This window comes from Artibeus jamaicensis, unplaced genomic scaffold, assembly GCF_021234435.1.
Source record: "Artibeus jamaicensis isolate MK-2021 breed Jamaican fruit bat unplaced genomic scaffold, CSHL_Jam_final contig_391, whole genome shotgun sequence".
Taxonomy (NCBI): Eukaryota; Metazoa; Chordata; class Mammalia; order Chiroptera; family Phyllostomidae; genus Artibeus; species Artibeus jamaicensis.
In genome coordinates this window covers 12,277,350-12,565,707 of record NW_026521814.1, presented here as the reverse complement: position 1 = coordinate 12,565,707, position 288,358 = coordinate 12,277,350, and the positions used below count along the sequence as shown (strand labels likewise).

The 288,358-nt window shown below is 38.8% G+C and overlaps 2 protein-coding genes, 1 long non-coding RNA gene and 1 pseudogene across 7 annotated transcripts in view; 2 read left to right on the top strand and 2 right to left on the bottom strand.

Annotated features, from left to right (window-relative positions):
* Positions 1-9,941, bottom strand: part of LOC128627427 (uncharacterized) — an 18,836-nt gene extending 8,895 nt beyond the window's left edge. The window contains exons 1-3 of one of the 2 annotated variants that reach the window (XR_008391613.1): positions 9,823-9,941; positions 8,733-8,857; positions 921-1,560 (exon numbers count right to left, since the gene is read on the bottom strand). This is a non-coding gene — a long non-coding RNA (uncharacterized LOC128627427). Of the gene's footprint in view, positions 1-920; positions 1,561-8,732 lie in introns of those variants that run through there. The other variant, XR_008391614.1, reaches the window with a different exon arrangement.
* A 267-nt stretch (positions 9,942-10,208) lies between these two features.
* Positions 10,209-92,120, top strand: ATF2 (activating transcription factor 2). 3 transcript variants are annotated; one of them, XM_037155857.2, is made up of 14 exons: positions 10,209-10,359; positions 24,141-24,241; positions 32,948-33,022; positions 37,629-37,698; positions 46,242-46,338; positions 49,345-49,463; positions 49,604-49,732; positions 52,113-52,180; positions 53,339-53,453; positions 55,316-55,402; positions 72,674-72,823; positions 75,757-75,963; positions 84,398-84,503; positions 89,401-92,120. In XM_037155857.2, the coding sequence occupies exons 3-14, from the start codon at positions 32,991-32,993 to the stop codon at positions 89,625-89,627; spliced, it is 1,407 nt and encodes a 468-aa protein (XP_037011752.1). In that variant the 5' UTR covers positions 10,209-10,359; positions 24,141-24,241; positions 32,948-32,990; the 3' UTR covers positions 89,628-92,120. The 3 variants fall into 3 exon arrangements, with proteins under 3 accessions (XP_037011752.1, XP_037011751.1, XP_037011750.1); XM_037155856.2 differs by having other exon boundaries at positions 52,065-52,180; XM_037155855.2 differs by having other exon boundaries at positions 52,002-52,180; positions 89,401-92,114.
* A 35,768-nt stretch (positions 92,121-127,888) lies between these two features.
* CHN1 (chimerin 1) lies at positions 127,889-286,351 on the top strand. 2 transcript variants are annotated; one of them, XM_053665144.1, is made up of 14 exons: positions 127,889-128,025; positions 128,156-128,349; positions 170,089-170,127; positions 176,966-177,021; positions 179,416-179,447; positions 182,599-182,712; positions 215,570-215,858; positions 244,751-244,828; positions 263,649-263,733; positions 272,513-272,686; positions 273,656-273,733; positions 277,772-277,909; positions 284,225-284,330; positions 285,543-286,351. In XM_053665144.1, the coding sequence occupies exons 2-14, from the start codon at positions 128,331-128,333 to the stop codon at positions 285,712-285,714; spliced, it is 1,380 nt and encodes a 459-aa protein (XP_053521119.1). In that variant the 5' UTR covers positions 127,889-128,025; positions 128,156-128,330; the 3' UTR covers positions 285,715-286,351. The 2 variants fall into 2 exon arrangements, with proteins under 2 accessions (XP_053521119.1, XP_037011759.1); XM_037155864.2 differs by lacking the exons at positions 127,889-128,025; positions 128,156-128,349; positions 170,089-170,127; ... (2 more) ...; positions 182,599-182,712; positions 215,570-215,858 and adding an exon at positions 217,872-217,950.
* On the bottom strand, positions 141,380-142,066 carry LOC119057212 (protein C1orf43 homolog; annotated as a pseudogene).
* Positions 286,352-288,358: the final 2,007 nt, after the last annotated feature.

Below are 288,358 nucleotides of genomic sequence, written 5' to 3'. Positions count from 1 at the left end.
ATGACACATAAGCATAAATAAAAGAATTAAAAACATTTACATAGATGGGGAATTTAGTACTATATAATGTGCATCCTTATTTTTCCCTCAAAAATTTGGGCAAAAAAGTGAATTACACATGGCAAAATACAGTACCAGGGTTTCTCAGTAGTATGGGAAGACCACCTGAGACCACAAAAAGCTAGAGCTACTACTGCTTTGTTGTTGGTTAATTATCTAGTCTAGGGATGTCAAGCTCATTTTCAGAAACAAGGTGGAGGGCTGGATTCCGCCTGCAGGCCTTGTGTTTGCTACCTGTGATCTAGTCTGTAACATCCTGGAGCCTTCACTGTTGTTTGAGCAGTACTACCCAGTATTTGAACTCAGCCATGTAACATAAAAACACTATTATTACCCAGCAATTCTATACCTTCGTATATACCCAAAAGATTTAAAAACGAGTGTTCAAACAAAAAAGAATTTTTATAGCACTATTCACAATAGGTAAAAGGCAGAAACAATCAGTTAATCAACTGATCAATGGGTAAACAAGGTATATCCATATAGTGGAATATTGTGCAGTCATAAAAATGCATGAGGTACTGATACATGCTACATCAATGAACCTTGAAAACATGGTAAGTGAAAAAAGCCAGACACAAGACTGCATACTTCGGAGGCGTCTGCCCACATGGCCTCCAGCCCTCCCTGTTTGTGACAGATGAGAATAAGTCTACCAAGACATGATCTGCTTGGGGAGGAAAGGTGGCTGGTCTCAGAAGGGCCAGGAGCCTTTTCCTCAGTGGGCTTTTATTGTGTTCAATATGCATAGGAATACAGATAAAGCTCACCAATCATTGTCAGCAATAAGGATAAAATAATAGATAACATACAGAGAACTGTGAGGGCTTTACAATAGCATAGCGAGAACTATGAGGGCTTATTTGGGTCAGTGCCAGTTAGTTAAAAGGGCTTTAAAACTCAGTTACAAACTCAGCTCCTGTGTGGACCCTTATCAGAAAGCAGGACATTCTTAGCAAAGCAGGTTTCACAGGATTTTATGCATTCTTTCTTAGGCCTGATTGCCCCAGGGAACCCACCCTTTCCAGCACAGGGCTGTACCCACCTCCAGCATTGTTTTAGGCTTAAGTCACTCAGAAGAAGTGAGGCAGACGAGATTAGATTAGGAGACTTCTCAAAGACAGAATGAGGACTCAAGCTATGTCAAAGCCGAGGGGTGAGGGTCCACCACCCCCTTTTTCTATAGCCCCCCAACTCCTTCCCTGAGAGCTCCTTTGTGACCATGCCTGTCTTAGGTCCTCCCTCCCGTGAGGAATCTTACCTGTTATTGACTAACCAGTCATCCACCTAGGGCTTAGCAGGATGAAGTAACAGGGGACAGTGGCTCCTCCCAGGAAGATAAGCTTTGTCTCCTTAGTGGCTTATGGTCCCCAGGTCTCTTTACTCAGCCTTTGCCCTGGGGGATTACAGCTTCTGAAACCAGGCAGGGTGGTCCCCAACACATTATATGATTCCATTTATATGAAATATCCAGAATAGGCAAATCCATAGATACAGCAGCTGGGAAGATGGGAAGAATAAGAAGTGACTGCTTAATGGGTATGTGGGTTCCTCTTGGAGTAATAAAAATATTCTGGAAATACATAGTGGTGATGGTTGCACAATATCGTGAATGTACTAAATGCCACTGAATTGGTATAGTTTAAAATGGTTAAAATGGCAAATACATTTTAGTACAATTAAAGTACTACTGTTAACACAAAGTACATAGTATTATTCATACCCCATTTTTTAAATCCTAGGGAAATACATAGATTACTCAGTCCTCTGTCCCAAGTTTGTTTAAGTCAATTTGTCTTTAAAAACAAATTGTTCTTAGTGTTGGTTTGGGAGTTGGTTGAAGAATCCTGAAACATTGATTTTGGAACAGGCAAGAGAGGCCTCTAGCTGAAGAGATTGAAAATGGAAAGAAATATCTGGGCTGTGGCTGTGTGACTTCCATGTTAATGAGAAAAAAAAACAAGGTCTTTAGAAAGTCAGTATAAGTGAAGTATAACCACAGCCTATTTGACCTGGAAGGCAAAAGGACATTGAAAGGATCAGCATCCTGGAGTATATCCCCCCACTGTACTTTACTCTCCAGTAACAAGTTTCTGATATTGAAAGTACCTCACTGGGACACCTGTGCTCTGACAGCAGAGGTGTTTACTGTGCACCATTTTACAGGAAGTACCACCTCCTTTGGTTCATGCGCCTTACAAACAAATATTAATGGTATATGCTTTTCACCAGCTTTCCTTATTTCTGAACAAAGTCCAATCATGTTCACATCAAACATCAAATGAATTCATGTTGATAAGAGTTTGGTCTATTTAAAAAGTTCAGTAGGTAAGAGCACCTGACGGTGGCAGTGTGTCAATTCAACTGTATGTATTCAGAATATTGTTCCCAAGGGCATTTATTTTCCAGGCACATTTTTTCTTTGGTATTAAATCATTACCTTTCCTTGGTACAGAAATGTGGTATTATTAATGCCTTTAGCACTGACTAAAAAATATAGGCTTGAGTATGAAATGTGTTTGAACTAAAGAGAAATTTGCTATCTAGCCTCACACACTAGATATGTATGAAAATAACTAAAACTCAGAATGGTTAAGTTCCAGAAGAGCGACAGTAAGGTATAAGTTGTTCAAAGTATATAGAAAGAATTTCCAGTGATGGAATCACATGAAGAAATGTCTACAAATTAAGCTAAGCATTAAGGAAGTGGTGGAATGAAGACAACCAAGAAAAGAGGGTATGTTGGCTAGTGGAGAACATCAGGAAAGGTATGTGAGACACAAAGAGCTGCCTGGGTGTGGGAGGGAAATAGTGTGAGATGAGGCTGCAAAGACTGGGGCCAAACTATGTAAACTGGCAGACACTGGAATGTGGGTTTTATTCAGGTGACTAGTCAGCCTTTGCAGGTTTAGAGATGTGTTTTAGGAAAGCTAATGTAAGACCAGTGTGTGGGATAAACTAGGGCCGGTAACAATCAGTGGTTACTGTACTAGCTTTGCTGAGACAATGAGGGCCTAGTCTAGGATAGTGGCAGTAAGTTGTTTTTTTGTTTTTGAGTCTACAAAAGTATCAGTAGGATTTGATATCTGGATCTTGGGAACTAGTTAGGGAAGGAGAGGGTGTGTACATCAAATAAGTCATTTACAACATGACAACCCTGCAAAATTGGGATTACTCATCAAGATACAGAGAAAAATAGGCTCAGGGGTTAAACAATTCCCCACCCAAATCACAGCCATTAACTGGCAAAGTCACGATTCAAATTTAGATCTTCCTTGATTCCAAAGTCGATGCTTTGATTTTCAGTATGACTATGTTAGGGATGACAAGAAAAAAGCTGATTTTGGGAAAGTGATTATTTTGTTATACAATTTTAAATACAAAATAGAAATATAATTTTACGAAGAGACTTGTGGGCTTGAACAGAGTTAAGCTGTGGTTTATGGTATGGAGTAGATGTTAATAAAAGAAGTGCAGAGTAGCAGTTAAGGACCCAGCTCCAGGTAGGTAACATGAATTTGTAGTGAACCTACAATCTGTGATCAAGTTGATGATTGGCTAATGTTGGACAGAAATGAATGCCAATGAAGTTTATGGAGGAACTGTAGACATGGAAAAGTAACATGAGAACCAAATAAACTATACTTATGCTGCTTCTGACATAAGTTAGTTTTAAATTCCATTAATTGATTTTAGACAATATGGTATGATTTGGATGATACGTGTTTGGGACAGGAAGTTTGTATTGTTACGGTACTAGCCTCTGCAAAGCCTCTTAAAATGTGATTTCTAAACATGAAATAATGAGTTGAATTTTCTACATGCTGAGCATATGTTAATTTAGTAATTTCATGGTATAACTACACTAACATTATGAACTTAAGTTCCAAACAGAGTCCATTAATAATGTGCCTGATTCTTGATTTGGGGCGACACTGTTTGTTTTTAAAGCTCTAATGCCATCCTCCTCTGCCTCAACAAACAGGGCGGTTGGATTCTGTCTCAGTCAGTAGCAACATTATGCCTTAGCTTGCTTTGATGTAGAGATAGAGAGTGGTAGACAAAACTTTCAGGATTTATAAGAAACTCTTTTTATAGCTTTTTAAAAAATATGTATCACATGAGTTTACGTCTCTCTTCTCTCTGCCCATCCCTATCCTACCCTCTCCCCCACCCTACTGCTTCCAACACACACAAGTTCACTCATGCATGCATTTATAGGCTTTCTGGTGATGTTTACAGCATGACACACCAAGGCATTGCTACGCAAAGTGAGGTCTACGGGTCAGCAGCATTGGCATACCTGGGAGCTTGTCAGAACTACAGGTTCTAGAGCTTTACCCCAGAACTTCTGAACCAGAATATGAATTTTTTACAAGGATCTAAGGTAATTAAATTTTTTAATGTAGATACATTAAATTTTGAGAACCACTATATGAAAATACTGCAATTTTTAACATACTGTGCCTTAAGACTCCTTATCTTTCAAAACTGTCCACTCACTGGAAGATCCCTCTCTTCCTTCCTATTGGAATGTACTGCTATTCTGTGATTCTTGAAGTGTGGCCTGAGGACTTCTGAGGCTTTCAGGGCCTTCAGGAGTGCCTCCTGGTTTCCATATACATAGCTGTGTGAGGCTAGACTTTCATCAGATTCTTCAATACAATATACTGCAACAGATCAAATGCTGAAGCAGACACAAGAATGCAACTACAGGCATGCCTCTTTTTAAAAAAAAATATTTTATTTATTTTTAGAGAGATGGGAAGGGAGAAAGGGAGAGAAACATTAATGTGTGGTTGCCTTTAACATGCCCCCAGCTGGGGAATCTGGCCTGCAACCCAGGCATGTACCCTGACCAGGAATAAAACCGGCAACCCTCTAGTTCACAGGCCTGCGCTCAGTCCACTGAGCTATGAGCCAGGGCCAGGCATGGCTCTCTTTATTGAACTTCACTTTATTGCACTTTACAGGTGTTGCATTTTTTACAAAGTGAAAGCAAGATGCTCCACCAGCAAAAAGATTACAACTCACTTTATTGCAAAACTTGCTTTATTAATGTTTGGAACTGAACCCACAATATCTCCCAGGTATGTCTGTATCTTCTTTTCCCCTAGGTCACGTCCTTTCAGTTATCAATCTGCTTATAATCTAAAAATGGGCCCAGGATCCTGGTCAGAATCTGACTTTCTTCTGACCGATGCTAGTAATCTATCCCCTCTTAGAAATTTGCTACCTTAGAGCTCCTTTCTCAAGGGAGCTCAAACATTAAAAAGTGGAATTGACCTAAGATCAACAGGGGCTCATAATCTTAGGGCTTGATTGTTCTACCTGTTAGTGTGAGTTAACATCCTACAGCCAATCTTGGCAGACTCTTAAGGGGACCCATAGCTGTTGGCTGCCATTCAACATCTTTTAGTCAGCACTTCCCAGCCATGGGGACTCTGGGATGTTCCCCTTTAGGAGACTCCCAGGGTTTGATTCCTCAAGTAGACAGGTTGGCCGAGTCTTTCAGCCTCTGGACAGCTCAGTATTATTCCCTTAATATAATACTTGTAAAGAACAGCTCAAAGCATTTATCTACCTCTCTAGAAATATCTAAAATGTCTAGCTCTCAAGTCCTCTAAAGTTGTACAAAAGTAAGCTTAATACTGCATGTTACCACACCCCTGCTATATTTTCTCCATAGCACTTACTACCACTAAATTTTTATTGTTTACATATGTATTATGTCTCTCCTCCCCCATAAGAGTCTCCTTAATGGACTGTCTTGTTTATTACTGTGCCTGGCACGTTTATACTCAATAAATCTTGGCTTTATGAGTAACAAAGTAGAGACAGAGCATTTGATTGACAGTTAATCTAAAGTCTGTGTCCGAGGTAAGAAGGTAACTGGAAAGAGCAAGGCATTGGTCTAAGGGCACAGGAGAGTCCGTATGACAAGACCCTCTTTGGTTCCTGGCATAGGAATTGATGACTTTGGAATTATGTGGGCCCCAGTTTGACAAACAGACTAGCCATGAAGAGTAGATATTGGAATGCCAGACAAAATTTTTTACCCTAGGAGTGGTTCTATTTATTTTATTGGTAACTTAATAGTGTATGGAAAGCAGAATATGATGACAAGTCTTCCTTCTAGTGAGTGGGATGAAACAGACTGGGGAAGTTGAAATATGAAAGATGAAAATAGAGCCCATGGATTCCATTCTCCGTCTGTGGGCTGGTCTCACTGAGGCTGGCATAAACTATAATTGGTGTGATTTAAAGATAAATCCAACCCTCTATTTTTTCCCCACAAAGCCACACACAGTAAATAATACATTACTTTGAGAATCCAAAGGTGGGGGGTTGGAGGGGTACAGGTGCACTTGAAATGCTCTGAATGGAAATTTCCGTAGTGAGAATGGGCACTGAAAAATAACTATGACATAAGTCATTTCAGCAAACCACGAGTAGAAGCTACAAAAATATATATATATCAACTATAATGTCTAGGGCCATCTTGTTCTCATCTCATCTCTCTGATATCAGGTGGGTGAATAATTATGCCTTGCTTCTTTCAACACACACACACACACACACACACACACACACCCTGTTCTCACTAGCAAAATCCCAGCTAATGCACTGTACTGGATTGCATCTTGAGGACACCTATGTAAATGCAGAGGCTCTTTCTGAGTCCAAGGCAGATTTAAGGAATGTCCTGGAGTATGTTATGTTTTGTTGTGTTTAGCTTCAGACAAACAGAAACTATATTTTATAAATTAAATCTCTCTCTGGTAGAATTTTTATGAGCAATAGCAGAAAATGGGTTAACAATCACCTAATACTTCTAACCAAGGCAAAAAATACTGGATTCTGTGGCATTTGGAAGATTTTGAGAGTAGGTTGCCATTATTTCATGTGGTATTTAGTAATGGGCACGCAATAAAAATAAGTTTTCTTCAAATAGCCTCTTCTGGAATCTAAAGGATGCCAGTTTTATTTGGAAATCATGCTGACTCCTTAAAGGAGATTTATCAGATTTTCACTAGTTTTCCTAGGATTAATTTGGGTAGATACATGTATGGAATGATAAGACAGGCAAAGAAAGTATCCAGAGGATATCTCCTGCATTTGTATAGAGAAGATTGTAGGGAACATGAAGGCTGTTGGGGGATACTGAGGAATGATGTCAGAAAAAAAATTGAAAAGTATTTTATGAGGATATGGACAAATATAAGACTTACAAATTCATAAAATCAGAACTGAAACCACACTTATTTTGTCCACAGTGAATGTTTTCTCCATTTGTAGAAAAGCTATAGTCAATGAACTGCTGTAGAACTAGAAACATGTAAATAAAGTGAGACCCTTTGCTGTCAGGCTGCTCATGTGCACAGAACAGATTTGCAAAATTTCCACCTGTTTTCTCCGCATCTTTATTTTATCTCCCTTTATACCATCTTTTTAGAAAATTAGCTAAAACTGCATTCTCACAGCAGACCAGAGTACTATTTGTATTACTAAATGACTCTTTTCCTGTCTAAGGATGCCTGACAGACTTTATTTAAAGTAACATGTCCCTGTACTACATTATGTAGATAATTATTTGACAATAGACTGGAGAAGCAGGGATGAGGAGCAGAAATTTAAAACTAAACCTAATGCCAAGAGAAAATGAATGAAAACGGGAGAAAAGAATTTTAAATTTTTTTAAAAGATTTATTTACTTTTAGAGTGGAAGGGAGAGAGAAAGAGAGGGAAACATCAATGTGTTGCCTCTCACACACCCCCTCCTGGGGACCTGGCTGGCAACCCAGGCATGTGCCCTGACTGGGAATCAAACCAGCAACCCCTTGCTTTCCAGGTGGGCACTGAAACCACTGAGCCACACCAGCCAGGGTGCATTTTACGTTTTTGATATAAGTGAATGAAAAATAATTGTTTAAAAAACTGACTCTAATTGATGCAGATTTCTTTTGAAAGACCGTTAACATTTATGTTTTTTTCTCCCATTAGACATATTGGGGGACAGAGAGAAGCAGCACCACCTTAGTAAATGTATTCTAGACCTAACAATTTGTGATTTGTCAATTGCATATTTTGTCCATCATCCTGTCCATCATCAGTAATCTGAGCTGCTGAGGGTTTGCTGATATAATTAGTGTTACACTGTCATAATCCTACCTCAATGTTACTAATATTATATAGGGATGGTACTTTCACTTTAACTTGAAAAGTAAACAGTTAATAACCTGGCTTCTTTCTGGTCTCTTAAATAATGAAATTATTCCTTTTAAAAGAGGAGTGAGTTTGGCTCACATACATGTACACAGCCCAGAAACCTGTTAAAAGATCCAGTGCCATTACAATTATACTGCTATGCTAGATACCATTACTGATTTGCAGGCTCATTAACTCAAATACTACCCCTCACAGTCTTCCAACAATTTCAGTTCCACTTTGATTTAGAGATGTTTTTGAGCGCATTTTGTGTTAATCCATAAACTTTATTCATAATTTTGTCATGGACTAGAAATCAGCACTTAATAAATGAAAAAACCAAGATACTGAAAAAACTTGCCTTTTTAAAAGTAGTATAATGCAAATTTTCCACAGGGGCCCTGCCATACTTTTTAATTTATGGTAGTGTGTATTTATCGAACAATCAATATCCATACACTTACCACTTAAATGTGTGAGTTGTATAGAGAATCATACAGCAACATTAAAAAAAATAGTTTCAGCACTGTACTCATTTCCGAGTTTCTAGGAGTTTATCTGCGTCAAAGGCAAGTAAGTGAATACAGAGCTGGGGAAAAGTAGGTAAATTATCAGCTATCATTACCTAAAAGATACATCATAAGGATACAAAATAATAACGACAATAATAAAAAGACAAATAATACAAATAGTACAATAGTTGACAATACATAATACAAGAATATGTTTCAGTATTCACTAATGTAAACCTATTTGCCCACCCCATATGATCTCCTTAGTCTTTAACGTTAATTTAATCAAATGCTCTTCCCTCCTTCCCCCTTATTTTGAACAGTTACTTTCAAAGCTTGAGAGACATTTCTTTGGCATTGCAGAGACCTTAATAGTGATAGTAGCAGTGGGATAGTACTGTGGAAAGTGCCATCTCTATGCCACATTCTAACTTGGTGCCCTTTAGCCCTCTCTAAAACAGAAGCTGTTGATGTTTTAAAAGTTTGAAATTATTTCTACTAAAGTGGATACATATTATCCATAACTACTAAGTAAAGGAATATCGATAAAATAGGATACCCCATAATATGAAAGGCTTTCTCTTACAAACAAGTTCTTGCACTCTTTCTTTTAAATTATGGTCTTATAGAAGGCATTGTATTGCCTTTTGATAAGTTACTTAAAACATAATTGTATGCTAATACCATACATTGTACTAGATGCTTAGGAGCCAGAAGGATCTGTTCCACTTAGTGAAATCCGAACAAATGCAACTCAGAGCAAAGGCTTTTTCTTTTCTTTTCCAGAACTGATTTTTCTGGCTGTCTCCCTTTAAGCATATCGGGGGCTTCGGGGTTATTTCCGGCAAACCCCGCCTCTTCCAACCCTCAGTTTAACAGAAGCTCCTGGGTAGCCGGAGGATGGGTTTAGGAGCGCGCCTCCTCACATTTTACCTTTCTTCCTAAACAAGGCCAGGAAGTGACAGAAACGGAAATACCAGGCTCCTCCGGCTGGACCCGTCCCTCTCCCTCAATTTACTTACAGCTTTTGCTCCCCGCTTACCGTCAAGCCCTTCCTGCGACCTCCACAATTACCTGCACCAGTGCCTCACACCCAGTCCGCCTCCAGTTGGCTGCCAATCACAGGCTTCTGCAGGTCCTGTGCTACCAAGACACCTCCTTTTTGGCTTCCCTGGTCCCGCCCTCTCCAGAACTGCTTCCCGCCCTTCGGACTCATTGTCCAATCAGCAACTACTGAGTGTTCCTTGGTTCCTGCCCCCTACATCCCCGCCTTCCTGATGTCTTGCGCCCTTCTCTTAAACCTGAAAGAATCACCTGACCCGGAGGCTCTCCCTCTGAAAGAAGGCAAGAAGGGGCGTGTGTGCGGAGGGGAGGGGTCCTGGAAGAAAAAAGGGGGATGCCGGGAGTGGGGCGGGGAGAAGGTTTGTCAATCCGATCTCGCGAGAGACGACGGAAGCCTGTGGGAGCCCGTGGCCTTTAAAGTGCCGTTCAGCCCTTTCCTCCAAGGGTAGTTTGTAAACACGGCTGAGCTCAGGCCTCCCTGGCGACTGAACGAAGCATGAATTAGTGTCTTAGAAAGGTGAGTAGTGGTGGGGAGAGGGCCGCAGGACTGGAGACTGTAGGGATACGGAGAAAGAAGGCTCTAACATGGCGACGTCGTTCACCATAGTCCCCACCCCCCCGCTTCCCATCACCTCGGGCGCTCCTGCCTCGGTGCCTAACCCTCGGGGCCGCTGTGACTGTGCTGCCACCTCAGCATCCGCGCAGCGTCGGCCTTAGGAGCCGGACCGCAGAGCCAGACCGTTAGGTAACAGGCGTTCGTTGTTCCGGCCCCTCCCCGCTCGCGCGCTTTCCTAACGAAGAAGAAAAAGGAATAACGGCTCCTCTTAGACCCCTCCCCCCAATTTATCTTCTTCTCTGGTCAGTTCAGAGGTTCATGGGCAACACGTCGGATATGCTCAGGGATCAGAGTGATCACCTCTTCAGTCCTTGGATTGACCAGGAAGAGGGTTGGCTCTGGCCTCCCCACCCCAGGACTCGGTGGGGACTGAGGTTGGGGACTATGTCTTTGATGGTGGTAGGGATGAGGATAGGGAGGCGCGGCTGAAAATAGGGTCAGGGTCTCTTGTTGCGGTGGAACATGCTGGAACAAATGGTATGCAGAACCAGGGAGTTGGTAGTCTTGGCCTTTTATGTTCTATCTGCCCCCTCACACTCCCGCCACCCCCACTTTTTTACGGTGGGGCGGGGCTGAGATGTGGGTGCGTATTGATTCTTGCATTTCCCCCCACGTTTTACCTCCCTGGGTGGACTGCAGAGTTCCCGTTGGAAAATAACCTGTGCTTTTATTGATGCCTTAGGGACCAAAGCGCTATGTGTGTGTGTGTGTGTGTGTGTTCTGAGTTCCCTTGTTGAACCGCCCCTGGAAGGAGGGAGTGAGTGGGGGAGCTGGGGACTATTTGCGTGCTCTCAGGTAGTGTAAAATTGTCTTCGCTTAATGGGAAGTCTTAAAACTGAAAGCCAAGAGTAGCACTACAGTGCATGTGATGGAGTAAAAGAGATTACACCTGATGGAATTTGGCCTATTGACTAATCCGTAAATTCTAATGTGAAAGATACAATTTCTTAGGGATTTTAAATCATGGAAACGGTAACAATGTATAAATCTAATGCATATATTTGAATTCAGAACAAAAACTTCCTCTGAGAATATTTTGTCCTATTTGAAGAAATTAATCATCACTGGCATTGTCAGTAATAGCCTTTTAGGCATAATCTTTAACTTTATAGCCTTGGTCTTTTATACCCAAGCTATGAAGGTGAGAAGCTTGTTAAAAAGTCATCCCTGCGGGGCTAAGTGTCCTGAAAGACACATAGAGTTGCAATTTTACCTTAATTAAATTTGCTACACTGAATTGAGGAATACATTGTAAATGCTTTTTTCAAAATTGTAGGAACATCGATGTAAAGTATGTTAAAAAGAAAATAGATTCCCTTCCTCGGATCAAGAAACAGATTTAAGGAAGTTCATGCATCTTTAAGGCCACCAATAATTGAGTTACAGTTAAGAGTCCTAGTCTTTGCAAAGTAATTATAAGAATCTTACAAATTTTCGGTGCTGTATATGCTGCTTTCATAAAGCATGTTTAATCTTCCTTTGAGCTGTTAACTGCCATTACGTTTTTAATTATTTAAAATATAATACTGTGGTCATTTAGAGTTTAAGTGTTTTTATTTTCATTGTCAGTAAGGAAGGAGCTTTCAGGGACTTTGTGTATTTTTAAGGTACATAATGTCTTCTATAGATGGGATTGTATTTCTTGGAAGTTCTCTTACATACCTTATTAGATTGCTTATTTCATATTTTGGACACTATATTATAATCTGTTAAACATGTATTCCAGAAATTCCTTCATTTACTTTTTTACTTGGAGAATTTCTTTTCTGTTTTTAAAATAAAATAATAGTAGAAATTATTATTATGTCTTTAATATTGTATAGGGATGATTTTTATTGGAAACTACAAATGTCAAAAAATTATATGCTATGCATCAAACTCCTACTACCAGTAACTAGCATTAACTCTCAAGAGATCATCTACATTTTCCTTCCTAAATTTCTGTTTTTTGAAAAAGTTGGGTTTCAGTGATTTATATGTTTTCTTGGTATATTAAATTATTAGATCAAGTTTGTGTATCTTACTATTTGTATTATATTGGGCAATTATAGAATCTCTTTTAAAACCTAGCGAATAACAATAATTGGATATTAAACTGATCCTTATAAAAATCAATACATAGAGTGTTGGGTTGGCCAAAAATCCATATGGTTTTTTACATAAAAGACACATTTTTCATTTTCACCAATAACTTCATTGATTTGGATATTTTGAGTATGTCTGCTATCTCCTACTATTGGCTTCTAATGCTTAGAAGCCAGGGGTGCTGCTAAACATCTTCCAGTGCATAAGACGGCCCCACAGCAAAGAATTATTTGGCCAAAATGTCAATAGTATCAAGAAACTTTGCAAACTACTTTTGACATGTTCGTTCAGTCACAGCACCTTCTCCATACACTGCACAAATCTTTTCTTGAGTTTCAGTTTCGTTTTTACCTTTCTTGAAATAATAAAGCATAATCCTAAAATGCTGTATATTTTCTTCCATCTTCAATGTTAAAATGGCTGCATAAAAATACATCAATTTTAATACATTTTTTAAAATGCATGCTGCTATGACAGTTGTCACAATATGACCTAACAAAAATTGTTTCAAATGAAGTTAAAGACAACTAAGCATTATTAGAGCTATTGTATGGAAAAAACTAAACAAAATTTTTAGCCAACCCAATAATTAGCAGAAGCTATTTGACAAAATACCAAGTGCATTTTGATTATTTTGGAAGTATATATGGTTACTTTCCTGAAATTTATAAATAAGCTCTCTAACTTAAGTTCTTTAGTTTGCCTAACTTGACATAAACCTTTGCTTTTTCAACTTTACAGCTAATCTGAAATTTGGGCTAGTGTTTTTTCTTTATTTATTAAGCATTTGTTAGAATGGTGTTACTAGAAATCAACTTCATTTTTGCCCTATTAACACATTTTTTTAAAGATTTTATTTATTTATCTTTAGAGGGGAAGGAGAGAGAAAGAGAAGCAAATGTATGGTTGCCCTTCCTGCATTCCCTGCTGGGAACTGGCCTTCAGGGAACCTACCTGCAACCCAGGCATGTGCCCTGACTGGAAATCGAACTGCAATCCTTTGGTTTGCAGGCCTGTGCTCAATCAATCCACTGAGCTACACCAGCCAGGAACAAATATTTTTATTTATTATTTTTGTCACCTCCTAATTTGTGCATATACATTACAGTTTTACAGAATTGTAAGAGTTTTATTTTACTTTTATAGCATTAGCATTTTTCCAATGTTATCTGACCTTTGTAATATTTAATGTTTACATGACATTTACTAAATGACTGTTAAAATGTACTCAATTTTAAATTCCCAAACAGGAAAATAATTGTGGCAAAACAGATTTTGCCTGTTTTAACAGTGAACTGAGCATTTCTGTGCATATATCTTTTTACTTATTTTGAATTGCTTCCATAGGATACTGATCTCAAATGAGATTACTAGGTCAGAGGATATGAATGTTTCTACAGATGCCAGTTTTTCCCTCCCCAAACATTTGAGCAAATTTACACCATCAGAATAGGAATGCACCAACTTTGTCATGATTTCACCAACTTTGGAGTTGTATAATTAATAAACATGGAGTACTTAATGAGGAATTATTAATGGGAATAAGTTGTATTGCTGAGTGGTTTGATGTAGTTAACCATATTAATCTGTAGCTATTTGTCTACCCGTGATCTATGCTGAGACATAGTCTATATATTTAGTATTTTCTATCATTACACTGTTTCTCATAAAGATTACCCCAAAATTATTTATTTATTGTTAGACAGAGGGGAAGGAGAAAGAGAGGGAGAAAAGCATCAATATGTGGTTGCCTCTCATACACCCCCTCCTGGGGACCTGGCCTGAAAACTCAAGCATGTGCCCTGATTGGAAATGGAACAGGTAACCCTTTGGTTCACAGGTTACTGAGCCACGCCAGCCAGGGCAGATTACTAAAATTTGTAAGATCTAATAACAATAATTCTTAAATTTTATGCAGTTTTACATAATTCACATATTGTATGTCTTATGCTAGTTTCTAATTTTTTTTAAGATTTTTATTTATATATTTTTGGAGAGAGGGGAAGGGAAAGAGAAAGAAAGGGAGAGAAACAGCAATATGAGAAAGAAACATTGACCTGTTGCCTCCCAAATGCACCCTGACTGGGAACCAAACTTACAGTCCAGGTGTGTGCCCTGACCTGGAATCGAACCAGCAACCCTTCACTTTTCAGATCGGTGCCCAACCCACTGAACCATGCTGGTCGGGGCATTTTGCTGCAATATAAGACCTACTTTCTGAACTATGGATTGATGACCTATTAAAATTCATAGTGACATTCCATATAGGTAACCCTTGAAATAAAGAAAATGCATGTTCTAGCCAAATTGAGTTATTGTTTTTTCAGTACCATTTTTCTGGAACATAGTATGTCATCATTGTTTTGGGGTAGTTATTAGAAACCAGATTATCGTAGGTCTGCCACTTACTGTCTATCACCTTGAGCAAATAGTATAACTACTCTGTGCTTCAGTTTCCTTATTTTTAAGAATAACTATTTAACTTCTAATTGTAATAATTCAAGTAATGAAAATACGTGCAATGCTTAAAGCAATGTCAGGAACTTTAATAAGTACTCAATATGTGGTATGGTAATTATTTTTACCATTTCCAAAGTTCATTTGGAAATAATAATCTATCACAGCCCCTCCAGGCACATGTGTTATGTGGCTTGAAGGCGATACATCAACCATCTGCTTTGTAGCTTTGGCAATATTGTTGGGTTTCCCTAGAAATTTACAGTTTGTGGTAGAATTTACCACCTTACAATTTTTGTAAATCCATGTCAAAGAATATCTCATATTTTTTGTTCCATATATACCCTTTCTCCCCAAATCAGACTTTCTATACATAAAAAGCTCATATAGTATAGCATATCTATATTTTGAGATGATAGAATTGTATTATGATTTTTACATTTCAGAGAGACCTTTCATTCCTTACATAGTAGTTGAGATGATTAAATTAAAAAAAAACACATTTCTAATGTTCATTTGAATTCTTTAAAAAAATTTTTTTTAAAGACTTTTATTTATTTTCACAGAGAGGGAAGGGAGGAAGAAAGAGAGGGAAAGAAACGTCAGTTGGCTGCCTGTTGTACGCCTCCAACCAGGAGCCTGGCCTACAACCCAGGCATGTGCTCTGACTGGGAATCAAACCAGCAAACTTTTCATTCACTGGCTGGTGCACAATCCACTGAGCCATACCAGCCGAGGCTGAATTTTTTTTTGTAATTTAAATATTTTATTGTTTATGCCATTACAGTTGTCCCAATTTTTTCCTCTTTGCCGCCTTCTACCCAGCCCATGCCCCACTCTCACAGTCAGTACCCACACTCTTGTCCATGGGTCATTCGTACATGTTTTTGACTAGTCCGTTCACCTTCTTTCAACCAGTCCCCACCTCCCACCTTCCTTCTTACAGCTGTCAGTTTGTTCCATGTTTCTCTGCCACTGGTTCTGTTTTTCTCATTAGTTTATTTTGTTCCTTAGTTTCCACTTAAAAGTGAGATCATATGCTGTTTGTCTTTCATCAACTGGCTTATTTCACTTAGAATAATAGTCTTCAGTTCCATCCATGCTATTGCAAAAGGTAAGAATTCCTTCTTTTAAGGAGCTCCTATCCTTCGCAACAGCATGGATGGAACGTAGAAAGCATTATGCTAAGTGAAATAAGCCAGGTGGTGAAAGACAAATACCATATGATCTCACCTTTAATAGGGACCTAATCAACAAAATGAACAAGCAAGCAGAATATAACCAAAGGCACTGAAATTGAGAACAGGCTGACAGTGAACGGGGTGGGGGGGATTATAGGGGAAAAGGGTGAGGAGTTTGCAGGAATAATTATAAAGGACACATGAACAATAACAAGGGGGGGTGAAAATGGGAAGAGAGGTGGGGAGGGCTGTGATGGGGGAAAGGCAGAAAACTGTACTTAAACAACAATAAAAAAGGTAAAAAGATAAAATTAGAGAAAAATTCCTTCTTTTTACTGCTGCATAGTATTCCATTCTGTGTTCTTTTGAATTCTTTACTAATTATTCATCCAGTATAACTACATCATCTGTTCTCAACCAGTGTGAAGAAGAGTCACTGGTGCCTCTTTTATGAAAGACTGGAAGAGTCTTTTATCATTTGTAAGGAAGAATTTTAATTATTGTTAAAATATGGATGTTTGAGGGTAATTCCTATAGTAATACCTGTATCACTTAACTTGAATTTTAACATACCTTTGAGAGGAAGAGAGAGAAGTGAGCTTACTCGTGTTGTCATGTGAATTGTCATAATTCATACCCTATCTTATTTGTGCCTCCTTCATAGTGAGAAATTATGTACTCTTAATAGTGATGACGACTATGAATTATTGTGATACTTAGGGGGCTGTGAATTTGTTTTCTTTTTACTTTTACAAAAGACCATTTTTTAGTAACAAAAAAAAAGCTGTGGTAGATAAGTACATTTTATACAACTACCTTGAGCAAAAATAATGAATGCAGTACACATTACTTCATGTAGCATACAATTACTGAATCTAAAATGATGTTACTAGTAAACACTTGCATTCACACTGTTCATATTCATAACCGGTAGTCTGTAAATTCTTTGTATTTGTAGATTTCTAATGTTCTGTTGTAATTTTAAACTACAAAACAAGAACTTGCTTGCCTTACTTTACCTAGTGATTAGAGGTCCGTGAATAATCAAAACTCATTTTAAAAATGACGTTGAACATAAAAATTGGACTACTGATTTTTATTAAAGAATATTTTGAGATAGTGGGCTGACATCACTATTTAAACTAATGTACTTCCATGAATGCGATATTGAGAAAACTATTTACGTGTTCCATCAACTTTGGGGAATTTCATCAAAACTTCAGTGTTGTCGAGTGAGTTGTTATACATGTGAAGGACATTTGTCATGTTTGCTGTGAGTGAAGAAAAATTAAAAACTGCTACTTTCCTCATTAAAGCTGGCCTTACATTTTTCTCACATCTGAGGAGTTTGATTTCATACATTGATGAACTAAATGTTATATACCAGATAACATTTGGATTAGAGAGTAATGTAAAAGTCTTCTAAGAGTTAAACTATACATGTAGTTCTCCGTGTCTGGCTTTAAAAATAAAAAAGGTAGTGCCTTGGCCAGGCAGCTCAGTTGGTTGGAGCATTGTCCTGGGCACCAAAAGGTTGTGGGTTTGATCCCCAGCTGGGACGTATGCAGGAGGCGGCCAGTGGATGTGTCTTTCTGTCTCTCTCTCACCCGCCACCCTTCTTTTTCTAAAATCAATAAACATATCCTTGGGCGAGGATTTAAAAATAAGGAAAGACTGTAGTAAGATTAGGTTTAAGCATTAGGAAAACGTACATTTAAAATTAAAATACAGTAAAACTGTTAATAAACTTAATGGATACTGTGTGACTACCATACACTGCACTATGTGTTTTACACATTTTCATTTATTCTTTTTGACAACCCTGAAATGTGTATTGTTTCTTATTGGAGAGAATTGTAGTGAAATTATACTCTTTCAAGTTTGCCATTCCTTGGCTGGTGTGGCTCAGTGGATTGAGTGCTGGCCTGCAAATCAAAAAGTTGCTGGTTCAATTCCCAGTCGGGGCACATGCCTGGGTAGCAAGCCAGGTCCCCAGTGAAGGGGGGGGCGGGAGGTACACATGAAAGGCAACCACACATTGATATTTCTCTCCTCTTTAAAAAATAAAATTTTCCTAATATAGAAATACAAAGATACTTTAACCTTGAAAAGAGAATGAAGTCCTACTACCAACTCGTAGCTAGAGGGTTTTCAAACTCTTACGTTTAAGGTTGTTGTGCCTATTTTGCTTTCCCCATGGTGAATTCTAGGATCAGTTTTTGCATTTTGTGATGCTAGACCAAGATACAAGGAAATTATAATACAGAGAAAACTCCGCTTCTCTAAGATGCTGATACCCTTGAAACCTTGGGACACAGGCTTATTCTCCTAGGCACCTTAACATCTTTGGCTCTGTTATCTAATTCTGCGTCACAAATTACCACATACTTTATTTTGCATCTTAACACAGATTTGTCTCAGTTTTTATAGGCCAGAAGTCCAGCTGGCCTCACATGGGTCTTCTGCTTAGAGTCTTAACAAAGCCAATATCAGTATTTTGGGAGGGCTGCATTTCTTTTTTTGGGGTCTCTGGGGAAGAATTCACTTCCAGGTTCAGGTTGTTGGTCTGAGATTCCTCTTTCCTTGCTGACTGTCATCCAGTGCTGGTCCTTGCTCCTGGAAGGTAAAATGCTTTCAGTGCTGCCCTGCTCCCAGTAATAGCTGGCTGGGTCTCTCCCGTGCTTCTAAGCTCTGTGGCTACTGCTGCTTGACTGGCTCCAGAGGGAGCACATTCTCTGCTCCTGTAATTAGAATGGGCCCCCCTGGATAACCCAGGTAATAATCTTCCTATTGTAGGATCTGTACATCTTCAAAGTCCATTTTGGCATGTAACATAACCTATTCACAGGTTCCAGGGATTAAGGTGTGGACATCTTTGGGGTGGGGGGCATTCTACCTACTGCATTCATGTGCATCTGAAAAGAAGGTTGATTTTAAAAGTTGGAAAAAAATAGGGGGACTTCTGCCAAGATGGAGGTGTAGGTGGAAACACCTTGCATCATCCTCGCACAATCAAATCTAAAAACAATAAAGTTTTAACAACAATAAACTCGACCAAACCACACAGAAAATCGACAATACGGAGTCCGAAAACAACGAAATGCTCAGCTAAACCTGTAAGAGGGGCGAAGCCACCAGCGGAGCGGGTTGGCCAAAAAGATCCCCGACCGGGGTGGTGCGCAGGCAGCCGAAGGTGCGGATCCCCTGTGCAGGCTAGCTACTGGCGGACACTGGGAAGAGGCCTGGCCAGCTGTCTGCGATCGGTCATGTGTTTGCGTGCAGATAAACCAGTGAAGAGGTGAGCATTGAGACCGGGCAGCGGTCTCGCACTTTTCCGCTCAGATAAACAGGCAGGGGTGAGCGGTGGGAGGGACTGGTGGAGTGGAGATGACCGCCATTGCTCCCTCACTGACCCCGCCCCCACATACAGCATCACAAACCAGCGACCTGGGTGGCCCCACCCTGGTAAACAACTAAGGGTCTGCTCCTCATACCTAACAGGCATGAACAGATCAAAACATGGCTCAAGAACAACTCAGAGCCCCAGAGCTGATAAATCTAAGTGATGGAGAAATAGCCAAACTTTCAGATGAACAGTTCAAAACACTGGTGATCAGAATCCTCACAGAACTGGTTGATTTTAGTCACAAATTAGAGGAATATATGAAGGCTAAACTAATTGAAATGAATGGAAATGCATAGGAAACCAATAGTAATGGAAAGGAAACTGGGACTCAAATCAAAGGAGTGGACCAGAAAGAGGAAAAAAATGACCAAACAGAAAAGGATGAAGAAATAAGAATTCAAAAAAATGAGGAGAGGCTTAGGAACCTTCAGGACATCTTTAAACATTCCAACATCTGAATTATAGGGCTACCAGAAGGGGAAGAGGAACAGCCACGATTGGAAACCTTATTTGAACAAATAATAAAAGATAACTTCCCCAATCTGGCAAAGGAAATAGACTTCCAGGAAATCCAGGAAGCTCAGAGAGTCCCAAAGAAGCTAGACCCAAGAAGGAACACACCAAGGCACATCATAATTACATTAGCCAAGATTAAAATGAAGGAGAGAATCCTAGAAGCAGCAAGAGATGAGGGGACTGTCACCTACAAAGGAATTCCCATCAGACTGTCAGCAGATTTCTCAAAAGAGACCTTACAGGCAAGAAGGGGCTGGAAAGAGGTATTCCAAGTCATGAAATCCGAAGACCTACAACCAAGATTACTCTATCCAGCAAAGTTTTCATTTAGAAAGGAAGGACAGATAAAGTGCTTTCCAGATAAGGTCAAGTTAAAGGAGTTCATCATCACCAAGCCCTTATTATATGAAATGTCAAAGGGACTTAACCTAAGAAAAAGAAGATAAAAAAGATGAACAGTGAAAGGACAGCAAACTCACAGTTATCAACAACCACACCTAAAAAAAAAGCAAATTAAGAGAACAGCTAGATCAGGAGTGAACCATAGAAATGAAGATCTCAAGGAGGTTAAGCAACAGGGGAGTAGGAGGAGGAGAAGGGGGGAGAAGATACAGAAAATAAGTAGCATAGACAGTAGGTAGAAAATAGATAGGGGGGCAAGAATAGTATGGGAAATATAGAATCTAAAGAACTTGAGACACGTGTTCATGAACTAAGGGGGGATGGTGGGGAAGGGGTGTGTAGGTTGGAGGGGAATGGGGGGGGAATAGAACAAATGTAATGGCATAATCAATAAAAAAAGACATAAAAAATAAAAAAGTTGGAAAAAATTAAAATTCTGGCTTTTCCAGATATTAATGACACTGTTTTGTAAGTACTCAGTTTCCATAGTGATCTGATAATATCATTGATTTTAAAAAACAAACCTGAGTTTTCACACTGATAGCACTCTTGTAATCATTGTGAAGTTCCCAACCAACCCGCCAGACTTCCTATAAGTGTGTTAAGCATCAATCCCACAAAGTGACACAGTATAAGAAGGGCAGGATACTCTGTTTGCACAGGCAAAACAGCCTTGTGATAGGAAGCAGAGTGGCTATGGTGAGCAAACATTGATTTTCTGCAAAAAGGCTAAAACTACAAAGAAGATTGTGTTGAGGTTTCAGTGTGTTGAGCCTAACTGCAGATCTGTAAGAAAGCTGGCTATTAAGAGATGCTTGCATTTTGAACTGGGAGGAGATGAGTAAGGGCCAAGTGGTCTAGGCTTCATATTTTGGGTTTTTATGTGACAATAAAATGTTGGTATGTTCACTTAAAAAAATTAATTTCATCTTCAACAGTTGGAAACTTGTTCCTTTTTCTTATGGAAGCTATTTAATTTCCACTTCTCTGAACAATTTTATTTGTATGCAGTGTATCTTAACATTTTAAAGTATTTATTGATCAGCTTATCTCTACAACAAATGTAAATTAAACTTTTCAAAATTTCTTACCTATTGCCTCTTTGTTCTCATGGAGCTCTCTGCCAGGACCATGCATTTTTGGACAATATTTCAGGAATGAAAGGCAATTATTAAATGAAAGTGGGGTTTTTTTGTTCCTATCATTACACTAAAATATATTTGAATTGAGAACATTCCTAAACATAGGGCAAAACACCATTCTTAAAAGCCGTACTTTACTTTAACAAAAATATAAGACAGGAAAATACACAAGTCTGAGGTTCAATGGTGCCTTGATTAATGGGGGCTTTAAGACAGTTTTATTTTAAATTATCCCTTGTTTTGTTCCGTGGAGGTTTTTACAGCCTGGGGCAATACATTCTAGTAAGATTTGATCTGGGTGAGAGAGGTGGGTTTCTTTTGAAGTGTGGAAGAATGAGGACTTAAGGAAAGTAGGCAGATCATTTTTTGGAAAGCAAACATAGGCAAGTTGAAGCTGTGGAAATTGATTTTCTTAAAACTTAGCTTGTTCAGATGTCCAGTAGGAAGTCTTAGGTACCTTCAGTCGTACATACCTCTGTTTGAACACTGCTGCCTTGAGTGACTATTTCCTTCGGGTGGCTCCTGTTCTCCCATAAGGCCAGAAGCCATCTTCTCTTTTCCAGCTAGGATTGCCTTTGAGTATGTTAGACTCTTCTGAGTCCCTGTCCCAGAAAATTAATTCCTTTCTCACACTACCTTTAGGGCCCTGTTTTCCTGGCACGGTACCTACTTTGTTTTTTTCCAGAATTCTTACCATTAGTAGTTATCCTGCCCCTGATTCACAGGTTAATTTTATCCAAATAGAAGAAATACATACACAGTAGCTAGGATAGAGTAGTAGTAATTTATCTCTGCCTAAAAGATGGGAACTTTCATATTATCCCACAGAGCCACTTGTTTGAATTGCTACTTCATTTATAGTCCCAATCTTACATTTATACAGCTGAATGTATCCTGTTTGGGGTCCCTTTCCCTTTAAGAAACAGTCTGTGTATAAAACAGAATTTTGCTGCCAGCTTTGAAATGAGTGTCTTTCTAGCTTCTGGCATTTGCATCAAAGTTTTAAACATATTAAAGCTACTTCAGCCAACATTATTTAAGGTAAAGTGCAACCCTTCTTTCCAATAGTCTGTACAATAGGGAAGTCTCTGAAGTTCATAGATGGCCTAGTGGAGAAGAAAGTGTACTTTTGCTTCATCTTCCTTCTAGGTTAGTTGCCTTTCCCTAATGCATTTGGTAACCGAGCTTTCTGCCAAGTTCTTACCCAATCTCACCTTGGCACTCCCATTACTTACATAATGGTCCTGTGTAATTCCATGTTTTCTGGACTGCGTATATGAGCTTATCCTCCCAAAGTACAGCTATTGTTTCTTTACTCTGGCATTGTTATTCTGGGCTTCAGGTTTTCCTATTCTGTCATCACAGATTGGCCTTGCATATTGAGAGAAATCCTTCTGAACGTTGGTCTTGCTCTTTGGACACTTGACAGAACTTGCTGCTTTTGAAAGCTCCCTGCAGTAGACTGCTAATGCAGCTCTGCAAGGTATCCAACCATCTTACATTTTAGAATGAAATGAGTATGATGACAGAAACAACTAGTCATCCACCAGTATTCATTCTTTTTCCTTGTTATACTTGCTCCATTTTTTAGCTGAGCATATGGTGAAATAAAGAATATATTTTCCAGCTTTACTGCTAGTTATAGCCATGTGACTTGCGTTCTAGCCTATGGAATGTAAATAGACGTTTTCGTGAGATTTCTGAAAAGCTTCTCTAAAGAGGCTGTTGCATATCTCCCCATTCTCCTTCCTGTTTTCTGATCAGCAGGTGTATTACTAGACCTTGAACAGTTAAACCATGAAGGGGACCCCTCATGTCAAGGATGGAAAGACAACAGAAAGAGCCTGGGCTCTTAAGGTTGATGATTCTGGACAGCCTGTGTTTATATGAGAGAGAGAAACTTCTGAATCATTTAAGCCTTTGTTCTTTTGAGTTTTCTGTCACTCACAGCTGAATCTAAGTCTAACTGATTCCAGTATAAAAAAGTCAGGCTGTTTCCAAATAACAGGCATATAAACTGGGTCCCACGGAGGTTGTGGTGCAGCACTGACACAAGAAACACTGTTAATTTTCTCTCACAGTTTTGGTGCTTGAATTCGGCACTGCCATTTCACCCGTCACTTGTGACTACCTCTCCCTTCTATTATTGTAAAAAGCCCCATTTTTCTCTTTTTACCAGGATTCTACTGCAGTACTTCCACCCTTGAAACTTACACCTCTAGTGACTGAGTGGCAGTGTGCCTGGGGTTATGGGGGTCCACGGGATGAACATCTTCCTGGAGCACTGAAGACTTTGGAGGGAACCTAATTTTTGAATAAAAAAATAGAATGAAAAGCAAAATTCACATGCATTTTATGTTTTTCAGAGATGCATTTTAAAATATAAAATACACATTTTTAAAATGTAGTGAATGGAGTTGGACTACATAAGGCATCTTCTTTAGATGTCAGAGAGAGATGAGTTCACTCTTTTCTGCCTCTCTTTTGCCCTAGGGATACTTGGAAGGAAACCTGAGGGGCACCGTGAACTTGATGGGAGCTGAGGGAATTGAGGTGGCGGAGTGAATAAAGCTCATGGCCCACCAGCCAGAAAGGTAAGAGACTTTAAACTTTGTATGCAAAAGTGGTCTTTTTACTTTGTGATTGTCTCTCAAATATTGTTGAATTCAACAGATGTTTCCAGATAATAGTCCTCAGAATGCTAGTGTTCTATCATATTGACAGTGTCTAGTTAAAAAAAATTCTGAGGGTCGGAATTTGAAAATTTGAAAATGTCCTTTTGAAGCTACTGTATAAAGTAACATATAAGCATACTGAAGACTTCCGTTGAAGTTCTTAATTTTGTTTAACCCAGAGGCTCCCAAACTTCTTTGACAAGGGAGCCTTCTATATTAGCAAAGCATCCTAATATGAGGAGTCCCAATTGTAGGGTTTTATAAGGATAATAACAGGAGTTAATCTGTGACATATTTTCTGTATTTCAAAAATACGTTGGACAAAAAGTATTACCCACTTTAAAGCTGTACAAGCTAACTAAAAGGTCAAATTTACTTGCTTTTGTCTTGAAGTATATCAACTGAGTTTAGTGCCATGATTATTTCATGCTGATCAGAAACATTAATAGAGAGTTATATAATCAGACATTTACCTTTATTATCTTTGTGGCAACTACGGTGTGCTGATGTTGAAAGATACAAAGTATAATGATTTCTGGTCTCAAGCCATTTATATAATTTGGGGGTGCAGCTTCTAAAAATGGAAAGAAAATACTGATTTAATAAATGTGGCCTGGCATACAGAGTCTTTCAAAGCAGTGTGGTGTGGTGATGGACTTTGTCAGATATATCAAGATACACAAGCAAATTGGCCTGTGCTTTTGTTCCTGAATCTGGAGGTTCAGATCAAAAGAAAAACTGCAAAAAGTACATCTACTCTTAATTTTGACAAAAAAAATTGGAAGATAAGTGTGCAATGTATTTGAAAAAGTAGAAACTTTTCAACAGGTATAGGTGGCAATATTTGATAATTTTTTCTTACACATTGATACCTACGTTAAATAATTTCGAACTACTTGTCCAACTTCAATGTTCAAGTCTACTGATTTGATTAGAACTATTTTCCATGAAATGTAAATTCCATGAGGACAAGGACTGTGTTTTTGTCATTGACCTATGAAGTCTAGCCCAGTTCCTACCCTCCTGCAGCTATTTAATAAATATTTATTGATGGAATGACTGAGTAAATGAGAGACCTGAATTTCAGGGTGGGGGGATAGTGGATGTAGGGATATCAGAGGGGAGTGGTGTTCACTAAAACTGAGATGGATGAGTGAGAAGTGAGACCGAGAGAGGGAGCTGATTAAAAGCCCGCGTAACTACAACCAAAAGATGAACAGGTAGCATAAGACTGGGAGGGGGACAGGAATCAGTTCATGCAAGGGTCTGGAGACAATGTTAAAGTCTTATCCTAAGAGCAATTTTTCATAAACATGTTCTTCCCTCTCATTTTGATTGGCCCTGCTTGAATTCAGACCATCGTTCTCTTCCCTGAGGTAATAGCTTGTATTGCTTTTCTCATGCATAGTGTTGCCCTCTTTAGCCAATCCTCCACACTTCTATTAGTGATCTTACCAACATGGCCCTTGCATTATCTAGTTCACCTGCTTAAAATCTTTTCATTTTTTAAAAGATTTTATTTATTTTTAGAGAGAGGGGAAGGGAGGGAGAAAGAGAGGAAGAGAAACATCAATGTGTGGTTGCCTCTCATGTGCCTCCCACTGGGGACCTGGCCCACAGCCCAGCATGTGCCCTGACTGGGAATTGAACCAGAAACCCTTTGGTTTGCAAGCCAGCACTCAGTCCACTGAATCACACCAGCCAGGGCTCTTTTCAATTTTTTTACAGCAAGGTTAGGCAAACTTTTTCTTTAAAGGGCCAGGTAGTAAATATTTTAGGCTTTATTGAGGTCTCAGTTGCTTATTCTTTCCTCCTGCCACCCCCCACCCAAACCAATTAAAAATGTGAAAAACTTTCTTAGCTTAACATTTTGGCATTGGGCCCTAGTTTACAACCTCAGAGTACAGGTAGGATGGGAGGCAAGGATGGAATTGAAATTCCTTGCCAGGGCTTTAAAGGCCCTTCAAGATGTGCTTCCCTCTCTGGCCTCACCTCCCTTCCCTTCAACTTTATGTTCTACACTTCAGCCATCAGAGTTCTCAGATTCTTCAGTGTACTCTGCTTTATTGTGCTTTGCACATGGTATTTCCTGTCCCCCAAACATCATCTGTAACTAGCTGATGCCTCTTTCATTGAAAAGACTAAGCTCAGGCATTGCTTCCTTCAGTAGCCTTCCCAGACCCTCTTCCTAGGTTTGGCCAGCTACTTGCCTTAGTTAGGGGATAAAAAATCAGATACATTCAGGCTTAAAAAAGGAGCCTCATACTCGGGATTTAGGAGACTCTCATCACCCAATCATAAGCATAGGTAGGCATCACAGAAACTACATTCCTTCATCTTGGCTGCATGGTTTCTTGTGTCTGTTTTTTTGTGCCTACTTCATTCTGGCTCTCATTAATTTCTTATCACTATGAACATGACAGAAAATATCCACCAGTCCTGAGTATCATTTTGAATTGCTGGTACCTCCGTTTGGCTGATTTTGAACTCACATTTTATATTGTTTTTTAAAAGGAAACTATCCTTTTGGAAAAATTGTCTAATATCACCCCTGAGTCTTTATTCAGATATGGAAATTGTTCTATTGCAGTATGACTCTTAGCCTTTCTGTACAGATCATAGTTTTTCTACTCTTTATTATCTCATAACATGAATGTTATAAACCAGGCACAAGTAGAAAATTGTTCAAGAATCCATATATTTTATAGTGTTTTTCTCATGTAAATACTGCTAAAAACTACATACTAATTATATAGTAATTATATAGTAAATTATTGTAGTGCATATTATTAATATATAGTGTAAACTACAAGTTTTTTTATTTCAGTTTTTAAAATTTTAAATTCCTTTTTGAAATTTTTTAAGTTCAAAATTTTTTAGAAGTTGCCAGCATGATGTCCCATCATCCCCAAATACTTTGTTTTCTACAATAAGACATTCTTTTACAAAACCACAATACAACCATGAAAATCAAGAAATTACTATATACTACCATCTAATGTGCACATCAGTTTAAGTTTTGCCAGTTGTTCCAATAATTTCTTTTATATTTATAGCAAAAAGGTTCAGGCTAGAATCTCATACTGCAGTTAGTTGCTATGTCTCATTGGTCTTTTTCAGTTTGAAACAGTTCCTCAGTCTTCCCTTGACTTTGATGACTTGGACCCTTTTGGAGATTATAGACCAGTTGTTTTGAAGAGTTTACCTCAATTTGTGGTTGTGTATTTCTTTGTGATTAAATTAAGTTAATGTATTTTTGGCATGACTATCATGTAAGTGATAATATATCCTTATTGCAGCCTTTCCAGGCACATGATACTGATTTCTATTTCTAGTGTTAATTTGGATCACTTGACTAAGGTGATGTTTGCCAGGTTTTTATACTATATATATTTGTTATACTGTGTATATTTATACTATATGTATAGTATAGTACACTATACTATACTATATACTATTGTTGCCTTTAGTGATTAAAATATATTTATAGGGTGATACTTTGAGAAGATACAAATATTCTGTCTTGTCAGACTTTCAGTTTATTTTGTATGGATTCTACTTGTCTATTCTGTATTCAGTTATGTCAGTATGGGTTAATGGAATCCTATTTTATTCATGATATGATCAATTACTGTCATTATTTATTTTGATTCTCAAATTGGACTAGATTTGGCCACTGTCTGGCCATACTAAGTTCTTTACTTTCTGGCTCAAGATATTCAAAGTCCATCATGTACTATTCCTGTCCCAGCCCTGAAATCAGCTGAATTTTCAAGGAGTCCAAGTTCCTTTTGGTGGGAAATGGTATCTAAACATTAACATCTGAGTGCTAAGTGGGCTTATTGCTAAAGGGGTATCAGTGTTCCCATGCCCTTGGGCACAGCTAGGGAAATACAGGAATATATTAAATATATGCACATATATGTACCCTTTATTGTTTGTATATTTATATCTATATTGAAAGTCACGAGTTCACACCGATACCTTCAAATCTTATCTAATATAAGGGTTCGTTATATTTAATTACCTTCACTCATAGTGTGGATTTACCTTTGCCTACCACATCCTTGATACGTTTACATGTTCAGTCAATCCTGTGTATGTATATAATGAATTGCCTATTGTCACCAGGCCCTCTTCTCCTTAGTGAGTAGATGTCCTTCTGCTTCGGCCCTAACTTCCTTTGCTGGGTGGTGCCAGCCCTGCTCCTTCTCTCGTGTGGTTGCCTTCTCACCCTCCTTGGGCACCAGGATACCTACCCTCTCGCAGACTTGCTTCACACAACTCAGATTGCCCTCTGGCCCAAGCCGTGTTTCCCCCCATGGACACCTTGCTCACCTTGCCTAGGCTCTGACACTCGGCACTGGGCTGTCCCTCAATGGCCTGAGTTGCCTCTTAAAAAGATACCTGTTAATTTCCTGGAGGCTTGACTTATATATTAATTTTAAGTTATAAGAAATGACTTGCCAATTAATTTCTCCCATTTCCTTCTATTCATCTTTTCTTAAAGTTGTTCTTCTTTACTATTTTCTCATTGGCACTTTATATTATGTGTGATTTTATTTGATAAGAGGTCAGCGGTATCTGATAAAAGGTTTTGGGGACCCTACAGGTCCACAAAGAGTCTGTGCTTTTTTTTTTAAGGTAGTTCATAGAATGTTGGTATAATTGGTAGCCATAGACTAGCAAGGTATAATATTTGATATACTTTAGTAGAGCAAGGCATACCAGTTAGTAGGCACAGTTCATACAGGAGTCGAAAGGTTCTTTTTTTTTTTTTTTTACTTTTGAATATAAATCGTGTTACCCTTTGGGACCCACTTTTGTAGGTGGAGTAGTTAGGATCAGATCAGGAACATAATAAGGCACATGACCAGAAATTCACATCATAAGAAAAAGCCTATGATCTATATTCAAGAAAGAATTTTAGACTAACATTTGTTTTTTTAAGAATCAGTAAAAGAAGCATTTCACAGATAACTACAAAGGACTAATTTATATATATGCAAAAGTTCAACCTTATTATGTCCAGCTATGCAACCTTAAAATTAGCTTTTTTCACTAATCTAACAAAAATTGTAAAAAATAATATTTACTGTTCAGGTGAATTTTGAGAAATGCAGCCTTTTTATATACTACTTGTAAAGTAGAAATTAATATTGTACAGTTTAGAAATGTAAATCAAAAGACTTAAAAATATGACTTCAAAGCCCAAACCACTAATTTGAAATAATATATGCACCCCTATGTTCATCTAAGCATTACAAAGTTATGGAAGCAAATCAAATGCCCATCAGTAGACACGTGGATAAAAAAGCTGTGCAACAGATATACAATGGAATATTACTCAGCAATGAAAAGGGATGAGGGTTTTTTTGTTGTTGTTGTTGTTGTTTTACTCTTTGTAACAGCATGGATGGACCTGGAGGGTATTATGTGAAATAAGTCAGTCAAAAAGACAAATACCATGTGATTTCACTTATATGTGGAATCTAAAGAACAATAAAAGTGAACAAACAAAACAGAAACAGACTTACAGATAGCACAGACAGATGGTTGCCAGAGGGGAGAGGGTTGGGGGACTGGGTGAAAAAGGTGAAGGGATTGAGAAGTACAAATTGGTAATTACAAAATAGTCATGGGGATGTAAAGTACAGCATAGGAAATATAGTCAGTAATACTGTACTAACTATGTATGGTGCCAAGCGGGGGCTGGAAATACAGGGGGGACTCTTTGTAAAGTGTATGATTGTCTAACCACTATGCTATATACCTGAAACTAATACAAATTACATTGAATGTAAATTGTAATTGAAAAAAATAAAATACATTAAAGAAATAAGAACATGCCTTCACTCTGACAGCAATTTCACATCTATAAATTCATCCTGTGGAAATTATTACAGATATTGCACAAAAATTTGTCCTTGGGGATATTTATTGATGATAAAAATCTACTAATAAAAAATTAGTTCCTAATAGATCATATCTTTATGATGGAATACCATATAGCTATGAAAAACAATATCAATATTTAGTGATACCACTATTTAATGATGTGGCAGAATTTAGATAATTGCATTTTAAAGAAAGTTATGGTAATTTTTTTTGCAATTTTTAAAGTTATGTATATCCATACATTGATAGGATTGGAATATGTACTCTGGAGTGTTTAAACAGTAGTTAGTTCTGAGTGGTGCTATTTTGGGTGACTTCTATTTTTACTATATTTTTCTGGGAGCAAATTTAAAGTTATTTATAACATTGTAGTTCAATAGGTGTTATTAGTTCATATTGTCAAGAAATACCAGTTACCTCCTGAACCCTATTTATAACTTCAGGTTTTAGGGTTTTTTAGTAATTATATAAGATCGATCATTTATGTGAGATAACTGTTAGTGGAACTTGCTCTGGCTGTGTTTTAACAAACAAAATTCAAAGTATACCTTTAACCAAGTTTGAGGTTCCAAAATAAAATACCTTATAACAATGAAATACAGAAAATATGAGGAATATTTACATGTTTATCTATTGAACCCTGGAAAGAGGGGGTCTGAGCTGGATGCTTGATTAGTTAATGTAAGCACTCTTATTATCCTGGACACTTTTAAGGACAGGTATTTGTCTTAATTCTCTACTGTATGCCTAGCATCTGGCATGGTGCTAAGGACTAGTAGACAGACACTCAAATTCATTATTTGTTAAATGAAAGAAGAAAAGGGTAAATTACTAGAGTATGAGGACAAGGAAGATAGAGTATAAGAAGAGTTGAGAGAGATTACAGAAACCAAAGAAACAGATTTCTTTTAAATACTGCCTAGAATTCTCTTGTGTATTCTTTTTAACAGTGATTTTCCCACCATTATAAGTAGTGGGTGCTTGCCAGACATAGTGGTATGGTATATTAACAGTTCTCCACCTGCAGTCATTGACTTCCTCAACTATTTTATAGAACAGAAGCCTCCCTTCCAGGTTTCCTATGAGCAAATTTCCAACCTTGCTGTAAAAGGGAGATAAGCCCGGATTTAGAGGCTTGAAATGTCCCAAAGTTGCTTCTACTTTGAGGGATAAGCTTATATTTATAGCTACCTCAGCGAGGTATTAGAAAAATAGCAATAAGGAATGGAAATTTTAATTGGTTGGCCAGGAAATAGGCTGATAAGTAGACCCTTTTTTTTTTTTTTTAGAGAAAAGGGACAGCTGTGGTAGGAGAGGAGTCAAAAAGATGAGAGAAGGGTACCAATAGTTAAATCTGCCAGAAAGCACTTCTAAAACTATCAGATTGGTTCCTGTACTACCTCTATATTCTTATAAAATTTTAACTCTCATTCTTTCCAAAGGAATTGAAATTATAATAGATTTCTGTATTCCTCTTTCTTTTGCTAGACTGAAAGTTTCTCAAGTGCAAGCGCTGCTTGTTTTTCACAAACAGCATGGTAAAAGTGTATGTAAATGAAGAAATGGAACATTTCCAGACACAAGCTTTGCCCGGGGCCAGGGAGAAAACTTTCTTCTGCCTTTCTGCTATTCCACATCACTCAGGACTCCAGGCCTCCGAACTGCAGCTAGTATTTATTTGCACACTTCCAATAAGAACTGTCCACCATTTCTGAGCCAAGACATTCCTGATTCCACAGTTATAAGCAAAATTATCAGAAACAAAATCTTTTCTATCTGTACGACTGGCTTATTTGAATAAACATATATACTCTTTTCTTCACTAGATGGGGTTTCTGTGAATAGATGAACCAATATTAGCAAAGCTTTAAAAGTGGGCCACTAACCTAGATAGTTCCAGTATGTTACTTGTCCTTAAGCTAGTATAAAGTAAGTTATAAAGTTATGGAAGAGAGAGCCGCTTATATAGATCAATATGTTATAGGAAAAATAGATTTTGATGAATAAGGCTAAGGACTTGACCACAATGGACTACAGTTTTAGAAAATTAAAAGCCTTCTGAATAGATATTTTAAAATACCAGCTCTCATCTTTCTCATCAGCCTTCAGAAATCAGGCTTTTCACCCTTTTAATGGCTCTTCAACCATAGTCATAAAGCCAAAATAAATGTTTTTTTTCTCTCTTACCCTCTTTGTGGTGGAGTCCTATGTATTCATATATACATTTTATATAATTTATATAAAATATGTTTTATTTTTATATAGTTGTATATATTTCTATTTTTGTATTTATACAAATGGCATTTACATGGGTGTTCATGTTTAAGAAGCAGTACTCTATTAATAAAGATTCTTCATAGTGACTGGATTTTTGGATGACAGTAACATTATAGAGTTATTACAGTAGCATTATTGGAGTATTGTTTTTTTCCACAGTGTTTCAAGAAATGTTTCAAAATTAGCCCTGACCGGCATGGCTCAGTGGGTTGGGTGTCCTCTCGCAAAGTGAAGGGTTGCCAGTTCAATTCCCAGGGCCTGTGTCTGGACTGCAGGCCAGGTCCCTGGTTGGGACGTGTGAGAAGCAACTGATCAGTGTTTCTCTCAAATATAGGCGTTTTGCTCCCTCTCTTTCTCCCTTTCTTCCCCTCTCTCAAAAAATAAATAAATAAAATCAGTTAAAAAAAGGTTTCAAAACTAGTAACAGTGGGGAACCACTTTCTCTTTCAGTATCCTTGCCATGAAAAAAAGGACGTGATAAGTTGTTCAACTTATGAAATTCAAGTTACATGTGAATTCTGCCAGGTATGTGTGCAATATTTGAATATTTTTACTATTTTCAATATTTTAGAGTAAAAAAAATCATAGGTTGTTTCTAGATAAGTATTTTAATGTTTTTTTCCATGAATGTGAAAAAATATTCAAAATGTTCCTTTTAGTCATTTCCTTTGAACATATTGATGGCTCCAAAAATGAGTACCAAAAAAAAGTGCACTGACATTTCCTGAATTTGTTCGGCCACATACCTTTTGTTTGTAATAGCTGTTGCCATCCTTACTGGAAATGCTCACAAGTTCTGGCCAAGATGGAGGCGTCGGTAGAAACCCTTTGCTTTCTCGCACAACCAAAAGGAAGTTAACAACCAACCTGAAATCAGTAAACAACCAGAAGTGCACGAAAATCAAACTGCATGGAACTCGGAGTACTTAAGGCGCCACCCCCTTATAGCTTACCAGGAGTGCCAAGACAAAGAAATAGGGTCCAAATGAGAGAACAGAGCAAAACCTCTGAAAGAGAGCTAAGTGAGGAGGAGACAGCCAATGTACCTGATGGAGAATTTAAAGCCCTGGTAATCGAAATGCTCACAGAACTGATTGAGCTTGGTTGAAAAATGAAAAAACAAATGAAAGATATCCAAAGTGAAATAAATGAAAATATCCAAGGAACCAACTTTGACAGGAATGAAACCAGGACTCAAGGCAACGATTTGGAACAAAAGGAAGAAATAAACATCCAACCAGAACAGAATGAAGAAGGAAGAATTCAAAAAAATAAAGAGAGACTTTTGAAGCTCTGACACAACTTGAAACGTTCTAATATCCAAATTATAGGGATACCAGAAGGAGAACAACAACATCAAGAAATTAGAAACTTATTTGAACAAATAATGAAGGAAAACTTCCCCAATCTGGTGAAGGGAATAGACTTTCTGGAAGTCCAGGAGGCTCACAGAGTCCCAAAGAATTTGGACCCAAGAAGGAACACACAAAGGCATATCATCATTAAGTTACCTAAGATTAAAGATAAAGAGAAAATCTTGAGGACTTCCGCCAAGATGGAGGCATAGGTGGATGTGCCGTGCCTTCTCACACAACCAAGTTTAGAGACAACTAAATATTAGCAACAGAAAACACAGCCAGAACACGGAAAATTGAACTTTTCGAAAATCCATTAACAACAAATTCTTCAGCCTGACCGGTAAGGGGCGAAACCAGCGACTGGTGAAGCGGGGTTGTGCAGGAAAACTCGGTCAGACGGACTCAGGCGCGTGGAATCCAGGCGCAGGGCTGGACCTAGTGAGTGACCGAGCGAGCGACCAGGCGAGCGACCGCGGGGGAGACAGCGGTGCGAGTTGACTGTGGTCGCGCATTTGTGCGCGGGTGGACAGGCGAGGGAGTGGGCAGTTGGACTGGGCCCTGCGGGTCCCCGCGGCCAGCGGCAATGGAGGGCGCCGCCATTTCCCCGCTCTGACCACGCCCCCACATACAGCGTCACAACCCAGCGACCTGGGAGTCCAAGGCGCCGCTTCTCACACTTAAAGGGCGGGAACAGACCAAAAATGGCGCAAGAAGATCTCAAAGCCCCAGAGCCTATAGATCTAAGCCATGAAGAAATAGCAAAACTCTCAGACGCACAGTTTAAAACATTGGTGATCAGGATCCTCACAGAACTGGTTGATTATAGCCACAAATTAGACAAATATATGAAGGCGAAACTAATTGAAATGAATGGAATTGCACAGGACACCAATAGCAATGAAAAGGAAACTGGGACTCAAATCAATGGAGTGGACCAGAAGAAAGCAAATAATGGCCAAACAGAAAAGAGTCAAGAAGCAAGAATTCAAAGAAATGAGGAGGGTCTTAGGAACCTCCAGGACATCTTTAAACGCTCCAACATCCGAATTATAGGGGTACCAGAAGGGGGAAAGGCACAGCCACCAGTGGAAAACTTATTTGAACAAATAATAAAGGAGAATTTCCCCACTCTGGCAAAGGAAATAGACTTCCAGGAAATCCAGGAAGCTCAGAGAGTACCAAAGAAGTTGGACCCAAGAAGGAACACACTAAGGCACGTCATCATTACATTAGCCAAAATTAAAATGAAGGAGAGAATCCTAGAAGCAGCAAGAGCTAAGGGGACAATCACCTACAAAGGAGTCCCCATCAGACTGTCAGCGGATTTCTCAAAAGAGACCTTACAGGCAAGAAGGGGCTGGAAAGAGGTATTCCAAGTCATGAAATCCAAGGACCTACAACCAAGATTGCTCTATCCAGCAAAATTTTCATTTAGAATGGAAGGACAGATAAAGTGCTTCTCAGATAAGATCAAATTCAAGGAGTTCATCATCACCAAGCCCTTATTATATGAAATGTTAAAGGGACTTATCGAAGAAAAAGAAGTTAAAGAAACATGAACAGTGAAAGGACAGCAAACACAGTTATTAACAACCACACCTAAAACGAAAGCAAACTAAAAGAACAGCTAGATCAGGAGTGAAAACATAGAAATGAAGATCTCAAGGAGGGTTAGCAACAGGGGAGTGGGAGGAGGAGATGGGGGAGAAGGTACAGAAAATAAGTAGCATAGACAGTAGATAGAAAATAGATTGGGGGGCAAGAATAGCATTTGAAATATAGAACCTAAAGGACTTGAGACACATGGTCATAAACTAAAGGGGGGTAATGGTAGGGATGGGGGGGTAGGGTGGAGGGGAATGAAAGGGGGAATAGAACAACTGTAACAGCATAATCAATAAAAAAATTTAAAAAAAATAACTCCCACAAAAAAAAAAGAGAAAATCTTAAAAGCAGTAGGAGGAAAGGAAAGAGTTGCCTACAAAGGAGTTCCCATATATGAGACTATCAGCTGATTTCTCAAAAGAAACCTTACAGGCAAGAAGGGGCTGGAAAAAAGTATTCCAGGTCATAAAAAGCAAGGACCTACATCCAAGATTACTGTATCCAGTAAAGTGTTCATTTAGAATGGAAGAGCAGATACAGTGCTTCCCAAATAAGTTAAGTTAAAGGAGTTCATCATCACCAAGCTCTTATTATATGAAATGTCGAAGGGATTTATCAAAGACAATGAAAACAAAAACTAAGCAAACAACTAAAACAGGAACAGAATCCAAAATGGACATCACATGGAGGGTTTTCAGTGGGAAAGTGGGGGAAGGGAGGAATAGAGGGAAGAGGAAACAGAACTGGTAGGCATGAAGTAGACAGGGAGAGGTAAAAAATGGTATGTGAAACAGGACTCAACTTACATGTACAACCCATGGACACTAATTAAGAAGGGGAGAAATGCTGGAGGGTTGTAGGGGTGCAGGGCAGAGGGGAGATAAAGGGAAAAAATGGGAAAACTGTAATAGCATAATAAAATATACTTTTTTAAAAACGGAAATGCTTTAGGAAACATTGCTCTGGAGAGTTAACAAGCTAGTGTTGACAAGGACAATTTTTAGTTGAGTCAAGTACAGTTGATAGACATAATTTCTAGAAAAAAAGCAAAAACAAAGTAAAGACCTCCGAGTTGATAAAAGGAATAATTGAGAACTTTACATCAAAAACTAGGAAAAGAGTTATGACTCAAAAATGTCTTTTTGTAGTTGTATTGTTCAAATCAGTATCCGAAAAGGTCACCATATTGCATTAAACCTCCTTTAACCTAAAACACTTCCCCCTATTTTCTTCTCCCCCCACTTTGTTCCTTATGCTATTTACTTGTTGAAGAGACCTGGTTTCTTGTCCTATAGAATTTAGCTAAGCACGGCCTGGTGGTGTTGTTCAATGTGTTTTTCTGTTGCCTATATTCCCTGTAGTTGGATCTACAGAGGCTTGATTACATTCAGGTTTGACATTTTTTCTCCCCGATTATACCTCATGTGCTTCATGTGCTTTCTATTGCATCATATCAGTAAACATGTAATGTCTTTTTGTGCCACTTTTAGTGATACTAATTTGAGACTGACCAGCAAGTTTAGGCGCCATCGGCGCAGTCGAACCATTACAAAGTTCCCATCACTTTTTCTCCTAATGGTTTTATCAGATGTGATCAAATCATTTATTTTATCTATATCCATTATTTTATTGAAGGTCAAAGTGGTGATTTTCTAACAATAGGATTTCATTCTTTCTGTACTTTACTATTTAACAGGAAAGATTTAGCCTGATAGACCAGGAATCCTACCCTTTTTTTCTGTAGTATAAAATTTGCATGTTAGACATGTTTGTCTACTCATATAGTAAGATAGAAGTCGGGATTAAAATGTCAGTAAAAGTGTATTATTTCACAGCCAGGTAGGAAAAGCAATAAACTTAGGGAAAATCAAAAAATACTACATTTTGCTCTGACCAGTGTGGCTCAGCTGGTTGGATGTCATCCGGAAAACGAAAGGTGGTGGATTCAGTTCCTGGTTACATGCCTGGGTTGTGGGTTTTCCCCAGTCAGGGCACACGTGTAAGAGGCAGCTGATCAGTGTTTCTCTCACTCTTTTTCTCCCTCTCTTTCCCTCTCTCTAAAAGTAAGTAGACAAAATATTTTTTAAAAATATATTACATTTTAAATTATTTTTCTTTAAAAATCTGTACTGTAAAACATTTAGCCATCTCTTCGTGTTTTATTATAGGCAATACAAGGACCTGTGGAATATGAGTGATGACAAACCCTTTCTATGCACTGCCCCTGGATGCGGCCAGGTAATAAATAGATTACTTTAAACTGTGTTTTAATCTATATTTGTTAAAGCACTAATAAAAGTCATTAAAAGGATTCCCTTACAATATTTTGTACAATTTTGGAGCTAAATGAAAACAACCCAGAAAAACTGGGTGAAGAAATAGTTCTCCTTCCTCAGTAGCATTATCTACATTTAAAAAAAATCAGTTTAATATGGAAAAGAAGTTGTCTTCTAATGGAAGGATGGAAAACCTGTACAAAATCTAGGGTTTAAAAGTATTTTCATTTGACCATTATTGGTTGAAAATCACTGTGAACTGCCGAATTGGAAATTAGATGTACATTAGCTTATATGACAAACTTTTTTTTGCTAAACTCTTATGAAATTAGCTAATACTCACCGGAGACATTACTAATGCATTAATGTTCTTAAGTCTAACATCTTTAATACAGAGCATGTGTGGATGCATTTTCAGAAAATAATACTTCAGTGTTGTTTCAGAAAATAATACTTAAGTGTTTTGTAACAGGCTATTAAATCATTAATTTATTGCTATTATAATTATTCTCACCTTAAAATAACTACAGACACTAAGGAATTAAAGAAGAAATGTAATGTGTAGTGAAATTACAGAGTACTTAAATATGCAAATTATACATAAAAATAAGCATTAAAGTGTTTCATTCTGGTAAATCACATTTACTCCTGAATTTGGTACAGAGGTGAATGGAAAGAAAGGTGGTATTACTCAAGTCATCAGTTTGCTGGAGTGGATTGAACGGACACACCCTGATTCTATGATCCCCTGGATTACTTTGAACACAGTGCGGTTCTAGAGCCAGCCTTTGGACAATGAGAAGTTTTGATATGCTGTTTAGGAATTATTCTTAGAAGCCAGTGTCCAACAAACCCCTAATTCCTTCTTCTATTCTCTTAAACTAGTAAGAATTATTTGTTATTTTGTGATTGACTTTTATTAATACACATCATTTTTAATAAAAAGTATTACATTTAAATTTGCTTAAATTCAACAGAACAAAAAGAAACATATTACAGACTATAAGAATATGTGTGTGTGTTTCTTAAAAGACTTCTCTAGTTTAAAAAAAGGAAAATATTTAAGAAGTTAGAATTGTTTTGTATACTCCCTATTGTGAAAGGATTTAACATTCATACTTCCTTTTACCTCTTCTTTTCCATCTCTTGATGTCTGATAATTCTATTTTTTACATTGTCAAGGTTTGTAACACATTCTGCCCAGTAACCTGTAATTCCCATATTTACTTAATTTTACTTCCATACTTAAATAGTATAGATAGAGAAGAAGGGGAAGAACTAAGCTTTGAGGAACCCTGTGTGTAGAAGTCAGAAAGAGGAGGAGGGATAGCACAGGATGCTGAGAAGCAGCAGACAGGGAAGAAAATTATGTCCTGGAAGTAAGTCGAAGAAGTGTGTCCAAGTGGAGAAACAGTGTAGTCACGTGGTGGATAGGAAGAGGTGAAAATTTAGTATTTACTGTTGGATTTAGAAATATGATTATTAGATGAATAGTTTCAGTGAAGTGGCAGTGACAACAATGTGATGTAGTAGGTTGAAGAGAAAATGAGGAGAACTAGAAATGAAGCAGACATTATAAGATAGCTTTTTCTTAATTTTTTTTTAATTCTCACCTGAGGATATGGTTTTTGATTTTAAACATGGAGGGAGGGAAGGAGGCAGTGAGAGAAAGAAACATCAGTGAGAGTAAGAAACATCGATCTGCTACCTCCAACATGTGCCCTGACCAGGCATCAAACCTGCACCCCTTTGGCATATGGGTCAATGCTCCAGCCAACTGAGCCACTCAGTCAGGGCAAGACAGCTGTTACTTAGAGTTTAGCTTGAAGGGAGCAAAAAATATAACTGGAGTAGGATTGGAGATACAGCTTGTTTGTTTTGCATTTTACAATAGGAATATCACAACATATTTGACACTATGGAGAGAGGGACTGTTGTAGGTTTGTTGTCCTTGTCGGTAAAAAGATGGGAACTGGTGTTCTAGTGGAGGGACTGGCCTTAAATAAGTCCATACCCAATTATTCCATAGTAACTGAGAGTAAAAAGGAAGAGGAGTAGAGGTTTAGAATGTTCAAAGAGAGAAAAGGAAGCATACAGACATATTTCCTTCAGTATAGTTGCCGTAAAAAAAAAAAGAACACCTACATTTGTTTATTGCAGAGAAATTACCTTTAGAGGCTATGACAAATTGTTTTAAATAACCTTGGGAGTGGCAGATTTTTAGCCCATTTTATACTTGGGATGCTGGTTTAGAAAGACTCAATCTAACAATAGCTTGAACAGTTTGGGTGTTTTTTTTTATGTAACAGCCTAGAAGTAGGAGTTCCAAGGCAGGTTGACTACTATCCTCAACATGTGAGTTCCATTTTTAGGTCCAAGATGAATGTTCCAGCTCCTGCCATCAAGTTCACGTTTCAGCCATAAGGGAGGGAGAAGGGGAAGCAGAGCACCACACACACACTTGCCATTTTATCAGCATTAACTGGAAGTAATGCATACAATTTCCATTTATTCCTTTTGATGAGAACTCAATCACATAGCCATCTTATTGCTAAGGAAGCTAGAAAATGTAGTCTTGGCTCTGGACAGCTCTAAAATTAGGAGGTTCTTTTATTGAAGGGAAAATTTTGAGTAATAAGAGATTGAGAAACAACTAGCAGTCCTTGTCATCATTTTCAGAAATGATTTTGAATTTGAGGACATAGCAATAAGTCATTTGGAGCCTGAATTTGGTTAAGCTGGGTACAGTGATTCCTCACTTAATGTCAGTAGGTTCTGCAACTTTGTGAAATAATATGAAATTTTATCATAGGCAAGAGTGAAAGACTATCAAGCGCTTGGTGTAATGTGTTTGAAGTTTAAAATGAAGTTACCAAAGTCTGGAATTTAGTTATCAGTAATGTATCGGTGTTGGTTTCTTCATTTTGAGAAATGTAGCTCAGCAAGTAAGATGAGAACAGTGGGAATTGAAAGGGGGTTCGGCGTGTGTGGGAACTCTGTACTATCTTTGCAACCTTCCTGCAAATTTAAAAGTTTCCCAAAATAAAAAGTTTATTCAATTAAAAAATTTTTCCGCAAAAAAATGGGTTTGGTTATAACACTGCCAACTTTACTAGAATGTCGTGACAGTCAAAAGGGATAATGTATGAGCGACATATAATAGGTGCTCACTGAATGCTCCCCAAAACCAAAAAAAAGGTTTATTCAGTAACAGTAACAACAAAAACTCTACCCCAGAAACACACACACAAAACCACAGAGAACCACAGAATACAGCTTTCAGATATTAAGTGTATATCATGTCTATTACTTATCTGTGCCCCAACTTGTTTCAAAAAGTATTTGAGAATTTAAAGGTTCATATAATAGTTATAATGATAAAAACAGTGATAACATTTTTTGACTTGTCACTTTGCTAAGAAGAGTATGTGGGTTATGTCATTTAATACTTGCAGTTCCCTGTGAGATGGGTGCTACTGGCCTTATTTTACAGGTGACCGACTGAATGTAAACATGTAAAAATTTCTCTTGAGTCACAGGACCAGCAAGTATTGGAAATAAATTGGTACCCAAGCCCACTCTTGTGTTTTATCTGTACATAGAATGTTCAGACTTCAAGGTATATTTGAATATAGGTCTTCGTATTTGTTATCTTTCAATTAACATAAAATTTTTATTTCCTCTAACAAAAGTTTCACAGAAAATGTTGACAGGCTTAAACAGGGCAAAACAAAATCCAGAGAGGACTCTTCATGAGTCCTTCTTCTCTTTTATTTTTAAAACAAACTTGGTACTGTACTGCATTTACATAGTTTTGTGTTCTGCTTGTATATAGATTATATGTATCATAAGCATTTTTTGTGTTAATTTAATAGATGCTCCTATTTGTGTTCATTAAAAGTTGATGTGTCCTGTTGCCAGAGCATGTCCCATAATTTATTTCCCCATTTCTCTATTATGGGCTTTGGTAATTTTATAATTTATAAAATTTTTATAATTAATTTTATTATATAATGATGTGATATACAAATTATGAGTATATAGAATATAACATTATTATTTATATGTAATTCTGTAGTGTTATAAGCAACAGCGTGATGAATATCCTGCATAACCTTATATATGCATCTCTAATTTCTCAAAAATACAATTTTAAAAATAGAATTACTTGGTCAAAATGTATACACAATTTTGAGGTTCTTCATACATTTTTCCATTTTGTTTTAAAAGTGAAACCAATTTTTTTTATTCTAATAGTTTATTTAAGCACTGGTTTCATCATGAACACTCCAGTTTTGGGTATTATTACTTTGCGGGGGGTGGCTATATTTGTTCCCTAGGGGATTAAAATAATCTTGATGTTGTAATAATATCTTAACTGTTACTGATCGAAACAGTAGTCTGGCTAATGTCAGCATCATCTATTTGTTAAATCTTGCTGAGAGCAGAAATGGAATAGTCTCTTTAGGTTCAAGTAGTATTTCCTAGGAAATCTAAATTTCTGCCCTGGCTGATGTAGCTCAGCGAATTGAGTGCAGGCCTATGAACCAAAGGATCACGGTTCAATTCCCAGTCAGGGCACATGCCTGGGTCGCAGGCCACTTCCCAGCAGGGGATGCACAACAGGCAACCACACATTGATATTTCTCTCCCTCTCACCTTCCCTTTCCCTCTAAAAATAAATAAATAAAAATCTTAAAAACTTCTAATAAGACTTGATTTTAGAAGTGATGGTAGTGCAAATTATTTTTGGTCACAAGTAAATAATAACTTGGTTCCAAATTTGAATTTTAGCTTTTAACACACTTAATGGACTTAAATTTAAAATTTCAAATAGATTTTTCTCTTTTTAATTGATTTTAGAGAGAAATATCAATTTGTTGTCCCACTTATTTATACATTTATTGGTTGATTCTTGTACATGCCCTGACTGGGGATCAAACCCAGAAGCTCTGCATATCGGGATGGTGCTCCAGCCAACTGAGCTACCTGACCAGAGCCTCAAATAGATTTTTAAATTTAAATATATTTTGTTGATAATATCATTTTGGAGAGAGAGACCTGTAGAAATCAATGAAAGCATTTTTAACTGTTTACTCTTGCTGTTAAATCTTCTTCTAGAATGCTTTAGTCACTGCTAGGTATTTCACAGAAAGAATTCTGTTAATTTCATTTGTTTTAAAGTGGTGTTCCATTGAATTTGTCCAACAAGACAGAATGAAATAATTTAGTGAAAGGTTCATGGAACATTGGAAGTCCTCTAGTTTATTGATGATAATTTTGCTTTTGGTGACATTTTCATTGAAAATAATTTTTGCCCTGGCTGGCGTGGCTCATGTGGCTCAGTGGATTGAGTACCAGCCTTCGAGCCCAAGGGTCCCAGATTCGGTTCCAGTTGGGACACACACCTGGGTTGTGGGCCTGGCCCCCTCTTGGGGGCATGCGAGAGGCAACCGATTGATATATCTCTCACACATTGCTCTTTTTCTCCCTCTCTTTCTCCCTTCCTTCCTCTCTCTCTCTCTAAAAGTAAATAAATAAAATCTTAAAAAAACTTTTTAGTAGAATGTTTGTACATTATAAACTGTTTTCTGAAGGAATTGAAGATTCATTTTATTTAGCTTAAAGTTTCAGTGGAGGGTATGTGTGTGTGTGTGGTGTGTGGTGTGTGTGTGTGTGTTGGCGTGTGTTAATTAGTAACTTCCTGACGACAGATAGATCCCTTCAACTGGTACTGTCCTGATGGCTGCATAACTCAGTTGAACCTATTTACCTGTTAAATATGAATTAAAATCTATATCAGGTGTATGAATTAAATGCAGAATGACTAATTTCTTAGGAAGTTAATGCTAATGTGTTCAAACCTTGGAATTAGAGTTCTCAGATATCAGAACTTACATCAATCTATTATAGAAGCATCTGATTCATATCTCTCCAACCTATGGGTTACCCTTCCTCTTTTTAACCTTTTAAGAGAAATGATTATCTTGTTCCACCTTTCTTTTTTTTAAATTTATTTAATTATTGTTCAAGTACAGTTTTCTGTTTTTTACTTCCATCCCAGCCCCCACCCCCTTGTTCCACCTTTCTTGGCTGCCTTTCCCATTGTTTATTCAGCTTTACACTTGAAGTCTTAACACAATACTGTGCACATTTCACATTGGATTTGTGCTCTTGATATTTTCTTACTAGCAGTATCACTATAATTTTCTTCAAAACTTATTTTTAATAAACTTTTTAATTTGGCTGGGACAGCAATTCAAATTAATTTTAATTATTAATATGACCCTAAATGTTTTTTAGGGTCTTTTTAGCTGCTCCATTTCACCTAGGATCAATCTTGCTCCCATTTTCACAGGTTTTGTACAAAACATAGTGTTATTTATTCTTCATGTAGTTGCTCTTTGATTTGAATATTTGTGGTCAAGCCAATTCAAGCAGAAGATACTGGTAGAATAAAATTGCTGGGAGATAATTTTCCAAGTCCTCATCTATTAATTATGCTGACTTTGCCATTGTAAAATCTAGGACCTCTGCCAAAATACATTCACTCACAAATGTTTAATGATTCTCCTCTGTAGAGAAGAATCTGTAGAAGCCAAATTGTTAGGTTATTTATAACAAAGTAAATTTTGCTCTGAGATTCATTTAATGTAGAATGTAAGACATGTACATTTAAAACTGTAATGCAAAGGTTAAAAGCAGTGAAATAATGCCAGTAATAAACTCCATAGATACGTGCATTCTCCAAGACCTTTGTTGTCAAAGAATGACTACTTATTTCTTTAAATTTGGGAAGGATTTTTATAATAATAAGCATAGGAAAATAGCACTTGAGTGGGGAAGAACTGCATTATGGTCTTGGTGTCTTTAGTTGGTGCTTAGTAAATGTTTGAAGAGTGAATAAGTCAATGAATGACTAAGTCAATGATGGAGATAGTGTTGCATCTAAAAATACCTTCAATAGGACCACAGCAGATTCTGACAGAGGGTGTCTCATAATAATAGACAGTTTTCCATTAGTGTGTACAGTAACCTACAGATTCAGTGGCAACCACATGTACTGTGATAACAAAATATGGCCAAATTAAATGAAAACTTAATTCACATTACTGAACAGTCTAGTTTTGGTGGGTTTTTTATTTCTTCTTTAGATTGGGCTTAAAGGTTCAACTGTTCTATTGTAAAGGAACTCATTCTTACTCAGTTTTTATTGACTACTTATTATATGTTAATTTTGGAGGACCTCAAACAATAGGAGCTCAGCCTACTTAAAAGGACAGATGTACAAAATTGTTAGTACAGTATTGATAGGCACTGTAACCAAGGCATTGTGCAGAGTATAATGGGTATAAATGAGAGGGACTGACTTCTACAGAGTGAAGATCTGGTTCGCTTGTAAACATAATGTAGGTACTTAGTATCATACTTTTAGAATTAGAAAATTTTAGAATAAAAAGCATAATGGAAAAAAAGTTTCATTTTTTTATACTGCTCTAATGTTGCCTTACAGCTACTATTGTTGGTTGCATGAAAGGAAATAATAAATTGGGTAGGATGAAGTAGGGACTGGACCACAAGGAAGGAATCCGTTTTGATGGTTTGGGGGAACTACGGTCAAGTATGTATGATTTTAATTAACATCCCCATTTATAAGGATGTAGTCTAGAGAGTGAATTTAGATCTCTTAATTTGGCATTTTACAATTATTGGTCTGAAATAACAGAGTAAATGCTCACAATTTGCAGTTACAAATGTTGCTTAGTAAAGAGTATCTTCATAAACATTGGTGTCCAGATGTTCAGGAGATAATTTAAATTATGTATTTATTATATTATAATCATAAATGTCACCTTTGGCATGCAGAACCTATCCAAGTTAAATGTAGCTCTAAAGATAATTTTGTTCCATTTTTAATGTAAGAACTGTGGTGGAAAAAATAGTATTTTAAGTTAAAGTTTTATTTTTAAATTATTGTATTGACTGCTGTTTCTTTACTGATTATGACAGAAGTATTCTTTTTACGTGTGGTAACATACAGAACCTGATTTACTTCTTAATTCATCCAGTGGTAATATTAAAAAATCTCATTTTTAAAGTGGTAAGTAACTTGAAGTCTATATAAATACAGTACTTCTTTCAAAAGTCTTTACACTATGGAGTATATATTTCTACTATGACATGGCAAAAATTACAGTGGTCTATTTTTAGTGTCCAGTGAAATTTATATAAAGTTTTTTTGCCTCAGGTTTTGTTTTATGTGCTCTGAAACGACCTATGTGTCCTAGTAAGATATCAACATTGGTTATTCTTGGGTAATAGGTTTCTCTACAATTATTTGAAATCTAGTATGTTTATCTGTACTAACAATAGATTCTCTTATAGTTAACAAACTGCTATTTCATTGTTAATGGTGGTTTTACATGTTGTGGAAATTAATTTCCTTATTTTACTTATTTGATCAAATTGAAAATCTTAACTATATTTTAAAACTTTTTGCCACAGCGTTTTACCAACGAGGATCATTTGGCTGTCCATAAACATAAACATGAGATGACACTGAAATTTGGTCCAGCACGTAATGACAGTGTCATTGTGGCTGGTTAGTATATGCTTTTATTAATAGCTTATATACATATTTCACCTGGAATGTGCACAATTTTGTGTATTCTATGTAAATAATATAGTCTGGTGATATTCCAATGACTTCATTTACAGTAAATGTTGGCAACATGTATTTTACCCATTACATCTCCATGTTTCCTTCTTACCATTCATTTCACTTTTTTGTATGGTTTTGCAAAGTAGATTTCAATGTCAATTTTGTGGAAATTAATTAAAAACCTGGGAGCATATATACCATCTCCAGAGTTTACATTTAATAGATAATTGAACTAATGTGATGTTTGGTCATTGTTTCTTTTAGCTGTTCACACCTGGTCTATGGTGCTGTGTGAAGATAGAAAATGATCACGCTCCTCCTGTCGGAGAAAGAGCACTTATCCAATTTGTTCACTAGGATTTTGTTTCCATTTCTTTTGTACTAAACATCTGTGTAGTAAAGTACTCTCCTAAATTCAGTGTTTTTGTATGTTGATTCCGTGAACATACAAGATCACCTAAGTAGATACTATCTTTCACAATATGTGAGGAGAGAAACCCAACTTACAAATTTGTTTCTTGTCTTCCATGCTGTTAGTTGCCCCTTTTTATTTAAATATATATAAGCACATATCTATTTGTATGACACACACAATGTTTAATTTCCATGAATTTTACATATTTTATAATTGTAAGAAAAGTTTATATGAAATATATTTTAATAAATTTCAGACTTTGTGTCATAACCACAGATTCACATAAATATTCAAAATAACATTAAATTCTTTTCTCTTGTAAAGCTTAGGTTGTTGTACTCTTTGTAAGTCTGTATTTATACCTGAATATTGAGAATGATTAATACTTAAAAAAATTACCCAAATGTAGAGATCAAATTTTCATATGCAATCTTGAGAGATAATGAAGCAAATATCAGATAGTTCTTCCAGTACTTTTAGCATCAAATTTTTTGTAATGAAAAAATTGGATATAACAAAAAGTTGATGATTTATCAAAATTATTTATTTATGAAAAATTTAGAGGCATGTTCAACTTATCTTCAGTTCCATTAAGTAAAAGGAGCAGAACAGAGTGAGGTGTGCATTTCTTTAGAGTGTCGTGCCTCAGATGTGAGCCAGAACTGCAAACAGTCAAATAAGCAGTATAACAACAACCTGTAACAGTCACTCTCCCAGGCATGGAAGTCTTTGCTTCTCTGAAACTGCCTGCCTTAGGGCACTTTCTCTCTTTGTAACTTTTTAATTCAAAAGTGTTTGAGATTGCTTTCTAGAATTACTTTCCTGTTTGCATTTAACACAGTAGAAAAATAGAACACATTCAAACACAGCACTTAACCATATTTTTTACTAATATATGTCGAGGTGAGTAGTTTAGCATTACTATATAAATAGAATGCATGATGTGTGTAGTATATAATTGATGAGCATCAGTCATAAGCCATCTGCATGTTTAAACTATGGTGCCTGTGTTAACTTTCTCAAGCCTGACCATTCCAGTAATCACTGATAAAAGTGATTTATGCATATGTGTTTTATTTTTAAGACTTTTCTCTCCCTTTAATACAAATTAGGAGCCTTTTATTGAGCCTAGATAGTTAAACCCTTTAATTGTGAACAGAAGACTCATTTATGTTCACTTTACTGAGTCAGTCACAATAGACCTAAGCTGATAAATGTACAATGGGCCCTTGTGGGATACAATATTGGAAATCTTTTGCGGGTAGGTGATATATAAGTTGCAGACTAATAGGAAAAAGGATAACACAATAGAGTCAATTTAATAATTCTGTTGATACTCATACTATCTGAAATAGGCCCACTTTATGTGTAATGTGTGACAAGTAGTCATTTTAGTGCTAAACTACATAGGTAGTAAACATGTTAGTCTTCTGATATAATATGGTATTAGTAGATGTGTAGGGACAAAAATAAAACAGTAAGTAATGCCCACTTTGGGGATAATAATTAACAAATATATTTTAATAAAGATTTTATGAGTATTTTACCTTAAATGAAGAATCATCCTTACACATTTATTTGGTTTAAGCTAGATTTGTTATATAACCTATAAAATTGATGCCCTAAAATGTAAAATGTGAATAAAATTTGAATGTGTTACCAACTCTGATCAATATGAATAGCCTTGGAAATAATAACTTTTAGCAGGCAAAATTTGTAAATTTACTATTTTTATACCCATGGACCTTAACAGTCATTTGGCCTGTAACCAACACATGTACATACATTCTGTACATGTGTTAATGCACATAGCATGAGTAATGTTCAAATATAGTGAAAATATTTCACATTTTGAGAATGTAATGTTGACTCACTCCTCTGCTGCTCAGCAATTAAGCTAGAACAGTCTATAGATAAGGAACTCTTACATAGCTAGCTCCTCATACAATCTTGAAAAATGCATTAAAATAAGAAGTTAGCTTCAGTAGGTAGTAATCATAGGGATTTTGTTTTAGTTTGTTTTTTTTTTTTAGGGCCCTAATTTTAACCTTTTTTTATCTTGTGTATTTGATTCATCTGCTAAACATTGTTTTATTCAAGCATGTTTCCATAATAGATTATCAACAGTAGTGGAAGGGCCACATTTGAGTGAATATACATGCTCTTGTCTTAATTGCCCAAACTGCATGTATTTTAAACATAATTTTTAATGTAAGTTATTGAAAACATATTGTGTGGAATAATGAATAACATTAGTTGTTCTCTGAGTAGAAGATGTTTATGTCACTCTACTCAAGGTGGGGACTAAGGAACAAGAAGGACTTCTTTCATGGTTCATAAACTGGACGAAATATCTTGAACTGCAACAGGTACTTAACCAAATTTTGTTTGCTTTAAAGGAAGAGGACTTTCCAAAGAGAGAATTAACAGCTGACTGAGCCAGTCCTGCTAATTTGTGAATTTACTACATACATTTTAGGGTTCATTATGATATTTAAATCTATGTGATTGCTGCTTGACATTTATTTCAGATCAGACCCCAACACCAACAAGATTCTTGAAAAACTGTGAAGAAGTGGGTTTGTTTAATGAATTGGCAAGTCCATTTGAGAATGAATTCAAGAAAGCCTCAGAAGACGACATTAAAAAAGTATGTTGTTAACCATGGTGTTAAAGAGTACTTCCGACAGAAAAACAATTATAGTTTACATTCCTTCTTTCTTATTTTCGACAAATTAATTGGCTGTTCTTTAACTTCTAACTTGTTTTTAATGTTTATGTTTATCTTAGATGCCTCTAGATTTATCCCCTCTTGCAACACCCATCATAAGAAGCAAAATCGAGGAGCCATCTGTTGTGGAAACAACTCACCAAGACAGCCCTTTACCTCACCCAGAGTCTACCACCAGTGATGAAAAGGTTAGACATTGGTATCTATGGTGAAAACACAAACTAGGTGGAAAAATTAGCACCCTAAGTGAAGATTAATATTCGATCTACATAAATGTTAAGGTAATAAATTGTACATAACTCAGTGGCAGGTTGTAACAGTTTTATATGTGAAAGCCTTTGACTATTCATAGAAATTTCAGGGAAAGAAGATTCTATCTCTATAGATAATTAGCTTTTTATTACACAATATTTATAAAGGGGAAGAGTCATTTTAGATAAAGCTTATTTTTAAAAGGATATGTAAATTAAAATATATAACTTAATTTTTCTGTGCTTTGATATTTTTAATTTTAACAACTTTAATACAGTGACAGCTTAATTAAGAATGTTTACAGTGAGAAATTGAACAAAGATTATTTAGGTGCTTAAAGGGTTAATGGCGTTACTCATCCTTAGCAATGGATCTTGGGTAGCAGCAGCTAAGATGATGATACTGTCTTAGTACAAGGGTCTTGAAAGGCCTGGTAACTTTGAACCACCTTGCTCTCAAAATACCTGTATCTCAATCAGAGCCCTTGATTCTTTCCACAGTTTTTCCTATCTCAGTATATTTTCTCTTAATCCATCTAATTGCTCAAGCCAGGAACCCTTAATTTCTTCTTTTCCTTCACCCTGAAACCAACAGTAAATCTTTCCAGACCTACTTCCTGAATACATCAATTTACCCTCTCCCATCTTCAGTGTCACCACTTTGGTGCAAGCCATCATAATAAATTGTCACTTTCCTGCTTGAAATCCTTCAGTGGTTTGTCATTGCATTTAAGGTAACTCACACTCCTTCCATAAGTCCTCACTGGTCTGGGTTTGTCTCCCCATCTGACCTCACCTCGTGCCACTCTCTGGTGTATTTATCAAATATTGCAAGTTCTTTCCTGGCTCAAAGACATCATTACTCATGGTGTTGATTCCTTCTCCGTAGAATGTTCTCCTTCTTACCCATTCAGTATCAGTTTAAATACAATTTTTTTCAAAGTTTGTCTTCACTATACTATCGAAAGTAACCAACTCCAACCTTCCGTCAGTTAATTTTTCATTATCTGTTATGTTGTACTTCTACTGTATAGCACATTTCAATCTGTAATTTTGTTTTACTTGTTTATTGTCTGTCCCTTATCACTAGTTCTTAAGAGCATGTTATACATTCTGAGACTTGTGGAGTAGATGAAGCTCCAGTAGTAATAGTTTATCTTTCTGTGTAGCTTAATAAGATTTTGGTAATAAGTGGCAGCATAAAAGCCAATTCAAAGTACACGATAGACCCAGTTTTTCTACCAACTAGTTAAGGAATTCTGGATAAGGCCCTTAATCTGTTTCCTAATGTGTAAAACCAGGGAAAAGACTATCTATAAGGTCTCAACCAAGTCAGAAATTCTATGTTTTTCTTTAATTTGGAAAGTTCTCATGCCAAATAGTTAATTATAAAATTAACTATTTTATAATTCTATAATTATGTATTTTATATTTAAGATATCACTATATTTTGGCCTCTTGATATTGAGAAATTACTGATAGTGGAGGGGTACCTACCTAAAACAGCATTTGCATTGCTTTAATTTTTTTTTGTACTCGCCAGAAGACGTGCTTACTCATTTTAAAATGAGAGAAAGGGAGGGAAAAAGAGAGGGAGAGAAACATCAGTGGTAGAGAGAAACATTGATTGGTTGCCCCTTGTATGTGCCTGACCTGGGACTGAACCTTCAACCTTTTACCAAAGGTTTACAGGACAGTGCTCCAACCAACTGAGCCACAATGGTTAGGGCACTTTAAAATTTCTTTTTCAATATTTCTATTACTGAATTTATATCAGCAGTAACACGACCTCCCTACACCCCTTTCCTCTTTTTTATCATATAATGATGCAGCAGAACTAAGCAATCCCTTCTGGATTTTAAGTTCTATGATTCCATGAATAGATTGTATTTTTAATTTTTACTAAAATTCTCATGGTATCATAGCCAAGTTGCTGAGCCTAATAACTTATTTCTGGATTGATAGGAAAACAAGTTGTACTGAAAGAACCACTCAGATGTTTTTAAATTAAAATATGAACATAGCATTTGAAACTTTAGAGCTGCCTCTAAAATTTTCTTTTAATTAACTTTACATATTAATTTACTTTGGGGATATTAAGTACTATCCCATGGATGCTTTCGAAGTGTGTTATATTCTGTCTATTAGGGTACATGAATTGACTTGCATTTTTCAATTCTACTCTTTCTCTATCATTATTAAATAGGAAGTACCATTGGCACAAACTGCACAGCCAACATCAGCTATTGTTCGTCCACCATCATTACAGGTTCCCAATGTGCTGCTTACAAGTTCTGACTCAAGTGTAATTATTCAGCAGGCAGTACCTTCACCAACTTCAAGTACTGTAATCACCCAGGCACCATCCTCCAACAGGCCAATCGTGTAAGTGATTTGGACCAGTCATTGACCTATATGAATTGTTAAGTTTTTGTTGTCATATTATCATTAAAATTGTGACCTCAGGGGTATGTATATGAGAGAAGGAGAGAGAGGTGGGAGGAATCATATTCTGCATGCTTTGGTTTTGGGGAAAAGTACTTGGGTAGTCTTTTTTAAATATACAAGATGCATGTATATATACAAGGTCTGTCTAGAAACTATCCAGCCACGTAATATGTATGAAAAATAGAGACACTGAAGAAGGTACAAAAAACATTGTACCAAGGACAATGATGCCTCAGTCGCCTTCAAAGTAGGCACCTTGGGACTTCACACATTTCTCCCAGTCACCATCAACTTCCCTGTCATATTTTATTGGACCTCATTGACAGTCTGAAATCTCTTCCCTTTCAAAGGGGATTTTAGTTTTGGCAAAGCCAGAACTTGCAGGGCACCAGGTCTGGGCTGTAGGGGTGCTGAGTCACTTGGGTGATTTGATATTTCACCCAAAATTTCTCCATGAGACATGATGCATGAGTGGGTGCACTGTCATGGTGAAGCTGCCAGTTACCAGTTGTCCACAGCTGCAGCTTGTGTATCATCCAAGTAGCTTAATGCAAAATTTGGTGCAGATTCAGTGCTCGACTCACTCATTTTGAATGCATTGTCCACACAGTACGCATGCTCACTCAGCAGTGTCTACTGCCCCCACTGACTAGTACAGTGAAGTCGTCTAGTCCACTCTCTTTAGCTGCCAGGTTACATTGATGTCATGTAAACCATTCTAGTTATATTAACAATGGCTAGACTTTTTCCAGACAGACCTGATATGTATAAAATTAGAAAATAAATATTTAAAACTTAGATGATATTTCTTTTAGACTGGTAGCTCTTCAGAGCTTTCTAATAAGAATTTTTCTCATTAATATATTGGAGAGTGTCCTAAATAAATCCATAACTATTTCTGTTTTTTTTTGTTTTGTTTTCACACTGCCACATATATTATGCATTTAAGATGCAATTAAAAATGATTAAATTTTGTGATTTGCTTTTCATTGGTTAGAAAATTTCTTTTTAATTGCTACAGTAATAGAAGTAATAAAGATGATTGGTACAAATTTCATTTCTTTTCTTTAATTTCCCTTCCTTTGTTTTTCTTAGTCCTGTACCAGGTCCATTTCCTCTTCTGTTACATCTTCCCAACGGACAGACTATGCCTGTTGCTATTCCTGCATCAATTACAAGTTCTAATGTGCATGTTCCAGCTGCAGTCCCAGTGAGTTCGAGATTTAGACTATTTAAATATTTTGTTACAGCAAAACTTAGAATGAAGAATTTTATTCCTAGTGAACCCATTTCAATTTGACTGGATTTGTAGAATTCAAATAGTAACACAGATTTTAATTCTTGAAGAGGATATTTATAATGGAACACTTGTCAGATAACTCCATGGTATTTCAAATAGTGTAGAAATTGTTTATAAAAACACTTAGAATTTTATGGTCAAATTGGGTTTATAGAATTATTTTGCTATTCAAGCCTGTGAACATCTTAATCAATCTAAGTTATTTTCTGGGCATGTTAATTATGTAAATTTTAAAAGATATAGGCAATAGTTAAATATCTAATTATAATATTTAATAATTTAGTGAATATTTAAAACACATTATTTAGAATAATGTAAGTTAGAAATAATGCTTTTTTCCTGTTCTCACATTTCATAAAACAGTTTTATTCAAATTCTTAAAATGTATCTTCAACATTAAAGTCATCATTAGAACCACCTTTTAAGACATTTGGCATACTTTTCCGAAATACATTATTTTCATTTTTACTTAAGTAATTTCAATATAATACTTCTTGAATCTATTACTCTCTTTCTGGAAGTCTTACCCCAAACCCTAATACTCATTCATAAAGTAAAAAGATAGTTTCTTTTTTTACCTTGTAGATAGATATTTCCCTGTAGTATATTATTATCATGTATTGTGTAGCTTTTTTAAAAAAATGAAAAGATTTTATTTATTTATTTTTAGGGAGAGGGAAGGAGGGGGAAGAGAGGGAGATAAACATGAATTTTCAAGAGAAACATCGATTGGTTGTCTTTGGCATGCTCCCAGCCAGAGTTAGGCCTGTAACCTTGGCATGTGCCCCAACCAGGAATTTATTGGCGTGTGGGGAAGGCACCCAACCGAGCCACAGTGGCCAGGGCTGTTGTATCACTTTTGAAAATCATTTTTAGAAGCCTACTTATAGTAACATCCAGTACTTTTGGTCAGATTATATCAAGAATAGTATTAAAACTAATGTTAAATACTTATTTTTATTAAGTCTTCCAAGTGACCTTCTAAGTATCCAGAATTAGCATAAATTGAAATAATTTCCAAATTATGTTACCTTTCAACAGAACTTTGCTGTTTAATTATTTGAGAAACTTTATAAGGACTAAACATAAGATGACTTCTTCCTCTTTTCTGAGGATATTCTTGAGAAAGAAACATTTTTGCCCTGTATTTGAGATTTGTGGGTATCCTGTGAAATGTAACTATGATGAAAGAAATTGAAATGAAAAAGACATACTTTAGCTACACAATAGTTTATCACTTGGTATTGATATTAGGTTTTAAAAAAGCAAAAAACAAAATGGAAAAATCTGTTCCAGGTTGTTAGAGAAATTATTAGAGGTAATCAGGGCTTTTTTTGTCATTATGCAGTATGGTAATATAGAAAACTTTTTATATATTTTAGAAACCTTACATATTTTAGAAAAGCATAATTCATTGATGAAATTATTTTTTATGCCTAGTTGTCACAAAACTTAACATTTTCTTTCACACCCAAAATGGAAGTGTGACAGATATGGGAGAAGTTGTGCGTCAGTTACTTTGAATACTGTGAGTTTCTGTAAGAAGAAACCATTTTTAAAAATTGTGAAAATTAAAAACTAGGGAAGCAAGTGTCTTAGAAATTGACAACTTTTGAAGGATAAATCAGGGTATAAGATTGATTAGGGTTTAAGGCAGAAACAGTTTCTGATTTGAAGTCTCAAATTACTTATAGCAGCAATGGTAAAAATAAAGTACAAACCTCATTTTGAATGTATCCTCTAGCGGTTACTGTTTAATATCTTTTGCATAGCTCGTTCGACCCGTCACCATGGTGCCTAGTGTTCCAGGGATTCCAGGTCCTTCGTCTCCTCAACCAGTACAGTCAGAAGCAAAAATGGTAAGTAAGATTTTACTTGTTCTGTTTGTTTCTTGAGCCGTTTTTGAAGTAGGTTTTTGGTATTTGTTTTTCATTCAAGCCCACTCAAATGCACAATTTAGATCACATCTAACAAAATTAAGGTCTATATTATGCTATTAGAAGAACTAGAAAATTTGGAAAGGGAAAGCTTCTACTAGCATGGTGATTAGTTAGTGGTGGTTTAAAATAAATGGATGCATGGGTAATACATTTCTAATTCTTGTCTGGTTTTTGTCTGTGGCTTTTTAAACAAAGTGTCCTCCTGGTGGAGGCTGGGAATATTGCAGCTGAAACTAGCTACAATCATCTGAAGGCGGTGCTGATAAGTAATTTTAAACAGTGGTACACATTTGCAGAACAATATTAACAAGTATTTTGAAATAACATACGAATTAGTAATTTAAAGGAAAACCATATTTTGGAGATGTGTTTCAGACCCTGAGAAACTGGTTTTGTTTAAGGAATGAACTATATATAGATTAGGAGTCAGGATACATGTTGTAATTTTAATCATACTCTGCTATTCGTTACCCTTAACCAATCCATTTTAACTTTTCTGAGACTCATTTTTCTCATCTGTAAAATAAGATATTAAAATTAGATTTCTGGGGTTTGTCTTAGCTCCAAATCTTATAAATCTGATCATTTTCTTGCTAGAAGATGTGCAGCTACTGCTTTTTAAAAAATTCTCTCTACCCTTTATATTCATAGTGTTAAATTCCATCTAGTGTCTTTATTTAAAATGGCGGTAAACCCTACTTTATATCATATATAAATGAATCCAGTAAGAGGCCTCGTGATAATCCCTGAAGGACAATAAAGCCAGAATTTCAAATCTCGGCTTTGGGTGGAGAACGTTGTTTCCTTTTCTCACTTGAGTTGTGAACCTTTGAAGCAAAGGGTGGTACGACCTTAGAAGGCCTTTAATGCATATTAATTCATGATGCTCTTTCATATGTTGTCCCCAAGAATATTTTGGTGGTCATTCTGCAGTTATGTGTGCTCAGCAGCATCACTGAGCTAACTCAGTGTGTGGTCCATTTTATTAGCTGCCAAATCCCCTGACCCTCAGCCTCAGGACCATGGTAAACTAACTCCCTTGGAGAAGCTCTGTGTGGTTTGTGGGGTGAGAGGGAGGACAGCATTGTCTTTCTGCCGAGCTTGTACATAGGGACTGTGGATTTCCATCACAGCTTTGGGAAGAGACCTTACAGGGCCCATATGCCAAAAAAAGGAAATAGAATATCCCACTCACCTTTGGGGGTTGAATGCCAGCTAGGGTCCTTTGCATTATGCTGTGGTCCCCATGGAATTCCAGAATGGGAGTGGAGGTTCTTTCCTCTCCCTCCACAACCAACTTTCTTGGCAGCCAGCTGCTCGGATGGTTTCCCAAAATGCTGCACAATACAGTGCCTCTTCTGTACATCATCATCATCTTGTTTAAATCATCATAATTCTCCCTCTACAATATCACATACTTCGGGGCAATTTCTTCTTAACAGCAATTAATGAATGTATCATTAGGAAATCAATAGATAAATAGTTATTAGGTACCTATTATTTGCTCTACTTCAATGCTAGGCACTACAGTAATGATATAAATTTGTACACATAAAATCATTATATGTTGCAAGTCTTTAAATTTTTTGTTGCTGTCCTCCATTAGTGCAAATAATCAATCTGAAATTGGCATGTGATGATGACTTCTCTTAACAATAAAACTTGCATATCATCCGAATGAATAATAGGTGGCTCAGGGATATAAAAATTAGCTGGTTATTGATTGTAGTGAGAGAACTTGAAAACCTGAGAGGGAAATTTTTCACATAACAGCATTTTTAGGTCAAAGTTTCAGAAATACTGAGATAAATGTATAGCCAAAGAGCTTCACTGGGAATGTTTTTTATACTTTTTACTTTAAACATATCATACTAATGGAAAATTCAGTTAGTAAGAACTGGGAGTAGAAATGTGAATGAGATGATATTATTGTACACTGTATCTAAAAATATGTTACTTACTCAGTGGGCTTTTTTTCTTACAAATTAATTCAAAAGGAACAAATCTGATTTAAAGAAATACTCTTGGCTTACAAGATTAGGCCATATTTGTAGAAACTATTAAATTGAGCACTTTTCCTAAATAACTTTCTCTGTTACCAGGGAATTAAATTAATAATAATAAAAGTGTTTTGTATGCTTGTATATTAAAAAATACCAAAGTTATAATGTTCACAAGTTTATATATGGAAAACAATCATTGGTTGAAGGCCCCCAAAATAGCAGAGGGAGTCACAGATTGCTCCACTTAAATTTAATAATCCAAATAAATTTCTTATTAGAAGTTTGCTAATGTGAAATAGCTATATTTAGATGTTTGCCTCTTTTAATTGGTATAATAAATAAATTTAGTTGTTCATTTTTTAATTAAATAAAAAGACTCAGAAAGTAGGTTATTAAATTTTAACTTTACAGAACGGAAAACTTTAAACACATACAAAGTAAACAGGTTAATAGAATGAACCCACACATACTTATCACCCAGCTTGAATTATTATTAATAAAATTACCATTCCTATTTTATCTGTACCTCAGATTGCTCCCTACTATGTTCAGTTATTTTTTTTTTTATAAAAGATTTTATTTATTTATCTTTAGAGGGGAAGGGAAGGAGAGAGGGAAAGAAATATCAATGTATGGTTGCCTTTCCCACATCCCCTGCTGGGAACTGGCCTGCAACCCAGGCATGTACCCTGACTGGGAACCAAACCCCGATCATCTGGTTTGCAGGCCCGTGCTCAATCCACTGAGCTACACTAGCCAGGGCTGATTCAGTTATTTTTAATAGACATTTTTAATGTAAAATTTATATACATTGAAAAGAACCAATTTTAAATGTACAGTTTTGATAAGTGCATTCATGAACTTCACATCCTTATTATGGTATAGAACATTAATATCTACCCAGAAAGTTTATTTCCCTTCCCAGTCAGTTCAGCTCCACTAACTATTCTATATGTTACCAGCAATTTGTTCTAGAACTTCATATAATTAGAATCAGTATATACTCTGTGTCTAGTTCAGCATGTGTCTCTTCGGTTTATCCATGTTGTTGAATGTATCCTAGTTTGCTGTTTCATATTGCTAAGTAAGTATCTCATTGTATGTATAGAATATACCACAATTTCTGTATCCATTCTCCTGTTGATGGACATCTGAATGACTTTTAGTGCTTAGCTACTCTGAATAAACTGCTATGCACGTTTTTATACAACTCTCTGTAGACATACATTTTCATTTAGTCTATCTACCAAATAGTAGAGTTGCTCAGTCAGAGGGTAGGTATACATTTAACTTTATGAGAAACTGCCAGAAATTTTTCCAAACATTTACATTCCAACAAGCAGTATATGAGAATCCCAGTTTTTCCCACATTTATGCCAACATTTGTTTTTTATCATTTTCCTTGTAGACATTCTAGGAGTATATAGCAGTATCTCGTAGTTTTTATTTGCATTTCCAATTTGACTAGACTTTTTTGTGGTATCTTTTGCCTGTTTTTAAATTGGGTTACTTATATTTTGTTATGTTACATGAATTCATTGTATGAATTCTTAGTTTCTATTAATATAAACTAGATTCATATTTTTGTTATATATAACCTTCAAATATCTTCTCTCTGTAGCTTGCCTTTATTTTTCTTAGCAGTATATTTGTACTATTATTGATTGCTATTGCTATCTTTAATATTCTCTCTGGTCTACTCAATTTGCTTATCTTTTATTTGCTTTCTAAAGTGAAGCTTATTGATTTAAATCTTTTTACATTTTTAATATAGCCATTTAAAGCTCTGTTTTTCTCTGCACAAATTTTTATATGGTATATTTTCATTATCATTCATTTTCTAATTTCTTTCATGATTTCTTCCTTGAACCACGGGTTATTTCAGTGGGAGTAGAAGAAGCATACCTCAACATAATAAAGACCATATACGAGAAATCTACAGTCAAAATCCTACTCAGTGGGCAAAAACTAAAAGTTTTCTCCCTAAGATCAGGAACAAGACTAGGGTGTCCACTTTCACCACTTCTATTCAACACAATATTGGAAGTTCTAGCCACCGTGATCGCACAAGAAAAAAATAAAAGGCATCCAAATTAGAAAGGAGGAAGTAAAATTGTCATTGTTTGCAGGTGATGTGGTAGTATACGTAGAAAACCCTATGGCATTTTCTTATAGGCCCCACCAAAAAACTACTCACTCTAATAAATGAATTTAGCAAAACAACAGGATACAAAGTCAGTATTCAGCAATTGAAGGTATTTTTGTACACCAGCAATGAGATACCAGAAACTAAGAAAAAGATGACATTTACTGTAACAACAAGAAAAATAAAGTTCCTAGGAATAAACTTAACCAAGGGTGTGAAAGACCTGTATTCAAAAAACTACAGAACACTGAAGAAAGAAATTAAGGAAGACAGAAATGTATTCGTGGATTGGAGGAATTAACATTATTAAAATGTCCATACAGTAGTATGGACAAAAGCAATCTATAGATTCAGTGCAATCCCCATCAAACTTATATGGAACTATAAGTGACCCTGAGTAGCCATAGCAATTTTGAGAAAGAACAAAGTAGAAGGGATCACAATACCTAATTTCAAATTGTATTACAAGGCCACTGTAATCAAAACAGTCTGGTACTGGCAAAAGAACCGACACATGGATCAATGGAACAGAACAGAGAGCCCAGAAATAACCCCCTGTCTCTATAGTCAATTAATATTAGACAAAGTAGACAGAACCATAAAATGGAGTGAAAATAGCCTCTTCAATAAATGGCGCTGGGAGATCTGGACAGTGCTTGCAAAAAAATGAAACTAGACCACCAGTTTACACTATACACCAGAATAAACTGAAGCTAGATAAAAGACTTAAAGTTATGACACCATAAAAGTCCTAGAGGAAAACAGAGCCAGTAAAATGTCAGGTGTCTCATACAACAAGATCTTCACTGACATATCTCTTAGGGCCAGGGATATAAAGGAAAGAATAAACAAATGGGACTATATCAAATTAAAAAACTTCTGCATGCCTGAAGAAAATGTCAGCAAAATGAAAAGGGAACCAACTGTATGAGAAAACCTATTTGTCAATAATACCTTGGACAAGGGTTTGATCTCCAGAATGTATAAAGAACTCATATGACTCTCCACCAGGAAGTCAGTCCAATTAAAAAATGGGCAAAGGACCTGAGCAGACACTTTTCCAAGGAAGATGTACAGAGGACACATAGACATATGAAAGAATGCTCAACATCACTAGCCATCAGAGAGATGCAAATTAAAACTACAACAAGATACCACTTCATACTGGTCAGAATGGCCATCATTAACAAAACAAACAAGTGCTGGTAGAATGTGGGGAAAAGGTAACCGTAGTTCACTGTTGGTGGGAGTGCAGACTGGTTCAGCCACTGTGGAAAACTGTATGGAATTTCCTCAATAAAACGAAAGATGGAACTGCCTTTTGATCCAGTGAATCCACTGCTGGGATTATATCCTAAGAATCCTGAAACACCAATTCAAAAGAACCTGGGCATCCCTATGTTCACAGCAGCGATAGTTACAATAGCCAAGTCCTGGAAACAGTCTAAGTGCCCATCAGTAAATGAGTGGATAAAAAAGCCCCGGTCCATTTACACAATGGAATACTACTCAGCAGAAAGAAAGAAGTAGCTCCTACCTTTTGCAACAGCATGGATGGAACTGGAGAGTATTATACTAAGTGAAGTAAGCCAGACAGCAAAAGACAAATACCTTATGATCTCATCTATAAGTATAACTTAATGAACAGAAAAAACGAGCAAAATAGAACCAGAAACATGGAAATAAGGAACAGACTGACAGTGACCAAAGGGGAGGGGGGGAAAGGATAACAGGGAAAAGAAGGGGAAGGTCTAGTCAAGAAACATGTGTAAGGGACCCATGGTGATGGACAACAGGGTGGGTATTGACTGAGGGAGCAGGGGATGGGAGGGGTAGGGGAGAGCAATGGGGAACAATTAGGACAACTGTAATTGAACAACAATGAAAAAAATAATGAAATGCAAAAATACAAATAAAAATATATGGATTTATACAGTATTTACTCTTGCGTCTGTCTTACTGTGTTCAGCATAATGCTTTTGATGCTTACATTGTTCTGCATTTTATTTCTTTCATTACTGGGTATTATTTCATTGTATAAATATGTTATAGTTTATCCATTCATGCATTGTCACACATTTGGATTGTTTCTGCTGTCTAGACATTATGAGTTAATCTGCTGTGAACATTCTTATGTAGGTATTTGTGGAGAGATACGTCTTAATTTTTGTGGGTAAATATCCACTGTGGAGTTTTACTGTTAGTTTTTATGTGCATGACTAGAACAGTACAGGAAGGGGAAAAGAGAGAAACATCTATTAGTTGCCTCTCCTCCACCTGCTACCTGGCATGTGACCTGACCGGGGATGGAACCCTCAACCTAGGTATGTGCCCTGTCTGGAAATTGAACCTGCAACCCTTTGGTGTATGGGTCAAGGTTCCAACCAACTCAGCCACCAGGCCAGATCTCTTGGTCTTTTACAGTTTTGCATTGGCTAGTAAATTTTAACAATTAGAATATGTTCACATGAAAATAGAGATCTTTGTCTTCTCTTGAAAAGTTAAACAATCTGCTTTTGTGGAGGGGGTGTTTTTGTTTTTCAGTTTTGAAGAATTTAATAGTCCTGCATAGGATGTATTTATTTATTTTTAAAATATATTTTATTGATTATGCTATCACAGTTGCCCCATATTTTTTCTCCCTTCTATTCCCCTCCACCCTACATTCTCATTCCCAGCAGCATCTGCCCCCTTAGTTCATGTCTGTGGGTCATACATGTAAGTTCATTGGCTTCTTCATTTCCTGTACTATTCTTAACCTCCCCCTGTCTATTTTGTACCTATCATTTATGCTTCTTATTCCCTGTACCTTTTTCCCCATTCTCACCCCCTCTCTTCCCACTGATAACCCTTCATGTGATCTCCGTTTCTGTGACCCTATTCCTGTTCTAGAGTAGTTTGCTTTGTTTTTGTTTTGTTTTGTTTTTTTAGGTTCAGTTGTTGATGGTTGTAAGTTGTCTTTTTACTGTTCATACTTTTGATCATCCTTTTCTCAGATAAGTATCTTTAACACTTCATATAAATATAATAATAACTTGGTGATGATGAATTCCTTTAACTTTACCTTATCTGGGAAGCATTTTATCTGCCCTTCCATTCTAAATGATAGCTTTGCTGGATAGTGTAATCTTGGATGTGGGTCCTTGCATTTCATGACTTTGAATACTTCTTTCCAGCCCCTCTTGTCTGCAAGGTTTCTTTTGAAAAATCAGCTGATAGCATTATGAGCACTCCTTTGTAGGTAACTTGTTATGTTGTAAGGGGCGGAGCCTTAGGTATTCCCCAGTTTGGGGCACCGGCATTGTATGCGGAGGAGGGGTTCTAGAGGGAACAGTGCTGCTTACTTGGCTCTTGTATGGCTTTCAGTCACTTCCCCCACTACCCACAAGGAAACTGGGCCCTTCTGGTGCTGATTCCTGGATGGGTGGGTTTGTTTACATTCTAGGATTCTGTGGGTCTCTCCAGCAAACTCTCCTGTGAGGCTGGGAGTCTCTCCCACTGCCGCCTCAACCCTCACGGGTGTTTTCAGCCAGAAGCTTTGAGGCTTTATTTCCCTGGGCTGGAACCCTGGATTGAGGGCTCTGTCTTGCTCCCCAGTTGTTTCTCCCAGTTTATCTGCACATGAATGTGGGACTGCCCAGTATGCTAGGCGCCAGCTTGCCCACCCAGGTCTGCCAGCCGCTGCCTTGCTGAGAGTCTTCTCTGCCCAGCTCCCCGTCTCCTCCCCTCCTGCCAGTCTGGAATGATGTTTCTTCTTTAATTCCTTGGTTGTCGGACTTCCATACAGTTCAATTTTTCTGGCAGTTCTGGTTATTTTGTTTTAAAATATTTTGTTGTCCTTTTGGTTGTGTAAGGAGGCAAACAGTATCTACCTACACCTTCATCTTGGCTGGAAGTCTCAGAATGTATTTATTAATCAAACTAGATTTCAACATAAACCATTTTTCTAATAAGATATTTCAAATTTTTTCTCATTATTTTGTTTCACTTTTTTCTTGTAAATCCATTTATATAAAATTGTAGAGCAGGTAAAACTAATCTGTGGTGGAAAAAATCAGAATCGTGGTTGTGTTTAGTGGTATTTACTGGGAAGGAGCATGGGAGAATATCCTGGGGTGTAGCAGTGTTTATAGAGGTTTTGGTTACACAGGTCTACATTTGCGGAAACACTGAATGGTACACTTAGGATTTGTGTGTGATTTTTATATTTCAGCCCCAAAAGATAAAATATTTAGGTGTATATGTACCGATATTTGCTATTTATTGTACTTAAAAATGCACCAAAAAATAAGTTGGCTTTATGAATGATGGATAGAGGGATGGGTTTGTCAACAGATGTGTAATGGAAGTAATATAGTAAAGTGTTAGTGTTAGACTGCATTGGTGGGTATACAGATATTTATTCCATAATTCTTCCATCTTGGATATATATTTGAAGGTTTCATGATACAATAAAATGTTAAGAAAGATTTCATAGTGTTTTTCAAAAGATTTGTGAAAAAAAGATGTTAACCTGAGGATGTACTTATGACTAGACTTCCTGAGATACTTGCTTACGTGCCTCTCTAGTTGACTTTGGATGAACTGACCTCCACTTCCCATCCTTGTGTACACCGGGTGGTTCTGGGCAATATCAGTGATCTGCTTTTGGACCCCAGGTCTCTGCATTTCCATAGCACCCCTTGTTTGTATAGGATAAGTGGAACTGGAAGCAGAAGTGAGAAGCAAGACTTTATTTGGAACTTTATTCCAAAGTTCAGAAAACATATTAAAAACAATAGTAATTATTTAGAAGAAAATATTTGTTACCTGCCCTTGAAGTTTAGGTACTGATTTGGCTTATAACTTTCTCTGGATAATTATTACAATTATCTTATCTGGCTTTTATCTCAGTCTGCATAACTGTGTAATAGGTAGTATTGTTTTGTAAATAAAATAAAACTTAGATTAAATTTTTTTTAATATTATATAATTTCTAAATATTTGGGGGCTTTCTCAGTATCTTTTTCTTACTGATTTATATTTTAATTACACTATGGTGTGGTAACAGACCACATGTATTTTATTTTCTAATGTATTGTAGGCATTTGGCTTATTTGTGAAAACCATAGTTGTTACCATGCAATTCAGGTAACATGAACTGGTAACAAAATATCAATTGCCTGGGATGCTAAAGGAATTGTGCTTAATTGGGTTTTTTGTTGTTGTTGTTGTCATATCTAGATTATTTTATTTCCTACTTCATTATTGGCTTGATATTTTTTATCAACTGTTAGTTTGTTTTCCCTGTCTTAGTAACATAGAATGAACATTATTTAGTATCTGTTTAAGACTTTTCAGTGCTTACATGTCATCATCATCAACATCAACTATACTTATAGAAGTACAAAATGAATCTATCAGCCTTAGGGAATAACCAGAAATAGCTTGTTTTTTGTACTTTAATTCATGTTTATATATTTTGCCCCAGTCTCATTTAACAGTTATTTCTATCCGTTGTCATTTATTTAGCAAACATTTCATGGGTACCAAGAAATTGAACAGATGTGATCTTAGATTTTGAGGAATTTTCCCTCCAGATATTGCCTGTGACCATTAAGAGAGTCAAAAAAGTGTTACCTTTAAGAGGGACACTATTGATATTTTTTCCCCCAAACAGGTACTGACAGGGTTATATCACATCATTAGGGTGATTTTTGCTTTTGATTTTTTGATGTGTTTTATGGTGACTTTTTTTTTACAGAAGAACAATTTTTTCAGGGACTTCTTTCTTAAAATATTAGATGTTTTTTAAATTATATTGATTATACTGTTAGAGCTGTCCAGTTTTCCTCTTTTATCACCCTCCCCCCAGGTACTCCCCATACTTTTGTTCATGTCCATGGGTCATGTGTGTGAGTTGTTTGGCTACTCCATTTCCTATACTATACTTGACATCTCTGTGGCTTTTCTGTGACTACCAATTTGTACTTAATCTCCTCACCTCTTCTTGCAATTTAGGGAACCCTTCTTGCAGGGTTTAGGGAATCCCTGCCCTCCCACCTACCAACCATCAAAGTGCTCTCCATATCCATGATTCATCTCTGTTCTTGTTTGCTTAATTTTTTTGATTCATTCGTTGGTAGGTACGTGTTATTGCCATCTTACTGTTCATAGTTTTGAACTTTTTCTTAAGCGAGCCTCTTTAACATTTCAAAGAATAATGGTATGATGATGATGATGAACTCCTTTAGTTTTTTCTTGTCTGGAAGCTCTTTATCTGCCCTTGAATTTTGAATGATAGCTTTGCTGGGTAAAGCAATCTTGGGTTTAGGTCCCTGCGTTTCATGACTTTGAATATTTCTTGCCAATCCCTTCTAGCCTGCAAAGTTTCCTTTGAGAAATCAGCTGACAGTCTTATGGGGACTCCCTTGTAGGTAATTAACTGTTTTTTTCTTGCTGCTTTTAAGATTCTCTCTTTATATTTAACCTTTGGCATTTTAATTATGATGTGTGTTGGTGTGACACATCATAATTAAAATAATACTAGATTTATTAAAGTTTTAAATTTAGTTCTGTGAATTGTTAAGGCCAATTTACACATCTAATTATATATATAGTCCTTTTAAAGGGCTTAAAGTATAATTAATATTAAACATCTTAAACTCTATTTTAAACTTAATATATTCCTGTTTCTTCTGTCTCCCAAGTACTTAATAACCTTTAAATTCAATTAACAGATATAAGGAGGCATGGTTTTTTAAAATACTCCTTTATAAGTTAGATAGAGGCTTAATAAGGTTTAGTTCCTCAACTCAAATCACAGGAATAAATCAGTCTCTTGAATATTTTAATTTAAAATCAAAGGATTATCTGTTATTCTAGGTACTTTTAGAACATAAAATACCAAACAGATACAGATTATTTCTAAATTTGAATTAAAATGTCAGTGTCATAGATTACTTTCTTAAGCTTCAAGGGGCTAAAGTTAGAGACTTACCAAATGAAGAAATAGTTGTATGATCCCAACTGAAGAACACCGAAACTGGGCTCATATCCCAGTGCCCAGAGCTTTCTTAATAACCACGGAAGTGATCCTGGGACTTTATTCTTTTCTCTGTCAGAGATAGAACTTCAAACCCATGCTTTCCACCTGCATGGTTCCCAGCTCACATCTCTGTGTTCACATTACATACATGATCATTAATTTTTCTGACTGTTCACCAGTCTACAGCCCCTCAATGAAACTTATAATTTCTTCTTTCACTACTTCAGTTGGATTTTGCTTTGGTATTTTCAACTCTGAAAATACTTAAAACATTCTCCGTGTTTGGTTGTACATATCTCTTTTGGATTTATTTGGCCTGTGTGGTCACAATCTATTAATGACATGCTACATATCTTAGCAGTGCTGATTCTACTAAAATGACCTGTGGTGAAAAATAATGTAAGAGGAATGGCAGCATTAGAACACATAAAATGAGTAGCACACTATATAGCTGAAGAAAAACTTGTTTGTATCCTGAGAGCACTAAGAATGCTTTTGCAGTGCCCAGATATGCAGATGCCTGGTGATTACGGGAAGATACTACATTTACATTGTGTTTGTGTCCCCTATAAATATTGAAATAAGATCCTCATTTTGTGCTAAAGAAATTTCTTCGAAGCAAGGTTTTTTGTTTGTTTGTTTTTTAATTTTAAGACCTTTAGAATGAAGCTTTGGAAAAGTAAAATATGTGGTGTAAGAGTAAGGTAGGTGGGGGTCCACAGACACAAGGTTATCTACTGCTTTCTAATACTACAGAAGAATCAGTAGAATCTATTTTACTTCAGAATTGCACTGTATGTCACCAAATTTAGGTTTAGGGGTTTTGTTTGTTATTAAGCACATAAACCATAAATATTTGCTGTCTTTGTTACTCTTCTAATAGAACAATTTTCTTATGTAACATTTGTAATCAAAAAGTAAATCTTCTGAATGTTAATCATTTAGCAGTTTTAAAGTTTAAGAAGTATGTAGAAAGTATTTAAGTGGTATTCTCCAGAATCATTCCTTTAAGAGTTGTGTGACAAACAGAAATATCTTTGCACTCAGTGGGTAGCCAGTAGGTTTTCTGCGGGGGGTTTCTACTGAGAGCTGACGGAGGGCATCTTGGCAAATGTTCAGAAACTCACATTAACTTAGTTGGGCCCTGCATGGAACCTCGTGTTCAGCAGAATCCTTCTGACCTGCCTCTGCATGCTAAGCTAATCAGCAAACACCTAATGAGCCCACTCCAAGAAACTCCCAGCCTACTTCATTTTCATATGTTCTCTGGGGGTGGGGAGACAAGACTTTATGAGGACTGATGATGCTGCAAAGACCACAATAATGATAATTAACTTGCTGAATTTAGAAGATTATGCTGTTAATTAGTTGCGAAATAAAGATAAGTAATAGAGCAGCAGATGGTAGGATAACACCCAGGAGAAGGAGGGTGATTACTCTGATGAGCTTTTGTGGCACATATGAAATATGGATCTGACTTTTTCATAAATTGTTTTTAGAGAACATTGTTTATTATGTCTGTTATTGTATATGGTGGAGAATATAGACTTTTAATATTACTTAATTTCATTGAGCACTCAATCTTTTTTTACTTATTGAGAGAAATTTTAATCTTAGCAATGGACTGATAGCCGTATTGATTCCTAATATACTTAAAATACTTAATATTAGACAAAAGCACTAGTTTGACAAAACTTGTTTAAAATATGTTCAATGAACTAAGAGTCAACGGACAGAATTTATTAATTTTTGAACAAATTATTTGTTTAAAATGTCTCTATCAAATACAATATATATGGATGGATTATAGACATTTTTATTGTAAAATTTATATGAAGCATATTTGGTGACAGCTTTTTCACTGAACCCATTCTAATTTTTTAGTTTACATATATATGTATTGCTGTTTAAAAAATCAGCATTTCAGAGCAGTGTTAATTAACCCTTGAAGATCTTTTTCTGAAATTTTGTACCCAGTGGCACACTTTCCAAGTCGGACTTGTTGTAATCAACGTAACAGCATGGAGCAGACATTAGAGCTTCTTCACTGGCTGAGTACTGTATACCCTCGGGCAGTCAGCAGAGGGTAATGAATGAATACTGATGCTGCTTTTAAGTGCTCTGTAAGGTAGTAACTTGTCCCACTAAAGATTATTCAAGAGAGTGATGTTTATGTACTTCAGACTCCCCTGTGTGTAGTTACTGTATTTCATTAATTCTAAGAGTTAAGCTCTCACTATAAAACTTTAAATGCTTTCCAATTCTATGATGCTTTCTACCTAAGGACTTAAAAATGTTTTACCGACATAAAATTTATTAAGTTTCACATCTCAATCACTACTTACGTGTATGTACATTTTATATCCATAAATGAAAGCCCTAACCTAATGCTGCAGACTGGGTACTGTTCATTGTATTTTGACATCTGATACCCTATTTTTAAAAAATACCATCATGCAGAGACCGCCTCTCCAGGTTGTCCTCCTTTGTTCTGCTTATATGACCCGTACTTTCAAACTCTTAATCATTTTACTTTTAATTTTTCTTCGACCATTTAATGTAAGTATTTCTACCCGATTATAACCAACTATTTGCTTTGTCCACTTACCTAATTTTAGTTTTAATTTACCCACTTCCGTGTTATCCCATCAGTTGTAAGTGTCCAAAGCTCCTGTATTTTAGCCACTAATGTGGTGGTTCCTCCTTGTTTAAAAAGGAAGAAAAACAAGGGAAGAACCAAGAATTTTATCTGGGTTTCGAAAGATGACTTGTATGATGTGGTTTTGAGAATTTGATTAACATAATAAAATATGTCTGAGGCTAAATTAGTGACTAAGATGACCCTTAAGTACATTTTTCCTAAATATAGTTTGAAAATACAAAAGTGTAGGAACTCGCCTGATTCTTTGGCATCTCCACCCCACACCCATTCAGAGAAAACAGAGGCTATTTTTGAAGAAATAAGGAACCTGACATTTTAGAGATCCTTTTATGAGTCAGGTAATTTTGCATATTATATTTAATCTTTACCTAAATCCTAGAAATTAACATTATTCATTCTCAGTTTTACAGATAAAGAAACCGAAACCCAAAGATTACCATATTTTACTGTGTATGATGCGTACTTTTTTGCCTAAGTTTTTGAGAGGGAAACAAGGATGTGCATTATGCATGAGTACAGTGATTACATTCCATGGGCGTAATAATGGGCCTAATGATCTTGTGTATAATGCACACAAAAACGTGGGTATGCACGTTATACACAGGAGCACCTTATACATGGCAAAATACAGTAAATGGTTTGTTCAGAGTCACACAGATAGTTTGAGGCAGAGTTAAATTCTGAACATCTAGTGTCTTCTCAGCTGTATACAATATGTATATATTATATATGCTAACCAGTAAAGATACTAGTACTTTACATATTGTAGAACTCTTTGCAATTCATAAAATATTCTGCCATCCCTGGCTGTTGTGGCTCAGTGGATTGAGTGCCAGCCTGCAAACCAAAGGGTTGTTGGTTCAAGTCACAGTCCGGGCACATGCCTAGGTTGCAGGTCAGGCCAAGTGTCCACTAGTGGGCACTCAAGAGGCAGCCACACATTGATGTTGCTCTCCTTCTCTTTCTCAGCCTCAAATTTTATTTCTTGATCACTCCTTTTGTGGTTTGGACAAATCCAGGATTTGAAGTAACTTAACTAGTGGCTGGCTGTGTGATCTTGGACAAATGATCACTGGTTTCCGAATCTGTAAAACAGGGATATTGTCCTATTAGAAACTCACTGTACATTATGCTAAAGGAAAGAAGCTGGATTCAGAAGGCTAAGCACTGTTATAATTTCATTTAGATGGTGTTCTGGAAAAGGCAAAAACTCTTGGAGTCAGAAAACAGATTAGTGGTTTCCAGGGGCTGGTTGTATGAGGAGAGAGACAGGACAGGAGCATGAGGGAAATTTGAAGGTAATAGAACTGTACTATATATCCTGATTGTAAGAGGTGGTGCTACAACTGCATGTGCTTGTTAACACTCAAAAGAACTGTACACTAAGATGAGTTCACTTTACTGTATTGAACTTACAACTCAGTAAAACTTTTTTTAAACTACTGGCTTTGTTTTTAAAGTCATACTCAGAATCTACAATGATTAGCAGTAAAGAGAAAATGTCCACTAACAATTGTCCATGTTTAACTATTGCCTAGTGGAAATTTTGTAGATCTTTTCATATATGCTTCAGTTTCTAAGGAATCTGGATTAGATACAGAAAGTATCTAATGATATGCATAGATGAAAATTAAGAAACTTCAAATTTTCGAGTAGTCATTAAACTTTCTAAATTGTTCTGAGTTGGCATGAATGAAAGCAATTGTGCTAGAATCACTGGGGACCTTTTTCAAAAGCTCTCCTCTCTTACCCATTCATTTCTGCTATATCCAGAGAAGGAAGAGAGGAGAGGCTACCAAGAATCTGTTTTTAACATGTAACGCCCAGGCAGTTACTTCTAGAAAGTTTGGGAAGCACTAGATAGACTGCAACAGTTCTCGCACCAATGTTCGTAGCTTCTCTTTCCTGAAATTTGCGCCTGAGTGTGGATCTTAGGAAAAGGTCATGGACATATTTCTGCATCAAATTTTGTGAGAGAACTTTATTTTGGGCCCAAGGACTACATCTCAGTTAATAAGAATGTTATCAGCAACAGTTCCAGGTCTTTCAGATCCTTGGGAGTCTCTTTCATCTCTGAGATACTACAGTATGATTACCTTGTGCTAATTATTCCAAAATACAGATCATAACAATAAAACTACCCCCAAAATCATATGTGTCATTTTCACCAAAGAAACCAGTTTCTGTTTGTTAGCAAATACATTTGCTGTTTACCTGCGTAATAAATCAGTAATGTACTACTTGCTAAAAGGGATGCAAAAAAAATATAAGGCAATCTCTGCACTTAAAATGCTTACTGTCTAATTGGGGAGATAATATACATATAATACATTTTTGCTGATAGAATAATAAGGCTTATTCAAATTGTATACTTTAAAGACGTAGCCATAAATGTCTAGGGCCTCATTCTAACACTAGGCTTTTCCCGCTCTTGACAGTGGGTCAGGTACAGTCCAGTTAATAGGCGAAATGGAGCACAGTGGAACAGATAAACTTGGAAGTAGATCTGCTTACTGGAGACAGGGAAGACCTAAGAGATGCACATCCAGCCATAGGTTCTCAGAGGAAGTTTAACCTGCCACTGTAGTGGCCTTAAAAAGTTAAGTACCAGGTCCTAGTCTAAGGAAGCACTGACATCAGACCTGCAGGCAGAAATCAGATGGCCCGTATCTGGAGAAGAAGAGATTGGTCTAAGAATCTAAGAGCCAGAGAATATTGAAATATAGGGTACAGGAATGGAGTAGTGGGGAAGGGGAAAATAAGTGTACATAATAAACTTGTATTGCTTTGTGTTAGTTGAACAAAGCTAGTTATTTTCACTCAGTAGTGTTTTTATTTTTTACTCTTTCTCAAAATTGATTCGGAATAGCAAACTTTAGAATCTCTAGTACTATTAGACAAAAGACTCAGGGAAGCTTTCCAAAGGTCCTTTTGTTTATCTTACTGATATTTATAGTGATCTTAGGAATGTAACAAATTGTGATAAATCAAAATTAACTTAAAGCTGAATGAGTTTATGCACTCCTTGACAAATATCTTTTTTGGTTAATCAAAAAGTATGTTAATAAGCCCTGGCTGATGTAGCTCAGTGGATTGAGCGTGGGCCTGGGAACCAAACAACCATGGTTCGATTCCCAGTCAGGGCACATGCCTGGGTTGCAGGCCACTTCCCAGCAGGGGATGCACAAGAGGCAACCATACATTGATATTTCTCTCCCTCTCTTCTTCCCTTCCCCTCTAAAGATAAATAAATAAAAATTTTTAAAATCTGAATCTTTAAAAAAGGTATGTTAAGAGTTGGATCTGGGTAGAAAGCAGAGAAAATTTTTCTAATTTAATGTTTGCATTTCAGAGATTAAAAGCTGCTTTGACCCAGCAACATCCTCCTGTGACCAATGGTGATACAGTAAAAGGTCATGGTAGCGGACTGGTTAGGACTCAATCGGAGGAATCTCGACCACAGTCATTACAACAGCCAGCCACATCCACTACAGAAACTCCGGTATGTTTGTCACTTTTATCATTCAGCACTGTTACAGTCCTTAAAAAAAAAAACAAATACAGTGTAACTTAAATGACTATGTACTTTCAAAAAATTTTTCTGGTTATGTTATTCAGAAAGTATATCAGAAGCCTTAGGAAGCATTAGTTCAGTGTAAAAGTATTGACATTAAGTAAATAGTCCAGTCCATCGTTCCGTCAAGCAATTATTACTGCGTAGGACACCCATTATGCGTCCGTCTAACAAGGCACAATGTCCACCAATACTTTAGAAAGGAAGTAGTTTTTCTGTTCATTGTATTCAACACGTAATGTATATATGTAGCACAGGTTCTTTCATTAAAATTTGTGAAAAATCCCCAGAAGACAAGCTGTGCCATGTGGCAGCTGTTCATGCTAGAGGCCCTTTTCACTTCTCTAGTTTGTGACTGCCTGTTAGATGATCGATATTTCTATAGTAAAGGGCTGCTGTACTTCTGGTAAATGTTCCAGAACTGTAGACCTTTTATCTTCTCTACCCTAAGAATGTTAGCATTGGCATTAAAAAGCAAAACTTTGCATTTAAATAAACAGGTAAACAGCAAGTTTCCGAATGCCTTCTAAGCATAGGTATTTAGATAATTCTATTTTATCTTTATGAAACTTATGACAAAGTGGAATATAGTTGTGGTTGTCATCCACTAAACAACTTTTACTAATTGTCCAAGAGAGAGGGAAAGTAAGTAAGTATGTTTTATTGCCCTAATGCAGGGGTTAGCAAGATGGCTCACAGGCCAAATGAAGCCCAGGGTTGTTTTTTTGTATGGTCTGCAAGCTAAGTAAGCATGGTTTTATTTCTTTAAACGTTTATTTAAAAGGAAAGAAGCAAATATAATTTACTTTCTTATATTAGCTATAGTTTCCCTAATTTTTATCTATATCTTTATATTAGGTGAAAGCTCTGCTGTGTCTCTAGTTTCCAGAATAGTTCACCTATGTTTTTAATGAAGAGTGAATGAGTCAGTGAAAGAAAGGAAAGGAGGAGTCCTTACGCTTCTCATTAGCCTCAAGTCCTTGTTAGGTGTAAAAATACACAATGTAACTGTTATAGTTTCCACTTATCATACTTAGATTTGGCCTTTGCTGTGAAACTGAATTGTCAATTTAAAAAAATAACTGTTCTCTCCTATTTAGCCAAATGAGTAAAAGAGAAAAACCTGCTATAAGTTATAAGGATAAAGTAAAGAAAATATTTTAAGCTTGCCATTCTTGAAGCTAGCCATAAAAATATTTTTCTAAAAGAATAACTTGGAATTATTATGTAAAATAAACAATCTAATACTTGGTGTTCATTACAGTTAAAATATACTATAAATGGAATAACCCTAGCGATTTTTAATGCTAGGTATTTGGAAAATGAATTAAATCGTAACATTGTATTTTTTTTGGAGTTCATAGAGTGAAAACTAGTCTGGTGATTTTCCTACAGAAGTTATCTTGAGCTTGTATATAAGATTTTTGCCTGTTACCTACATTAGGACATAGAAGTTTTATCTGTTCACACCCTTTTAAAATTATAGGTAATTAATGAATTAAATCATTAATTATAGGTAAAAGATCATTTCAGGCTTCTTTGGATCACGTGCCTGTGGCCACAAAGTGCTGTTTCCTTTGCACTCTGCCCAAGGCTTCATTTCCTGTCTTTTATATTCAAGTGTTCGGTGGTGCAGTTTTGGCAGTTGCGAGAGGCGTGGAGGTATTTCCTGCTGTGTAGTCGGTCCTAGACACTAGACGGTATCACTAGTCAGTGGAGCTTTCCGTCTCCGGCTGATCTGGGATAGCCAGGCCAATCTGTTGAGAGGTGGGGAGATGAAATATAATGAAAATCTGCACTCCTGTGGGATCCTACCCACCAGGAAAGTGAGCATCAGTTAACGTGACCCTTAGAAAAAGATTGACCCTATATTTCAAAAACTGAAGAAAAGCTGAGTTAGAATCTCGTGCTACATAATGACATTTCCGTCAGTGGCAGACTGCGTAAGTGGTGGTGGTTCTGTAAGATTACAGTATATGTTTACAAGCAAATCTGTGAGGAAGAAAAACAAAAAACACCAAACCACATGGACATGTTTCTGAGAAGAATGACACCTCCTTCCAGAAGAGCCTCAGGCAGGTCCTTTACAAAGGGTTCCAGAAGCTGGGTTATAGCAGATGACAGACCCTAAAGACCCTCCAGTGGGACCAGATATGGAGGTGGATGGCAGTGGTGTTGATGGCCCTGACCCCGTTTGGTCCCATGCTGATATGTGTTTGTGTCTTAGTTTAAAAAAAAAATGTCAAAAATAAAAATTTGAATATCAAGAGTAAAAGTTATAGAATAAGGATATAAAGAAAGAAAATATTTTGGGCCCTGGCTGGTGTCCCTCAGTTGATTGAGTGTGGGCCGTGAACCAAAGGGTCGCCAGTTCGATTTCCACTCAGGGCACATGCCTGGGTTGTGTGCCAGGTCCCCAGTGTGGGCGTGTGAGAGGCAACCACACACTGATGTTTCTCTCCCTCTCTTTCTCCTTCTCTTCCCCTCTCTCTAAAAATGAATAAATAAAATCTTTTTTTAAAAGAAAGAATATTTTTGTACAGATATATAATGTGTTTTAAGCTAGGTATTATTGCAAAAGAATCTAAAAGTTTTAAAAAATTCAAAGTGTATAAAATAAAAGTTACAGCAATACAGGTTAATTCAATATTGTTGAAGAAAACTGTTTTATAAATTTAGTGTATAGTGTTTATAAAGTGTACAGTGGTGTATGATAATGTCCTAGGCCTTCACATTCACTTACCAGTTACTCACTGACTCCCGCACAGCAACTTCTAGTCCTGCAAGTTCCATTTATGGTAAATGCACTGTACAGACACACCACTCACTAAAACACCTGCTTCCATTTCTGTTTATTGTAGGCTTCTCCAGCTCACACAACTCCACAGACCCAAAATACAAGTGGTCGTCGAAGAAGGGCAGCTAACGAAGATCCTGATGAAAAAAGAAGGAAGTTTCTGGAGCGAAATAGAGCAGCAGCTTCAAGATGCCGACAAAAAAGGAAAGTCTGGGTTCAGTCTTTAGAGAAGAAAGCAGAAGACTTGAGTTCGTTAAACGGACAACTGCAGGTATGGTACATAAATGTAAACTTTGTTTGACCTATTTGTTTTAACAATCATGAACACAGCTCTTCCTTTCCTAGTTAGCCATCGAAATATTTTAGGACACCATGGTGGGTGTGTAGAGAACCTGTATAAAACCTAATTTTATAAACCTATTTTGATACTGAGATGAAGTAATAGAAAACTTTCAACACTGATACAGTGAAGATTTTAAATGTGTTTAGTTGTGTAGTACAAAAGTACATAAACTTCATAAAGTTGTGATATAAAGTTCAGAGTCTTAAAATTAAAAACGTCACTGGTATTTTACTTCTCATGTTCATTTTCTGGTTTGTATCACAACAATAAAGCTGCTTTAAGTAATGGTGTTCTTAAGTTCTTTTCTTTGAATTATAAATTTTGTTTTGTTTTGTTTTATTTAAAGTGAATATAGTGCTCAAGAAAGGTGCCAGATTGACAGCTTTGGAAACTGAAGGACTCTTATTATCCACAGAACAGGTACAATATGGCCAGTGGCAATAGAAATTTTATACTGCCCTGCCAGTGTGCCTCAGCTACAGATCTTAGGAACCTCCTGGGGATAGAGGTTTAAGGCTCCTTCCCACTCAGTCTTTGGTAAGATTTCCAGTAGGGGAGCGTCATGGCTGTTTTCTTCCTTCCTTCTCCCCCCCCCCTTAAATGTTGTGAATGATCTCCAGTAAAATTTTCCACTAAACTATCAATCAGTGAGCATCAACTAGAAAATTATGGTAATGAATTGTAGTTATTGATCAGTCTTCAGCGTTAATTCATTTCCAGTTAAAAACATGTCTTTCTATATAATTGATGATAACTGCTGTCTTCTTAAACCTGTCTATCTTTAAAGATGTCACTAACATAAACGTCTATTAAAATGTGTAAGAAAAGTTTTTAGCATCAGGGATAGCATTTAACCGGTAATATAAATTTTATAACTTAAAAATTTGTCAAATGTGAGGCAGACAGACATTTTTTAATACTGTGTTGTGATTTGAATGTTGACATGTTAGTTATAGAACAAATTGTCTTACAAAACATTTTAACCATTTAGACAAAATTTAAATATGATTTACATCACAGAGACTTCAAATGTATACTTATATTTCTTAGACAATATTATTTTTAGAAAATATATTAATTTTTTAGGGAAAATATGACTATTTTTCCTCTTAAATTCAATGAAACAGATTACAGGTACCAATTTATTTATACACTATAAAATGTATATTCTGCCCTGGCTGGCGTAGCTCAGTGGATTGAGCACAGGCCTGCAAACCAAAGGACCAAGGTTCGAATCGATTCCCAGTCAGGGCACATGCCTGGGTTGCAGGCCAGTTCCCAGCAGGGGACACACCTTTACCAGGTCTCTCTTTTATAATATTAACTTTTAAAACTATTTTAAGCATTAAATTTTCAAAGAATATTCATTTTATATTAACCAAGTGATTTAAGTATGTATATTTTTTCTTTTCTGGTTTTTTTTAAGGTTTTTTGTTTTTTTAAATCTTTAGAGGGGAAGAGAAGGAGAGAGGGAGAGAAACATCAATGTATGGTTGCCTTTCGTGCATCCCCTGCTGGGAACTGGCCTGCAGGGAACCAGCCTGCAACCCCGTTATGTGACCTGACTGGGAATCGAACCGCGATTGTCTGGTTCGCAGGCCCGCGCTCAATCCACTGAGCTATACCAGCCCGGGTCTCTTTTCTGTTTTTTTTTTTTTTTAAATTTTATTTAGTTATTTTTCAAGTACAGTTTTTTGTCTATTTCTCCCATCCCAGCCCAACCTGCCCTGCGCTCCCCACCTCCCTCCCATTTCCACCCCCCTTAGTTCTCGTCCCTGTGTCCTTCCTATTTGTTCCTCCAAATCCCTCCCCTTTTTTCCCCTTAAATTCCCTTCCCTCTCCCCTCTGGTCACTGTCCCCTTGTTCTCTATTTCAGCGTCTTTGTTATTATTCTGCTTGCTTGTTTGTTTTGTTGTTTAGGTTCCTGTTAAAGGTGAGATTATATGGTATTTGTCTTTCAACACCTGGCCTATTTCACTCAGCACAATGCTTTCCAGTTCCATCCACGCTGTTGCAAAGGATAGGAGCGCCTTCTTTCTCTCTGCTGCATAGAATTCCATTGTGTATATGTGCCACAGTTTTTTGATCCATTCATTTACCGATGGGCACCTAGGTTGCTTCCAACTCTTGGCTATTGTAAATTGTGCTGCTGTGAACATTGTGGTGCATAGGTTCTTTGAAATTGATGTTTTAGGATTCTTAGGATATAATTCTAGCAGTGGAATTGCTGGGTCAAAAGGCAGGTCGATTTTTATTTTTCTGAGAAAATTCCATACTGTTTTTCATAATGGTTGTACCAGTTGGCAGTCCCACCAACAGTGAACTAAGGACCACTTTTCCCTACAACCTCTCCAACATTTGTTGTTTATTGCTTTGTTTATGATAGCCATCCTCACCAGTGTAAAGTGGTATCTCATTGTGGTTTTAATTTACATCTCTGATAGCTAACGACAAAATTATTCTTCCAAGTGACTAAGGCTATATAGTTGTAGGACATTAAACATTGTTAGCCTCAGTGGTCTTACCTGTAGAATAGAGATGGTAATTGCTAATCTCCTCTGGATTGTTGCATAAATCACTTGAGTAGTTTTAGATACATAAATTTTTAATTGTAGTAAGATAAATTAATGTTTTCCTATGTAATTTGGCTTACTTGCCTTTTTAAGAAGTGAAAAGGCTTGAAAATTATAAATGGTATATAAATATAAGGTCTCACTTACAGGGTATTGTTGGACTTTAGGTTGGGCCAGTTTTCTGCTTCGACTCAAGTTTTTGCAGTATTAACAACTTTTAGTGAGATAGTGCTTTTTCCATAGTTATACTGCAGAGCTGGTCAACATTATTAATAGCAGTAGTACTTTGTTATTTGAAAAAAACTTGGAAAATTCAGGATTCAAAATAAATGTAATCTTTTTTATTAATTTCATACAAACTATGGTTAAAATATCATTATAAAATGTGTTACATTTTTATATTTCCTAAGTCGGGTAGACATTTCTTAGAGAAAGACATTTCTTAGAAGATTTATCATCTAAGTACAGTTGGCTACACATCATTTGCAAAGCATTAAACTTTTAAATAGAAGTCAAATTAAAGAAATCACTAAGTTAAAGTTATATTGAACTGTAGAGTTTAATACCTTAAATTACAAACAAAACCAGTAAAATCAGTATTTTTTAATTATTAGAAACTGGTGATGATGGCATAAAAGATAAGAAAGTATTCTCAGTTTTAGAGGTGCATACCAAAATATGAACACAGGTAAAATTATATGTTGTCAGGGGTTGTCTTTAAAATACTTATTCAAAAAGAGAAAAAGAATAAGGTCCATTTATGTGTATTAACCTGAGAAATTGTCTGTAATTTATTGTTGTGGGCAAAAAGAAGGTTGCTGGAAATAGTCTAAATGTCCATCAGTGGATGAATGGATAAATAAATTGTTGTATATACATACATTGCTATATTATTTAGGCATAACAAGGATTGAAAGCACATGCTACAATGTGGACGAACCTCAAAACATGCTTCAGTGAAAAAAGCTAGACACAAAGTCACATATTTTGTGACTGCACTTACATGAAATACCTAGAACAAATAAATTCATGGACACAAAATGCAAATGGGTTGTCACCAGCCACTGGGGAGAGGAGAAAAGGGAGACACTGATGAATGGGTAACAGGTGTTATTTTAGAGTGATAGAAATATTTCATAGGTAGATTTGTAAATTACTTTGTAAATATACTAAACACCACTGCATTACTATTAGAAAGGGGAACTAAGAAAACAGTCCCATTCACAATTACTTCAAATAGAATGAAACACATAGGAATAAATTGAACCAAAGAGGTAAAAGACCTGCATTTGGAAAATTTTAAGACACTGAAGAAAGAAATTGAATATACAAATAAGTGGAAGCATATACCATGTTCATACATATGAATAATTAACATCATTAAAATGTCCGTAGTACCCAAAGCAAGCTATCCATTCTGCATAATTTCTTTTAAGATACCAATGGCGTATTTCACAGAACTGGAACAAATGTTCCAAAAATTTATATGGAACTATAAAAGACCTTGAATAGCAACAGCAATGTCGAGGAAAAAAGAATGAAGTTGGAGGAATCACGCTACCTGGTAACAAAATTTGATGCAGATTCGTTGCTTTGTTTGCTCAGTCATTTCGAATATGACATCCACACAGTACACATGCTCACTCAGTGGCATCTACTGCCCCAACTGACAAGTACAATGAAGTCATCATTGTTCACGCATGTGCATTCCAGTCTACTCTCCTTGGCTGCCAGCTTACATTGATATTGCATAAACCATTCTTGTTATATTATATTGGTTAGACTTTTTCAGATACAATAAAAAGTTTAATGAATGCTGAGGTGTGACTCTTCATATTTTTACCAAATATATATTAGGTTTTTAAAAAATATTAATTATTCAACTTTATTGCCCCAGTCACAAAATTTAATTATATTTTAGCTTTCTAAAATCACCATTAAAAAGGCAATTTTATCAAATTGTATTAGAGATATTGAGGGTAATCTTGACCAAGAATTAGATGTTGTTAGTCATAAATTACATTTTTATGGTAATATATGATTTTTGTTGTCTTTTATTTGAAATGATTCTAACCTTTTTATGGCTTTGTCTTTGAGTTATACACATTTGGGGGATTAGTTTTCAGTTTCCAGCATCAGCATGTTTCCTTTATGGACAAAAAGCTGACTCTTTACCAAGCGTAACTCCTTAACCATTACTTTGTGGATAAAATTTGGGGATTTGGTTGTGGATTTGGGCTTTAAAACTTAAGTATTACAAAATGTATGCGAAATAGAAGTTCAAGAAGTTTATAGAATCATTCTTTGGTAGCTGGATATGTGAAAAGTTTTATTCATAGGTTAATGATATGGAAATGGTTTTGTTTATTGGTCCATCGACTATAGGAACAGGACCAAATCTTTAGCATTTATTGCCTGAAATAGAAAGGAAGATGCTGTATAATGCCTGTTTTAATTTCTGGGGCGGGGGTAAAGATAGTATTCTATTACATTACTGTCTTCCTTACCCCCTCCCTGGAATTTTTAAGTATATATGCGGGGGGACGAGCAGCTACTAGTGATGCCACCTGTACCTCGTGCATTTTATTGATTTGGAGACCTAGTCCTCCTTTTTACTTGCCTTCACTAAAAATCTTTCTGAACTTTTACTCTCCTGTCTATCAAAGTCATAGAATAACAAGAGAAGATTCAGAAAAGTATGTGTGTGACTGTGCTAAGCAAATACTAGTTATTATTCATCCTGTCATCAAGCATCTGTTGTGCGCAGGACATGTTATTAGTATTAGACACAGGGAACATAATAGTGAAAAAGACATTGCCCTTGCACTTGCAAAATTTGTGGTCTACCAGAGGAGACAAACATGAAAGAAATAATTATAGTATGAGAAGAGGGAAGGGTCATACCTGTCTTGTTTTGAAAAATATTTTCAAAATTGAACAGTTATCTCTATTTCTATTGTAGACAAAAAAACTATTTTGTTCTCAAGTGTAAGGTTTCGTATCCATGACAACCTTTGGAACTATTCAGTAGGAATCTTAATACTTGATCATTGATTTTTATGAAGACTAAACATGAGAAAATTATATGTTTAGCAATGAGAAATTCCCCAAAGAAGAAATCATCTAACATTTTTTTCATTTTGGGGGTAGTGGCTAAACTAGTAAACTAGTCAGAGGTCATTTGTGGATTACCTGGTCATCATCTGTGGCCAGATATCAGTAAGAAGTTTTGGTTGATTGATCGGTTGGCTGCCCTAACATGATTTCATCAATCTGATCTGCTGTAGATAAACATGTATTTGCTTATTAGTATGAAACATAGAATGAAGCAATGGTGAGACAATGCCAAAATAATGTACACTTTATTTTTTACCAGAATAATTTTTTCAGCATCTGCTTTACCTTACTAAGTATGTTTTACTTTGATTAGAAAAAATCAAAATTGCTCACATTTGAGTGGGACTTTGACATTTTCGTGTCCTTTATTTTACTTCACCTATTTTGGGTTATTTTTTTACCCCTGGACATAGAATTTCCATGGTCCTCTGTAATGTAACTGTGTACTTAACCTGTGCCAGGCTATGCTGTGATGCTCTGCGGATGCAAAGAACAAAGATAATCTTTCCCTGGAGAAAGTCCCAGTCTGACCTAGGTGACTAACTGGTAAACCAAAAACCACAGGCCATCGTGATAAGTGCTGTGTTAATCCACACACTCAGAGCTGTGGGAGCGAGGAAGGGGACATCTGACTTCTTTTCCTACACAGGCTCACTGTGTGTTGAGTTGACTGTACAGATGAGTGGAATAATTAGCAAGGCAAAAAGGAAAGACACTTTACTGTAGGTAAAGACAACAGTATGTGTTCAGGTAACCATATAAAATTTCTATTTTTTATAGATAAAAATGATTAAGTATTTCATAGGTTCAAACTAATGTGGAAAGGTGGCCACATGCACCAGATTATAAAAGATTATATGTGCTTGATATACCTATCCAGCCCTATTTTATATTACACAAGTTAATGAGAGAAACTTATAGACCTGAGTCTCAAAATCAAGTTGACAAAGCAGACAGAGGGAGAAACTTTCTTGGAAGTTATATTTGGATTATTCATAACATGGTTGCTCATCAGTAGAGAAAGTCCCAGTCCGACATAGGTGACAAACTGGTAAACCAAAAACCAGTTGCTAATAAAGTGCTATGATTAGCTAATATAGCTAATATATATAGCTAACATATAGCTAATAAAGTGCTATAACTAGCGATATTGACACTAATGCTGCAATATTTTATAAAAATGAGATTTCTAAAATAAGTTTAGTTTTAAAACAAAACTAAGTTTTCCCTTTAGTACTTTGATTGCTATGAACCCATTCTTATCTCAAATACGTTATTCTAAACAACCTTTTTATTAATGGTTCATAGTTATTATAAGCATCAATTTTTGATGTGTGCTTTAAAATAGTGTTGCAGTTCATTATTTTGGGGGTATGAGGAACTATTTGACCCAATAGACTTGCCCTTAGGTGGCTTAACTTTTATTCTTTTGATTTTTGTATTTGTCATTTATCACATCAGGAGGCATAATGAGTCAAATCTGCTAAATTGATTTACATTAAGAGACTAAGGGGTGGAAAACAGTGCCTGGGCTTTTATATGCACTCATTTGTTGTATTTATTTAACTTATGGTTCATGGATGAAACTGCATATGTAAGGTTAATGTAAGTCCAAGTAAGTAGAGGTGTTTGTAAATTAAAATTTTTATGTTACCAATTTATTAAATTCATATTATTTCTAACTCTTGAGTATTGGTAGTAATCACTGATGTATGTCTTTAATTGGGGGTGACTGAACGAAATTAACCAGATTCTCAATTTGGAACTTTTACAGCAGGGGTGTCTGTCAAACTCATTTTCACCAGGGCCCACATCAGCCTCACGGTTGCCTTCAAAGGGCCAAATGTAATTTTAGGACTGTACAAATGTAACTACTTCGTAACAGTTAAGTGAGAGCTCAGCACTGTCCCTGGGTAGAAACAAGCTGGAGGGCCAGATTCAGCCTGCAAGCCTTGCGTTTGCCATCTGTGTTTTGCAGAGAATCTTCCAGATTAATACATACAAAACAAAAGCTGGTGTGTTCATTCCATAATAAGGAATAGGAAAAATTGCCATTGATTTATCAGACTTGAATTTAGATATGAACGAATTGCCTGAGTAAAAAAGGCCACTAAGCCATTTAGATATTACAACTGCTTCCATTGGTTCCATGTCCAACACAGCGCCTTGCAATGCATTTTAGTTATCCATGATTCATTGATATGTGGTTTCCCATATGGAGCTTTTTCAAGTTTACAGAAAACTAGAAACTTAAGTGTTCAGGATAAATTTTTCATTTTCAAGTGAATAGAGTGACTAAAAATTTATCCTGGCTCATTCAATGTTTCTAATTTTTTATGTCCTCAAAAACATCTAATATAGATATAATAAAAAACCCTTATATTCAGTATGTGTAGTATATATAAGTAGTCCCAAGGCAAATGGTAATGTAAAAACTTTGAAATATGCTATCCAGTTGTGGTGTTAAATTTTTATAAGTGTGGCAGTTTTTATTCAAACGCTAAGATATAAAAACTGGTGTGTACTGATTAAACATTTAAGCAGCGTATTTTGTTTATTCCTTGATACTCTGTTGAAGATACCCAGGGTCACTGTCCAATCTTCACTTCTTTTAAACAGTAAGAAATGTTTACTCTGATGTTGGTAAGGTACATAACTCGTTTCTTCTCCAGAGTGAAGTCACCCTGCTGAGAAATGAAGTGGCACAGCTGAAACAGCTTCTCCTGGCTCATAAAGATTGCCCCGTCACCGCCATGCAGAAGAAATCCGGCTATCATAGTGAGTAATGGGCCGCTACCTGGAGCCTCAGGCTACATCAGTGAAATGCTGCCCCAGTGAACCAAGCTACCATTAAAAAGACTGAAATCCTCATATTGAATATTAAATATCAGTTCCATGAGCTTATGGAATCAGGGTATTCTTAAAATGTAGAGTTTTTTAGTTTTCCTATTTCTAATTTCTTTCCTAGGGATTGCTATAGATCAACAAAATGGGTTAGTTAATAATTTAAAATGTACCATAAGTACTGATGATTATTTTATCTTCCTTGGAACGCTTTGTCTTAGATTGACAGGGTGAAACATTTCCAGCCTTTGTGCAGTAATGATCATTTTAAATCAACTGTTTTCACTTAATATATAGTTTTTGTTTCTAGTAGCAGATCCTATTGTTCTTAGATATCAGCATTGTGCGATTTTTTTTTGTTGTGAACCTTTATATTGAATCTTACTAGTTATAAAAATGCTAAAGTAGAACAGTATTTAAATTATCTGCTTATCAGTTTCCTCTTAAATGGTTTCTCTAAAAATGAGATTCTTTTTTCAGCAATTCAGAGGTTAATTGTGGTTTTTCCTTCCTAATGTCCTTCTTTTTGATAGTATGCACAATGTTGAAACCAGCTGTTACTCTTGAGTAAATGGCCAATTTTGTCCATTGTACACAAATTTGTAACAGATAACAGAGCTGGGAATTAGGCAACATGCATAATATATAACCCACAGCTTTCGTTTTTATGATTTAGTGGTATTTCAGGGCATTTGTAAATGTGAAGATTGTTTCAACCATATGTATCCACTTCATTTTAATTTGCCAGTGTCAGTAATTCAAAGAGAAAGAAACATTTTGTATTGGATGCAAGCAGTTCCTCAGGTGCTCACGATAAAACTTAATGGCCACCATCTTTACTTGTAGTCATTGTAAGCAGTTTCATCACAATGGGCAATATTTTTTAATTTAAAAGTTTCAGTAGATTTAGTAACTCTCTATTGCCATATATATTTAGAACATTGATTTTTGTCACTTTTGAGCAAATAAATCTCAGTCTTTTGATATCTAATCATTTTGACAGGGTGAAACACATTGTGGAGTAAATGGGACCCATCTAGAAATGCGTTTGGAATCTGTGTTAACAATGATTGCTGCAGGGATGAGGCCATTATGGCTCCCATCTGACTTAACAACATAATTTCCTACAGAAGCTACTGAGTTCAGCATTATGCATACATGATTTTCTTCACAAGAGAGTTCTCTTGAATTTTGATAGTTCAAAATGTAATGTATAATTGATTCTATAAAATTAGAAAATTAACTCATATTGCATGCAATTCAAAATCATCTGCAGTTTTTTAATCTTAGGTAATTTGTTGGATAATCCCAACAGTATTCTCTCTATTCTCTAGGCAGTATTATGTTCAACAAATGTATGCCAATTTTTAACTTTAAGAAATAATTTATAAAGGACTTTTAAGTGTATAGATGCATGATTTATGTCCTATACCTTTAAACAAACTAACTAAAAACCTAGATTAATAAGTTTTAGTGAATGTACAGGGTCTGGCAGAAGTAACACCTGCTTGAGTGTGGTTGGTTGGGTAATAATATGGGTGTAATAATTTATAGTTTTAATTAGAATATTTCACCTAAAATGTTACACAGTGTGCTTGAGTGGGATAGTGATATGTTACAGAATTACATACTTACGATTTTGTAATAAAGGAACATTATTTGTGCTGGGCCCTGTGTATTCCAGTAGGTTGTGAGAATGCAAGACATTTTTCACTTTGGAAACTCCCTACCTTGTTTCCTGTCTGGTGGTCTAGATAATCAGATTACCTGGAATATGGTTCTGGCACAAAACTAGTTCTCTTCTGCTCCTGGGAGATCATAGGATTTTGTAGAAATTTTAAAGTAATTTCTATTTTTGAATGTATAGTCTTTGGAAAAAAATCTAATTTCTTTGTCGTTTGATACTTAAATTAACTTAGAGATTGACTGAGTGAATATTTCAATCTTTTAGAAAATATGGCGAAATTTACAAATACCTAATACTATTCATCACGTTGCACACAGCAATTGCTAATGGTGAGCTTCAGTGCTAGTTGATTCTTTCAAAACATTTAATAGAGAAAACTAAGGTTCAATAGAAGCTTAGGAATATCACAAAATTTTGTGGGTAAAGGTGACAGTCGAAGTCACACTGTCACAGGGTCATCACTGAGAGTCGTGTATCCTAGGAGACTCAGCGTGGGAATACTGACAGTCAGTATCAACCGTGGGTAAAGATACGATACATTCTGAGTGGTTCGCTTTCATGAAGAAGAAAGCTCAAGGCTGATTTTATTGCCACTAATTCATATTTTCTAGAGGGCTGAACATAATTAAAATTGTATTATAGTTGTTTCCATAGTCAGAAATGGGAGCGATTATTTTGAGACATAATTGAGAGCTTATCCAGGTGGGGGGAAAGTAAGTTTATAGGTGTGGGTTCACAGAACACCAAGCTTATTGTGTTATTTATTACTTATTAATTATTATATTCTCCATATGAACAACTATAAACCTACTTTTGCCCCACCCTGTATCTTCAGTACTGAAAATATATGTGAACAGATATAGAGAAGAACTTCAGAGAGTGAATAATCAAACAGCTGGTTTCTTTAGCTTCTGTAGGCTGAAAATGGTTCTAGGAGTGCTATAAGGTCTCGTCTGTCTTTCTGGTGACTGTGATTGTACTGGTTTTCTCTTCTCACCTCTGGAAGTAGTGGTATATACTGATGTATCACATTACAGTTATTTTATGTATGAAATCTGGAATTACAGAACTTACAATTGAGTACCTGTTCTTGGTACATACAGCCTGAAGATTTGCTTGACCTAATTCTGAAAGACAAGATAATCACTGTCCTTCAGAATTTACTGTTTAATTTTGAGTCATTGCCTTCACTGTACGTTTACATTTCCTTGTTACACTCATCAGATCAGCCTCTTCATTTTTAAAAGGTGGTGCATCCCTAGAATTTAACCTTGACAGAAAGGTCAGCTTTTGTCCTATTGAAGAATAGTGATAAAATAAAAAAGAGTGCTTTTTACTAGTCTGTAGTGTTTTTCTCTGGACACATAACTATTATGTTGGCTATGCACTAAATTGTGTTTTGTAACGTTTGTTAAAAGAACTACTGGTTGCGATTTTTAAAAATTATATCCTAAGGTCAAATTTTTATGTAAGGGCGGGTATTGTTTTGCATTCGTAGCAGATTATGGAGAAGATAGGATTCTATCTCACATACATTTTTTTTTAATTTTATTTATTTATCTTTAGAGGGAAAGGGAAGGAGAGAGGGAGAGAAACATCAATGTATGGTTGCCTTTCGTGCATCCCCTGCTGGGAACTGGCCTGCAGGGAACCGGTCTGCAACCCAGGAATGTGCCCTGACTGGGAATTGAACCGCGATTGTCTGGTTCACAGGCCCGTGCTCAATCCACTGAGCTACACCAGCCAGGGCTTTATCTCACATACATTTTTAAAACTGCTTTTCAAAAATGCATGAATTGGGGAAAGTGTCAAAATTCTATAAGAACTACTATATCTATAAAACCCTCCAAATAAGGAATTTTATTTGAACAAAAGTGCTTTGCAAGGTTCCTCACCCTCCATTTTCTATATTATGAATCGTGGGTTAAGTCCTGCTTCATAGGGTTCGTAGTCTTTTAATAATGGACACTCAGGAGAAGGACTTGGCCGTTAGTAAGAAGGCTAGTGTACATTTCCCAGATTTGATGGAAAGCCTGCAAAATAAAAATTATTTCAATGCCAAGTGAATAGAACAAGGTGCAAAAGAATATATCCAGTATGATACTGTTTTTAGAGTTTTCAAAAATAAACAAGTTAAACAGTGTTGTTAGGGATACATACCTATTTGCTAAAACTTCACAGAAAAAAACAAGGAAGTGGTTAAAGAAATAGCGTGGCAATTTTGGAAACTTTGGGATTACTGGCAGTGTTCTCAGAGGTTGGGGGCTGGGTTCACAGGTGTCTGTATTATCATTGTGCCTCATAACTTACATGCTCTGTAATTGCATTATGTGTGTCAGAATTTTCAGTAAATGAATTTATTGGATTCTATTCTCAAAATAAGATATGGGAGATTTGTCATTCATGCCTACAAATTAGTAGATTTATTTTCATAAATATTTAGAGTGCCCTTTCCTGGATTTTTTTTCAATTGTAGTATCTAGAGTTTTTAATAGATTTTTATTTGAATCTCAATTAATGCATGCAACTATAACAGCTGGTGGCATTTGGAATCTAAATACCACTTACTGTCATGTGTGTGCATCATTAGAATCAGGTGTTATAGTCATCTATTGCTGCAGTAGATGGAAAGTCAACCAGAATATATATAGTTCTAGAAACTGCAGAGGGAATAATTTGAAGATATAATTTGTATGGAAGAATTCATTTTGTTCATGCATGTGGAAATACATTTTTTATCTGTTAATAAGAATGGGATGTAGCCAAACAGATGGGTTTTGTTAGATGTGTTGTTGGATTAAGTGTTTGCTTATGCTGTAGGAGTCTGTCTCCCAAATCCCTACCACAGCCTGTTTAACACTCGCTGTTTAGCAGCTTTATTGCTGAGGCACCGGGCAGGCACCCAGATGTTTTCACATGCATGGTCGTGCCTCCGTTCATCCTGTTGAGTCGCCCACTTCATGACTTGCAGCCGCCTCTCAGTTACTCAGTTCCCATCATACTGACTTATCTAAATACCGATTTTGTAAAATACTTTGTAACTTTTTACTCTGTTTATTGACTCAGCCTACTCATACCTTAAGTATGAGTCATCTTTAAGAAACTGTTTTAAGAAACTGAGTCATCTTTCTTTTTTCTACTCAGCTGCGGATAAGGATGATAGTTCAGAAGACTTGTCTGTGCCAAGTAGTCCACATACTGAAGCTATACAGCATAGTTCCGTCAGCACATCCAACGGAGTCAGCTCCACCTCCAAGGCAGAAGCTGTGGCCACGTCAGTCCTCACCCAGATGGCGGACCAGAGCGCAGAGCCTGCCCTTTCACAGATTGTTATGGCTCCTTCCTCCCAGGCACAGCCCTCAGGAAGTTGATCAGAAACCTGCAGTGCAGCAGCTTTAGATACTTCCTAGTGACTTCAAAGGGAAATCAAGGAAAGACCAGTTTCCATTTACACGAAATCTGTGGTTGTAAATTTTTTTTTACTTGAAATTAAATCTGGCTCTAAAGTTGGTGTAGCAGCAGTTGATGATCAGCCTGAACAAAAGTTTTTAGTCTCTGGAAAAAGACTGATATTGATTTTTTTATAAATATTGTTAGATTTGTTAATTTTTCTGTGCTCAGTGTATAAATTGTATTATAATTCGTCGTGGCTTATTTCATTTTTAATTTGGTGGTGTTTTAAAAAATGGGGGTGTTACTGAATTTCTCTTCCCACTTCCATTTCTTTTGACCACCTCTTAACCCTCAACTGTGATGGTAATATTGTTATATCATTTATACCAAAGTTCTGCTTAAATCCCTGTTGGCTTTGTAATGTTAACAAAGTCATAAAGCACTAGCCAGAGAAAGAAATTTGCTTTTAACCTTTTTGCCTTTTATTTTGCACATTATGCAAAAGGAAGAACATTAGAGAACACTTGTTAAGTGAAAACATTGTGGAAGACATACAGTGCTTTTATGCACACTGTTACTCTTAGATCAAGACCATTAATAGTGCATTTTTTCTCTTTAAAGATTTTAAGTAGACATAAAGTTTGGAATCCTTATCATTTCAAAAATGACTATTTTTCAAGTCTTAAATTCAGTATTTTAAACCTTATGTTTTGAGGCTAATAAAATATGAAATTATGTAATGTACAATACAGGGTTATCAGATATCTGATAATTTTTTGGAACTAGATTTTTGGGGTTTCTTTTGCAGATTTCAGGTTACAAACTGAGAAGTTTATGCATAATCAAGTATGGTATGGTTGCCAGAAAAGCCTAAAAATTACTACTTAGAAAATTTAAGACTGTTTACCCCCATTGTCTTGTACTTGCAAGCTAACTTGTACTTATCCTTGTGAAAGCACTGTCATCTTTTAGTAGCAAATTTTGATAATGTTTCTTGTGGGAAAAAATCAGTATCTTTAGAACAATGTAATTATAATGTGGGAAGCAAGAGTGAGTGAGAGAGAGCGTGTGTGTGTGTGTGTGCGCGCGTGTGTGTGCGTGTTTCAATAGTTTATGCCAGCGATCTTTGCTTGAATGTTTAACGATGCCTTCAGTGTGATGCTGGCCATAGGTGATTGCAATTTAAAATGTCATTACTGTGCAGGCTTGGATAACTAACATTCCATGATGTAGTTTGTTTCTGATGAGATGATTGTAGGTACACTTTCTCATTATCCAGTCATCTGTGGGATACTGAGTTTTCTAATGTGCCATTATCTATTTTTATTCTGCAGTTACGTTCAAAACACAGTACAATATTTTAAAATAGACTAAATTGTTAAAAATTTAAAAGTAGTAGATGTGTGTAAGAAAACTTTGTAAAATAGTGATGAGTCTTACCCAGTAGCAACTTCTGGCATTCAAGCAGGATTCCATTATGTAAATATCTGTAATGCATTTATAATAAGTTGTGTAGTTTGTTCTGCATCCATACTACACTATTTGCGAAAGTCTCAGTGCCATCTCTTAATGAGACTGACATTTAAAAACCTATATGGAATATCCTTGATAATTCAAGGAGATATCCCACCTGCCTAAGTTCCAGACTGGGAAACATTCAAACTATACAAATGACATTTCAGGACTTTTAAGTTATGAAGATAATAAGAACTTTATTGTTTGGCTTATTAAAACTGAACATTTTTGGTTGATACTTCTACTTTTAAATTTTTTTATTTTTAACTGATTTTATAATGTTTAATCAATTTCTAATCATGATTTTGCCATAGTTATGCTAAGGAGTTGATCTCAAAGGCACAAAATATGAATTCTACAAGAAGGCTATTTTTTATTGTAGTTTGAATGGGTTAGGAAAAGCCTCCTCAATTTTTCTCTCATAAGTCCAGTTCAGTGCATTTTCCTTTCATTTATATTATTTATGCAAGTTAAAGTTCTTTGATAACAGGAATTCTTGCAACTGTAAAATAAAGCTACATAGATGTAAGAAGTCATGTAAATGGTTAATGAGCTTACCAACGTTAGCAAAACCCTCATTGTAAATCAGTCTGTACTCAGCAAATAAAAATCATTATTAGTTGTATAAACACAAATTTCATTTTGACTTTCAGGATGTCACACTACTTCCGTACCTAGCATTTTGAGTCCTTACATTTGCAATGTTACACAAACTGTACTATTTTCTTTTATGTGCAGTTTGCATGAGTAAACCATCAGAGAATAAATTCTATCTTTAAATTATGTTCATAATTTGCTTGTTCTTACCTCTCTCATAAAATAGCATCACCTGATACTCTGTTTCTGTGATGAAGTATATTCCTTTCCTAGGACCTTTCAACTGCAGGGTACCTGGGCGTTATTCCTCTTTCTTGGCGTTCACTTTAAGCCACATTCATGTGTAATGATCTTGGGTGTTCCCAACACAAAATGTTTCTTCAACTTCAGCCACACACAGACCTGCCAGCCGTTGGTATCTTTTGGTGTCTGCCTAACAAGACATCTTAAATATAACGTGTCCAACACTAAAGTCTCAATCTTTCCCAGCCCTACCCTCGAATGTAATCCTCCCACAGTCTTTCATAAGTCAGCTGATGGCAACCCCATGCTTCCAGTTGGTTATGTGAGAACAAGCTTGTCATTCTCAATTGCTCTCCCAAAGCCCATACTCACCCATCAGGAAACACCCTGTTTGCTTTACCTTCAAAATAAACCAAAATTCAACCACATCTCAGCATTTACACTGCTGACACCCTGATGTGTGCCATCATTTCTGACCCACATTATTGCTATGTCCACCTCATACAGCCCCACGACTACATTAGAGAGAAGCTTTATGAACATACGGTGGGTTCAGCTCCCAAGTCCTGGAGTGGCTCCTCATTGCACTCAGAGCTGGATTCCTTATGGTGGCCTATAAGGCCTAAATGATACTCCCCCATCCCCATCCCCATCCCCTTAACATCTCCAACTGTATCTCCTACCCATTGTTGTATTCACTAAGTAAGTACTACCAGGTGTCAGTCATTGTTCCAGGCACCTGGTAGGACACAATTACCAATGGCACCAATTGCCAGGACACAATATTCCTATGTGAAGCTTTGGTCTGCATGGCCGGGGGTGGGAGGTGTGTTGGGAAACACAGTTAACACAGTATGTACATTGTGTATTAGAAGTGGTAAGTGCTAAGTGAAGAAGAAGACGGTGATTTTGCTGGAGGGTATGTAGAGTGGTGTTTCAGTCTTTGGGTTGAATCAGTCTGAAGAGATACAGAGAATCACATGGCTTTTTTATTTTAAAGTATACTAAGATGCTTAATCTAGATTATGTGCCACTAGGTAACAGATTTCATCATAAATGATGTATTTCTCTAAAAAAGTTAGATATATTAAAAGCACAAAGTCATGTGTCCTTTATCATAAAGGACAGGAAATAGAATCTCGTCTCTGGCTTGTCCTTAGTGTTAAATGTAGTTCCGATAATTCTGCATCTGTGAGACTGCAGAATTTGATGCTTGACACTAAGTATTTGTGAGAGTGTTATGACAATAATCATTTATTCCTAGGCCTTCATCTTAAGTAAATATGCACATGCATATTTATGTACCTCAAGAACACTGAGCTATAAAAGCAATTAGTTCTAAAATAGAGATATTTGGAAGAAAAAATTAATCTGACGCTTTGTGATTATCTTGACAACAGGATAATAGTTTTGAAGCAGAATTAGATCGTTTTGTTTTTGTCTGATGTAGTTATGAGAAATAGTTTTTAAAATTTTTTAATAAATACAAATAACTTTTCTGTAATTCTCTCACATGGTTTAAAAAACAAGTGCAGGTCCTTCCAGACTATCCTGGGTCAAGATCAAGACTTGGGTGTTCGATGCTGAAGCAAGTACTAAGATCCTAGAGAGCTAGCGTCCTGTTTAAGAGAACCCTCACAATATAAGATAAAGACCTTCCTGAAAAACTAAGTGGTGAGTTGCCAATTACATATTTTGCATAGAGAAAGTGTGATCAGTGGTAATGTCTTTAAAGTGAAAGGGCTTATTAGTTCTGAAGTAACAAAGGCCATGTGACATTGGAACCTACAATAAAGGGGGAAATCCGTGTAGTTTATTCTATTTCAGCAGTCCACAGCACCAGCTCAAACGTTAAACTATAAGACATTATCAGATCTGTCACATGTCACAACAGTCAAACTAGAAGAGTTCTGTTACTCAGTAGTGAGTTCCTCAAAGGCACCTGCAAAGTTTTCCAGTGGCTTTCAGATGCCATTAGTAGTACACCCGTATCCTGACCACAACGCCTTCCCTTGCATCTTTATTTTGCATTAGATTTTACATTTAAGATATTTCTTCAACTAGAATTTTTTGAACAGAACAGTTACCGTGGGAAACTTCCCGATTCTAAATCTTATTTTTGAATATATCAATTATGTCAAATAAGGATTGCTTTACTTTATATAACTAATTTTACAGTAGGTTTGGCTTTCTGTGAAAGACAAGAGTGTTCACCCAAAAGAGCACCTTTTAAAAGTATCTTTGCTTTAATAATTTTAAGGGATGTAAATTAAGGAAATAGTTGTTTTTCATAGCCTGACCAAAAAACTAGGCAAATGTTGTTTAATGTTTATTTAGCAGGATTTAAGATGATAGAGGTGTTTGAGTTTCTTACAACTGAGAACAAAGGCATTATGTGGGGTCTATGAGGAACAGAGAATATTTGTCGATACCATTCTTCAAAAATAAACCCTTTTGCTTTATACATTAATACTGTTGGTGGCATTGTAAATTGGTGCAGCCATTATGGAAAACAGTCCGTGGAGTTTCCTCAAATAATTAAAAAATGGAAGTACCATATAACCTAGCAATTCCACTTCTGGGAATTTATCCAAGGAAAACAAAATATGAATTCTGAAAGGCTATGTTGCCCTATGTTCATTGCAGCAATATTTACAATAGCCAAGATACTGTAGCAACCTAGGTATTCATATTTAGGTGAATGGGTAAAGAAGTGTATATATACATAATGGAATATTACCGAACAATAAAAAGAATGAAATCTTACTATTTGCAACAGCAAAGATGGAGGGTAGAGGGTGTTATGTTAACTGAAATAAGAGAAATACTGTATGATTTCTATCTGGAACCTAAAAGCAAACAAAGCAAAGGAACAAACAAAGACTCAGACACAGAACAGACTAGTGATGGCTGGGAGAGGGGAAGGGAGGCAGATGAAAGGTGAATGGGAACAAGGGGTAAAAACTCCCAGTTATAAAATAACTCAAGGATATAATATAGAACAGGGAATATAATAACTTTTTATGTTGACAGATAGTTTAGAGACTTGTGGTGACCACAGTGTAACTGGTGTGTAAATGTTGAATCCCTATGTTGTACACATGAAACTAATATATGTCAATTATACTTCAATAATTTTTCATGTAATTTTTAAATATTTAAATTTATTTTTAGAGAGGGGGAAGGAAGGGAGAAAGAAAAAGAAACATCAGTGTGTGGTTGTCTCTTGCACACCCCCTTCTGGGGACCTGGCCCACAACCCAGTCATGTGCCCTGACTGAGAACCAAACCAGCGACCCTTTGGTTGGCAGGCCAGCACCCAATCCACTGAGCCACACCAGCCAGGGCAAGTATCTTCATTTCTAACTATTCCTTTCTTGCGATTGCTATGTCCTTTTTATTCTGTTGAGCACCCTTATAATCATTACTTTTTTTAAAATTGTATTAGCCCCAGAGCAAAGAATTGTTTGGCCAAAATGTCAGTAGTACAAAGAAACTTCCCAAACCACCTTTGACACGTTTAGTCAGTCATAGCACCTCCATACATTTGCACAGATGTGTTGTTTTTCCCATTTCAGGTGTGTTTTTACCTTTCTTGAAATAATAAAGCATAATACACCAAAATATTATATATTTTCTCCATCTTTAATATTAAAATGGCTGCACAGAAATTCACCAATTTTAATAAGTGTTTTAGAAAACGCATGCTGATATGACAGGTGTCACAATAGAATCTAATAAAAGTGTTTTGAATGGAAAAGCAGGGACCTACAGCCAAGATGGCTCTACCTAGCAAAGCTATCATTTAGAATCGAAGGGCAGATAAAGAGCTTCTTGAACAAGAAAAAAAACTAAACTAGTTCATCATCACCAAACCAGTATTCTATGAAATGTTATAGGGACTTATTTAAGAAAAAGATCAAAACTATAAAGAAGACGAAAATCAACAATAAAACGACAAGAAATACATATCTATTGACAATTGAATCTAAAAAAACAAAGCAAACAAGAACAGAGAGTCATGAATACAGAGAGTGTTTTGATGGTTGCCAGATGGGAGGGGGGTGTGGGAGAATAGGTGAAGGGATTAAGAAGTACAAATAGGTAGTTACAGAATAGCCGTGGGGCTGCAAAGTACCATATACCGAATGGAGAAGCCAAAGGACTTACACACATGACCCATGGACATGAACAGAGGTGTGGGGATTGCCTGAGGGAGTGCAGAGTGCTTGCTGGGTGAAGGGGGGGTGGTAAAGGGGGAAAGTTGGGACAACTGTAACAGCATGATCAATAAAATGTAATTTAAAAATATTTTGAATTCCTGGCTGGTGTAGCTCAGTGGATTGAGCACGGGCCTGCGAACCACACGATCGCAGTTCGATTCTCAGTCAGGGCACATGCCTGGGTTGCAGGCCAGTTCCTAGCAGGGGACACATGAGAGGCAACCATACATTGATATTTCTCTCCTCTCTCCTTCCCTTCCTCTCTAAAGATAAATAAATTTTAAAAAATTATTTGAATGGAGTTAAAGACAACAAAGCACTACTAGAGCCATTATACAGAAAAAACATAATGGACTTTTTGGCCAACCCATTACGTCCACTTCTCCCTCCACCACACACACATGCTGCTTATAAAACATTACCCAGGAAAGAGAAAAGATTCACAATAAATAACTTATAAAACAGGAAAATCTCATATACCAGAAAGAGTTGTGAAAAAAAATGGCAAAATGTATAATTAAGTACAAATGATTATTCATACTATATTGTGATTTTAAGTGGAACTATTTAAGGAAGCCTGAAAACTATAGGCGTGAAGTGCAAAAATTAATAAACTAGAACAAAAGCACAGGACAGTTTCAAGAAATCTTGAAAGGTATGGTGAGGTATAAGGGAAGAATGAAATTATACTAAGGTTCTTATTTTGTTCTGAGAACTGATAGTTGTCCCCAGTATCCATCACACTTTCTTAAATAATAGAATTTTTAGTGGCACTTAACCAACCAGCTCCAGACTCATGTATCAGTCAGGCAGAGTTCATCCTGGAAAACCAGAACTCTACTTGGAATTTAAGCGAGAGAATTTGACATAGGAGCTGAGTTGAATAGATGTAGGAAAACCGAAAGGCCCGAGCAGGAACACTGAGGTAAGGCAGAGGTACCACTTTAGGAGGCGGCCGCAACTCTCAGGGCAGTGGGAACAGAGAAGAGACTGAGGGTTTTCAACCTAAAGGCCTGGAGGAGAGCTCTCAGGTCTCCGAGGAGAGGGTGCTGTGGTTGGTTCTGGGAGTGCCCAGAGAAGCTGGGGACCGGGACTGACACAACTGGGGTGCAGGACCATTCTTGGGGATGGTATGAAGGGTACAGCCAGAGAAGCTGGAGGGACACCTTTTTCCTTTCCAGTGTCCCTCCACACACTGCCTCTTCTTGGTGGAACTTACCCCAAAGGCAGCTGACGGGAGAAATGTAGTTTGCAGAGCCTCAGTCCTGGCATCAGAAACCAGAGTTCGAAGGGTGGGAATGCATCTGAGAGCCAGAAGCTCAATAACCAGGTGGGCGTAACTGCTTTCCTAGCATCTCTCATCCCTGGGCGGGCAGGGAGTGAAGTCCCAGCTCATGGGATGGATGGAAACCGAACCTGCAATTCCCGGGTCATCGCTCCACTCTCCTCGCCTGGGCTGCAGCATCCGCGTGGAGGTGAGCCACGTGGAGGTGAGCCCTGGGCTCATGCGGATGAGGTTAACATCTTACAGATGGGAGAGCAGTAAGGCTGAAAAGGCCTGGGTTCACGTGCTGAGTCACATGATGAAGAAACAGACTTAAATAGGCTTGTTGAGACTTTAAGGCTTTTAGGGAGGAGAAAGAAAAAATAATATAGTGGAAATCATGAAATTAAAGGAAACAATAATAGAAGACAAACATTTGGATGACAAAGCAATCAACGATTACCTATATTCTCTGTACAAGTGATACATATAAAACAAAAAGGTTGAAAATAAAAAGATATGCTGGGAAATGCAAACTAACAAAATTAGAGGTCAGGCAATATGGATATTGGCATTCTAAGTCTACAATGTTGAAATGAAAATATATTGAGATGGGAAAAGCTATCAAATATATAAATAAAGCTCATTCTGAATAACACACTGCTGAAATATGTTTTAAGAGAGCAAACTATGCATAAGCTGGGTAACAAAAATGTCTCATTCTTGAAAAGAAATTGGATGTAGTTTATTATACATCCCAATCTCAATTCAGTCTGATATTCCAACTACTCTTACATTGGACAGACTAGCCAGACTGAGAAAAGTAGTTGTAATTGTAGGGCCATTATCCCTTTAAGGGTATGAAGTCTGTGAAGAGAATGAGTTTTCCCATGAAGGAGTGAATACTCCTGTCATTCGGAAACAGCTGAGCCCAGACAGTGACAAGGGTTTGAGCTGGAGGAGCAGTGTCCCAGGAACTGGGAGGCTGGGACCCTGGGCCAGGAGAGGCCTGAGGTGCGCTGCTCCGAGCTCAGGTGCGCCACAGGGAGGACGGGCCTGTGGATAAGTAAGGTTGATGTTGCTGCTATTGTGTAGCTTCAGGCTTTTTTCGACCCAGTAAGTTACTTTCTCCATGATCCCTGAACTATCAGAAAAGTCTAACTCTTTTTTTTTTTTTACTTATTTTAAAAGATGTTATTTATTTATTTTTAGAGAGAGGGGGAGGGAGGGAGAAAAAAAGGGAGAGAAACACCAATGTGCCAGAGAACCAACGTTTGGTTGCCTCTCACTCCCCCAATGGGAACCTTGCCCACAACCCACACACCTGCCCTACCAGGAATCGAACAAGTAACCTTTCCGTTTCCTGGACGATGCCCAACCCAGAGCCACACAGGTGGGGGCACTAATTAACTCTGTTTAAATGTTCACACATGGTCTCAGCCTTCGCTGTGGGTGCGGGGCCAAGCGTGTGCCCGGAGACTGCAGCACCAGCGGGCTGAGGTAGCCCAGTGACCACCGGAGAGTCGTCGTGGCCTCGGCTCCCACACCGCCTCATGTCCCCTTTGGACTCCCTAACCAGGTACAGCTGCCACGGGCAGTTAGCTGGGCCGACCTACTCTGAGTCTGCAGTCCCTTGTGGTCACCATGGCCAAAGAGGCTGGGGGCCCGGGAGCTGACCGCCGGCCCTCCGCCTGCTGCCGGAGGGAGGGGCCCGGGCAAAGTGCCCACAGCCCGGGGCAGGGGCTCCTCCTGGAGCCAGATTGTTTTCTCTGCTCATCTGGGGGAGATGGGGAACGTGTCATTGCTGATTTAGAGGAGCTCTTTAAACTGTGTGAAAGTGGCTATGGGTGCACAGGAGGGAAAAGTCCTGGCGCACTAAGACCGTGGGTTCATCGAGCGGAGTCCTGGGGTAAATCCTTGGCTCCCCAAATCTGGTTTGGTTTTTGCCAACGGCTCCCCAGCTGCGCCCTCCTCCAGCATCTGCTGTGGGGCCGAGGGAGTGAGGGAAGGGGTGAGCGCAAATGCGGAGGGCGGTGAGTGATTTCAGGACTTTGCTGAGCCGGTTTTCCCCAAGGGTGACAAGAGAAGCTGATTTCATTCGATGGAATTCCAGAAGAAGGGACGAGGGACAGCAGGCTGAGCTGGCATGGGTGCTCCGATCGGAGAGACAGTGCGAGGGGGTGGCAAGGGCGGTGGATGAGGTAAAACGACAGATACGGGGGTTCGCTTGGGAGGAAAGCAGGTTTGGGGAGACGGTGAATACAGCTGAAGTGTGGTCGGAATCTACGCTGACTCGGCGGTAAAGCCTCGCAAAAGGTCAGATGTGTCCGAGTTCGCAGGCCGGCGGTCGGGGCTGGAGCTTCCCGTCTGGGTCTGGTCCTCAGCTGAGCCAAGCAGCTCCAGACCCGGGCGCGCGGGACGCAGACGCAGACCTGCACCTGCGAGAGTAGGGGAGGCTTTTGAATCCACGCAGATCCCTGAACATGGGTTCAGACCAGCTGTCACCAAGATTCCTGGAGAGGCGCAGAGGCCCCAAGTAATGGAGAGTCTAAGGATATTCCTTGTGGTGGCACCCCCACTTCCCAAATTAGCTTAACTCCTGGATCACAGGGACCCAGCAGGAAAAAGGTGGTGCATTTAAACTGTTCAGTTAGCGTAGGAGAATTTAATGAAGGGACCGACTACACATGAAGGTGTGCACAGGGCATGGACGTTCTCCAAGTTCTGTTACTGGGGCTAGTTCTAGCGGGGTGAGGAAAGTGAGTCGCAGGTGAAATTTGGAGAGGGGGAGAGGGAACTTCGTGGAGAGGGCTGCCTGACAGGCCCCGGCGTCCAGCTGAGAGCTGCAGCCAGCCCACGGAGGGACCCCGCAGGCCGGGGCCTGGATGAGCAGATACCCCCACCCCTCTCTCCTTCCTCCCTCCAATCTCCAGTCCTCTGGCCAAATGCAAGCAGAAGCCAGAGGACAAAGGAATCTGTTCACCCAGGCTTTCCAAGTCAACCTCCTGGACAGAAAAAAAGACAGAAATGGTGGCCCCCCGAGGGGAGCAGGGAGAGCAAAGGGAAAATGTCCTACAGGAAGATTCCTGTACGTTTTCAGGCAGAAACATCAGTGGATCTGAAAGAAAGAATGCACTTGTATTTAATATCCACTTTGTCAGGCATTCTGTAATAACAACTTCACAACATTAAGAAGAAAAGACCTGTTCTCAACCCTGGGAGGCAGATACTGAGATATATTACAGGGGCAGTTACAAGGCTCGCCCAAGGTCGTAGAGCTGGTAAGTAGCAGAATTAGGGTTCCAATCCAGGTTGAACACTGAAGGAAAGAAAGGCTTTGAGTTGATACATAAAAGACCATTGTTACCATTTCTAATGAAAAAATATTTATTTAACTTAAATAATTGTTCTGTTAGCGGGCAGTACTTTTATAAATGATTCACAATGTTAATTTTTAACAAGCTGTTTCTAGTGATACATCTCCAGAAGACTCAGTATGTCTAGAATAGGAGCAGTAGGCACTATTAAATAAGGAATTAAAAAGTGTAGTATTTTTAGTTTGAAAGGGAATTTGATTTTTTTAATATGAAATTTTTTATTTTTAAAGAAAGCTACCAGAATTGTAAATAGTGATTTCTTCATCAGACAGAAGTGTATACGCTCCCCTGTAGTAGGGCCTCCTCCAATCTTCTGCTCTGCAGGGCCTTTGAAAGGGAGAAAGACCTACTCATTTCCACTTCATTTTAAGAAAAGCAGAACAGTGTGTATAACCCTTGAGAAAAGCACATTTCTTGTTTTCACCATAGCTGGCCTAGGAATCTGAGTCCGTCGGAAAATAAATATTAAGACTGAAGTGCACCTGGCAACATGTTTACTTTTCAGTTCATTTTCGTCTGACATAGGAGCCAGAAGAAAATTTTACACTCGAATTAATTGAACAAAGTGCCACCTAGTGGTAGTACTTTAAAAATGAAAAGAACCTAAGTTTCTTGTAGAAACTTTGGAATGGATTCACTGTGTTTATGATAGCAGGTCATTATTAGTTTGACGTTAGTTTAATATTAAAATATACAAGAGCTTACATTGTTGGGGTAAACAGGACAACCTCCTGTTGCACCAAATGTCATAGAATACTCCTTTCTTTGTGGAGTGAGTCCTCTCTCAGGAGGTGTAGCAACTGTGTGTCTGCAAAGGCAAGAACTATGTGCTACATATCACACTGGGCACTTTAAATGTAGTATCTCATTTAATCCTCACAACAAATGTGTAATCATTTTCTGTTTATTTCTTCTGTAAATTTCTTCTCAAAACCCTGAGGCCCTGAGCAGATAATTTTCTCAGTTAAAAAGTAACAGAGCTAGGATTCTGAAATGGGGTCATGCTTTCATAGTAATTTACACAATTTGCGTTTCTTTACCCTGCCTCTCTCACCCGAACCATCCAGCAGGAATAGTTTCTCAGTGCGTGACCCACAGAGGAGCAACAGAGACAGCCTAGAACAAAGCAGTTATAGCTCAATCTTACTTTTGAAACAGGCATTTTAAGGCCTAGGGTAGAAAAAAAGTAGTAATGAGAGGCCCGGATTTCTGCTGCAAGAACTAAACACATGAATGAGACTAGCACTCCGCCGCGACTCCTGTCAAGGGGAGTGAAGCTTGGAGAACTAATCACAGGGTGTACCAAGGACCACGGAGAAGAAAAATTGCAGACTGTGGCGTACATACAGGTTATGCTTCCTGGATTGGGGAAGAGCTCAGAGAGCTTTGGCAGGTTGGGGGAGAATACTCAACACCCGAGGGCCTGTTCCTTGACCCCCACTTTGGGGTCAGCATTATGATATGAGAGTGATAATGACCAGCAGATAGATTTGGAGGAATTCAAAGCAAATGGGGTCGTTTCTTGCTTTCTGGTACATGGCAAAGAGAGTTGCAAGCCTCCTGGAGATGCCCAGTGTCTGGAATGGTGCTGGAACAGTGAGACCCCAGCAGGCGGATTAGCAGTGGAAAAGAGAGCTGTTTACACAAATGTGCCCCGGGGCAGCTTCGCAGGGACACAGACTGTTGAGAATGGGAGGAGGAAATGTTGCTAACAGGTTCTGGGCACCAAAGGCGGGTCATGGGAGTGTTGAGAAACTTGGGAGCCTGCGGGAGTTTTAGAGTCAAGACTATGGTGTTTCAGAAAATTTGAGGGCAAGACTTACAACATCAGCTGTGGAAGCCCATGTGCAGTGATCCAGAGCCAGGTGGCTCCAACCCAGAAGAGGGACAGGACCTCAGGGCACACCAGCAAAACAGGACAGCTTGGGGGACTGGGCCATCCTTCCTCACTGGTGTTATGTAATTTGAGGTGGCCTGCAAGCCAAAATGTCACTTGGGAAGAAAAGGATGGAGATGGGCAAATGCCCTGAAAGATGGAGTGCTCGTGCCAAAAAAACCTTGTAAATTTAGCATAGACTGGTGCTGAGGAGAGAGGAAGTCAGGGGAGCGTGAGATAAGAGTCTGGCACGGAACCCTCAGGTTATGGAAAAGTCACCATGTCAAATGTCCTCTGGAACTGTTGGCTTTTCCTGCTTTGTTCTTCAGTGTCCAGACTTCCAAGCTTTCAAGTGTAGTTTGTAACCAAGAAACTTGACAGCTACCACAAAATCAGCTGAACGCTGGCTCTCAGCCAGCTCCTGTACAGCCAGGACCAGCAGCCCTCAGCAGGGCCAGACCGTAGCGCGGGGCTGCAGAGCCTGCTGTGGCAGAGACATTGGTGTCCCTGAGGTCTGGGGACAGGAGCTCAGGTCTCACAGAAGGGGAGAGTGGACCGCAAGCAAGAAAGTGGCCGGAAGAGACCAAGAACAGAGACTAGCCTTGGCTAGCTAGTGACAAGGTCGCACTGTAGGACAATGGGAAGCTGCCACTGGTTCTGCTACCGCTGGACACTTAGACTGCACTGTTGTCCCTCTGCCTGTGCTTTATTGCTCAAGTTTTAAAGTTGCAGCTGATTGGTGGCATCTGATTGGCTGAGGTCATGTCCCGGCTTCCCACGCTAACTCCCAGGGAATGGAGAGAGCACTTACCTGTCTGCTTGATGGTCCGCAGTGGGAGGTCTTTCCCCACCAAGACTCACCCAGTGTAGAAAGAACATTTGGGTGCTGGGTAAGCAGAGGAACTAACAAGCACTCACTGTGGCTAAGCCAGTGCAATCAAAGGCAGAAACAGCACTGTGGAGGAGGTGGAATCCGCAAGCCCAAGGCCTGCTTTCCAGCCTGAAATGGTCTGGGAAGTGAAGGGAAATTTCATCGGTTTAGATAGGAACGATTTTGAATGTGCTTCCATTCCCACTGGACAAGCGTGGAATGAAAAATACCTTGTAGGGAGTGCAGGTACCCCCTGCTGTTGGAAAGTGCTTGTTACACCACTTCACTTTAATGAAAGACCACCATTAGTACCTGTTTTCACTAAGGGGGGGGTTGCCACCTTTCCGAAAAAGGCAAACGGCAAACGCAGCGTGCAGCACTGGTTTCGCAGGAAGCCCTTTGGGGGCGGCACGCACCTGGAGCAGCGGGAGCGGCACTGTCTTCACTGCGTGTTAGTATTATTTTATTGAACGGGTTTTATGTGTTGCTTGATATGATTTAGTAGGTTATTTTTGGAATGGTCTGGGAATACTAAAAAATGTTTCATATAAATTAATGGTAATTGCTTATTCGCTTTATACCATTTTACCTCTCAAAAGGTTTCATGGGAACGGCTGTACTTTTGGATAGCAGGAGAAACTGTGCTTGAATAAAACCAGTCATATTTGATATAAGACATCCACGGATGCAGAAGCTGCTCTGAGGACTGGGGGCCTGGGGGGTGGCTGGGAGCAATGCAGGCGCTGTGCTCATGAGCAGGCGGAGGGCAGACTCGGGCTCCACCTGCTGGTACAGTTTTCCCACCACTTTTCTCTCTCTGATCCTTCATTGTGCTGGGATTAGCAAAAGTGGGCCCAAATGCCAAGTCTAGTGTGGGTTCTCCAAATGAGAGTAGGGGAGGGGTAGTTCATCAGGAAGGCAGTTCTTAGTGCTCAGGATGGGAGACTGGAAGCTGGGTGAGTGTTGTTTTCATTTCAAGACATACGAGGCACTTTAGGGCCGAGGCACAGAATTTTTGTGGTTCTGAGGCTGTGTGTGGAGTTGCCACCCTGGCTCTCGCGGGCCTGCACCTCACTGACCACCAGGACAGGAGACAGATGTCTGTTAGAGCCTGTGGTCCTGCAGGGCCCTTCTCGGTCCACGGGTTCTTCCTCCCCCTTTCTTAAGCTCCTCTGAGGATTCCGTCCTCAGAAGAGAGGTGCTTCAACAAGGCTGTTCTCCTTGCTTGGTTTCTCTAGCCCAAGACTTGTGTGCACAGCCCAGATCAGCTGAGTTTTATCACTGCTTCTAGATTTCTCCTGCTTCCCTGCTCCAGCCTGAAGGACTGGTCCTTCCTCCCACTTGTTGCCAGGTATCATGTTAGGGCTCCCTGTGACTTCATGTCTTGCAGACATACCCAGATGGCAAACACAGGTGGCAAACAACAAGGCCCGCAGGCCAAATCTGGCCCCCCTCCTTGTTTTATCTGGCCGGCCCTTGTTTGTATCCAGCGGCAGCGCCAAGCTCTCACTTATTGTTAAGGAGTAGTTACATTTACACAGTCCTAAAATTACATTTGACCCTTTGAAGGCAACAGCAAGGCTAATGTGCCCTCCAGTGAAAATGAGTTTGACACCCTGATAGAGAACAGTTGAGGTTGGTGCTTGGGGACTAGGTTGCTGCTAAACGACGTCCACAGATCCCTTTGCCGTCACTGCAGACAGGCCTCCCCGCCTGTCAGTCCTGTGGAATGACCCTGTGGCAGTTGGAGATCACCGGTTGGAGAACCCTGCTACTGGGTCGACTTCCTGGGTCTGACCACCCTTCGTCATGGGGGCCAGCAAGCCAGCCCCACCCAGCTTTCTTAGTAATACAATTTGGCTGTGATTTTTTTTAAATTGAGGTTTAATTAAATTCAGTAAAATGCACAAATATTAGGTGCGGAGCTTGAGGAGTTTTTATGGGTTTATGCACCACGTAAATGCCACCCAGATCCAGACATACATGTGAGTAGAGTTGAGATGGGGGTGCAGGGCATCAGAATCATCTGGAGGGCTTGTTGAAAGATGGCTGGGCCCCACCCGGGAGTTTCTGACTCAGTAGGGCCAAGGATTTGCATTTCTAACAGGTTTCCAGAGGATGCTGGGACTTCTGTTCAGAGCCCCAGTTAGAGACCCACCCTCCTTGCCTGCCCCCCAACACACACACACAGTTACATGCTCTGGGGCTTATACAAGAAGAAAAGTCCATTGGCAGAACAATTGTAATTTATATGAAATAGCCAGATGACCTGGCTGATGGCCTTCTGTTGTCCAACCCACAGGCTATTGATCAGTCTCCGTTTCCATCAAAGTTTCGACAGACTTCTGACCATAGATTGGATCAGTACATCGCCTCTTCGAGACTACTTACAGTTAATCAATCAGTACTGACTACTCAGAGCTCAAAAGAATCAGTATATTTGAAACACTAGAACACTTCTATTTCTATAGTTATAGATCCTCAAAAGGAGATTAACCATTGTTTAAAAATCTAAAATTCAGGTCAAAACATTTAAAACCAATTTGGCTTTGTTCAATGATTTGTGAATCGGGCAGCATCCCATTTAGCAAACAGAAAGGAGATCCCGAGAGCTACAGAAAAGAAAATTATTTTTAAGGCAGAGAACGGCAGGAAAAGGAAGTTTATTAGCAATGAATGGATTGGTTCTGGCATGGGTAACCTACCTATCTACAGGGATGACAGGGGTCTTACTGTAAGTCGGCTCCCCAGAGCTGACCGGTTACATTCCTGGGACAGGCAGAAGCTGCAGGTAGGTGTCACGGCCTGGGTTGCTGACATGGGACTTAGCACAGGTGACTTTGCTTGGGCCTGTTTTTCTTTTAACACCAGTTAACACCTATTGTTGGGGCATTTTAAACATTTTTTCACTGTGGCATAAGAAATATATACTTGGTCTCGGTCCCCAGTTTCTGACACACAGCTCCTAAAACCCTTGGAATTTCTGGAGAGTGTAAGTGTCTTTTGTATGCTTGGGAGATGACTGGCACCTGCGGGCCCCTAGACAGTTTTTCCGAATGACGAGCCGGTGGACCAAGGCATAGTTAGAGGATTGGCATTCTCAGTTGTCCCAATCCCGTCCCAGACCTTGAGGGAAGGGAGAGGGGCTGAAGATCTCCTGAGTTCTAGGAGCCATTCCACCAAGTGTGGGATCTGAGGAGGGTGTCGTGGGAACCCTGACTGACAGCTGTTTGGTTTGGTCGTCACTGGGCAGTCTCATGGGAGTCTGTGCTAAACCCAGGCACAGGGTCAGAATTGGATTGCAGTTGGAAATTGAACCCAGTTGGAAACTTGGGGAATCAACTGGTGTGGGAAAAAAATAGACACATTTGGTGCAGAAGTGTTGTGAGTAGAAACAGCTAAAGCACATTTAACAATTGGAAAACCACCTAGAATATGCATTTTTGGTTTTTATACTTATTTTCATTTTAAGTATATATTTTTGATTATGCTATTACAGTTCTATTTTTTTTTTGCCCCTTCCACACTGCACCAGCCCCTCCTTCCAGCATTTCCTGCCTCTCAGTTCATGTCTGTGGGTTTTATGTATAAGTTTTTTGGCTTCTCCATTTCCCATGTAATTCACAACCTCCCCCTGTCTATTTTGTACCTACCATTTATACTTCTTATTGCCTGTACTTTTCCCCCATTCTTCTTCCTCTGCTTCCCCACTGATAACCCTCCATGTGGTCTCCATTTCTATGAGTCTGTTCCTGTTCTGTTGTTTGCTTAGTTTGTTTTTGTTTTAGGTTTAGTTGTTGATAGTTGTGAGTGTGTTGCCATTTGCCTGCTCACAGTTTTGATCTCCTTTTTTCTTACATAAATCCCTTTAACATTTCACATAGTAAGGGCTTAGTGATGATGAATTCCTTTCACTTGACCTTACCTAGGAAGCACTTTATCTGTTCTTCCATTCTAAGTGATAATCTTGGATGGAGGTCCTTGCCTTTCATGAACTTGAATACTTCTTTCCAGGCCCTTCTTATCTGTCAGGTTTCTTTTGAGAAACCAGTTGACAGTCTTATGGGAACTCCTTTGTAGGAAACTGTCTCCTTTTGTCTTGCTGCTTTTAAGACTCTCTTCTTATCTTTAATCTTGGTTAATTTTATTATGATGTGTCTTGGTGTGTGCTTCCTTGAGTCCAACTTCTTTGGGACTCTGAGCTTCCTGGACTTGCATGTCTATCCCCTTTGTGAGATCGAGGAAGTTTTCCTTCCTTAATTTTTCAAATAAGGTTTCAATTTCTTGCTCTTCCTCTGTTCCTTCTGGCATCCCTATGATTTGGATGTTGGAACATTTAAAGTTGCCCCAGAGGTTTCTAAGTCTCCATTTTTTTTGAATTCTTGTTTCTTTATTCTGTTCTGGATGAATGTTTATTTCTTCCTTCTGTTCCAGATTGTTGATTTGAGTCAGGTTTCCTTCCCTTCACTGTTGGTTCCCTGTATATTTTTCTTTATTTCACTTTGTATAGCCTTCACTTCTTCCTTTATTTTGCGTCTGTACGAAATCATTTCTGTGAGAATCCTGATTACCTATCAGGTGTAGTGTTTTGAACTCTGCATCTGATAGGTTGGCTACTTCCTTGTTGCTTAGTTCTTTTTCTGGAGTTTTGATCTGTTCTTTCATTGGGGCCATGTTTCTTTGTCTCAGTGCACCTTTTACATTATAAGGGGCAGAGCCTTAGGTATTCACCCGGGTGGGGCAACCATGTCACTGTGTTGTGATGCTGTCTGTGGGGGAGGGGTCCAAGAGGGAACAATGCTGCTTGCTTGGCCAGGCCAGCTCTCAGTCACTTCCTCCACTACCTACAAGCAAATTGGGCTCTTCTGGTGCTGATTCCTGGTTGGGTGGGTTTGTGTATGTTCTAGGACCCTGTGGGTCTCTCCAGTGAACTCTCCTGTGAAGCTGGGAGTTTCTCCGACTGCTGCAACTCCCACCGGGTTTTACAGCCAGAGGTTTGGAGGCTTTATTTCCCTGTGCTGGAACCCTGGGCTGCACGGTCTGTCTTGCTCCCCAGTTGTTCCTTCCAGCTTATGTGCACGTGAATGTGGGGCCGCCTGGTGTGCCAGCTGCCACCTTGCCTGCCCCAGCCCTCCGGCCGTCGCCTTGCCGTGCATCCTCTCTGCCCCGGCTGCCCGTCTGAATGAATGTTTCTTTCACTCCTTGGTCATTGGACCCCCATACAGTTCGATTTTCAGGCAGTTTTGGTTATTTTTAAAGTGGTTGTTGCCCTTCTGTTGGTTGTGCAAGGAGGCAAAGTGTATCTATCTACTCTTCCTTGTTGGCCAGAAGTCTTTTATATTTCTTTTCTGAACCTAGAATTTTTTTATGACTTTCCATGTATTCAAAATTATTTTCATAATTTTCCATATATTCAAAATTATTTTCATAATTTTCCATATATTCAAAATTATTTTATAATGATTATATATTGCTCTTATAATTACAAAAAGGAAACCCCCCCAAAAACAAACATTTTCGTAGGCAAAACAATAGAGGTTCAATGGGTTTAAATGATTCACTGACTGACCTCCCTTGCTGCCTCCGTTTGGACAAACAGTGGTATTTAATTAAGAATTTCTGGCCTTGACTGGTGAAATTTAATTGGTTGCATGTTGTCCCACAAAGTCACCAGTTCAATTCCCAGCCAGGGCACATCCCTGGGTTGTAGGTTCAAGGGGGGGGGGGTCCCCAGGTGGGGCATGTACAAGAGGCAGGGTGTTTCTCTCTCATATCAATGTCTCTCTCTCCCTCTCTTTCTCATCCTGTCCCCTCTTTCTAAAATAAAGAAATAAAATCTCTCTTAAAAAGGAATTTCTGTATTATATTTACTTTTCTTCCTACAAACACAAATATATCAAAATGTCCATTGGTTGTATTTCACTGCAATTTGAATCTACAATGTACAAGAAAGAGATTTTTTTGTGTGTGAAGAAAAAAAGGGGTTGTTTATTTAAAGGTTATATAGATTTAGAATAAAAGCTTACTTCTGCTAAGTCCTGCTCCCTCTAAAAACACCCAAAACGCACAGTCCTGCCTCCCTTTGCCAAATCAGGCCAGTTTCAGAATATTAGATTTTTAAATAATAGTCTTTTAATATACTGTAGTCATAGATACATGAAGAATATATATACTTTATGTAAAATTCTTTTTTTAAAGCAGCATGGAGGTGGAGCAGTGTTTGGAATCAAAAGGAAGGGTTTTGTTTTGTTTTTCTAAGAAAAATTAAACCATTTTCACTGTGCAGTGAGCAGTAGTTCTGGTCCCTCTGATTCGTTGTAATTCCTTTGTGTTTATTCAGTATGGGCTCTGCTAACCAGCGGTTATTCCATAAGTAAACATTCTAGCAACTCTGAGAGGGAAGTGACTCATTGGAACACAGCAGTCAGATGAATTCACATCTAACAGCATCATGACATCACAGGAGGGCAGGGTGAGTGCCCCGTCTGGGTCCTTCCAAGGCCGAGGTGTGCGCATGAGCAGTAGAGAAAGTAGACTCAACACTGACGATGTGGGCACAGTCCTGCAGACAGGACCAGCTCGGGGCAGCCTGCCCTGGGAGGCAGCCGTGGCTCATTCCACTCCCGCCGGGCCTTCAGGGCAAAAGGCAACCAATGTGGGCAACGGCTCCTACTTGTCGAAAGTTGCGATTCATCGCTCTAGCGTTTGACTCACCTCCTTTAAACCTTAAAAAACAAAATCTCCAAAAAATAGTCATGTATTTTTAGAATGTGACATGAATCAAAGTAGCCGTATATGATCCGTCCCTCCCACATTTAGGATTCTTTGTAAATGCGTCCCTAAACTCATGTTTGTCTACCTCCCCTCAGGGGCAGGGACCCGCAGCTTCGCAGGCAGCCTCTCCGTCAGCAGACAGCGCATGCAGGTACCAGGCAAGCCCTCACACGGAGCACAGTCCAATCATGGAACGTCCTATGGAAGCCTTGACATTCTCCCAGCTCAAAATGAACTCATGGTCAGCTCAGGGTCTGTGTATTACATGAAATTCTGTTAAAACATGTTCATTATATGAGCCAGAGTATTGGACTCTATACATGCCTGGTTAAAAAGTAAAATACTCTTTCTCAGGGAACATAGGCCTTTCATTTAAGATTGTACAACTAATGACTGAGGTTTTAGCATATCATTCTTCATAGCACATCAGAGCCTGTTTCAATCTTGACTCTACCATTCAAAAATTTGTCAGCATCAAAACAAAGCAAAACAAAAATTAACAAGAACTCCTATGTATCAGGCATTAAATGCTTTTTATAAATTAGCTAACTTAATCCTTGTGACAGCTGTATGTGGTAGGTCCTATTATGGCCCAGCTTTCAGGACTGAAGAGGCTGAGATACAGAAAAATCTCTACCTTGTCCAAGGCCACAGAGTGGATAAATGGCAGAGCTGTGGTCCACACCCAGGCAGGCTGGCTGCTGAAGAGGTGTGCTTAACACTATGCGTGTCAAACACAAACCTTACTTTCTGGTTTTCTGTCATCTACAGATTTATAAAAATGTCTTTGATTTTAAGAGGGTAGTAGCTTGTTCATTTACTCAGCGCTGGCTGATTCCTTATGCATGGTGCTGGACACAGATATACAGGGCAGACAAGAAGAAAGGTAATTTCAGTCATAAGTGAGAGAAGCCTGGCTCAAACTAAACAAAGTCCAAGGGGGATTTATTGGCTCATACATCCAAGGTACAAGAGGAATCCATCTTGGTTTGGAGGCAATAGGATCTAGAGTCAGAGATGCTGTGGTTAAGGGCTGGGTAGGATTTGTGAGCAGCAGAAGATGAGGGAAAGCCTGCCAGGCAGAGGTCAACAAGAGGCACCCTATGGCAGGTGGAGGTGTTTGGTTACAAGTGACGGAGGCCTATTCTGGCTACCCCAGTGACAGAGAAAATGTACTACAAGGCGAAGGGTGGCCTGTAGAATCATAAAGTCAGCTGAAGAGCCAGGCTCACCAATGTGAGGGATCCAAGGAGCATGAGATAAAGTGACAGGCATCTTCCCTGGGATGAATCAGCACCAACTTTCTTTTTTCCCTAACATGTCTCTTTACTCAAGATTTTGAGCAGAGCCACCAGAGGGCGCCTTTTGAACACATCAGAACTTGTCACTTCCTTTCCAATTCCTCTGGCTATCTGTCTGGTCTAAATAAAACCAACAATCCCCAGTACCTTGCAGCAGCCCCATTCCCTTACCAGCTGCAGCTCCTCCCAGATCTGCCCCGTGCCCCCTTCCCTCCAGCCTCCAGCCTGGTCGTTGTTTGAATGCACCAGGTGTGATCCAGCCTCCAGAACTTGCTGTTCCCTCTGCCAGAGAACATGCTCTTCTCCAGATGTTCTCAGGCCTTGGTCCTTTACCCTCTTCAAGTTTTCCCTGAAAAGTCCACCATCTCAGCAAGAGCTTCTTTAACCAGTGTACTTAAACGAGTGCCCCCCAATCCCCCACACTGCCCCCTCTTCTCTGTTTTGTCTCTTTAGCACTTACCACCTTTTGGTATACAGTGCATCTTACTTATTTTGTTAATTGTCTGTCTCTTCCGACCTAGAGTTCAAACTCCAAGAGGGCAGAAATTTTTCTACAGCCCTTACTTAGTACATAGCCAGGCACATAGCAAGCACTCAATAAATATTTGTTGAATGAATAAATTTTCAAAAAGGATCACATTAGTGTTGTGCACAGTTTGGTCAGTTGTTACTTTCAGACACTATTGATGAGAATGTAAATTGATGTGATGTTTCTAAAGGATGATGTGGCAATAGGGATCAAAAAAGGAAAAGATGTATTAGTTTGAACCCTTTTGGTTGCAAAGCACAAGAAGCCACCTTGCTAGCTTGAGCACTCATGGCGGAGTGATTTATCACAAGGATGCGTTGTCAGCCATATTACAAAGGAAGAAAGTGAGAAGTGTTGTGTGGGACACTTAGAGATCTCTGCCACGCTCTCTGTCTTCAGTCGGGCTTCCCAGGAAACAGATGCAGACAGAACTGCATGTGGAAGGTTAAGTGAAAAGTGCTCTTTGAATCGATACCTGGAAGGGAATGAGGAAAGGAGGACTGGGCAGAGGGCCAAGTGGAACTGGGATGTGGCTGTAATGAATGCCATGGGCAATGCCATGGAGGCGTCCCATATGGAGGCAAGGAATTCAGGCCTTATACCCACATGTCAACCAGTCATTGGATGTAGGCTGTTTGTGGAAAGAGTGTGTGACCTTGGTCCAAACAGCCAGCTCCTTTAGTCTGAGGACAAATCCTGGGAAATTACTCAGCTATGCTCCATCAACAACAGTTAGTCTAGCATTCGGGGGGCAGGGCTACCTCTGCCCTGAAGGGGAGGGTCTAGGCAGCACACCAAATGCCATTCTACCTACATAGCTTATGGATTATGTCCTTCCAAGCCTTAGAATAATTGGAACCAGACACTTGGTTGCTGCCAGGACTCTTTCTCTTGTCCCCCCCCCCCCAATGCATCTCTTTCCCTCTGGGTGGCTTTCTGTTTTCTATTCCCCATGGTCAAAGAGTATTTCCAGCAGCAGTTTAATGTTCTTAAACATTATCGCTTCATCTTCAGAGAAAGGGTAACCCTGAATAGCCCAGCTTGGGTCGGTGTTCATCCAGGCACCTACCCATTGGCTATGATAGAAGGCAAAGTCACATGATACTAACACGTTCTAACCATTTGGATTTGAGGAGGCAGAGAAAGGGATGAGTTCCATGCTGGCATGTGCCCCATCTACAGAGTCAAAGAAAAAAATCTCAGATATTAATAATGGTTATTTTTCTGGTAGTGAGTTTAACAAGTGAGTTTTCTCTTTCCTCTTTTTTTTTTTTGCATACATGTTTTTTGTCATTGTTATTTGTAGAAAAACAATATTTTTCTCATTGAAAATCGTTTTTAAAAGGAGAAAGTAGGCACCTGTCTCTGGCTCTCTGCATATAAAGGCTCTACCAGTTATAAGGTATAAAAAGACTGTTCATATAAAGTAAGATTTTCTGGAAACTGGTGTAAAAAAAAATCTGGCTTGACTTTGCAAGCCTGATTTCATTTGTTTGAACTGCAAACAACTGAAACATGGAAAAGCGTTATAATTAACCTCCCTACATCCTGGTGCCCCTGAGTCCTCTGTCATACCACTGTGCTGTAAGTGCAAACTTTAAACAAAGCCTTCCATTTGCTTTTGCCATAATATAGTTAAAACGGAGCAGGGCAAGTACGAAGCATTAACCAGAATGTTATCACTAGCCTGGCACGCTCCCCCTGGGGAGGTGCAGAACATAGGCAGCCTATTTGAAGTCAGTGTATTAGCTTTTATTTTACATTAACATAGTCAAGTGATACTTGCTGAGTGTCTGTGTACTTACTAGGACCACAGAACCCTCCTCTTACTGAGCTAAGGATGCAGTAGGTGGAAAGGTAGAATGCATGTGTGTATTGTTCTCCAACATATATATTCACAAATATATTTTGATATATTTGTATGCTCAAATAATTATGATAAAATGCAAAATATATTTAGACCCACATTTGAACTTGAAGCACAGAGTTTTCTGGGAGTTAAAAGAAGAATGAGTTACTTCTGGGTGGGTTGACTTCATATACAATTGCATTTTAAATTATTGTTTTTGGGCCTCAGTTGAACAAAATCATCATACATATCTAAATATATTTTTAATTGAATTTATTGGGGGGACATTGGTTCATAAGATTATATAGGTTTGAAGTGTACATTTCTATGACATATGATCTGTACGTTGCACTGTGTGTCCACCACCCACAGTTAAACCACCTTCTGTCACCACACACTTGGCCCCTTTACCTTCTGCTGTCCCCCCGCCCCCTTCCCTCTGGTACCACCAGACTGTCATCTGGGTCTTTGAGTCTCAGTTTTATATTCTACAGATGAGTGAAATCATATGGTTCTTAGCTTTTTCTGGTTGCCTTATTTCACTCAGCATGGCATTCTCAAGGTCCATCCATGTCGTCACACAACAGCCGAGCAGTATTTCAGCTCATCTCTCTGGGCCACATCTTCTTTATCCAGTCCTCTCCTGAGGGCATTTTGGTTTTCTCCATGTCTTGGCCACCTAAATATATATTTAATATATACTTGTATATATTTTATTGTGTTTTAGTTATAGCAAGCATCTGTATTAGCACATCCCTTTACTGAGACAGGCTGTGTAGGCTTGAAAACTGAAAGGAGGCCCTAAAGAACAGGCATTACATATTTTCAATTAAATGAAACTCTAACTCCCAAGTGTTGGGGGGGGAGGGGGAGGACAGGGTTTTAAGGCCCTGAGGGTCTGGAGAGAGGGGATGTAGAATGCAGATGCTGTCAAGCCTGACCCCTGCAGAGACGCCTGGGTGTGACCCTGATCACAGTGAGACTACCCAACACCAGTTTTCCCCTAAAGGAGTTTGTATTGTTTTCTTTCCCCCCTCAAAAAAGCTGAGAAATGAATTAGCTGTTTCTTTCCATTAAGTGGTGGGATAAAAATGTGTGTTGAACGGTAGAGAACCCGCCTTTCCCATCACGGCTGGGAGGGGTGCCCTCTGGACTAAGGGGAGGGTTGGCGGAGACAATGCAGCCGAGGCACCGAGGGGTGAGCAGGGGTGGAGGACGCAGAGGCCCGGCCAGGCTGAGTGAAGGCCGGATGTGAGAGCCTTTTCTCATTCTGGGTGTTTTCTCCTTTTTGTTAGGACTAGCACTTGATGCCGCCCTGTCTCCGAAGGTTATCTGTCTCTAATTTGCATTGTTCCTCAGCAGAAACACAGGAAACACAGGAAGACATACCCTACGCCCGCCAGCTTCCCTTCACAGCTTCAGAGGTATGAGGCACTTACGACATTTGTAAAACCTAGGAATCAGGCCAACCCAAGCTCAGAGAATAAGGAGAATTAATGAAGTCACTCATGGATACAACAAGCACTCAACAGGAAGTTGTTTATTTGTTCCTCAGACTGGAAGTTAGAAGTCTTACTTGTCAGTCAAGTAAATTGCAACCTGGCACTCATCTGCTGAGGAACCTTTTCTCTTTTGACCCCTTGAATTCCTGGGTGGGCCATGTCTGGCCAGTCTGGTGGCACCAGCGGGCCAATGACAGGCAGGTTCTAAGGGCCGCTTTCCCTTCTTCCTCTTCTTCCTTTTACTGCTTAGCCAGCTGCCTCCCACAAGTCACCATTCTCCAAAGAGACCCGAGGGCAAACGCTGCATGTGAGTCCTCCTCCAGAATTTTAAAAATTTAACCCCACTCCAATTATAAACTCTTTCTTTCACTGGATCTGCCCAAAACACATAGAAAAGATTTTTAGCAAAGCACTTTGCAAAATAATTGAGTTCATAATAGATATTTTTGGTATACATGTCATTTGTTTTATTAGTTGGATTTTATCTCTTTGTATACCTGAGCTCCAGGGACATTGTCATCATAATAAAGGTTTTGCCAAGTGAGTAAATATTTGATTCCTAAAGTGGATTCAAATTGGAGCATCAAGTCTAAACTCAATTTTTTTAAAGGTTTTATTTATTTATTTATTTATTTATTTATGTATTTATTTATTCTAGAGAGATGGGGAAGAGAGGGAGAAATAGAGGGAGTGAAACATCAGTGTGTGGTTGCCTCTAGCACACCCCACACTGGGGATGTGGCCTGCAACCCAGGCATGTGCTCTGACTGGGAATCAAACCGGTGATGCCTTGGTTCACAGGCCTGCACTCAATCCACTGAGCTATGCCAGCCAGGGCCAGAATAAATTTTTATAGCAAAATATTTGTTTATCATATTAGGCTAACTTTTATAATAAAGCATCCTTAATGAACAAACTTCATCAATGTATGCGGATATATCAATAATAAAACATGTCTGTAGCTAGAGATCTTTGAACAAAGGTGATGTACTTGAACTAACCAAGCACTGGTGTTGGGAATCTGAGCTCCTAGATTCCGAGGTCTGCCTCACACATTTGCTGGGAGGTTCAAACGAGAAAAATGGATGCAAAGGGTCACACACCATTCCTGGCACTCATTTTAAGTTAGGGACAACATTTATTGTGATTTTGTCTTAGCCATCTTTTTTTTACCATCTCAAATTCTAATGAGAAGGCCACATTCAGCCCCTCCACCCCCTGACTTCTTAGGTGCAGAACCAAGGAAATGGGCAGGAAGAGATGAGACCTGAGAGGCAGGAGGACCGGGAGGAGCGGCTCACTGGCCGGACGGGCCAGGGTCTGGATCCCCTGTGTAGTGAAGAATTTAGGTGCTCGTTGAAAGTTAAGGAAAGCAAACAGAAGCCAGAGCCCAATTATATAACAGAAATAAGGACGGGGAGACCACAGAAAAGGCCATATAGGCTGAAGAGGGAAGGGAATTGCGGGAGTTTTGAAAGTGCTCTGCTCCAGAACAGCTGCAGGGGCAGCAGAAAAAGAGGAAATTTTAGGAAGAGTTCCTGTGTGGAAAAAAGTGGTCACGCTGTGATATTCTTCATGAATTTCGAGTCAAGACTATACTTATTTTGTCATAACTTCTGCCAGATGGACTCTTCCTCACAGTGCAACTCTATGCAGAGACTAGGCCATTTGGGTTCCTGGGATAGATTCTTCTTATAAGCGCTATTGGTGTTAGCCAATTATTAACATAATTTAGCCTTATCCACCCCTAAGTATTGTTCATGTAAGTATGCTCCTATAAAACCTACTGGTTCAATCACACACAACCAGACCAGGAGGCTCAGTTGAGATTTGACAGGAAATCCTAAAACATATAGAAAATAATTTTCCTGATATTGAATCAATTGTATACTTTGAAATGCATTTAAATTATTTTGAAATGGAAAAATATGACAAAATAACGGCCGATTTAATGAAAACAAAATCAGCCGTTAGTTGGTGTCGCATTGCAGATGAACACACTTTGCAAAGCCATTGATTCCAATGTTCACTCCTTACAGGTTGCTGCAGTGACTCTAAGTCATCTGGGAGGCGGTGACTCTGAGGTTCAGTTAGGCCTTGCTCTCACATTTGAGAAGACTTTATTTAGTAAGGAGAGGACTTGTTGGCACAAAACTTGGGACCCTAACTTCAGGGAGAATTTGGCTTTTACCTAATACTGAGGATGATAATCCTCATGGAGAAGGGATGAAAAACTGTTTGTTGAATGTGTACTCCATGTGTTATTTAATTCTCAGAATGGCTCTAAAAGGCAGGCATGTGTGAGTGGCCTGCCCAGCCCCCTCTCTCTCCTCTGAGTTGTCTACTGGTTTTTCTTTGGGAAATTCACTTCAGCCGTGAGGTTTGGGAGAATTAATCCGCTCAGGTTCAGGGGAACCTGTGCATGGCCCGCACTCACCCCCTTTCCCTAGCCACAGCCATGATTCATGGATGGGCATGAATCCCACTTCAGGCCAACGAGAGGGTCGTATTCGAGGACTTGTGCCAGCCTTTGTCTTCCCTGGGATGGAGAGGCGGGGCTGTGTGATGTCTAGAACCTCTGAAGCCACTTTGCAACCATGAGGGGAGGGTCTGGGGATGCCATGTGTGGGGGGACCCTGTGGCTGGGGAAATGGAGAAACTCAGGGACGGGTTTTTGTTGTTGTTGTTGTTTTTTCACCGCTGGCTCAACCTTCTCTGAAACTCATCCTGATTCTGGTTTTTTTCCCCCCCATTACAGGGACCGTAAATTCCCTTTGTTTAAGCCAATTTAAGTAAAGTTTTCTGCCATCCTTGCATTTCTTGCAACCAAAAGGTTGCAAACTAAGTAATACAGTGTGTACCTCTATTTTACAGAGGAGAAAACTGAAGTCCGAAGAAATTTAGACTTGCCCCCAATCACACAGGCTGTGAGAGATAAAGCCAAGATTTGACACCAGATCATCTGTGTCTTTAAAGATGCAGTAGTGTCAGAGAAGTTCTAGGGAGGTAGTAGTTGGTAATCCCCACCCTCACCCCGAATTCCATCAAGTCCAGTGTTTGATAAGCTATGTGTTCTATAGACTGTGCTTCCCCTCAATGGGAAGAAGAAACAGAATGTTTGAAAAACTCTTTCACCATGCTTGGTTTCTAAGTTGAGAAGGGTCCACTTACTGCCAACCACTTTATCTCTTTATATTCTTTATATAGTAGTTTTTCTCTGCTCCTCAATAAAGTTCAGCCTCATTTGCCCAGGGTATCAGAGGTTCGAGTGACATCCGGAACTACTTGAAAGCCAGGCTCCCTTTACACTTCAGCCAAGAATTCTTAGTACTTGGTGACAATTGCAATTAATAAGTGGGCAGGCTTGAACCAAGAGACACTGTAATTCAGTTTCTCTCCTGCAACCTATTCTGCACACAGACATCGGATTGCTCCTTCCGAAGGCCAGCCCTGACCACGCCACTGCGCGCACCCTTGCCCTGCTTTCCCGCTGTCTACACCGGCAGTCTCCAAGGTACAGTGCACATGTCCTGAGGGGTAGGCAAGACTCTCGTTGTCTTGTGGAAAGAAAAGTAAAGCTTCTATCTATAGTTACTAGTTATTTTTCTAACTGAGGAGAAAATTAAGCCTTACTAGTAATTGATATACACGTTGACACAGATTCCCCTTTCTCAGTTTATATGTTGAAAAGCTCCACCTTATGTGTATTTTGAGGAAGTTATCCTGGGGGCAGAAAGGACTTCCACTGTGAGGTGGGGTTGCCAGTGGCATTGATTCTTTTTCTCATTTGTCTTATTGTAACTTACTGCTATTTATATGGTCAAATTAATTGGATTTACAGTTTATATAATATTACATGCTTTTTAACTAAACTAATTCTTATCAAACAGACAACTGTTTTCAAAGATCCTTTCAAGCACACCATGCGTTGGTTTTCCTATAGATGATACAACCACAGATAAATGTAGCAGAAATGGTGGAAGTGGGGTGACTGCCACACTGGGTGCAAGCCCTTCCCAGCTTGAAGTAAGATGTCGATGATACACTGAGCTCTGGCTAAAACTTGACCCCCAAATTAGCCATTTTCTTTCTTTTTTTAATATTTTTTTATTTTATTGATTATGCCATTACATTTGTTCTATTCCCCCCTTTCATTTCCCTCCACCCTGCACCCCCCACCCTCACCATCCCCCCTTTAGTTCATGACCACGTGTCTCGAGTTCTTTAGATTCTGTATTTTCCTTACTATTCTTACCCCCCTCATCTATTTTCTATCTACTGTGTATGCTGCTTATTTTCTGTACCTTCTCCCCCCTTCTCCTTCTCCCACTCCCCCGTTGCTAAACCTCCTTGAGATCTTCATTTCTATGGTTCACTCCTGATCTAGCTGTCCTCTTAATTTGCTTTTGTTTTAGGTGTGGTTGTTAATAACTGTGAGTTTGCTGTCCTTTCACTGTTCATCTTTTTTATCTTCTTTTTCTTAGGTAAGTCCCTTTAACATTTCATATAATAAGGGCTTGGTGATGATGAACTCCTTGAATTTGGTCTTATCTGAGAAGCACTTTATCTGTCCTTCTATTCTAAATGAAAGCTTTGCTGGATAAAGCAATCTTGGTTGTAGGTCTTTGGTTTTCATGACTTGGAATACCTCTTTCCAGCCCCTTCTTGCCTGTAAGGTCTCTTTTGAGAAATCCGCTGACAGTCTGATGGGAACTCCTTTGTAGGTGACTGTCCCCTTAGCTCTTGCTGCTTCTAGGATTCTCTCCTTCATTTTAATTTTGGCTAATATAATGATGATGTGCCTTGGTGTGTTCCTTCTTGGGTCCAACTTCTTTGGTACTCTCTGAGCTTCCTGGATTTCCTGGAAGTCTATTTCCTTTGCCAGAATGGGGAAGTTCTCTTTTATTATTTGTTCAAATAAGGTTTCCACTCGTGACTGTTCCTCTTCCCCTCTGGTACACCTATAATTCGGATGTTGAGCGTTTAAAGATGTCCTGGAGGTTCCTAAGCTTCTCCTCAGTTTTTTGAATTCTTGTTTTTCCATATTTTTCTGTTTGGTCATTTTTTCCTTCCTTCTGGTCTACTCCCTTGATTTGAGTCCCAGTTTCCTTTCCATTGCTATTGGTTTCCTGTGCATTTTCCTTAATTTCAATTAGTTTAGCCTTCATATGTTCCTCTAATTTGTGACTATAATCAACCAGTTCTGTGAACATCCTGATCATGAGTGTTTTGAACTGTGCATCTGAAAGTTTTGCTATTTCTTCATCGCTTAGATTTATTGGCTCTGGGGCTCTGAGTTGTTCTTGAGCCATGTTTTGATCTGTTTGTGTCTGTTAGGTATGAGGAGCAGAGCCTTAGTTGTTCATCAGGGTGGGGCCACCCAGGTCGCTGGTTTGTGATGCTGTATGTGGGGGCGGGGTCAGAGGGAGCAATGGTGGTCCTCTCCACTCCCCTGGTCTGCCTCACCGCTCACCCCTACCTGTTTATCTGAGTGCAAATGTGCAAGCCTGCCGCCCTGCGCGGGGGGCCTGCTTGGTCTGTCTCAATGCACTCTCTTCACTGGTTTATCTGCACACAAATGCGGGAGCGCAAATGTGGGAGCGCAAATGCGCGACGGCAGACAGCCAGCTGCGCTGGGCCTTCCCTGGTACCGCTCGTAGCTACCCCGCACCTGGGATCCACGCCCTTGGCTGCCTTCACGCAGCCCAGGTTGGGGGATCTTTTTTGCCCAACCCGCTCCACTGCTGGCTTCGCCCCTCTCACCAGTTTAGCTGAGCAGTTCATTATTTTCAGACTCCGTATTGTTCAATTTTCTGTGGTTTGGTTGCGTTTATTGTTGTTAAAACTTTATTATTTTTAGATTTGGTTGTGAGAGGAAGCAAAGTGTTTCCACCTGTGCCTCCATCTTGGCGGAAGTGCCAAATTAGCCATTTTCATGAAGAATTTAAAATATGACTTTAAATCAATAGTGATAAACTTCCCCTTACAGGTTATTGTGCCTTCAGTTAGTTTACAATAATAGCACATGTACAGACACGCCTGTACACACACACATATATTCGTGGTACTTAAAAATTTGTTACTGGAAAATAGGTCAGTAAAACAAATTGAGACCAGAGTTTTACATAAAATCCCAATTCTTAGTTGTCTCGAGTACTTGTGGGAAGATGCCAGGTTTCAGATAACATAATAAGCATCAGTGTAACAGGTGGGCTGTCTGCATAGGTCCTCAGCCTATGTGTCCAGCCGCTCCTCCCACGAGTCCTCGCTACAGCCAGACTGTCCTACCTGAAATTCTTCTCACGATTTCTCACCTCTCCCCTCAGGATTTTTATCATGCTCTTCCCTCTTGCTTAACCCCCACCTCTCCCTTTTATTTAAAAAAAAATTATTGATTTGAGAGAGAGAGAGAGGAAGGGAGTAGGAGAGAGACAGAGAGAGGAAGAAAGAGTGGGGGTGGAGAGAGGGAGAGAGAAACCCTGATTAGTCATTCCACTCCTTTATGCATTCACTGGGTCATTTTTCATGTGCCCTGACCTGGGATTGAACCTGCTCTGACTGACTGAGCTACCTGGCTAGGCCGCTCTCTCTTTCTCTGTTGGCCTAATTCCTATCCATACCTCAAAGCACAGCTTCACCCTTTATGGGGCCTTTATCCATTTCATCAGCTAGAAATAATCTTTCTCTCCTCTGTGAATGCCCACAATATTTAATCCGTACCCCTCTTATGGCCTTCATCATTGTCCCATTTATAAGTCTTACCCCCGGAGGTTGCAAACTTTTAAAGATATGGATACATGTTTGATTCATCTTTGAGTCCTTTGCCAGAATCTAGCACAATGCCTGGTATAACATAGCAACTCAGTTAATATTTGTTAATTGGATGAAGGATGAATGGATGAATTCCAATTGGTGTGTCGTCCTCAATATTTGGTATAAGATCTGTTTAACAACAGCATACAAAGGAACTTTATGAAAAAGCCATCACAGGGGTAGACAAGGTTTGAGCCTAGATCATGACTTTAAGCCTGAAAATATACTTCTCTCTTTTTTAGCTCTGTTATTTAATTAGATATTATGTAATTCTCACCCAGAGCCCAGCTACTTTCCTGATTTATAACTCACAATGTAATGAGCTTGAATAAGTCATCTCATTGTGGACACCCACATCAACCAGAAAAATCATGGCCATGTTCGGGAGATTTGATTTGTATCCAGATCTCCTTATACCCCCTCGAAAACACAATCTGGCAGAAATCCAAGTGCTCAAGTCAAATAGATGTGTAGCTACGCTGTGCATTAGTTATGCCTGATGACCTCAGAAAAATGCACACAAGTGGAAATGCTGGCTTAAAGTGCCATAATATGATTATAGTCCAGAAAAAAAACTTACTTGAGAGGAGTCGCAATCTCTGTACTTTTATCTAATGTGCATTTGAAAATGTGTTTTAAGCCTATAGAAACTTCCAAAAGATGTACTGTATTATTTACCAGAGAATACAGTATTTTTTAAACATGTAGCCAAAGCAAATTAAAGACAGACTTCTTTTACTCTTTCCTTTTTCTTGGCCACTCCAAACCAGAGGTCATTTTAACATGTCAAAGTACATTCTATCACAGAATTTTAAAAGTAGGGCCTGTGGCTTGTAGAAGATTCTAACCTCGGGTTTGCAGTAACATCTGTGGTTCTATCACCTGTTGAACTGAAATCTCCTCAAGCTGAGCAATGAACAAGAAATCTATTGTCCTGGGTCAGGGATAGAAAACTTTTTCATTCTGCATTTGAATTCAAAATTTCCCTTTCTCTGCACACACACACACACACACACACACACACACACACGCCTTCTGCAAACACCATTTTTCATTTGGGAAGTGACATAAGGCCTGAGCAAGCACAGGAGTGTTGAATGCTCAGGAGGATGCAATTCCAAATGTGAGCTGGGCCATCCATAGCCACCTTCCCCTTTAGCATTGGCTTTGGGGTTCTTTTCTGCACTTTTCTGCACATAGGAAAACTGAGAAGGTTTTCAATTCTTAAGGATTCTTAGGTATTTTTCAAATCTTCATTTCTAAGATTCAAGATTACTCCCATGGATATAATTTAAGCACCCTCTGGTGGTCAACAGAACACAATTAAATTAAGTCTTCCTCAACAATGCCTTGAGTTACTTACGCTTAAAGGCCAATTTTATAGCAAATGACACAAGCAATCTTTTTGTTTTCTTGAATAGTTTTATGACCTAAATCCTTATGTTCAAGGACGATACTGGATGTGGCTCTGCCCTGTGAAGTGCTGTTTATATAAGTCATGGACTGCCATGCAAATATCAGGCGAAGCACTCGTTAAGAAAGCCTGCGATAAGGGGGGAGGCTGGTAAAACTCATCTGAGTTAAGTGTCTGAGGAAAACGTTATGAAAAACAGACCAAACCTACGCTAAACAAATTTACCTTATGGACATAAATACTTCAACTGGTAATATAAATAGAGGTTAGAAAGAATGTCACAGATTGTGAATATTTTAAATAAATTTAAACCTCAAATCAGTATAACTGAAGAATAGAGGATGTTCCTATCACATTAGCAGAAATATGCTTTGTAATGTTTTTCTTCAACAGCAAACTTCTGCACTATTTTGGGAACTGTGCTAATATTATGGGGCATTGCTAGTGTTTAAAGCCGTGTTGACATGATAAAGTCCTATAATTTTAACTGGTTATTGTGAGGCAGAATCACCTCATTAATTTCTACTTCATTCAAAACTGATGGACAAATCAATATTTATCAATGGGAACGAATCTAAATGAGTAATGCAAAGAAAATACAAAACACTTGTGAAAAGTCATTAGTTTGAAATGTAGGAAAATATTTTAAAGGTTTGTGTAAGTCCTGTTTAGTCAACAAAACTTAAAAATGAGAAACTATTTCAGTAAACTTGAAATGTATTGTTTAGCGCATAATTTAAATTTTGATCCTGTTAAGCCTGAAAAAGGGTTGCTCTCTATACAATAAGTATAATGTTAGTATGAGATATTGTAGATGAAATTGCAGTATCAACGTTTTAATAAAACATGACTTCCTTATTACACTAGGAATTTATAAAACTGTAAGTTATGACTCAGACTTGCTAGATATAATAGCATTTTAAATATGTTGAAGAGTCAAATAAAAATGCCTTGTTTTACCCATAATCAAGTTAATTTAAATATCTTAACTATCACAGAATTACAGCTGAACCTAAAAGGGACATTAGAGATAACCTAGTCCTATTTCTTCACTTTACAAATGAGGATGATAAGAACCAGGAGTAAAACTTAAAATTTAACAACTAGTTAGTAACAGAGCAAACAAATTGCGTGTCAAGCACAAAATTAAACCTTTGAATGAAAACATAAATGTTTTGAAATATCAATTCATTCTTTGCCCTTTTCGATAAACAATCTAAGGCACCACCCATACTAATCACCCTCCAGTGGTTACCGCCCTTCCTTACATTGGATCTGCTGCCAAAAGGCTACGGCTTTACTTCCAGTTAAGTGAGAAAAGAAACACTCTATTCCTCACCAGATAATGCCTTGTGATAAAGACAAACACTATTTTGAAGACATCGCACTTTGATGGAGCACAGAAAACTTTTTGTTAGAGCCTCAAACTGTTAGGAAACTAATAGAAAGGAACCACTTGTGGAGAACTAGATGCTTGAAAAGGAAAACATGGCAACATTCAGCTGCACTGTTTCAGTGTCCCCCAAACTTCTTCTGGGTGTCTGTGTGTCCAAGTTTCTGGTGTGCAAGTGCCAAGATTTATATAGAAAAGAGGAGGTTCCCCTCCTGAGCCTAAACCAAGGCCAACATTAGGTTTGACCTGTGTTTGACCACAACTAGTGAGAGCAAAGCTGCTCTAGTAACCACACATTGGTGCCCTGGGGGTGTGTCAGAGCGCAGGACTGTTAGCGTCCCTCCGACTCCCCTGGGGCTAACTCCCACGGGAAGGAAATTACAGCAAGCTAAACGGTAGCACCAAAACCTCGGTGCTTTGGTATGTCTCTATAAGCGAGCTTAGCACAGGCGAGAAAAGCACGTTTCTTCTCTTAGCCTTATTGGACTTGTGGTTCTGATTGGAGGAGGCTGTGAATAGACTTTGGGACAAAATTCAACTTCCCAAACTGTGAGACCCAACCATACAAAAATGGCTGAGGACGAAATACCTGCCCCCCACCCCCACTCTTGCCACTCTGCTTCTAATACTAAACAAAATTTTCTTTTTAAGTTCAAAACATGTTTTACCCTCTAAATTGGTGGAGAATGGAGAATGGGGGAGGTGGTCAGGGAGAACAACAGGTGCCTAAGATTTTCCTATTTTGCCACTAAATAGGTGTACACATGTGGGAAAACCTTTGATTGCTGGGTCCTTGGTTTCCTTATATGTAAACTGGAGTCCTTTAGCCCCTTCTTGAAATTCCATGTTTTGTGAAAGGGGAACTTTAAAACTTTTAACTATAAAGGCAGAAACTTTCTGAGATTACAAAGGGTATTGAGGGCTAACCTAAGGTCCTTGGATTAGTTCATAATCCCCCTGAAACTGTGTGATATTTTTTTGGTGAGTGTACAGAGGTACATAAGCAATTTTCCAGGAAAAGGGGCAGCATTTTCATTGGAGACTCAAAGGGAAATTAGGTCCCTTCGACCTTCTTTGGCCGAAGACCACCAGTTGAGACAGTACATGGCTCTTTAGCTTCTGATTTATCTGGATGTAGAGCAGATCAGCACAATCTTTCCATGGTTATAAATCTGTCTCACAAAGCCTTCTGGAGTGTCTCATTTATCTTCATGAGCTGTGTGTTTGTAATTTTTCATGAGCAGAAAGGCTGTTCAAAATCAGGAGTCCTTTTCATTAAAGATTTAAAATTCTGAGGATTCCAACATTTATTTTGATAGTAGTGGCTAAAGGAGAGCCATTAACTATATCAGAAATTTCAAGCATGTAGCATGTTACACACGTGCCCATTCATGTTGAATTATTTTACTATTTCTTTTTTCTCAACTGGTGTGAAACAAAAGGCATGGCTCCTCCTTCCAACCCATTTTTTTTTCTACTAATGTTTGAGTCATCTGTGAAATAATGATGAGGGTTAATAACTGTGGTTCGGTTTGAAGTAGTAATTTTTAGAATGATTTTGATCCTCAAGATAAATTACATACAAGCTATTGATATAATATTCTTAAAAGAATTAGTTGAAAATTAAAGATAAGAAGAAAATGACATTTTAGGGAATCTGAAGAATTGAAAGAGGAAAGGTGCACACAGGAAGAAACAAGAACCAAAGACAGGAACTGCACCATTAGATGTGGAAATAGTATCAAATCCTTAAGCAGAGACATAAGAAAAAAGGAGGAATTTTTAAAATGGAGAACAATGTAGCAGCTAGAGAGTACTGGATTTTTTTCATACAGTAAATGAGAACGACAAAAAAAATCATAACTGAGCTTTTCAAGAACATCTTTTGGTTGATAATCTCAAGGCGGTACGTGGCTTTTCCTTAATTAAGGCAGAAACAGAGGCCAGCAGAGAACATCACAGAAAGGATGTTGCCAGTGATTCTTAGATAAATGCCAAAGCTCAGGGGAACAACCTTTTGTGGTAGAGAAGTGCCAATCACTGAGAAATGTAGATTTTTTTCCCTGATACAATATCAAAGCGGTCTAAAGTAAAAGGAAGAAATCAGGTTTAAACATTGACCTTGTAACAATTTATTTTAGGTAATCCCAGGTGCTTTGTAACCGATTTGTTTCTTTACGTATGGCAGGCAAATCTGATCGGAACTACTCCTAGTGGCTCCTTAAGTCCAAATGGAAAGGAAAGCGACATTCAGTATCTCCCTTGGTTGACTCTAGGATCCCTTCCCAAGTCCTGTAGCTTCAGGGCAAAGGCCCCAGACACTGTGTTAACCTTAAGGGCGCTACGGGAGAAACGTGTCCTCAAACGATCCCGATCCCCTGATGACCCCGGCTGGGTCCCTGTATTCCAGGAGCATGTTCTCGTGACTCTTCCCCTTTTGAGTATCAGCTGTTTTTTCCCCTCTCTGCGCCTCCTTGAATCCCATTCAAGAAAAAAAACAAACACTAGTATTTCAGCTAATGTGTGCACCGCCCCCGCCCCAGCCAGGATACTGATGGTTGCCTCCCCCGAGACAGGAGCGGCTGCTCCAAGCTCCTGCAGGAGGCGCGGCCCCCCGCCCCCCCCCGCCCGTTGCCATGGGAACGCACTCAGCTCCGCTGCCCGAGCGGTGGCGAGAGGAGGCGCGGCGGCAGACCCAGGGGGAGCCGCTATCGCAAGATGGCGGCTGCGAGGCCGCGGGATGCGGAGTGAGCGCCCCGCCGGGGCTCTCCGTGCTGCTCCTCTCCGCGCCGCCGCGGCCGCCACCGCGCCGTGGCCGAGCCTCCCGTCTGGCAGGTACCGCCGCCCGCACGCGTCCCGCGTGGTGCACAGATGGCAGCGACAAGTGCCGGCTCGCCGAGGGCTAGCGGGTCTCCGCTTCTGCTGGTGCGTTTGACGATAACGCGTCAATAACTTTTTCTTGCAGCTGCCCCTGCGTCCGGGCCTGCCGCTTCCCCGAGTGCCGGCGACCCCACCACGCCCCTCGGACTCCCGACTCCCTCCGAGGCGCCGGCCGCGGGCCGCTGCGGTGATCGCCGGGCTGCCTGGGAGGAGCGCGTGGACCAGCGGGCGGCCGCCAGCAGTCGGCGAGCGCCCTTACAATGGCCCTGACCCTGTTCGGTAAGTGCAGCCCTCTGCCCCTGCCGCCGCGGTGGGCCGCGCCCTGGAGCTCGGGGCGGGGGCCTGGGGCGCCCCGGGTGCCCCGGGCGGGAACGCCGTGCGCGTGTTTGGCGCGGGCCGGGACTGGGGGGTTGGTGCCCGGAGCGCTGGGCTGGCTCCTCGCCTCTCCCATTGTTTCCTCTCCCGGCAGGGCCGATGGGCGTGTGCTCGCGGGCCAGTTCTGGGATGGGAGACTCTGAGGTCCCGGGTGTTTTGTGAACGGAGGATGGGATGCCAACTTGGGAGCTAAGTTGGCTGGTTGTTGCCAGACCTATGTTTCTCAAGTCGACAAATAAAGATCCTGGAAAGTTTATTTATTTTGACTGAGATGTCTGTGCATCCCAGCCTCTCTGGTATTGCTAAGTGCCTGTGTTGATTCCTGTTGGATATTCCACTGGAAGCTAGAATTTAGTGGTAAATTTAATATTTGTTAAAATTGAAAATGTTTTTTCCTAACATAACAGCAGACAGAAGAAAGTTGGTTACTGGAAGTAAGTAATCTCCGGAGAATATCTTTGAGTATTTCAGGAAAGAAATGTTATTTCTGTGATGTAATTACTGCAACACTATTGTTTCAGTGGTTGACTTTAAGGTTTTTTTCTTCTAGAGTCAGCAATGACAATGGGTTGGGAAAAAGGACAGAAAAGATACATTCCTTCCTTTTACAGAAACAGATTATGGTGCATATGTACATTGCTCTTAGAAAACTCAGTACCTATAGAATGTGAAAATTTACATGTTCAAAGTATTCAGTTTTTCAAAGAAACAAAGTGTAATGATATGTAACTGATAGCTACAAGGACAGTCTTATTAAGTTACAACATCAAGCTTCCAGTTACAGTTTTAATAATGTCATTTGATCAAGCATCTCATACCACAAATGCCTTTTGATGTAAATACTTAAGAGTGAATTATACTGCTGGAATCAAAGTGTTACTTTTATTTAACCATCTTATTTTATAAATTAAATTTAGACCCGGAGAAGTTGATCAAGGTCATAGGTCCTTTTTGTGGCATAACTGAGCCTAGAACGTAGTTTGCTGGTGTTTGGCTGGGGACAGTGTTTACTTTATCTAAATACCCACGGAGAAATGGCGTTTCTTATTTGGTGTTGATTCTCCACAGGTGCTTGAAAACATGTTTCTACTTTCTCTGAAAGAAATGATAAAAAACCTCACTGTTGTTTCTTAGTACATTGTATCTAATCTGCATTATTTGAAAGTATTTTCCTTAAGTGTGGACTTTTTCTTTTTGTACAAAGTTAAAAATGATGGAAGGCTTCATTCGTAGTTATTTACTTTTGAAGAAACATTTATCTTACACTGTTGCAGCTAATACATAGCAGTAAGATTTTCAGGGATAAATTTTTCTTTAAAACTATTTGACTAAATTTATTGTCCTTCCCAAAGAGCTAGTCTGCATATTCAATGTCTGTTTTCAAAGGTTATGTTTACAAATTAACCACTTTTAGAATACCGAATTTCTTGATGAATAAAATAGATAAATCAAGAAGTATGTGGCTCTTAAGAGGATTCCTAAATTGTTAAATCTTTACCTCCTGATGTGGAGATGAGGAAAGGAAGAACATGGGATTTGATCTTTAGAAGAAGGTATAAGAAACCATTCCCACTCCTCAGAGTGAATAAAGTATCTTTAAAATTTTAAAGTTATCTTGTAAAAAAATACAAATTAGCTTAAAAAATTCAATTCGGTTACAGTGTTTAAGAACATTATCAGTAAGCAAAGTACACCTGTGTGCAGAGGCTGTTTTCTCAGTCGGAGCAGCAGCTGCTCTCCAAAGGGTGGCTGCTCTCCCCTCGTCAGTTATCTGAGATGTGGATGAGAATGTTTGCCGAGAGACCTGCAGTGTCTGCCTTTCTGGAGGAAGGTTTGAGAACCGTTGTATTAAAAATGAATACTGGATTTTCTTAAATTTGTCCAATTCAAAATAGCTTTTGGATATGTTGAGAGCAGTCCTCAAGGGTTAGAAGAAATGGGTTTTATTTTAGATATTACTACTATTAAACTCATTGGCGTTAGTCAGAAATACCTCCTGCCCTTTCCTATTTACTTTTAACAACCAGTTTACAACAAGGAGCCATGAGGTGATAAAGTTCTGTGAGATGGTGGTGAAGAGAAGGAAGCATACAAGAAACCAGATAAATGCGACTTCTAAGTCATGAAAAGTCCCATCTCAGTAGGTTTCTACTGGAGCCTCCCCAAAGTAATCATTGTGCATCTTGCTTTACATGGGTTGGTGAAGCCAGTCTGCTTGGATTGCTGTAGTGAAATACCATAGACGGAGTGGCTCACAGTCCATTTCTCACAGCTTAATTTCTCATAGCTTGGGAGGCTGGGAAGACCAAGACCAAGGGACCCGCTAACTCACTTCCTGGTGAGAGCCCTCATCCTGGCTCGCAGACATCTATCCATCTTCTTTCTCTGCACAGTGGTGGAGAGAAAGGGAAAGCAAGCTGTGGTCTCTTTTTATAAGGGCACTAATCCCATCGTGAGAACCCCACCCTCAGACCTCATCTAATCCTAACTACCTCCTGAACTGCCTGTGTCCAAATACTATATGACATTGGGGGTTAGGGCCTCAGCCTGTGAATTTGTGGGGTGAACAATTCCACAGTAGCTAGCAGTAGAATCTAGTGTTTTTGCTTTGTGTTTTACATCATCATCCAAATTTTTTGTAATTGTAAAGCATGTTCTTTTTATAGGAAGTTAGTAAAAGCTTCATTTTAAAAGATAAGAACCTCTGAAATTACCTACTACAATTTTACATTTATATACATTGAATTTTTTTCATTTAAGTGGGTTATAGGACCTCTGTAAAATAATTGGCAAGTTAAGCTGAAGAGAGAAGATTGTTTTATCATTTGGGTACAGTATTAATCACCTCCTTGATGCTTAAAAGGATATTTTAATGCAAATTTCTGCTTTATTCCTTGACAGAAGGGCCAAAGCCTAGTCTTTCCTGATTTTCCAGTCTCATTTGGGAGTTGAAAATGTGCATTTTTGAAGGTTCAGGAATTTTCAAGAATTTTTATTCACTTTTTAGATGAACCTACCCCTCAATCATCATCATCAATAGATGATTTTTAAATCCTCATATCAAAAGAAAAATCCACATGTAGTTCATACTCTGCTCACTCACCTTGCTTATTCACTCAACAGACATCCATAGCAGTTTACCAGACACGGTCCCTGTATTAGAGTTCACATTCCAGAACTATAGCACTTGCACCTAACTGCCGAGGTCCATGTAGGGTTTGTTAGAACTTCCCTGACAGAGAAGTGTGTATTCTCTAATAATGGCTGGGCTCTAGGGAAAGCCTCAGATGATCTAATTTAGGACTTTTTAGCTGGTGTACCTGACAGAACATCCTCACTGGTTATGCCAGGAGAGCTCCAGTCGCCAGAGTTGGGTGAGGGAGCATCTTTCAGGTCATCCATTGGCAGGAATTTTTGTCATTAATAGCTATGCAGGGCAGTGGGTTACAGCCCAGACCGAAAGCCAAGATGGGGTACAGTCCAGCTAGACCGGCCGAACCCTGAGTGACTCTTCTCTGTGTGGTAGGGGTAGCCGTGGTGTTGCCCCCACTCCCTCCTTTCTTTTTCCTCTCATTACCCTCTCTAGTCACCGCCATGGATCACTTCTCAGACTTGGAATTCCCTGCGATTCTTTCCTTCCTTCCTCAGACTCTTCTACTGCTATGGAAACCTTCCACTATGCCACTTCAGTCGGCATTCGTCACCACCCTGATCACTGACTGTGGGCATCTCTGCAAAGCCCCTTTGGAGCAGTTCAGTGGCAGTGGTGTATTCTCTGTGATGCAGTAGGAAATTTTCTGATTGCCCGTGACTGTCCAGTGTTCAGACTGATTTTTAAAAAGACAAGTCAACTGTGTTTTCAGATGATTTACTTGACCGAAAGCTAATTTTATAGGAAATTCCCACTTGCGTACACTCTACGGATATTTCTGTTTTTCAGGTGTTGCTCATCAAAGCCCGTAAGAGGGAGTTACCTGAGTGGCAGGGTGGTCTAATGCTGCGGGCCCAGCTACAGTCTTAGAATGTTACGTGTTCTCAGCTGTTGTTAAAATCACCATTCTTATTTAAGTACTTGTCCATGCTGCTTCTTTTTTTTTTACCGGTGTCATAAACTTACTATTTCACCTTTAAAAGTTTTCTTCTAATGTTTGGAGATTTGTGTAAAAGAGATAAAAGAAATACAGTTGCTATAACTCACAGAGTCACCAGGAACATTGGCAATGTAGTCTGTTGAGTTACCTCTGTGCATACAAATAACTATTCTATAAAGCAGCCTCATCTTTGAAGATAGAAGACAGCGATGTGTGTAACTATAAAAATTTGACATATTTGTCAAGAAAAATTTCTTTTACATCAGTATTTCTCAACCTTATTTTTTTTTTAAATCACTGTCCATAAGATGCCTTTGAGACATTTTTCTTAATTGTTCTCTCCATGAAACTTTAATATAATCAGAGATACACTATATTATCTGTTTGCAGACTGTATGTATATCTGCTTTGTGTATAAAAAGAGTTAGTTTATTGATTCCCAAAGGTTCATTTTGCCCCCTTGAGGGCATTATTTACCACCCTTCGAGAATGAGTGTTTTAGACTAATCTAAAGCAATGATAAGTGAATTAGGCAGGAAAGTGTTGTTTGGCCGTGCTTTGTATGCCATACAGTTCTGAAGAAATGGCATTTGTGTAGTAAGTTACACATTTCTCATCAGATTGGTTTCATCTCAGAATTAACAGTTATCATCTTGAGATCCACCATAACAAAGGGTTCCTTGTTGAGATGGGATATGTGTAGCTTTTCTCAAAGTCCCTCTAGTAATCATGATATCCTTTGATATGGGCAATTGATGTTTTTTCAGTCTTATATAAAGCATCAGGAGCAGTACCTTTAACAACCTTTATTATTTATCTGCAATATATAAAACTAAATGAAGTTACTGAACTTTCTGTGCAATGCCAGACAAGTCCCAGAGCCTCGCATTAGAACCAGATTACCAGTTATAAGCCATTCTATGTAGAAAGGGATTCCCATGAACTTAGATTTTTATTTATTAATGTAATTCTACTATCCTTAAAAAACAGAATGGAAAAAACTAGGAAAGCAGGATGGTGAGATCATATTTTACATTGAAAAGCCATATTGAAAAAAACTCATGCCTGAGAAAATAAAGTTACAAATATGCATTTTTTTATTTGGCTTTTTATTTCTAAAAACAGAATGAGTACTTTGTGAATATACTGAAAACCACTACATTGTATACTTTAAAAGGGTAGCTTTTATGGTATGTGAATTGTATCTTAATATAAGTTATTAATAAAAAGTTACCTGGGGGAGGGGACAGATTAACTAGAAGGAAAACTTACTTTTATTTAAAATGTAAAAAAACAGTACTGTTTTTAGAAGACTGGTTTCATATCCATGAGCCTTTAGGACTTTTCATTTTTAATTATTAAGGGTTTTTTCCTTTTCTTCCCTGAGGAACAAAAAAAAAAGTAAAAATTGATAGGTTAAAAATGCCTCAATGTGCTTGAATTGTGCTCCATTTAGAAAATAAGCACTTCTTGGAAAGAGTTAATTCACACAGTTGAGTTCACACAGTTGAGTAATTCGTGGGCGAAGGGAGGATGAGGCAGGCAGGCCTGTCGCCTCTGGCGTGGCAGGGGCCCCCGCGCTGCGTCTCGCCCACTGCGTCTCGCCCACTGCGTCTCGCCCACTGCGTCTCGCCCACTGCGTCTCGCCCACTGCGTCTCGCCGCTGCACTGCAAGTCGCTCCTTTCTCTTTCCACTCTGACTTTTTACCTTTGAGTTTCATTGGACGGTGTGTTTCGTGGTGTAAAGCAAGCAGGAAAAAGCTGTAGTCCAAGAAATGTATGTCTGCTTTGATAGATTTTTATGATCACAAACTTGACATTGGGATGGGCAGCTCGTGGAGGACACCTCCGCAGCACATAGTGTAGAGGAAGGGCTTGCAGTTCGGAGTGAGAGAAGCTACTTTAATCCTCTCTCTGCCAAGCGTCAGCTTTTCCTTCCCGTCTCGTTTTCCTCATGTGAGAGCAGGGGCTATTAAATCTCTTTTCTCGTTCACATAGAAATAAGTGAGACAATGTATGTAAGGTCCTTAATACAGTGGTTGAAGGTACGTAGTAGCTCATATTGTCACTAATTGTTATTTTAATATTAGCAAGGATCCAAGATACCAGCAGAGTTTTTTCATTTCTTTATTACACAAGTCTGTTGACTCACTTGAAAAAGTAACTCTGCGGTATTCTGTTTGCGTGCATGGCTACATACATGCCGCATGTCATCATGGACTTCATCTGAGAACGCTCTGGTGGAGACATGGCTCAGGAATAATACAGGAAGACCAGATACACTTCCGATAGTGCTGGACACTTCACCCTTTCTGTTGCGCTCTGACAGTGTGAAAAGCACACTGGGTAAGAGGCAATGCTTACTTTTCCTTTGGTGGGTAGTCTAGATAGAATCAGATCTAGCCCCTGCCCTCATGGGACTTAAAATGTATCAAGAACTATATACTAAATGCCTGACACATAGTGGGTGCTCAGTCCACATTTACTGATAAATGAATGAACATCCGACAATGGCCTATCACTCTGTATGCTTAGCCTGTGAATAACCTTGACTCAGTGTAAACATTTGCTTTCACTTGACTTTTTCCCTCCTTTATTACTTTGGTTCTTGTTTATTATGTTAGAATCCATAAATGGAAACTTAAACCAGCCTCTTAGAAGTTGGTTGGTCTAACAGTTCCCTTCCCTACTTAGAATCCTCCAGTGAGTCCATTAAGATGAAGTCCAAATTCCCTAGCTTGCAGATAAGGCCATCAGGATGGGACACCTGCTTACCTGACTGGCCTCATCTCTTACTCTCTTCTCCTGAGGCCGTGCTTCAGCCCTACTGAACTAACTCTAAGTTTCCAGAAGGGATTGTACTTGACGTGCCTTTGGCACCATCATTTCCCAAGCCTTTCTTTGCCCTCCATCACCACTACACATCTTGGCAAAACTCAGCTCGAATAGTCATCTCTTCTAAGTAGCCCTTCTGAGTTAGTTAGACCTTTTTGGTATCCATAATGCCCTCTACACATCTCTGCCCTACCACTTATCAGGTGGGGATGTAGTGGCTGGTTTATATTCTCTTGTCTTCCCCATTAGGTGAAGTTCCCTAGTGGAAAAGCTGTGGATGTCTTCTTTGTATATTTAACCACTGCCAGTGTCTGATGCACACCACCTACTCAAACATTTGGGTGAATGTTGGGTATTACAGCAGTCTATGATATTTCTTAAATTTGGGAGTTAATTTTAAGGCCCAAATCCATATGATACACACCTTTTATTTTTCACTATTTTTATTCATTTGCTTATTTTAACAAATTCAGTCAGTGTACCATTATATTATCCCTTAGCTCCATACTCTGGTATGGATTCCCCAGTTGGATGCTCAGAAAGGCTTGAATAAAATGGAAATCTCTCTGGGAGCAGATTCTTTGAGGTTTAACTATAGTATTACTAACCACCAGCAGATGTTTCTGAATTATTTGGCATAATTAGATAACAAATTCCACTTCATTAAACTATTGTTCCTTTTCATTTCAGTGTTACAAGGGAATCGCTCATAAATTAGCTCGGTTTGTTCATGTTTTACCCTCACAGTAGGGAGCATAATCAAATTGAATAGGAATTCAATATGGAAATGGCTAACTTAACCTTTTAGAGGTCTGAAGATGAAAACAATATAATCTTTTTCTCACAATAATAAATCTGTGTGCTACATAAACATTCCTGTTGGTTTTCATGTTTATTAGGAGAGCAAATATAAACAGTTTAATCATTCATATTTTTAAATGAATAAAAGATAATTTGTGTTACTTATTAATACCTCATTGTTCGAGAAAGAATTCAGGGTGGTTAACAAAACGGTACAATGCAAGAGGACTGAAAGCGATAAGCATGGGAATTCGTTTTTCTCTGTCTCCTGTCATTAGCCCCTTCCTCTCCTTCAGATCATTTCCCTCAGGTTACAGCTATGCTTTCCCGTCCTGCGGAAGAAAGCCTTTCCTCCGCTTCGGAACCCTCTCAAGCACCACCCTGAGTTTGTAGTGGCCCCCCTCTTACCAGAGGTTTTTTGAGAGAGCTTCCAGTGTGCCCCACCTCCTCTCCCTGCACACCTGCTCTCCAACTCCGTCTACACCACCGCTTCCCAGGCACCGTGCTTCGTCATGATTACTTACGAGGCCTTCGGGAATGTCATTCAGTTCTAGCGGGAAGAAAAGTGGGCAGCTGTAAAAGAAAAAAATGTTCTCACCCTTGTTAAAACAACTAGGAAGACTTTAAGACATACTGCAAATGTCAGGTTTTTTGTTAAGAACTGTCCTCCCTTTCTTGCTTGGGAATATATGGGTTTTCAACAGTGAGCACGGCATGGATGAATCCATCTTTCCGGCTTTGACCTTCTGTGCCCTCCAAATCTCTATTAGGATTTCCTGCAGTCACTGAAGGCTCCACATGCTCCCAGCCCCTGATCCTTAGCTTTACCATCCTCTCTTCCCTTGCCTCTGATATCTGGTTAGCTGCAAAGTAACTCTTGCAGCTTGGTCTTTGCAAGAGCCTCCATGTTTGTTTCTTTCTCTGTATCTCCAACTCTTGCTCTGCCCTTGCTTTTAGCATTACAGTCATTGCCACCACCCCACCCCCTGCCCTGCTCCTGCCAGGCATCCAAAAGGAGGCTTCTCATCTTCTGATTCTTTACCATCTGATCTGTGAGCCTCCTGTGACATCCGTCACTGTGCTCCTTCCACAGTAGTGGTTACGTGTCTTTATCACCTCTTTTCTAGGCTGATGTTTGTACGGGAAGATTTATTCCTTCTCCTTGCTGTGCTCGTTACTGTACTCCTTACTGTACTTGGCACGGTGTGTCACACATAGTAGGTACTCAAAAATATTTAAGTCAGTAAAATAGTTCTCAAACCACAGCACTTCCTGTAGTTTAACAATTCCCAGGGCAGAAATAGAAAGCATTCTTTATATTTCTCCATAACTTAATAATGCTTTAACCAAGATAACAGTAGTTAACATGTCTTAAAATTTCTCATTTATTGTTTTTGTTGCCTCCTATTCTATTTGTTGCCTAATGATTCTATTTTCATTCTTTAAAGGAAGAAATGCAGATATTCCTGCAATATTGATGCATGTTATGGGCAGATGTAGCATTTGCTTTGGGCTTGGTTGCTTTTATCAGCTGAATTAAAAAAATTTTTTTCTGGTGAAATTCTGGTTGGATTTCCACTGCTTCATATTCTGTAAAAAGCCTCTCCATTCTTCATTCAAGTTTCAAAGCAGAGGAGAGGGACACTGACTAGTATGTGCAAGCACAGGGCTTGTTAGTCGGGGTTGGTTTGCTGGTCCCTTCAGCGTTGCTGTGGGTCCAGGGTCCAGTGTTCACCAGGAAACAAACTTCTCCATCAGGCCACTAGGAGGCGATGGGAAAGGGAAGCCCTTCCTTGCTCAAGCTCCCTCTCAGGCCTTGGTGGGTTAGGCACTGTCTTATTAAGTGTTTCTAAAGTTGCCGAATAGAAGAAGTCATTAAGCAATGGACCAAAAAGCTCCTGCTAAAGATTACTTTCCAGAATGTGCTGAAACCCCAAAGCAGAGATGAATTCAGCAGCTTATAGGACACTTCATGTATTGCTAATAATACTTTATTTAATTCAGAAAAAATTGGTTGACTTTTGACTTTTTAACCCCTGCAAGTTGTTTTTGGTAATACCACCTATTTAAGTCTTTGGATGGCATTTGTTAATATTCTCAGATTTGGATGTTATCTCATTATATGTGTGTGAAAAATATGTAGTTAAAGATGAGAACCATAAAAACACAAAACACAATTCATGTTTTTCCCCCCTTCATCATGTTTAAAAGTTAACTAGAGACTTCAGGTTATATTCCTTGAATGAGAAATGATTCTCAACTTGTCAATGTAGTCTTTTGGTTGAAGTTAAAAGGATATTATTTCAAAAAAACAAGAAAAAGGAGCACAGTGGATTAATAGTACAGTACTGAAAAGGAAGGACGAAACAAACTCGGCTGTACAGCAAGGAGACCTGCAGAATACTCAGCAGCCTGCATCCTGAGTTTTCAAGACTGCTCAGCAGTGCTCCTGGGAGACTGAGCCCCTGTCTGCACCGCCCTCTCCCCGCCTCTGCTGGGCTTAGGCCTCTCCAGACAGAGGCGCTCTTGTGCTTTCTCTTGTGGTCTGTCTCTCGCGCTCACTCTCTCTCACACACACTCTCTCTCTCTCTCTCTCTCTCTCTCTCTCTCTCTCTCTCTCTCTCACGAGTGCCAACTTTGAGAAGGGTGGGAGGGAAGTTGCTGTGATCGCACACACAGGTCTCAGGCTTGTTTGAGGTGAGACCTCATTTAGTTCAGATTAACACTTTCCTTTCATCTTGTTTTTCAACTATAATAATTTACCTTAGGGAAAATAGAGGCATTTGAAAAATTTTAAATGGTATTTTTGGAAATAATTTTCATTTAGTCAATAATGAAAAAAATTTCAACAGAAAATGTCTAACATTTGTTATAATAAGCTATTTTCTGTTACCAAGGAAGAAGGAAAATAAATGTATGGTAAGTGTAGCAATATTAGATAATTTGCAAAAAATAAAATCTGTCCCAAGGTAGTTTTTTTATTAGTAAGTTTACATTTAAAATAAATATGCAATTCTGATATGTTGCTTGTATGTATTTTTAGCTGCCACTACTAGGTGGCAAGGTGCATTTTTAAAAAGTTGACATATCTACCTTTTATCTTAAAACTTAAAAGTTTTATGGAAATAAAATTAAAATGCATTTAACTAATAATCTCTAGAGTTAGCAAGAATTTACAGTAGGTGAATTTTATCTAAATTTATTTATTGGGAAAAATGTAGCAGCTTTAAAAATATCAAGAAGCAGTTTTTCAAACTTACCATTTTCAGGCAGACTTAGAATTTGTATTATAACCTGCAATGAATGCAGCCTACCATTTTAAAGTCTTATGCTTTATATTTCGAATCTCTTTTCTTTAAATCCATCTGAAGTTTTTTCTCTATTATAAAAGTATATTGCCAATGCTGGATGAACTGGTGCATTTAACACAATGTTTGTTATCATTAGATAATGATACATACATTAGAGTATGTGTTTACATACTCTTTTTTAAAGAATTCAAATCAAAGATAAAGTTTAATCAGCTTCATATTTTATTTTCCGGTGCCTTATTATAAAAAGATTCCCTAAGAAAGCTGGTATAGAAATGTTGTCTGTTGTACTGTCACCAGGCAACTAAATATAATATGGTAGTTCTATTGTAAACAATCACTTTTTAAACTAATAAAAAAGTCATTAGAGACATTAGTCAAATGGTGTGCTCTGCTCTGAGCTAATTTTATTAAAACAGATGTGGGAGCTTATAGAAATTTATTATTTTTCTTTTTTTTGGTGATAGAAATTTAAAATGCTCTCAGATCTTAAACCAACTAAGACTTGCCACAGTAATGTTCTGTCTTAATCCCCCCTCCAAGTATTTAGTCTTTTTTCTTCTTCCGTAAAGTGAATGTCAAACCCTGCGTAACACAAATCTTCATCCTTCCAGCCAGTCTCCGACTTGGGTTTTCTGTAAACCTCCAGCAGAGACATTGGTGCAACATCAATGTGTAGTAGAGTCGGGATTAAGCACCTTTTAAGGAGAAAACTGGGGAAGTGTCCTCAAGCAGTTAACATGCTCCCTAACATTGTGAGGAATGAGTTTGGTTGCTGTTACTGTCCCCCCCACCCCGCCCGAAGATTAGCAGGTGAAAGAACCCTGAAGAAAACATTAGGGAAGTTAGAAAAGCTGTAAACCAAGGGGCCGCAACTCGGATGCCTACAGTAGGCAGATAAGTAACATAGACAATGGGGAATGTTGAGGAATTTTCTAATTTTAAACATTGGCAATTATTTTGGGCCTTTAAAAATCATTGTGTGGGCCAAAAAAAATATATCTTTTGGCTGGCAGGCGAGACAACTCCAGGCCACTATGTAAATTTAGGATATTATATTTTTTCTTTAATGTTACAGGAAAAATAAAACCACGCTATTTCTAAAGTCTTTTTCATTGTTGTTTTTATCGTCATATACTATGTACCTTAACTCCTAACTAAATTTGTAAACTTTCGCTTATGAGACACACACACACACACACACACATATCTATGGATGTGTCTCTTTATTAGTTCCACTGAATTTTAGAGTTTGATTTAGTTTTTATAAACAACAACGGCCTCTATTTTGCAAGGCAATATTCTTTGACTTTGCTACATTACAAAATTAGGAGAATCATTCTAACTTCTCCCCTGAGGAATGCCTTTTTAATTCCTTTGGTATATAAGATTATCAAGGTTCATGACTGCATAATATATCTATCTCTTTAGCCTAACTCCCAAAAATGCTGTAAAGATCCAATGTCATGGTTTGGCTATAAATATTTCAAGTGCTTTAGGAGAGGATTTTTTAAAATTGTTTAATTTTTCATTTTATTAATTTGTAAAGTCAGGCCGGTACATTGGTGTGACCATTCTCATCACCCTAGTTCTCTCACCCTCGGGGTTATTTGCAGTCTGGACAAGGGCAGAAGAACTGTGATCAAAACCAAGTGAGGATTTTCTGAGGAAGCTTGATGGGAACATTAAGAAAAATATCTGAATCCAACTCCAGAAAAATGGGCTACCAAGGGAGAATGAATTCTTGAGTGATGTTTTGAAACCGGCTGTAAGAAAGGTTTGGATGACGATTCTCTAGGCAAGAGCTCTGAGAGCTCTGGACACGCCCTGAGCTTCATCTGCTCCAGCTGGGACCTGACGGGCTCTTGGGAGGCACAGTGCAGTCTCTGGGCTCCTTCAACAGCAGGAACCCTTCTGCACCATCACAGGTGCTCTCCATGTCTTACAGTTGTCCTTGAAGCTCTTCAACTCAGGAAGTGCTGGCCACGTCTGACTTCTGACTAGAGAGTGGGAGGTATGTCACCTGGATGATTGTTGAGGAAACTTCAGGGGATGGGGTTAGGGCTTTGGCAGCTGGCTGATATTGCAGAGAGCTCCCACTTTGTGCTTTGACCACTGTGGCCAGCTCACTCAGAGCCTCTTGGTAGTACAGGTGTTCTCTCTGGCCAAAGACCCCTGTCCCACAGCAGCTGTCTCATAGCCACCCAGCAGGTCATCAGTGCGGGCCTTGCACACCCCTTTGAAAGGAGTACTAGTGTTCCGAAGCTGTAGCAGGCAAAAATTCTTGCTCATGAAGGAATGGGGATGCCAGTGTTCAGCATGAAATGGGATCTCAGAGGCACGGATGGTGTCACAGCTTTCATCCTATATAAATAGTTGCAGCAATTCTGATTTCCCTGGGTTTCCAGCTGTAGCAGTCTTGCATCATCATCCACAAGGAGCTGGGGTTTGTACTTGGTATCCTGAATCCTGAATTGATATCCTGAATTCGAATGTTGATCTGCTTTTTTAAGTCCAGGCTCCTGCAGACCATCACCAGCACAACACATTCACCCCAGACAGCCAGTTACTGCGAGACACCATGGCCCCTCCACCCTGTGCAGAACTGCTCCAGTTTACCCTGCTGCTCTGCCTTGTCAGCCAGACTCTTTCCAAGGCAGAGGTGCCTGAGTCCCCTGAAGCTCCCTGGTGATTTCCTTATGGGAAAGACCAAGGCTGACATGGCCAGAACACATGGCAGATTCTAGGAGAAGGATCTTACCTGATGGCCACAAATGCACTTAATTACAGCTATTGTTATTTGGGTGCTGGGAAGTTAACCTTTACTGAACGCTTTGATTTAAATTAAAGTAACATTTTGAGTATCAAGAATAGTGTATTGGCTATAATGATTTATCTCTGTAACTACTGAATAGAGAAAACATTTTCTAGGGAATCCACAAGGTGGTGCTTGCTAACCTGTTTCCTGTTTTTCCTTAGCTTAAGGAAATTTGGTAACAAGTGAGATGGAACACATGCATACTTACGTATTTCAAATGTTAAAGTTTAGATTTCCAAAGAGCTTGACTCCTTAACACTGATTAGCTTCAATTTAACATTTTTGAAAAGTACTTATTTTTAGTGAAGGAGCTAAGAGTCTTTACCGAAGATTTTAAGATTATTTTGGAAACGTGGGTCAATACAGAATTGAGGACTGCCTCCACTTCATTTGCCTTTAATCACTTATTTTTAAAGAATATGTGTGATTTATGAACATGTGGTCTATATGCATAGTTTCTGTACATCTTAAAATATTGATATTTGAAAGGACCTCACCATTAGTAATTGTTCTAAACTAATCATTCTGTTTTCTTTTTAAAAACATAATTTGTAATTATGAATGAGATTTAATAAGTGAGACACTAATAAAGGGCAGCAGGAATTTACCCAGTCATAATATGAATTACGTAGGCTTCCCTGTTGCCCCTGCATATTTAGTGTTTAGTTAGTACTGTTTTACATGGTCACTGTTTACACTAGCACTATTGTTTGCAAAGGGGATTCTGTGGAAATTAGGTTGAGGTTGGTAAGGGAAATTTTATGTTTGTTTATTGTTTTGTGAAGTCCTGCTCACAATTTCAGTGAAAAGAGCTGTATTTATAAAAGACTGAAACAGGAAAGTATGTCCAGTAAAATTTAGGGCAAATTAAGTTTAGATCTGTAGCATTCTGTAGATTGGATTTTTCTCAGCCTCCTCATAAAAGTGGTCAAGCAGTAGATCCAAAGGCATGTAATCGCATGGGAAGGGTAAAAGAAACTTTGCTGAGAACAAAGTCAGACTTGAAAAATGTAAATTGAATCTTACAGCCAAATATTTTAGATAGTTGTAAGAGTAGTCATTATTTTCACCATCCTTATGAAGGTTGTGAAGAAATAATCTGTTACATACGAAGACAGAACCAGGAATGTTTTCTTTTTTTAAAACAATTGCAGCGTGTACTTGCTGCTGCGCTTGCATAATAAATGCGTTCTGTGGGTAGGCTGCGCAGTGAAACTGTTCCTTTGTTCGCTCCTCCTTGCCCGTGTCAAGGGTTTAGTGTTCAGTTTCTGGTTGCCATCATTTTCATCATACCGTTCTGCACAGGATTTCCTTTAAAAAGGCTTATAAAACACTCTCTTTAAAGTTTAATGATTTTCATTAAATTTATGTAAGCATCGAATTTAAGCTAAATGAGTTTCTGAGCTGAGCAACTCCTGGCGAAACCCGAGTCAGATCAATGTAACGTGGGGGCGGATGCAGGGGGGACGCACAGCGCGCAGGGCTGCTTCCTCCGCTGGCTGGCGCCTCGGAAGCCTGAGAGCTGAGGGTTTTATTTTCGAAGGGCTTTGATTGTTTTTCTATTGGTAAATGAGGATTATGGTTTCAGTTGGGCCCGCTTTTAGTTTTTTTTCTAGAATCAAATTCTGAAAAGTTTCTAAAAACAAAGCATTCTTTGTGGGTCTTTTTTCCTTTGCATCTTTAGAAAATGTAGATGTTTATGTAATCATCAAGGAAAGGATCTGTCTTTTCTGTTGGCCAACTGATTGACTTTTTTCTGAAAGTGTTGTTACCGAACAAGAGGTCCGAGGGAGGGGCAATACAATATTTGGCCCATCTAGGGATGCCCAAAACTGCTATACAACAGGGGCCCCTCCCAAAAACAAAATACTAAAATCTACTGGGCTCTTCTGTCCGCCGCCAATTGGAAAGACATCTCTTAAAGCCAGAGATTTGTGAAAAGGAAACAAAATGTTTATTTAATGCTATTCAGGCCTAACGCCTCCACTAAAATATCAGAGTCCTTTAGGTTGTACACCTACACCCACACAGCGCTCCCTTCTCCCACTGTCCCAACTCTGGGTACCGTAAATCAGGAAAGGAGCACAGGTCTGTGTTGCAGGCCGCTGGCACCGTCAGCTGTATCACTGTGCAGGCAGGATCTCTCTCGAGTTAATCCAAAGTACTGTGGTACCCTCTCATGGTCCACTGGCAAGAGTCCTTTGTACCCAGTTCCAGTCAAAGTCTCTCTTGCTTTTCAGGCCCCGCGGCCAAAGGGGGCACCCCAAAGCCGCGTGGGCCTTTTCTACCAAAGCTGCAGGAGTCTGCACTCCACCAGAAGCATGTGGCTTTCTTTTTCACCTGGTTGCAGGGATCTCCATTCTGGCAAAGCTGCATGGTTTTTCCCTTTCATCTGGGAAAGAGGGGGTCCGCACTCTGCCAAAACCACGTGGCTCCCTCTTTCACCTCACCAAGAGGGCGTCCTCACTCTGCTGAAACCGCGTGGCTCTCTCCCCCAATGGCTGCCGTGTCTGGCTTTTAGATCCTAGCACCCATCTTCCTCTGTACCCCTGTTTCCGACTCCTCCCAAGATCAGTTACACCTGCCAGTATTTCTGTATTAATACAAGTTTACTGGGCTGCCATCATTAGTCTGGGCAGTAATCATCCCATGTCCTCGAGCCAATCTTCTCCAGGCCCCTACGCAGGCGCTGTAACTTGGGGGACCTGCCCCCAGTTACATCTTGGGGGGAAGTGACTTCATCCCCCTAGCTCCAAGCCTGGCCACAGCCATTTAACATATCCAAGTGACCGCCAAAGGCTATAGATATGTTAAAAGACAATGCCATGGATTAGCTGCAAGGCTGTGGCTGTACAAAACTGTCTTTTCCCCCCAACTCACACCTGTGGGGGGGGGGGTGAGGACATCTTACATGTCTCTCCATTATTCCTATACACTTTGAATTCTGGACACCATTCCAAATCTTTTTTTTTTGCGGGGGAGCCCTCCCTGGCTGCACCCTGTATCAGTGTGAGTTCTAAAGCTTGATTGTAAGCATATATTAATTTTACTCATTTCTTTTTTTCCTTTTTCTTTTTAATTTTATTGTTGTTCAGTTACAGTTATCTGCATTTTCTCCCCCCACACTGCAGCCAAACCCACCTCCCTCCTTGCTGCCATCCTCCCCCTTGGTTTCGTCCATGTGTCCTTTATAGTAAGTAGTTCCTGCAAACCCTTCTCTCCACAGTCTTTTAACCATGGCATGATAAATTTGTGCATGGGACCTCCCTGAGATGTTTTGGCCCCCAACAAGTGCTATTTGAGATCATCGTTGCACCTCCTTATGCTGGGTCAGTGAACTTCTGACATTGTACTAAGAGCAGTGGAACTGTAAGGAGCCACATTTATTGATTCCCCGAGGACTTTCTTTAAATGTTAAAGTGTAACATACACACAGAAAAAAAAACATAGTGCATAAGCCTATTTGAGTATGATACACAAATAAGTACATAATAAAATACAGAAGTCATAAAATTGATGAATTATTGCCAAATGAACACATTTGGGTAGCTAATGCTCAGGTCAAGAAATAGAACATCACCAGTGTCCTGGGCAGCCTTCATCAGAACCCTCCTAACCTCTGTCTTTTCCTGACTCCCTGAAGTTTATCAGGGAGTCCCTGAAGAGACATCTAACTCCAGAGATTAATTTTGCCTGTGCTTTTAACAGCCTTTTTTTCTTAGTGGTGATGAAATGTTTTTCTATACTAGAGTCTTTAGTAGAACCCAATTCTACTAAATTATATTACTTTACCTTTATTTTTGAGCATTTCATTGTTCCTGGGAAAATATTTACTACTAGCATTTATGCATTGCCTTTTAAGAGTATAACAAATATTTAAGTTTATGAGAAAGCTGAATTTGATCTAATTGTCATTTGTGAACTATAAATATCATTAATTTTCATTGTGATAATGTGAGAATTTTAAATAATTCTCTCTTGTAGACTGGTATGGTTACGTAGAAATTGCTGTTTCTCTATGCTTGATGTTGGTTGAGTCAGATAAGTCTTCTTTCACTTTCTTTCCAGCCACCTTTTGTTTTCTGATCCCTGGTTCCCAGCATCCCTGGGTGTTCCAACAGTGTTAGCACAGTAATGCACACATGCAGTGGTGTTTTCAGCAGAAGCTTGTTCACACCTGCTTGACATAAATCACGCAGTGCTTTTTGAATAACAAATGATGTTGCTTATTAGAAAGCTGCATTGAGTCTGGAGTTAAACAGAAGAAGACTCCTTAGACATTTAAAAACACATGTTATCTGCCTTTTCATTTTGGTAAGCCTGGTGGACCATGCCATTCATGTATGAGATGTGTTGGGCATTGGCACAGTATCCTTTCTGTGTCCTTAAGTGGAACTGGGGGAAAAAAAGAAGTGCTATCTTTCAACTAAGAACATTTTAGAGAATTCTTTAAAGTGTGGTAGAGTATCCCCCCTTTCCCCGGTTTGTTACCCACAGTCAACAGAGGTCCAGAAATATTAAATGGAAAACTTCCGAAGTAAGCACTTCCTAAGTCTTGAATTGCACATTGTTTTGAGCGGCCTGACGGAATCTTGTGTTGTCCTGCTCCTTCCCACCTGGGACCTGAGTCAAGTCTTCCTCCAGCATCTCCACACCGTGTCTGCTCCCCGCTTGTCGGTCACTTCATAGCAGTAGCACTTATCAGATTGACTGTCACCCTTGTGACAGTGCTTGTGTTCAAGTAGCCCTTACTTTACTTAATAATGCCACGTTATTAAGTAAACTTAATATCACATATATTATAGTATATTGTTATAATTGTTCTGTTTCATAATTAATGATTGCGCTTATCTCTTACTGTGCCTAATTTATAAATTAAGCTTAGTCATATATATGTATGTATAGGAAAAAACATAGTGTATGTCAGGGTTCACAGGGTACTGTCCCCAGTTTCAGGCATTCACTGGGGGTCTTGAAATATCTCCCCCATGGATAAAGGGGGGCTACCGTAACTTAAGAAACTTCTAGGTATTCTGTTTACATGGTAGTCCTCACTTCGCATTAGAGCTGGTAAGAGTATATTGAGTTCTGGTCATGTTTGTGTAAGAGTTCCCTTGTACCTGTAAATTCAACATACATTTCTTCATGAAACTTTAACCAGCAAAATTTTCAACTGTGCCCCATGCTTGATTTTATCTTTTATTTATAATTTAAATAATTGTCATTTATACCCACACATATATTGTCACATGTATGCCATACATATCATTGTCACATACATGGGGGCTGAAATCATAACAGACTAATGTTGGCTGGAATCAAATGGAACATTAGCTCCACATCAAACGATACGTCTTATTAAACTGCCATTCATGCTGTAGAAAATGTCTGGTAGCTTAGGAAATGCTCACTGCAGAAAGACAAAAAGGGACAGACGTTCCTCTGGAATGGCCTAGGTTACGGCATCTTTCATGTTCTGATTACCGTCTGTGGAAGTCTTACCAGTGATGCCTGCATTTCTTCCCATATAAATGTCCTTAATATTGGGTACCTCAAGAATCAAGTTAAAAACATTTTTTTGCTGATAGTAATGTCAACTAATGCCCATTTGTCCGATTGACTTCCCAGGTCAGACTCACAATTAGTAAGCTCTAGTAGAGTCAGGTTTGCAAGCCCCCACCTCCCACAATTGTAGCCGTTTCCCTTCACATGAAAGCTGGTAGCGCAGAGCGAGGCAAGTGCTCGTGGTCAGCACTGAAATCCACTGCAGCACGGCAGTCAGGGTGTAATCCCTCTTCTTCCTAGGTACCCTGGGGTGAAGCGCTCGGGCATCCTTGTTCTTTTGCTTATTGGATATGTTCATAGAGATTCCCAGAACATTGTTTCAGCCTTTAATTTTTCTGACCCTGATACATACAGTGTCACCTTCTGTTCCAGATTTCTGCCCTTTCTAAGGAACTTTTGTTTTGTGACCAGGCTTCGAGCAGTCTGAGTCGGTCCCTTGCTGCCATGCACACAGACCGCAGTGCTCCGTGCAGTCTGAAACACCAGTGACTGGGTTCCATGTGCATGTTTTCTGTTTTATGATCTAGCAGAATGTTGACTCACCGCAGTTCTGTGTACACCATATGTTGAAGCCTGGGCTGTGGAGGAGGAGGCATGGTGATTGGACAGCAGCCCGCTCAGCTCTGAAAACGCCGGTGTGCAAGGTCGTCATTCAGCGTTCTCTTTCTGACCCCTGACTCTTACTTTGTGGTTGAGGAACAAAAGGGTTTCAAGGCAAAAATACTGTTGGGGTGATCTCAATCACTAATGAATCTATAAAAGCTCTCATAATTTTTTTAAAATTCACTGACATTAAATAAAAATAGAAGACTAGAGAAAGAGAATGCTGGTTATTATAGTCCTTTGTATAATAATGCAGGAACTATGCAGGATCTCTTTCATCCCAATTTTGAGAATATGTTAACCAATTTATTTCTCCCACTGCTGCAGACATTATGCATAGTAAGAGGTTATGTTTTTCAACTTCTGGTCTCTTATACATATATATATAGCTGAATCAGAATTTTTCAAACCTTTTCTCTGACAGGGTTGAGTCTCACGGTCTCAACACTGAACATGTTACACATAGGCAAACACTGACTTGCCTTTGTGGCCTCCCTCCCTCCTCATGGAGTGAGAACAGTTCCAAGATTTCATTTACTTTCTTTGCTCTAACTTCTGTTGTTTGTCTGAATGCTGCCTTGCTTAAACTAAGACTGCTGCTCTGCCACCCACCGCACCTGCTTTTTCCTTCCTAATCCTAGATCCCTTATTTGGTAATCATCCCTAACTAAAGGGGTGCATGGTTTACATGTTAGAGGACATGGAAAATTTCAAGATTGTAGGAAGTGTAGCTGCATATCCTAGCAGGAATTTTTAGCTTAGGAAAATTTGAGTTTGTGAAGGGATTACCGTCCTTGACCTTATAGGACTCCTTCATAAAATGCACACAGTAAGTTCCCTTGTTACTAGTTCTATCAGGATGATCCTCTCAGGAGTTTATAGATTTAGTGAAGTGGAAACTGTCTTTGGACACGGGAACCCAAAAATATCCTAAACATTTCATTAAAGATTTTATACTCAAGTTTGAGCTGCAGGGAAACCAACAGTAGCAAGAAGACTTTAAATAGCATCCTGAGTCAACCTGACCATAAGGATATTAGCTTGTCTCTACTGTCCTTGGGTCTTGAAGCAAAATAGACATCTCAGGGTTTTGTTTTAGGCTTGTGGTTCTCAAAGTTTTTAATCTCAGAACCCCTTTACACTCTGAAACATTGGGAACCTAAGCAGCATATGTTTATGTGGGATATATATATATATGGCTGTTTTTTGTATTTAAAATTAAATTTCAGAAATTACAAAAATTATTGATTAAAAATACTAAATCCATTATATGTTAGCATAAATAAATATTTTAAGGAAATAACTATATTTTTAAAGTAGTGAGAAGAGTGGCATTTTTTTTTTTACATTTTTACAAACTGATGTCTAGCTTGAAAGAAGAAAATGCCTGTCTTCAATCTGTTGTAACGAATTGCTCTGTTTGGAGTATACAGGGAAAATCTGGCCTACATGCAGATGTGTGGTTGGGAAAGAGAGAAGTATTTTAATCATCTTTTCAAATAGTCATGGATATTCTTTGATAGTATACTAAACTTGATAAGTGGCAGTTTCTCAAAGTCAGTTGCTACATAGATTCTGAAGCCACATCGATGAACATTTGGTACTATTTCTTTAAAATCCATTGGTCTGTCTTGTACTTTGACTGGATCTTCTGCCTGTGCATGATTTCATATGACCATGCGTTTGTCATTTCAAAAATATTAGTTCATTGAATTATGCAAATCTCTCAAATGTTAACACATTTCATTATACAGCATATTATCAGTGATACAGTATATCACATTCTTTAATGTCACTATCAATCTCATTGGAAACATCTTTAAATATTAACAAGCTGTCAAGTTCATGGTGGTGCATGTAAGTTCCCCCAAATTCTAACTTTCGCTTGAAAACTTGAATTTTATGACTGGCAGTAAATACTGTCAGTTATTTTCTCTGACATGACAAGCTTACTTTGTTTATTTTCAAGCAAATACCTACCAAATACCCAAGTCTGAATAATCGTGGTTTGCAGTCATTCTTTGCGGTGCAGTGGTGTTTACAAAAGTTGCAGCTGGTCCAGCCGGCAGCTCGGCCCCACTCGCGCTTTTCCTCCGGACAACCACAGACTGCAGGATGCGGCAGAGAAGCCTAGCACACACTTCCCACTGTCACACGGACTGGTGAGAGCACATGGACTCAAAGGTCCAGATTTAATGAAACCAGTACGTCCAAAACTGCTTCATCAAGGACACTCCTAAGTGGAATGGAGTTCTTCCTCTGCACTCTGAGTGTGTGGTTGTGAAGAATACGATGCCAGGCCAACAGTGTGGCGCCACCGCATCACCTGTGCCGAAGCACGGGCGGTTTTACCCCCCACAGCTTCTGCGCGACCAGTGCAGATGTCAGTGCGGCAGGAGGGGCAGATAGCCTGCTAGAATAATTACGGAGTTGTTTTGACCTTGTAGATCCCCAGAAAGGGCCTCAGTGATCCACAAGCCACACTGAGAACTGCCGTTCTGGGCATTAAGGGAAACAGACAACAGAGTCCCTGCCCTCAGGAAGTTTATGTTCTAGTGGGAAGAGGGGAAAAAACCAACATAAGTTGGTAAAATGTAGTATGAATTGTCAGGGAAGGCCACTGAAAAAGTGAATTTTAGATTGAATGTTTTAATTTTTTAGTTACACTTGACATTCAGTATTACACTAGTTTTAGGTGTCCAGAACAGGGGTTAGACATTTATATAATGTATGAAATGATCCCTCAGATAAATCCAGTACCCGCGTGACACCACACAGAGTTATTACAATGTTACTGACTATATTCTCCGTGCTCTACATCTCCATGACTGTGTCGTAACTACCAGTTTGTACTTCTTAACCCTTCACCTTTTTCACCCATTTCCCCAACCTCCCACCCATCTGGCAACCGTCAGCTTGGAGGTGACTTTTGAGTAAAGAAGTGGATGAGGTGAGGGAGCAAGTCCCAGAGACACTTGGGGGAAGAATCCTCTAGTCTGAGGGAACAGGTGGGTGGAAGTGTTTCTTGTGTATTTGATGAATGACAAGGAAACCAGAGAGACTGGGGAAGAGTGGGTGAGTGGGAGACAAGCAGGCAGTGATCGAGGCCTTGTAGGTCCGTGCTCTGGAAAAGTCAGGTACGTGCACAGCACCCGGGAACCTTGGGAAAATGCAGGTTCTGATTCAGAGATGGGAGTTGGGTCCCCAGATTTTGCATTTCTAACAAATTACCAGACGCTGTCAATGTTGTGGTCCTCTTTAAATAGCAATGTGGCTGGAAGTTATAAAGAGTTTGGCTTTTATTCTTAGTGACACAGGAAGCCATGGGAGAGGGTTTAGCAGAACGGTGTCTTGTTCTGACTTACGGTTTAACATGATCAGCCATAAATATTAATAATAGTATCAGGCCTGTAATCCCTTGTCCAAAACCCTTGGTAACAGATGTGTGTTACAATTCAGAGTTTTTTAGATTTTAGAACAGTAACACATTTTTCATTTATAGTGTATTTTATAACATCCCAGTAGTCTGATATATCACTCTATTTATACATTAATATTTCTGCAGTGAAACAAATGAACAGTTACACTCTGTGGAAAAAATAAAGACTGTAAATATTCTTACATCTGTTCAGATGAGGTTTTTGCCATCAAATGTATAAAGAATTTAAAAATGCTCTCTGGTTTAGGTCAGACCAGAGTTTGCTGCAAAATGAATTATAAAAATACTTTCACTTTTTAAAGCCTTTGGATTTTAAAATCAAGAAAAGGTGGGCCTTTGTTCCTATTATTCTTTCAGTCAGCTCCTCCTCATGTCCCGAGATTGCAGGAACTTTAGGCCATGTTCATTTTAGGCCTGTTGAAAGCAACTCTCAGCAAGAGAGACCACAGCCCCAGCTCTTTTGTGCCCCGGACTCCACTTTCAGAGGAAGAGAAATCAGTGCCCATCAGTCTGGAACACAAGTTCTCATTTCCAGAGAGCTTCTGCGCCCTGGCAGCCTGTGCTGTCGCGTGTGCCGTCAGAGCACCGGTAATTAAAGTGCGCCAAGCATTGCATTATGCCGTGGGACAGTGAGCATGTGCTTCGAGTTAACCAACTGTGCTCGTTTGTGGCTGATGCAGTATTACTTCTCTGACTGCTTTCTTTCCTATAGCTGTGAGGTGCCTTATTCCACTTTTGACTCCACATTTTATCATCTAAAGCAAACTTCTCTTGTTCTTAAAAATCCACTTTTTTATAAAGTGACTGGTTGGTTTTCCCAGAGAAGTCTACTTTTAAAGAAGTGCTTTTGGAAATTATCGTGATGAGGAATGTTGTGATCCTTTCCATCTCCCTTGTCTGTGATGTCGAAGTACAGCCATCCCTCAGCGTCCTTGGGGGACTGGTTCCAGGATGCCCGACCTCCCACCAAGGCCAAAATCTGGGGACGCTCAATTCCCTTATGTAAAATGGCATAAGATTTACATACAGTCTGGACATATCCTCCTGTATACTTTAAATCATCTAATCATCTCTAGATTATGTAGTACAATGTGAATAGTTGTTATACTGTATAATTTAGGGAATGATGACCAAAAAAAAGTCTGTCCATGTTTAGTATAGAGCAGCTATCTTAGGCCTAACTACATAGTTCATGTCAGCAACAATGTAACATTTAAAAGATATTTTAGATCCACAATCGGTTGAATCTGCAGATGTAGAGCGCACAGACACAGACATCTATATTGGTAAAAGGAGCGTTATCTCTGTTTTCTCCATACAGTTTCACTTAAGGGTTAATACATCCTATTTTCTGGGTACCTGTCCTCTCGATAAAGCTTAAAAACACTGGTATACTGTTTTTGAACAAGACTTTGAGAGGTTGCTGTTTTAATGCTTTCTGGCAAAATGATATATTGACTTTCATCATTGGGAAATCCCAACGGTTCTGTGAATCTGTGTGAAAAATAATGCACATTCTGGTAAACATATTCTACTGCATACTCCTAAGCCTGAGAATATGGCGGTAGATCCCTTTGCCAAAGGCAAGGATCCAAGTGAATCACTGCTGCAAAGCTGTGTTGGTCTGTGGGAAATTCACGGGTTAGGAATAGCTTCTCCTGAGGGATGAGTAACCGCAAGGAGAGAGACACTTTGCGACTTTTCCTCTGCGGAAAGGACAGGGAGGACGTGTGCCACGCCTGTGGAAGGAGGCGAGGGCGTGCTGACAACTGAGTTGCAGGCCGAGGTAGCTGAGCAGAGAGACCCCGCTGAAAGTGTAGTTTGAGTTGGTTGTTTTCCAGAGTTCATAGTTAGGAAAAGTACAAATTCCATGTGGTTACATGTTTGATATCTGTGATTTCAAGTGCTCTGGGTGGTTAAAAGTCTCTGTTGCTGGATTTGGAGAAAGTGTTCATTAGAGAGATTCTTCTGAGTGTGTGGTGAAGTGTGTGAACCATATGGTATATTCTTTTAGGGACAAGGTATGAGGACTTCATAAAAATTAATTTATTGCGAACTCTGGCTGGTGTAGCTCAGTGGGTTGAGTGCAGGTCTGTGAACCAGAGGATCGCGGTTCAATTCCCAGTCAGGACACATGTCTGGGTTGCAAGCCAGTTCCCTGCAGGCCAGTCCCCAGCAGGGGACGCACTAGAGGCAACCATACATTGATATTTCTCTCCCTTTCTCCTTCCCCTCTAAAGATAAATAAAAATTTTAAAAAATTAATTTATTGCAGTTTAATTTTAGACATGTGAGAGCTGAGAAATCATCTGCCATTGTTGTGTTTGTGTATTCTTATTTTTTGTGGTAGAGAGTTTTAGGAAATGCATTATGTTATTAAAGGTGAATTTTTTAAATGATTTTATTTATTTATTTTTAGAGAGGAAAAGGGAAGGAGAAAGGGAGAGAAATATCAATGTGTGGTGGCCTCTCAAGTGTCCCCTTCTGGGGACCTGGCCTGCAACCCAGGCATGTGCCCTGACTGGGAATCAAACCGGCAACCCTTTGGTTCACAGCCCTGCACTCAATGCACTGAGCCACACCAGCCAGAGCATGAATTTTTTTTTTTAACTTGACTAACAAAATCTAAATAGGAGCCATTTGGAAATGTTGAGATGATTACTGAGTGGCTTAGCAGAAGCTAAATCTCTTCTGTTCTCTATTAGAAACCCATGATTAAATGAGCCAATCTGGGGGCTTACTGTTAATATGCCAACATGTTAGGATAAATATTATCAGAAATTATCAAACTCTTTATAGAAGAAAAATGCAGATATGACTTAGAAAAAGAAAAAACTAGGTTGGATAAGACTGTCAGCTGATTTCTCAACAGAAACTTTGCAGGCCAGGAGGGACTGGCATGTAAGATTCAAAGTGATAAAAAGCAAGGACCTATATCCAAGATTACTCTATCCAGCAAAGCTGTCATTTAGACTGGAAGGGCAGATAAAGTGCTTCCCAGACAAGAAAAAGCTAAAGGAGTTCATCACCATCAGATCAGCATTACAAGAAATGTTAAAGGGTCTTCTTTAAGAAGAAGAAGGAATAATAAGTGGCCATAAAAAAGAATAAAATCTTACCATTTGTGACAGCAGGGATGGACCTGGAGAACATTATGCTAAGTGAAATAAGTCAGTCAGAGAAAGACAAATACCACAGAATTTCACTTATATGTGGGATCTGATGAACAACACAGACGAACAAAATGGAGACAGACTCACAGATACAGAAAATAGACTGATGGTTGCTAGACGAGAGAGAGCTTGGGGACTGCGTGAAAACAGTGAAGAGATTGAGAAGTGCAGATGGGTAGTTACAGAATAGTCATGGGTACAGCACAGGAAATAGTCAGTAATATTGTAATAATTATGTATGGTGCCAGTTGGGTACTGGAAATATCAGGGATATATACTTTGTTAAAAGTATATGGTTGTCTAACCACTGTGCTGTGCACCTGAAACTAATACAAAATAATATTGAATATAAACTGTAATTTAGAAATAAAAAAATTTTTAATGCAAAAAAAAGGAAAATAGTAGACTGGAAAATGACAACCTTTACCCTTCAGTTGAGTTGAATGACTGAGTTCCTGTGTGTAGCTTTTGTTTCTAAGAGCACAGTGAGAAGAGTTGAGTAAGCAAAAGGATTTTGTTTACGTAGTTTGCTTGCTCGGTCTGCCAAGTTGGTTAGAGGAAACAATGCTTAGGTCTTTAATAAAGGCTGAACTTGAGTTTCAGAAAGGAGAGGTTTCCAAGCTTGGCTCACATTTCATTGAGGAGGCTTTGTTTGCCCAAACTTGGGTCCGTGGCAAAGAGTTGAGCACCGAGTTTGCAAAATACTTGTTTTTGGAGGTCTTTGAAGGAGTTACATGTACGGTCTCAGAAGTTTTTTCATATACTAGAAGTTCTGGGTCATTATTCTCTGAAGAATTAAATACAATTATCTTTGGTTTTAAAAAGTTTATTTCTGTCAGAATTGTATCATGACACATCAGTTTTCAACCTGGAATGTTTTTAAGTGACTTTGTTTCTTCTAACGGTGAATTTTACTGACCTGATTTGGCCTTGACTTTGCAGAGGGAATTTTATTTATCTTTAGTTGAAATGCTTACTTGCCACATTTTGAATCATTTTCTAGAAAAGTTAAGTCAGGACCTGAAGTATCTAGAAGCGTAGCAAAGGGTTTTTTATTTGTTTCATCATTAGTTTGGAATTATGTACGTTACTATGACATAAGCATTTTAGTTTTTGCTGTGAATTTTTATATTCCAAGTAATATATTTGTTTTAGAGTAAAAGGTTTGTTTTCTTTGTGACTCTTTCAAATATTAACAATAGTAATTGTTGGGTATTTATTGTGAATTTTATGCCCTTGTTCTTTTAAAAGATTACTTTTTAGTAAAACAGAGTTTTGAAGTCAGAGGCATTTCATTATTTTGGTGTGCCAAATTTGGTCCAGAAACAGAAGAGCACCAGGTGGGGGTTAGTCCTTAATGCCTGCCTGCATTTTCTGATTAAAGAAGGACAGAGAATGTCTTGCTGGTTGGTTGAAAGGTGAGTCTTCATTTGAAAGGAGGAATACTCTCTTTTGTTAACAAATGCCGTTCTTTTATAGAAATCAAAGTTGTTAATTTTCAAACCAGAGGTGATCTGAAACAAACATGCTGTGAAACACTAAACCCATAGATTTTGTGTTCATGTGTCATTAGTTTAAACCTCATTTAAAATGCAACACAGGCCCTTTGGAGAAAACCCATCATATTGTTAAAAAGTTATAAAAGCCTTTTTGGTTTTATCCTAAAACAATAAACAGCTTAAATTTAGCATTCTAGTCCATTCTAGAATGAACTATTTATTTTGTAAAATCAAAGGATAAACAGGTTTAAACTTCACCAGAATATTTTTCTAAACCAAAAAATTTATAAAGCATGGCTATATAAAGATACATAAAACTATGTAATAAAAAGAAACTTCTTCGTGTTTAAAGGTCCATCATTTACGGTGACGTGCATAGATACACTGGTTAAGAACAGGTTCTCGTTGGAGAGAGCATCAGGCTTTACTCAGCCCTAGAATGTGTCAGCCCCGGCCCCGTAACTCACGTGGTTAGAGCACTGTCCCGATTCACCGAGGTCGCAGTTTCCATACCTGGTCAGGGCACATACAAGAATCAACCAATCAATGCCTAAGGAAGTAGAACAACCAATGGATGTCTCTCTCTCTCCAACCAGTACATAAAAATTTAAAATAAAATGAAGTATTTTAAGCTAATCTAAAAATTTGAAACATTAGGGTTTTTGTAAGTACATTTAATCTTGTCAATCAATAAATGAATAGTTTGAGTACCTCCCAAATAGCCTTAATGTTATAAATTATATCATATTATATCACAGATATTATCCTTGATATATTTTTACTAAGTTTTTAAAAATATTGCCTAAAGGTACAGATAAAATATCTTGAGATTTTAATATTTAAAGAGAAATGAATGTCATGAAAATATTAATAGAGGAAAAAATGCACAAAAGGAAATTATAGACAAAAATGTTTAATATTAAATCTTAAAATCTGTACCTTTGAGTTTATAAAGTAATAAAAAATTTGAATCACTTTTTTTAATCACTTTTATAAAAATAAAATATATAGAAGATTTCTTTGACTCACCATTCTAGCAATTAACCAAAAGTGAAAGAAAACTTAAACTGTTCTCTTTTCCATAACGAATACTTGCCATTCAGCAGATTCAGTTAGAATCAGGAAGAAGAGGTAAATGAAGACCTCCATAGAGATTCTGAGGGGGAATTCAAATATTTTAGAAGAAGATGGTGTTTTATTATGTATAAATTTGCCACAAAACTTATAGTTGATTTCTACGCCTGTCAGACTAGAGATATGATTTCTGTGGTGGTATATTCACTTTAAGCGCCTGTTCAGAATAATGAGAACTTCCTGTGGAGTTTGTTAGGAGATTTTTCTCTATCAGCTCCCATGTTTTTCTCTTCTTACACATAGTTAACTTATACCTTTTGTTTATAATAGTTTTTCTCCTAAGCACAATTGTAGTATATTCATTTTATAATTTTAAAAATTGCATAGATATATAAGAAAAATAAAAATCAGCTTTTAGAGAAGGCCTTTCTCCTCCTGGCTCTGGGAGCTAGTATTGCCTCAATGGCCTAGGGAATCTGTTGTGTAGAGTAAGTCAACTTCTGTCCTGTGCTTCGAGAAGGACATTGGCCATCTACTATCCATGGGAGAACTGAGAAAATAATCACTCAAACCATTTTCTGTGCTCTGTGGTTCAGACAAAGAACCTGGATGAGAGGGGCTGATCTAGAGATCACTACCGTTCATTTACATTAACGTATGTCATTCTAGATCTTTAATACTATTCCTTGTCCCTCTGCCCTCATATGTGCACACTTATATATTTTTTATCATTTATAAACATGTAATCATGTCGTGCATACTAATCACCTTGGTCTTTACTTTCCATAGAGTATCCTGATCTCATTTTTTCTTGCGTTTTCCTGAATTGTTTAGATTTCTGTTTAGCATCACAGAAGTGAGTGTCTCGCACAGAATCTGTCTTCTCACTTTCCCACTGTTTTAGACATAGAGCTTGCTGTCCCTCTTCCTTCCTGGGTGTACTACCTGTCATTTTGAGCCAATCACTTTCTACTTTGAGTCTGTGCTCCACCATTTTTGCTTGCTGTTTCACCTACCTTTGGCCTTCCTGCTGCCTGGCTTGTTTCTCTTTCTCTGGAGAACTGACGTGGGCCTGACTACAGTATTCCTCCCAGACATCTGAGTTTTTAATGGGAAGTATGCACAAAGCAGAACAACACACGAGGTATTACTTATGGATGTTCCCAGGACAACTCAGCCCAGGCTCCGTCCAGTGCCTGAGTCTCAGGCTTTCCTCAACATGTCTTTTATTACAACCACTCTGCATTATTTGCACTTCTTTAAACACTTTCAGCACTTTCTTGTTTCTGTGCCCTTATTCAGTGTGTTCCCTCTGTTTATAATGCTGTTCTTGCTCTTATTTCCAATCTCCTTCTCTTAACCATTTTACTTTAAAAATTCTGTCCTTCAGTGCCTTTGTCGGATGATTCCATCTCTGGTTTGTCCTTCTTGACTCTGGCCAAAAGTGATTCCTTCTTTCTTTCCATTCTCTTATGAGTTTAACAAATAACTTGTTGGGGACCAATTTTTGCCAGGCATTTTGACAGGATGATGGTTTGTAAAGCTCTTACTGTGTATAAGAGTATTATGTATTACTCATGTCTTATTACCTTGTTTGTAAGTTATAATATCCATCTTATTTTTCTTACTACCTTTGAAGGCATAAACTTCATCTGGACTCATTTTGTAACTGGCACCCTTACCCTTACATAGAAGGTGTTTAATATATATTTATGAAATAAGTGAAACTTTATTATTTTAACATTATGCCAGCATAACTAGTATTTTAATAAAATTATCTATTATGTATATATGAAAAGTATTGCTGACACTTAAAGGCAACATAGAAAATCTTTTAATGGATTTATGGATGCGTACTTAATTTAGAAACTCATCCATGTCATGCTAAGATTGTTTTAAACAGCTGTCTCTGGGTCATAGGTTGTCTGGCTACCATTCTCTACCATCTTCAGTGGTGGAAGTCTGTCACGTTAGCATTGCTCTGTCTGGTGGGTTTTCCGTTGTCAGAAAGAGGCGGTGGGTGGGAGGGGCCCTTGAGACCTCCCGCTGAGGACAGCTGCAGACATTTGGTGCTTACTGGCCTTTGATAACTTCCTTTGAAAAAGCTGAAAGGATTTTGAACTGCTGAACACACGATTTTCTCTCTTCTTAGTTAACGTTTGTATTTCTTACTCAGATGGAATGTATCTTACTGCACCTTACCTCATATAGTAGCATGGTTTAACACGGTTGTTCTCAAAGTATGCTGTGTGGACCCTAGATTTTGTCATTTGCCTTTTTACTGTCATTCTTTCACCAGGGTGTAGTTAAATCCTCCAGCAGGTACATTACACGTGCTGTCACCACAGACGGAATACAGAGGCGGGTGAGAGAATCTGGCTGTCTGCAATTACAACAGACATTAAAGGGATTTGCAAAATGTGAAACAAATGTTTCGTTTTGAAAAATAATTTTTATTAAAGTGTTTTATTAAGACAATGGGTTTATTATTCTCTAAAATAAATTGCATATTTTCTAAAATAAATTCAAGTTTTCTTCTAAAAAAACTTGAATTCTCAGGTTTAACTTCTAATATGGTTAATATTAATAGATAGTAAAAGCTCTTTATAATCCAAGTTTTTAAAATAAAGTTTAAGAACACTCATTTAAAAGATTTTAAATAAGCCCTGGCTGGTGTAGCTCAGTGGATTGAGCACAGGCCTGCGAACCGAACAACCGTGGTTCGATTCCCAGTCAGGGCACGTGCCTGGGTTGCAGGCTAGTTCCCAGCAGAGGACTCATGAGACACAACCATACATTGATATTTCTCTCCCTCTCTCCTTCCCTTCCCCTCTAAAGATAAATAAATAAAAATCTTTAAAAAATAACATAAAAGATTTAAAATACTTAAGAGAACAGACCTTCTAACAGATTCCAAGTTGTCCTATTGTTGGAAATTTAGGCTGGATTTAGTTTTTTAGTCTTCAATGTAACATTGCCACAGTATTCTATGTTAATATTTTCTTAACATTCTTGATTATTTTACAATAAATTCCTAGAACTAGAACTACAGGGCCAAAAGATATGCAGAAGGAACTGGTATGACCTAATGTTAATTCAGGGCCAAATATGCACCCATTTTTTTAAAATAAGTTCCCTAATTAGCAGGAAATTCAGGATCTTCCTTTTTAGGCAGTCTCCTTTTCCAAGTTTGAACCCCAAGAGGTCCCATTCTCTTCCAAATGCAGAAAGAGAACAGTATAATCTTACACTATTTATCTTTTCTTCTCTTTATCATGCTGTCAGTGCTAAAGACCAGCCCTGTATCATTTGTTGATGGTTGCTTATCTGACTGCTGCTAGGGTGATGCTTCCAATCAGATTTGGCCCAGGTCACAGTAGGAGCCCTAGGTGGAGGTTGTGATTGCAGTTTGTTAGTTCGCACTCTTATACTGAATGACTGAGTGTGCCAGGGAAGCTGAAGTCCAGGAGCCTTCTGGCATCTCCCTAGTGCTGGGCCAGAATCTGCCCTCTATAATAAACCCATAAGCCCTTTGTGTGACCCTAGATCACTCGTTTTAATTAATCTGTAATTGAAATAAAATTCCAGGTAATTTTATTTCGGGAATGTTTCTGCTTCTTCTTGCCAGTGGAACTTGGTTTGGGCTATGAGTTTCTTCTATGGCAGAACTCCCTAACTTTGAATCTGAGAAATCAAAGACTGGGGTAAGGTTTCTTCCCTAGCAGAAGGACATAGGGTTCAGGAAAATTGGCCTGACTCTAGCAACCAATTCCACTTATCAAGGAGTTGAGGCATGTTTTTCTAAGCCATCCAACTTCCCCTTCCCAGTAGGCTCTTTCCCCTGAGTCTTGAGGACAGGGGTGTCTGCCCTTTGCCTGATCAGCACAAAGGTCCACCACACCAAGGTGATCTAAGGTCCCTACCACCACACGTAAGAAAGACTCATAATTTTAAATGTTCCCCTTCAGAGAGCATCTCGCTTACACTCTGCCTTAACAGGTGCCTGCTATACACTTTTAAAGGCTTATGATATGTATCACCTACTGTTCTCCAGAGAGGCTGTGGCAGTTTACATTCTCATCAGCAAAAAATAGATTGCTAGGAAGACATTCAAAACGCAAACTGTGCTCTTAAATGTCACAAGTAATTTGAATTGTTTTAATATTAAAGGAAACTCAAATTTTTCCCCCAATATTTCTTGGTTATTTGCTAAATAGCCATTTTATTTGTCTACATAATTGTGATCTGTAGCATCTTGAATAGTATCTTCTATAATAGAGTAAATATACAGGGAGGAACAAAATATTAAAAATGCACAGCTAAAGTCATTGACAATAATATCATTGAGGCTTTTACAGTAATATCAATGTGTTTTTAAATTCACTTTTGGCGAAGGCAGGAGAGGGTACTCATTTACTAAAGGTGTCTTAAGTGAAAGGCATTTTATATATGATACCTAATTTAATCCTCACAACAAACCTGTGTCGCTACTATTCCCATTTTAGATATTGCTATTACATTTTATAAGAAATTAAGATTCAAAGAAGTAGCAAATTTTCTAAAGTCATGCAGTAAGTAAGGGTTAATGTTCCTCTAAGAAAACCCTGCCTAGGACTAGATACACAATCCCCCAGAGACAGGACTTTGAGTGTGAGCCTTTGTCTCACTCCCCTTCGCCAAAGTCAAAACAATCTACAGGAGGCCCTCAGTGCTCATAGGTGCAGGGTTTGCACAGGGTTTGCAAGGAGTTAGGGACAGCTACAGAGTTAGATAGCATAGTCCCAAAGGTTTCCCTTACATTTGACACACACTGCAGATTGGAGGGGTTTCCCCCAAAGACCTCTAGGTTTGAAAAATTGCTATAAGAACTCACAGAAGTTACTAAATATTACTATACTGACAGTCATAATTTTTTTCATTGTAAAAAATGTTTATTTTGAAAGAATTTATTAAAGTATATGTTTTGATTGTTATTACAGTTGTTCCAATTTTTCCCCTTTGCCCCCCTCCACCTGGTACCCCCCTTCCTCCAGGATTCCCCTCAACTTTAGTTCATGTTCATAGGTCATGCATATAAGTTCTTTGGCTTCCCCATTTTCTATACCATTCTTAACACTCCCCCATCTATTTTGTACCTAGCAATTATGCTTCATAATCCCCACATACTTTCCCCCATTCTCCACTTTCCCCTTCTTAGCTGATAACTCTCTAAATGATCTCCATACCTATGATTCTGTTCTTGTTCTGTTTGCTAATTTTTTTAAGATTCAGTTGTTTATAGTTCATTTATTGCCTTCTTAATATTCTAAGTTTTGATCTTCTTTTTCTTAAATAAATCCCTTTAACATTTTATGTGATAATGGCTTGGTGATGATGAACTCATTTAGCTTTACCATGTATAGGAAGCACTTTATCTGCCCTTCCTTTGATTCTAAATGATATCTTTGCAGGGTAGAGTAATCTAGGTTGTAGGTCCTTGCTTTTCATCACTTTGAGTACTTCTTGCCAGCCCCTTCTTGCCTGTAGTTTCTTTTGATAAATCAGCTGACAGTCTTATGGGAACTCCTTTGTAGGTAAGTATCTGCTTTTCTCTTGCTGCTTTTAAGATTCTCTCTTTATCTTTAACCTTTGGCATTTTAATTACCATGTGTCCTGGTGTTGTCTTTGGGTCCAGCTTGTTTGGGACTTTGTGCTTTCTGGACTTGTACACCTATTTCCTTCACCAAATTAAGGAAGTTTTTTTCATTATTTTTTTCAAATAAGTTTTCAATTTTTTTAATTTAATTATTACTCAACTACAGTATTCTGTCTTTTACTCCCATCCCAGCCCACCCCCCATCCCCCCCACCTCCCTCCCATTTCCACCCCCTTAGTTGTTGTCCATGTGTGCTTTATACTAGTTCCTGTAAAACCTTCCCCCTTTTCCCTTGAAATTCCCTCCCCTCTTCAAATAAGGTTTCAATTTCTTGCTCTTCCTCTTCTCTTTTTGGCATCTCTATGATTCAAATGTTTAGCACAACTGGAAATGCCCCAGATTCTTCTTATACTATCCTTTTTTAAAAGTATTTTTTATTGATTATGCTATTATAGTTTTCCCAATTTTTCCCCTTTTATCCCCCATCCACCCTGCCACCCCCAACTCTCCAGCTATCCCCCCACCCCTTAGTGCATGTCCATGGGTTTGCACTTTGAGTCCTCTGTTTCCTATGCATTTTTTATCTTTTCCCATCTATTTTATGCCTACTAATTTTGTTTCTTCCCTGTACCTTTCCCCCCTTATTCCTCCTCCCTTCCCACTGAACTCCCTCTGTGTGATGTCCATTTCTCTGATTCTGTCCCTGTTCTGGCTGTTTGCTTAGTTTTTGTTTTCATTGTTTTTCTTTTCTTTTTGGTTCATTTGTTGATAGTTGTGAGTTTTTGTCATTTTATTGTTCATCTTTTTTATCTTCTTTTTCTTAGATAAGTCCCTTTAACGTTTCATATAGTAAGGGCTTGATGATGACGAACTCCTTTATCTGGGAAGCACTTTATCTGCCCTTCCATTCTAAATGAAAGCTTTGCTGGATAGAGTAATCTTGGATGTAGGTACTTGCCTTTCATGACTTGGAATACTTATTTTCAGCTTCTTCTTGCCTGCAAGATTTCTTTTGAGAAATCAGCTGACAGCCTGATGGGAACTCCTTTGTAGATAACTGTCTTCTTTTCTCTTGCTGCTCTTAGGATTTTCTCTTTGTCTTTAATCTTGGGTGACTTAATGATGATGCGCCTTGGTGTGTTTCTCTTTCAGTCCAACTTCTTTGGGACTCTCTGGGCTTCCTGGACTTCCTGGAAGTCTATTTTCTTCACCAGATTGGGGAAGTTTTCCTTCATTATTTGTTCAAATAAGTTTTGAATTTCTTGCTCTTGTTCTCCTTCTGGCACCCCTATAATTTAGATATTGGAATATTTCAGGTTGTCCCAGAAAATCCTCAGCCTCTCTTCATTTTTTTGGATTCTTGTTTCTTTGTTCTGATCCACTTGGATGTTTATTTTTTCCTTTTGTTTCAAATCGTTGCTTTGAATCCTGGTTTTCTTCTTGTCACTGTTGGTTTCCTGAATATTTTGCTTTTCTTCATTTTGGGTATCTTTCATTTATTCTTTCATTTTTCCACCAAGCTCAATCAGTTCTGTGAGCATTTTGATTACCAAGGCTTTAAATTCTCCATCAGTTAGTTCTGAGGTTGGAATCTCCTCATTACTTAATTCTGAGGTTTTGCCGGGTTCCTTCATTTGGGCCATATTTCTTTGTCTCTGTGCACCTGATAAGTTGTGAGGGAGCAGTGCTTTAGATATTCATTCAGGCAGGGCAACCCTTCTTGCTGTGCGGCCTGTGGGGGAGGGGCCAGGAAGAGAGCAATGCTGCTCGCCTGCTCATCTCTAGTGCACTTTCCAATAGACTCTTGAGTCAGACTGGAAGAATCTCCCACTGCAGCAACCCCAGCCATAGCCCACAGTCAGCTCTGAGTCTCAGTTTTCCCCTTCAGTCAGTCCCTCCCATGGAGCTCCACCAAGCTGGGCAGCTAGCTCCGCCCCTCAGCCACCTCAACCCAGTTTTTCTGAGTTGCCCACCCCACAGGGTCCGCCTTACTGGTCTGGTTTTTCTGGTTGACTTTTTCTTTAATTTCTTGGTTGTCAGAGTTCCATGCAGTTTGATTTTTATGGTGCTCTGGTTGTTTATCGGTTTAAGATTGGTTGTTATTCTCCTTTTGGTTGTGAGAGGAAGCGAAGGGTTTCTACCTATGCCTCCATCTTGCCAGAACTCTTATCATTTTTTTAAAAATTTCTGTTCATTCTTTCTGTTTTGTTTGAATGTTTATTTCTTCCTTATGTTTCAAATCATTGATTTGAATCCTGGCTTTCTTCCTTTCACTGTTGGTTCCCTCTAGATCAGAGGTGTTAAACTCATTTTCACCAGGGGCCATATCAGCCTTGCAATTGCCTTCAAAGGGCTGAATGTAATTTTAGGACTACATAAATGTAACTGCTCCTTAACTAGGGGCAAGGAGCTCGGTGCTGCCACTGGGTGGAAACAAGGTGCTGGGCCGGATAAAACAAGGTGAAGGGCCAGATTTGGCCCATGGGCCTTGTGTTTGCCATCTGTGCTATGGATTTTTCTTTATTTCACTTAGTGTAGTCTTCATTTTTTCCTTTATGTTGTTGCTATACCCAATGAGTTCTTTGAACATCCTGATCACCATGAACTCTGCATCTGATAGGCTGGCTGTCTCCATTTCATTTAGTTCTTTTTCTGGGGTTTTGTTCTCTTCTTTCATTTGGGCCATATTTCTTTGTCTCCTCAATTTGGCAGCTTCTCTGTGTTAACTTCTGTGTGTTACGTAGAGCTGTTTTGACTCCCTGTCTTAGTAGCCTGGCCTATTGTTGAAAAGGCATCTGTAAAATTGTGTGTGATGGAGCCTTAGGTTATATTTTCCAGGGTGGGGCCAACCTGCTTTTATCACTTTGTGGCTCTGTGTGTAGGGAGGCCTTTGACAGGGGACTATGCTACTTGCCCAGCTTCTGGAGGTTTGTGCAACACTTGCCCCATTTTCATTCACTTCATCCACTCCCTGTATGGGACCGGCGCCCTTCCAGCTGTTGCCATGCTGCTGAATCCCAGAGTGGGTGGGTTGTGTATGTTTTAAGACCATTCAGGCCCTTTAAGCAGCATTTCCTGAAAATCAGCAGTTTCTTCCACCACCCAAACCCCCAGTGGTTTTTACAGCCAGAAGTTATGGGAATTTACCTTCCTGGCACTGGAACCCTGGGCTGTGAGGTCTATCCTGGGGCTGGGATCCCTCACTCCCAAGGTATCCCTCCCGATTTTTATCCACGTGATTGTCGTATGGCCCACTACCGTTCTGCTGCCATTGCCTCTCTGCAGCATACTGTACTTCTCTGCTGGTCTCTACGTCTCTTCCCCTCCAACCCGTCTGATGAGTTGGCTTGTTTAAGTCCTTGGTTGTTGGATTTTCATACAGTTCGATTTTCTGACAGTTGTGGGTGTTACTTGTTTGGAGATTTAGTTGTAATTCTTTTTGTGGTTGCTTGGGAAGGAGAAAGATGTCTACTGATGCCTCCATCTTGACCAGAAGTTCATACTGACGGTCATGCTTTATTACAGGGAGAGGATACAAATTGAGACCAGCCAAATGAAGAAGCACATACGGCCAGGTCCAGGATAAGTACAAAACTCAAAGCTTTCCTTGTTCTCTCTCTGTGAAATCAGGTGCATATTCTTCCAGCATTGAAGTGTGATAATACACACAGAGTATTTCAAACCAAGGAAGCTCTCCAAAGCCTTGAGTTCAGAGTTTCTACTGGGGCTTTATTATGTAGACATGGTTGATTGATTGCCCACAGTGGTTAATCTTAGTCTCCTGGTTGGCTGATACCATGTGACCCTAAGCCCCACTGTAAGTTACACTGTTGCTCCCTGGTAGCCTGAGGCTCAAAGGCAAATGAAATTGCCTCTTAGGGGCTGAGGGCAAAACCAGACCTCTTGAGGCAAGGTTAAATTCTTTTTTTTTTTTTTTTGAATAATCACCTGAGGAAATATTTGTAGAGAGGGTAGGGAAAGAGAGAGACATTGATGTAAAGAGAAACATTGACCACTGCTTCCTGTACATGTCCCCAAAGGGGACCCAAACTACAATGGAGGTATGTGCCCTGACTGGGAATTGAACCCCTAACCATTCTATGTAGGGGACGACACTCCAACCAACTGAGCCATACCTGCCAGGGCAAGGTTAAATTCTTCAATCCAGGTCCCAGCCTGGTTGAATGCCCTTCCCGTTCCCAACCACACATGGTGTCTTCTACACGGTGAGTTAGGAGGTGCCTGGTCACTGTAGCTTATGCTGTTGGGACCTTGGAAAGGAGCACAGGCAAAACTTTTAGTATTACAAATATATAATTGCCCTGGTTTGTGTAGCTCAGTGGATTGAGGGCTGGCCTATGAACCAAAGGATTGCTGGTTCAATTCACAGTCAGGGCACATGCCTTGGTTATCGGCCAGTTTCCCCGCTGGGGTATGCAAGAGGCAACCACACACTGATGTTTCTCTCCCTCTCTCCTTCCCCTTCCTTCTTTCTAAAAATGAATAAATAAATCCTTAAAAAACTAAGTAAATTATGATTAAGTCAGTTATATATTTTTAAAGATTTTATTTATTTATTTTTAGAGAGGGGGGAAAAGGAGGAGAGAATTATCAACATGTGGTTGCCTCTCACATGCCCCACACTGGGGACCCGGCCTGCAACCCAGGCATGTGCCCTAACTGGGACTCGCACTGGCAAACCTTTTGGTTTGCAGCCTGTGCTCAAGCCACACGAGCCAGAGCATAATTTACTTATTAAGACAAATCTCAAAATAATGACTCCCCGCCAACACATACACACTCTAGCAAAATAAATATGTTTAGGCATATATTTATCACCACATGAAGGTCATGTCTCATCCTAACTTTATGTTATTACTAAGCAGGTTCACCTGAGTTGGCCGTTTTCTTAAATAATTGTTTTTTCCTATACAGTTCATCCTCATTATTCACGACTCAGTGTTTTTCCAAATTCGCTAGCATTTCTTCGTAATCCTAAGATAAGTACCTTTGACATTCCCATGGTGTTTGCCCGTGATTGCAGAGTGGCAGAGTATTTAAACTGTGTGACCTGCATGTTCCCACCTGAGGTCAGACAAGGGGGTCCTCTGCCTGCTTTGTTTTAACTCTCATACTGTAAATAGCTGTCCTCTTCATAGACAATGTAGTGCCACATTTATTTGCATTTTTGTGATTTTTTTAATTGGTGACTTTGCTGTTTAAAATGGCCCCGCAGCATAGGGCCAAAGTGCTGTCTGCGATGTATCTTTTGGAGAAAACACGTGTGTTAGATAAGCTTCATTGAGGTGTGAGTCACAGAACTGTTGCCTGTGAGTTTGGTGTTCATGAATCAGCAGTGTATACTAATAAGGTATTTTTAAACAGAAACACACATAAAATAAAGTTATATATTGTTTAGTTGATGAAAATGTGGTCAGAGGCAATGGGAGCCCAACCTCACGTTCCCCTGGGAGCAGTGGTTCAGAATTTAATAATTCAGTGTTTGCGGTGACTTTATAGAATATAACTATATTCTATATGAGAGTCAGCTGTACTTGCTGCACTACTTTATTCCTATTCATTTATTTATGTAATCTTTTATTTGTTCTTTAAGGAAACATATTTGAACACTTCTATTGGGTGCCAAGCAACTTCTTCATGACTCACACTTTCCCTATTGAGTTCTTATGCCTGTTACTAGTGGCCGTGCAGCGGCCCTCTGACTCGGTATGAACACACCTCATAAATGAAGTGTCAGAGTGCATTTAAAGGTTGGGAGTGGGGGCTGAATGTTTTGAGACTAGGACTATTTTTACTTTAGCTACATATACTAGATTCAGCTTTCTCAATAAACTTTCCAGGAATTGTCTTGCCTTCTTGGGGACCAAGATTTTTAGCATCCGATTTCTTATTGGGTGCTAAATGGGTTCATGTTGGATGCTAGCAGAGTCAGGTGATGTGGCTGGCCACACCTTCCCACACCAAAATGCTGTGTCTGCCAGTTTGGCTACATGGCCTGGCAGGGGGAGCTTATGACTAGCAATGTTAGTCCTCAACGGTGCTTTACTGATGGGAAGTCAGCCCAAACCGGCCCCCTTACCATGTGTTTGTATTTCCATCTCTTCACACTGCCTCTTCACACTCTCTCCTACATCTGCATTCACACAGGGAGGGGAAATGGAGTGGAAGAGCAGATGTTCACCTCATGGTCTTTGTGGCTCCCTAGATACACTCTCTCCCATTGAGAGAGTATTTCTCATTTCCTGGGTTTGATTGTCCAGGAGGTATGAGAACTAAGATTTGTACCTTGCTGTTCTCCTCTCCTGATGTTAGTAAAACCAGTTATACTGGAATCCCACAAATGTGATAGGGCGGATATAGAAATACATTTCTGAGGATTAAAATTGTTATCTGGTCAATATGACTGAAAAAGAAAAATTTTAATGATTTCAGGGACTTTTTGGTGAAATAATCACAAAATGAAGCCCAAAGAAGCAAATATATTGTTGACTGTTATTACCTCAGCAATTCTAAGAATTGACAGCCGCAAAAGTTATTCTTGATATTTTTATGGGATAAGTAGTTAAATAAATAAAGTAACTTACTTTGAACATCTCTGAAACTGAACTCCAAGAAAATGAGGATGAAGACAAAGGAAAGCCTTTGAGTGCCCTTTAGTGCCTAACAGCATGCCTAGGACAGTAGACCTCGACAAATATATATTAAATTAATTAATGATTAAAATATCTCCTTCAAATGTAAATATCCAGTGATGTTAATTTAATGTTTATTCTTTCAGATACAGATGAATATAGACCTCCTGTTTGGAAATCTTACTGTAAGTATACAAAAGAATTCTAAATTGGGTGAGTCACATAGTGCTTTATAAGCAGTATAACAATATTGGGGTCATCAGATATGAAGTCGTTCCATTTTGTACCTCTAATTGAACAGTTGATTCACACCAGTGTTTGGGAATGGCAGAGAAGAAGTACTTGCGGGGAAACTGGAGGGTTCCCACCAAGGTTTGCACGGCTGGAATGCATCCCACCCTCCGGAGCTCACACGGAATGTCCGTGTCATGGAGCCTGCGGCTGTGTGTTGACAGTGGCTGGTAAAACTACTGCAAGGAGAAGCTGATTAAGAATTCAAGCAATTTAATTATTCTCAGATCCTGATTCTTTGTGTGAAGAAGGAACCTGTTAATGATGTTAAATCAGGAAGCTATCTTGATAAAAAGAATGGGTAAAAAGTGGCAAAAGAAACATCATCTTCTATTTTAGAAATTGTCTTCCCAAATGTAAAAGAGAGGAATTTGGATTCTATTTTGCTCTTGAAGCTTTGCATTAGAACAAAATTTATTTCAGAAGAGTCTAGGTTGTTAGTCTTTTATTTTCTCTTCCTTGTTTTCTGAAGAATATTATTTCATCAAGTAAAAGATATTTTAGATTTTTAAAAAGTGGAAATAGGGTTAATATAATCAAAGCAGGTTTAAAAAAGTCACATAAGCACTGTTGCAAAACCAGTACTGTAAGCTTTTGTTGTCTGTAGAGTTGAATAAACAACCTAAGAAACCTGTACTTCAGATATAGATATTAACATCTTGTAGATGTTGAGTTATTCTAAATTCTGATATTGGTATGTTTCTGAAATTTGCTTACTGAAGGAGCAGCAATTCAGATTCTTGGTGGTTTTATGTTCCCGTAACAACAGAAAAGTTTTATTTTAACAGGTTGTTACATTGGGCTGATTATAGTCAGCAAAATCTGAACAGTTTCTGAAAATATTGCCAAACATGCATTTCCCTCCACCCCTGCTGCTGCCTTTTGTTTCTGGGGAGCACAGTTCAAAGAATGTATAAAAGTGACTAATGTTCTCTAACCTCCTAGAGGTTTTGTCTCATAATCTAATTGGCGGGAAGCCTCTTTAAAATTCTTTTCTGCATTTTTTGGTTTTCAATTTATCTTTGTTCCCTTTGCTCCAACATGTGCCTTACACATTTTTGTGTAACAGCATTTACACAGCCTCAGCCTGTAATTAAGTCATGTGGGTGATTTTGTTCCCCCTGAAGAGTTCGATCACTGAATGTTAGTTATGTATTTTTTGCCTCTTCATGTCTTCCAGCAGGTACCATTTGTCTTTAAAAATGACATATTTCTTTGGCGAGAATACTGATACTGAGTTTTGTAGTTTCTTCTAGTGACTTCAATGCCAGAGCCTCCCTGCTCCATCATTTTTATAGTAGAAAGAAGGAGGAAATTATTAGAATAGACTTTATCTCCTGACCATCAAATGAAAAAACGCCATTCCACTTCAAGGAAATTTTATGATTAAACTACAGTAAAGCCTAGTGGGAAAGTTCATTTGAAAAAATTGATCCTTTGAAGTATCTTATAAAATTATGATATTGTCTTCCAAGAAATTGAATGTGTACAAAATTTAAATAATAAGAAAACATGTAAAGATTGCATTTTAACATTGAAGTAATTATTAGTATGATCATGTAGGTTGTTAAATGTGTTTGTCAAAATCTAATCCTAGGGAAAAAATAATGATTTTGCTTGAGTTTTTCAATTTGTTTTTTTGTTTTGTCTTTGCCACTGTCAGACAATTTTATAATTTATATTCATCTAGCTGTGTATAACCTCTGGTAAGGTATTTTATTTAATAGTATCTGAAGAGCTCATCTGTCCAGGTATCTGCACATTTTAATAGGAAAACTTTTATAGACTGAAAAGCCCATGACATCCTTATTTCATTAACTGAGACTAAAATTTAAGAAACTGGAGTTGTGAGCCATGCCCAGCACCCTTCATAACTGAGCCATGATATTTGTTGGATTCTGAGGCCAGGCCTAGCCATATCTTGTTGAGAGTTGATCAGTGACAGTAAATTCTATTCCTGACAAACCATAATGCATTCATCATTTTCTCTGTGATGTGAATTACATTTTTGTAATTTAAAATTTTCTCAAAATGCTAATAAAGCTTAAATGGATTGAGATTTTTAAAGAATGAGTTATATCAGTCCATGTAAGCAGGTAAGGGCCAAATAAAAACTATTCAAAATGTTTTGATTGTTAACTTCCAATCTGTATTACATCTGTAAAACTAAAGGGGGACAGTTCAGTCTTAATGTCAAAAGGTTCAACTTAAGTTTTTTTTCCCCCCTGTCTTTAGCATGGTAGAATCTGTATAGCTTTTCACAGTGAGCATCTGTAAGAAAGATTTTCTCTGTGACTCTGAGAATTTAGTTTTACCCATGGCTCTGTTCTGCTTTCCAGTTTGGGTTCAGGTAAGCTTGTCAAAATGTAATTTTAAAGCCTTACATACACAGACCAGTGGGAAAATAGAATTAGCAAGGCGTCTAAGTTGAGGACTCCCTTTAAATAAAAGCAATTTTATTGCTGTATTGCTTGAATTAAACCAGGGACCTAACATGTAGTAAATAAGGCAGGCCAGCCAGGCAGGGACAGTGGGAAAGCGGAGCATGAATGCTCTGTCTGCAGGGAGCGGCTCAGAGTTAGCTCCACTGCATTGTGGCCGTTCATGGAAAACTCTAAAAGAGAAGCTGGGATTCTCTTTTGCTTTTGTTAAATGTTAAAAAGAAATTTAAGTCAAACATGTGAACCAGTTTTGACCACAAGATACCAACTTGTGATCTTGCAGCTTAATTAAAAATGTATTGTCTATACATTTTAATGAGAAATTTATTAATAAGTTTATAAGCATTGACAGGTTTGAGATGATTTTAAAATGTTAAGTAGTTTAATCATGTATCTTCTCACCTAATAATTTAGCTATTATTTTTTAGTGAATTCAGTTAAGGATTATGCAGTTTAAATTTCAGCTGAGTTCCAGTTTAAATTAGCAAATATTCCAAATTAAGAAGGGCCCATGCCCTGGCTGGTGTAGCTCAGTGGATTGAACCAAAGGTAGTGCATTCGATTCCCTGTCAGGGCACTTGCCTGGGTTGCGGGCCAGGTCCCCAGTGGGGGGCATATGAGAGGCAACCACACACTAATGTTTCTCTCCTTCTCTTTCTCCCTCCCTTCCCCTCTCTCTAAAAATAAAGAAATAAAATCTTTTTAAAAAGAAGGGCCTACTTTAGTCTTTATTACTATGTATAGTTTTTTAAATGGTCCTTTTAATGTGTTCCCTGAATTCATGTTATATTCAGTTATACAGTATCCAAATAAATAACATGTATTATTTATTTACAGCATGTCTTAAGGGTAGACTAACCATTGGTAGCCAATGAGGAGGCACTTATATGAAAATCACTCCTCTCCATGAACAGAACTATACCCGTTAAAACTAATAAAAATGCAGGTTTGAATTTTCATGTGACAATATGGTCACTCCTCCTTTTCACACTGGTTTATCTTAATGTTTGCTTACTGAAAAGGTGAAAATTGCCAATGATAACCAGATACGGGAGTATTTGTTCTTAGAATGAAAATCAACGTTTTACTTTGTCTAGTAACTTCTAATGTTCTCGGCTACCATTTAATTCTAATAATTGAATTTCCATAGACGGCAGTGCATTCCAAAGCATATTTTTTTTTTGACGAAAGGTATTGAGTTGGCCAAAAAGTTTGTTTGGTTTTAAATTAAAAGTAAAAGAAGTTTTCATTTTCATCAACTTTATTGAACAACATAGTCACTGTTTGCTTCTGCTATAGTCTCTCATCTTTGAAGCAACTTCATAATTCCATCTTCCCAAAACTTTCTATCTTTTAAGCAAAGAACTGTTCCTGGTGCCTTTTGTAGTCTTCCAGGGAATTGAAATTTTTTCCATTAACAGTTTTGTAAAGGTTGAAATAAATGGAAATCCAAAGGTACAATGTCTGGTGAATGTGGTGGATGAATCAGAACTTCCCAGTCTGCCTGCAACAGTTTATACCTGGTCATCAAAGAAACATGAGGTCCTGCATTATCCTGATGGAAGATTATGCATTTTCTGTTGACTAATTCAGGACGCTTTTTATCTAGTGCTGCTTTCAGTTGGTGTAATTGGGAGCAGTGCTTGTTGGAATTAATCGTTTGGTTTTCCGGAAGGAGCTCATAATAGAGGACTCCCTTTCAACCTCACCACGAACGCAACATCACCTTCTTTGGAGGAAGACCTGCCTTTCAGTGTGGTTGGTGGTGGTTCATTTTGCTTGCCCCATGATCTCTTCCATTCCACATGATTCCAAAGTATCCACTTTTCATTGCACACCACAATTTGTTTCGAAAAAGGACCATTTTCGTTATGTTTAAGTAGAGAATTGCATGTGGAAATACAGTCAAGAAGGTTTTTTGGTTTTTTTTTTGCTTATGTGGAACCCAAATATTAAAGCAATTAACTTAACCAAGCTGGTGCAAATGATTTTCTATGCTTGATTTGGGTATTTTGAGTATGTTGCCCATCTGCTACTTGATATATAACATTGATTGTTCTCAATTAATGTCTTGATTTGATTGCTATCAACTTCAGCTGGTCACCCGACCATGGCGCATTGTCCAGCGAGAAACCTCCAGCATGAAACTTCACAAACCACTTTTGAAGAGTTCGATCAGTCACAGCACCTTCTCCATACACTGCACAAATCATTTCAGTTGTGTTTTTATGTTTCTTGAAATAATAAAGCATAATATGCCAAAAATGTCACTTATAATCTTCCATCTTCAATATTAAAATGGCTACACAAAAAATTACCAATTTTGATAAGTTTTTTAATGCACACTGTTATGACACCTGTCACAATACAGTCTAACAACATTGTTCTAAATGAAGTTAAAGACAACTAACTAAGCATTAGTAGAGAAGGCTTATGGAGAAACTGAATGAACTTTGTGGCCAACCCAAGTAACTGCTGTTTTGAGAATTACTGATCAAAACAGAAATTTGAACTGAATTTTCCCATCTTACAGATACCAGTATGGAGGAATAGGCTTGAAAAATCCTCCCCGTTTTGCCAGTCGTGCTTCGGCTTCTCTCAGGAGGATGAGCGTTCCCAGTGTCTGGATGGCGGATGCACAGACGGACCGGGTGTCGGTGCTCGCCTTTCTTCCCCTCCTCACCTCAGCTCCTCCCTTCACATCTTTTTAACCCATGAAAATGTATTCGCAGGAGTAGTTTTGAAAATCTAACTCACACAATAAAATACTTCAATGTGCTGTCTGTTTTAGGGATTTTTGCAACCAGGAAGAAAAGGCAAAAGTACACTTCTGTCAGAATTTCAAACATTACTAAGTGAGAAAGGGCTTTGCTAATTTTTTTATTTTTAAACAGTAAAGCTGTATCTTCTCAGTACCTTTTAATTATAGCATTACCATGGTGTCATTGGGGTGATGAACTCAGGATACATTCTGGTAATCAAGTACTACTGTAAAGAGTGTGTTATATTAATATCAATCACCTACGTGTAATTATAACTGATCTTTACCCCCTATTTTGTGCCAAGAACTGTTTTGTCTTTTACCTATAGTAAGTAATTTAATCCTTTCAGTATTCTATGAAGTAGAAGCTGTTTGTGTCTCCATTTTACGAACGAGGACACTGAGCACAATGTGCAGAGCCCAGTGTTCACAAACCCCAGGCGGTCTGTTCAGGTCCCTGTTCTCAGGTGCTGTGGCGCCTTTGCGTAGCACTGCGGAACAGTGCTCTGCGCCTGTTCTCAGCATGCCTGTGTTGTATGTACATGTACATACATATGCATGTAGTCTAGTTATATGTGTAATGTATATAGCCTAATTGTATATATTTATATATGTTCCTGTGCTGTATATGAATAAATATGATCAGAGGTGAGGTCTTTATGTTGATAGCCACTTAACATCTGAGTCATTTGGTATCTGCTGCAACCAGATGTCTGGGATGTTTGATGTTATGGTGACAAAATGTGTATGTATTTAAATGCAGCATTAGCCCAAATTCAATTATATGTGATTATATTGAAATAAAAAGCACATTCCCTCTAAGAGATAGATTTAGACGTACATAGACACACTTTCTCTCATAACCACACATTCTATTCTTTCTTCATTTCAGATAAAGTGTAAGGTATTGGTATAATTTTTAGTGGTCTATTTTGAAATACCCTAAGAATTACCCTCTCTTTGGCAAGTTATTTCAGTACCTGATTTTTTAAAAAATTAATTTGCTCTAGTTGAATAATTGGCAGTAACTTTGGCTCAGAAAATTTTGTTTTTAAGGGAGATTATCTTTGAAGGAGATTGTTCACGATATAAACAGGGGAGAAAACAGTGTGTCTGTTACATCTAGCCTATAAATTCTAATTTTAGTTTCAAGTTTGACACTTAATACTGTACTTAAAATATATATAATCATTATTGGTTTGTATCAGAGAGAAGCTTTGTAATGTAGACAAAAAGAATTGGGGACAGTAAATGACCAGGTACTTGATTCTGGAGAACAGGATCAAGTGTCCAGTAACGAATTGTTACAAGGTACAAAGACACTTGAGTGGATTATGACTTTCCTATTGGTGCTTGCTCCTCAGATTTCATGACATTTAGTTTGATCCACTTTCTTTGCTTTGTTCATTAAAAATAGGGCTATACCACAGTTTTCGTGAACATAAAAAAGCAGCCAGTTCATGGTTCCTAACATATTCAGATGTTCTGCATAACAGAAACTGACACCATTTACTTTCTGCCTCCCCGCAGTGTACCAGCTGCAGCAGGAAGCGCCTCACCCTCGAAGAATTACCTGTACTAATGAGGTGAGTGTACAGTGAAATGTCTCTCAATTATTTGTTTTCCAAACTGGACCTTCTTCAGTGGCATGGTTATTTGTGACATTAACCATTTACACTAGCTGTCATCATAAAACTGTCACTTGAGTGCATTTTTATCAATATTCTTCTCTCCTGAAATAACTGTCACTGTGTAAAAGACTGGAAACAATGTAGAATATGACAGTAAAGGTTTAAGTGATACTAAGTTTTTTTAGTTCATTCATTCTTCTTCCATTTTTTGTTTTATTCTTTGCTTTGTAAAACAAAGTTTGAGGCATTGTGGGAGTATTATTTGGAGTAATTTTTCCATTAAAAAGATCTAAATCATGAGGGAAAAATAAGTAAAGGTATAGAGAGTTCACAAAAAATAGAACGTATGACAATATACAGGAAAAGATGTTCAATGCAATTAATAATAAGAGAAATGCAAATTAAAATACAGAGTCCAGCCCACTTGAATGTGGTTGGTAGGGTAATAATATGGGTGTGATAATTTATAGTTTTAATTTGAACATTTCACCTAAATGTCATTTGATGTGCTAGAGTATGATACTGTTATGTTACAGAATTACATGCTTATGATTTTGTAATAAAAAGGGGTATTATTTGTGCTGGACCCTGTATATGGCAAGACCATTTTCACCTTTCAGATTGGCAAAGTTCAAAAGCTTAAAATATATTTAGTTGGTAAGCCTGTGAGGAAGCAGACACTTATATATTGCTGATGAGAATGGGTAATACTACCGTTTTATGAGAATTTTGTAATGTCTAATAAACTACACCTCATTTATCTTACCAGTCCAAGTTATGGGGATTTACCCTGATGAATTACCTGTCCAAATATGGAATAACATGTGCTTAAGTTTTTCATAGTAGAACTATTTGTAGAAGAGTATTAGGGGGAAAACCTAAATGTCCATAGGAGGCTGATTGAATGAAGTATAATAACAAAAAGAATAAGGAAGATTTCAATGAGTTGGTATGGAATGATATAAAATAGTAGTGCATGCTGTGATACATAGTTTTTCATAGAAACACAGTTTTTTTCCCACAATGTGAATAAATATCTCAAGTTTACTAAAAGCACTATCAGACCCTGATAACCAGTGGTAGGTAATTGGACTTGGCAGTCTGGCTCTGTATAGAGGTTAAGGGAGATACAGAGATACAGGCTAAGGGACAGACACTGAGTAGCTTTGAGAACTGCCAGACTTAAACTAGCTCAGATGAGTCCATGTCAAACAGATGCAGACTGCAGGCCCTTCTTGCTATTCCTGAACAAGAATCCCAGAGTATGTTGGGCTCTACCACCTTGTAATCTTGAACAAGTTATCTCACCTCTCTGATACGCAATTCTTCATCAGTAAATGTGTCTTATGAGGCTGAAATAGAGTAATTCATACCTCATTGTAAAGATTAATGATCTCCATGTGTACTTACAACACCTAGCACATAGCCTGAACTTAACAAATGTAGTCCATGGTGTCACCCAGGCACCTTCTAGGGAAAGCTTATAGCATTCCCATGGCTTTGCAGCTAGGCCTGGCTTCTTGTCATTCAGGACTGAGTTTAACTGCCATCTTCTCGGAAAGGCCTCTCCTGACCACCCAGCAGCTTTCCCTTTTACATTACCCATTCTTAATTTCATTATAGCACTGATTATTACTTCCTATTGTCTTTTTTAAAGTTCTTTAAACTTATTTATTGTCTCTTTCTCATTAGAATGTCAGTTGCAAAAGACTAATGGCATTTGTTGTCTTATTGCAGTGATGTGTCCCCTTCCCTGCATGACAACACCTATCACATTCTCCATTCAGTAAATATTTCTTACATGAACCAGCAAATACTCTGTCTGTCCCAGTGCAAATTCCTTAGGATCTTTTCTGTGGGGCCTTTCTTTATCCACATACAGCCAGCACACCTGCCATGGAAAGCTAGGGGAGGTTAACTGTGATGTGAGAAGTGCTGATGAAGAACAAAAAGGCAGGATTATACTGAGATGTTGACAGCAGGGGAATGTGGAGTAACAGGAAAGGAGAGGTATTCATTCTGACAAAATCATGGCATTAAGTTTTTGCGTGTTTTATTTTGCTTTTTGGGTAAAGTTATGTAAATATTTTTTCAGATTCATAAAATCCTGGAAGTGAAGGATAATTTCGTCCAACTCTTTTTATACACAAAGTGTTTTATAGGTATGGCACAGGTTGGAGAGATGAGGTGACCAGTCCAAATAGCACAGTTAACTTGCTGATAGAACTGGAATTCCAGGCTCTGGTTTTTCTCTTTTTCTCAATATATACTTTTGTTTGTCACATATGCAAAATATTGGGTAATATTTGGCACATTTGCATTTTTACAAATCTCTTTTTTCCCCAATAGGTAGAAAACAGACCAAAGTATTATGGAAGAGAGTAAGTATGGATTATCAGAAAACATTTTAAAGATTGGAATATGTAAGAGAGACAAGAAAATGGATGCTATAGTAAAAATAAAGCAAGATGAAGGAGGTATTCAAATTTGGACTAGTGAAATTATTTTTCTGATTACAAATATAGTCTAATTGGTAAAACACAGAAAACAAGGGCAAGAATAGGGATGAAAATAGCACAGGGAAATGTATGTAACAATGTTCAAATAAAGATGCAAACCATACAAGTAAATAAATAGTCCTAGAAATATATGTGGAAAATATAACAAGTATATAAGAGGTCTGTCCAGAAAAACAGACCATTCTGGACATTCTGGAGGTCATTCCAGCCACTGTTAATATAATGGAAATGGCTTGTGCAACATCAGTGTAACGTGGCAGCCAAGGAGAGTGGACTGGAATGCCCATGCGTGAACAGTGACAACTTCACTGTACTAGTCAGTGGGGGCGGTAGACGCCGTTGAGTGAGCATGTGGACTGTGTGGCTGTCGCATTCAAAATGAGTAAGTAAAGCAATGAATCTGCATCAAGTTTTCTATTAAGCTTGAACATTCCTTTGTGGAAAATATTAGGATGATTCAGGAGGCTGTAGCTGTGGGCAACTGGTGATTGGCAGCTTCCTCATGACACTATGCCCACTCATGCATCATGTCTCATGTAGAGTTTTTTTGGCAAAAAAAATCACCCAAAATCAAATGACTCAGTCACCTTATGACCCAGATTTGGCACCCTGAGACTTCTGGCTTTTCCCAAAACTGTAATCACCTTTGAAAAGAAATAGATTTCATACCATTGATGGGATTAAAGAAAATACAACAGGGCAGCTGATGGCAATTGGGAGAACTGTGTGAGGTCCCAGGGTGCCTACTTTGAAGGGGACTGAGGTGTCATTGTCCTGTGTACAGTGTTTCTTGTATCTTCTTCTGTGTCTCTATTCTTTATATTACATGGTTGTATATCTTCTGGATAGACCTCATATTTGTATGTATTTGTACATATTAATCATTTAGATATATACACACATACATACATATGTGTGTTGGGGTATGGGTGGTTTGTTCCATATATATACTTTTCTTTATTTTCCAAATTTTCTATAAGTAAATTCATGCTACCCAGAAATAACTTATGTTAACAGTTTGAAGTATTATTTTCTAAAGTTTTCTTGTTTTTACAAAATTGAGATATTATGATTTCTGTAGCCTGGCTTTTCTATTTAATATTAATGATGAGAATTTTTCTATTCTATGAAAAACATTATAATCATTTTAAAAGTCTTTAATTTTCTTATTATTTTTTTAAATACAGAAATACAGCCATTTGGGGGAAAAATAAAATCACCTATAATCTCATCATTCCCCAAATAAAATCATTTGCTTTTCATGACTTAATATCCTAATATCCTAATAATGTATGTAGCAAAGATTTTTTAATTATTTAAAATTCTGTTTAAGTTTTTTAGACTCTTGTGAATAGAACATAGGCACTTATGAGTTCAGGAGAACACTGATGTTCTTTATGGTTGTACCATAGTGTAGTCATTTCTCTACTTTTGGCATTTAGGTTGCATTGAAAGTGCGCAGTCATGTGGTGCATAATGATGTTTTGGTCAATGGCAGATTGCACAGGTAACGGTGGTTGGCATACTGCACAGGCATGCAGTGCACTCTGCCGTCTAGGTTTGCGTAAGTGCACTCTACGATAAAAGTGCCTGACAGCACATTTTCCAGAATGTATCCCTGTTGTTAGGTGGCGCATGACACCATAACAAACATTTCATTGCATACAGCTTTTTATGGGGTGAAAATTTTGGTTCAAGTGTTATGAGTAGTTTCAAGTTTTTTAAAATACCATTGTCAGGTTTTGTTATAAAATTCGTTTTCTTGAATGGCATTCTTCTTTATACTAAGTTTTTTTAAACATATCATTGATAAATTTTACTAACTTCATTAATTGGTGACAGGTAAACTTAATATATCGATATGCTGGTATAATGGCAGGGACAGGTTACCATCTTCTTGCTCCAGCAGACTCAGAGAGGACCTGGTTCTGAGAGACCGAGGAGTTTATGAAGTTAGGAAATCCAAGACTGTGGTTAAACCTACCTGTTCTCATCGTCATGATTCAAATATGCCCACCAAGCACTATTTTAACACTTAAATTGAGACTGATCATTTCCATGAGCAAAAGCTCCAGAAAGTTACTAGTTGGACCCTAGTAAAGTTTCTAAAATTTTAAGGTGCTATTTCAGGGCCTTTTAAATATATTATTCCAAGTTCAAGAGACTGTTGTTTTGTTTTGTTTTACCAGTAAAAGTTGCAAAGTTTCGTTAGAGCTATCACTTCATTCAGTTATTTTTGAGTTACTAAAAGGACATAAGGTATGTGTCAGTTCCACATAAAGTGTAAATCCCCATACAAATGTCAGGTGGTTTTGTATCTTTAATATTAATTAATCAGCCACCACTGACATAGTTTTCTTTTTCAGTGTTTTAGGTCTGAGTGTTATAGATGAGTCTACTGTGTTTGTGTAAAACACAAAACACAGAGTGCATTTATTTTCCTTCCTCCTTTTTTCTCCTTTAATCAAAAATAGGTTTTAGCAAGGAGTGAAAGCAAGTATTACAGTTCTTTGCTTTTGGCTTGAATACTCAGGGATGCAGATTATGCACATTATTGGGCAATCATGCCAATTAAGGGCAACCCAGGGTCTTGGAAAATCGCCAACATAGGCTCTGAGCCAAAATTTTGGAGCAGCATTGTTAATGAGAAGAAAAGAAATGGGACACATTCCTGTATATTTTCTAGCATGCCCATATGGTCAGACGGCTGGGTAAGAAGAGCTCTGTTTTCTCAAGACGGGTGGTTGGTCTTCCTTTTGATGGATAGATGTGAATTTGGGTGTTGCAATTGTTAAATGGATTGGGTAGCTACATCGGTGCTGTTTTTATCCCCAACAAGAAGCTGGCCAGGAGCCAGGCCCAGAGAAACACAGGCATAGTTAAACACAACTGCTCCCCTCTGATTATAAGGCAGTCTAGGAAACAACAGGAAAAGGTGGGGGGGGGGTGTTTTATCTTGTTTTATTGAAAAAGGTGAAAGGCATGCAGTTTCTGTATTGACTTTGTTTCTTAGGTTTCACGGCATGATCTCCCGAGAAGCAGCAGACCAGCTCCTGAGTGTGGCTGAGGGGAGCTACCTCATTCGGGAGAGCCAGCGCCAGCCAGGAACCTACACTTTGGCTTTAAGGTTGGTCATGGACCTGTAATTATAACTATGCACCGTTTTAAACCCTGTTAATAGAGGGCTTTAAGTTTTAAAAGCATCCAGCATGTAATTGAATTGGTTCTTGTTTTCTTGGGACCTAATTACCATTTTAATAGCTGTGAGGCCCTTAAAAAAATTCCTCATGAATGGTAGCACTCAGTAATTAAGAATCAAAAAACTTTTAAAGCATTTTTATTGTAGCTGCTTTCTTCTTGTTTCATCTTGAGTTCTCTCCCATCTGTCTTGCTATGTCAACTCCCATCTATTTCTTGAATGAGAAAAGAAACTAAGAAAAGATCTCTGTAACTCATAAAATTAAAGCCAGTGTCATTTCTCTTCAGTTGGCCTTTGGTTGGAGCTCTTGGCTCTTTCCTATCAGCTAAACGTTGCCTAGTGTTTTGGCTGCTCTTAGCTGACAGTGCTGTGCCCAGGAACAAGTATGTCCACTAGCTCTGCAGTAATAACAGAACGGTAACACAATAAATAGCATGCTTATCCTTCCGGTTTACCTATGTCAGGCCTCTGACCTCATTTAATCTTCACAACTTTAGGACATACGTACTGTTACCTTCTCCACTTCACAGGCAAGGAAACAGAGGAATTGGAGGTTGAGTAACTTGCCCAAGGTCACACATTTAATGATTCGCGTAGCTGGTCTTTGAGCCCAGACAGTCTGGCTTCAGAGCCTGTGCTCTTCCTCATCAGTCTGCACTGCTGCCTCTCCAGGGGCTTGGGATAAGTATCCATCGTCTTTGCCCATTCCTCCATTTGTTCATTCGTACACGCATTCTTCCATTCTTTGGAAAAGCCTTAAAAATAGAAACTTCATAAGAAAGAGGTCAAGGAAATAACACTTTTTTGTGACCACAAAGAGAGAATAGAAAGTTGATGTTACTGCTGAGGACTCTAATGTGTTGATGGCTGACATCTTCCCACACTTGTGCCTGTGTGAGTGCGCAGGGACTGCTCTTATTCCCACCCACCACATTTAATATTACTCTTTCGGACAAGAAGAGTGACGTGATTCAGTGTTATTTTACTCTGAATTCTGGGTTAATTACATACTTGGAGAACAGAGCTTGTTACAGGAGTTGATGGAGCTAGCTTTTTATGGCAAAGGATAAAGTGTTAGCCCCCTTTAATTATTTAATTATCCTGTTTTTTAGGTTTAAATTGTGGCATACAGGGAAAAATATCTGGGCTAGGAATTTAAACACCTATTTGTTTTGTCACTGAATGAATTAGAAGACTGATTTGGGGAAAACCACAGAACTCCTTAAAGTTAGTTTTTTCAACTTCCTACACCTAACATTTTATAATTTTAGGATTCTACAACACCACATTGCCAAAATGTCTGGTCACCTGAATGCTGGGGGTAAATAAGCTTTGGTGTAAAGGCTAGTGGAGCACAGTAAAGAAGGAGGGGATATGGTGAGAGAAGAGACAGAAATCCGCACAGCACTCTCTCCCTTCCCCGGTGTTGCTGTCTTCTGCCCACCACCTCCCCCCTCCGGTCAGTCTAAGCTCCAGTCTGAGGCGGCTGCTAGGGGGAATCCAAGTCACATGCCTCCTTGTTAATGCCTGGCCAGAGATTACAAGGAAACCTGTTCTTTCTCATGCAGTGTGCATCGTTCCCTTCAGGTTGGTTAAGCCAGTGGGGTCTCCCTTTCCCAGCCCTGGGCCAATAACAATCTGCAGGGAAATTCATGTACTATTTGCTTATCCGACCAGTAATGGGTCCTGGACCTGGGAGGTATAGTCAGCATCTGCTGAAAGATCAGGCTTTGAGAGGAAGTCTGCATGACCAAACAAATTCTGGTTTTCTTTTCTTGTTTTAAAAGAAGAAAAAAAGATGGAGGGTGTGTGTTGGGGGGGGGGTGCAGGGGATGGGTACTTTTATACTATACAGCATGTTAGGTATTCATTAAAGTTGTTTCCATGTTAGACAGTGAGGATCAATCCATGGTGTAATTCATGAAATATTTTAGCCCTGATCAGCTTCTTATTAAAGGAGCATATCCAGTTTTAGCTTTGGCAAATAGAACATGTGGTATGAATTCCACAGAAAGCTTTATATGAAGCCAGACACCAAAGTTTTATAAATAATTCTGGTATAACTTAGTTCAGAATTTATAAATTCTGTTATAATAATAATATTTTGCCTATAGTATTTTCAAAACTTTATTTAAAATATTTTCCAATCTCACTTCAAATAATATTTTACAAATATTATTTGTAAAATAAAACCTAATTATAGTAATAATTTTAGTGCAGTGAAATCACTGTACTTTGGACTGATATATTCCTTAAAATATTTATCCCTGGTGCGTCGCTAATACGTGTCAAGGCCTTTCATAGAAAGCAGGATCTTGGTCTTCATTGTTAAATTGGGAAATTAACATAATCTTCCACGTAACTGCATCATCAAAAAGAGCAGTGTTTATTGAGCTTCTCTATTCTGCCAGGTACTGTCCAAATGGGTCAAGGAAGAAGACATTTAAGCTGCCTCTTAAAAGTAGAGGAGAGTCCTGACCAGGTAGCTCAGTTGGTTAGAACAAGGAATCTTCAACCCCAGACCGCAGACCAGTACCGGTCAGTGGCCTGCTAGGAACCGGGTTGCGCAGCAGGAGGTGTGGGGCGGGCAAGCAGGAAGCCTTGCTGGCATTACTGCCTGAGCTCTGCCTCCTGCCCCCCCTTCCCTGTCCATGGAAAACTTGTCTTCTGTGAAACTGGTCCTTGGGGTCAAAAAGGTGGGAGCATCATCCTGATATGCCAAGGTAGTGGGTTCGATCTCCAGTCAGGGCACATAAAGATTTAACTAATGAATGCATAAATAAGTGAAACAACAATCTATGTTTTTCTCTTTCCCTTCTCCCCTTCCTCTCTTGCTCTCAAAATCAATCAATAATTCTTTTAAGTAGAGTAGAAGTTTGCAGGTAGGATAGGATATGATGGGAAGTGAGCATTTTGGGAGAAGAAACAGCCGAGGCCGGAGTGTGCGGAGCGTTGGTGTACCGCAGCCTGCTGGGGTTGGGACGGACAGGGGATTGTAGCAGCAAGTCTGCCAGGAGAGCCTGGTAATTCACGCATAAGAATTTCGACTTTACCTGTAGAAAATGAGACCCACTGAAGACCTTTTTAGAATACAGTGATGATTACACTTGTGATCTAGAAAGATCACTGTGGGAGTAATACGAAAGAGTGGAAAGGATGACAGGAACTAAGCTGTACCAGAATTATTTAGATAATTAATTCAGTGAGCAGTTTTTCTTTGGCTACAGGGAACTGATCTTTCAAAGGGTGTCTCACTGTCTTACAGACTTTCAAGGTTTCGCTTTGAGGAGACATGTTAGCTCCAAATTTAGCAATTCCAGAGAGATTTCTGTTGAGTCTGACTCATTTTAGCTTCTGGAAATTGGGAGAAGAACAAGATGACATGTTCAAGAGCTGATAATCCCAAATCTTGTATCTGGAAATTCTAGGGCAGAATTGGACATGTTTGGGGAGTGCTTTACCCTCAGTGCTTGGCACTTTGTTGCTATTGGTTTTATGCTGGCCAACCGTCAAGGCGAGAATTATTTGCAAAAATTTTAGATAATGGAGAACAAATGAGAATTTAAAAACTGAAAAAGCATAATATAACTCTGTATTTGGACATATTTATTATATTCTCTTGAAATATATCATATTTCTTATTTGATGAATCCTGAAATTTATATAGCTTAGGATAATCTGAAAAATAAAATTCATTGTGCAGGGTATCATGTATACTATGATACTACTTACATAAAATTAGGTAACTCTTGGGTATATATGTAAGTAGAGAGATTTCTGAAGGAATGATCACCAAAATGTTCATAGCATTCATCTATGACTGATAAATTTAAAGGTGACTCTTATTTCTTTGTATTTTCCTGAGCACCTCATTTCTTTTGCAATACACACACATAATTTTTATAGTTGACCAAAGAAAATCAATAGGGCTATCTTCGTTTCGAGAGGAATTGAAGACACTAACTGCAGTCTTCAATCAAAGTGGAAGATAATACCTCCTATATCTCTGAAGATTTGACTCTAAGTGGAATGTAAATAATTGTTCAGCCCTGGCTGGTGTAGCTCAGTGGATTGAGTGTGGGCTGCAAACCAAAGGGTCACCAGTTCAATTCCTAGTCAGGACATACGCCTGGGTTGCGGGCCAGGTCACCAGTAGAGGGCTCACAAGAGGCAACCACACATTGATATTTCTCTCCCTCTCTTCTTCCCTTTCCTGTCTCTAAAAATAAATAAATAAACATCTATTAAGATAAAAAAGAAAGCTATATAAAACAATGTTCAGAAGAAGAATTGATCAGCCTTGGGTACAATATAAAGGGAAGTTACAGAGGCCAGTGTTCTAGAGCCCAGGGTCTGTGAGAGAGGGGATCCTCCGCCAGCATTGGCAGTGCTATTTCCAGTGGTGATGAATACAAGGAACCGTATGAGTATTGTTAATATAACTGTACTGCACTTCCCAAAATCATTTCATCATGAGACCCTCTGTGCATGGAATCCCTCTGTGCATGGAATCCCTCTGTGGAACACACTTTGAGAAATATTTCATTAAACATTTGATTTACTCACTTCCTTTTGCTCTGGACGTCATGCTCACCAAACAACCTTCTAATTAACGGCTTTCCATGTGGTACAAGGGAGAGAAAGCTTAAAATATATAGGCTGAGTATTAAGAGCCTTTGAGTTATTTATCATTTTCAGTTAACAAGTTAGAATTACATGCTGGCAGTTGAGTGGGGAAAGGGGGGAAATCTTCTGTTTCTTAAGTTGAGAGAGAGATACTTTCTATTTTTTCTTTTTTTCCACACCAGTTTTTGATAAATAAGGTAAAAGACTTATTATCACTAAAGTGTTAAATTGATAGATAAAAAAATTTGAGGGCTAATTGCCTCACCAATTCTTTTTCATCCTGTTTTCTGACTTTTTTTCCCTGATCCAAAAAAGATTTACCTCCCATCCAAAGAGTGTTCTGAAACGTCTGCCTGTGGCAACCAAGCCCCGTTTCTGAGTATTAAAACCCTGCAGCGTTTTTTCTAACTTTATTTGCTGGCTTGGCTTTTGAATGTTATTGTATCTTACCCTTTAAAAAAACTTTTTCTTTTTATTTAGTTATAAATAACTTACCATTTCACCCATTTGAATTGTGCAGTTCATTGGTTTTTAGTGCATTCAGAAAGTTATGCAACAAAATCCATTTTAGAACATTTAATCACCCTAAAAAGAAAATTCATACCCATTGGAGTCACCTCCCTCTTCTCCCTCACCCTCCCAGCTGCAGGGAACCATTAACCTACTTTTGTCTCTATAGAGTTTTACATCCTGGACATTTCATATAAATGGAGTCATTCATATATAAAGTATGTGCTCTTTTGTGACTGCCTTCTTTCCCTTGGTATGTTTTTTAGGTTCAATCATGTTGAATGTGTCACTGCTTTATTCCTTTTTGTTAACAAATATTTAAATAATGTACCAATGTTTGCATGTTTGGCACATTTTGTTTATCCATTTATAAGTTAATGGACATTTGGATTGTGTCCACTTTTTTGCTGTTATGAACAAAAATGCTATTATCAATAATGCCATTCATACTTTTTTGTGTGGACATATGTTTTCATTTCTCTTGAATATATACGTAGGAGTGAAATTGCTGGATCATCTTGTAACTTTTATGTTTGACATTTTGAAGAACCTCTAAATTTCTCTCCCAGAGTGGTTTTTACCATTTTATAATCCCACTGGAAGTATAAGATGGTTCTGTTTCTTTACGCCTAACCAGCACTTTTTGTGTCTTTTATTTAAACAGTGGATGTGACATCCTAGTGGGTGTGAAGTGGTATCTCACTGTGGTTTTGAATTGCACCTTACTCTTGAATAGTACTTCATTTTTCAATTTTTTAAATCTGAAAACATGGTTTTTATTCAGTGTATTCTATCTGTTCAGCTTCAGTTTCCTCTCAAAAGTAGGTATACATAAAAATGGATTTAAACAGCAAAGGAGGGGGAAGAAGGAGACTAAGAGATAATGTAAAAAATACAATAAATATTATATTTTTTAAAAAGCAGTAGTAGATAAATCAAAAAAGCTGATTTCAAAATATTTTTGGTTCTTTTATATATTTTTTTGTATTATAAAGGCACAGCATAAGGTAAATTCCACTGAGTATTTCATTTAAGGTGGAATTGAGTTTCAAGTACATTTGGGGACTAATCAGTAGGAACTTGGATATGAGAGAGAGAACTGATTATCTGGTCACCTATTTGTTTGCAAAGGGAATCTGGCTTGTGTATCTACTTTTAAGGTGCAATAAAAAACATATCAGTTTCTCTTAGCTTAAAATCAACATAGCAATGTAACAGTTTCTCTTAATTTAATTACTTGATAACAAAATACAGCCCTAGAATGTTCCTCCTTTCCTGTGAATGATTTGACATACCTAAATATTTTATTAACCGGTTTAACAGTTTTATAAATATGATAATAGTTAATATTTACTGAGTATTTACTGTGTCAGGCACTGTGGTAAATACTTTATGTGAAATATCTTTCAGTATTTTACAATAATTTTCCATGCTGTGGAAACCATTGCAAATGATGCTGACATACAGAGATAAGGGCTCGAGGCTGACGAGGATCCAGTGGGACTGGCCCACAGACTTAAGCATCCAGCCTTCCTGGCCTATGAAAGGGCTGGACCGGTTGGATAGTTTGTAATCTGTGTCCTTTATTCATGGCATCTATGTTGGAGAACTCAGTTTTACCTACAAAAAAAAAGCTTATGCTGTAGATGCTACATTTTGTGCACTTCACATATGAAACCAAGACTCAATTTTCTCAGGAACCAGTGCAGAGACTGTAACTCATTAAACAGGAAAACGCCCTGAGCAGCAGCAGAACGTGCCACCCTCTGTATAAGTGGACAGGGAACATGGCACAAGAGCATGCTCGGCCTTTAAATCAGTGAGTTTTTAGTAATAATACTAATGATTCTAAAGTTACTAACCCATTACCATTTTTATCATAGAGGTAAATCTTTCTTTAAAGTCTTTAAGGGTGAGGTTTACTCAACTAATTCTCAAGGGTCAAGTTTTCACCCCCCCTTAAAAAAAAGAGAAAAAACAAATTAAATATATATGAAGTTTAATTGCTTAAGCTGAAATTCCATTATGAAATCATTTGGTAATCATTTGTGCTTATAAAAATAATTCTGTAGTGACTTTGGGTAACTTTTCAAAGAAAAACAGGAATAACAATTTATAAAATAACAACATTTACATCTATGTAATTGGTTACATCTCTGAAAACAATACATGGATGTGTTCAAAGAAATTTTCAAATAAGAGAAGCGTGTGTAATGATAAATATGTTACTCTCCCACCACGTACTTCTAGAGTCACTTTTTAGAGATAATGCCTTTCACAATTATTTGTCCTTCCAGAAATCGGTCATATATAAAATATTCGTGTTTTTATGGCATGTATGTCTACTTTCTTTTATTTTAAGTGATAATTACTAGGGGTTGGCTAACCATAGCAGCAAAGATAATCTTTGGTCTTAGCAGAGGTTCACCCTGATGTCTGCCTGGCACTATAGTTGTGTAATAAACTGCTAATGCCTGACAGAAGCCATCCATATACCTGGTTTGTTAGTTTGAGGTGAAGGTTGGTAGCTGAAGAGCACGTTGAACGAGACCCTGTGGGTCTAGCTTCAGTTCGCATGATGGGTTGATGACAGGTGATGGAATATACAAGATGACAAAGTGGGGCTCCTCTTGTGATGTAAGTGCAATTGTGTTTAATGTATTGTGGCTTTGAGTTTAGAATGCTAGTAAGATTCTATTAAGGAAATCCTGCGAGAATGTTATTTAATCTTAATGCTCTGGATATTTAGTTTGAAGAAACCATTGCTACTGTATTAGAAAATGATAAAATACATTGAAATAAAAGACAATGTAATTTTGCTAATGATTGAAAAATAAAACCTAACATTTCCTTATTGAATCTCAGAGTATTTGGTTGACTTTTAAAGTGAACTCAGCCAGAGTTCTTGGGTTAAGTCAGAGAATTTCAGTGCTTCGGTGAAGGGACTTTCACATTTTTAAAATATGAACATTGGTTGAAAGCTTTTTTTGTGTTTAGGAAGAAGGATCAAAAGAAGCTGGGGAAGGATTGTACTGGTAGGCGTTGACGTGTAATGTACTTTGTGTTCTTTTGATCTGGTAGCTCATGGTAGGTTTAGCTGGTTACCATGGTTTCATTTCATTTCCTGCAACCTCCTTGTTGTGCTGTTTGGAGTAAGTGGAAAATAATGTTCTGCAGAATAATTTTTGAAAATGGTTTTTAGCCTCTCTTAGTTAAGATGATGAATTACTTTTTGGGACATTTTGTGGGTGTGAGTGTGCATGAATAGCACACATGGTAGCAGTAGAATTTAGTGCTCCTGCACTATCAGGATTGGTATTGATAAAGAGGATGGCATAATTTACTTAAAATTGTAACGTCATGTTACCAGTACCATAAGCTTTTTAAACATATTGGTATAATATTTTCAGTTTATATGAAGGACCCTCAGCTTAAGTATGCTTTAATAAAACAAGCTATGGAAAGTAATTGACACGAGACAGCTGGGAGTAGGTAGTTTAATATAAGACATCCCATACTTGAAAAAAAATAGACGTGTTCCTGAAAGTGGTCACAAATTGAAACATGTTGTAAATGCACAAGAGTTCTTAGCTATTTTAAAAGATTATTTAGTTTTTTCCTAATATATTATAATACAGAAAACATTAAAAATGTAGAACAGCTGAAGGAAAAGCAAAAAAAAATTATCTGTAATCCTACTACCTAGACATAAACACTATGAAAATTGTAGTGTGTGAAACTCTAATACTTTACTGGATTAAACAGATGGTTCTATACCAGGTATACTTTTTATGGTATATTTTTCAATTAGCTATATACCATGAATATTTGCCATATCAGTAAACATGTGAGAAATTTGCTATTTGAACTGATTCTTCATAAGATCAAGTTTCACCTCCCAATTTTTTTAAACTGTGGTTTTCACTTATTATTATCTACTTATTTAAATTTAAGTCCCTCATAAACTTTTGCTTTTTATTAAAAGGTGGAGCATATAAACTGTAAAATGCAGACCTGTAGGGAAAGAAAAATATTGCCTATAGTCTCACTGTCCCAAAAAGAAACAGTATTTTTGGCCCTTAAAAAGGGCATTTTTTTACTGTTCCATTGTTTTTAAAAATAATTACAATGATATTCTTTTGGGTGTTGGGGCACCAGGGTGAATAATGAATAAGACATTCAAGATCCCTGGCCACAAGCAGTTTTATCAGGGAGTGAGAGGGTTAGACCTTGATGAGATTGTCCCTCGTATATGGAGTTAGAGCTGCATCAAGAGCTATGGAGAGAAAAGAATAGGGAGCAATGGTTTTGTAAAGGAAAATCTGATCTAAATTCAAGGAATGTGTTAAGATGGGTTTGTGTCAGCATTTGTCTTACTTAGAGATAGGCCATTCATTGGGGGAAATACTAAAAGATGCTGCTGCTTTTCCTCTTTCTTTCCCCCTTTTGCCACACACCCTCTTTTGCTTGCTAGTCCTAGAAAAAAAGAAGTTGTGATCGTTCGGAGGAGCCTGTTATCTCTAGTTTGTCGGAGCACTTTTTGTTTAGCAAGCTTTGAGTTCCATTGTAGTTATTTTTTGTGTTTTTTATCAAGTCATGTGTGTTTCACAATTAAAGTATTTGTATGTATCTGTAGTTCATCTAGCCATTAGACAGGTTGGTGAAACTTTTCCTTAGGGATACTTTTTTTAAATTTATTTTTTAAATTTTAATTGTTCAAGTACAGTTTCCTTAGGAATACTTTTATTCCATGGAGCTTAGCTAGGAAGTATTTTAACTTTTAAATTATCCTCCCAATTCTAATATAAATAGCTTATATTAGAAATGTCTGGCCCTGGCTGGTGTAGCTCAGTGGATTGAACACAGGCCTGCAAACCAAACAATCGCTGTTCAGTTCCCAGTCAGGGCACATGCCTGGGTTGCAGGCCAGTTCCCAGCAGGGGGATGCAGGAGAGGGAACAGTACATTGGTATTTCTCTCCCTCTCTCCTTCCCTCCCCATCTATAGATAAATAAATAAAATCTTTAAAAAAAGAAATGTCTGGAAAAATACATTTATAATTGTGTATGTATAGGTAGCTCTCTCCTACCACACACACACGCAGACACAGATTTCTTTTCTGAAGATAATTTTGTCATAATCCTGGGGCAGATGTCAGTCAGCCTTTTGTCATTTGTGCTGTCAGTTGTTTAAGGACAGGCTTCTACCCTGTCAGAGTGCAGAGGAGTGACTGTGTTTCTCTCTCAGACGATAATGTACAAAATAATAAAAATGCAGTAAGTTTACAAAGGGGTTAAGATATTGCTTATTTTCGGAAAAATACCTTTTTCTTTAAATTTCAGTGAATTTCAGAAACTGGAACATCCATTTTAAATAAGAAGGAACACGAGGTTCTAAATAATTATACAGCTTTTTCTAGGCAGATTTTGCCAGAACACACAGATTTCAGAATTTTGGAACACACCAATTTTAGATTCGCCAGCATATAGCAATAGAAAATGGGAAAAGAAGCTCCTCTCTTTCTTTGCTCCCCTGCTCCTTCCCCCATTTTTCATATTTATGAGCCATTTTACTAAAGTGATTTGAATCACTGTGATTTAAATGTTTATATAACATTTATAGTATATATAAAAGAATAATTAATGCCATTATATGGTAGGTCTGCATTATATGGTTGATGATATACATTAAAATTTAAGTAGTTAAGTGTGACATTTGAACAACAAATATGAATTTTGAATATGAGGAAAAGACCTTTATGGTTTTTTCTTTCACAAACTTAACTCTTTGTCATATGGATATGGAGGGAAGTTAATGAGTTATATAGCAGTATCCAATTCTATATGGAGAATATAAACCAGGATCTTTATAAAAGTGGTTTCTTTTTTTCTTTTTAATTTTAGATTTGACCTTTGTGACTTTTCATTTTTGAACCAAGTAAAAAATATTGGAGCCAAAAATAGTTGAAGACTGTAAATGTCACGTAAGCATTCATTCACAGATTTGGTTTCAGAGTCCAGTATAGATGTTATTTTTAATTAATTGGTGAAGCCTTTCATTTCCCTTTGCACCAGACATCTTTCAGGGTCTAGATTCAATCACATTCATGTCTGTCCTCTACTAACTAAAAATGTTAATAAATCTTCAGTTCTCCTTTGTCAATAAAAGCAAACAATTCCTTTGAGTTTGAGCTAAGAGGAAAAATAGAAACTTTTCATATATATAATTAATTATAGTAAGCTTGCGGATTGCAGTAACCTCTGCCATGAATAGGGATAGTTTTTCAAATCACTACATATTATGGCTAATAACTTCCGTTGTCTTGCATGAAGAGCTGTATTTGGATTTGCTGAGGGAAGGGTAGTTATTGATTTGTCTCAATGGATTGTTGTTTTGGTACTCCTAGTCTATGCCCTCACTTTTCTGAAATACACATATATATTTTTAATAATTTTAACTGTAAATTACAGTGTTTCTTGCCTTATGTACATTGTTGTACAACAGATCTCTAGAACTTTTTCAACTCTGTACCCACTGAGCAGTAACTGTCCCTTTCCCCTCCCCAGTTCCTGGCAACTACCATTCTCCTTTCTGTTTCTATGAGTTTGATTACTTTTGATAACTCATATAAGCAGAATTATGCAGTGTTTACTTTTCTGTAATTGGCTCATATTTCCTTTATCTTTCCATCCTCTGATGGACGTTCTGATTGCTTCCATGTCTTACCTATTGTGAATAATGCCGCAGTGGACTTGGATGTGCAGGTAATTCTTTGAGGTCTCTTTTTTCCACATATTTTGTTTTTAATTTAATCTTTATTGTATTTTTAGTTCTATTATTAGTTTTTTTGTATATGTACCCTAAAATGCTAATGCTGGGTAATATAGTAGTTCTATTTTTCATTTTTCAAGGAACCTTCATACTGTTTTTCATAGCGCCTGTACAATTTACAGTTCGGCCAACAGTGCAGAGTCTTAGTTTCTCCACATCTTGCCAACCCTTGTTATTTTGTTTATTTTGATAGAAACCATCTTAATGGATATGAGGCGGTACCTCATTGTTATTTTGATTGGCATTTTCCTGATTAGTGATGCTGAGCATCTTTTCAAATGCCTGTTTTTTTGTTGGCCAGTTACATATCTTTTGATAACTGTCTCTTCATGTCCTTTGCCCATATTTAATCAGGTTATTTTTTTGCATTTTATATATAGTTTACAAATGTTTTCTCCTATTTTGTAGGTTACCTTTTTACTCTGCTGATTGTTTCCTTTGCTGTACAGAAGCTTTTAGGTTTGGCTTTTCTTTTCTTTTCTTTTTTGTTACTTGCGCTTTGGTGTCATAGTCAATAGGTCATTGCTCATTCCACTGTCATGAAGATTTTCTCTCTGTTTTGGTTAGGAGCTTTATGATTTCAGGTCCTACATTTAGCTCTTTAATCCATTTTGAGTTATGTATATGGTATGAGATAAAAGGTTCTTCATATTTTGCATGCAGACATGCAATTTTTCCAGCCTTATTTGTTGAAGAGACTTACTCCCATTGTTTAGCTATGGCTCCCTTATTAAAAATCATTTTCTATATATATGAAGCTTTATTTCTGGATTCTTCATTTTATTCCATTTGTCTATGTCTGTCTTTATATCTGGCTAAGTGCTTACCAATTTCGTTGGTATTTTCAAAAAATCAACTCTTAGTTTTGTTAAATTTCTGCAGTTGTTTTCCTGTTCTATATTTCATTTGTTTCTGCTCTCATCTTTATTTTTTTCATTTGTTAACTTTGGGTTTACTTTGTTTTCATGAGAACTTAGAAACTGACTCATTCTAGACTACTTTTTATATCTGAAAATTAGAAAATAATAGCTTTGTGAAATGGCCTAAAGAGGTGAACAAAGAAGCATTTAGAACAGAAACTAGTTTTTTGAGATGTAAAGTTTCAGCATTGATTTGAGATCTTGTTGTTTTGACATAGTTGCTATAAACTTTCCTCTTAGCACTTTGTTTTTTAAAATTTGTCTCAAGATATTTTCTAATTTCTCTTGATTTATTTTTGACCCATGGGTTATTCAAGAATGTGTTGTTTAATTTCCACATATTTGTGAATTTTTCATTGTCCCACTGCTGTTGACTTCTAGTTTATTCCATCGTGATTGAAAAAGAGGATTAGTATGATTTTCTTCTTTTTTTATTTTTTTTCCATTACCTTTTATCCTCATATACCCCTCCCCCTACAATCATACCCTGTTGTCCATGTCCATAAGTCCTTTTCCCTTTCTGGTTGATCCTTCTCCCCACTAACCAACCCTCCTAACCAACCTCCTGACACAGAGGTGTCAGTCTGCTCTCTGTCTATGAGTCTGTTCTATCTTGCTTCTTAGTTGTTTTTTACATTCTCCATATAAGTGAAATCATATGGTATTTGTCATTCTCTGACTGGCTTATTTCAGTTAGCTTAATGTTCTTCAGGTCCATCCATCCTGTCACAAAAGTGTAAAGCTTTCTTTTTTTATGGCTGAGTAGTATTCACTGTGTAAATGTCCCACAGCTGTTTTATTCATTCATCTACTGATGGACACTTGGACTGCTTCTGTGTCTTGGTGATTATAAATAACACTGCAATGAATATAAGGATGCTTATGTTCTTTTGAATTAGTGTTTTGGATTTCTTTGCATAAATTCCCAGAGGTGGAATCACTGGGTCATAAAGCAGCTCCAGTTTTCATTGTTTATCTCCATACTGCTCTCCCCAGTGGCTGCACCAATCTGCATTCCCACCAACAGCACAAAAGGGTTCCCCTCTCTCCACATTCTCACCATTACTCATTTGTTGATTTATTAATGATAGCTATTCTGACTGATGTAAAAGACCTGTACCTGGAAAATTATAAGACATTGAAGAAAGAAATAGAAGAAGATACAAATAAGTGGAAGTATATACCATATTCATGGATAGGAAGAATTAACATCATTAAAATGTCCATACTACCCAAAGCAATCTATAGATGCACTGTAACTCCTGTCAAGATACCCATGATGTGTTTTGCAGAACTAGACCAAATATTTCAAAAATGTATGTGGAACCACAAAAGACCCTGAATAGCAACAGCAATCTTGAGAAAGAAGAACAAAGTTGGAGGAGTCACGCTACCTAATATCAAACTATACTATAAGGCCATGATAATCAAAACAGCATGGTACTGGCATGAAAACACACATAGATCAATGGAACAGAGTAGAGAGCCCAGAAATAAACCCACATCTTTATATCAATTAATATTTGACAGAGGAAGCAAGCACAAACAATGGGCTAAAGATAGTGTATTCAGTAAATGGTGTTGGGAAAATTGGACAGAGAAATGCAGAAAAATGAAGCTAAACCACCTTCTTGTGCCACACACAAGAGTAAGTTCAAAGTAAATTAAAGACTTAAATATTTGACCTGAAACCATAAAAATTCATAGAAGAAAACATAGGTAGTATAATCTTGAACATTGCTCAAAGCAGTGTTTTTTCTGATATATCTCTTCAGGTAAGAGAAACAAAAAATAAAACGCATGGGACTACATCAAACTAAAAAGGGTTTGCACAGAAAAGGAAACCATCAACAAAATAAAAAGATGCCCCAATGAACTGGGAGAACATACTTACCAATAATTCTGATGAAGAACTTAAAAACTCAACACCAAAAAAATATATTTTTTTTGCCTCATATATTTGGGTGCTCTAATATTAATTAGGAAGATACCTATTTATAATTATAATTTATATCTTCCTGGTGAATTGACCTTTTAATCATCATTCAGCAAATAGCATCATTGTTGGGGTTTTTTTGTCTCTTGTGACAGTTTTGACTTCAAGTCTATTTCATCTGATAGAAAAATGGCCACCCCTATTCTCTTTTGGTCACCATTTGCATAGAATATCTTTTTTACATTATTTCATTTTCAGCCTTTTTTTGTGTGGGTTTTCATACCAAGAGCGAGTCTCTTGTATTTGAATATTTTTAATGCATTCAGCTCCTCATTGTCTTTTGATTGGAGAGTTTAATCCATTTACATTTCAAGTTATCACTGATTGAGAAGGACTTCTGTTGTCATGTTGTCGTTTTATGCCCATCATGTCCGTTTTGTTCCTCTTTTCCTCTCTCGCTGCTTTCCCTTGTTTCATTGACTTGTTTTTAGATAGACTAGCTTTGATTCTTTTCTCATTTTGTTTTGTGTGTCTTCTATTGGTATTTTATTTTTGTTACCATGAGGGTACACAAATGTACATCTTATTAACAGTATTTTAGGCTGATAAAACTTAACTTCAATTATATACAAAAATATATCTTACCATCTCCACTTAAGTTATTGATTTCATGTGTATATGAGGCAACCAGTCGACGTTTCTCTCACATCAGAGTTCCTCTCTCCTCTCTTCTTCCCTCACTTTCCTCTCTCTAAAAGTAAATAAATATAAAATTTTTTAAAGTCTTAATATTGTGTATCTAATAATATAGTGCTATAACTGTTTTTGTGCTTTTGTTTTTTTAATTCTATACCAGAATTAAAAAACTCTACATCAGAGTTTTATGTACCAGTATTACAATATTCTGTACTTGTTTATATACTTACACTTACCGGCAAGCTTTATATTTTTATATGCTTTCATGTTGCTGTCTAGTCTCCTTTTATTTCAACTGGCAGGTCTTCCTTTAGAATTTTTAAAAAGATTGTATTTATTTTTAGAGAGAGGGAAGGGAGAGAAACTAACATGGGAGAGAAACTTTGATCAGTTTCCTCCTGTACGCGCCCTGACCAAGAATCAAACCCACAACACAGACATGTGCTCTGACTGTGAATGTGCTCGGAGCTGGTGACCTTTCACTTTGTGGAGTGATACCCAACCAGTTGAGCCACACTGGTCTGGGCTCTCCTTCATTTTTGAAGGATACTTTTGCCCGATGAAATATTCTTAATTGGCAGTATTTTGGGGGGTATGGGTGGTCAGAAATTTAAATCCATCATCCCATTCCCTTCTGGCCTGTAAAGTTTCTGCTGAGAAAGGTGCTAATAGTATTATGGGAGCTTCGTTGTACTTGGTAAGTCACTTTTCTCATTCTGTTTTCAAGATTCTTTCTTTGTCTTTGACCTTTAGTTTGAGTTTGTGTATCGATATGGACTTCATTTATTTCATCCTGGTTGGAGTTTTTTGAGCTTCTTGAATTTGGATGTCCATTTCTTTCCTGTAATTTGGGAGGTTTTCAGCCATTGTTTTTTGTTTTATGGATTTTTGTTTTTCACATAAGCTCTCTGTCCCTTCCTTTTCTCCTTCTGAAACTCCCATAAAGCATATATTCATCTGCTGCCATAAGTCCCTTAGGAGTTTTATTTCTCTTCATTCTTTTTTGTGTGTGGCTCTCAATAATTTCAAATGCTTTGTTTTCAATTTTGCTGAGTCTTCTGCTTGATCAAGTCTGATGTTGAATATTTCTGCTTCTTTTTTTATAGTTTCTATCTCTTTGTTGATTCTCTATTTTTGTTCATGCATCATTTTCCTGATGTCATTTCATTCAGTTGTCTACCTGTGCTCTGTTTTAGATCATTAAGACCGTTTAAGAAAATTATTTTGAATTCTTTGTCAAGTAACTGTTCCTTTGTGGCTGGTTTCTGGAGATTAATTTTAGTTCCATTGATTGGGCCCTGTTTTCCTGGTTCTTCACGTGATTTGTGATTTTATTTGTTGCTGTGTTTTATGCATTTTTAAAAACAGTCACTTCTCCAAGTTTTTGTAGACTGGCTTTATACAGAGGGTGACCTTCACCAATCAGCCCAGATAAAGATTTCCGGGTCCTCTGACACATTTTGGTGCATATGATATGTTTCTCTGGGTGGGTGGGTGTGTGTGTGTGTGTGTGTGTGTGTGTGTGTGTGTGTGTGTGTGAGATTTCCCAGTTAGAGAGGTGTGTTAGTTTGCACCGTCTGGTGACTGTGGTACTGCAGGTTCTTTGGTGCTATAGGAGCAAGCTCCCCTGCTCTCCTTGTTCTTAGTAGCCCCCAAACATCCAAAGCATGCCACCTCCCTGTAAGCTCCCCAGATCAGGCAAGACAGACACCAGTCCCCTGGGCAGCTCTGAAAAACTGGACACTCTTCTCCCTCTGTCATGAGGGAGAAGTAACAAGTTGGCACCTTCTTCAAACCATGCCAAGGCATGCCAACATCTGTATGGGGTACGGTGGGCTCTCTGATGTTGCTGCAACTTGGCCCTGCCTTCCCTTGCTCTTCAGCATCACCCTAGCACCTAAACTATGCCAGTTTCATTATCTCTCTAAATGAGGCAAGAGGGTAACCAGTCCCTTGGGCAGCCCTCTGAAAAGCTGGAATGTTAGACACATTCCACTATTCTCCCCACTCCCCACTCCCCAGCAACACACAGAGAGAAGCTGCAAACAATCTGAGCTATGCTGACTTGGATAAGGGGCAGTTGTGGATAAAATAAAATAACTCTTCTCTCTTGTTTCAGCACAGTTGTTCTTGGTTTTCCACTTTCCTGGGGTACCACAATATCTTAAGTGGTTTCTGGAGTTCTCATAAAAGAGTTTAGGGTCCATATATTGTTAATTTGGTGTCTTTGTAGGGGAACGGGGGCTGGTACTCTTGTTCCTTCATCTTGCTCTTATATATATTTTATACACATGACCCTTATTTTATCAGATATACCGAATATTTCTTCTGGTTTGTCCTCCCACCCACCCTCCTTAAATTGCCCGGTCTTCCCTGAGTCTAGTAGAACAAATCTCTTAGGACTATCTTGTTATTCCCAAGCTAAAATAGCTGCCCTGTGGCTCTTGTCATTGTTCCAAGTGAGTGCTCCTCCCACCCCCTGCTCCCCATCTGCTCCTTTCAGACACTTGTGTTAGCTTTTGGCTCTGCTTTGCTTTCAATTGTGGTCACTCTGCAAGCTACAGATTAACTCCTCATACTAGGCTTTCAGAATTTTTCCTAAGGTTCACAATAGATGTTTTCTGCCAGGTTTTAAAGCTTACCTAGAAATCTATTCATGAGTTAGGCATTTTTATTTTCAGGATGGTACTTAATGTTCAAGATTATATTTTGTTCTCTACTGAATACATTTATGCCTGGTATTAATTACATGATCATTAATTGATTTTCTGGAAAGATTGCCATATGTTCCCTGACTATAACTAAGTACCATCTACAGTAATAGTCTGTTTGCCTATCTGCCTGTCTTTACAAATGAATTGAAATATTCCATCTAGGCAGAAATTAAGACTTTTTAAAAGGATTTTATTTTTATTTTTAGAGAGAGGGGAAGAGAGGAAGATGGGCATTGATGTGAGAGAGAAACATCAATCTGTTGCCTCTTACATGAGCCCCAACCTGGGACTGAACCCACAACCTGGGCATGGGCCCTGACTGGGAATTGAACCTGTGACCTTTTACTTTGTGGGATGATGCCCAACCAACTGTGCTACACTAGTCAGGTCAGGAATTAAATCTTATCTTGGTTTCCTTGGACCTCATATAGTGTTCAGCATATATTGTATTAAGCTTATTTAATAACATTGCATAACATACATTAGATAATTGTCAGATTTAGAATACTTCCCTGTGATACAGTTCTTTCCATAAGTAAGGAACTAAAGAAAGCTATTTTTTATTCTATTATTGCTCTTATCTAAGGATCTCTTAAATGGACAGATATTTACGATTCCTCTGCTGCATTGCTCTGAAAGATATATAACCCAATTATTGAGCTTTTGATTACTTTGTTGGCCCTGGGGTTTTAAACAAGTACATATGGTTAGTAGTTCAGAACATGGCTTTGCAGTCAGACAGTCCTGGATTCAAACTCTATTTACAGCATTTTCTGAATTATTTTGGGCAAATTGCTCATCTCCCTAGATCTCAGTTTCCTTATGTATAAAGTGAGGACATAATATGGATTACTTGGGATAATGCATACTTAGTACCTACCACATTACACTAAAAATATTAAATAGAATTATTAAAATGAACATACACACATTATAAACCTTTTACTTATTAGCCATTAAGTGTCAACAAGTGATAACTCTGGCTTTGCTGATGTCTTTTTTTCCAGCTAACAGGTTGATTATATCTGATGTCTAACATCTTCATTAGAGACAAGAAGCTATGTAAAAATAACCCCAGAAACAAAGTAGCAATTATAAATTTGTTTATTGCTTTTTCGCAGCCTGAAATCCTATTCTGGTTGTATTTAAAATCTGATGAAAATAGTATCCATCAATTTAAAGTAAATCTTTATGTTAGAAACTGAGACAACCAAACCCAAAAGAATGCATGCTGTAGGATTTCATTTACATAACATAACAGGAAATTAGAGTGACAGAAAGAGGGCGGCTGAAGAGGACCAGGGGGGAGGATGGACTGCAAAAGGAAATGAGGCTGCCTTTGGGGGTGCTGGAATTGTTAGGAATCTTGACTGTGATAGTATTATCAGTTAAAACTCATTGAATTGTACACTCTATTATAATTTATTAATTTTTTATTGATTTGAGAGAAACACCACTTTATTATTCCACTTATTTATGCATTCATTGGTTGATTGATTCTTATACATGACCTGACTGGCAATCCAACTCACAACCTTGGTCTTTTGGGCTGATGCTCTAACTAACCGAGCTACTGAGCCAGGGCCTGAATTGTGCACTTTAAATGGTTACAATTTATTTTATATAAATTACACATTAATAAATGGATTTTTAAAATGAGGGATTTTTATGATGCATTTTACATAGTCATTTGCTTATTGTTAGGGATCACTAGGTAATAAACTTAAAGGTATATACTTAACCAAGTTTAGTCCTGCCTCTGCTCATCTACAGTAACATTCTACTTGTCTGGAGCTCAGACTATTGGCAACTTCAACTCTCCAAAATATGGTCAAAAGCCAGAATTCAGTGCGAAATGCCTTTGAATGGCTAGATAACTGCCTCAGGGCCCAGTGTTAACTGCAAAGTAATGCTCAGTAATCCCCATTATAATTTATTTAATAGCAGTCTATATAAAATATTAATAAGGCATTTTTCTTTTTTCCAATCTTACAGCAGGTTAAAAATAGCAAATTAGAAGCTGAACACAGGTGGTACACTGCAAAGAGGTTTTTTATAAATATAGCTAGATTGAAGAACTGTAAGTTCATAACAAACAAAACAGAGACAGACTGACAGAGAGCAGGCTGACAGCCCCGGAGGGGGTTGGAGGGTGGAGGGACCGAGCAAGAGGAAAAAAGGAGAAAACTCGTGGACACTGGAAACTGTGTGGTGACTGCAGTGGGGTTGGGGGTGGGGGAGGTGGAGAAGGTACGAGGGGATAAATGGTCATGGAAAAATACAATAAAAAACCTGCACGTTCAATAATTGGGGGCAGTGTAGATCAGGGAGAGGCGTCAATGGACTGTAATAACGTCTGGAGTAGTTCTGTATTCAGACACTCACATCTTGGTAGTAGTACATTCATGATAACACACCCGAATCTTCAGGTTGAAATTGTAGTTGCTCTATGATTCTGAGCATTGTGTAATTTATACAGAAACGATTAAGTACAAGCATTTTGTTGTTTAAAGGAATTAAATAGTAGCAATCTGGAAAATATATAGAGGGTCTGGCACAAATAACATCCCTTTTTTATTGCAGAATATTTTATTACAAAATCATAAGCATGTAATTCTATAACAGTATCACACTCAAGCACACTATATGACATTTTAGGTGAAATGTTCAAATTAAAACTATAAATAATTACACCCACATAATTACCCTACAACCACCCTCAAGCAGGCTATACTTCTTCCAGACCCTGTATATCAGAGGTATCAAACTCATTTTCACTGGGGGCCACATCAGCCTCATGGTTGCCTTGAAAGGGCTGAATGTAATTTTAGGACTGTATAAATGTAACTATGCCTTAACAGTTAAGTGAGAGCTCGGCGCTGCTGCCGGATAGAAACAAGATGCTGGGCAGATAAAACAAGGTGGGGGGCCGAATTCATCCCGCGGGCCTTGTGTTTGCCACCTGTGCTGCATATGAATGTATGGATTTGTTTTTATAGCACACACACACACACACACACACTTTTATACATGTATAGAACTCGACCAGGACTCACACACATATATAGCTCTGTGCTCTTGTAGACTTTAATGGCTCTTGTAGACTTTAATCCTGAGGTAGTAGACTCATGAAAACAAGATTTTAATAAGCTTTTAGTGGGACTGATCACCAACTCTTGCATGAGCCAAATCTGTTGTTAATTATACAAATATATGGATGGTCTCTGGACCTACCCTGGTTTTGAAAAGATTATAATGTATGCACAAACTTTGTAAGTAAACATATATTTACTTACTGAATGGACATGATATTGTTTCTCTGATTTAATGAAAACAGGATAGCTTAAGTGACTCTAACTGGCTCACTACCTTAGAAAAGGTGTTTCCCATTCATTCACTCCCAGTTGTAACTACGGAAAGCAGTGTCATGTTACACAGCTCAACACACGGAGAGCACCATAGCTCTGTAAACGACACATTCTGTCTCACGGTCATCATTTTTTAAGAAATTATTCCCAACAAAAGTCTAGTCATCTGCTCAACTTTGGTGATTCTGTAATTTGCATGTATATATATATATATATATATATATATATTTTAGAGCACTTTTTATTGTTACATTTAGCTGGCTAACTTCTGGAAGGAATTAATGAAGTCTGAACTAATTCTATTCAATAGCCATTTACTTAGGCTATTGTGCCCAGCACTGTGCTAGTTTCTGGTGCTTTTAAAAGTAAAATAACTGATTCTTAAGGGCTCAGGGTGTGCTAACGTGTTTGGACTTTTTCTTATAGGCACTAATAAACCATTAAAAATTTTCATGAGGGAACACAATGTCAGAGGCTCTCTCTTAGAATAAACTTCCACATATGTAGGCAGAATGGGGCTGAGTTTGCATAGATTCAGAAAGACCAATCAGTAAATAAAAGTTGCAGTATAGAGGAGATGGGAGAATCTCAGGTGACTGTGAAAGTTCGGCAGGGGTGACTACGTGGTGGTGGTAAAGGAATGGTGTTTCTGAAGGGGAAGAACAGCTGAGAGGATCAGTAGGCTTGGTTAGGCACCCATCAAACCAGCAGTGCTTAGGGGGGGCTGGGGGAGCAGTGTATGTGAACTCACGTCGGGCTGGAAGGCCACTGGGGAGAGACCATAAAGCAGTCCGTATCAGTGGAGAAAAAGAACCGTTTTAGTTTAAACAGTGAATCGGGTTTTTTAACTTTTGTGTAGCCTGCCTATTTTACTGTTGAGGAACTTGAACCTCTCAGTTGCTGTGTCTGTAATGTGAGGAGATCAGATTAGACTGGCATTTCCCAAACTTTAAACCACATAGGAACACCTCGGGATCTTGTGTTAACAATGCAGATTCTTTTTTTTAATATACTTTATTGATTCTGCCATTACAGTTGTTCTGTTTACCCCCTTCATTCCCCTCCACCCTGCACACCCCTCCCCCACCATTCCCCCCTTTAGTTTATGACCACGTGTCTCGAGTTCTTTAGATTCTATATTCCCCATACTATTCTTGCCCTCCCCCTATCTATTTTCTACCTACCGTCTATGCTACTTATATGAAATGTTAAAGGGACTTATCTAAGAAAAAGAAGATAAAAAATATGAACAGTGAAAGGACAGCAAACTCACAGTTACTAAGAACCACACCTAAAACAAAAACAAACTGAGAGGACAGCTAGATCAGGAGTGAACCATAGAAATGAAGATCACATGGAGGGTTAGCAACAGGGGAGTGGGAGGAGGAGAAGGGGGGAGAAGGTACAGAAAAAACAATGCAGATTCTGAGGCCGAAAGTCTGGGGTGGTGGGACCCAGGGGCCTGGATTTCTAATAAACATTACCAAATTTATATTCTTAAAAAAAACTTCTATTAAGTTCCGTAGTGTAAAACACTTGACGGGATTCTGTTTCTGACTGCTTTTCCTGCAGACTAAGATTGTTGACAGTCGTTTGGATGCTGTATTCTCTGCTCTTGTTTTTTAAAACAAATTTATTGTAAAATAAAACATGCAGAAAAATAGATTACAGCCGGGCCTGTGTGGCCCAGTTGGCTGGAGCGTTGCTCCGTGCGCCAGGAGGCTGCGGTTCCATCCCGGGCGGGGCACGTGTCGGAGGCAGCCAACTGACGTTTCCCTCTCACGTCGGTGTTCTTTTTCTTTCTCTCTCTCAAATCAATAAACATATTAAAAATTATAAATAAAATAAAAATGGATTACATTTAAATTCATATTAACCTATATAATCCCTAGTACATCAAAATATAATGGAATTAGAAATTCCATTTCCCTTTTTGTCATTATCTCTACCTTTCACATTATAGTTAACCACTATATTCCCTTTATAGTTACCTTTTAAATGTTTACTTCACAGTCTTAACACACACATATACATTCCTATAAAATGCCGTTGGATTGTGCCTACCTTTAGGTTTTATATAATTGAACTACACTGTACATTTTCTTTTGTGAGTTCTTTTCCCCAACATTTAAAGAATTCTTTCATGTTTGTGAATGTATGTTTTCCTGCTGTGTAGTATTTCATTGTATTAGCCAGGGCTCTCTAGAGAAACAGGACCTATAGGGTATGAGTGTGTGAGTGTTGTATGTGTGTTGTGTCTTGAAAGAAGTTTATTATAAGGAATTGGGTCACGTGATTGTGGAGTCTGTCAAGTCCAAATCTGCTGTGTTGAGTGGGAAGACTCGGGACCCAGGAGAGCTGATGGTACATATGAAGCCAAAAGGCAACCTGCTGGATAATTCCCTCTGCTCAGTGAGGTCAGTCTTTTTGTTCTGTTTAGGCCTTCAATTGATTGGATGAGGTCCACCCAATTAGGGGGAGCATCTGTTTTTCCCAGAGTTCACTGATTAAAATATTAATCTCATCTGAAAACACCTTCCAAGTTGACATATAAAAGTAACCAACACAGCCCTGGCCATGTGGCTCGGGTGGTTGGAGCATCATCCTGTTGCAAGTTTAATTCCTGGTCAGGGCGCATACCTGGGTTGCAGGTTGGAGCCCCGGTCAGGGTGTATATGGGAGACAACTGATTGATGTTTCTCTCTCATCGATGTCTCTGTCTGTCTCAGATCAATAAAAACATGTCCTTGGGTGGGGCTTAAAAATTAATCAACACAGTACGTAGACCACACTTTTTTTTAACTGGGAGTTTATGTGGTTCCTAGGTTTAGGCATTTTGAACATTGCTGCTTTCTCTCTCTCTCTCTCTCTCTCTCTCTCTGTGTGTGTGTGTGTGTGTGTGTGTGTGTGTGTGTGTGTGTAACCCGTTCACATAAGCACTCATACTGTCTGGGTGTTACCCAGGACTGCTGGGTCCTGGGTATGCATTTACTCGACTTTACTAAAGAAGATAAAAACCTATCTGTGAAGCAGTATGCCAGGTGTTGATTATATTGGACATTCTGTGTTCTTGCCACTGGTTGGTATGGTCAGACTTGTTGAATGTTGCCATTCCGGGGATTTATCTTGCATTTACTGGACTCCTATCTGTGCACCTTTTCACATTTACCCTCATGGTGTGGGCATATTCTTTATTGTGTAAGCTAATCTTCTTCAGTTACGGCAAATTTTCTTGAATTGGCTCTTTGGTTTCTTACCCTTCTTGGTTATTTTCTTGACTCTCTCTTTCCAGAACTCCTATTATGTGGATGTTGGACTTCCTGATTGACTCTCTGTCATGTTTTTTCTCTCATATTTTTTATCTTTTTGTCTTTTTTCTCTCCTTGAATATTTTCTCAACTTTATTTTTCATTTATCTTAAGATTTTCATTTATGATACATTTTCTTTTTTTTTACTTATTTTTTGTGTGTTCTACATCCATGTCTTTTTTACAGCATCTTAATGTTTCTTGGTAAATCCTTAAGAATAGAAATAGGAAACATTTTACTTTTGCTCTGGTGAGCATGCTGATAATTTTTTTTTATCTCCTTGCATGGTTTGTTTTCTTTAGCTTGCTTCAATTATCCTTTTCCTTCAAGAGGGAGATTTTCCTTAGATGTCAAGTGGTCGTTGGCTAATGGCTCATATTGAAATTCATTTGGCAATAAAGAGTTGACTGGTGGTCCTGAGAGCTTGCGAGAAGCCTGCCAAGTGTCCTGTAAGATCTCTATTGTTAAGTCTTTCCAGTTGGGCGGATGAGATTTCCCAGAGAAGAGTCCTTCACTCTCTTATCAGGACAGAAACAAGCCTTGTGAGAACCTGGTGGGGAAAGACTTGGAGGTCTCATCTTCAGCATTTCAAACTCTCAGTTAGTTTTCAGGATCGTACCTCAGCCTTCAACTCTCTCCAGTGTTCCTCAATTTTGCTTTCTTTGTTTTATCCCATGTAGAAAGCAGAACTTGTCTTCCACCAGAATGGGGCAGGGGTGGTACTGGGGACAGGATTGGGGAGGGTGGTAGACAGACCATCAGCTGGTCCTTCTGTATCAGTTCCAGAGCTGCCTGGTGCCTCATCTGGAGGTTTAGGTACTGGTTTACTTCTTTCCTGAAGGTGATTTGTCCTGATAAGGGAATATCATGAGTTCACATGTTTTCATACTTTTGCCCACTTTACTATCCAAAATTATATAGCATTATAGACAAAAGTGTCCTAATAAAAGTTTTAGATGTAGAAAATATTTAAAAATTATATATCACCATGTTCTCTCATCCTTAGCTTTTTTTAGTTAAGACATTTAAATTCACTTTCTAGTGTTTAAGTGAATGCCTCATCATAGTCCTGTCTTGGTTTTATCCTTTCTTCTAAGGATATGTTTAGGTGAATTTATAAGATAGTTTTATTTCACCATTAGATTAGCTTCTTTGACTCTAATAAACAATATACAAATATAAATAAAATTGTTTGTATGATGGTTTTTGGAAATAGTTGAAACACTTTATTGTTAACTTAGACAAGTGTGTTGTATATGTTTTGTTTTCTGTTTGTTAACAGAAACCATCTGTTAGCTTGGAACTTTCCTTTGAAGAGATACTTTCAGATATTTTGGCCCAAATCAGAACTAATTCTTGGTTTCAGAAAAAGTAAAGTATAATCCCAAAGGCTATTTTTTATGCATGTTTTCATCACTTTGTACCTCTGGAATAAATTTTTTATGAGTATGATTTACTTGCTAGAAAATAAAAAGGGTGCTATTAAGGTTTTTGTTCACTTTTTCAAGTTAGATTTTAGAATTATGTATTTTGAAATTCTTCCGAATGCAACTGAGTACAGCATTAAAGATTTCTTAAAAGCTTGAAAATCAAAACCTGGAACCCTAGAGAAAAAGACAGTTTTTCTAAAATATGGTAATTATAACAATAGCAGTTGAAAGCAGATTATCCCAATGTGTGTGTGTGTGTGTGTGTGTGTGTGCGTGTGTGTGTGCGCGCGCGCGCGCGTGCACGCGCACTAACTATAGTGCCATTTGGAAATTATTCATCTTTTTCCACCCTGTCTGGGTGAGAGTTGCGCCTATATAGTTTCAAACATATTCTACAAAGAATAAACAGCTATTTAAAAGAAAGGACAGCCCCGGCCAATGTGACTGAGTAGGTTGGAGTGTCATCCTGTGACCAAAAGGTTATGGGTTTGATTCCTGGTCAGGGCACATACCTAGGTTGTGAGTTTGATCCTCTGTCCTTGGTTGCTGGTCCGGGAACACATGATCCCCAGTCCAGGTATGTGTGGAGGCAACCAATTGATGCTTCTCTCTTGCATCAATATTTCTCTCTCTCCCTTCCTCTCTCTCTAAAAGCAATGAAAAAAATGTCTTTGGGAGACTTCTGGTCAAAATAGAGGCTTAGGTAAACATGGCTCACTTCCTCACTTACCTTCACGTACAACTAAACTACAAAACAACTATAACCCAGAACCTTCAGAAACTCAAGCTGTATAGAAGTCCAACAGCCAAAGAATTAAAGAAGTCGCATTCATCCAGATGGGCAGGAGGGGTGGAGATGCAGAACAGGCAGTCCTGTACCCACATGTGGTAGATAAAAATGGGAGGGATACCTTGGGAGTGAGGGATCCCAGCCCCAGGCTAGACTACACAGCCCAGGGTTCCAGTGCCAGGAAGATAAATCCCCATAACTTCTGACTGTAAAAACCAGTGGGGTTGGGACAGCAGAAGAAACTGCAGAATTCTCAAGCAGCTCCTCCTAAAGTGCCTACAGTGGACTTAGAACTCATGCAGACTCACACCCTCTGAGCTCCAGCACCAGGGCAGCAGCTGGAAGGGCATACGGGGAGAAACTGAAGTGTCTGGCATCAGGGCGAGTGCCAGGGGACAGCTTCCTTCTGGCAAAACTTCAGAGGCATTGTCACCTTTCTGAGCCTTCCCCCATACAGAGCCACAGATCAGGCGCACCTTATCTGAGACTCTATCTACCTAGTTCACCTGGGTTGCCCCACCCGGGTGATTACCTAAGGCTATGCCCCGTCCAGCTTCCCCTTGTGCTACAGTAGGCCATGCCACTAAGACAAGGAGTCAAAGCAGTTCTTCCTAATACATAGAAATGTATACAGGGAGGCTGCCAAATTGAGAAGACAATGAAATATGGCTCGAATGAAAGAACAGAACAAAACTCCAGAAAAAGAACTAAACGAAATGGAGGTAAACAATCTATCAGATGCGGAGTTCAAAACACTGGTTATTAGGATGCTCAAAGAACTCATTGGGCACTTCAGCAGCATAAAAAAGACCCAGGCAGGAATGAAGGTTACACTAAGGGAAATAAAGAAAAATTTACAGAGAACCAACGGTGAAGTGGATGAAGCCAAGAATCAAATTAATGATTCAGAATGTAAGGAAGAAAAAACAAACAAACAAACAAACAAACAAACATTCAATCAGAACAGCAAGAATAAAAAAGAATTTTAAAAAATGGATTGGCTAAGGAGATTATGGGACAACTTCAAACATACCAACATTTGAATCATAGGGGTGCCAGAAGAAGAGAAAGAACAAGAAATTTAAAACTTATTTGAAAAAATAATGAAAGAAAACTTCCCTGATTTAGTGAGGGAAATAGACATACAAGTCCAAGAAGCACAGAGAGTCCCAAACAAGATGGACACAAACAGGACCACACCAAAATACATCACAATTAAAATGCCAAGGTTAAAGAGAGAATCTTAAAAGCAACAAGAGAAAAGCAGAGAGTTACCTATAAGGGGGTTCCTCATAAGACTGTCAGCTGATTTTTTAAAAGAAACTCTGCAGGTAAAAAGGGACTGGCAAGAAGTATTCAAAGTGATAAAAAGCAAGGACCTACAACCTAGATTACTCTATCCAGCAAAGCTATCATGTAGAATGGAAGGGCAGATAAAATGCTTTCCTGACAAGGTAAAGCTAAAGGAGTTCATCATCACCAAAGTCATTATTATATGAAATGCTAAAGGGACTTGTTTAAGAAAAAGATCAAAACTATGAACATTAAAGTGGCAATAAATACATAACTATCAACAACTGAATCTAAAAAACAAACTAAGCAAATAAGCAGAGCAGAAAGAGAATTATTATGGAGATCATTTGGAGGGTTATCAGTGGCGGGGGGAGAGAATGGGGAAAAGATACAAGGAATAAATAGCATAAATGCTAGGTACAAAATGGACAGGGGGAGTTTAAGAATAGTATAGGAAATGGGGAAGCCAAAGAACTTAATATGCGGTTTTTTTATGGAAAAAAATGTTCCTGTAGAAGTGGAGAGAAAATGGTTTAGCTTTAACAGTTTTACAGATGAGTAATCTGCAGTCTGTAGAGTTCAGCAGTCATCACTAGATCCATTTAATATGTTTTGCTTTCAGTAGGAGTATATTTACTGACCTTTCTCCTTTTCCTTCAGAGACCTAACTCCCTCGGCACAATGAAAGGCTCTCCTTGCTTCTCCCCTCCTGCCTTTACACTCTGTTGTAGCCCACTCTGATTAACCAAGTAGGATGCATTTATTCAGGGACACCAAAAGAAAAAGAGCTTTGTTGAAAGAACTCGTCCTTGCCTATTTTTGCACTGTTAAATCAATTCACACAGATGTTGCTACACAACCAGTGTTACTGGTTATTTACTGCACCCCTTCCTGTGCATATTTATTAAGTATCTTTCTGTTTTATTTTATTGTTTGATAACTCAGTCTATAACTCTGCAGTGGCCTAAGCTAAGAAAGAGAAAGGTAACTACCATTCATTGAACCCTCTGTGTACTTAGCTTTGACTTATGTATTCTTATGTAATCCTCACAACCATATGGCTCAGGGTGATGTTATTCCTATTTTCAGGATGCAGAATCTGAAGAATAGGTCACCCAGCTAAGAGATGGCAGATCAAGAGTTTCAAATTAATTTGCCTGATACCAAAGCCTACCATTTTCTATAAAACCCAGCCTCTGCCTGCCCCCAGCCACACCCCATTTTGACTGCAAAGGCGCTTTGTATTTAGACGTAAGCAGCAGCGCTGAGTCCTTATGTCAGGTCAAACATGCATGCACTGAGGTGTTACTAAGGAGTGAGTTTCTTGGTTTTCACAGCGTGAGGGAGATAGTAGATTCATTTGGTTTTGTGAATCATTGTATAAAAATAAAACTTTTTGATGTAAGAACAAACTTACATTTTTAAATCACTTTTTAGAAATCACTCTAAAGGTGAACTTTTTAAAATTCAGCATTGCATCTTGCCTTTGTATTGACTTGTTTTTATGTTTATCTATTTCTTGAGCTTATCAAGGAAAGAGGAACTTTATTATGTATGAACTACCTAATTAACATTGTCCCTGGGTGTCTTGTTAAATATCTGTCATATAAATGACAATCTGTGAGCTATAAACTTTTATAAGGAAGGATTCTTCCTTTGCCTTTATATTTGCATCTCCCTTATACAGGTCTTTTTTATAGAATAGACACATGCATTCACCACCTCTGGTCTAAGATTCTCTGTCACGCCTTTCAGATCAGAGCAGGGGAGAAGTCTGTCAGTCCGTACTGTGGTGCGTTCCTGTATGTAACTTGCAAAATAAAAGAGAGGGCAGTACAGAGTAGGCAAAGAAAGCATATAGTTCCTTAGTGAAAGTAATCCAATTTTTCTTTAAGAAAATAATAAGTTCAAAGTGGAAATTCACGTTTTTGTCCTTTGAGGTTAAGTTTTAATCAACCTATACTGTAAGTTATTTTAGTTATCTGATCCACTCTCTTAAGACTCTAGTCTTAAGAAGTTTGGGGTGAAAGTCTAGAGCTGTAGAGTGGGCTGAGATGGAATTCGGAATGATGCACAGGGTCTCTGAAGTCACTGTGAAGAAGAGAAAGGACAAACTTCTTAGTCTGTTTCACTCAGTAATCCAGAGGTAGACAGGAGCCTCTCTCCTTGGATGGATTAGAAATAGCCCCGTCGTCAGGTACCAGGAAGTCTAACCCAGACTTCTAGTCTTTCAGCCCTGTCGTTGCAACCCAGGTGAGGCCGGTTCAGAGCCACCTTCCCTTCTGCCCTGTGCTCCCATACCTCTCAGATTTCAGAAGACAGTTCAGTAACAAGTGCCTGCCACCATTGATTCCAGAGTCTTTATGGGCTATATCCATTGTGGAGTGCCTGTTTGTAAAATTCTAAGTCCCTGCAGGAATAAACTGGTCAAATCCCTCTAATGGTGAACGGCCTCTGAATACAGATGAAATATGAAGGGACTTAATGTTAAACAATGTTATGAGTGTTTATTGTAAGAATTTATAACAACTGTGAAGTGGCTTTTCATGTTGATTTGTCAATAACATAATGATGGGCAAAGAAGAAATAACAGCAGTATATTAAACTGAAATAAACTTTTATATTTAACTTTGATGTAGAAATTGTGTCTTCTGATTTTTTTAGACTTACAATGAAATTTACTTGGGAGAAATACATCTTTAACATTAGAGAAAAATGGACAAAGGGAAAGTGGAATTATATGAATCATTCACTTGAATGTGAATCAAACTTAATTGCTTCTAAAGAACTAAAAATTAAAAAATTTTATTTTAGAGGAAAGGCCAACATGGATAGAGTGTTAGATTTTAAAGAGGAATTTTTTAAAGATTTTATTTATTTATTTTTTGAGAGGGTAAAGGAGGGGGAAAGGGAGAGAAACATCAATGTGTGGTTGCCTCTCAAACACCCTCTACTGGGAACCTGGCCTGCAACCCAGGCACGTGCCCTGACTGGGAAACAAACCAGCGACCCTTTGGTTTGCAGGCTGACACTCAATCCACTGAGCCACACCAGTTAGGGCAGAATTTTAGGTTTTAGATTGAATAATTATTAAAGTCTAATTTGAACTACAGAAGCAGATATCTGAGGACATTATAAAAAATAACTTTGTTAACTTTTTAAAGGACACATTAAAAGTAAAATCTTAAGTTTCTAACTCCTGTCCTTCTAGAATGAAACCTATAGCAGAATAATAGTTTGCATAAGTTTGTACTTCTATTTAAATATTTTAATTTAGTATTAGAGGGCATTACTTTAGTATCTTGTTATTTAGTTCTCCTTGTTCTGTGTATTTTACCAGTGAAATTAAATGTATTTTTTTATTATTTGTTTAGTTTTTAATTAGGTATACTCAAGATTACCTTTGGGAGACCACAATAATACTTTATTAACAATGAAATTAAATGTACTTTTATGATTTGTTTAGTTTTTAATTATGTATACTCAGGGCTGCCTTTGGGAGACCACGACGTGAGTCATCGGTGCCTATTGGTGTCTGCTTTCACTGAAGTCAGTGCATGCTCTTGTCTTTGTCTCGCAAGGACATTGGTGTGGTCATGCCAGCTCAGATCCATGTCTGAGGTTTGCTACAGGAAGCAAAACACTGAAATTATCATAAAACTAAACCATTCTTCTCTAGGTATCAAGCATAACTCAAAAGTGAGAATAAAATTTTTAGAATCCAACAGTTTATGACATATATGCCATGTATATTGCAAACATTTCTTGCTCAGACTTGACAAGCAGACACAGAAAAGTGACTGTAAAAGGGAAGAGTGAGTCACTGACCTTTGGCTAGAAATAACAAAAGTGTGTCTCTGCTGCCATCCTGCCCTCCTGTCTGTCCGACTGCATGCCGGCATCACGCTCAGGTGAACTCTACATGGAACTTTCCTGTTAAAAGACATTCATGCTGGTGCCAAAGTACATTGAATATTTTTATTGATCAACTTGAAGAAAACAGGTTAATAGAGAAATTTCACATACTATACAGTTGACCAGTTGAATATAGAATGTGTTCTAATAGGATATGAAGTTTGTTTTCCCGTTTTTCCTACAGGCATAATGAAGCGGCTTAAAAAGATAAATAAGAACACATTTATCCTTTAGGGTAGCATGCTTTTGGCCAGTTATCCCTAGTTGTTGCAAGTTCACTCTTGGTATTCAAAAGGTTAATTTTTTATATTTCAGATGATTCATAGAGATTAGCCACAGTTTATTTAACAGACAAAGAAGACACAAACCAATAGCTTTTTTTTTTTTTCAGAAAGAATTCACTTGGTTACTTTTCTTAAAAACATCTTTCCCATTTCATTGAGGCAGATTTGGAAGTCAAACCAGAAACTTCAGGCTCTACTACGATGGAAAGCACTTTGTTGGGGAGAAGCGCTTTGAGTCCATCCACGATCTGGTGACTGATGGATTGATTACTCTCTATATTGAAACCAAGGCAGCAGAATACATTGCCAAGATGACGATAAACCCAATATATGAGCACATAGGATACACAACCTTAAACAGAGAGCCAGCATACCAAAAACATATGCCAGTCCTGAAAGAGACACATGATGATAAAGATTCTACAGGCCAGGATGGGGTGTCAGAAAAAAGGGTAAGCTACCATGAATCCACACTTTGTCTTCTTCTGTTGGGGGTCCTTACAGGAAAGTCATTATTGCCAGGAGAGATCGACTTCTGCACAGTGCTTTGAAAAGGATATGTGTTTTCCTTAATGTCTAGTTGCAGTGGTCTTAAGCTTTGCATATATCTAATTCTTATTTAGTTAAAATATGTCAGGTGTATTTTTATATACCTGATTATTTTCTATTTTATCAGTTCCATAGTTTTAAAAATATGTTGGAAGAATGCCCTAGTAAAAAAGTTCAGGGGAGAAAAAAAAGTTCTGGGGTTTTGTTCAGAAGCATAACTTATGGTCAAGAACAGATTTCTAGAATACGTAAGAGATTGAGGAGTCGAATTATCTATCAAAATTATTTTTTGTTTCCCTTAAATATAATTCCCCATAGAAATAGTTCTATTACTTGTAAAACTGATATATCTATATATTTTAAATATAAATGATTAAATTCAGTTTATGAATAATTCTTACACTTTGAGAATCAGTGTTGAATAATAGGAAGATTTATTTCTTTATGGACTCTTGAATGAGAAAGATTACTTTTATTTATTCAGAAAAGAATTTGTTTTCATTTGTCATTTTTTGTTGTTGTTAAGTATAATTATCTCCATCCCCCCTCACTTTTAAATATAAATATTTAAGGTTAACATTAGAAATTTTAATTCCTTGATTATTTTACTTTGAAAATTTTCCCTAGTCTCCCCTTCACCCAAAGAAAAAGTGAATTTCTTGATGTTTTTTAATGAATGGGATTTAGTTGGGGGAATTTTATTGCAATCATCTTTATTATATTTTGAGAATCTTCAGTTGTTATATTAAAGAAAAGCAGTATTTGTAGTGGTTTGAGCTTGTATTCTGTCACTAAACAGATTTGTGTGCAAATTTTTCATTTTACCAGTTGAGTGAACCTTAGCAAGTTAACTTAATTTTTCTGTGCTTTGACATGCTTATGTGTAAAATTGTCATAATAATCAAGTTGTAAGGACCTGTTGAATGAGATAGTGTGTATAAAATAATGGAACAATGCTAGGCGCGTAGTAAGCACTCAGTGTGAGTTTGGTGATGACATTATTAAACAGCTATATCACCTCCACACAGATCCTAAAATACTTCTAGTTACTTTAGTGTGTTTAGGTAAAGAACGGAAATTTAAAATGTTCATTTTTCAGTCCAAATTTTAATTTCTGGCAAGTGTTACTGGAGTAGCATTTTGTGGCTACAGAGAAACCAACATCTTAAATTATAGACTATAGCAAATTTGTAGAAAATGGTTTTTCATATACTCATATTTGATAGTAACCACAAATCTTTTTTTGGAAGTAACCAGAATTCAGAATCCTAAGTGCATGCTGTGTTTAATATTCTTTTCACTCTCTAGTTCCCATATTTTCACTTTGGTTTTTTCCATCCATGACATTTTTCAATAATGCTTTTATTTAAACATCTAATACTGATATTACATTTTATGCAGATGTGCTTGAATATTCCGATTTAGCATTTGTGAAATATTTAAAAACGTGTACATGTGAGTCTTTCAAAGTTGATCAGCCTAATGATAACCTCTGGGAATGTGTTCTCTGTACACTTTTCTTTATAAAGAAACTTAAGCCAAAGACACTTAGGTATATAACCTTGGGCTAGCCGTGTAGCTTCCTGAGACCTTGTTGATCCCTCCTACAAAGTGAAAATAATATTCACCAGAGCCAAGAGTCTGAGGCAGACAATGCCTCGAGGACCCTTTTAACTCTAGTACCCGTGGTTCCCTAGTGTTCTGGCAGCATTACACATCACATTACCTGGGTTCTCTTGTGGTGATGGCCAGTGATAGCTACATAGAGTGAAATAGTTGGCACTGGGAAATACCTCTCTCCAGCAGTGCATAATTAAGAATCATTAAAAAAATTACTCTTTGCTTTAAACTGCATGCATCTTAAATCTAGTTGGCTTAAAATCTACTTACTCAAAAATAGATTTATTTTATTTACAGGTGTCATCCAACAGGACAGGGATGATGGCCTGTTCAACAGCTTGAAACATTGATTCCCTGTCACAGTGGATGACATTTGTAAGTAAAGACAATCATGTTTAACTGACTTAAAATACTTACTGACACGAGTATAGTTTCACAAATATTTCCTGGGCCCTGAATAGCCAAAGCCCCTCTTGTGCGTGATGCCTTTTCCTCAGAGGAAGAAGCGTTGGCTCTGCCAGAGTTGGTGTGCCGTGATGGGAAGGTCGCTGGTGTTGGAATTAAGAGCTGGGTTGTAGGTCTCCAGGAATTGATTCTCTGTGTCACTTTGGGAACACTGCTTCCCTTTTGTGAGACTGCATTTTCCCACCTCTAACAGGAGGGCTTTGGACTAGATGACCACCAGGGTGTGGTCCTGTTAGTGTGCGATCCCCCAGGAGTGGAAGCGGTGTCCGAGAGAGACAGCACAGCACCAGAAGGAGCACCGAAGTGCAGTCTTGAAAGGAGAGGTCTGTTTTTAGCTTACGCACCAGCTGACTCTGTGACCTTGAGATACTCTCCTGGCCTGTGTGCGCTTCAGTTTCTTCCTGTGTGTCAGATGGGGCTTTTCTACAAAACAACTGATTTTGCAGGATTTCAATAAATGCTTACTGAAAAGGGTTCTGTGCTCAAATAGGTTCAACAAAATTGTCTTAAAAAAACTATTTCATTTCTGTAGGATGCTTTGTTAATAACCTAATGTGTGTGATGACCCTCCATGAGTGCTCCCAAACTTAATCTGGATCATCCTGCCACTATTCAGAACATTTTAGAAAAATAATGTGCCATGAAACGCATTTTGGGAAATTTTGAACCAGGTGACCTTGTTCAAAACAAGGAAAGATCTTGTTCTAAAATTAAGGATGAGAATTTCTCTCCTTTTTTTTTTTTTTTTTTTTTTTAGTCCTTAGGTGTAAGTTGTGCATCTCAGCTTTTGTGGACAGTTGGCAAGATGGTTTTTATGGCTATAAAGGGTTTGGGGATCTTTTTTGTTTTTTTTCTTGCCACAGGAAGTGTATCCTGAAAATCTGTGGTTGTTCCTAGGAAATCTGGTGGTCTGTTGTGGGGGGAAAATTATTTTCCAAGTGATAGCTATGTCATTGTTCTCATTAACAAGTTAGGTTGCTTCCTCTGCTTGAGATACCAATTAGAAACATTAAAAAATTTTTTTTCATGTTGAAAGACATTTAATCATAAAGTTGTAGCATGTTGAAAAGCCTGACTTCTTTCTCTTCTAAAATAGCTTAACTGTAGCAGCCCAGTTTGGCAAGAGCCCAGCTTACATTAGTTACTATTTTTTATTACAAGAATTTTTATAGATGATTGATGATATTGGTTAATTTTTTAAATTTTATCTTGGAACCGTATTTAAATAGTTTCTTCTTCCAAGTAGTAAATATAATATGTGTGCTTCAACTGATACTGGACCAATGGCTGAATGCAATAGTTTTATGATAATTTTACACTTAAAAACAATGTAAATTTAAATCCCCCAAAAACCATGCTTTTACAAATGTCTCATATAACTGTTAATAATATAAACTGTCACATAAAATATATCATTTGCATTTCAGAAATTAGTCTGTGAGTCAGATCTCTGAATCTAGCCAGAACCTCTTCACTTCAAAATTTAGTTGTCTCAGCTCCAGACCTGTCTTCATGTAAGGATGACCTGTGATGGATAGCAAGGGTGTGGCAAACCAGTGTGTTGGTTTTATTGAACTTCACCAAGCTAAATAACCTGTGTGTGTGTATTTTTCTTTCACCATTAGTTTGAAATGAGTGCAATACTCATCATATTCATTTATTCTTCAGGAATTTCTTTTATATTTCAATTCCATTTTTAAAAGATATCTTTAGGGATCTGCAGGCTGCATAAATGTTGAAAAGCTTGGTGAGATCCGAGGCTGAAACATAACTGGGGCTCTGCCAAAAACTGCCATGGCCACTGGAACTGTTGGTGCCTCCACCAGTGACACAAGTCTGTCCCCTGCAGGAGCGGAAGGAGCGTGGGCAGTGTGGTCTGCTGTGGTCTTTCTCTCCCACAGAGCAGACCATCTAAATGTTTTTACTTTGCTTAAAAAAATAGCACATTACCTGTATCTGTATAATCTCATGTAGAAATGAACAAGAAGCACACACCTAAACTTAGTCATTATAAAAAAACAATAACAGGGGAGTAGGTGGCATAAAGCCATTTGCAGAAAACTGTGTGTGATCGCTTGATTTTGTGCTTTCTCTCTGTCTTTGCAGCTTATGTTTTTTCTCCTTCATTGTTCCTTCCCAAACTCTGCTCTTCTGTTCTTCTCTTTCCTAAACCAGCCTTATCAGTATGCTCCTCTCTCCCCCAGTCAAATTTACATGTTCAGGTTTCCAGTGTGGCTTGTTCAAGGTTAGGATTAGTTGGTCAGAGTGAACAGGCTCTTAGAGAACTGTCACATATGTCCAGGGTCACTTATTTGCATTAAAAAGCCAGTTTAATAATTTATGAGGAAGACTATACCTTCCGTACAGAACTTCTAAGAGTGGGATTGTCCTCTTCAATAAATATCCTTCTTAAGAAATCAAGTGGGGTTAAAAAAATCCTTCTTGATCAGTTATAAGTATTATTGAGCGGTGTGCTCTTGAGAAAGCCTTTAAACTCCTAGGGGCCCACATTTGCCCCCATCTTTAAGATGAGGACCCTGGATGCCAGTTGCATTGGTGGTTAAGAGTATTCATGAGATTTTGCGATGTGGTCTCCTTGTAAGTGTACTGCTGCAGGACACAGCACTGCACTCTGGAGTCAGAGCGATCACCAACGGATGCCCATTTATGGGTGCTGCTGTACTGAGGACCATTCCCCCAGCCCTTGCTAGAAACAGCACGTTCAGGTTTTTCTCTTAAGATCCATCTTTTCAATGTTTGAACTACCTTTTGAGTTCACAAGGTGACATCAAAAGACTAGTAATTGCTTCATTAATAAAGTAGCTTCTTTTTTAATAATACTGTGAAACCTCTAATTGTGTCCAATGAGGAAGCATGTGTCTTTGCCAGATAGTGTACCAATGACTTTCTAAGGCTCAAATATGTTGTTTTGCTAACACATTGTGGTATTTGCATTTTAGTGTTGACCAGTATTTTAACTCTACCTTCCTGAAAATAAGACAAGTAAAGCCACTTTCTCCACCTGTCAGGGAACTTTCAATGAACCTGCACTCCATGGCGAGCCCTTTAGGGTCTCCCAGAGCTCCCCTACCTTCTACATGCACCTGCTCTCCTAACTGCAGCTGGGTAAACCCTCTCCTTCCTTTGCCTTTATATCATCACACTTTATCCATATAAACAAATTCTTCTTGTTACTCAAAACTTACATTGAAACTGAAACAACTTAAGAGCACAGCAGAACTATCATCCCATTTTTTTCTTTAGTCTCTGTGAACTGAGCCATCTCCTGTCAGAACTAACTGCATTTAATTCAGCACTTACTGCATGCCTCTTGTTTGTAAGGAAGTAGGCAAGGCTCTGGAAGGGATAAAAGACTTACGAGTTATAAGCTGTGCCTCGAAGATCTTACATTTTGAAGTTTTCATTGTTTCCACTTTATTTCATTAATACTTAGACATGTTGGAGAGCAAAAGGCAAGCTACGTGTATCATCTGTGTGTTATTACAGGATGTTAGTAGATGCTGAGTTGGACTTACTCCGATTGGGGTTTGCTGCAGGAAGAGCCCGGCAGGTCACAGGAAGCACTCGCGTAGTGAGAACACTGATTTTTCAGAGTCATAATTCAGAAATTAACATGACACTCTGGCACTCTACCCCGTTGTCTGGGCTTTACTCCCTCAATGTTGTATCACTTCTGAGTTTTATATAAGCAATTGTTGACTAAATGAACAAACAAATAAATGAGTATATTTTATGAATTTAGCCAAATCCAAGGCCCTGATATAAATCAACTCTGGGACCGAGGAAAAGCACATAGCAGTTCACCTTGCTGTGATACTCTGTACTTTTCCCTTGAAGAACTCAGGCTCCTAAGAACGTCCCTGTGAGGTAGAGGGCCATTCCTCATCCCCCAGATAAAGCCCCTGAGGTACAGACAGTCTGCTTGTGTGACATGAGATAGCCTGTGAGGGAGGTGGACCTCTTTAGACATGTGTATGGAGAAACCAAGATGTTGGAGTGGAATCTTCCCGAAACCCACCCAGTCAGCTGTGTGTGAGGACAGTCCAGACCCCACCAGAAACTCTCATGCTTGAGCGGTTCCAGAAAACTCTGATGGGGCCCAGGGGGTGATTTGGGTGAATTTCATCACCCACAGAAAGGATGAGTAATTGAAAGACTTTAAGGAAAACCAGATGGAAATAGGAAGATGGAAGACAAATATTAGTGTCTTGGCTCCAAAGAACCAGGCCAGTGGAAGACCAAACTGTAATATTCTAGGCCAGCTGCAGTTTTGGAAGATTTTTCTTTGTGGGCCAATCAGACAAATAAAATAACTATTAAATTACTGGTTTGAAGGTTGGAAAAGAAAGCTATTAGAAACTTCTTCACAATTTCTATTTCAGAATTTTAGCTTTTGGTGGGCAAATAATTATCGGCGGCAAGATCCTGATCCATTTAATGCTGTGAAATAGATGTCAACTCTGGTGGCTTTAGGAGGGTGGCAGCGTCTGGGGTCCAGAGCGGTTCGAGACTGTCCAGCAGCAATCTGGCCTGTCTGCATTGCTCATAGTCCACACTGGTGGACAACTGGGTCAGCTTCGGCAAATCCTCTCATTACGTCTCATGCCTAATGACTTAGATCTGGACTCTTCGTCTTTTGCTTTTGCTCCCTCATAGTCCCCCTTTCTGTTCAGAGTCAGCTTCCCTCCCCCATAATGGTTAGACCTCTCAGACCCCTAAGTCATAGCCATGCCCTGTTAGGAGAACATAATTGTTTTCCCATGTCCTCATAAGTTAGTCCTTAGCAATTCTTGGGTCTTTCTCCAGTTACTACAACTGGTCAAGAATTCACACTTGAACAATAGTTAGATTCTTTTAAAAAGAAAAAGAAATGACAGGTGTCTGCAGCAGCTGTCAGTGGGCCGTGTTTGGTGTCTCCCTTTAGTGTGCTGCTGCAGTACTTTCACTGTGGCTTTTCAGTCCCTTGACTGCATCAACCCTATTATTTTCTATTTTCTCAACACTCGGAAAAGTCACTAAGTGCTACAAGTTTGCTGATGACCTGATTGACACTATTCAGTTTTATATCTCCTAGAACATTTTTCTTGAAAATATCTGAGTTACTGCAGCTTGTCATTATGTCCTAGCAATGTTTGATAAAAGATTATCTTTATTCCGAAAGCAGAAGCTTTTATATAAGCTGCGGATTGTTTAGCATGGTTGTAAGAGACTTACACCTCTCTTCCTTTTTGCTCATTCAATAGGAAGACACCCCTATTCTTGGTATAGTTTACTTAGTAACTTTAGAATTACTTTGGGCTGCTGCCCAAGTTCACAGTAAAGAAAACACTGTAGTCCCTTATCCCTTGAGAAAGTAGTCAATGTAATAGGGAAACTACAGAGTAGCCCATATCTCTTTATAGGCTTATTTTCCAAGAATTTAAATAACTATAGAGGTATAATTTGTATATAGTAAAATGCACAGTTACACGTACAGATTGATGAGCTTTGACAAATATATACACCTGTGTAACTACCATTATAATCAAAATACAGATCTCATTGCTCCAGAACATTCCTTAATGGCCCTTTTGTAGAAAATCCTACCACCATGACTCATCCAAGGGCAACTTGATTAAGTTTCTATCAGGACAAGAATTTTTAAGTGTTGATCTGACAGGTGACACCCTATTTAATGTTTTCATTTCCCACATTTACAGCATATCTTACTTTTATCCTTTCTTTATCCTTTTATCCTTTCTATTATAAAAAACATCTTATGTTGAAATACCCACTTATGTCGTACATTTCTCAGGTCATATTTTTTTAGGGAAATATGAGTAAAAAGCAATTGTTGGTGTGTAGTAGCGATTGCAAGACGTTCTGACTTGTTGAAGATTTCTGTCCTATCATTGTGGCGTGTTCACTATTTAATCTGCAATAATGGCTTCAAGTGAATGAAAGTACAAAATGAGAGTAGATTCTTAAGTACCAGGAGGAGGAGCGTCTCTGCTCTGCTGGGATCTTGGACCTGAGCCAGAAGCACTCGGCAAAGCCAGGAAGTGGCCAGCTCTCCTTTAGTCACAGGCTCTGTCCTCGCCATTCCTCTCTGGCCTGGAATAGGTCCCACAGCAGGTGTTAGTCATGGCCACAGTTGATGGGGATTAGAGCATCCCTACTCTGAACTGTGCCTCATGGTACCAGGTATTCCATTTCTGCTCCCCCCACTCACAGTCTTCAAATGGGAAAAGGCATTCTTTGTGGCAGTGGTGTGATTCGAGAACTCCCTATGGAACACTGCTGAAGAGTTTTATTTTTTTAGCTTTATTGAGTTCACCGAAGCATTCAGTTTTCTCTCATGAAAGTGTGCAGATGCAGCCCACCTGAGTCCTGTAGACAGACTCCTCCTTCCCCCAGTCCCAAAGCAGGAATGACACTCTCCGTGTAACGAGCTCCCATGGGTGGACCATGGGTTGTATAAAATTCCTGGAGAAATGGTTATAATTTTTGCCCTTTCTCCCTTATAAAACTTACTGGAATGGGAGTGAATGAGGGGAGTGTTAAGGTAAGCACAACTTTGACTTCCTCCTGTTTACTTAAAAATAGATTAAATCATTGGCATATTAATTTTAGTAATTGACTTCAATGAACCGTGACTCAAGTAGGCCCTCCAGTGACCTGAAACTGCTCTCTAAGCAGGCCAGCCTCAGGCGCAAACTCCTCTTCGTATGCCCTGGTTTTGCAGCTCTGCAAAGTTTATCAGCCAAATTCTGGAGGCCTGGTGTTTCTCAAGGCTGGGGGACTGTCAGTAGTGTGGAGAGAGGAGAGTACCAGACGGTGAAAGTGGTAGGGAATTATAGAAACGCTTTGGCTGCATTAACTAGATCCCCACAGTCATGCCAATGGCTATAGGTGATATTTGCGAACAAGTCCAATCATGTTGCCTAAAACTGTTCTTAGGATTAAAAAATGAATCATGTTGGTGTGTCCAATTAATGAATTTAAGAGAGTTTGTCCTTAAACTCTTAAAGAAATACATGTTCTTTCTTTAATTTGAAAATATGAAGTAAAAGAAAGAAGAGGGGATTAGTCATAGTCTCACCATCTAAAAACAACTTTGTGTTAACTTTTTGATGAATTTCCTTCTAGTCTTCCTATGCTTAGAGATTATTCCAAACTTTCATGTTTTTATTATATGAGTAATTCATGTTCATTGCTTACGAAAATAATAAAGCAATGAAAAACAGTAAGAGTATAAAATCAGAATATAAAAATACTTAAATACATAAATCCCACTATTGATGGATAACATAACCAATAATATTCTGTCATTTTCTTTCCGTGTGTGTGTGAGAGAGAGAGCATCTCTATATAAGCTACTTTGTAATATGCTTTACTATTAGGTTATAAAGAATCTGTCCATGTGAATAAATGTATTTCTGCTCTAATATTCCATTGTGTTTATAAACAATATTTAGCCAAATTATGTATCCCATAAATATTTATCGATATTGGTTATTTATTGATAACCAATAAATAACAAATAATAATATTTATTGATATTGTTACTGGTATTTATTTACTGATTTGGGTGCTATGTCCAGTACTGAGTAAGACAACCATAGATTTTTTTATAAGGCTAATTTTCTGTCCCGTACCCCCAGTACATTTAAAAAAACCCTTAAAAATCATCGTTATTTTAAATGATGACAAAATAAGTATATAGATAGAGAAGTTCTCTCTGCCGGGATACCCTGTTTTTAAATGATTGGTAATTGGTGCTGTTTTTCCTGCATACTGTTTGTCATTATTATAAATCTTCCTTAACTAGCCTTAAAAAAAATCGCTTAGTCCAGAGTAGGATTGCATGATGCATTTTAGTAGACTTTCTAAATTCAGAACTTTATTTATTTTTGAAAAATTGGTATTCAAGTAAAAGATTTGTTTCCAGAATAGTTAATGTAAAACTCAGTATTTCTTTAGGAATAAGTATAACTAAAAATTTAGTTTATAAGTTCATTAACTTCAGGGATAAATTAAAAGCATATACAATTGTTTTTCCTGGAAAATTCTATACCTTTAAAATCCACAAAACTCTTACATGAGAGAAACATTCCTAAATCCATTGAAAGAGTATCCAAAGTTGTGCATGAGCTTCATGTGTCATCATAGCCAAGCTCGTGTACCCTTCAGAGCGACTCAGTTCTAAACTAAGGAAGCATTTTTGAAAAGGAATTTCCATAATTTCCATCTGCAGCATGCACAGCAGTGCTTAGTGGCATTATTTATTTAAAACAAAACTATTTGGTATCATTTGGACATAACATTCTAATTACTACTTATTTCAGTGTGAATAGTGAATTCCCTTTGTTCCTTGTAGAAAAAGCCCCCCCCAGTGCCTTTGACTAAATAATGACTACGGCAGATGCTTCTTTTATTGAATTTTATCTTTCAATTACAGTTAACATTCAATATTATTTTGTATTTTTGGTATACAGCATAGTGGTTAGATAACCATATACATTACAAAGTGTTCCCCCTGATATTTCCACTACCTACCTGGCACCATATATAGTTATTATAATATTATTGACTGTATTTCCCATGTGTGACATATGCTTTTATTAGGAAGCATTGTTCATAGTTACTGCAAAAGGGTTGGTTTTATTTCATACACATATATGTGTTTAAATTCAGTGTGATACTAGATTATAAACAAGTGTTTTTAATATTTAACTTATAGTTTCATGTAAAAATCTTCTAAACTTTTAAGCTAATTTTTTTTCTCTGTGACAGAATACTTAAATAGCAGTGGAATTTTAACATTTGATCTTGTGTTGAGAAGCAAAAAGGATCTCTGGGGTTCTATACGCTAGTGCTCTGTCATAGCTTTGGAGCAGCCCACGGCATCTGGGTCAGCTGCTGTCTGTGCTGTTTCTTTTCTCTCTTAATTCCTTTGTTTTTTACTTTTGAGATGTGTCTTCCACAAAGATCCACCCTTACTACTCAGATACAAGCACTTCAAAAGGAGATTTTATTACCACATTCTCCTGTTTAGCCAGCCATTCTCTCATATACCCAAAACAACATTTTTTTTTATTAGGCATCAGTTAGGCAACTTGGAACAGTTCTGGATCCATAAGACAGTTCTTATCTTATGACTTGATGACACCACCTGAAGTATGTCATTAACCTCTCTGAAGCTCAGTTGTGAAATGAAGGACTCAGGTGCCTTCTAGGTGTCACAGTTCCCTGCGCATAAGCTCTCTTTGTTAACGCTCCAGAGGTTTTCAGATACAAGATTCTGTACTGCTGAGAGCTTACTATTCTAAGAGGCAGAGCAGACTGAAAGCATGCAGATTTAGGTATAGGCGTGGCTCTGAGCCCAGTCACATAGTTTTCTTTGGCCTCAGGAAGTTGAAGGTCTCTTCTAGCTTCCCAACATACAATAAACCCAACATACATCACTAGGGGTTGTAAAACTAAGGATAATAACAGAAGTAACTAACAATTATTACACCACCGAATGTCAGAAAATGTAGTAGGTACTTTATCAGATACCTGATTTAATCAATTTTGAGGGTGAGTATTATAATAACGTCGGTGTCTTTGGGGGTGATAGGTATATGGAGAATTATGAATAGATACTTGGAGTGTGTTTTAATAATGCATCCTTTATTTTTAAAAGTGAAATCAGAGGCAAGCCAGACCGTATTACCAAGTGCCCCTTGGCATCATTGTAAAACCATCAGACTGTTTTAGGGCTCAGGCTAAGCGGTCACCGTCTAAGTGATTGGCCTGCTCCGAAGCGGGAGACTGAAGCGTCCTGGAATGCGTGCAGAGGAAGCTGAAGCGTGGTCCAGGCACGGCCCATCACTCCAGGGCCGCCACTCTTACCTTCGGTTCTTAAAGTAAACTCAGAAAAACTGTAAAAAAAAATAACTAAATAAAATTAATAAAAATAAAAAAACCCAAAAAAGTATTGCCAAGAAAAAAAAAAAAGAAGTGCAAAAGAAGGAATGATTCCAGTTTACAGAATTAGAAAGCTTATACCTATTGAATTTTTTAAATGTTAAACCAAACAAAATATTTTTCTTGACACTATCGCTTAGTTCTCCAGTGACTGCTGGTGTCAAGTGCCACCCTCCCTCCCTTACCTTTAAGTAGCACAGAAATGTGCAGATTCTCATAGTTCTGTTCCTGTCAAAGTGACAACAAGATGAGAAAGGATTTTTAATTATGTGGTTGTGTGAATTATATGGATGGGCAAAGCTCTCAATACTTCAACATGTGAATTTAAATGGCAGTATACTTGGTAGAATGAGCTCTGGACAAATATCTTCAAAGTTTTTGTAATTGGACCACATTAAGTAATTAACATAATTTATTTATGTATTAGTATAATACATTAGTAGCTAAGATTTATAATGTAATAAAGCATGTCACATATATTATACTTAAGTCAGCACACTTTTACACTTTCAGCAGTTGACTTAAATTCAGGTTGACATCTTCAGGTTTGCATCAGTTTAGTCTAAGTGCTTATTAGAATTTCATTGTCAAAGTTGAAGCTTACTTAGCTTTTGAAACTGACAAAAGACCTCTGAATTGACAGTCACCTCCTAAATAAGGTATTTTTTAAGGCAATTAAAGTATTTTTCAAATTAGTACTCTGAAGACTATATGTAAAACTTACTGTACCCAGTTTATTATAATTTAGAAGCAAAAAAAGAGAAACGAAGTAAACAAACAATAGCAACAAAACCTTACAGCTTTTCAATACAGTTTGACAGTTTATCACTTTCCATGAGATCTCTCCGAAGTAGGGAAGCCAATTACATGAATAAAGATTTGCATTTATAGCAATAAAAAAAGATACTACTAAAGATAGTATTTTTGAGAAATAAAATGATGAAAATAAACTACTTAATATAAATAAATTGTGTGGAAATTCTAAAATATGCAGTCATAGTTTTTGATTAAAGAGACAGATCAGTGTTTTCACCAGTGACGCTTTATATACAGTAGAGACAACTGCAGGCACGTTGGTTCAGTAGAAGCAACATGAGGCCCCGACATGTTACTCTTTCTGTGCACGTGGCTGGCGGGGCAGGGAGGCAGGGGGCAGAGATACTGGTGCACAGTACATGTTGCAACTAATTGATTAGGTCAGTGATTCTCCAACATTTTAGACTCAGGAGCCTCTAACAATTTAAAAATTGTTGGAGACCTCAAAGAGCTTTCATTTATGTTGGCTATACCTATTGATAAATACTATTGGAAATTAAAACAGATTTTTAAAACTATCCTAATATATTAATTCATGTAAATATAATCAACCCATTAAATGTTAATATAATAGCATTATTATTGAGATGATATTTTATGAAACAAATTTAGTTAATAGAAGAGTGGCACTTTTTACTTTTCTGTAAATCTCTTTATATCTTACTACTGTGAAAACAACTGAATTTTCATAAGTACTTCTGCATTTGATCTGTTGTGTTAATCTGGTTAAAGTATGTGAAGAAAGTTTGACCTCATACAAATACGAATTTGGAAAAGAGAGAAGTATTTAAATAGCCTTTTCAGATGATTGTAGATGCTTCTCTTTGATATCACACCAAAACTGGGTAGGTGGTCGTTTCCTAAAGGTTCCTTGCAGTGTGGAATTTGAAGTCCTGTCTGTGAGCATTTCTCATCTGGTTACACTAAAATCCACTGTTCTGTTTTGAACTCTGGAAGAATCTCTCAACCATGCATGACTCTGATCACCATGCATTGGTAATTTGGAAAATATTGGTTCACAGACTTATCTGGGTCTTCCAAAGCTTGACATATTTCTTTATATGCTATCAAAAAATCACACTTGTCAATATCAGCATTTGGTCTCATCAGAAAAGTCATTTAAGGAGTGGGAAGCTTTCCAATTCAGGGTGATGGATATAAAAATGTCCAAAATCTTATTTTCTCTTGAAAGTTTGAATTTTTTTCATTGACTATCAGTTGTTTTCCATGAGATGGCAGGTTCACTTTGCTCATTTTTGTAGAAGTGCCAAGTCTGAATAACCAAAATTTGTATTAGTCAGTCTTCCAAGTGAAAAATGATATTCCATGGAAAAAACAGCTAGCCCATGTAGCAAACCAATATTTTTCCTCAAGAAAACCATCCCTAAAAGGATCCCAGATACCTTTACATCTTTTGGTATAAGGCTCTTTCTCTTTTGGAGAGTTTTTCAAATGTGAAGGTTTAAAACTATAAATTAACACAATCCACAGCGGAAAAAAAAAAGAGGAGACAGTTGGAAGGGACTATCAAAATAAATGACTCACGATAGCTAATTTACTAGACTATCATTTATTAAAATCAGTACCATAGGCATAAAATAATGCATTAACTCCTTATGTTGTGTCTCAAAGACTAGGTTCTTTTAAAAAGGGAAACAATGTGCCCTGGCTGCTGTAGTTCAGTGGATTGAGCGTGGGCCTGTGAACCAAACAACCATGGTTCGATTTCCAGTCAGGGCACTGGCCTGGGTTGCAGGCCAGTTCCCTGCAAGGGACACACAAGAGGCAACCATACATTGATGTTTCTCTCCTTCTCTTCTTCCCTTCCCTTCATTTCCTTTCCCCTCTAAAGATAAATAAATAAAATGTTTTTTAAAAGGGAAACAACAAAGAAACATTATTCAACTGATGTCATGGCTTGGTATTTCCAACAGAAAAATGTAATGAAAGCATCCATCCATCTACAGCTGATCTGCAGGAGGAGATATTTTAGGCAAGTTATTTTTTAACATCTAACTTCTTATTTTAACGTCTTCCTTATTAAGAAATGCATTTGAAAATAGTCTCATCTTGCAATTTACAAGTTATGGGTTGTAGTTCTTAGGAAGAAATAAACTTGAAACTAGGTTTACTAATGGTAGATACTGCCCAAATTTTTTTTCCTCTTAAGATTTTCTTGCAACTCATCATTACCGATAGTTTTTATTCATAAATTTTCATGGCACTTTGTGCTATTCCTCCAATAAGAGTTGTTTTGGTCCTGCATAGTAATATAAACCACATTAATTCAAAGTGTTTAGCATTGAATACTGCAATTCACGAAGCCTGGGCACCCTTTCCTTTGTCTTTCCAGTGGCACCTGTTAATCTCTTAATGGAACAAATGTTTTCAATTCAGTTTCATCCCTTAGTTAACTATGTTGCTATGATACCTGTGTTGTCATAGATTTTCTCTCTTAACATGTTTTCAGTTCATAGTTGTGTACATGTTGGCTATCAAATGAGGAAACAATACTTTAAATGCCCTTCCTCTTTGCACGTCTGATCAGCTATTATTTTGTTTTGTTTTGTTCAGCTGTTATTTTTTTTTTAAATGAGCTATAAGGTACTTTAAAGAATGGCCATTTTAATTTGCATTAAATCTCTCCTAATAGTATTTTTAGGAGGGTGGAATCATTCAGAAAGGCATTCATCTATGAGTGTGAAGAATTCAGTGAGGCTTACCAATGCACTATGGATTGGGGTGCTCGTTCTTTTAAGATTTAGCACCTACTTTATGTCAGGTGCTAAGACCAATATGCTAGTGATGACAGCAGTATCAGCATCGCCACCACGACTTGTCTGAGAGCTCTGGGAGCTCTCTGCATGCTAGCTACTGAAAATATATGCTTTACATACATTTCATACATCCTCTGCACGTTGCCTCATCCCGTCCTCCTAGCCACCCTTTGCCATAGGTACTATCATTATTCCAATTTACAGATGAAGACACTGAGATTTCTTCTACGACCTCGTAACTAGTAAGTCGAGCTGATTTTACTTCACAGATAGTCTTCACTCAAGTGCCAAGCTTTAATCACTTAACTATCAATAACGCTGAACTTGAGTTAAAAATTGTTTGTTTTAACTCTTTAGAAAAGGGGTGGTTAAGCAGATTGGGAAGGGTTTGTAAACAGCAGTTCTCTCTCTGCATTGCTTCTGATCAAAGAACTGTATGAGGTGAGGTGGTCAGCACACTGCCCTGGGGTTTGGGCATTTGGAGAGCTTTTGAAGGCACTTGCATATTTAAAGGACAGAATCTGGGGCGGAGATGTGGGGAATCACCAGATGTAGCCCCAGAAGAGGAGGAAGCAGCATGGAAGGGGGGGCATGGGCATAGATTTCATGAATGAATTCAACCCTTATAAGAAAATGTGACCGTTAGTATTAAAACAGGATGGAAAAAATCCATTGTCTATCTAATACTTATCCCAAATGTAATGAGTTCATTAAGTATGTATTTGTTTAATATCTGATCCTTGTGAAAACCAGCATAGGACCCTATTCTCTGCTATTTGCCACAATTTCACTAGTGCCTAGAACATGGTAGATATTAAATAAAACATTTATTGAATGAAAACTACTTAGGAGAGCCTTGTATTGTATATACAGTTGGTCCCCAACTTACTATGATTCAGCTTACCATTTTTTGACCTTATGGTGGTGTGAAAATGATACCCATTCATCCATTTTCTTTTTCACTTTCAGTACAGTATTCAATAAATTACATGAGATAGTCAACACTTTAAAAAAATACGCTTATTTTGCTTAACTCTAGACTAATGTAAGTGTTCCTACCACAATTGGGGTAGGCTAGGCTAAGTAAGCTATGATGTCTGGTAGGGTGTGTATACTAAATGCATTTCAACTGACAATATTTTCAATTTATGATGCATTTATCAGGACATAACTCTGTTGTAAGTCAAGGAGCCTCTGTATGTACTTTGACATTTCTGTATTTTCTTTTACTGAATTTGGGAGTATTTATACTTTCTTAGCTACATGTCCAGAACCCCAAATCTCTATTTTGTTATGCTGTATTACTTTAAAGATAAAATGTATTTTAATTATATAGTTACTGCTGCATTTGCCATTCTGGAATTTCTGTTATAAATATAAGAATTAGTTAATTGTTTACTCATGAGATTGGAATGGCTTTCACCTTGTAAATTATGTATATCTGGTGAATTTTAATGTAAAGCTTAATTACCTATTTCTACAGACAGCTTAATTAGTTGCTCAAGAGACTATTCTCTCAACTCGTTGGTTTGGAGGGTAGTTTTGTTGATTTGTTTTTATTTAAGGAACAGCAAAAGCTAGAGCAAAAACAAAGACAAAAAAGAGATGCAGCTCTGTAACTGTCCTTAAAGCCCCGGTAGACAGTTGACAAAGAATCTGCATGTATCTAAGTATGAGCAACGTATCACTGTACCCATCCTCATCGTAGTAATGAAAAAGGCTTTTTAAAATGTCGGAAATTAATTACTAAGGCTGACTTACCTCTCTGGATTGTGTGAACCATCTGTCAGGCTTAGAACTGAGTTGGGGGTGGTCGTTTTCAGCTGTAAACGTGTTTGCCTGGTGATGCGTCTGGGTCTAGAGGCCCTGGTTCTTACATAAGGCAAGAGCCAGTCTTGTCACATGTGGAGTGATCATAATCCAAGGTCCCAGGGAAGCACAGAAGAGTGGATAGAGGAGAGGGTGTGAAGGCAGGAGGCCTGCGTTCCCATTGTGGCTTCTTTCTGAAAAACAGAAATGGGGGCTACAGTGTGTCAGAGAGCTTTGTAGAATCTAAAAGTCTGCGTAAGTGCTACTGATTTGGGCTCAGTGTAAGAGCTAGTCTGGTGGTTTTGTTCTGTTTTGTTGTGTTTTTTTGTTTTAACCAAACAGGAAGAATTCAGTCAGGTTCTGGTGAAGTGGGGCTAGAACAGGATTATCAAGGCAGTTACCTCACAGATTACTTCTCGCTGTGCAGTGTGGTGGTGGAATCAGGCCCACTCCTGAAATGGCCTGAGGCCTCCCTCAGTCACCCAAGCCTGCTCTCTGGAATCTAAATTTTGCATTTCCTGCTGCTCAGCAGGGACCCGTAAACCTAAACATAAATATGGCACAGCTTCCTAGAGCATCAGCTTTGCTCAGTAGTAATTGACTGAACACATTTTTGTATAACACACTTTTACATGGGTACATTATGGGGACCTCGGGCAGCCACCCCTGGGTCTCTGCACACCCTGTTCACTGTCGATTGCTCTGGGAGACGGTTTGGTGGAACAGGCAGTAAAACACAGCCTAATCTGGCCAGGTAGCCTTAAATAGCATTTGACTTTATCAGCCTAAGATCCTCACTACATTAAAATGTCGTTGAATTATCCTTTAATCTTATCTTCCTCTACCTCACAGGAACTTGTTTGCAGTCCCACTTTCTGTATCTTATTTTTTAATGTTCTCATTATTTGTGAGCCTGGTCCAGATACCTTGCATTGCTCTTCAGATGTCGAGTTCCATATAGGACACAGTATGTAGATGAATCTGACGATCTCTTATGTGAAGGAGAGCAGCATCCTTTGAACTAACAGAAATTTCATGGAATGAAATACTATGGATGTGTTATGAAAAGTTTATTTTAGAAAATGCCCAGATGCAAGTTATTTTTATTTTTTAACATCATTATCTTGATGTAAACCATGCCATAGAGCAGTGTCCTTCTAAAGACAAGTTCACGCCTGGCAGCAAGCTGAGCTATTAACACCTTTGTGAGTTATGCCTGTGCTTACCTTCTTCTCAGGACAATTGTCATTGTACAAACATGTCAAATCTTTTACTTTCGGGCCATTATTGGGGTTATCAAGTAATAAAAATTGGTTTTCAAAAATATGTTTGAATTTCACAAATATACTTCATACCACTATTAGTCAACATTTACCTCAATTGAGGCTTAAAATGAATATTAAAAGAAATTATAATTGGAATATGCTAATCAAACTACACCTATAGGAAGTAAGCTTATGTAACTTATGTTTAAGAAAATCAGTAACAGGTTCTTTTAAAAATCCAAATCACATCGACTTCATCCCAGCCCAGTAAATGGAAGTCACTAAAGAAAACTGAAAATGTAGTTCCTAGCATTTACTCTGATACAGTGTCTTGCTTCTGTTAAAGTGGTGATTGTAAAATGTTCACTGGACTGCAGTAACTTGAAATAATCTCACATGGCAGTTTAATATCTGAAAATACTCCTAATAATGTCAAGCTGAGTTATGCTTTTTATTGGGTTGGCCAATAAGTCCATTATGTATTTTTCCATATGATGGCTCTAGTAGTGCTTAGTTGTCTTTAACTTTATTCGAAACAATTTGTTAGATGTATTGTGACAGCTGCCATATCAGTGTGCATTTAAAACAACTTAATCAAAATTGGTGAATTCTTGTGCAGCCATTTTAATGTTGAAGATGGGAGAAGATACACAATATTTTTGGCATATTATACTTCATTCAATAAAGGTAAAAACACAACTGAAATGTAAAAAAAGATTTATGCAGTGTATGGAGAAGGTGCTGTGACTGATCAAACTATCAAAGTATCTTGGTATTACTGACATTTTGGCCAAGTAGTTTGTAAAGTATCTTGGTATTACTGACATTTTGGCCAAGTAATTCTTTGCTGTGGCCAAAGAATTACCAATATACAATATACAAGACAAATATAATCCCCCCCAAAAAACCCCCGAGCATACCCCCCCCAAAAATCCTACTAAGGGCATGACACCACAGTTATGCCACGGCATGGGCTGATTAGCCATTAATCCATTGTGATGTCTTATTTAAGGGGAACAAGTGGGCGATTTTAGGTTGTCATGGCCCTGAAGCAAGAACTGGATGCCGTTTATGACCCAAGTTAGAAACCCCCAAGTTAAATGGGCCTGGGACAAGAAGAGGGACACTGACTGGGCGGGTTGCTGGTTTCACGGAGGTAGGTAGATCAAGGGACACCCTTTGGTGGGGGATAGTCATATGGACAAGGATTAAACGTAATTTAATGGTGTATGTACGATTATTAAATTAATGTACGTCCAGTTGATTAATCACTGATAATCATTATACATAGGCATGCATTATTATAGTTATGTCCATCTACAATTATATGTCATTAATACATTGACTTAATTTACTTGCTTAATATTCATGAGGACATGATATTAATGTACTATAATACATAGATGTACATTATTAACTAGTGGTATATAAATATACCACTAGTTATATTTGTCTTGTATTTTGGAAGATATTTAGCAGCACCGCTGGCCTCTACTGAGTAGAAGCCAACAGCCCAGTATAGCCGACATACTCAAAATATCCAAATCAATAGTTATTGGTGAAATGAAAAATGTGTCTTTTATTTTACAAAAAAACCTAAACAGACTTTTTGGCCAACCCGATAGTTGTCTTCCATATGTATACTACAGCTAAAAGCTTTTTGAAATAGTGAAAACATGATACAAGAATTTTACACTGGGTTTTAAGTCTCTAATTGTTGATAAAGACTGGAACATTTTACTCTTATTATGTAATTTTATATATATTACATATATATTAACTTGTGTTACATAATTCAGGACAGGAAGACATCAGCCATTTATTATATCTTATTATGTAAATTGTTACCAGTACATCAGGGCTATAATCTAATATTCTTTAAGAACTTATAAGTCAAAAAATAAGACTGTCTTATGAATTAGCTTTAAGTACTGATTCATAAGACAGTAAATTATGTTTTATTCATAAGACAGGCCTTTCTCAGGCCTGATCACTGGGGAGCCCGGCCTTTCCAGCACAAGGCTGCACCACCCTCTGTCATTATTTCAGGCTTAAGTCAGGCAGAGGAGGCAGATAGCAAAGGAATTAGGAGAAATGAGGACTCAGGCTTTGTCAAAGCCTTGGGGTGAGAGTCCATCACCCCCTTTGTCCACAGCTCCCCAAGTCCTTCCTCAGGGCCTCCACGTGATCATGCCGGTCTTAGGTGATTCCCCCCTTAGGGAATCTTACCTGTCACTGGCTAACTGATCAAACATTGGGGGCCAGTTATAGATGAAGGAGCAGAAGCAGCGCTCCTGCCAGGGAGATAAGCTTTTTCTCCTTAGCTGCTTATGGTCCGAAGGTCGCTCACTCAGCCTTAGCTGTGGGAGGGTTATAGTTTCTGAAACCAGGCAGGGCGGTTCCCAACATGTCTTAACTCTACGCATTAAATATTCAGTTCATGAAACCCACTGCACTTGTTCTGATTCCATTCTTATCAGCATCCTAATTTTTCTTGTTTCCAGTGTAGTGGTTCTATCAAAAAAGGAACCGATGGTCCCCACTTTGTATCTTATATTTTAGTATAAACTAGACAACCATCGTTCTCCTTTCACCTATCAGTTTTATAATCTTGGTATTATACCGTCAGTCTCTCTCTGAGAAATAGATATGACCCCCTTGAGCTGACAAATGAGTTTCCGAGCCTGCAGGACTGAGTACTGGACAGGAGTCCACAGGCAGTAAACTGGGCAGCGTGACCCCGTGGAGACTCCGTGGAGATAGCCAGGCTGGCCTTTCCCCGGAAGCACACTGAGCTCTGCATCCTTGTGTGCTGACTGTGAACCTTTCTTTTTCCTTCTGATTTTCTGTTAAACATGGAGAGAAGACCATGGGATTCATTTGGTGCAGCTGGGACTTAGAAAAGTAGAAGGCTTGGCTAGTGTCAGTCAAAATGAGGCTGGGAAACCAGGCCAAGTGCCGCTGCCCCCTCCTCTCGGGCCTGGTGTTCCTCGTGCAGTGTGGGAAAAGCCCCCTCAGAACTGTCACTTGCAGAATTTGGTGGTTCTATTGTTTCTTGAAAGAATAGTGATGCAGGGCTGTACTTTTTTGTTTGCATTGTTTTCAAATGTCTCATGTTTAGAAGGGGACGTGTAAAAGTGTGTGCAGTTTGGTAGTGTCTACAGTGTAATTTAAATTTATTGTTCACTGAAATGAATGCATCAACATGCCTTATTGATATCTGTTTATATGGATATTAAGTTAATGCTAGACGAGCTGTGTAATGAAGACTGAGTTAGGAATTACGAGGTAACTGATGCCAGTAACATGAAAATTTAGAGCCTGGCAAGAGGTAAGAGCTTCTCTGCAGCATAAAAAGTTATTGATCTCCATATAACTTAAGGAATTTATAGAGTTCTGTACAGAAGTCTCTAATGTTTGTTTTCATATGCATTTGGAAATTTTTGATTAAATGATGAATCTGGTAGATACTATAAATTCAAATGTAAGCAATACTGAAATGGCTAGTGATGTGAGGCATGCTAGAATATAAATGATCTAGAAATTTATTCAAATGGTAAATAGCCTTTTAAAATTTGCATTTTACCATAGATAATTTGAGAGGCGGGATAGGAAGAAAGACACAGACTCCAAGTCACACAGACCAGGGGTCAAATCCTCCTCTCACCATATACCAGTTAGTCGACCTTGGGCAAGGTACTTACGTAAATCTCCCAGAGCTGCTGTTTCTTCATCGTTCAGGTGAACATTACAGAAGCGATGTCAGTGTCAAGGACGACCAGAGTCTAAGACAGGCCACAGATTCCCAGTCACAATAAAGAGCTAAGTACTGATGATGTTTCCAGCAAGAGTGATCTTGTGGGGTATGTGCCCTGTCCCCCCCCCAGTGCAGCCATTTCCTTCTACTTCCTAGAACCAGAATATGAGGGGACTGTAACCCAAACACCTCGGGTTTATCTCCTCCTCTCATTAAAGGTGGCAGAAACAGCTGCCAGGCTTTGCAGCCAACACATACACACACAGAGGGATTCCGATCTTCCTGACTATGACCTTGAGCAAGTCACTCTGAGCATTTCATCATCCATAAAATGTCCATTATACAACACACTTCCAGAATTGTTGTGACGAACAAAGAGGACAATGATATGAAGCATTCAGAGTCGTTACCTGGACTCTTAACAAAGGCAGAGAGTCTCCTTTTCTTTCAGCCTTCCACCCCCTCTCAATTCTGTCTCCTCAACTAACATGTATGTCATTTTACACCTTTTCAAAGGTAGGATTAGAGCTAAAATTGGGAAAATTTGGTAAAGACCACAATATAAAGGGAAGGGCGGAGTTTCCAGTCATGTTTGTAATGTTTGTATGGTGAAAGCTACAAGGAGGTTGATCTACAAACTCCTGGACGGCAGGAACCTTGGTCTCACCCTACACAGCACACCCTGCAGCAAATGTTTGGTGCAGCACCCCCATGATACTACCATGTAGTGAGTGTCGTCTGTCTTCACACAGTCTTTTCCTCTTTTATGTTTCATCCTCTATAAACTGCCCAGTAACATACCTACATGTTATGTAGGTATGATTATCCGTAGTGTGTAGATGAGGTTACCAAGACACCAAACAAATCTAAGGTCAGGGTTCAAACTTCAGTGCTCTGATTTGAAATCCTATCTTTTTTATTATAACACACTGTCCTCCCCCCTCCCCCAATAAAATAGCTGCCTTCATTTGGTTTTATTCTTTTAACAAAGTGTTTGTTGAATTTTTATTTATGCAATGTACTGTGCTAGATTCAAGGTTTATATTAAATGTGTAAGATGCAATTCAATGTAAACAGCTACACAGTTAACTGTGATGTAAGGTACAGTGTGGTATATCTCATATCTAATGAGCAAGCGAAAGGCTCTGAGGTTCACAGAAGGGCAACACCACATCTAATTGGTGTGAATCACCAAAGCCTTCATGGAGGGGTGGTGTTTGAATGGAGGCTAGAAGGCTGCGTTGTCTACTGCATGTACTGTGTACTAAACTTGAGATCTAGAGATCTTAGTTACTATTACTTTCTTACCATCCACTGTTACTGTCACTTGCTCTGTCTTGCCATATATTACTACTCTTCAAAATTGAAAAGAAAATAACTAGATAAACCACCTTGAATAGATAGAAGAAAACAGTTACCCTCAGACTCCAGTTTCCTCTCACTTGGGTGGGTATAGCATAGTGTTCAAGAGCCCGGCTCTTATCCACTGCCTGCTGGCTGTACATTTTGGGAAGTTCAACTTCAGTAGGCCTCAGTTCTTTCAACTATAAAATGAGGATAAGATATATGCCTCATAGGCATTTTGTGGTGAATTTAATGGGTTCTATATGGAAAGTGTTTAACAGGGTGTTTAGCACATAAGTATTTGATAATAAGCGATAATCATAATCTATGGCTACTATAACTCTCTAAGTAGATAGGTATGGACATACAGGATACATTTGCCTGGTTCTGAATTGTAGAGTTAGCAGTTCTTACAACTTGAGAGCTTTTCAGCAAAATGTAGAAATGCAATTGCAGTTATTGAAGGCGTAAGTAATAGTGGCCACACCCCAACCTTCCAGGAGTAGCTAAGAACTCTCTTACTAGAGCTGTTTAATACTTCCCTACTAACCTAGGTAGTTGCCTCAGTTGCAGTTAATCCAGTATTTCTTTTTTTTAATTTAATTTTTTCACCTTTTAAAATTATTATTCAAGTACAGTTGTCTACATTTTCCCCACTGGTTAACAAAATTATACAGGTTTCAGGCACACAGTGGTAGGACACAGCTGTACACTGTATTATGCATTTATGACCCCAAGTCAAATCTCTATCCATCCCCCTTTATACCCCTACACCCACCTCCTCTCAGCAGACACCACACCCTTGTCCGTGTCCATGAATTTTTCTCATTTTTCTTTTTTAGCTCGATCCCTCCACCCACCCAATGCCCACCCCCTCAACAGCTGTCAGCCTGCTCTCTGTGAGTCTGTCTTTTTCTTGGATGACTGACTCTCCCATTAATATTTTTATACTTTGGTTGAATTTTGTTTACTATAGCTGAAATACTTGGGGATGATCTATAATAAAAGCCCTGGATCAGAAATACTCAGGAAAGAAAAAGAAAAAGAAGGCTTACCTGGGTATATGAGTGAATGTTTTCTTTAACTTAATAACTTAAACATTTTGTTAAACATGGTTGGAGAAAAAATTACAGTTAAATTTGTCATTGAGTTTTTATCTGGTGCCTACTGAGAATTGGGTAACTTCACCTCAGGTTGTACTTCACTGAAGAGTTGTTTGGCCTTTATATTTTTAGTCATCACATGACTATCTAGGTCAGCTGAAGAGGAATTTAAGTTAGGTGAGGAAAATTCTTTCCATCCTATTTCCTCTTGAAATGGGAGCATTTTTGTCTCATATTAATCACATGAGAGTATACATTTATAAAAATGAAATATTTGTAGATCTAAATATTAACTTCTATGATAACTTAGAATTTTTTAAAGAATAAACTATTTTAAAAAGGGACTATAGACTCAAGTAAATAAAAATTGAGAGAATGTTGAAAAAATCAATTATTAAGTATTTCCAATATTTATAGTTTAAGGACCTCTTCATGCCATAATTGAATGTGGATTTGCACTGTGCACATACTCCTGAAGATAATGAAATCTGAGATAAATTGTTTGCACTAAGCAAATGGACTGAATTTATTTAAAGATAGAGTTTTAGATTCTTTAAGTACAGTGCAATATGAGAATCATAATGAGTTAAACTTAATTCCTATAGCACGAGGAAACAGATGGGAGACATTTAAGGAACCAGTGTGAGAAAACAAGCTTCCGATAGCACCTTCATAACAAGTGTAGGTACTGCTCTTAAACAGAGGTGTGTTTGAGTGTGTTACCCAGCCATCCCACTTTATTTTTTAAAAAATTTATTTCCAAAAACTATTTTTAATAATAGTTTTAAGTTCTAAATTTATTTTTATTTATAGTTGACATACTATGTTATATTAGTTTTATATATACAACAGTGATTCAACATTTATATAACTTATGAAGTGATCACGGTGAGTCTAATAACCCCTGCCACCCTACATATTGATAACGATGTGACCGACTGTGTTTCCTGTACTGTACTCTACGTCCCTGTCACTTACTTTATAACTGGAAGTTTGTGCTTCTTGAGTCTTTTCCCCTTGTCTTCACTTCTTCCTGCCACCTTCTCCTTCAGCAGCCATCAGTTTCTTCTCTGTATTTATGAGTTTGTTTTTGTTTCATTTTATTTGTTCATTGGTTTTGTGTTTTAGATTCCACATATAAGTGAAATCATGTGGTATTTGTCTTGTCTGTCTGACATATATTTCATTTAACATACTCTCTAGGTCCATCCATGTCATAGATGGTAAGATTTCATTCTTTTTAATGGCTGAGCAATATTCCATTATACATGTACACATACATATACATGCACACACCAAATCTTTATCCATTCATCAGTGGACACCTACATTGCTTCCATATCTTGGCTATTATAAATAATGCTGCAATGAACATAGGGGTGCATATGTGTTTTTGAATTACTGTTTTCATTTCCTTCATATAACTACCCAGAAGTAGAATTGCTGGGCTGTACAGTAGTTCTATTTTTAATTTTTTGAGGAATTTTCATATGCTTTTCCATAGTGGTTGCACTAGTTTGCAGTCCCACCACCAGTGCACAAGGGTTGCATTTCCTCCACATTCTTGCCAAGATTTATTTGTTGCCTTTTGATGATAGCCATTCCGACATGTGTGAGGCTATATCTCATTGTGGTTTTGATCTGCATTTTCCTGTTGATTGGTGATATTGAGCATCTTTTCATGTGTCTTTTGGCCATCTGCTTGTCTTTGGAGAAATGTCTGTTCAGGTCATCTGCCCATTTTTTATTTGGTTTTTCGATGTTGAGTTGTATGGATTTTAAAATATGTTTTGGATAGTAATTCTTTATGGGAGATATCATTTCCAAATATGTTCTCCCACTCAGTAGGTCACCTTTTCACCTTGATGATTTCTTTCACTGTACAAAACCTTTTAAGTCCAATGTAGTGTCATTTATTTTTGCTTTTGTTGCCTTGGCCCAAGGAGACATTAAAAAATATTGCCAAGACCAATGTCAAAAAGTTTACTGTATTTTTTCTAGGAATTTTATGTTCTGAGGTCTTACAGTTACATCTTTAATCCATTTTGTGTTCATTTTTGTATTTAGTGTAAGAAAGTAGTCATTTTTTGCATGTATCTGTCCAGTTTTCCCAACATCATTTATGGAAGAGACTGCCTTTTCCCCATTGTATAGTCTTGCCTCCTTTGTCATAGATTAATTGACAATATAAGCATGGGTTTATTTCTGGGCTCTCTATTCTGTTTCATTGAGCCGTGTGTCTGTTTTTTGTGCCAGTATCATACTGTTTTGATTACTTTAGCTTTGTAGTATAGATTGAAATCAGGGAGCATGGTACCTCCAATTTTGTTCTTCTTTCTCAAGACTGCTTTGGCTATTCAGGGTCTTTTGTGATTCCATATAAGCTTAAGGATTATTTGAGTTCTGTGGAAAATGTCATTGGTATCTTAGCAGGGATTGTAGGGACTCTATAGATTGCTTTGAGTAGTATGGACATTTTAACAATATTAATTCTTTTGGTCCATGAACACCCTCGCACCCCCCTTTCTATCCAACAAACTTTCAAGGGTCCTTGCTGTAAGCACAGTTACACCTCATCTGGGACCTATGTACATGAGGAATTATTCCCAGCTGGCTCCCACTATGCCTGGCGTCAAGTGTTTTGATTAATGAATATTGAGGCTAAGAATTAAAACATGGATCTAGTTAAGTATAGACCAACAAAATAATGACTGATTCATGATAGGGAGACAAAACTGACCCCCCAGAGTGTTAGCAATATTATATGCATGCTCCTTGTTCTACATGAAAATGGTACCTAGTTAATCTCCTTTTGTTTTTCATCAAAATGCTTATCAGCTGTTGCTCATCTTTAATAAAATTTGGTTTTGGTTAACTAACCCCAGTCTATACACACAAAGTGGGGTATAGATCAGCCTTTCATAATTCACCTGGCAGTGGTGCATTCTTAGTAAAACCAGGTGCTGCATGTTAATTTGCCTTTGCTTTTAATAGGTAACAATATATTCCATTTTGTAATGATGCATGACTCATTCACTGCTCATTGTCTTCCCACTGGGTTTTCTTTTTTTCTTGAGCCAGCAAGAAAATCTTACAGGAGAGGAGGGAGAAACAGACAGAGTTGAGGAATACACTACTTAAATACTGTTGCTCGATTTTCATTGGTTGTCTCCTTTCTTACTGTGACCAGTCTAATCCAGGCTTCCTTGTCAAATCCCTCCCCTCCCCCACCCTCAGCTAGGGGCTGCACAGGGTGTCTGTCGCTAGAAACTGATTGCAGGCAGTATGTAGGCATCTTTCATTCAGAATGGATGTTAATGTATTCAATAGAAAAGAAAGCTTTTAGAAATGTATCATTTGTCAGAATTGGATGGCTTTTAAAAAGGGATAGAGAGATGCTGAATGTTTTGTATGTTAGCATCGACTCTTTATTTCTGTTCAGACTCAAGTTTTCAGAAGCTTAAATATAGAGCCCTTTAAAAAAAGAAGAAAAAAGAAGAATTTTTCTGGTTAGTCGACCTCTTTTTAAGAAGTGCTTCATCATCCTCCTCCACCTCTGTGGTGTGTCTCTGCAGCTCTCTCTGTAGGGCAGGGCTCTGTGCTGGCTGGCGGAATGCTCATTTGTTAGCTGAACAGAGTTCATCGACAGACATAGATCAATATAGGTTTTATTCTTTCCCGTGAATTCCAAAAATGCCATCCAAAGAGTCTTGGTCGGGTAGGAAAACTAATAAACCTGCAGTTCACAAATCAAAACAAGAGGGCCGTCAGCAAGATTTATTGATAGCAGCCTTGGGAATGAAACTGGGTTCTCAAAAGTCGTCTGTGACAATCTGGCAACCTCTGAAACTCTTTGCTTATTCGCAGTTGACATCACTTGTTAGAAGAGCAACTCTGAAAGAAAATGAGCAAATTCCAAAATACGAAAAGGTTCACAATTTTAAGGTAAGCATTTTTTAACCTTTTCTTATAAGAAAGGAAATGTACATTCCTTGAAATACACAGTATTAAAGGACTATCTGCCGATGTCTTTTGAAAACTAGGATGACTAGACTAAAATGTTCTTGCTGTTTAAGGAATGAAGATGTTTTCAGCAGAATACAGCTAATAGAATCCAACCCCATTTTCTCTAATGCTGATTTTGTATTCTGTTTAATCAGTGTGTTTCAGTGGTGAAAGTATTGACTGTTATGTGAAAGGTCTCATTTAATAATTTTGGTGGTGTTTTTGTGTGATGTAAATCTGTCTAACTCTTTTGGGGGTACTCCGGGGGAGATCAGACCTGGTCTCCATTAGTTTCCGGCAAAAAGCTGTGGATGTGAGAGTCCTGTGCTGTTGCATCTGGATGGAGCAGATGGTCTGCATTTGCCTTCCTTTCTGTCTTTCCTCCTCCGTTCATGAATTGACCACGATGAAAGGAGCCTGACTGCCATGGGAATGTTGATGCTGCTGTCGTTAGCAGCTTCTCCTCAGTTTCGAGTGTGTGTTTTTACTGTATGTGTGTGTGGTTTTAAATTACTGTGTTACTGTCCTTTACCAACTGCGCTTTAATCACCTTTCATCAGAAGGATATGTGTGTTGATTCTAGCTGTGTGTAGATCTTGCCTGTATTTATGGCATTTGAAGTTCTGTTTTTTTGCAACCTAATTCACAGAACATACAGTGCGAGGCCATGCTTGAGACCCAGTCACACTTACTGAGTGAACCAGAGCACTGGCATTTCTCTAGCAACTTTCCAGTAGTTAAGCAACTTTATGATGAAGTTCCTGAGACATGAATATTTTTAGTTTGACAACATGTCATTAGTTTTTATATTGGGAATATCTAGTTTCAAAACATGATAAAGCTGGAAACCCTGCTTTTCCATTTGTTTATTAATTTGTTCAACATTTATTCAGTGGATAGAATGCACCAGGCTCTGTAGTAGGAAATTTTATTCCAAATTTGTCATTCATCCTGGTTTTTAACACCAGCATTTATTTCACTCAGATGCTAAATACAAAGCCCCCAATATGTTCTGTTGTTTTCCATAATGAGGAATAGATTTTTATGATATTCAGGTTATTCTAGGATAAAATATGAATTCCAAAATGTATGGACTATGTGCAGATTGCTAATATTTCGAGGTAAACCAAGTAGCATTTTCTTCTCCCTCTTCAATCTTCATGAGGCCCTGCCTTTCAGCCAGCCGTGTCCAGTCTCACCCACATACTCCGTGTGTGAATCTCCACAACACATGCAGGTCACTAGGCCTCCGTCTCTTCCTGTGTGACATACAACTTGGACTTGCAGGGGTTTACCAGGAAAATGACCCCAAATAATCCTTTTGCAAATACAGAGTTTATATGTTTGTTAGGTCACAGAAATACCATTTAGGTTCCTAACCAAGAAACTAAGCATACTGTTTAGAAATGGCTGAGATTTTTAAATCTCCAAAGATATACACTCTGGTATGTTCAGCAGGAGCAGATTAACCTATTAAGGGTGACATTTTAGTGCTAAGTCAGGTTCATTGTACATGCTTTCTGTCAGTGTTGATTAAAAGTAAATAAGAGGTCTTTTCAAGTGTTTGCATAAACAAGCATCTATTCTCTCTTTTTTTTCTTTTGGTTGTATTGCTCCATTTCAATCTAGCACATAGCTTTACTGAGGAGCCAGAATGTGCTGACTCTGGGGCCCACCGTGACTTTCAGCTTGGTACTCACACTGTTTTCAAGATACTTGTCTTTTCTTTTTAAAAAAGCATGTTAAAAAGTAACTCTCCTTCCTTCTCTGGAGCTAAAATATTAAAACCAGCTTGGGCGTGCTGTTTAAAAAAAGAAAGGTATGCTAAAGAATACTTGTGTTAGATGGTGAGTTGCATTACATGTGTTTTAGAATTGCTAATAAGGTCAGAAGTCTCAGAATTTGACTCTTTCCATTGAAATTACTCTTTGTTATTTAAAAATGTTTCTGTGGGGTGGCATTATTTTATTTTAAAGAGAGAGAAAGGGACAGGGGTCATACTTGGCTTCCGAGAACATCCCCACAAGCATTCAGACTGTGGCGCAAGCAGCTCTCTCCCACACAGACATGCACTCGGAAGGTCACTGCTGTGATGTGAGCTTATACAGTTCGGAGATCAATTGTGGGAAAAACCCTGAGCATTTACATAATAATTGTTCACGTGGCCTTGCCATTGACTCTTTTCTATGTTGGTAAAAGTGTGTTCTGCCCAACCATGAGCCCACTCACCAAAGCCTCATTTCAATGTGGTTTTCTTTTCTGTTTCTTGAACTGCCTTGTTATGTAATGTTGCTCTGTGGTGTTGAACAGCTGCCAAATTTTATTTCAGAGTGAAGCCAAGAGTGTCTTATACCTTTCGTGAAAGCACTCACCAAGGTGAAATTTTTTTTAAAAATCAGCTGGGCCTAAATCCAGACAGGTGTTTGTTTCTTAAGGGTTTGTTTTTTTTTAAGAAGGGGGAAAACAAAACAATATAGGAAGGCTTCCCATTTTGCTATGTTATGTAACATGGTCTTTTTTTTTCTATTGTTACTTATGAGGATTTGATAAAGAATTGATCACAAGAAAGATCATTGTCTCTCTTGGGGGGGCATCATTTTAAAAATAAATGTCCCACTTTCTAAAGAGAATATTAACCTGTAAGTTGTCAACATAACTCAGAAAATAATTGTCACTCGACCTCTCATTTTAAGAACTGTCCCCGTCCGAACTTGAGAAGGAGAGAGCGAGCTCATTTCTGGAGCAGACTTGAAACTAAACAGAAAACTTCCGACATTAGAAGTGAGACACAGGCACCCCACCAGCACTGAGTACACCCCACATCTGAGGCTCTCTGGACAGAATGACAACTAACTCCCAGCCATTGCGCTCAGGAGCTTGCTTATTATTTGTGTGACCTTGGCAGATGTAGTCATCTCTCTAAACCTTTGCTTCTGCATCAGAAAAAAATTGAGTTTCCTGGTAGCCACTATTGTTGATATTACACATTACCCCTAAATGGATTTTTTTTCCTGAATCCATACCAAGACGGTTTTTCTTGCCCAGTTGTAGAGGTCACGATGCAGGGGAGAAGCTGGGCATGACTGTGGGGGCCAAGGAGAGCTCTTGCTCCTTCCTTAGCTCCCAGGCAGCGCTGGCTACATAAGAGCAGTTGCGTTTTCATGCACCACAGAATACAGTATAATCCTCTGTATTTCCTTTACTCCCTCCAAGTGAAAGTATTCGGTGTTTTATTTGGTATATTCAGGTAGCTATATAAAGTAAAATCAAGATTACATATAATAATGACAATAGATACCTGGTTACTTAGGCAAATTAAACAAAAAGAAAACAACATTAAGAATTTTAGTGAGTAGATACTTTAAAATATGAGTTTAGTGAGCAGATACTTAAAATATTGTTTAAGGTTGTCTCTGGCGACTGGTTGATTTTAGAGTTTCAGATACTTGCATTGTGCATATAAATGAAAAATGGAATATATTAATAGATTTAATTGCTGCCAAGATAATATGAAAGCAGTTGATACTGCATTTAAAACACTATAAGGTGAACCTTGTAATATTTAGTAAAGTTACTGATTCAAGACCTATTGGGATAAAGCAATACTAGTGAACCTTTCGGTCCCGGCCAACAGAGCAGACATTCTGCATTTGAGAAACTGATGGGAAGGAATAGCCAGCTTTCCTGCTAAAAGTGGTCTTTTCTTCCCTTTTGAGGATACAGACAAATTTAAGTCCTATGGTCTTCATTTGATTCACATTTGAGAATACAAAATGAACCAACAAATAGAAATAGATGTAGCATGAAATTTGGAGTTAAACTATGTGATCTGTAAGTCGTCTTATAGCTGTAAAATTCTCCGATTCGATTATATGAGAAATATTCAATTTGTTAATATATTGTTTTTTATTATTAAAATTGTAGTAAGGCCTATAGAGAGACATTTTAATAAGAATCAAAATAAACTATATAGTAAAGACTATTTTTTAAAACTAGTTACAATTACAGTCAGTGAAATGTCTTATTCAGGGGCCAAGCCTCCTGTGTCCCTGGCTTCTCCTCGCCCCCCATTCTTCCTTCATCTGTCCCCACATCTCGTATTAATAAAATGCCTTGTAGAAGCTCGAGCAGCCTCTGCTGAATGACTAGTAAATGAGCACACAGTGCGACGGGGGGACCTTGGTGGTGGTGGTGGTAGTTGTTACTGTGAAACCACTTCTCACGGCAGCTGGAAATCCCAACACAAAAGTAGATTCTTCTCATCTTAAGACCTATGCTATTACAAATGGGCTTTTAAAATATCAAACTCAATGTGAGTTTAAATGAAATAAAACCCAAATATCATGTAATCTTATCCTTGACGGCAGTGTCTGTCACCACATTTTAAGCACTTAGAAATTTGAATATTGTTTTAATTAACAGTAATATAAAATAAGTTAAATGCAATATGATGAATTGGAAAAGGCAACCTGGGATTCAGCTATAATGTCACTCACCATTGCTTCTCCTATATATATATATGAACATGGAGTGTCCAGAATTAACATTTCAAAGGAAAAATGTTTTTCTCCAAATAGGTTTGATATACACATATATATGTGTGTGTATACATATATATATATATATGTACATACACATGTAATTCCTGATTCTTAATGCGGTGACTTGCAAGAAAAGATAAAAATAAAGATCAGTATGGAATGGGGATTATTTCCGCCTAGGGCAGTCAGACTTGTAGAAGGCCGATGAAGGCAGGAGATTGGACTAGACCATGTGAAGTCCCTGTAGGCCCTGTGTTTCTGCTGCTGTCTGGGAGAATACTTATCAGATGCTGTAGAAGCCAAAAACAGTGAACACAGACTACTCTGCTCTTTACTTCTGCCCCTGCTGGTCCTCAGCACGCACTTCCTCCCAGGCCTCAGTACTCCCCCTCAGCACTGTGGCCCTCTCGATATCAGCCCCGTGTGTCCTTCCTATGGCTTGTGATTCTGGCTGGGGAGCTGGCTATGACACCTCAAGTGCAAACCTAGACCATTAAGGTCATCAGAAAGGTTACTGCCTACCATTAATAATCCAAAGAGAAACATTTCACAAGATTCTTGCTGGTTGGCCATAGTTGCTTATACTTCTTCATAGATATTTTATGGGGCTGGAGAATTTAAAATGCTATACTTAACTCAAGAGAAACCCATGATTTCATGGGTTAGAAGAATATTGCTAATATGGTCATTCTACCCAAAGTGATCTACAGGATCAGTGCAATTTTTATCAAAACCCCAATGACACATTCTACAGAAATAGAAAAGACAATTCTAAAATTCATATAGAACCATGAAAGACCCCAAATAGCCAGTGCAACATTAAGCAAGAAGAACAAAGCTAGAAACATCACACTTCCTGGTTTCAAAATATATTACAAAGCTATAGTAATCAAAACAGTATTAAAACAGACATATAGACTAATGGAACAGAATAGAAAGCCCAAGAAAAAAGTCCATATATCTATAGTCAACTGATCTTCAACAAGGGCACCAAAAACAATATGGGGAAACAACAGTCTCCTCAATAAATGCTGTTGGGAAAACTGGACATCCACATGCAAAAGAATAAAATTGGTCTCTTACCTCAAAAATCAACTCAAGAATTAGAACAAAGACTTAAATATAAGCTCTGGAGCCCAAAAACTACCAGAAGAAAATATAGAAAGAAAGTTTCTTGACACTGGTCTGGGCAGTGGGTTTTTGGATGACACCAAAGTACGGGCAACAAAAGCAGAAAGGCAAGTGGGATTCCATCAAACTAAAAAGCTTCTGTACAGCACAGGAAAAAGTCAACAGACTGAAAGGCAACCTATAGAATAGGAGAAATTATATGCAAAGTATATATCTCATAAGGGATTAGTATCCAAAATATATAAAGAACTCATACAACTCGATAGCAAAAACCCAAATAATCCAATTTTAAAATAGACAAAGACCTTGAACAGACATTCTCAAAAGAAGATTTTACAAATTGCCAACAGGTATATGAAAAGCTACTCAACAAATCTAGTCATCAAGGAAATACAAATCAAAACCACAATGACACAATACCTCACACAGGTTAGAATGGCTTTTATCAAAAAGATGGAAGATAACCAGTGTTGATGAGGATGTAGAGAAGAGGGAACCCTTGTGCACTGCTGATGCAAATGTAAATTGATACAGCAATTAAATAAAACAGTATGGAGGTTCCCCAAAGAACTTAAAAATAAGACTACCTTGTGATCCAGCAGTAGCTTGCCTTTTAACTCCACTGGTTGTTTTCTTTGCTTTGTAGAAGATTTAGCATTACATGGAGTCTCCGTGTCTATTTTTGCTTTTGTTGCTTTAAAATTTGGAGAGACATTTGGAATTTTGCCTTTCTCATTTGGAGGCTGTTAGTGAAATTTATTGGGTGGCCTATTTCTTTTGTGGAATTAAACAAATCTTAGTAGTTTAAATTTGGGGAGATATTTGCAGATTTGACTCTCTCACTAGGAATCTATTAGTAGAAGTGGTAAGTGTACTATTTCTTTTATGTAATTAAAAACCAAATATTTTTTTTAAAAACCCAAACCTCAGGCCAGCCTTTGAAATTAAGATGTAGGGTTGCCACTCTTAAACACTTGAAGAGGGGCCCTGGCTCTCTCTCACAGCAGAACCTATCCTGATTCTCTTATTTCCAACCCATGTCTTCATTTGAGACCCCCTGACAGACAACTACATGTAAGGAGGCATTCATTCCTTCCAGCATCATGTCCATCTTCCTGACTTAATGTTTTAGGAAACTTGGTATTTCTAAAATGTATACCAAAGTAGAGAACCAGCCTGGCACGTGACTCCCAGCACAATAACAAGTTAAGGATGAGTACCTGTAGGAAGAACATGTAATTTTAGAAAGTTACGTCTTCCAAAATTCTGCTCTCCTTATACTTTAGTTTATGTGTCCACACAGTCATCTAACCCCCAAGGATTGGTTTTTCCCCACATTTGGGATACGTTGGCTCTTTAAAGGCAACTTTCATAGTCACTTGTATCATCCTGTGTGTTCTCCCCGATTTAACTAAGGAGTAAGCGTTAATTCTATCCTGCCTGCTTTTTAAATCAATAGGAGAGATACATATGTAGTATTTCATATCTCTTTTTCAAAACCTTGTTTAATTGACAGACTGTACTGTGATCCTTCATCTTTGTGACCCACTGTGTCAACATTCCTCTTGGGACAAAGAGTCTTACGTGGAAGTGAGGCCTCGGTGACTTTAATAAGATTGTCAGGGCATGTGCCCAAAGATGTACCTGTCATAATATCTTATGACAGTGTTGTTGTCTGTCTCGTCAAGTTCCCTGTTACCTCAGCACGCTCGTTACTGCCGTTAGTGAGCATTTGTTATTCGTACGCAGTCGCACGTGACACAAAAATATCATTGCCTTCATCAAAGAGCCCAGGGGGCAGAGAGAAGATGACATGTATGTACCGCAGAGGGAGTGGAGTAAAGGTCTAAAGAAGATACACTGAAGTAAAGAGAATGTATGCAAGTACTGATTTTTCCTTCTCAAATATTTTACCACAGTAATGCTGGCATCTGGGGAACTGCCACAAATTATATTTCTGATAAACACCAAAACACCAGTGGGGTTTTTCCCCCAGGTTTACTCTTTTAAATTATCTTAAGATTGCAAAATAGGAAAGTTAGTAAAGGAAGGGGCAAGAGTTTAGCTGTGTGACACTTCTGGAGAATATCAACTATTTATTTTCTCTATTTTTATAGTCTTCAAGGAGCAAAAACAGAATTTGGATATGGTTTTTTTAAGTGTTATTCAGATGTAACAATTAAAGAGAAAATAATATGTCCATTTTCAGACCAGAGGCTTTTTGTCATATTGACTGATGTCCTCCAGTCAGCTGTGTGAGGTAGAGATGATGTTTTAACCATCCGCGTGAATAGAGTTGCCCAAATCAGGCCAAATATGTCAGGCTCACTCTTTCTCTTCTGTAGAACCCCCTTTGTTTGGATTCCAGCTCTTAACACGTGCCACACCCTAACCAGTGCTTGCGGCTCTGCCTCCCAGGCTCAGGTAGTGCCCTTGTTCAGAAAGAGGGGAGGTCCTTCTCTAGAAGTCACGTGATTTGGCCTTGATGGTTGCTATTATAGCTTATTACTCCAATATGATATGACATCGCTTCAGTGTGTCTTTTTAAAAATCCAGTTGGAACCCATCACTGATATTTATACCATTTGTTGGAACAGATAGGAGACTTTCCATTTCAAGTGTCAGTCCAACCCATGCACTCTAAGGCAAAAAAGGGAAATTATTGGCTCACATAGTAGGAAAAGTCCAGTGTTAGTTGACCCAGGAACTTAAAAATGCCACCAGAGCTCTGTCTTCAAGCTCTGTTTTCATTCGTAGACTCCTGGTGACGAGATAGCTGGCAAAGGCCCCAGCTCCAGGCGTTCTCAGGCTCTGGCCGGCTGCAGTGACAGACTGAGCTGAGGGCCTGGGCCTGGCAGGCAGTCCCCCAGGGGGCCGTAGGCCCTGCTCTAAACCAGTAGCTCTGCTGTCGGGAGAGCAGAGCGTGCTTCCTGGCTTAGATCTGGGTCACATACTCTCCCCTGGAGCTGGGGTAGGTCAGTTCCACACAGTTCACGCAGACTGAGGACTGTTATCCAAAGATAAGACATTTATTGTGTGTGGCTAAGAAATCGGAAATGCCCACTACACTAAATGACAAGTGAAATCACCGGTTATAAGATCCTAGGATACAGCCTGCTGAACACAGCAAGGTTGATAGAACACTTCGCTGGGAGAGGTGAGCCCGTAGGGCGCGGCGACACAGGAGTCCTAAAGCATTCAGCCTGTGTAACGGACGCTGGAAATTTCTGACTAAGTTCATATTATTTTACACATGGAGAAACCGAAGCCCAGCAAAACAAAAATACTTGTTCTTTTAAACAAAAGAAAGCAATTCTAAGAGCACAGGTCCACCAGGAGACCTATATACTACTAGAGTATTACAGGAGGTTCTTCAGGAACAAAAGGAAAATAATATCAGATGGAAATTTAGGTCTATACAAAAGAATAAAAAATGCCAGAAATGTTGGACACATGGGTAAGTATAAAAATGATTTTTCTTCATTTTAGTGCTATTAAAAGATAATTCTTTAGAGCAAAAATAGTAATATATTATGTAACTTATGCAAATCACAGATGACAACAATAGCACAAAATATGGGGTCGGGAGTGTGGAAGTCCACTGTCTTCAGGTTCTGTATACCTGTGCCTGCAGTAATGTAATACTATTTCGATGCAGGCTGAAAAGTTCAAATATATATTGTAGCTCTTAGGGCAAACTCTAAAAAATAAAAGTTATGTTAATAGTGGAAACAAAATGGATTCAGTAACTATATACCATTCAGAAGTGTACAGGAAAGAAAAGGAACAAAGAGCAAGTGGAACACCACATGAGAAACAAGTGAGGTGGCAGGTTCGAGCCCAGTCGGATTGATGGTAACATTACGTGGACATGGCCCCACACTGCATTAAAGGCCAAGGTGGTCGGACTGGGTAAAAAGGCGATATCCAACTACAGCCATCCAGAAGGAGCCTGCTGTGAATATAAAACACAGGCAAAAAAGAATAGCATGTACCATACAGACAGTAATTCAGAGAAAATAAGAGTGGCTATATTTATACTAAACACAGTTTTCAGAGAAGAAATATTATTGTCATTAAAAATTATGCACCTAATAATAGAGGTTTAAAATACATAAAGCAACAACTGAATTGAAAAGTGAAATAGATAACCCACAATTATAGGTGGAAATTTCCTACTTCTCTCTCAGTGCTGGCGCAAATAGACAAACAGAATAGAGAATTAGTAAGGCTGTAGAAGCCTTGAACAACAGTACCAGCCAATTTGACATAACTGATATTTATGTAAAGTTCTGCTCAGCAACAGCGGAATATCCACAACACTGGGCAAGTGAACCTGGCAGAGGCACCAGGACAGAGAACAGCCCGGGCCGTAAACCAGGTATCAGTGAATGTAACAGGGTTGAAATCATACACAGCATGTTCTCTCACCACAACAGACTTAATTTCAAAATCAAAAACATCTGAGAATTTCCCCACATATTTAGAAATTAAGCAGTTTACTGCTGAACAACTCATGGATTAAAGAAATCACAAGGGACGTTACAGAAAGAAGAAACATCATGTCAGAATCCCTGGAATATGGCTAAAGTAATGTGTGTAGTGAAATCTTTCCCATCAAATGCTTATTTTAGGAAAGAAAAAAAAAGGGTCCTAAAGAGCTAAGCTCTACCTTAAGAAACTAGAATAAGAAGAACTGATTAAACCAAGTAACAGAAGGAAGGAAATATTACAGATAAGAGCAGCAATCAATGAAAGAGAAGAGAAACAGCAGGAAATCTGGATCTCTTTTACTGGACCTTAGGTAGGGGTTTTAGCTACACAGTTTAATAATTGCTTGTGCATTTTAGTCAAACCTTTTTTCTAATGTAGGAATACTTTAATTCATAACACTTTAACAGTAAACTTCATTAGATGACAAATTTAAAACCAAGTCAAAGAGAAATTGAAACCTGATTTTGTTGAAATGTTAATATTAGTACAGTCTTGGCTTCATGGAATTGTGGGTCATAAGATCACGTGGACTGGTCAGAGGTGTTTTGTCTCCCAGTGTTTGGTTTCAGCACCTGTGAGGTAGACAGAGACTGTCGCCGACCTGTGGGTTGTACACTAGTTTTTATTGCACAATCAAATAGATTCATTTACTTTCCTGTCATTCTTTCATACTGTAACTTTAGGAGACAGGCATTTTGAACTTTGATTTACTGTGCTGATATTTCAGTACTCATATTTGGATGTAAACTTATTCGTCCAAATAATGAAACTAAACTTTCAAAGTAGAAGTGTTGAGGTTACGGCAGTTGACATTTTAAAACTTTAACCACAATTTCGTTCAGAAGCAAAGTTCTCACTGGAGCTCCTTTAAAATGATAAATTTGTTTCTGAAACTTATCAAAAGCCTAAACATTAAACTTACGAGTCTTCTAATACTATAAACATTCGTATTTTGAAATAGAAAATACTTTTTGAATTACTGATTATATTTATTGTTAGTGTTTATTGTAGATCTGTACCTTGTAATACGATCAAGGCAAATACATAAAGGGGAGGCCTCGAGAACTGCCCTGTCCCCGCTGCCCAGTGGCTGGGTTGAGATTGACGCCTTGTATCAGGGGTGGCTCTCCCAGCTCCCAGCAGAGCACCGGCACCTGAAACTGGGTGTTCTGGCAGGTTCACCTGTCTGTGCCGCACAAATCAGCTGCAATTTTAGAGATCTTTCCCCTCTCAGGGGTAATGTTGATTAGATGAGTTGGGGTAGGGAGGGGAGGGGCTCCGTAGATCCTCAAGGAGGCCATAAGGAAATTTGAATCTAGAATTACAGTGAATGTGTTATATGAATGGAATTAATAATTACTTTCTGTACATGTTTACTTGAGGTTCTGTTTTATACACCAACCAAAAAAACTTTTGATGTTATTCATGCAGGAGCAGAACTAAATTATTACATTGCCCTTAGGAGTAGCCCTACTAGTAAAGTAAGACTAGTCTTGTTATAGTCTATGTCCTATCAGTGTTTTCCTGCAGTTATTTTTCCTTTTTTAAGGGAATATCATTTATTTGTGGTATGACCAATGTATGTCTACAGAGCAGGCTTTTTATGGTATCTCCCGCAATTCTAAACCCTTTCCTCACTCTTGAACCATTGTGTCACTGATTTTTCTGTCATTTGTCATCCTTTTCAAAACACCACTTTGGATGGTGTGAACTCCTAGTGTTGTTGAGTCCTGCCTCTCAGAGCCCCTGTGTGCTCCCCTGCAGGGTCTGTGGCAGCTTCTGGCTGGAGCTGCTCTTAGCCTCTGAGCCCTCACTGCCATCCTGTGTCTCCAGGCCCATAGCCTCCGCTTTCTGGGTGCTGTCGGCCAGCGGGCGTGCCCACCCCCTGTTCCTGACGTCCACCTGCTCCAAGCGCTGCTTAAAGCCCAGTGTCAGCCCGCACTGCGCTTGGTGCCTTCCCTCTGCCTGTCCTGCGTTCTGTCAGGACAGGAGGCGTCAGCGCAGCCTGCATGATGCCAGTGCCCGTGGTTGAACCAGATCCAAACCTAACCGATTGTTACGCATTTTCCCTCAAGAATTACAGCCACTAGTAGTTCTGATTAGATTTAACTAAATGACAAGAAGGCATTGCCTTGATACTAAAGACACTCCTATTTTAAGTACCCCCTCCCCACCTATTGTTTCAGGGAATCCCTACACAGCTTCAAATATTTGTTGCCAATGGTATGCAGTCTCTCCTCATGGCTTAATAGTTTAACCAAAATACTTTAACTGAAGTTACAAAATTAGGACCAAAATTTTAAATTTCAAATCCTTTGGATCAAAATTAAGCCATCTTGATGAGACTAAAATTGATTACTTGAAAGAGCATGTCCTGGTTGCCCTGAAGATAAAAATGAAAAAAAAAAAGGGAAAAACACCGTTCCTGCCCGGCTGTCTGCCCACCTACATTTTTTGCCTTTGGTTTTGATCACCTGCTCTCTCCCTTCATCACCCAGCACCGTCCTGGGGAGCCGACGTCGTTCCCACTTCCGAAACAGAATTTCATTTCCCTAATTGTCCTGTCACCGCCAGCCTGGTTTACATTTGCAGCAGGCTTTGCAGGCAGTCTTCTTGGCTGTGTGTATTCGTGCTTATTTCTAGAGGAAGTGTCATGATGGCTTGGGAGGGGTAATGAAGACAGGCTGGAATTTTTTCTCTGTCCATGGCATGCATTTCTTGTCTGCTGTTTCTGTTACTGACGTTCAAAGTGGATCTATGAATGTCAGAATCATGATGAGCAGCAGAAGCCAGGGTTTTGGTCAGTATAACAGTAGGTACAGTTGAGAATGGCTTCGGTTTTCGCCTCGGCCAGTGCGCAGGCGACGCACAGCCCTCAGCACCTAGCCTGTGCCACGTGGGCCCCTGGGAGTCCGCCCATCCCTCCCTGTCTGTCCGCTTCGGCTGTTTTCTGACCAGGGCGCTCTCTGTGCCAGGCTCTGTTGGGGTCTATGAGTGAACCCACGCTTTCATGTCTGTTTTTAAGGTGAATAACGTGAAAGGAGTTTTTCGCAGGTGAAAAGCAATCTCAAATGCCATGGTAAAAAGTTTGTCTTTTTTCCGGTTGTAAAAGAGAAGAGGCATTTAAAACCAGTTGCTTGGCCCTTTGTTTGTGAAGGTATAATTCATGCCATGTGCTCTGTCAGTGTCATTGGTCAAGATGTACCAAAACCTTTGGAGGTGGCTTAGAACAAGTGTCTGAGGCCACCTTCAGGTTGCTTTGCTCAGGACCATCCCTGAGCTCATTAATAATGTTATACACTGAAGCTGATTGTTTTGGATTTTCTTACCAAAACACCCTCCCCAAAGAAGTCCTTTTTCAGTGAGTTGATCAAGTAGTAGTATTTATGAAGGCATTGATATTTCCCAGCATATAGTCCAGTGTATGTTATTAAGGCTGTACAGTAAACAGCAGACACAGAGGCAGCTTCTGCCTGTGAGACTAGTAGAAACTAGTCTCATTAACTAGTCTCCTCTCATTAACTAGACACCAGTGGATGCCGTAGGGTAAAGTAACATGCTGCTAACACCTTGCTCATCACAAGACCACTTGTAGAATCTTTAAAAATATCAGAACAGCTGAAGGGCTCTTCTGAATTGTGCGATTTGTCCACTGGTTTTTAAAGATATCTACAGGTGGTCTTGTGAGGCCCGTCAGCCTCAACTACAAGAAGCACAGGCAGAAATCCAGAAGTTTGTTTTGTTTTTTTAAATGGGCTTTAAGGGGAAGATAGATGATACATTTTCTTGATTTACATTCAGTGCTTCCACAGTTCTCTTACTAGATTTCCTCATTCACATCTAAGAATTATGAATGGAAAAAGGAGAAGGTAACCAGGAAGGAGAAGAAAGAGCTGACAGCCTTGGAGGGGAAGAAGGGACAGGAAAACCAAGACACAAATGTATGAAATATACAAGTCTGGGGCCATTTAGAATTTTAAAATCCTATTAAAGGTGACACATGGAAAATGTCACTAAATGAGTGTCTGTTGGTTGCATCTGTTGTAAAGACATCAATAGTTGTGATTCTCTGAATGCTGACCGGCCAAGGATCACTGAGAGCCACCTATTACCCCGTGGGGCGTCCCAAGGAAAAGGCCTCCTGTTGTACAGTCTCAGGCGTTGGCCTGAGCCCCTGGACCCCCTGAGAGACGCCTCAGCCTCTCTTCTCCCAGATGCCACCCGGTTCTTAGCATCCTCCTAAGCAGAAAGGTGTAACTTTCGATCTTTTAATTATTGTATTCTGAGTGCCAATTATATTCTGGTTTAATCATTTTAAGACAGGTAATCCAAATACAATAGCGCGCAGTGAACAGAACTGGCGATGGGAGCAGCACCTGTTCCCACTGTGCTTGGTAGGGCGGGGCAGCCGGAGGGCTCTTCTGAATTGTGTGATTTGTCCACTCATTTTTAAAGATATCTTTTTCTGAATGGTAAAACGTTATATAAACATCACTGATTATGTAAAACTGCATGCATAATAAAACATGTAAAGCTCGAATTTAGCAGTCACCCTTTTAAAAAGAGAGTATTTGTCGCTTCTTCTTTAACGCACTTGATCCTGGTCTAGTATAACTTCGTGTCATCCAGGAAGAAGCTTGCTTTCAAGTCCGGCAGCCTTTCTCTGAATTTCTGGCCTGTTCCGGTTCCTGTTCCCCACTCTTCCCCACTTTTCCCAAATTCCTCATTGGCTTAGTAACTGAACTGCTGACCTAATGCATAGATAACTACAGACTGAACTTCCTTAGCTTTCTGACCTCCACGCCCCCCCACTCCTGCACAGCCTTCCTTTCCCCACTTCCCCTCCACCTCAGAGGTTCCTCGTATTCAAAACCAGTCCCCCCTTCCCTGGATCCTGTCTTCATCTGATGCCTTCAGGAGCCTCACTCCGTGAGTCACCTCCTGTTTCACAGAACTCTCCGGTCAGCCTTCCCTCCCTCTCCCTTGTTTCCCTCCCAGCTCACTTCCAGACCTGTTCCCCTGCTTTCGTTCCTTCTGTTAATGCCATCCTCCCCCAGTCACCAGGCCTGAAACCCTAACAGCCTGGGCGCTCCCCGTCTCCAGCCCTGTTGATCTGCCCCCTATATAACTCTTTACCCCTTCTCTCTTTTTTTAAATGTTTATTGATGAGAGAGAGAGAGAAACAGACAGACATTCATGCCCTCACTGGAGATCAAACTCAAATCCTAGGCATGTGCCCTGACTAGGAATCGAACCCCCAAACGTTCGGTGTATGGGACGATGCTCCAGCCAACTGAGCCACCCTGACCAGGGTCTTTGCCCCTTCTCTTGGTCACCACTGCCCAAGCTCAGACCCACACCGTCCGTTACCCAGACCACGGCCACAGCCTCCTGCCCGGTCCGTCGTCTTCCAGTCCTCCCCCTTTCCTTTACTGTGTTGCTTTCCTTCATAATCTTCAGTGGCCTGGCCTTGCTCATTAGGTAAAGTATAAATTCGTAGGCATGGAAAGGCCCTGTGTGCCTCTCATGTCCTACCTTGCCAGCCATTCCTACCCAACCCTTCCTTGGAATTCTCTAAACATCTCATTTTTTTCGCCCATGCGTGTGCCTTTGGTTTCCTTCTAACAGCCCTTCCTATGTGACCTCCAACACGAGCACCTCTGCAGGTCCCCTGGCCGACCCTGCTTGTCCGCAAACACTCAACTCTTGGGTCGCATCTTAGGCCTGAGCAGTGAGCGCCCCTCCCCCAGCTTCCCTCACACTTGGGAAACGCAATTCCAGTCAAGCATTTTCACAGTGCATTTCATGGGAGAAACCTACAATGAATTCCTTGAGCCAATATCCTTTTTATTTTTGTATATGTCATCACTTAGCAAATGTTTATGAATAATAAAAATGATTAATGAATGAAGTCTCTGCTTTGGTGACCTCTGGGAGAATAAAAAAAGAGGAAAAGGCTGCAATATTCAATGTGTGCAAATGCAGTCCAGTGTCACGCAGCCACAGAGGCCACAAAACAAAATTTAAGAAGAATTTTGGATATAAAAATCCAAGAGGGAATTCAGATAAACCCTATTATACAAATAGGAGTTTTGTAAGCTTCTGGAACTTCAGTGCAAATTTCTACCACTGATTTCTTGGAAAGCTATAAAGAAACTTTCCAACTGTTTTTTTTTTTAAATTAAAAACAACAAAAAGCAGCCCCAAATCACTCAGGATGCCTTTATAAAAAGCTGTCCAAGAAGGAAGTATGTAAATAATTCCCTAAGGTTTGCTTTCTGAGACAACCATGGGATCCTTGCCTGCTCAGCCAGTTCAGCTCTTTCTTCAGCGTGTGTAGTATGAGGACATGTCCCAAGATTTTCAAAGTGCCACACTCACTGTTTCTCACATGAAGAGAGGAGGAAAATTGGGTCTGTAATATATGATAACATCTCAGTACTCAGTGCTGTTTGCAAGAGCCGTTCCCAAAGTGATCTCACGCGATCTACCCTGCTTTTGTGCTCCCGGTGTACCTTTAAGACCCTGAGGTAACTGGCAGCCACAAAACTGGGGCTCCCCACACACTTCCAGTGCCTTCTCTGTTAACCTCACCACGGTCAGTGAGCCTGGACTCTCCTGAGATCTGGCAACCCAGAAGCCACTTTGTGTCCCAGAGACTTTCCCTAAAAATAACTTCACAATTCTGTAGCTACTTATGTGTGATTCTGTAACCTTTTTAGGAGTCAGTGCTATCTGTTTCACACCTTCTCCTCAGAGTACAGCAAGGTGGCATACTTTGTTCCGTTTTATTCCCTTGGAGGAGCATGGACCAGCCCAAAGGCATCTAAGGCTATCTGAGTGTTGATCTTGGGCTCTGCTTCAGGAACTTCAGGAAATACTTGCAATTTACAGACTTTAAACATCATTAACAATCCAGAAGCAACTGTGTCTGCATTCCTGATGCTTTTCCATAAAAGACAGGAAAGGGATTGTGGCCTTCTTTTCAAAGTCAACGTGATGTTTAATGCTCAAGCTCACCTGGCAATAGCGCGAGTTACAAGCACATACCTACTGAATGAGCCCCAGGTTACCCATTGCATACGGATATTTTGCCAGTAGTAGTCTGTTGAATTCTGATGTACCACATTTCACTGATTTTAATATGTACTCTTTTTTCACTTTTAACATCTCTCTGATTGGTGTTTATCTTATAATCAGTGGCTTGTCATAATTTAACTGACATGGTTTTTCTAAATGGAGTATACAGGGTGAGGCAAAAATAGGTTTATGTTTGTGAATACAGGAAACAGTTTATTCTTACATTATTATTTATTAATTGTATTATTTTTCATATGAATAGCTATAAGCCTACTTGTGCCCCACTCTGCATGCGTCTTACATTTAGTGTAAGTCTTACATTCAGTAGCATCTTAAGTTTGGAGAAGTGACTTTTATATATATAAAACTAAGCTTCTACCTCTTAAAAATTATTGCCTTGGTTTCTAAGACCTGTTTGATACAAAATAGAACAGTAGTAAAAATGGCAACTTTAGCTGTGAATTTCATTATTTGCAGTAGCTGTTTTGGCAGATACTGTGTTAGAATCAAATTGTCACACTCCAGTATCCATTCTCTTATATTACTGTCTTCTGCGGGAGGAAATCATAGAAATAATTATTGCAAGTAAATGTAACTTGATACAGCTCAGTGACTTCCTTGTTCCCTCTCACTTTTCTGTTAACTTACTTCTTGAGTGTCTTTTCAGCCAATATTTGCTCAGAAATCTTAGTGTTATTGAGACTCATTTTCTTAGTCTCTCGTGTTTGGGGTTTGGGTTCCTTGCTTTCCTATTTGACCAATATTTTTCCATCTGAGTTAAGGTGGAATCCCTTCTCTTTCCTGTGCATAGACCTCTATGGGAGTCTTGGCACTGGAGTCCTTTCTTCTCTGGATCCCTTTCCTAGGGATAAAGGAATCAAATGCAGCACCACCTTTATGAGCTGGAACGATTACTGAATAATTCCTACACTGAAACAGCATTCCTGACCAACTGTAGTTTATAAAATATATCCGTTCTCTTTACTAACATAATAAGTATCAAGAAGTTTTGAAGAGAAATTGGCCCTTTTTGATGATTCAGTTGTGATCAGGCACTAAGGATCACCTGCAACATCTGTGTCCCTAACTGTGGTCACAGGGGACAGAAGGTGGGTATCCGGCGGAATCCTTCACGGGACTCAGACACACTCTGCCTCGTTCCCTGTGCTTCCCGTGTCGTGCTGCTCGAAAAACGCCAGTGTCTGTAGAACACACGCACCAGGCTGCCCACAGCTGGAGGAAGCAGTTGGAAAATTCCCATGTGGAAATTATTTTCAAGAGTAAATTGCAGCAAATTTGATTTACCACCATCTCCAAAAGGAAAAGGAAATCAAACTCTGAAAGAAATTTTAACTGCTTGTCAGTTTTACTCAACTAGGGTTTCGCCAAATGCAGTCATCACGTGACGCCTGACAGGGCTAAGGGCCGCTGGTCTGTGTGCGAGCACTGGGGCGGGGGACACTCTCCTCACCCGTGTGCCTCCCTCCGGCCACTTCGTCTCTGCTCTCTTGCAGGTCCACACGTTCAGAGGGCCGCACTGGTGTGAATACTGTGCCAACTTCATGTGGGGGCTCATTGCTCAGGGGGTGAAATGTGCAGGTAAGAGCTCCTCCCTCTCGCCTTGTCCAGTCGGTGGGGAGTTATACGGAGGAAATCATAAGGAGATTTGCTGTTATGCACAATGGGCTGGATCCTAGTTTGCTCGTAGTACACATACAGCAGTCTGGGTTTCCAGGCAGCCACTGGGGAAATTGGAGTTTTATCTGCCCTTAAGCTTGTACTTAATGAACAGCAGGCAGGGGATCTGGTGTCTTAGTCCATTAAAAAGAGAGAAGTCAGCTTGTTCAAAAAGTCTGATAAAAGAAGGAAAAAGTAAAGTAGTTATATTTAACTGTTGCTTTTGATGTTGCAGGAACTAAATTTATAAAAATGATTTTTTTAAGCAGTATACAGGGACCTGTGATTGTTGCCATGGAAACTGAATTTTAAAGATAACTTGCTAAGCTGAATTGTTCTTGCTAAATTTTTGTGAAATCAAATTGAAGCTTTAAAAATCTGTGAATTTATCTTTAGAGAGGGTTACCAAATTCTGAAAAACCACTTAGTCACTAGTAGTTTGTGACATGTTGAAATTCTGAATAAGCCAAATCTTTTTTTATAGAGTATGACCATACTGTTTTGGGGTTTAAATTTAGAAACTTCTAAGATTTACACAAAAAGAAATAACAAGCTGAGGTATTTATTGAAGTGCTTAATGAAATGTGGTTATTCATATCATGTGACATTCATTTGTAGATAACAACTGTACAAAATATTGGCCATGTGTGCAAACTACCCTAAATTCTGGCATAAGCTTCAAGATAGCCACCTAAACTTTAAATGCATAGTGTTTGGTCCTAGAAGTTTCTTTCTGCTATTTAAATTGTAAGACTGAAAAATATCTTCTTACATGTTGTTTAGCATGAAGCTTAACACTAAAAATGCATGTATACTAAGAGTAAAGTATTTAAAAATGATAACTATGGTAATTCTGTCAAATCACTATACAACATGTTTCTTCTGTGGCATGATTTTTAATGCAGTCTTTTTGATGTCCATTATGTTTAGAAACTTCTGGGTTCTGATTGTTCTTATTTCTGAACTGTGTTTTTTAATAACAGGGTACAGTATGCATTGCAAATGAATGTTTCAAATCACCCTTCCTTCTTGTTATTATTAGTGTCACTAAGACATGGTCAAGTTCAGGCATATAGCACTAGCCAAACCCATAAGGACCTGCCACGGGGAGGGATGAGAATTCCCTGAGTGTTGACTTAGACCTCTGCAGTGGTGCCCATTAGGGAGAGTCTCAGCTGAGATCCGGTCTGACTCCTCCGTTACCCTAGAGGATGACCCCTCCATGTGCGCCTTTCTTCCCAGGGTGTAGGTGAAAACAATGCTGAGTCAGTGTGAGGAGCCATCCTTGGGAAGACTGTAGTTGAGCCTTTGAACTGGAGGGAACACGGTGGATCATGAAGTGTTGACAAAGTGGTGGTGTTAAGACCATCTGCATTGTTGTAGTTTTTCCAGAGCAAATGGAGTCATCTTTTCACTTGCTCAAAGAGTGACAGTCTCAATTCAATAAGCCTGGGTTGCCTTATGACACAGCCTTGACCAGCTGAGACTCTGCAACAGTTTCCTAAACACTTTATTGCTGTCACTAACTTAAAAGCTTTTCTTTCACTAGAGTATGTGTTGTTTACTTTTGAAAGAGTGAAGGCCACTGGGTAAGAATTCTGAGTCACCTAGTAAAAGAGAACAGGTACGACACCTGTGAATAACCTTTGTCAATATGCCACATTCACAAGTCATGTTTGAAAGAAATGTCTTGGAACACTGTGGTGGCGATCATGTGAAGAAAAGGAGAAAGAACATGATTCACTCCCTCCCACGGCCCTCCCACGGCCGCATCGACAACCCTCACCTCTTGTAAGGGGCAGGGCAGGGATTGGAAGAAAAGCCTTGAGGAGACTTTTTCATTTTATGTTATATCTTGTCCTTAAAAGCATTATTCTGTGTGATTTGAACCAAAGTTAGCTCGTTATTTTCAGTGTGGAGACTTGGTGTTTGAATTACTTCTGTTTTCTCTGATGACTAATTACATTTGGACCGACAGTGGGATTCTTCGGTGTGAAGTGCTCATCCTGACCATCCACTTTATCTAAAACACAATGCAAAGAATTAAGAACTTAGAGAACTAACTGGTGGGCTAAACAGTGGCTCCCCAAAGATTTCTCTTTCTTAATCCTCAGAACTTGAGAGTGTGTTACCTTTCCCAGCATAAGGGACTATATGATGAAGTTACAGATTTTGAGATGGAAAATGTCTCTGGATTGTTAGGGTGAACCCAGTGTAATCACTGTCACAGGATGGGCAGGAGAGGGAGGCAGGAGAGGCCGAGCCAGAGAGAAGATGGAAGGACAGAAGCAGAGGTCATGAAAGAGAGGCAATGCTATGCCTCTGGCTTTGAAGACAGAGGAAGGGGGCCAGGAGCCAAGGAATGCAGGCAGCCTCTAGATGTTGGAAAAGGCAAAGGAAAGAAACAGATTGTCCATTAGAGCTTCCAGAAGAAACACAGGCCCGCCAACACCTTGATTTTTGCCTGGTGAAACTGATTTTGGACTTGTGACTTCCAGAACTATATGACAACAGACTTACATTGTTTTCAGCCACTAAGTTTGAGGTAATTTGTTACAGCAGCAATAGGAAACTAATGTACTAGCCACTGAACATTAAAGATATTATACTTCCAAAGAAAAATGGCAGGCTTACTGCCTGTCAAAAGAGAGATTTTTTATCTGCTTTTGATCCCGAAGATAGCTTGCTCTGTTCTGGTTTCTTTTTCAGAATTGACCAAGTCACAGAGCTTGTCAGGAATTCTTAAAAGAGTGTTTGCCAAAAGCAGCAATTTTGTATCTCACCACCCCCCTCTTTTTTTTAACATCACATGAAATGTTGGGTGGGGTTGCAGTCACCAGACTGGCAGAGTTGCTGTAGGAATCAGACTGAATCTGGCTAACAGCAGGCAAGGTCTCAGAACTCCAGGCTTGGGCCTCCACACTCACGGCCGACGAGGACAGCTGGTGGAGCTGCCGGGGTAACTGTGAGCACACCAGATAGGACCTCTTCAACCCCCCAACACAGGGTTCCATAGTGGGCATTCAGCGTTGTCTCCTCACCTCTTTAAAGTGAGTAAAATGATGTACAGGAGAGTATCTAACTGCAGCTTGGGAGTGCTGCTCCTCCTACTAAAATCTTTATGAAAAAGTAAAGTTCAAAGGGCCATCAATGCTCAGATAGAAGAGTTTCCCTAACCACTTTTCCCTTCCTTATGAAAAGCTGACAGGTTAAAGTAATATTATTATCTGTATAGTCATTGAGATGGCCGAACATCCCTGCCGTCCAAAAGACATTCTACTAACATCCCTGAGTTGCTTTCACCACAATATACTAAGAAAACAGCCAGATAATTTTGTTGTGAATCAGACATATCAACTTAGCATGGGCCATTTATTAAAGTGACTTCATCTTGCCAGTGCATTATCATTACTGCCAGCCCCCAAAAGGAAATGGCAGCTGTTTTCTTCCTAATAATAAGATGTATGTATTGCTTCAAATACACAAGTTCTTAACTTCTAGGCTGAAGAAAGGAAGTGGAAGTAAGGCCTTTTATTTGTTACTGCTCTGATTGACTATACTTGAAATGTTACATTTGTCCTTGTAAGCCAGAAAGAAATTAGTTAGACTTGCCTAAAACTTCTATATAGCCCCCTTTTAACTGAAAGTAGTATTTTCATAAATATCCCAAAGAACAAGGTATTTGGCCTAATTTTGCTTATGTGACTTCTGATATATATCAGAAATAGGTATTTACATTTTTTCTAGATGGAGGGGCTGGGCAACTAAGAAATACACTTAAAAGTGGGATTTTTATGCGCAATTACTTAAAATGTGAACACTCAGAGAAAAGAATGAATCATTTATTTTCAAAACACATTAGCATTGCCCATAATCTTATCAATAGAATGTACATAATATAAGCTATTTATTTCAGAGAGTAGATTTCTGTGCTTTCTAAATATGAAGCATACATTATGTTTTTATAAAGAAAATTTGAGTAGCCTAGAGTTAGCAGTATATATAATACCAATAGTTCATTAATAAAGGACAGAATAAAGCATGATTTGAATTTTTTATTCTTCCTTTTATATGTTTATTCTGTGCTTATTAACTGAATAATTGGGAGAGGGAAATGTAGTTTAATTGTAACATAAAAATAACTTACCAAACCAAGAGATACAACAAATGAAAGGACTTTTTATGGACTTTTTTCATTTACAGTGTAGATCTTCCCAGGGAGAAATGGAACTGTATAGGAGTTATATGACTTTAATAAATAAGTATGAAAACCAAATAAACTCTTAATGGCAAACTGAAATATTGATATACTGCTAGTCCTTGAAGCAGCAATTTTCAGAGCAAGCTCAGAGCTGGTATATTGCACTGTGAACTTAAGAGTATAAAGATGCTTTATTTTAATGAATTTGCCCTATCCTTTGGTCTTCAGAAGAACTTCTTATCCAGTCCTGCCAAAAAACTTGACCTTTGACATTTATAATATTGGGCACAACATATTGTCCCATAGTTTAATGTTATTCAAATGGAAGAAAGAATATTAGTTTACAAAACATTTTCCTCTCCCTTAATTACCTAAATCTAAGCTTTGTCATCACTCTGTCCAGTTTTCACCGAGTCACAAAGGATCGGGGCATTAGAGAAGAATTATGTGGGCACCAGAAAAGCCCACAAGCCATCAGTGCCAACAGCACTGACCAAAAAGAATCCCAAGGAAAGCTTGCTTTTCCTAGTCAAAGCCCTGGGAAAAGGCAGCCCATCTGGACAGAAATCTTAGGACCCCGAGGATGTTTAAAATGGGAGATAACTTCCAATATTCAAAGGGAAAACATTAGTATTAACATCAGACCATCGGTGCCACTCAGATGTTTTGATATTATGTGGATGCATCAAAATTTTACTATCTTGCTTTCTACTGAACTCCCATTTAGAGTTTATACAAAGGGAAAGAATATGACAAAACAAGAATATAATGGGTAGGTTTTATCCTTGCTTTTCAAAAGTCTTTGCCAAATCACTTATTTATATATGTGTATATATGCATATTTATAAAACAGTAAAATATGGCAGTACCTTTTAAACTGAAGTATATGCAACAAGTAATGGGTACAATACACATTACTGAATAAAAGGCTGAGAATAGCAAGTTCACCTCCAGCCCTAAAAACTAACTAGGAGTCCACGATGCGTATCCCTCAGTGGGAAGAGCACAGGCGGGGAACCAGGAATCCAAGGTTTAAATCTCCGCTTTCTGGCTGAGTGACTTTGTTTTACTGTCATTGGGAAGTGGCCCTGGGACAGGTGATTGCCAACAGCCCTTTCCAGCTGGATCTGTGACTTCCATGCACCCACTTAAAAAGTAGGAGGCACATCAACATTATTATTAGATTAGGAAGCATTGCTAACTTTTATACTTAAGAAAAACTATGTAAGAGTTTTTCCTTTTCTGGACGAGATGAATAAATAGGTTTCTTTTTTTCCCTTCACAATAACAACAAAACTCCCTGGAAAAAAAACATGCCTCCGCTATCAGAAGACTCTGAAAGCCACAGAAAGGAAGGGAAGCCAATTAGGGACCTCAGGACCCAAGGAACCCAGCAGCAAATTGCCTCATGGTGTTTTGGATTTTGTTTTTGTTTTTTTATTTTTTAACCTCCTGTGTTTTCCAGCCCAGGCATTAGAAAAACTCACAACTCTTAAACACCAACAGGCACAGACCAAAAAGAATCCCAAGGAAAGCCTGCTCTCCCTGGCTGAAAAGCGTAGTTCAGTGGGACAGAAATCTCTTAGCCACCCCGTGAATGTGCAGCAGCCCCCTGTGGGTAGGACCCTGTTTCCCACCGCACTGCCCCCTGCAGTAATAACAAGGCTGCATTTCTCCTGTGTGTCCGAGTGGAGCTCTGTTTTCCATCACCATATTGCAGAGAAAACCGGTACCCCGCCTTGGCTGAGCCTGTAGGTGGGATCCTGACTCTCATCCCCTCCCACTTCTACAGTAGCAGCAGGACCCCCTCAGCCCAAGTCTGTGGGCAGGGTCCTGCCTTCACCCCTCATCTGCGTTAATGAGACAGCAGGACTATAAACAAAACTGTCTTCTGTGCCCGTCGTCCTCAGCTGGGTTGGAGGGCAAACCCGACTTCCATCCCCACCCTGCAGTAACTGGGAGGCGCTGGCCCTGTCCTCCCCAGCGTGTCGGGGAGAGTCCTGCCATTTGGGTGACATACAAGTGGGGCAGGCAAAACAAACCACAGAAACATTACAAGGGCTCTGTAACCGGAGGTTGACATTTGAACCATGGCCTGCAAAAGTGAGCCAGGATGGAGGCCGGAATGTGTACTCTAAGTCTAAAGTTTACTTACCTGCTAAAATGGGAAATTTCAATAGGAACCAGAGTCTGTAACACTCAAAATACCCACAATACAGTTCAGAATCACACTTCATACCATGAACCAGGAAAATCTCAACTCAGTTGGGAAAAAAAAACCAACCAACCAACACTAATTTTGAGATGGCATAGTTGCTGGAATTATCAGACAAGAAAAGCAGCTTCCACAAAAATGCTCCAATGAGCAATTATGAACATTCTTAAATAAAAATAGGATTTATCAGAAAAATAAAAATGTAACAAAGAACTAAATGGAAATTTTAGAGCTGAAAATGTACTAACACACTCACTGGATGCGCTCAGTAGCAGAATATAGATGACAGGAAGAAATCAGTGAACTTTAGGTCAGTAGCAATTATCTAATCAAACGAGAGAGAATAGATTTCGAAAAGTGAACTGAAGCCTGTGGGACAGTAGCAGGAGATTTAACTTTTGTGTTGTCGGAGCACCAGAAGAGGACAAAGAGGGACAGAAAAACTACTTGGAAAGCTAGTGGCTGAAAACTCCCCAAATACGGTAAGAGCAGCAAAAGAAAAATGATGTGTGTATTTGGAGACACCTGTATGTAAATGAGGCGTGTTAAGGGCATCGGAGGTGAGGAAGTGTCTGTAACCCCCGGCATCCGAGGGCTGCAGGACCTACGGGCCATCAGGACCGCAAGCCGACTGTGGCGGTGCCGAGTTACAGCCCTGGGGCGTTCACGGGAGAGACTTCCACGGTGCCATTTCGGAAATACAACAACGTCCTGGTGAACAGTTACAGTTTACTTACATGTAAGCGCTGTACTGCCATGTACAACTGGATTTCGGCATTACTGAAAGTCATGATAATGAAGATGATCACCGGCATTTGTCTAACATTTTATAATGTGCAGAGCACCTCAGACACACTGGTTCATTAATTCTTATAACACCTCTGTGAGGTCAGCGTTGTGCTCCCCTTTCTGCCGAAACAGCACGCACAACCGCAGCCGTCCAAGGACGCAGTTAGTTGTGGGATTGCACGTGATGACCAGCGGTGTTACTAAGGCCTGGTTGTGAACTGTATGTGCCCCACCTGGACCAGATCTGCAAGAGGTCAGCATCAGGTTTTCATGAACTTGAAAACAAATATGTTACACTTTTAAAAACATAGAGATGACATTTATTTTAGTTAAATTATTCAGCGGTGGTTTATCACTCTTCAGTCCAACTTAAGAAAATATTTCTGTTCCTTTCTATTCCTTACTCTTGTTGAAAATAAATACTATCTAGAAATGTTTAGGTTCTAGCATCTCAGAAGTTATAACCCAGTAAAATTACAAAGCAAAGAAATAGTTTCAGTAGAGGCACTAGGGGATAAGTCTTATAACCATGGACTCCAGAATCATCCGTAGGCTTGAATCTCAGCTCCCCACAGACTAAACCATGACGTTGGGTAAATTTCTTAACAACTCTCTGCTTGGTTTTATAAGGTTTATAAAATGAGAAGAGTAATAGTACCCATTTCATAGAGTTTTGTGGGTTTAAATGAAATAATAATTGTAAAGCACTTAGAATTGTGTTTTCATTAGTAAGCTGGTGATAATAGTAGTAACAAATAATAACTGTAGCTGGTTTTATCTACTAGATCAATTATATATGATATATGTAAAGGATTATGAATAAATATAAATATGAGCAGCACCATTTTAAGAGGGCCCCCGGATACTCTCTGCAGGTCTGATTGCTCCTCATACAAATGTATTAAAATGCAGTTATACCCCACATTGAGTATATTTTTATGTAATCTTAAATGGATAAAATTTTAGTGGGCTGGCCCTGACTGGTGTAACTCAGTGGGTTGAGCACAGGCCTGTGAAGCAAAGCATCACCAGTTTGATTCCCAATCAGGGCATGTGCCTGGGTTGCAAGCCATTCCCCAGTATGGGGTGTGCTAGAGGCAACCACACGATGTTTCAGTCCCTCTTCCTCCCTCCCTCCCCCATCTCTCTAAAAATAAATAAAATCCTTTAAAAATTTGTAGTGGGCTAATTGGCATAATATTAGATTTGTAGACATTTAAATAAACACTTACAAATTTGGTTTGTTTTGGTTTGGCTGGAATTCTCCAGAGGTCATACAGCAAGTAAATGGTGAAACCCAAGTTAGAAGTTTGCTCTTCTGACTTAAAATCCAAAAGACCTTGTAAGAGAAGAGATGCAAAGAATAGGAGCTTCTGGAAGCTAGTATTTTTTTAAACCTAATGCAAGCTAGAGTATCTTTTGCTAAAATAAACAGTCTGGAATGCTCAATACTCTAAAACAATAATGAACTTTTTCTGTCTCCATTCATTTTTCAGATTGTGGTTTGAATGTCCATAAGCAGTGTTCCAAGATGGTCCCAAATGACTGTAAGCCAGACTTGAAACACGTCAAGAAGGTGTATAGCTGTGACCTCACAACCCTTGTGAAAGCCCGCATCACTAAGCGGCCGATGGTGGTGGACATGTGCATCAGGGAAATCGAGTCTAGAGGTGAGGCGCTTTGGGGCCAACTCGGGCCAGGCCGCTGTGCTTCACCACGAGGGCCAGTCCCAGGGCTGCTGTTCTGGGTGCCTCACTGCACAAATTGGTTGTCTTCCGACAGTTATGGGGGCCTATTTTAGGTGGCAGATGATATGAAATGAGGTAATTTAATAAGAAGTTAAACAGCTTGAGTTCAAGGTACATTTAGGTACATTTAACCAGTTATAGGAAATATGCCTTAAAGTATATTTATGGATGATGTTTCAAGTCTATAAAAGTTGACATGTAGGCCCTGGCTGGTGTAGCTCAGTGGATTGAGCGCGGGCCTGCGAACCACACGATCGCGGTTCAATTCCTAGTCAGGGCACATGCCTGGGTTGCAGGCCTGTTCCCAGCAGAGGACTCACAAGAAGCAACCATACACTGATATTTCTCTCCTTCTCTCCTTCCCTTCCTCTCTAAAGATAAATAAATAAAATTTTTTTTAAAAAGTTGACATGTAGATACCATTCATTTTTCAGCTTTTTATATATTTTTCTTGGGTCTGAGATGCAAGAAATGCTCTATTAAAACTGTCCTAGGCCAGAAATTAGAGCTGCACCCTAATTATTCTTCCTCACTTGGGAAAATGGCTACAGGCCTATTAATATAGTTTATCTGAGTCTTCTGTTATGTAAAAGAACTTAGGGTGTAATTGAGGTGATGAATTATTTCCCTTAAGACTTAACATATTTGATCTAATTAGACAAAGTGATAAGCCAGCTCACAAGTACCTAGGTGACAGTAGGTCAGTCAGAAAGCAGTGAGTGAAATGGGTTTATTTTGGGAGAAAAGTGTGAAGAGGTTTCTAAACATGTATATTTTATCATTCTTTCTGACACATTACTTCCCTAGCTTAAAGTATGGCAAGAAGTTAAAATTTAAAGAAAAGGCATGATTCCAAAAAGACTAATTAGCACCCTTGCTTTATTTTTGCAGGTCTTAATTCTGAAGGCCTGTACCGAGTATCAGGATTTAGTGACCTAATTGAAGATGTCAAGATGGCTTTTGATAGAGGTATGTTCTTTGGCATGTTCACTAACTTAGGGCAATAATTCTCTTTGCCAAAAAAAGCACAATATCTTATGTTATTTTACACATTACTTTTCTAAATCATTGATGCTTATTATTCCAAATAAAAAAACAGTTTATGATTTTTTTAAATTATTTTTAGCGAGTATAAGTATTAAACTGTTAAATTTCAAGGTGACAAAGCATATAATTTAACTATATCACCAATATTTGAATATCCAAGGCAGTCTATGTTCTCCAGAATATTTGCAAAGCAATTAAATCCACCACAAAAGGCAGGGAGAGGTGGGATGGTGGGGCCTAAGCCACTGCAGAGCTCCAGGCTCCCAGGTTTGCGAGGCGCCTCTCACTCTGCCTGCGTTCCATGCTTCCTCATCACCGTCTGCTCAGTGGAGACCCAAGTCCTGGCTCTTGTGTCAGGACAAGAAGCTGAGAAGAGCTGAGGACCTTCTGGCAGAGGACCTATCCCACTGTGGGAGGAGGGGCTGGCCAAAGAAGAAGTCAGTGGGCTTATTGTCTCTAACATTTAAATTTAGATTTGTTCCCACAGTTCTCCAGTCTGTCCTTCAGTACTAGAATAAAGTGGTACCAAAGAAGACCTGTCACCTTGAGTACAGGGAGTGGAACAGACTGAGACTGGTGGCATTTTAAAGAGCCTCTTTCCTTTGCAAGTGTATATTCCTCCCCCACCGCAAAGCTCTTAGAGCCAGCAGAGGCAGAAGACAGAAATAAGTGTTATTACCGACCTAATATGAGGAAATCTAGGCCAACCCAAGTACTTAATAAAATCAAGGAAAATGAAGGGAAGTAATGGTATGTTAAATTCAAATAAGCATTAAGAATAACCGTAAATCAGCCCCGGCTGGTGTGGCTCAGTTGGTTGGAGCATCATCCTGTAACCGAAGGTTGCAGGTTTGATTCCAGGTCAGGGCACATGCCTGGGCTGTGGGTTTGACCCCAGATCCGAGCATGTGTGGGAAGCAACTGGTCAGTGCTTCTCTCTTGCATCGATGGTTTTCTCTCTCCCTTCCTCTCTCTCTAAAAAAAGCAATGAAAACATGTCCTTGTGTGAGGACTTTAAAAAAATTTTAAATAGCTCTAAATCAATGCTTAATTGAAGATCAAAGAGCCATTTTTTTTCTCTAGAAGTAGCAACTGAACATGTCCATTCTCAAACACTGGCAAAGATTCTCAAAAATAACTCACACTGGCAAAGAAATCGAATGTTTCCATTGGCCCAGAAAGAAAATAAGTGGCGGTTTCCTCTCATTAAAAATACAAGACAGTCTCTTTGTGTCCTGAAAGCACTAATAACGGATTTGAAAAATCTGTAAGGGCTCACCTGGGCTCCACACAGCCACACCCTCGGGGCCAGGTGGTCACTCCCAGGAGGCTTAATAACCCTGAAATAATGAGGTCCACTGGGGGGGGAAACTCGGGATCCATAGAATGCTAGAAGGAACTCATTCAATTCTATCATCAAAGTAAAAGGGCAGAATCTGGAAAGTCTCCCCTCACTTTAGGAGATAGTCGCCGAGTGGAACGCCAGCTCCAGGTCAGCACAGGCCATTGCAGGCCTGTCACGTTTCGACTGGGGGTAGAACAGCACATGTTTCTGTGACCAGCGCAGTGAGAGGTCGGTGGGAAGGTCAGAGCCGGTACCAACCCTGAGCCTTCCCAGGAGAGCCCCGGACCGAATGAAGCCAAAGGCCGCAGGTGACAAAGCAGTCGGGGACAGAGGACATCGCAGTCTGCGCTGCTGCTTTAGAGCCCGACTTGGAATGTAGTCTCTAGAAACCTGGTTACGGAATGCATTTATTTTACTTTACAATAAATGTGAGAGAAGATACAGATTCTTTTCAAAAAGCAGGTTTTAAAGGAACCCGTCTAAGAATAATATGCACGGTAAGGGACTGAGGGGCGATGAGCACAGTATTTTGCCACAGAAGGAATTGTCTGACTGGTAGAAGATTCCCAGAGCAGCCTCCAAATTTTGTTTAACACTCGCATGTAGCTGAACTCTAAGATTATGACTTTACTTTCCAAACAAAAAATTATACTTTAGCCAATAATGAGAGGATATTTGAAGTCTGGATTCTCAGAAAAACACAGAAGAAAAGTTTTTTCTGAGTAAAACTTTTGACAGAGCTGATACTTGCTTTTGTCATTTTTCTGTCTTCCTTCCGCCCTTGCATTCCCTTCCGCAGTCCTCAGGCCCCAGCACCTCCCCGCTCCCCAGGGTCCCCAGTGAAGCCGTCTGCCTTGCCAGTTCCTTCTAGAAAGCAAGCACTCTCTCCCAATTTGTACTGTTGCAGGGCATGGCTTCGACCCAAGTATGAAAGATGGGCACTGATGATCTGATTCACGCTCAAACACAAGTGTCCGATAGGCCAAGGTGTTTGCATTTTAGAAGAGGCTGCTAAAAAAAAGCCTCTAGAGTTGTTTCAGGATTTACCCAAAAAACGGAGCAGAAAGTGCCGATATTTCCCCTCCCCTCACGCTCAGGCCCACACAGCTTCCCCTTTTGCTGTCTGGCATCACTATAATACACTTGTTATAGTTTAGGAACCAGTATGGATGCATTATTGTTAACTGGAGTCAGTAGTTCACATTAGGGTTCTCTTTTTCAGTCGTACGGTCCTGTGGGTTTGGGCAGAGGTGTGAAGTCATGCATCTGCAGCTACGGTGTCAGGCAGAGCTTTCCCGACCCTGGGGCTCCCTGCTCTGCCGCTTTGGCCACCCACCTTCTCACGACTGCTGCTGCCTTTCCCAGCACACCGCGTGGTTGGGATCGCAGAGCCTTTTCAGGCTCCCTTCTTACTTCTTACTGTATTTAAATTCTTCTGTGTCTTTTTTGGCTCGGTAGCTCATTTCATTTTATAGCTGAATAAATTCCATTGTCTGAGTGTACCTCAGGTTATTCACCTATTGAAAGACATCTTGGTGGCTTCCAGTTTTTTGACAATTATTAATAAAGCTGCTATAAGCCTAATGTCAGGTTTTTGAGTGGACATAAATTTCCGCTCCTGCAGTGAGCAGCTGGGAGCACCACGGCTGGATTTTCTGGCAACAGTATGTTCAGCTTAGCGAGACACCGCCTGTCTCCCAAAGTGGCTGTTCCACTTTGCACCCTCGCCAGCAGCGAACAAGCGTTCCTGTGACTCCTCGTCCTTCTCAGCCTTTGGCGTTATCAGTGCTCTGGGTTTTAGCCATTCTCCTAGGTGTGTGGTGAAGAGGCTGCTGTCTAATCCACAGAAATCTTTCATAAACCAAATGGAACAAAAGAAACCTAGCATAAGATCCAGCGTAGAGTAGATAGATACTCACTGAATCTCCAGTAGATGGAAGTTCAGGCGTTTTAACCCAGTGAAGCGCTAACTGCGCAGGGGAAGGGGACGGGGCCGAGGCCGCGCCGTGGGGAGGTTGGCTTTGCTTGGGAGTCTCGGGGCCCAGCGCCGCTGCCGTGTTTCTCCATTTTGAAGTCCCTTCTCTTGTTTTTTCAACACTCAGAGGATTTTTGTTTTGCTTTGCTTTTCTTGCTTACCACCTCCTCTACTCCAGACTCAGGCGAGACCCGGGTGTTCCATGTGGGAGCCTGGGGCAGAAAACAGCACGGAGAGTAAGGCTTCAGTGCTGGGGGTCTTCTGTGAGTCGAGGGGGACTCTGTTGTTGTTCGTCACGTTCTCCGAGTTTATTTTAAAAAGAGAACAAGCAATGCCACGTTATTCCCCTAGGGATTCTCAAGAAGCTTGAGGTTTAAAAATATTTCTGTTGACCACAGTCGTCTCCTGATTTTCCCCTCCATTATTAACATGGAAAAATAACTTCAGAATAGAAAATTCAAAACAGTAGATTTTGCTTTTCACAGAAACGCAATCATTTATACCACTTAGCATACTGAATTTGATGCTAAGAACTGAAGCATTGCTAATTTTTAAAAACTGTATACAGAAATATGTCATTTATGAACACAGTGCCATGGATGCAAATATTTACTTTTCTTTCTTTTGACGTTCTTCAAAGATGGTGAGAAAGCAGACATCTCTGTGAACATGTATGAAGACATCAACATCATCACCGGTGCACTGAAACTCTACTTCAGGGACTTACCGATTCCGCTCATCACGTACGATGCCTACCCTAAGTTCATCGAGTCTGCCAGTAAGTGCAGCCACGCGTCCAAACAGCCTGCACACTGCCCCTTCTGGGGATCCGTCCTCCTGTCCTTCTCTTTCTGCCGAGTCTCTCGAATGCATTTCATGGACCATTTCCTCCTCACCCCTCTCAGCATGGTTAATATACTCACAAGAATTTTGAACTATTCTCAGATATAGGTTGTTTTATGATTTCTACTAGCAGAAGCTTCTTTGTAATATGCTGGCATTCATTTTCCAAAGGGAGGCTTATACCAGTGCTCCCTAGATACAGACAAATACTTTGTAAAATAAGATAAAAACACTGGAAAATGAAATTTAAAAAAAACAAGATCAACTACTTTGTTATTATGTTTGCACATGAAGATTACTGTCAGATTTGAGGAACAGTTTCTGAATCCTTCCTCCCGGTCCCTGCACTGACCCCGCGGCAGACTGTCAGTCTGTAAACTGGCACCAGCGTGCAGGCCTTTCAGGAGAGCTGGTTTATATTGAGAAGTCATTTTCTAAGTTCTCTTGTAGCTAAGCTCAAAATGCAGAAGAAGCAAGGGCTCATTTGCCAAATTTTATTTATACTGCAGGAAAAAAAATCATACCTGTAATTTATGCTTCATTTTCTTAAAGGAAATTCTTAACAGATTTTAACTGTTGGCATTACCATATTTTAGAAAAGATAGGCTATTTCTGTCATGTGCTTCACTCTCTCAAAACCACATGTTGTCTTGATCTTTAAATAATTACTTCCTTAGGAACACTGGTTTGCTTTTTGACTTTAAAATTTCATGACGCTCTCACTTTCCTTGTCTTAATTTTTAGTTTCCCCCACAGAGCTTTTGCTGAGAATGTTTGTGGTTAGCTCCACGGAGCAGAGATTTCTTGTGGGTCAGCTCTGCTCTCGTGTAGAGGAAAGCCAAGGGAAGTACGTGCTTTTACAAATGTCCGTGTCGTGAGCCTGAAAGGCTGTAGCTCTTCCACAGGAATTTGACTCCTCTCACTCGGGGATGCATTTGCCGCCGAGGTTCTTGTGCCGTGGGACAGACGTTTCCTCCCAGAGAGGGAGGCCCGCGGCACTGAAGTGGAGAGCACCTGGCCCACACAAGGGGCTGCTCTGATTCCTAGGACAGCACCCAGGGCTCGACCACAGTGCTCCTATCGCCGTGTTACCTGGGGTAAAACTGGAACTTGGCTTCCGAGCCTAACCCCAAGGGCATCCAGTTAGCAGAGAACAAAGCGGTGACTCAAACCCAGGTTCTGATAGCACATGCTGCCTTATCTACTTGGAAGAAAAATCCAAGCCTCACTTGCTGATTTCAAGGCCTTTTGCCCCAAGGTCTAAAGTCACCTCACCTTCTTTCCCCACACCCACCCCAGTGGCTGAGGAAAACCTCCCCTTTATTGTCCCAAACCGTTTGTCATTGTCTGAGACTGTGTCTGAAACAAACCTGTCCAAAAGCAGCAAGGCCCTCCTCTCAGCCCTCTGAGAGCTCCTGAAAGCACAGCATAAGGAAGAAACTTGACAGAATCATATAAAAACCCCTTTAAATTTTAGCTTTTGTGTTACTTCCGTGACACCAGAGACCCTGGCATAATACTTACACACAGTATAAATGTGTATTATGCATGTCTGATATTGGTGTAACTGCTTGTAGAACACTGTGTCCTTGTACCTGTGTTTTCTAACAGAGTGTCATTCTTTAGATGCATGGATACAACCGTTCTCACATCTGTACAAGCAGAGAAGGAAGATGAGCAAAACTAAGATTTGTAGAGCAGTACTAGGTACAGGGAGTCATGCTCTGTATTTTACACCCATAATATTATCTTACAAGGAGGGAGATGGATGGATGTCACAGGATGTAAGTGATCTGTTCAAGGTCCGATCACTGGAGGCGGCGGCACTGGCAAACGAACCCACAGCTGTCTGACATCAAAGCCCTTGCTCCCTCTAGTCTGCCTGGATCACCGGGTGCTCCAGGGAACAGAAGACTCACACAGAGGAGACAGACAGGCAAGCAGACAGGAACCCCTTCTAAATGAAGGGCACCGTTAGCTGACCCTTGCTGATGCTTGTGCTCTTGAAATTTTTTTTCAAGAAACTCAGGCCATATTTTTTACGTCTTAAGTATCCATGGCATTTATTAGCATCCCTCGCCAATGAAAACATCATAGTTCATATTAAAGCTTTCTCCTGCAAAAGCTGTTCAAGCTCTGCTGCCACGGCCTCCTTTGGAGAAATCCTGCTGGTTGAAAGCTGGAGGGGAGTGTCTGCAGGAAATGGCAGCGGGGAGAGGAGACCAGGGCGTCCTGCCTAAAGGCCTGAAGTTCTGCCTCGTCCCCTGCACGCTCCCTGAGGAGCCAGCTGGATGTCTTGGTCTCCCGAGCCCTTTTCCTCACTTCCTCTCCCCACCAGTTAAGGAATCTCTGCTGTACAGTACCGAGGCCTAGAAGAGGGGCTTGTCACAGACCTGCTGAGCACCCCAGCTTTCCTGGGTGCTTGCTGACCACGATGCAGCTGGTGCTGCCAGTGCTGAGCTCCTGGTGGTACTGAGTCAGCTCTTCCCCTGGCCGAGGGGTCTAAGAGCTCTGTTCCCAACAGGTCTTAGAGAAGCCGCATGACTCATCGGGAACTTCGAGTGAGTCAGATAAACTCAGAAATGAAACCCAGGGTTCTTATTCCTACGCAACTCAGACATCCCGAAGAGGAGCCTGGGAGTCAAAATTTGCCAAGTTTTCTCCTCAGCTCTGCCACTGATTCATACCTTTTGCTTGGCCAAGTTTTATTCTTCTTGTACTTGAATTCCTCTATAAAGAATTGAAAATTTAAAAAGAGCTCTTTACTACATCTTGATACAGGTTCAGAGTGCTTATTTCCTGCCCCTGCAGTGTCTGCATTTCCAGACCCTTCCAGACCTTCCCCCAATGCCGTCTCTTCCTCTTCTCTGTCTCTTAGCCAGAGGCCATCAGTCTCCTCTGCGTTCCCATCGTGCCTGCCTAGACATCTGTTAAAGCCCCCTTCCTCCATGTCAGAGTTATGTTTTTGTCTTGTTTTTCCTGCTGGTCTATAATCCCTTACAGTAGGAGCCCTTTTGCTCATGTTTATTTTCCCACAGCACCTGTGATAGTTCCTTGTTTATGTAACAGATGCTCAATGAGTATTTGTTGAATGAGCCCTGATCAGCCTGGCTCAGAGGGTCGGGCGTCATCCCACAAACTGAAAGATCGCCAGTTTGATTCCCAGTCAGGGCACATGCCTGTGTTGTGGGCTGGGTCCTTGGTTGGGGACGTGTGAGACACAACCAATCAATGTATCTCTCACACATTGATGCTTATCCTTCTTTCTCCCTCCCTATCCCTCTCTAATAATAAATAAATAAAATCTTTTTTAAAAAACTTAAGTATTTGTTGAGTGAGTAAACATAATTTTATAATTGAGAACCATAGAATCCATAGAAACTTAGTTTTTAGATACTCTAAGAAGTCATGTAACTAGACTTTCTGTTTTTAAATACCCGATAGCTGCAAGTTCACTACCACTCCAGGCCGCCGGTCCCCTGATGAACAACAGAACCCTGCGAGCTTTTAACTCCCCCCCATTGGCAGTGGTCCTGGTATCACCCTCTTCCATCTGCAAGCCTTTCTTGTATTCAAAACATGAATGTGGTCATTCATCTCTAAACCCATTCCGTTTTGTTTGTCTGCTTCTTATATTATGCTGTGGTCTTCTCAGGGCTAAAGAATCCTGTTCTCTGAAAAGTTGATCATGGGTAGTACTTCTCTAAGTGGAAAAGAGAAATGAACTCCAGGGAAGAATCTCTGTCCATGTGATATCAGTATATTCAAGTGCATTTTGTCATATATTCTCAAATGTATAGCTCCAACCTGGACCTCTCCCTGAATACCAGATTAACCCACAATCCGGATGTTCACTTAGGTGTCGGAAGGACTCCTTGAACAGAAGTCCTGATCTTCCCCACGAAACCCTCCGCCTGTCATCTTTCCCATCTCAGTTCACAAAGGCTCCATCCCCCCAGTTGCCGGAGTCCAAAGCTCAGCTCACTGTTGACACTTCTCCCTCTCACTCTTCCCTTATCAGTACCTCCTGTGGACACGGCCTTTAAAATATTCCTAGAATCCAGCAACTTCTTAGCACCTTCACTGATAGCAGCTGGTCTGAGCTCATGTCACTTCTCACCTAAATTTCTGTACTTACTGGGATGGTCCTTCTGCCTTTACGCTTGCCCCTCCCATAGTGTTTCCCACCTGGCAGCCAGAGGAGGGACCTGTAGAAAATGTCTGTCAGATCGCGACCTTCCCATTTCTCTCAGCGAACGCCCAGTCCTTAGAATAACCTACGGCGCCAGACTCGAGAATGCCATTACTTTCCTGACCTCATCCCCTTCTGCTCTCTCTGCTCACTCCACAGCAGCCGTATCTGGCTCCTGACTCTTCCTCACACATTCCTGGCATGCTCTCCCCTCGGGATCTTCCCACGGCTGTTCCTCTGCCTGGCACCGCCCTCCGCAGATCTGCACATGCTTCGTCCCCCCACTGCCTCAGAGCCTGTCCTCTGACCTTCTCACTGCGGTCCATCCTGACCACCCCTTTATAATTACATCCGCCCAGCATGTCCCGTTGCTTCCCGCAGCACATCCTCACTCTGACGTAGTGCAAACTAGAAGATGCACATTCCTTGTTTGTTCTCAGCCCCCTCCAGTAGACAAAGTGAGCTCCCCGTGAACAGAATTTTGTTTGTTTCCACCCCACCAACACTGTCCTTAACCTCACAGCATCTCAAGATTCTCCCTATAAGGATTTAATTGTGGAAGTTAAAGAAAACTAAATTGCCCCTTTTTCAATTTCCAAAAGTGTTCGTTTTCAATTAATAAGTCCCATATAGTTTTCTATGGTAAGTAGAATTTTTTTCTCTTAATTCTAGAAATTAAGTGATTGAATGTCAGTCCCTAAGATGGCATTGCTGTAGTGAAACGGCACTTTTTAAGGGCCTCAAGGTTCAAGGACCATGCAGTGCATATCCTGGTGAAAGTCAAAAGCTACATTCTTTATCACTAAGAAATGAACCAGGAACTCTGGGGAAGCTTTGGGCAGAAATTGTACAATGGCCAATTCCTTGAATTAAAAAAACTTCAGTCAATGTTCACATCCTGAAATTTACCAAATCGCTCTGCCAACACTAAGACCTTTTCACCCTCCTATCAATTTTTACCTGACTCCAGTACATTGCCATTGAGTTGGTTGATTTTATTACATTCGAAAGGCTAGGATTCTTGGTCTTGGGCCTTGAATGTCACGCTGTGATCAGATGTGGCCTTTTAACATTTCACAGCTGCTATCCTGATCAGGAGTCGGCAGTTGGGGTCCTTTGCGGTTGCCCTGACACCAAGCCTTTAAAGGCACCCCATCTTCCTGACATTTGGGGGAAGCAAAAATGTGCTAGGAAGGAGTGCAGAATTCTGAAGATGTTTCTTGTTCCTGATTATGGAAATAATTGATGGATTTAATGTAATCTGTGACCTGAAAGGAATGTGCTGGGTTTTTTGGCCAACACAAGAGAACTAAGATGTCCACATGAAGATGGCCCCTTCGAAGTCAACACTTTGGAAGAAGAGCCCCATCGATGTCAGGGATCCCGCTGTCACCCAGAACAGTTGGGGCTGCCTTCCAAGTCTGCACTGCAGCCTCTGAGTGGTCTAAGTAGTAGAATACCTTTGTGCTCTGAGGGTAGATTTGACTATTTTATATAACACAAAGTAATTTAAAATGTAATATAATAGAAGAAATATGTAGGATGATACATTTCTTGGTTGAAAAAGAAAAAAGCATGAACATCAAATAGTAAGACTGCAGCAAGCGGTTGCTGGGGCCCAGGGGTGGCATGGCTTCTACACCATCTCTGAAAGGGGGTTCTCAAAATATTTTGAACAGTGCAGCATCCACTAAATATGTAATCTTCTAAGATGACCTTGTAAGGGTTTAAGTACATTTGTGTCTGAATTTTTTAGAGTTACATACTACATATCTAATAGCCAATTTCCATAGTGACCAGACTCCAGGACATTCAAGAGAAAAAACTGGGTGCTTTCCCCAGAACTTCAAGTGAGTGGTGTTGCCACGTTGAAAGTAAGCCTTTGGGGATCTGAGGTTTGAACCTTATAAGTAACTTTTGAAGGCTGTGGTCAAGGATCTGTGAGAAAGCATTTCCTACCAGTTTTAAAAGATTACCACAAGAATAGAGTCAAATGAACCCTTTATACCTGTTGTCTGTTAAAAGTTTTTCTCCTTGGTATTTGTCTTGCTACTTTAGAAATCATGGATCCTGATGAGCAGTTGGAAACCCTTCACGAAGCGCTGAAGCTGCTGCCGCCCGCTCACTGCGAAACCCTTCGGTACCTCATGGCGCATCTGAAGAGGCAAGTCAGATGATCTTATGAATGAATGAATGAATGAATGAATGAATGAATGAATGAATGAATGTGAATGGCTATGTTGTCTTGTGTGCAATTGCACAGGTAGAGAGGGAATGCAAAAAATACTACACACTGCAATACCAAATGCACACTTGATTCTGACATAAGTGTATTTGCACTTCCAGTGTGAGTTGGCAAATATGTTAGAAATCCTAATTTCTGCCAAGGGCACGCATCACTTTTTGTGAAAAGGGGAAAGGTTGCGGCTTCAAAGACACACCAGCATTAGCATAGTAAAGCAAGAGCAACGCAACTTGCAAGAAGGCTCATTTTTCTTCTTCCTCTCACATAGGCACTTCAGGCTTGTGATGGGATTGCAGATTATTGAGTTAATGTTGTCAGCACTGAAAACAGGTGTAAAAAATGATGGAGTAAAGTAAGGGGTAAAGGGAAGAATGGAAAATGGAATATTTTGTTACTCTGGTTTAATGTTTTAAAGTGATTGATGGTGATTTAGTTTTATTTCCCTGCTCGGTTACCCTCAATCTCTACCATTGAAGCAACATTTTTAAAATTATAGGACCAACATTTAATGGTTTCAGGGTTTCAAAATATAAGACCAATCAGAACAAAAAGATAGCAGAACTTGGCATCTATGTTGTATGCCTTTAGGCATGCGTTACCCAGAAATGAATATTTAATTCATGGTGCTTTTAACATTTACACGTTTCTTCTCTCGAAAAGCACTGGGAGTCAAACCTTTTGCCTGATTTGCTTACGATTTCATCTGTAAATTCAATTTGCTTCATATTTGGAGATAATTAAGTGCTCCACACTAAAACAAAGAAATAACTTTCCAATCATAGTCTCTGTGCCTTGGCTGCAGCGGTAAAAGGAATATAAACACTTACACTCTCTGACAAGGTTGCTTACCCTGAGCCATTTCCTATTAATGTCACTACCGCCCTCTCCCTAGACACTTGCAAAAATAATCTGCAGAAAACAAGCTAGCCGAAGTGGAGGGCAGGCTGATGGAGTGATCCAGATGACCCAGTTCCTTCTCTGCTGTGTGCAGACTCACCCCTGCAGCTCTAGGCTGTGGCCAGAGAATCCACAGAGAACTGAACCCACACAAGTCTTTTGTTTTAGTGCCAAAGCACAGTGAAGAACCACATGGCTCACACAAACTCACGCTCCTTTACTCTCATTTTTCAGAGTGACCCTCCATGAGAAGGAGAATCTTATGAATGCAGAAAACCTGGGAATTGTTTTCGGCCCCACGCTGATGAGGTCTCCAGAACTAGACGCAATGGCTGCCTTGAACGACATACGATATCAGAGACTGGTGGTAGAGCTGCTTATCAAAAATGAAGACATTTTATTTTAAAGTTTTAGTTTGAGGGGAAAAATGTTTTACAGATGAAGGAATGTTTTATAGTAATTTAATTGGCTCTACAGCTGACTTATTCCTTGGTTAGAAGTTCAGGCATATAACCAGCTTAAAATGAAGGAGCTTTCCGTTGCTTGTGTAGCACCGCTCAGCTGTCCTCGTAAAACAGTGAACACACGCTTTCCAGTTCTAGTGACCCTGGGTGTTTATCATGTTAAGAGAAACTCAGGCTACTGCATGATTAGCCCCATTTGGCAGGGGAACCGTACAAAGGACACAGCAAGCCTGCGCCGCTCTTCGTCCTGGGTAGTCTGTGTTTGTCCTTCAGCATGTTTCGCAGAGTAAATCTGTCGTGACTTCACTTTTGGGTTCTATGTCATTGGCTTCCGACGCTTGTATAACCATGCACATCAGTGGATGAAACAGCACCTCCGGCTGCTGCGTTGCCGTAGACTATAACATACGCCTGCTTTTCTCACATGCTTTATTTCCAGGTTCTCTTAGTTCCTCTCTAACATAGTACTTTCTTCCCAGCAAAAAGCAAAATGTGTTTTCGGATTTGTTACTTTAGTAAATGATCCTTACCAATAAAAAAATAAATAAAATGCAGAGCATCTTCTGTTAAGTTATTGGATTTTAGTTGTAATTTTGTGTTTTTATCTGGCATGCATGCATTAACTTATTAAATTTGGCTTTTAGAAATGAAAAATATTGATAGCTTGCTTATTTCCCATGATTGAAAATATTTGGAGGAATGTGTTTGGCCATTTAACACTGAGTGATCCCTCTCACCTTTCGGAAAGTTTTGTGCTGAGTTCCTAGAATAATAATTTAAAACTGCTTAGAATTAGAACATCCATTTGTCGGGTTTATTTTTCTTCCTGCATTCTCTGACAGATATCTAGAATACTTTCTCAACTTGAAGGTGGGGGACGGGGCTCAGCACATAGGTAAGAGGTCCTTCTAGAACCATTAGAAGAAGAAAAAGGGAGGGACTTTTCAAAACATTTGGTTTGTTGGCTCTGCGTGGTGGTGACCCAGAGCCGAGCTGAGAGCACTGCCTGATGTTGAGTCCCAGAGAGCCGCGGCTGGACAGCCAGAGGAGGGTGCTCTGCAGACGTCCCGATGCCAGGAAACCCAGGAGGGGCCTGGTCCCACCACCGGCCGCCCAGAGTTTGTTCCCTGTCTGCTGACGGAGCTCACTTTCCGAACTACAGTTCGGCCCTGCTTTAAAAAGTAAAAAAATTACTTCTTTTTCACATTTTTGCCATTGCAATTCTTGATACTTTCAAGACTATCTCAGAGATAATGGGAGCTGACAGAACTGTGGGCTTTCCCCATATTTTTGCCCCTAGGCTATCGTAGAAGTTGGCAGTGTGTTTAATGTTTGCGTTCAGGAAAGAGCGGTTACTCGGGAAGCAGCGTCTCACAGCTGTCTCCGTCAGCACAGCCCCCTCGCAGCAACGGCTCCGCGCCAGGCAGCGTCAGACACACAGGTTGATGACGCACCCACGTGTGCTTTCTAATAGAAATTCCCTCTAAAAGGGCAGCCATAAAAAAAACACTGACCACAAAGGCAATGCTTTTGACTCATGAAAGACATTTTCAAAGAAATTGGGCCATTTGACTCTGCCCTGGCTTAGGTAAACCAAATGCATTTCCATGTGCTTATGGCTGAAGTTCTTTCTGCACAAAGTTCTTTTTGAACAAAGTCCTTTTAAAGGAGAAAGTTAGTAAAGAAATTTATATAGAAAGATGCTCTATTAGAATATAACCACCCTGTTGTTTTGGTTTGTCTTTCTAAAAGGAACAGGTGTGGTTGACTTTGGAGTAGGTATGTACTAGAATTGGAGGTGTACCTAGAGCAGAAGCAATGCCTGATCATAGCAAATACTGAGCAGATGTTCATATAATGTCCTCAGTACGTATCCAGACAGGTTGCTGTTTATCAGGGCTGTGAACAAGGGCACCTGGTATGTTTGTCTGATATGAACTACATGGTTTTACTTTTTTAATGAATTTATTGGGGCAGCTGGTTAATGAAATTATGCGGGTTTCAGGTGTACAGCTCTATAATACATCATCTAGATATTATAGTGTGTGTTCACCACCCCAAGGCAAATCTCCTTCCATCTCCATTTATCCCCCCACGCCCCTTTCCCTTTGGTGTGGTTTTAAACTGATGGATGTGTGGTTCGCCCGCTCAGTGTGTGCAGATACACACTACAGCTATGTCATTGGTGAGAACTCCTGGGCTTCTGGGTGGCGCTCCTTGAAATGAAGAAACAATTCCTGGTCACTCAGGGAGGCTGTTACGCAGTAACTGTCCTGAGTCATTTATACATATCTTTCTATGGCTAATGGGAGAGTTCTTAAATCATGACCTTTTAATGAGAAGGCAGAGGTTTCTATTTGTTCCCACCATAGTCAGGAGAAGGAGGGACCATGATCACCCACAGACTTGGCCGCACTGCACATGCTGTGCCCTGAAATGTACAGTTTCACAGAAATTATTGAGAAATCAAAGATTTCCTTTCTCTACATTTTTTGTTACTTTTAATGCCAGTTCGTTGCACCAACTGGCAAAGGAAGTAGTTCTTCACTGAATTGAGATTTTTAAATGTCTCTAAATGGAAGAATG

Coding starts and splice junctions, on each gene's coding strand:
- ATF2 (XM_037155855.2), top strand. CDS start 32,991: ATGAAATTCAAGTTACATGTGAATTCTGCCAG. Junction 33,023..37,628: donor TTACATGTGAATTCTGCCAG/GTATGTGTGCAA, acceptor GTTTTATTATAG/GCAATACAAGGACCTGTGGA. Junction 53,454..55,315: donor ATGTTCCAGCTGCAGTCCCA/GTGAGTTCGAGA, acceptor TCTTTTGCATAG/CTCGTTCGACCCGTCACCAT.
- CHN1 (XM_053665144.1), top strand. Junction 177,022..179,415: donor GAATTACCTGTACTAATGAG/GTGAGTGTACAG, acceptor TTTCCCCAATAG/GTAGAAAACAGACCAAAGTA. Junction 244,829..263,648: donor AAAAGGTTCACAATTTTAAG/GTAAGCATTTTT, acceptor GCTCTCTTGCAG/GTCCACACGTTCAGAGGGCC.